Raw genomic sequence first — 231,046 nt, forward strand, 5'->3', positions numbered from 1 at the left:
CCTTCTTCATGGCCCACTTTGTAGTCTGCACACTGAAACATGTATAAAGTGGGAACAAATATATACAGCGGCCCGGTGGGGACAATCTTCTATACTGGGATGGCTTGGGCAGCCCCACTCAAAATCTCCAGTGTGCTGGGGGGACAAAATGAATTGTTGGGATGTCATCCCACTGCATTCCACCCCAAGCTCTACCAGGTGATCTACTGGTAGACCGCTATCTACCTTTTGGGCACCCCTGGTCTATTAGATATCCCATAATTCACATTATTTAATTAATGGCTGGAAAACAACAATTATTGATTAATAGAAAGCAGATTTTAATAGAATCTCAAACCTTTGTGTGATGCCTATGATTCCCCTTTAATTAGGTCATTGTTTAACAATTTCTGGTCACCACAACATGCCAAGGTGTCAGGTCAAAAATGGGACATATCCTGTTAGAACATACACTAATGCTCATAGTCTGTATTTAAAATAAAAATATATTTTTTAATACACTGTTCAAAGTAAGACCCCAGAGTGTTCTCAGTAATCAAGGGGCACAGGGGGGAGTTTAAAGGGTAACCTGTAAATTAACATTTTATGGCTTCGCCAACTAAATAAAATACAAATAAAAGCTAGAAGAAAATCAGCTAGTAAATCCTTTTTCTGCTCATATAAATTGCTTGCCAAATTTCCAAGGATACCATTCCCATTGACTTCTATGATATCTCAACAGATTTTAGCTGGCAGTACTACATTTTATTCCACCATTTTTTAAAATAACTTACTTAAATTTGAGGCATCTCAATGCTGCGATTTTGGAAGCATTGATGTTGAGACCAACTGCTACTTTTAATAAAGTAGAAATAAGAAGGCTAATTATCTGGGTTGTTGGAAAAGGTGTGTCTGAAAAGAAATTGTACTTCTAGCGTCCCTTGAAAATATTCAGCATACGTCAGTGGACTTATTAGGGAAAACCTTAAGCTGTTTATTTAGGATATGCAGTTGAATATACTGTATGTACTAGGGATAACATTTGTAGAGGAGTAATTCTATTTTGACTAGAAAAGGGAGGTTACATTCCAGAATGATATATTTCAGCATATCAGTGAACTTAGTACAAGAGCACATTGGCAAGCAGAGATAATGTTATAAATATGTGTTCATGTAAATGATCGTTAAACTAATTTAAAAAAAGTATTGTAAGTAAAGCAAACATGACACTTGTGATACTACGGTGCCAAAAGTGACTATGTTATCCCAATGCTGACATGTCCTTATCAGTACTTTATGTAATAACAGGCCACAAAGCTCAGTTTGATAGAGGGAAAGATTTATGGACAGAAAGCTCAGAATTACAGAAAGACCATCTCCATTTTAAGCATATCATTTACATTTTTAAAAATGATTTCCCTTTTCTCTGTAATAATAAAGCAGTACCTTGTACATGATCCCAACTGAGATATACAGTAATTAATCCTTACTGGAGGCAAAAAAAAATCATTTTTTAGTAGACATAGTATGGTTAGAGCAAGACCCCTTATCCGGAAAACCCCAGGTGCCAAGCAGTCTGGATAACGCTCTGCTAAAACCTTTTCACTCAATTCAAAGGGGATTGTAAGCCCCAGAATATGAATAGTGTGCAAGCTTATTCAGAGTGGCCCTCTAAACCCTTTTACAATTTACATTCATTTTTTTATTTAAGTGGTTTCTGAGATATTCACTGTTTTATATTGATAGGCAGACTTGGTCCAAACCCCTCTTTGAACGTCCAGAGTAACTCTGTCCATTCACTAACTATGACCTTCCTGGATTCAGTTAACCCTACAGTTGCTGACTTTAAGTTGAGCCAACAGCCTAGCATTAGAAGTCTGAAAATGCAAATATCCCAGAAACTGATAAAAATAGAAAATTAATTTAAATTGCAAACATGCTCAGGAAGAACCCTGGGTAAGTTTATATCAATTATTTTATTACCACATTTGACTCTAAATATTCTCTACTGCCATACAGACTCCAGTTACAGCCAGTGACTTGTGGTTCACTCAAGTAGATAGAGGGGCCCAGTGGGAGTCCTGACTGATGCTCAGTTTATATAAAAAAAATGTATATGAAAAAAAATGAACATGCATAAACTAATGTGGGTACTTAACCCATTAATTAATTCATTACCACTTTAACAATTTGCAGAGTCAGAAGGCTATTTAGTTGAGATAAAACATCAGTGGGCCAGATTACATCAAATTAATGTTGTCATATACAGTCTATGGAGCCTGTAGGCAGAATAAAAGATAAGTAGGCACAATCTGCATTTTATAGGGTCTGTCTAGCTTCTTCAATTAATCAAACGGATTTGCAAATTGGGACCCAGAATTATCTCCCACAAGGTTTGGGGGGTCCTAAATGAATGTTGAGAGTTCTAGGCTTCAATTCTCCTTGATTATTTTGAGATGTGTGTTTGTTTCATTTCCATTTGTCAAATAATATCACAACACAATTATAGGTGTAGTTAATTTTACAATATATATATAAATATATAGATACAAGCACACATTTTTACACAACTGCAAAGCACATGTATTATGACCTTCTTGGTAGATTTGTATTATTAGGAATAGGGCCAACAACAATACCACTTTGAGATTTACCAAGCCCTTTTTTATGCTAAAGTGATTTGTTTCAGAGAAAGGAGCTTTTTACCAAATCATTACTCACTCAGTTAACTCTCATGGTATTAATGCATTTTGTGTCCCCTCCGCTATAATCCTGCATAAGTTAGTTTGCTTTTCACACACATTTGCACACTGGGCTCTTTACATCCTTGGCTCCCAACAGCCTCTTTACATACTTTTACAGCTTGGTCCCCTGTAAAAGACTACAATTATCTTACAAATAAAAAAGCAATACTTTGCCATCTTTTTGTTAAATTTGGCAATGCAGCAATATTGCAGTTTTGAAGAATTCCTGTGATATTTCATTTGTGATACAGACAAACACAAAAATTCTTTGCATTAACCCATATCAATATATTTAGGACATTAAGATGTTTTGTGCACAGCTTCCAAAAATTCCCTCCCCTTTAAACAAAACAGGTAATTTTTGGTATTTGTATGCATCAAATATTTTAAAATATCCTAAATATATTGATATTGATAGTGCAGAGGATGTCTAATCTTTGTCTGTGTTTTATATAAAACAGGACTAATCAAAATAAACCCCCATATGTAATCAAAGGCATTACTTTTGCCTAGGTGCAGTAACCCACAGCAACCAATAAGATGTTTGCTTTGAAACAGGTGACCAGTAAATGCTACCTGCTGATTAGTTGCTACAGGTTCCTGCACTTGGGCAAACTTAGTGCCTTTATTACATAACCCCTCTCTATTACATAACCCCCTCTCTATTACAGCCAGTTCAACTACAGCTCTTTTACTGACTTCCTTGTGTAGCGTGAAGCTCCACCCCCTTTTGCTTTTTCTAGTGACCCCTAACCTGCCCGCTCCCAACCCGAACCCTACCTGGCTCACTCCCTCTATTTATAGACCCGTGCCCGCCCCACAATGATGTCACAAAAGGGATGGGGCTTCATGAGAGCATGCCTATAAATAGAAAAGCTGGAAGAGAGCTGCCAACAGTGTAAGGTTGCGGGCAGGGAGGCTGAGCAGAAGAACTCATCCCTAACCCACCCACAACCTGCAGGTGATGTGCCTAGGTTGGCCTAAACATGCCCCACCCGCGGTCCTGCCGGCCCGCACATCACTAGAGCACTCCTCTCGCCAACTATGATGACCTCAAAGAGGTGCCTACTGCACATGTCTGATTGATTTTATTTGGAGCAGAGGCAGTGAGCATGCCCAGCAGGCACTTCCTTGACAGCTTCATATTCGGAGAGAGAAGGAGTGCTCAGGAAACAAATGGGGGGGGTGTCTAGCTTCACATTAGACAAGGAAGTCCATAAAAGAGCTGCAGTTCAGCTGCTTGTAATGGAGAAACAAACTAAATTTGCATGCAGGGAGAAAGGTATGTTATTCTGGAGGCTGTTTAGTGTAATTTGAGGAGATTTTACTACTTACTTATCCCTTAAATTAAATTTTAGCTAAACAGCATTTCATTTGACTGACAGCTGCTCAGATGTGGTACAGTTTATTGTTACAGTCTATTGATTCCTAGAACCAAGAAATTCTACTTAATACTACTTGATACTGAAAGATAAACAAATCCTAAAATAGTGAAGTGAAAAAGATATAAATACATACAGTTATAAATACAGTATATCAGAATCTAATTACTATAGCTATAACAAGTACCTGGCTTGAACATACTGGGCAATTCAATTTTGCTCGAATTCTTCAATTTATCCTGTGCCTTGTCATTTTAAATTACACAGGCAATTTATTGACCTTTCACTTCATTGATATTTCTGGCGCCTTATTGCCTGAATTAGAGACGATGGAGATCAGTATTTTTCACATTAGCCATATTAAATAGTCTATAGATTAAGTCCACTGCATTGCTTAATGACTTTATTATTACTATAATAGTTTTTCCAGGATTCATTTGTCTGTGAAAGGAGACTGAGCTTCACTTTAAAAAATCCCTGTTTAACTCTCAGCAGTGCTTTGCCAATGCAACTAGTGCAGATCGACATTACAACCTCGTAGTTATTTACTGGAAATATTCTGATTAGATGTTTACTCCTATTGTTCCAGTAACCTCTCCCCGAATCACTTACTAGCAAAAACAGAACAAAGTTGAAGCAATGGTACTTAGCTGGCACAAAATGATAATGAATGGATTTATCCATGTATTTGAAGACCCATAACATTTTACTTAAAGGGGGGCTATCATAAAAATCCCCTTAACTGTAGTAGATGTTTAATAAATCTATTTCACAAACAGTTTAAATTGTTTTCTTACAATAGCTTGTGGGTTCATTATCCTTTTTTTCTCTGGCTGCAACCTGTGACACACACTAATAAACTATTTATATATCAAAACCTATAAGAAAAATATGAACCCTATTTGTGAAACATAGTTATTGATCATCCACTACAGTAAAGTGAATTTTTGTAATAGCATTGGTTGAATTTGAGCATCAATCCCCAGTAAAGTTTTAAAGTTATCCAAAGGGGCAGATTCATCAAAGTACGAGTTCGAATCCTGAAATGGGTAAAATTCGGTTTAAATACGATAATTTCTGATCATCAGAAATGTCATGACAATGCTTACGACAAAATTATAATAGTCACGATAAAATCGTATTGGCGATCACAAAGTCACAAAATTTTCGTATCAGAACGATCGTAAATGGTGGGAAAACCTTTCTGACTTTGATCCTTCTGTGCATGATTTTGGAAGCCTCCCATGGGACTCAATGGCACTCTGCAGCTCCAACCTGGCCCAAGGAAAGTCTCCCATAGGGCTCAATGGCACTCTGCAGCTCCAACCCGGCCCAAGGAAAGTCTCTCATAGGGCTCAATGGCACTCTGCAGCTCCAACCCGGCCCAAGGAAAGTCTCCCATAGGGCTCAATGGCACTCTGCAGCTCCAACCTGACCCAAGGAAAGTCACAATACCAAAGCTTTAATGAAAAAATAAAATTATGTAAACTTACTTATGATGCTACTCTGATTTAGCTGTTTCTAAAATATTTGCATTCTTAGAATGTTAATACCAAGCATTTTTGGACAGCTTATACCTAGGGTTAACTGAATGCAGGAAGTGCACAGACAGGTAGGGTCGCTGACACTCTGACCTTGAAGAAGCTTATGTAATAAAAGGTGCAAACTGTTTTACAGTCCGATCCACAAAGTAACCAATCAGCATGTAGAATTTACTTGTTACCTTTTTAAATACATATTAATGGTTGCTATAGGTTACTGCACCTGTGTAAATTTTGGTGTCTGTTTCCTAAAGTTTAATAGATGATGTTAATAACTTGTGCCAGAAAAAGACGACAACAAAAGCCCAAAGCCAGTTTACTTAAATGACATCACTTCTGTCATAGAAGATTTTTTAGGTTATCAACTATCGCATCCATGCTACTTAAGATGATTTGCAAGGTTTACGAAAAACTAGTGGAAGAATTGTCACCATGTAACCACAAAACTGTCACCAGTTTGCAATTTGATTTGCAAGCTTTGTAAAAAACTATCTCCAAGTAACCACAAAATTGTCGCCAATTTCTGTCACTAAACAAATCCACTATTTTAAGATCCGGCCAAACTCTGAATTCTTTGTGGAAAATTTGGCCAAATATCGAACTGAATCCGAATCCTAATTTGCATTTGTTTATGTGACAAAAGGTCACGTGATTTTCAGGATTCAGATTTGGTTTGGCCAGAGGCATGGATTCACACGAATCCCAATCCTGCTGAAAAGGTCTGAGTCTTGGCCAAATTCAGAACATAATCCTGGATTCGGTGCCTCCCTAGGAAAAAAACTCCAGGCATTGTATAGTGGAAGTTAATTATTCTACATGCTTTGCCTTAGGGCAGAAACAATAACAGCGATTTTAAGTGTTTTGTTGCCCAAGTGACTAATAGCACTGCATGTAGACATCAAAATGTATGAAATCACTCCTTGGAATGGCAATCATCTAAAATCACATGTTGGGCAACTGCTGTTAGGAAATGTAGCATTAGTTGTTAGCCTTGTCTGTTTTAATATGTTTAAATGCTGGCATGTTTGAGATGTTCAGCTTTAAAGTGATACTAACACTAAAAAACTACTTTTCAAAATATTAATGTACATATAAAGTGCCCTATAGGTTGTGTTGATCATTTGTCACAGAAAGATGTGCTTTGTAAGTAATTGTTACTTCAAGTTCCTAAACCTGACTGTTTTTCCAATCTGACTGTCCCTTCTCAACCTGTCAGTTTTAGCTTCAAATGCTACTGCACAAATATGGCAGCCCTCTTTTGACAATATTTTTCATTAATTTCTTTTAAGTTAGTACAACAAAATTTACATGTGGCTGGACAACTATAATAAATCTTAGTGCTTAGTATATAGTTGCTCCGATCAATGACAAGTGCAGGTCCAAGGCTCAGATGTTGCCTTGCTACCCCAGGAGCAGGAGGGTCTAAGATAAATAAGTGTTGCTGTTCAGAGTTCCTCTGCCTTTTGTCAGGCCCATTATTGTAGTCATGTAGCTGCAAAGCTGTAATGGAATCCTGTATGTTTAAAGACTGATCCTCCTTATTCACAATTGTGGGTTAGGTGTGCTAGGTGCAACAAGGTTGACACTAAGCAATAACATTGTGCCAATTGTTGGGCTTTGAATTATAAGGCACCTTGATAATTAAAGTCTGTAATATCATTGAAGTCACCAAATACAGGATGCTGTGGAAACTGTCGGCACTTGACCTTTTGCATTCACATTCATGGCCACTTTCAAAACCTTTCCTTTGCAAGTTTTCTATAGGATTGATTGTTTCAGCTCCATTTTTTAGCCAAGACTGCATATATACAGATATGAGATGTTATTGCTCTGAATTATGGTCAGTAGTACCAAAATTATATTGTCGGCATCAGTCATCATGGTGCCATGTGAACAAATGAGCTCACATAGATGACTGTAGATATTAAAATTCTCTACTTTGGACAAAGTCATATTATTGTTTTCATTATTCTTTTCTTGTAGGGTATGCCTGTGCTATTGTAGCAAGAGTTAGGGGCACATTTACTTATCCACGAATGCTCCGAGCGTTCGTTCGATCGGTCCAATCATATTTTCCGCGACTTTTTCGTACCTTATGCAACTTTTTCAACGCTTGCACGACTTTTTCGTATTTTTAGCGCAAAAAAATCGGATCGGTTTTGTCACTGTTTACAATCGTTCAGTACGAAAATTTCGTGACTTTCGGATCGCCAATATGATATTATCGTGATGATATGATTTTTTCGTAAGCATTTTCATGATATTCAGAAATTTTCATTTCCAATTCGATTTTTTCCCATTCGTGATTCAAACTCGTGTTTTGATAAATCTGCCCCTTAGTATTTATAACTGCACTGGGTGCAGTTACTATAATGAAGTTCACATAGTTTTTTTATTTGGCTGTGATTTTAAATTATTATGCAAAAAATGTCAAAAAGAGAAAATAATTTGTAGAAGCCTCTGACATCTGGACAACATTCAAAGTCCCAAATTAAATTACCAACAATTAGTATTTGATTTTTATGTGTGTTTTACATTAAACAGGAAACCAGCAATTTCAGAAATCAATGAAGAAACATGGTAAGCCCATTGTAATTCTAAACAGAACAAAATATGAGTATTTATGTGGTTAGTTTAAATGATGTGGTATGTATAGGAAGCAGCAAATGCTGTATGGTAGAACTGGAGCTATGACTGAACTTCAGTGTCTTCTAGAATTACCCAAAAAACAAAAACAGAATTCTGATATTTTGTAGTGCATTAAGGGGTATATTTATCATGCTGTGTAAAAAGTGGAGTGAAGCATTACCGGTGATGTTGCCCAGGGCAACCAATCAGCAATTTGATTTCAACAGTTTAAAAACCAAAGCAAAGCATCTGATTGGCTGCTATGTACAGTTCTTCTCATCTGTGTAACAGTGAAAAGCATCAGGTTTATTGCAATTAGTGACACAGAGCTATGCAGAATGTTCTACCTTCCATGGGGCAGCTTTACCTAAAAAAAAAAGTGCATCAGATCTATGACATCACAAATAGCATTAGTAATCCTGTAAAGGAATGTTATATTGATGAGTTCAACATCATAAACATTTTAAAACAGTAGAAGCTGTGCATTGCTTTGTATTTCATGTTAACATAAATATGACTGAAGAACAGCAACACTTTGGAGCTTTATCCCTGGAATCTTGCAGGTTCCTGAAACCCTAAACATACACTGTATGTGGACTACGATCAACGCACTCTCTGATAAGAGCAATAACACTGTGTCACGGCCAGGAAGACAAGTCAATGTAAACAAGCCCACAAATGTCCCACACTACCGGAGGCTTGCCTGAGGATGGGAACAGGAAGCACGGAAGTGGAGAGAGGCCGGAGAGCCAAACGAGGTACAACGGGATCAGGCGAGAGAATAGTCAGACAGGTCCAGGTCGAGGCGGGCAGAACTGGTTCAGAAGCGAAGGTCAGGCAAGAAGATCAGGCAATGAAGAAACAGGATCAGGATAAACGCTAGGCACAAGAGTAAACTCGATAACCAAGCAAAGATGGTGAGTTCTAGGCAACTATTTAAACTAACAGGATGGCGCCAATACACGAGGATGCACTTGCGTCAAGACGCACGCTGAACTGCGTCACTTCCATGCGGACGCACGTCGCCGAACTTTCGTTGCACCACAAACGTTCTTTCGTGCACGAGCGCGCTGATCGAGCCCATGCGGATGGCGGACACCCTTACACACTGCACGGTGAATGTATTTTTGCCTTTTAAATAGCTAATTAAAAGTTTGCTAATCTCCCCTGCTGTAGAAAGCACCTAAAGTAAGTTAGACATGCTCTGTAGCAAGAATGTGATGCTTGATGTTCTCTAGCATCACAGAAGGGAGGGGATACTAAATCTGTATGTCTTTGGCCTCCATTCCATGCCTTGAAACTTCGAAATAGGGAAGGTACCTGTAAATAAGTACTAGTTAGTATAAGACTAACCTTCTACCTTCAAGAAACTGCCATTGCTTTATAATGGCCAACCAATTATAAAGCAACACCAAACTTCCAGTGGAAAAAACTCAAGATACAACTCTATCAATCCCACTGAGGTTAAACATTAGCAGATAAAATGAAACAATTATAATGCAATAAAAGATTCAAAGGTTGGCTAGGTCTAGTATCACAGAGCAGCCAATCAAATATTTTTGTTAAAGCAGTTTCCAGTGAATTATATCAGATGATGGGTGGCAGTAGGATGATCGATAGTCTTTGTAATATGGGGCCTATTTATTATGCTATGTAAAATAAAATTCAATGAAAAAATTGCAAATTACACCGTCCGAATGCCAAATTTTATACCATTATATTACGTTCCAGTGGAAGAAAAAACGCAAATCAAATTATGCAATTTTTTAATGCGGTGATGGCAGGTGTTCCTAATTTTGTTGCCGTTTTTTACACAGCTTAATAAGTAGGCCCCTATATGTATGCCCTTGCTTTTTCAAAATGTATCCCACACAGCTATACAAACAAGAAGAACCAGGGCATTTAATATAATCAAATGCAATACATCCAGCATCAAATAAGACTTATATAGGAGCTCCCTTTCAGGAACTATTAAACTTGATAGCTCAGCATTTTGCTATTATTTTTGCTATTCCTGTAACTACATTTGTATTCTATATATGTTCAGCTCTCAGTCTAATCTTCTAGTTTCCAAACTACAATACTTTTGTGCACTGCATATTTTTTTTTCTATATCCACAGGTGTAGAATGTTTGTACAACAATAAAGCATTAGGTGGCATTGTGCTGCGGCGGTTAATGAGTTCCTGTGCTGAGTTCCACCAATGATGATTGTTTGCCTTTGAGTTAAATTTTAGTATTGTGTAGAGAGTAATATTCTAAGACTATTTGTGTTTTTTTTTTAATTATTGGGGGTTGAGGTTAGGGTTCAAATTAACTTAGCAACCAGGGAGTGGTTTGAATGAGAGACTGGCATATGAATAAAAGAGGACCTGAATAGAAAAATAAGTAATAAAATGTAACAATAACAATAAAATTGTAGTAAATGGAGCAATAGTTTTTTTGTCTGCTAGGGTTAGTGACCCCCCATTTGAAAGTTGGAAAGAGTCAGAAGAAGAAGGCAAATAATTAAAAACATTCTAAATAATAAAGACCAACTGGAAAGTTGCTTAGAATTGGCCATTCTATAGCATACTATTTTTTGTGTACTAAGAATACTAATAGTTAACTTGGTGCACTTGGTGACCTTTTGTATCCACATGTATGTGTGGCTACAAAACGCCAAAAAATATCCTGCCATAGACAATACTGCTGCTGCTAAAACACATGTAGAGACAATTATCATTATTATCTATTTAGTAGCTGCGTGAAGTAGCTCCGTGTATCATTGCCCTAAACTTCATAGGTTGGTTGTTTGGGTTACTATTGATAAGAAAGTTATATTGTAAGCTCCAGCGTGGCAGGGACTAAGAAACAGTAACTCAGAGATTAGGCACTTGTGGAATACTTTGGCACAAAATAAAATTTGATATAAAACCCAAAGCCACCAACAAGTTGTATGTAAATATATATTTTTAGCTTGCACAGTGCAGGCACAAAAGATAAACAGATACAAATGAATAAATACAAAAGATAAACAGAAACGCAACAGGTATGTTTTCATTGCAAATGTGATGTAACTAGTGAAAGTTTTAGGGTTATCTTCCCAGAATTAGAGCAGTCCTTTTGGGGGGGGGTGTCAAGGAATAAATTTCAGCTATAGCATATGTTTTAGCAAAGGTGTAAGTACATTGGACCCAAGTACCTTTAGGATAATGTCTGATGGAGCATTTTAGTTGCCCATGATATATCTCTGCTACCAGGGGCTCTGAAATGCCTTTCCACTGGAAACAAAAGGAATCGTCGTTGGCAAAGCCTACACGTCGCTGGAAAGTCATTTCGGAGTGGTTAGTCACCCGCTATAGATCTTCAGCAGGTTTCTGGCAGTTATTATTCAACAACAGTATATATAATACTTAGGGGCTGATTCACTTACCCACGAACGGGTCGAATGGAGTCCGATTGCGTTTTTTTCGTAATGATCGGTACTTTGCGATTTTTTCGTATGTTTTGCGATTTTTTCGGATTCTTTACAAATTTTTCGGATCCAATACGATTTTTGCGTAAAAACGCGAGTTTTCCTATCCATTACGAAAGTTGCGTAAAAAGTTGCGCATTTTGCGTAGCGTTAAAACTTACGTGAAAAGTTGCGCATTTTTCGTAGCGTTAAAACTTAACGCTACGAAAAATGCGCAACTTTTCACGTAAGTTTTAACGCTACGCAAAATGCGCAACTTTTTACGCAACTTTCGTAATGGATACGAAAAACTCGCGTTTTTATGCAAAAATCGTATTGGTAACGAAAAATTCGTACAGAATCCGAAAAAATCGCAAAACATACGAAAAAGTCGCAAAATGTTCGTTTTCAAGTCGGAACTTTTCCAATTCGGGTCGGATTCGTGGGTTAGTAAATCAGCCCCTTAGTTTTCTCCTCACGGTGAAATCCCCAGACTTCTTGCATTGCCCAGGTCTCTTCTTTTTTAACTGTTCTCATAATCACAATGGAAGAGCAGCATGGAGTAGTCAGGATTGGGCAAGCAGTATGACTCTCCAAGAGAAAGTATGGGTTAAGTCACTTACCATTGGCATTTTAATACAAGACATCTCTTTTTAAAAACGCATGGATAATAATATTTAATATCTCCAAACCAAGACAAAAACTTACTGGAAACCCATGTTTGGTAACAAAGCTATTAAGTGATAAATCTTAATAAAAATGTATCAATATATTTCTTCCCCCTGCATATCTGACTTACTTATGACAATATACAGTAGATGATGAAGTGAAACAAATTGCTTTCCTAGATAATGAAAATAAATTTGTTGTTCTAAAGAATCCTGAGAACACAATCCATATATCAGTTGTAAGGGCCTGGATTCAGAATCTACAACACAAAATATTAAGGGAGCCACATAACATGCAGGAGGGTAGCTTATCCCATTCATTGTGACAACCTCAATATTTGGAATCTCTGACTACATTAACCTCATTAGTAATATTGCCAATTTCATATCTGAATCCCAAAACAGTAGTTTAAGAACATCCCATCTATTTCAGTGGTCTCTAACTGTTGATAAGCTGGGGAAGATTTATCAAAGTGTGCAATTAGAGCTCACCAGAAAAAATCCCCCACTATCTATTCATTCCTAAGGGATTTTAGAAGCTTAATTATCAAATTGTGAACTTTTATCCATTGATAAATAAGCTTCTAAAAATGCCATAGGAATAAATAGAGAGTAGGAGCATTTTTTAGGGGTGAGCTCTAATAAATTTGCTCCATTGTGTTAATATGCTAACTAAGCAATGCTCTAAAATAATTACAACTGAAAAAATGCTACTGCTAAAAATGCTAGTTCTGAAAGTAATAGCACCCCCCTGCCAATGTCAGCATTTTATTGGAATCTGAAGAACAGTGGATGATAAAGATATTATCATTTAATATATACTGGGCTAGGGACAGACATATGAGGGGCATAGGGTCTGATTCTTGGCCTGTGTATTGCCACAGCTCTGTGTAGTATTAGCCTAAAGCTTAGAACTTATCCTCCCTCCGGTACCAGAAACTAGGGTATGTATGCTATGGTATAAAGCTGGCGATTGTAAGGACACTTACCTGTGATTCATCATAACTGTGCACAGGCACATTGCTCAGCATGTGTGTGCATGCTGGCACCAATATTGTTGCACTCAACAGTGTGTCCTGACACCAGTGCACCAATCTTGACACATGCGCTCTCTTTCCCTTTGGTCTTTCAAAGGAAACAGCATGCCATTGCTTGGTTATCAAGTTTCCTTTGGTTTCCTGGCATTATTTCTTGCTTATTTGAATCCTGATTTTAACCCTTGCCTGAATACTGACCTTAATACTCTGCCACCTGCCCTGACCCAGATCTGTTAACTTTTCTTTTGTCTAAACTCCTTAGTATACTCCTGTGTCCTGTATTTACTCTTAGGTAATCCTCCAGCTAGTGTGAGGCAAATGTGGGCCTTCTCTCTCCACAATGGCTCTTTCGGCCTGGCAGCTATACACATGGATTGGTCATCAAAGAGCGGATCTCCAGCCATCTGACCATTAATCTTATGACTGCAACTGCATTCTGACCTAGGACAAGAAGGGATATTAGTAACTGACTAATTTTTATAAAATGTTGCATAATATATTGCATTTATATAAATAAAAGGTAAAAATAAATATTTGAATGTGGAACAATCTTTGTAAAGCAATGCATAAATGTGTTGGCTTTGTATAAAAATAAAGGTTGTGGGGTGTTACAGAACAAAGCTTTTCCAAGAGTGACACATTTACATGGTTGAACAATGGTATGTAAGGGTACCATAAACTTGTCTCAGTCCTAATGCAATTAGATATATGACTCTTAAGGCACAACCCCCTATGTTGGGTAAGCTATTCAATAAAATTCTTTAGACAAGGCTGCATCTGTGACCCAAAGAATTAGTCTTGTGATGTAAATTGTTTATGTCAATTGTTTCACCATTCTATGTTTTTTATACATTTATTTGCATTTTGAACATTTGTTGATGAGGCAATGAGAAGTAGGGAGCGTGAGAATATTTAAACATATGCTGACAGGAGTCAGTCAATTTCTGTATATGCCTCTATAGATCTTCATTATACTTTACCCAAGAGAAAATAGTTCTAATGCAAATGTTATATATTTCTGTATCAGAATATATAAGAGTTCTTTGAAATTGCTACCTGATTTGCAAAAGAAAAAGCAAACAAATGGCCCAAATGTAACATTGTAAGAAAGGGCCTGGATGCTTCATAAATAAGGCAAGGTAAGGTGGACACAAGTCACTGTCATTTTATTTCAGCAATGAAATGGGGAATGTAAAAAAAGTAAAGGAAAAATTCCGGGCAACACAATCACTCTCCTTTGTGTAAATTATTTTTCCTTTGTATGAATTTAATATTGCTTTTTTGAGGGGGCAAATATTAGCTTTAATGTCTTTACCAAAACTGTTCTCCTGGACTAGCTGGCAAAACACATGATAAATTATCAGCAACATAACTGCAAGTGAAGACAGGTGAAATAAATGTAAATGTGATCTCGAGTAGCAAATTATATCTTCAAAAAAGCACACATGTAAACTTTGTTCCTTCTAGAGGAAAAATTCTCAGGAGATAAAAATTGCCACCAGTAATAGCAAGGGGAAAAAAGCCAAAAATATTTTAAAGAAATCTGCACCTATGTGTATATATAAGTAAGGAATCTTGCACTCACAGGGCTTAACAATAAAGTAATTACTGGTGATTCTTCTAAATGTGAGTGCCAGCTGTTTGGACTGTAAGAAAAGAATATATGTTACAGTATATATTTATATAATGTATATACACATATATGTATTTAGTATATATCTACTTCTTCCTTTAGTTTAAGACAAACTACATGTACTAAGTGTGGAAAGGTTACCCCAAAGGAAATCTGAAGCAGTTTTGATCATTCCACAGTATAATTGATTCCAACATTGGTAAAAAGCATTGTGTAATGCAGCCCAGCACTGCATGTGGTGAAAGGCATGTGCATACTGGGAATGTCTCCTAGGAAATCCATTGAACAAACAGACCTGCCTCATAAAACTTAGAGTTAAAGTACACAGTGGCCTGCAGCCTTGGTGCAATCCTCCATGGTACAGCACACTGGAGCCTGTACAATTACCCCTCAATAGCCCTTTCAGTGCCTTGTATAATGTAAAATAACCCAGAGGGAAGGAAAGAGAAAAAAAATTAAGCAGGCTTGTGGTGGAGGGACACGCCGGATGTTCTCAGGTTTCTATAAACTGCAAAAGCAACGTGTATTTTTTCTTTCAAATTCATCTGGACAATATAAATTAATCAGTGGTTCATTACAAGTACCCCACTGACTAAATAAATACAATTTTACGTGCAAGTGAGATGACAGAATAAATCTTGCCATTCCTTTAACCTTACTTTACACACCATAAAAAACTATTAAAGGGAAAATATGCCCTATTTGCAAGTTACATTCCATTTATTTTCACATTAAAGCATGTAGGCAACTTATTGTGTACAAAGAACATTCCCTCTCTACATATTAGGATTTATACAAGAAAGGAGTTGATGCTTTTTTTCTTACCTCAGCAGAGGTAAAGCTAAAAATTTATACACAGCTATTATAAGTATTTGACAGTACATATCACTCAAAACAAATCAGCAGAAAGGAAATTTTATCTGTTGAAAGGGAGTGTATCAGCATTTTTATCAATTCTTCCTTAAGTGTCAAATATACCTTGGTTACAAGCATGGGTTATTGTTCATTAATTGTCTTCCCTTTGCTGCACATTCTCCATAGATACTATTTATAGTTTGAAAACCATTTATTTTTCACCTCTAGTTGGAGATGTTTAAGGGATGTCTAAAGAGTATCCACTTCCATGTTAAGCAGAATGACAGCTCCAACTTAGAGGTATAAATCAAGACAACAGAATTGTTTTTATAGTTGTGTTTCCTTAAAACAATCTTGAGAAGTAAACTGTATGCAACACCAAATTATTTAAAGCATATAGTCTGTGCTTTAGGGCAAATTAATTTAAGATAACTTTATGGATTTGCGTAAAGTGTCACATGGACCCAGGCCTTTAGGGGATGGCAGGCCAACCGTGCTTTTAAAGAATAAACACATTTACAATTTAACAAAAATGATGGTAGGTACTGAGTGGATGAATAAAAGCCATTGGATATAACTAGACTATGCAAAGAGATGTGCCCAGGCTACAGAGAATCCATTCTAAAGGTAGCAAAAAACAAATGAGGTTTGGTTTGCACTCACAGTGTAAAAATAGTTTATATCATGATGTTGACTCAAAGAACTTATTTTGTACAAGATGTTATTCTATACAATTTTGTTAAACAAAGTATGTATACATGCACTTATATACCATAGAGTCCATCACTGTAACCTGCAGCACTATTATCTTCCTATTCATGTCTGTAAGTTACCTTCCCATTTAGATCTATGGGGCAGGGAACTCTATCCTCTTGTCTCTTTGATTCTTAACTTATTGCAACCATACCTTGTATGTATTTATTATTATACTTTGTATTTATCTATTATTGTAATAACCCTGTTTGTTGTATACATTTATTGTTCTACTGTACAGCACTGTGTACATAAGTAGTGCTTTATAAATACAGATATACATACATATGAGTACAGTAAAAGACACGAGATATACAACACAGACCGTTTCATGGCTTCATTGCATTGTTCATCAGAAATTTACCCTAGCAGAAGCCAATAAGATTGTGTGGTATGGCACAAACCCTTCTTGTTACCTGCAGCTTTGGGTAAAGACACACATTTAGCTACTAGTAGCAGCTTCTTTTTTCACGGCTACTAAACCTTGCCATAGACAGTACTTAAAATACTTAAAATTGCTTCTACTAAAACACACATAGAGACAATTATCAGTAAATTATTAGCATTGTCTATTTTAGTAGCCACAACAAGTTGCTGCTACTAGTAGCTCTGTGTGTCTTCACCCTTATTGTTAAATAGTTCTACCAATTAGACAAGAATCAAAATTACACCAACCCAGCCCTGTGGCCCTGATAAATATATTATGAGACTTGGCAAGGTAATTGGTGGTTGCCACAGAATTCATGACTTCCTGTAGAATCAACCCAACAATTCCAAAGAAATGTACATGTTACATGTGCAGTAATATGCATAAAGGTTATGCTGTGTGACAAGTGGATGACCACGAAAAGAAAATACAGGGAGCCCAGGCTGCATAAAATAAACCAGAGACCCCAGGATAATTCCATAATGCCATCACCAACTGTCAAGGCAATATAAGAATGTATGTGCTTTTTTTCATGATCAAGTAGTTAGCCCAATCTACTACACAATCTACAAGTACAATCAATGTGTATATCTAGAGCCTATAGTGGCATTTTCTTTACTGTAAAAAGGATGTACAGGGTGAACTGTAAAACATTATTTGCTATATTGCTGCTAGTCCTCTTTTTTATCACTTGTCTTCCAGGTTTGAAACTCCAAACTGTCGCTGCTGCTTCCCAATCATTTGAATTAGAAACAACAGTTTAGATTTTCATGACCAGAATTTTTAGAATCTGCAAGATTTTAAAAGAATGCTTCTTTTTACTTATATGTCTGCTCTTTACTGATGGGAATACGTACTTATGCATTGCTGCCTGTTTTCACACATTGCATTAAAGTGTATTTGCAGATGTACTTACCACTGACGTGCACTCTGTTCCTGGGCTGCACGTGCTACTTCTTCCCCTCCAACAAATAGGTGTTGATAATCAAGAACAAATACAACGCTCACAGCTGTCACACAAAACTGCTCTCATGTTCTAATACTTATAGCAAACCTCTTTTGCTTGGGCACCTACTGTAAGGTTCTAATTTTAAACACAGAATTATTAGGCTGCCAGCAGAAAAACATCCAAAATCGCCCCCTGACACCTTATTGTCTTAAATAGATAATGCTGGACAGATGGTTTTGAGCCTGAAAAGTGGCAGTACTTCTGTTGTCAGGCATTTAAGTCAATGGAGAGCAAGAGGGAGAAACTTTGGGTAATAATCCTTTGCAATTTACTTCGATTAAAGGACAAGGAAAGACTAAACACAATAAAGGTTCTATGGAAAGGCATACCTGAATACTGTCTAACAGTGCTCCTGTTTCTGTCAACTTCTTAGCCATTCATTAGAATACAATCCCTAGTTTTCACAAAGGGAGAAAAAAAAATGCTTTATTAGCAAGATCAAAAGCATGTGCACTGAACTTGTGTAAACTCCTCGTATACGTGCTTTTCCCATTGCAAGCCGGATCGCTTGCATACATTACTTTAGCCCTCTCCAAAACAGGAATCAATTGCAACTGCTTATAGTGCTTGCTTTGGTATCCATTCATACTCAGTGCTGATCGGTGTCTGTTCTCCCACCATGTTGATGACGTCGGCAGAAGAAACATGGCGTCTGCGAAAGAAGAAACCAAAGGAAGATTCTTAAGGCAATCAGCTCTTTTCAGCAATCCAGGAGAGAAAGGGCTGGCAAATCATATAATGAGCTATAGAAAGAAGGGTTTCCTTGTCCTTTAAAAACTTTTGTACTGTTTTTATGCAAATGTTAATTTTTAACAAAGGGCTCACGCTTCTTAGTAGCAATTTATGGGCGGCCGCCAGCTACTTGACTTGAAAAGAAATAGTGGAGCTTAGGAGAAGAGGAAAATAAATGTGAGGTTGCCAAATGAGCAAATCTTTCCACTGATATACCCAATCTGGGTGGGAGATATCGTGCTAATGCGATTGTTTGGTCCTAGGACCAAGCAATTGCATTGCAATGAAGGGTAAAGGAGAAGTCGGAGTGAGTACCGCATCAATGAGCTGATGCAGTCCTTGATCCTACTGAAAAATCAAGCGTGCCTGATTGAAGCCTGTTGGAGGGCCCCATACACAGGCTGATAAACCATTGAATCGGTCTGATTCGACAGCTTAACTCTGCCCATGTATGGCCACCTTTGGGGGAAACCCTATTATTTTAGGCTTAGGCATGCATAGTAGTTGGATAAGCAAAAATATAAGGTAATGTAACAAAGGATGCAAAGTTTGCCATAGTATAGTAACCTATAGCAACCAATCAGATATTTGTTTTTAAACAACAGACCAGCTAATGCTTCCTGCAGATTGGTTGCTAAGGGTTACTAAACCAGTATCTCCTTTTATTACATACCCGCCATAGATTACTCTCTCATAGATTATTCTCTCTGTCAGTATGTTCCAGTCCCAGACCGGGAAGCCTATATTTAAAAGACAGTGCGCTTAAAGCACAGCTATAAGGTGGCCATAAAACAGGATGGTTCCAATAATGTGCCCTACTTCCAATATTCACACTGACTTTCTAAAAGGATTGCTTTGCACATAGCACCAGAAGTTGGGTTACTCCCATAGGGAATAACAAGTTGAAACCTGACTTCTGGTGCCCACGCAAATGGTTGGGTTGTATTTCTGGAAGACTATTACACTTTAATGAACTTTGCCAAGCTGATTGAAGGGTATTGTTGCCAAGTTCTTGTACTTTTATAAATAGTGCACCCATAGCTTTTACAAACAAAATGTATGCCAAAGGGTAGTGTTACTTTAAACACTGCAGCTTTCTAAATAGATGTTTTCTTTTATGCTTCATTTTATATTTCTGTTACATAAAATTAAAGACATTATATATGATTCTGTGTAGTCCAAGGTAAATAACTAGACAAGTGACACAAATGGACACACAGCTTCAGGCAAGAACTTTGTGCAACATCACAAAAAATGTCACACTGGTCCCACTCCTATTTAACAGAATGTTGCTTAGCAGCAGATTTAAGGGCTTAACCAAAGCCCATATACTTTGCCTTGCTAATAGGTTTTATGTCGGTATTGAGCACTGCATGTATGAAGTTGGATAACAACTAACCACTGGGCCAGTCTGATGAAGGCCATAGGGATGGAGGTACATACATTGGCAGGGACTGATGTAAATGACTAATAATCTCTCTAAAATCCCGTGTAATATATGATTGCTAAGAAAAGTACATGCAGTGAGGTGACTGGCTGCCTTTGTGACAGACAAACGAGGAGCCTGATATACCAGCAGCCACAGTACAGGTTCAGTCAGGGCATCTCCCAATTAGGATGTGCTATGTGACGTCATGTGTGAGGGTTTGGCTGCCCCGCACTGACAGGCCGCCTGTTGCTGCTGCTGCTACACACAAACTTCTAAAGCACTTTTTTTCAAAGCTAAGCCCCAGCTTTTTTTTTGTAATGTTGAGCAGAAGCTCACAGACCTACAGTACACTGGCAGCACAGGCAACCTAAACATCTGCTCCTTATAGAAGCCCCTTGAACTGCCCCCCTTCACTTCTCCTCCTACTTTCCCTCTCTCTCTCTCTCTGCTCTCTCACTTTCCTTGGCTGCTGTATCAAGCAGCTCCTGAAGCACTGATCCCTTTCTTCTGATTTTTTTTTCTTTTCCTTCCCTCCAAGTCATGTTTATTTGCTGGCCAGGAGCAAACTGCTTCTGCTTCTTCTGAGCCTCCACTTTGCCTGGGACGCAAGAGGAGTTGCTTTCTTGGCTGTGCAGCAGGAGAGGAGGAGGAGGGGGTGAGAAGAGTTTGAAAGAAGAAGAAGAAGAGGCTCCGCCGGAGAGAGGAAGGCAGGGAAAATTACAAACAGGCAGATCTATTGCCAGATTTACTTGCTGGATACTTTGTCGCCCACATGGCTTGCAACAGGTGGGGAGTCGTGCTCTGTGCGGCTGTGCTTCTCTCCTCAGCTTTGGCTAATATAGAAAGCAGAGTAAGGAGGATCACTTATGTGCTCCAGCCGGGACCCCCGGGGATCTACCAGCAGCAGCACCCTGTGCCACTCAGCCACAATGTGGTGCTAAGCAGCGGGCAACAAGGCGCTGGCAGTCACATGAGCACCCAGGAAAGGAGCCGCAGGATGAGCCGGGTGATCGCCAGCCCGTCCTTGGTGCAGAGGCAACAGATCCCTGGGCAAAACGCGGCTTCCATGGTGAGCCAGTACTATTCCTTCTCCCGGGGCAGCGCGCAACAGGACGCACACAGAAGCCCCAGCCTGACGCAGACGCAGCACAAGTTCCAGCACCAAGGGTGAGAGGCAACTTGACTGATCCGTGTGGGACAGGGCAAGGGGTAGGGAATGAGCAGTTGGGACATGCTTACATTGCACCGCTTATTAGAGCAGCCTAGGGGATAGAGCACGTCCAGTTGTGACTTTAGAGGCAGGTGGTTAGCATGAAACAGAGGCATAGCGACCATGGCCACAGGGCAATGGGGATTCCCTTTTGGGATATGTTTCTGGGGTGAATGTGTGAGGTACGGTACCCCTTTGCCTGCTAGAGGGCTATATTGTATATCATACAGTATATTGTATACAGTTTACATATAAATACTGTAGTGTATTTTTGCACTCACATTTAGAACATGGAACAAGTCCTGTATTGGTTTGTGCAGTCCACATAGCAAGTTTAAGGAAATCTAAAGGGGACATATTCCATATTTATAGGTAGAAATTATGCTCCATTGTTTTCGTAGCTACACAATAAATGCGTGCATAATGTGCACATAGAACAACAATAATGGGTTACTGCCATATTACTTACCTCAGCTGATGCATTATCCTCTATCAATAACCAAAACAGTGGCCGCTTAGAAACAGTATACTGTATATATATATATATATATATATATATATATATATATAAACTTTGTATATTTGTGAGACTTATAGATTCACAGGTATCAGAAACTGTAATTATTTGTTATTAATGTTGGTAAAGACAAGCAGGAATGCCCAACCTGTGCCAGTCTACTTGTTGCTTTTGTCAGTACCAGCTGTTAGGGGATGCTGAGATGTATAGTTCAGTAACAGTTGGAGGGCTGCTGGTTGGATACCCCTGTCATATATATACATAGATGAATATGAAAACTGTGTCTCAGTTATGGAGAATATATTTGAAGGGAGAATGCATTGATTTCCACATACTGTACTTTGGATATAATTGGCAAAATATATTGTTTGCATCCAGTCAAATTGCACCACTGTGATTATCTGCTTGAGCCAAAGAGTAATATTCACAGCTTGGTCACTATATAATTAAAAGTTGTGCCTCTTTAATGCAGCTATTATTTTTCACTGTGTAGAAGAAGAAAGTTGCACATGACGTATATGGGAAACTGAGCCAATTTCCCCGAAGTACAAAAGGTTATTTCTGGCTGGCCTTCCTATTGGCATAGTCACCTCTTCTGGGTGTGATAGGATGTTTAGGTCTCTATGTCTTTTCCAGGCTCCAAAAGCTTTCTTTTCAATTCATCATATGCTGCCACAACGGATATTAGTAGGCTTAGGGTAGCTGGGAAAACACAGGCAGTGGCTCTTTGGGGGTACCCTAAGTCTCCCTGGTGTTTCCTTATCGTTTTTTTTTCACAGGACATATGGGTATGACTTTAATACCAAACTTGAAAGTGTCTACACTTACTTCACTTGGAAAAGTTTAATGCTCTCAGAATTGCAGGTTTACCCGCAGGTGCCAGTGGTCTGAATTCCAAACTCAAATCCTATGTAACCTCAGCATTAGCAAGATTTGCATCTGTGCAGTTTGTAATTAACTGATTATATCTGTCTCATTTACTCAGACAACTGGTAGTAAGTTGCTTGGAACACGCTGCTGGGAAGCAGTTGTCCACTCAGAACTTCTCTCCTCTCCCTAAATTAGCGGACAGCCTTATCCTTTATAAAATTCATAGAATTTTTGGAATGTGAGAATGATTGTAAATTAGAACTGAGAATTAGTGAAATCTGTCTACATGTATTATTTCTACAACAAACTTTAAAATTAATGGCCAAGTAAGTAACATCCAAAAAGTAAATGTAATCATCGATTTCTATCAAAGTATAGAAATTCTTTATTATTCTTTACATATGTGACAGTTATGTAGCTCTGCATTTTCCCCTCTCAGTTCACACAAGTCCTGGCCCCATTATGCACACTTTAGCACCCAGAAATAAAGGATGACAGTTGTTATGTGCTGTTGCTGCAATGTGCATAGCCACGGTGATTGCTTTTTTAAAATGGGAAAACTGGAGTGTTGGGGGTGCTATGGTTTTGGCATGCAATCCCATAGATTTTTATAATGCATGAGGCAAATTAAACCTTTTACCCCGGGCTGGTGTCCCTGTACGGAGAGAACAGCACCAGCCTGGGGTAGCTGCAGCGCTTCCTACTTCCGGGTTCGCTCGTGCTCGCTTGTGCAGTAGAGTGAAAAGCCCAACTTTAACAAGTCGGCTTTTCACTCTACTGCGCATGCGCCTGTCCTTAGTCGTTCCAAGAACGAAGCCGGAAGGAGGAAGCGCATCGCTCCAGGTACCCGGGCTGGTGCTGTTTTCTCCTAACAGGGGCACCAACCTGGGGTACAACCCGGGGCCTTTCCTTGCCCTTTAAGGTATGGAGATGCAAATTTACGGAAAGACCCCTTATCCGGAAAGCTCCAGGTCCCGAGCATTCTGGATAACAGGTCTCATACCTGTACTTATGGTATATGGCACCCATACCTAGTCTGTGCACAAAAATACTTCTTTAGATTTCACAAGTTCATGTTCTGTAATATATGAAATGCAGCTTACACAGAAACATTCTGCCCTGCTGTTGCAGTTCAGTGTGTAGCAATGCATTTTCATACACACTGTGAATGATTGATGAACCTGGGGGTTTATTTATTATGGTGAAAAGAATGTGGCCCCAAGGTAAATGTACCTGCATCTTATGGACCATGTTCTGTTGTTTTATACTAGTACACATAGGATGGGATCTACCGCTAGAGTGACAGCCCCACTGAAGAACTTTTTTTTGTACAGAGATTTTTGAACAGGACAGGATACACCAGCTCTATTTAGTAGTCACATGAGCTGTGTAGACAAACAAGAAGGTTGGCAACATAACAATATGATGGAGTCATTCATTTGGTAGAATACAGTAAAGTTTTCAGCATTTTTTTCAGTATTGCAAGCACTCTGGGAGATCTAAGTTTTTCTCACTAATAAAATAGCCCCTGTCAAGGGCTTTCAAGTAAAAATCATGCTAAGGGCCACCTAAAAGTTTTGGGGATCATTAAACATTTACATGACAAAGCTTTAGCCTTTAAAATTGAGACGGGCATTATTGACGCCAAAAACCTGATTGTGTGGGAAAAAATTTGATTTTTTTCCCCGCAATTTATTATGCAAGAAAATAATGAAGAATATGAATAAAAAAACACCTAAACATCTAAAACCTGTCCAAATCAGTTATAAATCAATGGAAGATGTCCTTTTACTAGGTCATTCTTTGCTTTTGGTTTGAGAGGGTTTTTTTTAAAGCCAGCTTTTGTACAACAATATGAAAAAGTTACAGTTTTCATGAGACAAATAAAAAAAAGTAGTGCTTTTTCAAATAAATGACTGACATTTGTGGAAATGAGTTTAGTCGTGGTTTCAAAAAATGATAAAACAATGAAAATCCAAATGTTATACCTCAAAGGTTATTTGAGGTAAAAAGGTAAGGTTTATTAGATGTTTTATTAGTGAGTGTATTCTGTGCAAAAGAATAACAGAACAAAGACAGAACTGGGTTTTTATAGACTTTGTGACATGGTAGCATACAACATAATTATGTATGAGTATGGGTGTTTCCAGTTCGAACAAAGAACTGTTCTTAAGCCACAACAGGTGGCACAGCCCTCAAGGCTGAACCAAGACTAGCGTGAGAACAGCATCCATCCAAGTCAGGAGGGTGGTGCCTGTATGGGCTTTAAACAATAACACAGTACATAGGTGATAAGACCCGCTTTAGAGATTTAACTCCATTGGGACTGGAATGAAGAGTAAAATGAAATGCTTCACAACATCCTTCATGGGCCACTAAAGGGGCGGGGGGGTGTAGGAAATCTGCCTACACAGAATTTATTCTTTATCATTAGTAAATGGGTGTCTGAATGTCTTTGAGAACACGTACAAGTACTGTTTTATTATTACAGAGGAAAATAAACAAATTTTTAAAAATGTAAAGTATTTGATTAAAATTAAGTAAATAGGAGATGGCCTCCCCATAATTTGGAGCTTTCTGGATTACAAACAGATTTCCGGATAACAGATCCTATTCCTGTAGTCACTATTCTGCCTACAGATAAATGTTCTCATGGTTCTTATGTATTTGTTTACACTGTGGCTGCTCATCCTGTTGTTTAACTACTTATCAGCTTTATTCCCTTTGTAACTGTACACCCTGGCACCTTCCACTCTTGCATTCCATTCCACTTTGCGTAGACTTTGTAAGCTAGAAGTACTTCTGTCCTTTACTGTTAATATCCGTATTCACTCTGCCATAAGTCCATGTAGGTCTGTTGCCCAGAGCACAAGTTCTGTAGAATAGGCTGGTGTTTAATGACCATGCTGACAACATTGCTTCTTTGATCTCCCCATTGGCCTCTTTATGCAGATGCTCTTCATGACTGGATGCAGTCACTGGGGAAAGTATTACAAGGCCTGGCCTTTATAGCTTCCGGGTGTAGTTTAGGTAATAATAAATGGGTTGTAGATAATCTTTTAAACTTGAATCATGTTCCCTGTAATAATGTACGTTATCTTTGTATTGATACTAAAGCATCTTTGCCATCCCTTAAAAACAAAAATGCGCAAGTGGAAACACTTCTCTGCACAAAATGCATTTTAAATTAAGTTCAGTGAAAAGGCTTTTGCTATTACTCTTGTAGTGGACGAGGCTTTGAATCAAAGTGAGACTATTGTGATGTATTGCTCCGAGCAGCTGACCTTCTCACAGTAAAGTCTTCTTAGAAAGTCCTTTTGCAGTGACCTTATTCAGTGGCTTTTAAACGTATAGTGAGATGGTTATCTTCCTCATAATAGGCTATGTCGTGTCAACTGAACAGTTAAATATTATGTTAGTGCCGTCTTAGAAGTTCCTCTTAGAAGGTTTGTAGGTCCCTTGTAAACAGACTGCAGGTGTTAATTTTTTGTGACAACAAGTAAGTCTTTGAGACTTTATGGGGGCCATTTACTAAACATCAGATTGTTTTTTCCAATTTGGATTTTTAGCACTAAAAGTCACAGAAAAAAAGTTGCGATTTTTCCGAGATTTACTATGCGTCACTGGCTAAAAATCCAAACCGACAATTTAACAGCTAGAGATCAAGTCAGTGTCAGATGTCCCTTCCCTTCCCTGGAGGATCTTTCTTTTACTTCGAAACTTTAGAAGTTTCAGATTTTTGACACTTTTCGTGACTTTTCTGAGACTTTACCCGCGCAGACTTTTTCATTTCAGATTTTTTAGTAAATGCCAGACATTCATGGAAACGAGTTAATTCGAATTTTAAAATAAAAAAAAGAGAAATGGTATAGGGTACTTAGAGTGTAAGTTTCACTGGGGCAGAGACATAATTAATAAGAATAGTTTCTTGGTTTGGAAATATCTACTGTTTAAATCAGGTAAATGGGTATTTTGAATGTTTCAAATATTTTTTTTATACAGGCACTACATTCTAGGTTTGCTTCTAATACAAATATGATTATGGTGCTGGAATTGACCAGTATATAAAAAACATGCCACCGACTAACTACCCTGAAATATTTCACAAACTTGGAGCAAGGGAATGCCCTAAGCAAGAATGCCCATTTATCAACATTAAAAGTTCACCCAGCACACCCTTACCTCCTCCAACAATTCTTACTTGGTGCACCGCCCAGAGAGTCAGCACTCCCAACGCAGTCCAGCAAAAAATAGTTGACCGGCACAACGAGTGATGTGGTGCAAGCGGGGCTTGGCCCCTGCGTGTTTATTCAAAAATAGCAGCAACGTTTCGGGGGCGAACCCCTTGTCAGGCATACAAACCAGTGCAGTGAACATGATTAAATAGTCTCACACTTCATTAGCACACACAATTGTGCAATTAGCATATTTAACCTTTAAACAATCTGTAAAAGCCATTTCAAAGTGTACAAATGCATAATTTTATAATAACACTTCTCAGTATATCAGAGAAATGTCCATAAGTGAAAACTTCATGAAAAAAGACATCATTCCAAAATATTAATCTGCAAAAGAGTTATAAAATTTGTTTTAAAATTTTAAATTAATTGATGTACATATGGACTTATTTTTTTTAAATTTCTTTAAAAAAAATGTATAACTCTTTTGCAGATTATTTTGGAATGATGTTGTTTTTCATGAAAAAACACTAGTTGTGCAGGTCAACTATTTTTTGCATTTATCAGCATTCTCATTTTTGTGGGTTTAGAGGTTTTTGAAACCACAACTAAACTCATTTTCACTAAAACCATGAATGTCTAGTCATTTATTAAAGGATCCAAATTGAAAAAGCGCAAATGAATTAAAATGTAGAACAAAAATTGAAAAAAAAATTTGTGGGTTTTTAGTTTTTTCACAAATCGTTGTGGACTTTCATATGATAAAAAAGCGAAAACCTCTAAACCATGAATTTGCCTAGGACAGCTCTCAATAACTTCTACATGACCTTTGCAGCTTTTAGATGGCAAAGTCGTATATTAATGGTTTTCGTGGTTTTAATGCTTAATAAATCACAAATTTTTTTTTTTTTTTTTAAATTGTGAAAAGAAAGAAACATGAATGTTACTAAGTGCCTCATTGCTTAAAGTCACCCTTCGTACGTTTCAGGGTGTACGTTTCACACCCTGTGTATCATAACCCTATTTAACTTTTAAATTGTAAACTGATGCTGATGTCCCATGGAGAGATTTAGTCGCCTGTGCCATGATTCGCCATGATTTTGGATTTCCAAAGTGGTGAGAAGTTGCCTGCAGGAGGAAACTTTGAGAAACTTCGGAAAACTGAAGCACTGCATAAGCCTTTTCACCAGCAATTTTGGAGAGATTAGTCTATCCAGAGAATAAGATCTATCGGCGGGCGACTATATCTCAATGCAATGCGGCTGTTTTATCTCAACTCTTATTTAGATTAAAAAGCTCTGTTTATCTTGTGTGAATGGAGATGAGCTTGGCTATGCAGTAGCCCAAGGGAGGTGGCAGACAGGATGATTAGTCGCCCGCTATAAATCTTTGCTACTGCGGGTGACTAATTTCTCCGAAATGCCATCCCACCGGCAGAAATGTAAATTCCTGGTGGGGTGGCATAAGCTTCACTTTCGTTTTCCATAATCACCCGAAGTTTCCTCGTGAGGCAACTTCAGAAACCCGAACCAATACGTATGCCATCCCACTGACGATTTATATTCTTGCCAGTGGGATGGCATTTTGGGAAGAATAGTCGCCCGCTGTAGCAAAAATTTATCATAGGTTACTAATCTTCCCGTCTGCCACCTCCTTAACTGTTTTCACCTCGTTCTCTCTTATCTGCATACCCCTGCTACAGACTCCTTTAGGTCAGATTCTTATCTCAAGTAATTTGTTGAGGAAATCTGCTTCAGGGCATTGTAACATATCTAAAGGGGACAATGTTGCGAGGGATTCTTTAGGGATGGCTTGAACCTTTGTAACAATGCCATTTTTGAAGTTGTTTTTGCAGATTATTTTGCTGTTAGCTTTAACTGTATGTTCCACCTACTGGCAAAATGCAAAATCTTTAATATTAATACTTATAATTTATGGTTTAGCCTTCTTTTAAAAATGCACATTTAAAAAGGTACATTCTATAGAGAGTGCTACCAAAATTTCAGTTGTTCTTAAAAGTGATACTCTGGATGTGCACATGTGCAGTACACAAATTCTAGAAAATTTCTTTACTGGGCAGACGCACACCTTCATTCAGCCCAGGAGATTACTCTAAATAATAAAAGCAATATTTTTAGAGCGCTTTTCACCCGTGACACTCAAAGTGATTAACACATTACTAATAGCACTCGGCGCCTGCACCCTCACCCACCCAACTCGGCTGCCAGATTTGCATAAGAATTATCTGGCAGCTGGGGAGGTGTTTTGTTTTAGACCGCCCCCCCCCTAGAGCTGCCACCCTAGACAAAGGCCCTCAGGTGCCTATATAGATAGATATATAGATGCAGCCTGTATATGGCAAAAAAGTTGCATGGATGGCAGACAGTTCACAAACTGTGGTTGCTGCAATGTAGAAAGACCCAGAGGATTCTGTGTACATGAAATCCCAGGGATGTTTATGAATCTCTTTATGGACCTGGCATACCCAGCGATTTTGGGTTAATAAGACATTAATAAACAAGTATTTATCAAGTTGGCAGCTTAAAGTACAAGTTTCTGTTATTTGAATATCAAAACACCACACAATTTGCTTCTACATGACAGTGTATAAAGCTGACATATGCATTTTCTCAATATAAAGAAATTCACGCATCCTCCAGTGTATTGAATCGTATTAAGTGTCGAATAGAGCCTTTCTCTTGCCTGTTTTAGAAACTCTACCTGTACAGATAACTACCATAAATAGAGCTTGTTTTTTACATGCCCTTGTACATGCATGTTGTTCAGAAATTAAAAATATGTTTAGTACTTTAAGCTACCAAATTGATAAATATTTGGCATTCCTAATAATGTCAGCAGTTAATGGTTTATGTACAATCTTGAGATATTAATATCATGTAGTAAAAAAAATACTGCATGGGAAAGACAATTATGTTGCAATTTCACCCCCTCCCCTCTTCTCATTGTAGGTGAATAAAAATATATTGTTCAGATGCAGGTAGCTTTATTAAAGTCAGATCCCCTGATTAGAGATAAGGATCAGTACTTTATTACTTATTAAAGAAAGCCTACATTAAGCCGTTAGGAGAACCTCTAATGTAATTTCTTTGCCTCAAAGACTATTATGTGTTCTTTTTAGCATCAAAATATGTGAGGTCTTTGATCACATACAACACCGAATCAATTCTAGGTAAAACCATTTTGTGATATCATACACTTGATGCAGGTGCAGAAAGAGAAAGAAAGCTGCTTATAATAAGATATAAAAGATCCACCTTTAAAAGGGCAACAAAGGGACAAATAAGAGTAAATCTATACGATTTACTCTTATTTGTCCCTTTGTTGCCCTTTTAAGGCTTGTAACTCAAAAATAGATGCAGTCTTTGTGTGTCTTGACACCATTTATTAAAGATACTTGCTCCAAAAATGGTTGCACTTGTATTTGTCCCAATTGCCACCCAGTCTGTTTGATAAATCATGTACAAGATGCAGGACTGTGCCCATCACTCAGATAACAAATTGTGAATTAAAATGTTATAGCAGTCTACTAGCATTCATTTAATACATTAACCTTAGATAGAAAAAAATGCTACAATTTCAGTTATTTAGGATAGTACTTGAGGCACTAATAAAATACCCATTCAATCATAAACAATCTAGCTTTCCTTCCGGCACTAAACTCTTAAGAACTGGCTAGTAGATGGACATTTGCAATTGTCCTATTGGATTAAGGGAATATGGCCAGAATGCTTATCTGCTTCACTACCATATTGTGCACTTTTTTAACTATTTAGGAGGCCAATTTAAAGTAGAGTCTTTATGTGCATGGGGGACTTCTCCCTTTCATACCATTGCCATATAACTGTTTAATGAATACCATTTGTTAGAAGTTGAGAATTGGAGGTGAAGGAGCACCAGGAAAAATGCATACAAAAATTAATCTATAGTTACAGATTCCATAATTAAAAACACAATTGTAAATTGTTAACTACCTGGTGTTATACACCATATAAATTTAGACAAAAATTTCCCAAACCTAACAACATATCTTGGAGGTGTAACAATGAGGGGGTAAGAACTGTATTTCATATATTTTGGAAGGTTGAAAAATATTGGAAAGAAATACGTGAGGTATACCTACTAAATTCTGCAGAAATACAAATTTTTCTGAATTATAAAAAAAAAGCAGATTGCCACTCCCTAGAATTCTAGATTTCTAAAGTTAACAAACTAGTCCAGTTTGAAAAACTAGCCCAATCTACAAAACAAAGGCAAGAATATAAAGCAGTTTGGATTTGATAACGTCTGCTTAAGGATTCAAATACATTTGTGCTTTTAAAGTATAAAAATCCACTTGTGTGCTACATTGCCCATGATACTGGAGGCTAAGTTTGATTGCTTAAATTGTTGTTTATATAAAGCCTTGTGACATGTATTATACTATGTATATGATTCCTATCCTTTTCATATGATATATCCTGGAAATATACACATGAGACTGCATATTTTTTGAGCTACCACCATTCTGAACATGGTAATTATTTCTCACTGCAGCTTTGTCAGTAGAAGCAACAAACTTACACCTAAAGAATCACACTCAGATGATGCAGAGTGTCAGAATCTAGCCAATCCCCAATCCAATTTTAAGCTCAATTGCAAATTATTTTTAGAAATGTCTAACCGCACCTATGAACTTTTTAAAGGAGACATATTGGATAAATGGAAAAAAACCCTAATTTTGTAGGCAATTATGAATAAAGTCTGGTGCTGGTTTCACATTGGTCTAAAATTGAATACAGTCTGTAAAAATGGCCCATTTATTGGAACTCCCTATAGAGCCTATCAGGTCTCTGTCAGTGTTTCAAATGAAGGGTGGGTGTGTCCTAACGGTCCCTGCCACAAGCACAGTAGGAGGGGGAGAGCCAATCACAGGCCAGCAGTCACACAAGCAAAGACAAACTTCAGTTTCCCATCAGGTCTGTCTAGCTGTTGATTGGTTCCTATCCTACAGTGCATACTGAGTGCCGCTTGCTCCCATGCACATCCAGAGAATTTAGCCAGCAGAAAGTGGAACAGATGAGTGGGACTAGTAGGGTTTTGGTGAAATTTCTCAATAAATATGTCCAAAACACAATTTTTTTAAGCACAATCCTTCTATGTTTAGAGGCGTATAATTCACTGTTACATTCTTAATTTTTACATGATATGTCTCCTTTAATAAATGGGACTCAATTACTCATAGTGCAAATATGTGCAAGGCCACATTCACACTGAAATTGTTGGTAGAAAAACAGCATTATAAGGAGAAAACATGGCAAACTGCATCTTTGCAAACTGTGACTGTGTTCATAAATGACTCCTGTTGTCACCAAGATTCCAGCATTTCAGATGAGGTTTCATTAAGCAACAAAGCTACATTCCATGCTAAATCCAAGGTCATTCATGTTTAAATTAAAAAATAAATGGCAGAGATAAACATAAAAATCAGAAAACCCCACTGTACTCCACTCAAAAACTAAGTCAAGCCAAATTTTAGCATAATCGGCTCATATCCTTAATTTGTTGGGAGAAGTCTTTTTTTTAGGATATTTGTCTTACCATAGTTCAAGTTTTGTAGTAAATGACTGTGGAGAGATATTTCATTGTTCCTATATCCAGTTTCTTTATCCATCCATCTCTGTTTTATCCTTCAGCCAGTTGTCTTTTCAAGTTTAATTGTACCAGAGCCGAGGTCCATTAACATTTGCAGCACATGAGCAAACTCTAAGTAGACTCTAAGTACAAAATAGAAGGCATATACCTTTACTTGTTTAATTTGTTGTTATTTATTATTTATTATTGGCTATATGGAGTGGGTGATTATTAAAAAAAATATCTTGTCCCCTTTTATATTTTAATTCTAGTACTTTTGTTGCTAAGCCTTTTACTGTTTTAGAACAAAATAAGTAATCTCATAATAGAAATATTTCTAGAAATGTTTGCCCCAACGTAATGCCCCATTTACCTAAGGTTGACAAGAAGCACAATAGCTAGCATTCTAAAAATGTTCGTCTGAACCTAAGGGCAACTAGAGTAAACTTACAATCCATCCTGTTCCTGTATCTTGAAGACCACGATGCTAGCCCATGTTATAACCAACAGCAGGATAATATAAAAGAAAAACATGGTATGAAAAATACTTTTTGTTTTGTGCTATAGCTCTTGTAGTCATAGGCTACTGAATGAGTTTTCTGTATATACTGTGCATTAAACCAGTAAGGGTGTTTCTTATGAGTGCCAGCCTTTAAAAAAAAAAAAAAAAAAAAAAAAAAAAAAAAGGCCAGTCATGCAGAAAAGGTGTATGGGCATTGGTCTTAGACACTAAGATAAAGCAGGAGACAAAAGGTCCATATAGTGGGGTCTATTGACTTGGAAAGTTGTAGAGCAGGCCATAGCAGACTTTACATATATTTTGACTAGCACCATCCCGGACATGGCTATCAAGAATGGTGGGTTTAGTAGTTACTACAATAAGTGACTACGTCAGTCTATACTATGGCTGTCCAAATGGTAGCCTGGAACTGCTAACATACCATTGGTGTTGGCCGTACATGCTTTATTAACCCTCCTATTTATGCATTTTATGTTCTCTATATTTTATTTTTTAATGCTTCCGTAAGATAGGGAGATGGTTCAGTGCTTCAGTAAGATAGTATGAAGGTTCAATGCTTCAGTAAGATAGTGAGAAAGATCAATGGTATAGTAAGGTAGTAAAAAAGCCTCCAATGGTGGGACTATGGGGATTTTGTGCTGCTCCCACTTCAGGATACATGAATTGCAACTGAGTGAGCAGCCCAGAATGTGCGAGTAATAGTTAACTTCTGCTTCTTCAGCTTTAGTATAAAAAATGGGAAAGAGTTTAAGGGCACAAGAATAATGAATACTTGAGGGGGAATGGCGAAAATCAGAAGAGAAAAGTGAAAATCAGTTAAAAGGCTTATGGGGCATATTAAAATGTCTCTCAAGAAGAGAATTAGAGATTGATATGGAAGTATAGGAGAAAGAAAACCAAAGAACATAAAAGAAAGTAGAAGACAAAAACCAAATTGGACTGGGGTGAGAAGAAAAGAATGAGGATGGGGTTTCTCTTTCTTGTGGTCCCAGCACCTGGTGAATATTTCAATCTTAATTGGGATTTGCTTGCAGAAATGTGGTATAGATAATCATCTCTAACTACCGTTTTCTGTGAGGCATTTTTAGTGCATGTGGACCTCAAACAGATTGTAAATAATATAGTATAATTATTTAAATGCAATTACATTTAAGATTAAGTCGAAGATTTAAACTATGAGGTGAGACTGTCGAGGTTGAAGTTGTTTTCTCTGGAAAAGAGGCACTTGCGAGGGGACATGATTACTCTGTACAAGTACATTAGAGGGGATTATAGGCAGATGAAGGATGTTCTTTTTTCCCATAAAAACAATCAACGCACCAGAGGTCACCCCTTTAGATTAGAGGAACGGAGCTTCCATTTGAAGCAGCGTAGGTGGTTTTTCACGGTGAGGGCAGTGAGGTTGTGGAATGCCCTTCCTAGAGATGTGGTAATGGCAGATTCTGTTAATGCCTTTAAGAGGGGCCTGGATGAGTTCTTGAACAAGCATAATATCCAAGGCTATTGTGATACTAATATCTACAGTTAGTACTAGTGGTTGTATTTATAGTTTATATGTATGTGAGTGTATAGATTGGTAGGTGTGGGTTAGGTGTGCTGGGTTTACTTGGATGGGTTGAACTTGATGGACACTGGTCTTTTTTCAACCCTATGTAACTATGTAACTAAGTGCTGAGTGATAACAGAGAAGAGGAAGGTGGTCCCTGCCCCATAGAGCTTACAGTCTAGGCACGGTGTGCTTATAATCTGCACATCCATATATAAACCTATGCCCCATTTTTACTTTATTTTTGATTTACATTCCAGGCTGTTCTTTTTACTTTGATACAAATGCTTGCATAATAACTAAAGGCCAAATTGGGAGGATGTAAAGGGGGAGAACCATATTTTACAAGGAGGCCTTGGTAAACCTCCATTTAAGAGAACCTGTGATTAAACCTCCCCTTTGATATTCACTTTTAAAGTATGCATTTCCTACCAGTGATTATGTTGCCACAATGAGTTGATCATTGATGGTTTATAGATACATCACTATGTTTTCAATGAGATTGAAGTTGAGAGTTGAGAGTGCATTTAAAAATCATGTCCTTTTGGCTCATTGTAGATCACAATAGAAGCCATGACCATAAACAGTGATTTTCCCAAGGTATCTTCATTATGCTGTGCCTACCTCAGCTTTTTTACGCCTGTGTCCAGTTTCCCAAACTGTTGCACAAATATGTAATACTAGATCTTTAAACTGAAACCACATGAAATTTGACTGATCTATCCCAGCAGTGACAACTATGTAGTTATATCTGACAGCTTCTAAATGAGCTGACCCTGAGGTCTTGAACATGTTAATCCCTGAAGTGCAGTATCACATTGATGTGACATCACCATTTGTTTAAGCCCAGAACTGCTCAGATCTGTTGTTAAGGGCTACATAAAATGCTAGATATATAGTTTATATATATATATATATATATATATATATATATATATATATATATATATATATAGTATTTCCAAACAGAGTTGACAAATACATTTTTATACATATTTATCTTATTTGTTGGGCCTATAGTTGCATCATCATTTAGAAGGTGATTGTAATGTGTTACATTAAAATATGGCCAAAATATGGATGAGGGTTGCCACACATGGGTTGCCTATAATCATAGTAATAGTGTTTTTATTGGTGTCATGTATTGCTTTATTTATATTGTCCACAGAACATAAAAGACTGCTAAAAACATACTAGACATCAAGTAAGATAAAAGGTATTTGAGCGACTTTGGAGAATGAGACAAATTATTCGTTGGCAGCAGAACTACTCCATTAGCCATAACTTCTCTACTCAACTGTAAGCAGAACTGCAAGCACATCAAACATCTCATAAAAATAAAACAGTGCTTTGTATTTGATCCAAACTAAGATATAATTAATCCTTACTGGATGCAAAATAATCTTATTGAGTTTTATTGATTTTTTAATAGACTTAAGGTATGAAGATCCAAATTACAGAAAGACCCCTTATCCGGAATACCCTTGGCATTCTGGATAACTGGTCCTATACCTGTATATATATATTATAAGCTCTGTATTTCCATGGGCAAATGATTAACATCAGTGAGATTACATTTCTCAATTGCAGTTTTATTGGTATTGGAGATTTGTTCGTTCATGAATGTATAAATGTAATCAAAGGGCAGGGCTTTCTTTGAAGTGCATGGGGCTCTGGTTAGAGCAAAGTGTGAATGGCAGAAATGTCAACTCTCCCATATTTGTTGTGTCTCCCTGATTTAAACCCCTCTTACTTACCTGCCTCTTGCTGCTAGAAATTTGCACCTTAAACCATAACTCACCCCCTCCATTAAAATGCATGTAATCATCACCCAAAATCCTTTGATATTGTCTGAATCTGTGGAGCCGAAAGCACAGCTGTAGGGGCAGAGCAGGGATGGGGTCAGGGATATGATAGACCCAGCCAATATGCCCAGGATCACTTTGGATTTGGGTTGATGTCTTTGGAATGGGTATAACCTAAAACATGCCAGTTTTTAAACTGACAATGAAGAGATATAATATCCAGCGAAATTCTATCTTTAATGGACTGGTTTTGGTGCTTGTCTGGACTCTACTCTTTGCTTTATTTGTTAGAAATTGACCAGTGACCCGTAGCAAAAGTGTAGGGAACCAAGGGGCATGTCAGAGCCGTAGGGGTAAGCCACTCCCACTTAGCAAGGGATTGGCTGTTTTGAATGTGGCAGGCAAGGGATATAAATAGGCGAATTGGAGTTTCCCGCTTCCTGTTCCATCTTAGGCAGTACAGGAAAACGCCCACCCTCCCTCCCTATACAGGTGAGTTGGTATTGAAGTTTGATGGCGGGGTGGTTGAGTCCGGGAACCAATGGTTGCACGGTGATTGGTGGTTGGCACGCCTGGCACCTCAGGGGTAAGGGGGTGTATCAGGAAGTGATTTTGTTGAGGAGTAGGTGGTTCCGGGCTAGGATGGCAGCTGGCAGCGCTAATGGCGTTGCGCAGTTATTGGATTGTTGTGGTTGTTTGTTATACAAACGTTCAAGTTATGTTATGTTTAGTATATTTTAATGTTATGTTTTGATATGTTTATCATATATTCATGTATGTTTTCATGGTATGTTTTAAATTAAAACTTAAGATGTTAATAAATGTTCTGCGGCCCGTTTCATCCAAAACCGGTGTATGTGTAATTTGTTTGGGATTCGAGGGATAGGAGGGGTGGTGTGGTAGGTTGTTAAGAGGCGGGGCAAGTCCCAACGGTGCGCCTGTCATGCACTTATTTATAGAAAGAGTGGCTCGGGAATTCAAACTGTTTTTGGTTGCATTAAATGTTTTTATACGTCCAACTTTTATAAGGGCATATTAACCTTAAGTTGTGTGCCTTTGTTGCACTCATTAATATCAGTCTGTTGGGATATTATAAACTGCACCGAGCCAGTACAGTTACTCCTCCCAAGTGTTTGAGATAAAGATAAATAAAAGTTGAGGGATGATAAAGAGTTAAATGTTTTCCTATACATGTATATATTTCCTATATACAGTATATATATATATGTATGAGTACATAACCATTTATTAACAAAAAAACACCATTTTCCTCTCTGTTTGTTTTGTAGGGTTAATATCTGTGGAGGCAAATGCTGTCATGGTTGGAGCAAATCTCCTGGATCTGAACGCTGTACAAAACGTAAGTGCAAATCACACATTAGTGCTAAACCAACAGTGTACTCTGGATCAGTTTACCTTGCCGTGAATGAAAATAAGTATTTGTTGCTCTTATATCTGACCCCATAGGCAATTAAGTCCTTGTTAACTCAAACAATTTTATGGCAATTCAGTTGTTTGTGTTAAATTCCAAAGGCTAATCACAGAGTGTTGTTGACTTCAGGGAGATTTCTACACTTGCAACTGGGTTTTGTCATACAATTTCTTTTCTTAAACTCTGCAATCAAATGAACAGGGACTGAATCACATTAAAAATGTGCTGAATGAAAGAGATTAAAAGACTGGGCTTACTGTGAATTTTGAACACGTCTGTGTGTAAAAACTGAGGTGGTCAAAATGCTCTTACCTGCCTGCAGCTGCTTACAATTCATATAAAAAGCTGTCTGTGCAAATGCTGGTGCTCCTTCTGTAACTTTTGTATTCCCTTAAACAAAAGCTTGGAAGGCTCATTTGAAATGCCATAGGGTCCCACAAACTAGAGATCATTGATTTAATAATGGTAATATTATAAGAATTTTGTGTATAGTTATGTTTATATAGTGCTAGAACACTTATGGCACTAGACATATAAGACTTGGGGTCCTGAGTTTGGTCCAACCATGTATGTTGTCTCTTGATAAGTTTCCTCTAGGTTTTTTCCTCATGCTCCAAACTCCTACACACAGGTTAATTGGCTTCTGATGAAATTGACCCTAGTGTCTCTATATGATAGGGACCTTAGAATGTAAGCGCCCCTGGGACTTGATAAGCAATTTCTGCAACGCGCTGTTTAAATGTGTCAGTGCTAAATGGATTGAGTCAAATTGGGTTGATAAATAATGTTGTCTGTCTTGCTTTAATATGCTGACCATGCTGTATTGTAAGCAGAATTTAAGGGACTGTGTTTACAGTAGTCCTGTCTCATTTAATTGTGTGGATTTTTTATGGGATGAAGTGATGGTGGAGAGGAAGAACACTTATAAAGGATGAAAGGTTTTTGCTGTTGTATTTCGATGTGACTAAAGATCAGTTGCATAGTTTGAATGAGAACAGTAATGTAAGACACATTTTGCTGACGTGAAGTTTGTTGTGTGAGTATGATGCGTATGAGAGCATAGCTTTTTTATCATTAATTTGTTTGATAATGTATCTTCATATTTGGTGCTTAGAGATTTTGTTAGTAATAACTGTCTGTTGTGTTAACATTGTTCAGTTTTGTAGATAGGTCTAGGGTGAAATTTATGTATGGGAAGGCTAACAAGGGAAGATACTAGGATGATCTGGGGCTGGCCAATAGTGATGAGCAAATTTTTTTGCCTGGCATGGATTCACAGCGAAATTCCGCATTTCCCTGGTGGCTAATTTTTTGAGAAACAAAAATTTGCGGCCATGTAAAAAAAAGTTGCAGTTGCGTAAAAAAATATTGTGGTTGCGTCAAAGAAAGTGTTTTGCTAATTTTCTGGAAAAGCAAAACCGAACAGATTCACTCATCACTACTGCCCAATCCAACACAATACTCTAACGCTGCAATGTCAGAAAGAGGCCACACTCCTTCTCCAATATTAAAAACAGCCTTTTGTTTATTACTTAAAACCACGACTAGCTGCTGTAGTGTGAAACGTTTGAAACCTAACAAACCCATGCAGATATGGGGAGACCATGTAAACTCCATGCAGATAGTGCCCAGTACTGCAAGGCAAAAGTGCTACTCACTGAGCCACTGTACAGCCCCTAATAAAGACATTTTCTACTGTACCTGTTTCATTTATAGTCCATTCTAGAATATATGGAAGAATAAACGTAATGTTCATTCTGTATATAATGCCCCCCAAACATATGGTAAGATAAATACTATGACATTTTCATGTATAGTACAGTTATGGGGCCCATTATCCAGAATGCTCGGTACCTGGGTTCTTTGGCTAAGGGGTCTTTCCGTAGTTCTGATCTCCTACCTTAAGTCTACTAAAAAGATACTTTAAACAGTAATTAAGCCCAATAGGATTGTTTTGGCTCCAATAAGCATTAATTATATCTTTGGGATCAAGTATAAGGTACTGTTTTATTATTACAGAGGAAAAAGGAAAAACGTGAATTATTTGATTAAAATGGAGTCTATGGGAGATGGCCTTTCCGTAATTTTGAACTTTCTGCATAATGGGTTTCCGAATAAGGGGACCAATGCCTGTACAGAGCACATAAAACGTTGAATGCAGTGACAGCTTCATGTAAACTAACTATTGTATTCATAACAGGATAAATTCAGTGCCCATTCATTCATAATAACCCCAGAGCACAGTGTAGGATATATAAATAGATAGTGTTATCTATAATACCTCCAACACACGACCATATATAAAACCTATGTCCAGTGTTGTAGGAAATGCATTGCTTTTCATTTAGGAAGGCTAGCCTCTCCAAGCCTTCAATAAAATCTCCCTATTTCTTTAGAATATAAGGATGCTAGATCAAGTTTTATGACCTGTATATAAAAGAGCTTCTTCTGTGACCTTGCACTTTCATATACATATAGAAATCCTCAATTACTTTATAGCCTTATATTTTACAGTTAAAAATTAATTACTTTTCATAGGAGAAAAAAAATCAATAACAATTATTTTTGTATTCTAGTATCACTAGATCATTATATATTTATATAGCGCCAGCAAGTTGCAGAACACTTAAGAATCATTTATAAGAAACGCCTTAAAAATCTAGGCCTCATTTACACAGGGCTATTGTCAACTGGAGGACCAATAAGGGCTGCAAATTCATCAAGGTGCTGGTACAAAGGATCACCCGCCAAATGCACAGTACTCCCTATTGTTTTGCGTCCTGTGGAACTCCCCAGATTGTTTGTTCCACTCTCACCCACTCTTCGTTCAAGTGTCTCTCCTTTTGTACTGCCAAACAGAGCCATATTTTCTATATGGGCACCTAAGGGTCTAGGGTAGTAACTTTAGGATGATACCCTTGTGGTTAAAACTGGTGACTAGCTATGGTGTGTGGGCAGTACCCCTCCCTTCTGCAATCAGTGCATGTGTAGAATGTACTGCAGAGAGAAACAATTGGAGGTGTGGTGCCAACAGTAACTTATAGGTCATCTCCAAGTTTTCTCCATACCCACCTCCAGGATTCATATATGTAAACACAATTGAAGGATATAGGCAGGCAGCTTCAAAGTCTGCAAGTATCCTTAGACCAGCAGTTGCACCACAGGAAGCATCCAACACATTTATTGGGATAAAGTGCAAAAAAACTATATTTTTTTAACTTTGCTCCTTGGCCCATTTGTGTACATTAAGCACTGGTACTGATATCTTGCTCTATTGAGCAAAACGTGCCTGGCGCACAAAGCTCTATACAAAGTTTTAGTTGCAAGGCGAATAAGCAACTTGACTACGTACAGTACCATGGACCAGCAACCCTTGTTCAAGCCAGTGAGCCATTCTTTCTCCTTTTTTGATACAATGTCTGACCAAAATAATTTATATGCAATTCATATTAAAGGGATAATAATACTTAAATCAAGTTGCAGCAGGTTTCATTCCTTTTAATTCTTTTTGTAAAATAGGATAGAGTGACACTGGAATTCTGAGAATGTTCCAATGTGTGAAAGTTACAGCATCTTCTTTCAGCCTGTACTGAAACAACAATTGTGTTAGCACCGTCTGAAGTAATACAGTGTTATACTGTTTAAAAGAACGTGTTGAAACACTCACCCAGGGAAACATTTTCTTTGTCCTGCTGTGTCAGTGAAAGTGAAGGCTTCAAGGCAGAAGGTTTAGACAATATTACAGTATATGCTCTACCTGTGTGAGCTGGAGCTCCCCAGCTTGTGTGTTCCAGGGGTCACCCACTTTCTGGAATTCTGAGAATGTTCAAATGTGTGAAAGTTACAGCATCTTTTTTTCAGCCTGTATTGAAATAACAATTGTGTTAGCACCATCTGAAGTAATACAGTGTTACACTATTTTGAAGAACGTGTTGGAACACTCACAATTCTGAGAATGTTCCAATGTGTGAAAGTTACAGCATCTTCTTTCAGCCTGTACTAAAACAACAATTGTGTTAGCACCGTCTGAAGTAATACAGTGTTACACTATTTAAAAGAATGTGTTGGAACACTCACATAGGGCAACATTTTCTTTGTCCTGCTGTGTCAGTGAAAGTGCAGGCTTCAAGGCAGAAGGTTTAGACAATATTATATGCTCTACCTTAGGTTTTAGCATGTTCCGCAAATATACATTTTTTACCATACATCATTAAAAAAACAAAAACAAATATTTAAAAAAAAAAAAAATTCTCGTTTTCACTGCCAGCTCCTGCAGTGATCCTTCTGTTGGGCCAGCAGGGTAACTTACATGTTCAATAGGAAAGTGTCAGCATTACTGAAAATGTTGAGGCAAGAATTTCTGTCCACAAGTGCACCCAAATTACCCAGCATTCCACAAAGGCGACAGTGTGGTGCAGGAACAGCCCTGATTCCTTCCAAGATGCTGGGTAGAGGGTTGCATAATTTTTACTATACTCCAATCCATAGAAGGATCCAGTCCAGCTGGACTGACCCAACCGCCTATCCCAACTTGGGACCCCTGCGTGTTAGAGTGTTGACTGAGGTAAGTACTGCAGGGTTGGAGGGGAAGAAGTTGTTGCCTCAATTTTCCGATAATACTGATACATTCAGCATGGGTATAAAAATCCCTACAAAAGCTCAAACCGGGATTGTTCTGGGTTGAGAAGGGGAAGGGGGGGAAGAGGTAATTTCAGACCTGTGCATCACAGTGCTAGATCTCTAAACTGTTAAAATGTTATATACTGGTTAATACATTTTGTAAAAGCGGCAGTTTAGCTCTACTAAGCATGCTCCTTGACAATTATTTTTACATTTGATACATTAGATGCTGCTGAGAAATGTACCAAACAGGTTTTGACCGGGGTTAAGATAGGCCCAGGCATATCAGGTGCACAGAAGCCCATACAGCCCCTCACAGACCCAAAATATAGTGACTGTCTATGGCATGTTACAGAAGCCCCTCATATTTAGAATCCAAAGATTGCCAGTCTGATCCTGGTACCAACTGATATAGGGATTTGTTAGGGTTTAGAGCAGTGATCCCCAACCAGTGGCTCAGGGGCAACATGTTGCTCCCCAACCCCTTGGATGTTGCTCTCAGTGCCCCCAAACCAGGGAGTTATTTTTGAATTCCTGACTTGGGGGCAAGTTTTGGTTGAATAAAAACAAGATTTACTACCAAATAAAGCCCCTGTAAGCTGATAGTGTGCATAGAGGCCCCTAATAGCCAATCTTAGCCCTTATTTGGCACCTCCATGAACTTTTATGGTGCTTGTGTTGCTCTCCAAGTCTTTTTACATTTGACTGTGGCTCCCGAGTAAGAAAGGTTGGGGACCCCTGGTTTAGAGAGTCAGTGTACTGCGCTTCTACTGGGAAATACTGGAGAGGAAAATGGTAAAAAAATAATTATTTCAGTCATTGTGTCTGCTGCTGTTCAAACAATTGAAGTGAACAAAATATTTAGAATGTAAACTACCCTCTAAGTGCATTTGGATCTTGGATTTTAGTAGTGGAGTTTTACTACTGCAGTAGTGTTACCATTATTAAATGGCATAAATAAAAGTATGCATAAGAAGTTTAAATTCACCCTGATTATTTACTGCCTGAGGTCTCTAATATAAAGGCAATATATATTCTGGGTTAAGTGAAGTAAATATTCTTTCTTCAAAGTCAATAGTTCAGTCTTTATTTCCAAACAGGTTAAAGATATGGACAGAGATTCATCAACTTTCTATTGTTATGCAGTGCTTCACTATTCCAGCCTGAATCTTCTGTTGACAGAGAACCTCATCACCTATCTATTCTATGCTTAGACACCTGTGTTTACCCTTGCTGCCTCAGTCTGGTTTCACCTAAAGGATTTAGGGCACAAGCTGACACAATGTCAACATTACAGCTATTTCAGTTGCAGAACCAAGTGCATTTATTTAATGGGCTTTTTGATAAATAAGCCGTTATAACACTATGCCCCTGTGTTGTATCAGAAAGCAATTACCAAGAGTGCTGTAGATTTATTTAAGGAAAGTACACTTTGATAGGGCAATATTATCAAAATGTTAGCACAAATTAAAAGTTTTCTAGCCGATAAATCAATAGTTTAAAGAATATTATCACAGGGTCCAGCTAGAGAAGCATTAAAACACAATTTGTAGCATGCTTAAGTGATATTAAATGGAAAACTGATTTACTGTGCAGACATCCAACTAGCTGCCTAGTGCAGACACCAAGGCATGTGCTCTGTTTAGTCTCCAAGTGAACCTGTGGAGAATTCTGTGAAACAGTTGACTTTCTGTTTCTTGGAAGTCAGAAGACTTATCAATACAATAATGAGAGAATGGCATGCCTCTTAATGAGCATTATAATGAACAAAACAAAAAAGGAGAAATTAAAGAAAAACAAAATTTTGTTTCTAACATGTCTGCTCACTTGGGGAACCCTTGTTTAAGCTAACAGTAAGAGCACAATTTGCAGTTTTTTAAACTTTTCTATTGCTTAATCATATGAATGTTTTACATAGGAATGTTTTACTTACAGCAATTTCAATAGGCAGCCATACAAAGGTATTTTCAGCAAAATGTCCTTTGTGCCATTATCCCTTTCATGGGAAGGGAGCATTTTGTCTCAGTTATGTGATAGGATACTCTTACCAATGGCAATTCACATACTGCAAGGTGCAATTCAAAGGTAGAGTGTGATTTTGTGCGGGTGACATAATACCCTTGCTGCCATTACGCTAATACATAATCTAATGCCTTCAGCTCACACAACAGTTTTTCATGTTGTACGTCAGAGACCCCAGACATTTACAGTGGCCCAATAGTGGCTTAATTATAGGACTATGAGGCTTGGGTTCTTACTGATCTCATTGCAAAAGTGGAACCCCCAGGGATTTCATTTAAATGGTTACTTACCATTAAGGGTGGGGCTTACTATGTCTGTTACATTAAACTGCCAATCAATTACCACAATATAGGTAATTACCAATGGACTGATTCATGATCATTGTGGCCACAGAGATGAAATGTAAAATTGGCTGTTTAATGCATCAGTAAAGCAATTTAAACAAAACATATCATATGTTTTACTATGGGAACAAAACCTTTAGAACTGTTGAACTGCTGATTTCTTTGTAATAGAATAGTTCTTTGTTTTAAAGGAAAACATTTTCCGCTGATAATTACATTTTTATTACTCTATGTTAAAAAATTTCTGTTCTCAATTTTTACATATGATGTGTAATTTATACCAAATGGAATAATATCCATTGTGTATTGTTAATATTAATGGTAACTGTCAGGAGTTATATTTTTGTGTAAAGTATTTGTATGGCACCCTTGTTATGAGTTAGTCAGAAACCATGTTTCCAGCTTTTTCCTTTGATATAAGCAAGTTTTTGTGCGCAACTATTCTGGCACGCGACTATTCTGATGCGCAACTATTGTGGCACCCGACAATTCTGACGCTCGACTTTTTTTTTTTTTAACATTGATATCAGTGAAAATGACATAACGGAAGTGACGTCACTTTCTTTTTTCGCCCGATTGCAGTACCAAATGAGGTGTGTCTTATGGGTATTTAAACTTGCATAGAATGCCTGCACATCAGAATCCCCTTGACAAAGGACTGTGTTCTGAAACGTTTGGGTTTTCAAACCACGTGTCTGATTTTTCTGTTTTATTACTGTAACACCTATTTCAGCTCAATAGCTGCCTTCCCGGACTAGTACCAGTAGAACATGGGTTACACTGTACTCTCTTACCCAGAATGGGCCTTCGCTAAGTGGAAGAGGAAGGTGAGGGTGTTGTGCAACTACACCTCTCTTGCTGCTATAAAGAAAAATGAAACCAGAGGGCGCCAGAGGTTCTTGCAAATAACAAAATGATAAGTGTTTATTGAACATCCACAGGGTTTACTTACAATACAGCTTCAGAGGCCATTGGTACATGCAACACATACCGAGTGTATATTCAGACTCACACTCTCCTGCGGGCAGACTGGCAGGAATCTCCCTTCACCTCTGCGACACACCCTGTAGTGCAGCGTTTTTCAACCACTGTTCCGCGGCACACTAGTGTGCCGCGAGATGTTGCCTGGTGTGCCGTAGGCAGGGCACCAATGTACTAGGGGGGCACTGCTCTTGGCACCAATGTACTAGGGGGGCACTGCTGCTGGGCACCAATGTACTAGGGGGGCACTGCTCTTGGCACCAATGTACTAGGGGGGCACTGCTGCTGGGCACCAATGTACTAGGGGGGCACTGCTGCTGGGCACAGAGTTAAATTTTTTTAACATTTTCTAATGGTGGTGTGCCTCGTGATTTTTTTCATGAAACAAGTGTGCCTTTGCCCAAAAAAGGTTGAAAAACACTGCTGTAGTGGATCCCTCAGGGAGCTACACCTGCCTCTATCTAATGCCTCATTCACGGGGCCCTGTTCCCTGACTTCACTGGGCCTGGGCCCATGCCCTGGGCTCTCAGCACACATCCACCTTGTCCCTAAGGTGGAAGCAAACAACAGGAAGGTGCCACTCCTCTCCCAACACTATACCAAAGTCAGGCAGGATGTGGTCACTATACCTTCTAACCAATAGCACACATGTTAATGAACTCACTTAGATACATTCCCTTCTGCCCAGCAACTAAGGGAACTGAACCTGTAGGGATTTAAAGCCATAGGGACCATTTAACCCTATGGGTCCCTACATTACATTTTGTCCAACTGGTGGTATGTATATTATGCATTGTATTTGTGTTTACGGTTACCGTTTACTGTTGTGTTTACTGTGAATATTTACCATATAGAGAGCATTATATGTTAAACATACCATTTGCTGCCTTTTTTGTGGCTAGTAGGTGTCCATTAAATAATTGATTTAATGCCTCAGTAAAGACCTTTTGGGAGTCAATCGTATGATTGAGTGATAGGCTACACAGCTGTTTCAACAAGATACCCCAGTGTACATTAATTCTCGGCAACTTTTATGAAATCAACAAGTTGTAAATAGGGATAGTTCTCTAGTATAATATTCCACTTGGGATATCAAGTTGTGTTAAGCACACAGAACACACAGGCCCATATCATGTTAGCTCCGTGGCCAACATTAATAATGTAATATAAAAAACATAATAAAGTAAATCAGTAATTCATTATTGTCAAGCAATAAGGTAGAGTCAAAGCAACACCAGAATTTAGGCAAAAGTCACAGTCATCTTTTTAGTCTCTTTTAGCCGGAAAATGCACCGTACTAACCATTGAAAAATTACCCTTTTGAGCACCAAAAGACTGAATAGTCATAGCTTGCATATAGCTATTAATGATCTTACTACTACTTTTGATTAATTTAACTATTTAGGGGGGCCTTTAAACTATAGGACACAAGGTGGCACAGTGGGGTTTGTGTATTATTCCTATACTTGGGTGGATTTTCTGCAAGTTCCCCAGCTTTCTTCTACATGTGTAAGTATACAGGCAGGCTGATTGGCTCCTGATAAAACTGATGGGAATGATGTATAATCTATGTAACATGCTTTAGAATATGTTGGTGCTATATATATTAAGGGGCTGATTTACTAATCCACGAATCCGAATCCCGAATGGGAAAAAATCGGTTTGGAAACGAACATTTTGCGACTTTTTTGTATTTTTTGTAGCCATTAGGACTTGCGCGAATTGTCGCAACTTTTTCGTAGCCAGTACGACTTGCGCGAATTGTTGCGACTTTTTTATAGCCGTTACGACCTGCGCGAATTGTCGCGACTTTTTCGTATTGAGCGCTCGTAAACGGCGGGTAAATGGCTACAAAAAAGTCGCGACAATTCGCGCAAGTCGTAACGGCTACGAAAAAGTCGGGACAATTTATGAAATACCGATCATTACGAAAAAAAACGCATTCGGACGCTTTCGATGCGTTTGTGGATTAGTAAATCGGCCCCTAAGTATTTAAAAACATTTTTTCTTCTCACAAAAGTGCCAGACCCCTCATTTTAATCAGCCAGACTAGCTTTAGAACACATACTTTAATAAGAACTGCTACTTCCCTTATGTATTATCCTATACGTACTGCAGATTAGTCAGTGATTTGTTAACAGGAGGTTATAACATTTACAAAGTTGATGGCTGCATTCTGAAAAGTCAAGCAAATGGGTAAATTTTTCCAGCAGATATAGGAACGGCCTGCAGGTGGTACTGTTGTTTAGTTCTCTGTAAATCCATAAATCCTGTACAGTAGAATAGGAAGGAATTGTTACTGTACTGTGGGAACTCTGGCATGGTGTCATATTATGAGGGAAAGCTTGGCCAGTGCTCAGTGCTTAATTAATAATAGAGCTTAGCTTTAATACAAATCTCCTTCAGGAAGAGAGTGTTACACCGCTCTCACAGACCACTTAGGGCAGGGATTAAACTCTCTAATAATAGAAGATAGACCGCAGACGTTTATGTAAACCACACAATAAGATAAATAGGGGGTTTTGTAACATGTTCAGATAAAGCCTCTGATTTACTGTGCTGCTTCTGGAGTTGCTACTTGTGGTTTCAGAACATCCCCATTCGCTTCAAACTCTTGCTACATGAATGAATTTCGCCTCTAATTTGCTGGCCAGGCCACATTTTATACCATATTTTGTGAGTAGGCTTAAGTGAATGCTGCAGTACTGTAGCTGAACTAAGAAGCCAGAAATAAACATATCCTTGTCACAAAAACATTATTCCTCTGAAGTAGTAATAAATGGTTAATATCAAAATATTATTGTGTTCTCTCTCCTTATCGAATGTAAAATAATTTTGCAGATCATTTTCCATTGTAAATGGGCTATCCTTGGGATTGTCTAAAGGGTAAATTGTTCAGTGGAAATATTCTTGGCATAAGATAAGAATATACACGAGGGGTAGTCAGTATACTTTAGCATCCCTAAAGATGCTGGGAAGTTGGTTCTAATAATATGGATTCCTTTGTGCCCCAAAGGCCTCAAGAGCCCAAGTGTTCTATTTGCATTCAGTAACTTTAAGAGTAAGCTCATTATAGCACTGGGGTCTTTACATTGAATGGCTCCTGTTGAACCTCTGAAGAGCCTTTATGAACCACACAAAAAAATGTATTTCTTGTATTTCTTCATTCAGTGGGCAGCTTTTGTTTCCTATACATTTTAAACTATTAAAGTGGCAAAAAAAAGCAAATTAGTGTCTCTTAATAGAAGTATTTCTGAGCATTCATTCAAATGCAATTAGCATTGTATTTGTTTTAATCATAAAGTATCTTGGATTCTTTAAACACTAAATAGGAAGCAATGGGCTACCTTATCACACTGCATGGATTTCAGTCTTTCCCACATCTGCAGAGTTTTGAAGGAGATAATGGTGGGAAGAGAGAGCAAACAGAGATTTGCAGGTAACGCTAAGGCAAGTAAACAGAGGGCAATTTCAAATAATACACTGTGTACTACAAACTTTCAGAATATAGAAGTCAACAAGTAACAGAAATTCTTATGTTTTCAAGCTGGCACAATGTCCCACACTTGATTTATAATAAATCTTCCAGCTGATTTATTGGACACTACTTTTATCAATGCTGTTAGATAATAATAATAATAAGGTACTCCTTACAATGACATGTTCTAGTTCATTAGCTGTCCAAAATGTTCTTAACAAAGTCTTTCCCTGATTCTGCTATTGCTATTGTTGCACCATTTAAAGTTCTTCTGTCCCTTTTGTCAGACTGGCATGGAAAGACTACAGCTTTAATACAGCACATGTTTTCACTAATGTAGCAACATGTTTTCCCTAATGTAGCAACAACCTATGGCCATACTTCCTAGTGGTCCCCATTTCAGTGAAAGGAGGTAATAGTGATGGTGACTGAAAGCTGGGTTTCTAGATGAGAAGTTGGACAAGAAGAAGATGCGATTCTGGCTAGGAGGGGTATTGTAGTTACCTTGAACTTTGTAAAACTTCCTGATAGAGGCCGGCCAGCAACCCTAACAGAAGCAGCAGAGGCAGTGTTCTGGCAGCAAACATCTTTGTGGACATAGGGCCCTAGCAGCCTAAGGGGCGTATTTATTATGCTGTGTAAAACTAATTCGCCGAAAAAACGGAGTAAAAAGCTGTGTAAAATAAATGGAAAAGATCGCCATCTAAACACCGGATATTACGCCGTTATTTTCCATAAGTTCCGGTGGAGGAAAAAACGAGTAAAACATTTACGCCAATTTTACACAGTTTTTATGCCATTTTTACACAGCGAAGCCTGACGATGTGTGGCGAATTTTCTCGCCGTTTTTTACACAGCATAATAAATATGCCCCTAAGTGTTGTGCTCTTATATGTTCTGCAATTTGCTCTCCCTAGTTTCATATAGGGTGATAAAAAGGCAACTTTAGGTGACCATGGGCCTGATTCACTAAAGTGCGATAAAAATTATCGCACGCTTTTTTGCAGTAAAAAAGACACGATAATTTGCGTGTGATTCACCATAGTATTATCGCGTGCGATAAATCGCCATTTTCGCTTGCGGTATTTCTCGCGCTAGTTTTACCGCATGCGTTATTTTCCGCGCTGAAAAGAATACGATCGCATGATTCACTATAACTTTTGCGCGCTAAATATCGCATTCGGCTATGCGAAAATTAACTCCTACTACAGGCAGGCGAAAAATTATAGAAAAGTACTGTAAATGATTTTTTTGCAATAAAATATGGACTTACAGTGTTATTTATTCAAGTGTGTCTTTTTACTCAATTGTACTCAAAATGAACACCTACTACAGGCAGGCGATAATTATAGAAAAGTACAGTAAATGAGTTTTTTGCAATAAAATATGGACTTTGCAGTGTTATTTATTGAAGTCTGTGTTTCCCCTAGAGTGACGCAGCCGCCAGTTTGCAGCGAAATGTTCATTTTTAATACAGTAATTTTCCGCAAGTATTGGCGTGTATGGCTAACATGGCGTGCGTTCATTTGCGTGACTATTTATATTTGGCTACAAGTGATGAAATGTTTCACCAGACATGGATTCGCAGCGAATTTTTGGACGTGCGTTGAATTTTTTCGCGGCTGATTTTTTCATGCATTTCGCAAAACAATCCGCCAATGGCAAAACGCATTAAAAAATTTGCCACTCAAAAATTCAACGCACATCCAAAAATTTATACAAGCGTCAAAAAATAATAGTCACGGGCAACAATTTTTTTGCCCGCACAACATTTTTGCCGTTTCGTGGATCTTTAGAAAGATTTGCTAATTTTTCACTAAAGATAACCAGAACACATTTGCTCATCACTAGTGGCTACTATTTATAAGCATCTACTATTTATATGATACCATTTATATGCTACCATTTATATGTGGCTAATATTTATATACACCATTTATATGTGGCGACAATTTTTATACACTATTTCTATGCTACCATTCATATGCGGCGACTATTCGCGTGTGTAATTTAGCGCATGTACCGGCAAATACCGCATTGAAATAGTCTTCGCGAGTTAAATAACGCATGCAATATCGCGCGTAAAAAAGCGCAAGTATGCTTATAGTGAATCGTGCGAAAAATCGCCAAAATTAAGACGCGGTAAAATTTATAGCGCACGCTAAAAATAGCGCACATTTTATCGCACTTTAGTGAATCAGGCCCCATGTGTCCTATAGCTTATAGTTTATGTGATATGACACAAATGGACATAAATACATATGTGACAAGACACACATGGACATAAATTTAATATACAAACATAAACTTTTTAACATCAAATGCAAAATGCAAAAAACAAGGATGCAAAAAGGACAACAATATAAATATGCATGTGCAGCAGTCTACAAATAATTAAAAGCTAAGAGCCTGGCCTATAAGAAAATTGAAGCGTGGTGCATTAGAAAGACTGTGTGCTAAGTTTGGTGTCCCTATCAGTGGGGTCATGTTTGCACAATCGCTATTATAGCCACTGTAGGAATGCACCACATGTCTGGAAAAGGATCAGTGAAAAATTCCAGGAATAGCACAAGATAGCCAAGCTGAGGTGTATTTAGACATGTTTTCCTGCTTATTACATTATTTTAGGCATTTGGGATTTTTCTTTAAATGCACTGAAATGTATAAATTTTAGACAGAAATGGCTTGAGGTTTGTACAAAAATGATATCTCATAGAAACTGCAAACTGGAATGTTGACCCTTTATCCTATGAGTCTGCCTGAAACATTAAAAATTAGGTCCCTGGTGGCATTCCCCAACATTGCCGCAATGCTGCTGCCTCCTATCCTGGTGCAGGTTAAAGTATTGTATTTGTATACTGTTCCAAGGCAGTGATCAAGTACTATAAACTGGAACCTATTGTACAGCCACATTTTAAACCCATAACATGAATGTTGTGGAAGACAGTTAACGTTACACAAAGATATTGAACCTGGAAAAGTGTTAGTACATTTATTTCTGTGTTCCTTTCTATGCTGCTGCTGGTCTGTTGCTTTAATTGTAATACCTCTGACATTGATTGTTATAATGGTACAACAAAGCATAATAAATTGTTACATCATTGTAACATTCGGCTAACCAATCTTTTGCAAAATGTAAATACATTCCTGGAAAAATCAATTTCTTCCCCAAGTTTTCCAAATGATGAGGTGGATTATAATAAATTCTATATAAACAGATGAAATCATGTACATTTACATTAATGTCACGTCATGCTTTAGCACAGGGTTGCCCAGCTGCAGGGCTGTGTGTGATGCATTGCCTTCCATATACTTAAAGGCTCCATAGACTTTTTTGTATGAAATCATTATTTTAAAATGCCCCTTAAATTTTGATATAGTAAATTTTTGCTGTTCTTCATTGACAAAGTTGAGTGGTATTTTTTTTAGTTTATAAGTGCGTCATGTTGCTGCCCCTTTATTGTGTGCTTTCTCATAACTGGCAGAGTTTATTCTGAAACGTGGAAGGTGACCTTACAGAAAGCCATAAGATTAACAGTATCTTTGTTATCAATGGGGACTGCTCTCGGAAATATTCAAGAAGAAAGCCGATAATGAGCATAGTAAGTGAAGTAATGCGTGTCGTTCATGCAAAATGATATCCCGAATGTTTTCTCAGAAGCATTCAAGTCTCCTTCAAAACAACTTCACCTCGATATTGAATCATCCTGATTACTCTGCATCAAGCTAAATCTTTTGAGTATTCTTTCTCTTTAATGTTCATGTTTATACTGGCGGGTCATTAATCTCTCTCGAGCAATGTGTAGAAATGCAGTTACAGATATTGTACAGTGGAACAACTGGGTCACGGATGCTGCAATGTGTGGGCGGTTGTTAGAAATGGAAATGTAACCTATACTGGAGACAAAGATAAAAACTCTCTTCTGTGGGCAAAAATATATTGAGCTTCTCATTAGGGTAGGAATTATTTTATGCAAAGAGAAAGAACAGAAAAACAGAATCGTGTCAAATGGAAAAACTGATGGCTAAAACCCAAGACATTATTTTGATTAATGTAATGGTCTTATTTATAAGTATCAACAAGCTAGGTAGCCTAAATTGTGTGTTAAGCATAAGACACATTTTAGGGCTTATTTTGCAAAAGTCTGCATCTCCTAAAGCTCTTTTACTTGCTCTTGGGGCAATGGCTAATTATCTCTTTTATGTACAAATCCACTGAAGTTATATAAATTTGTCTTAAGTGGGTAAATGTGTAGTGCAATCTGTTTTCCAGTTAACCAAGAATTATGGAAAGGCTATATCCCATAGACTCTATTATATTAAAATAATTCCAATTTTTAAAAAAGAATACCTTTTTCTCTGTAATAATAAAACAGTACCTTCTACTTGATTCCAGCTAAGATATAATTAATCATTTTTTACACAATGCAATCATATTGGGTTTAATTTATGTTTGTAAGGTATGGAGATTCAAATTACGGAAAGACCCCTTATACAGAAAACTCCAGGCCCTGAGCATTCAGAACAACAGGTCCCATACCTATAGTAATTTTTTTGTGTGCATACAAAGGTGATACCCTAGTTTTCTTTTTAAAGATAACATTTTCTTATGTTGAGTAAGCCCTGTGGATTGTAGATGCACACATTGATAAAAATCCGCTGCTGAAAATTGCGGATATACCCAGAAGTGATGTCACGTACCTGTGCACGCTTGTGGAAGTGACTTCTCGCACATGCGCAAATTTGTAATTGAAGACCAAAAAAACACTACCCAGTGTTCACACCGAATTTTCAAACCCATGCATTGAAGGATTTTACTAGAAAGAGAAATGAAGGTAGACCAGAAGCAATGACTAGTTTGGTCTTATTTGTGGTACATAGTCAGCTTCCCTTGGATCCTCAAACTATAATACGACACTTCATTTATCATGTAAGAGCTACAGAGTTAATCTTATGGTAAGAGCTTTTCTTAGTAATGTTTAGAACTCATTGTTTATCTTCTGTTTTTACTCATTTATATCCTATACAGTAATAATAAGCTGCACAAATGGAAAAAAATTTTTTTTACTAGGTTGAAAATATCAACTATCATTTTTTATTAATTTACTGTATAGAAAAACATCTTTTTGTCCTTGCCTTGTTTAAGTCAGATGGATCCAGTCTGACAAACAGAGCATATAAAGCACAGAAAGAACATTTTGGTATGTAAACAGGTTCGATATGTGAACACTGGTTTATGCAGAGCTGTGCTGCATGACTGTTGAGGATGTATCTATTGAAATAAACTGTTGTCAGATGTTGTCTGATGGCTGATTTCAAAGAATAGGCCAGTAAATACTACTTTCTGTATGACTGCTATAAGTAAATATGGCTATCCACTTTGTGGATTTTACCAAAAAGACATTTTTGGAGCAAGTTCATTTCTTAAGAAGTACCTTGCTTCAGTAAATAGTCTCACCTCTGACCATTGTGCTGCTCCTATTATGACTCTTTATGGATTTAATTTACGTTTTCTGGACTGGGTGGAAGTAATCAGTACATAGCTTGTGGCTGTGTAATTTAAAGTGTGCATACAATTAATTGCATTCTGATTTTTACTGTATGTTGTTTTATTGCTGGCTGTGTTATTGTTGAATGCTAATGAGGGGTAAACTCTGCCTTACTCCTTTTACAGGGAACCAGCACATATTTGAGTCAATGAGTGCTTGTGCTGTAATTTAAAACCAAAACCGAAGATTAGAATTTTAGGCCTAAATTCATGTCAGTGATTCTGTGGAGGATACTGCATTTGGCAGACAGTGTGACTGCTGTAAAGTTTTGAATTACACACAGCAACATTCATCAAGCAGCACTCCCCAGCATCTGAAGTCAATTTGTGGCGCTGCTCCATGCCCTGGCATTATTCTGGGGAGCGCAATGCCACAGACCAATAAATCCTAGATGGAGAATTTCGGTTGTCCAAAATGCATTTAATGGGGCATATTTTCTGAAAGAGTGCAGTCTGTTCACCAGAAAAATTGGGCTAAATTTTAAAGTTTTCTGGCTGCGCAAGGCAAAAATGATTGTTTTGCTTGGAAAGTATTCCTTGCAGTCCCCAGGATATTAAGAGAACACAGTATTGTAGGTAGACAATGTGCATATTTATTTTTAATCGGTAATACATTTTGCTAAGATACTTTTTAACAAGGGTCTGCTGTAGGATGAATAACTAAATTCATCACTTTGTCCAGGGGCACTTATATGTGTTCGAGTAAATCTGTAGGTGGAAGAAGGTGTTGTAAAGCTCGCCATGTAGTATTCACAGTATAGAGCAGAAAGAAAGATTTCAGGGACCTTGCATATAATCAATAACCTACTCACAAGGGTTTACATTATATTTTTCATTGGTATTAGTGCAAAATCTGTAAATATCTTCACTGTGCTGTAACTATCACATTGTGCAGTAACTATCTCATAAAATGTTTCTGTGCTGTGCGTGATTTTTAGCCAGTCCCTTATTATTGGTGCTGCAACTGAACACAGAGAGGGGCAACCTGGACTGTATGAAAATAGCAACATGAACCATGGTGTTAACTGGCATTGGAATCTGAATTTGTGTGAGAAAGGTGTCACTTCTGGTGGAGAGCTTCAATAATGGTTTTAGTGCAAATCAGTTGCATGTGTAGGCCTAAGTAACTCTGGACTTACTACCTCAAGACATACTTCCAGGGCTCCCTTGGCCCCTATGCTTGTACTTTGCACTTGCGTGTACCTACTGTGAATATTTGTCCATAGACACGCAAGTTTGCTTCTCTTTTAAAGTGATACTGACACCAAAAAATTTCTTATAAAAATATAAACCTACTTCCAAACCTACCTACAGGTCATGTTTTTTCCTAAAAGTCCTGTTTCTCTACATAAATCCTACTAAAGATCCTGAAACCGACTGTCTGGCAACCCGACTGTAGCTTCTCAATCTGTCAAAAGGACTACGTCATAAACTGGGAGGATTCAGCTTGCCGTTTGTTTTAAGGAGCTCCCCCTCCCTCCCTTACATAGCATCGCATGGCATTGTGAACTAGACAGCAGGCAGGCTTTATTTTTCCATTGCCTGCCTACTTCAAAGGGCTCTGCCCCCTCTCAGCTCTTCCCACTAAGAATTAAATAGCAGGCCAGCTTAAGCTTTCCAGTGCCTGCCTGCCTGCTTCTAAGGGCTCTCCCTCCCCCCTCCCCATTACACATAGACAACGGAGCTGAGCTTGTCACACACCGGCTGAAAGCAGAAGGGGCGTTGCAGGTTTGTGATTGGGCATATTTATTCACTTGGGAGGCATTTTAATTAAAACCCGGAAGAGGGGAACAAACATGGCTGCTCCGTGGATCTGTAATTCGTGCTACCATAATTATGAAGTGAACAAACTTTGCAGATTTAGTTTATATGGAATTTAAAGCTGATACAAATTAAAACACAACAGCAGTATCACTGCTGTCAGTATCACGTTAATGCACTTGTGACCTTAAATATATATATATATTGTGTATATATATATATATATATATATATATGTTCTGTCATAAAATTGTTTACTGCCCCTTTAAGGCAAATGATTAATTGTGATTATACTTTATATTCTTATTTTTACGCCCAGGAAAAACTAGCTTCTCTCTTACGATGCTTCTCGTAGCAGATTTTTTGGGTGTAACAGGGAAAAAAATGAATGGAGCTTCAGTAAAACAAGTTCATTTAATTCAGCTTTCATGGCCACTGTGTTCCCTGATTCTGCTGCACTATGTGTCCCCTTTGTGTATGAGTTCAGCTGTGCATTACTGAGACATCTAATCTTCTGCTCCTACGGGTCACTGACTCCTGTGATGGGACATCTAGATTTCATAGTCAGTTCTGACAAAGCTGACATGAAAACTGGATATTTAATACGTGTTTATAAAACAAGCCAATCTCCTATGTTGCCATACTTGTTTTGTGTTTTCACATTTATTATTACCATTGCTAATGCAAAAGAGATGCATATTTATTTTGTTCTTTTGTAAGGTTAGGTTTTATGAAGTGTTTTATTTTTAATCTAAATATCAAGGGGTAGTTTTGGTTTAGAAATCTGTTTGCTCAATTTTTTGGACAGGTGTAGGCAACCATAAATCGAGTCCAACAATGGGTTTATTCCTTGCAAGAAAAGCACAGTTGTGGTAGGGGATGAAAACTCATTTTTCTTAGGGCAGATCTGTCAAAGCAGAGCACTCTTTTTCTCTGTTTCTAGGAGAGGCTATACATTGAAAGATCCAATTGTTTGGCAAGGTCGCCAAGCAAGCAGATCTTTCCCCGTTGCTCACCTTGAGCTTGGCGTTATCAGATTGATCAGATCACAGGTAATTGGAGCAAGGGCCACATCAATAAACTGATGCAGTCCTTGGCCCTGACAGGATATTTAAACATGACTGATTGACATTAAGGTAATTTTTGAACAAAAATTAGTTAGGTAGGGTGCTCGGAGTGCCCCATGCACAGGCTGATTTAATGTGCTCATACACGCCAAGCAAGCAGACCTTCTCCCGATATCCCCACCTACGGCTAAGTCAATCAAATTATAATGGCGGCAATGGGGCAGTCGGTTCGGGGACCGCATCAACGAGCCGATGCGGTCCCCGATCCGACTAAATCTTTTAACCTGCCGATCGATATCTGGCCAATTTCAGGCCAGATACCGGTCGGGCATGCCCCTCGTTCCTGCCCCTACACGGGCCGATAAGCTGCCAAATCGGTTCAAGGGACCGATATCGGCAGCTACAATTGGCCCGTGTATGTCCATCTTTAGTCCATCATCAGATTTTATTATCCCATCTATGGCCACCTTTACTCTATCTCCACCACACCCTTTCTCACAGAGACTTCGCAGTGGGTAAAATGGTTGGTACTAGAGTAGCCATTTCCAAATCTCCCAAAAAAAAAAAAAAGACACAGACACTCAATTATAATGAATATGCTTTTTTGCATTTTTCAAACAATTTACATATTAAGTCTTAAGCCTGAAAATGTCACCTAAATCAAACATGTTTTAGGATGAGCTGAAATATATTAAATATATAATTTTCCATAAGTAAATTATTGATTTGTCAAATATCACAGTGTTGCCAATCGCAACAATGTAAAATTGTAACAAACATTTGTCAGTGGTTATTGTTGCCTTCAGTGCTTACTGTTTTAGCATAAGTAAGGTAATGTAAGTAATTCTTTATAAACAGGGCTCAAAAAGAAGGACAAATTAATGTATTTCTTGAGGTGGCACAGGACAGAGTGCTCAAACGTGGGACTGTCCTTCCTAAAAAAGCACTATAACACATGTATGAAGGTTGAGGGTCTGTGTTGCAGGAAAGCCTGTGTTAAAGGTCTGCCAGATGAGACCCATCATAACTCTTAAGTGTTTAATGCATTTTGACATGAAATGAAGTACACTTTAACTCATTTTAATAGTTTTACAATGTATTTTCAATATTTACAGTATATAGCAACATCTAGTGCCTTTAAGAGTTATGTGCAATATGATAACCCACTCGATATGCCGATCTAACTCTCGTCATATATGCACAGCATAAAAAGTACAAAGACCGCCACTGATAATTTCCAGGTTTTATGCAGTTTGTGCAGGGGCAGGAAATATAACAAACGTGGCATTTACAGGTGTAAATTTGACTGAAAAGAGGGTTTGGGTCACAAAGGAAAAAAGGAAAAAAACACATTGCTTTTGCCTATTTCTAAGTAATGTATTTCTGGAATATAGTTTCTGCAACAATCAACTATAATGGTAACATTAACATTTTCTGTAAAAAAAATTCTAAAACAAGAAGTGTCACAGGCAGCCCATACAGTATTACTAATCATTTATGCATGCAGAGTAGCCAAGTCAGGCTGAAGACACGACACATATGCCAGCTGACTATTTTGGCCAGGAATTGCCTGATAACTGATTTTTGTAGTCAGAAGAGACATTGAATTCTGGTCAGTCATTTGGCCCGATACATGTGCTGATTTGTCACTTGTACAGCATGTAATTACCAAAACCAACATCTGCCAACAACTGGTATAAGTTGAAAGGAAGGTATTTTAACACCCTCTACGCAGACTATACATTCTAGTCCCAGCAGGGTGCAGAGACAGAAACATACTCCTTAGACGCTTCACACCACAAAAAGCATGCTGCTTTCACACTTGTATGTCTCCAATAAATGAAGATTCATTTCCCTTTGAACAGCACAAAAAAGAACAATGCAGAGACCTAGGTCTAAATCTGGAAAGAAATGTTTCTAGCATATCTGCTGATGTAAACTCATCTGGGATATGATTTCACAAGGGGAGAATGATGCAGGTTTAAGCCGCGGAACCTTTGCTACTGTAATGTCAGCTCCCCTGCCAGCGGTAATAGTTTATGTCAGTAGCTTGAAGAGCAATTAAACTTATGTTGGAAAAACATATGGAATATTGTTAAGCTTTCTGTCAATTCTCAATTCACGTTGACTTTTTCTTAACAATTATGCATATGTAATATAATGTTTCAAAATTTGCACATAGGTAGAATATGGCTAGTTCAAGCCAAGCCAAGCAAATGATTTATATAATTATAACAAATCTAGAAATGTAAGCGTGTAAATAAGTATCTTTTGTGTTTATTTGCTTTTGGCAGGGACAGCAAATTCAGGAGCCAAGTGGAAGTTGCTGGACCCACTTTATTATCTGTGGTGTAAGATTTATTTTTCGAGGTTAAGGGGCTTTGTTATGTCTGTTTTCAAAGCCCCCTTTTACCACTTGATCTATCTGACAGGAAGGTCATGGAGCTGATTTTTTTCCCAGACAGCAGCAGTGTTGTTTTACACCATTTAATGAAAGAAGCAAAGAGAGAGTTGTACTAGGACATTTGCAGAAAAGACATAAACAAAAATAAAATAAGTCACAGAGCTAGGGCTATGGAAACAAGAACAATCATCAAGGCTATATATTAGAGAATATATACACACATACATTTTATTTATGTATATATATTTATTTATATATTATATATAGAGGAGGCCTGGAAGGAATGCACCTCCTTTGCATGGTAAAAAGATGTTATTAAGGACATGAAAAAACCCTAATGTGTTAAGTAGGGCACTTAATCATAGATACTTCCACTTGTAGAAAGCACCAAAACAGGAACTCATATTTAAAAAAATCATCCTTTATTGCACAAAAAAGGACAATGACCTAATAGCATCTAGTTTTGTACCCAAAGAAAAATGGTATATTTCCCTTCTTTTGTATGGATATACCTTTAAATCATTGTGTGAGCTTGTATGTATAGGCTAAATAAGTTGAAGTGCTAGAGAATTAGGAAGCATAAATGTGCAATAAATACAAACAAGTTGGACCAGGCAGTAGCTGGGCATTTTCTCGAGATGGGCCATAGGGTACAGATTAATAGCATTTCCTTTGAACATTAGCACTGGCGAGTAAATAGTCAATTTATCTGTTTTTTTATAGTAACACCAATAATTCAAATTAAGTTGTTACTACAATATGATTTCCACTGCCTCTTTGTATTGTTTTCAGTACTTGATCTACAGGACAGATTCTAGAATAGCCTGCCCTCTACTGGGCAATCATCACTGAGGGCACAACTAACCTGCAGCATAGCCAGTAGCATCATAGCTTGTTTTTTGGAAAAGTCCCAGTTGGTACAAATCTTGTCCATACTGTATGTAGAAACTTGCCAGCCTGGACAACCCCCAGCAAAGGTCTCAGCTGACAGCTATTCGCCTGTAAGGAAGTATTACATTCTTTTTAAAGACATGCCCGGTAGGCTAAACCTTTGAGATATGTATTACAGCATCTGATGCAGCTCCTGTGCATCCATCGAAGCATAGCAGCATTGTAAGGACTCTAACACTATAAAGCTACCCGCCTATCCCACAGGAATACCTCACAGAGTAGAAATTTCTTATACCTTTTAATGCTTCTTTATTGACCTGTCCCAGAATTTTTAAGGACCATGCCTTACAGCATTGTCTCCAATCAATATATTCCTATCCAGCATATGTGCACATTCACAAAGCTATCATTTACTGGCTTAGCCTATTAATTTGTACTACCTTGAAGAGAGAAGAACAACATAATAGTAATTACCACCCCCATTCTCATTCCATTTAATTCTAATACTGTAATTGTTTTTCTATGCATAGGAATATTAAATATTGTAAAAGCAGTTTAAAGACTACAAAAAAGTGGTTAAGTGCTTCCATACAAGCCATGGAACTCCAAGGTGACCTCTAATACCCTCGTATTAGTGCATTATTTATAAAAAATACAAGCTTTAATTAGTCATATGACAAAATGGATACCACTAAGCCACCATTTATAAGAATTCATTTTTTCGGGTCATTTATGGCTTTTGTATGTGTATATATAAAATATGAAAATGCAGCTTATACCTGCACTCATATAGAAAAAAAATGCAAGGCACATACTGGGTCTTAAGCATATTAATGATTAGAGTGCATATATAACTTCTTGGAACCTTTCAAAATGCATGCCTCTACCTTTATTACCCTTTAATAAATTGCATGGAATAGGGTGCTGACGTCAGCCATACTGAAAGAATTGGAGTGCTGTAGTTTTATTTTTATGCTGCTGAGGATCGTCAGTTACTGGAAATGGATTTTAAGATCCTTTCTCATGGGCATCACTTGTTCATTATATTTACTTTTCCATTAACTGTTGCCATGAGCAAAAAATAAAACCTGAATTGTAAGCTCTATTGAGCAAGGCCCTCTCTGTACGTCCCGTATTGATCAGTTTTTGTAAGCATATGTTTGCAGTATACGTATAGTGCTGTGGAATATGATGGTGTTTTACCTTCATGTTGATAATAATAAATGTATAAACATATACAGAATTTTTTAATAGCTGCTGCAGAAAACATCAAGATTAGTCTTAAAAAGTGTAGTCAGTAACCTTGAGCTCTCCCTGAGGAATAAAAACTATTATAAACCTAATGCAAATCAGGCTGGGCAGGTGGTCTGCTCTGAGTTTCTACTCCATAAATAATATTGGCAGTGTTGGAATGTTTTTTTCCTGGTCCTAATAAATGCTTTCACTCTTTCATCAGAGTTTATCTAGAAGCATATTTCATTATTTTTGATGTATGTTTATTGCCAAAGCATGCTTAATGATTTTTGTTTTCCATTTAAAGATTGTGTTTCACCAGTATATTATTTTTCTGTTTTTTGTTTTGTCACACACATACAATAAAAACAAATTAAGCAAAGAGTAATTGTTTTATAGAAATTGCTAAATATGCCAATTTTTTATATAAAGGATGGTCTTAGTCAACATGTTTAATCCAGTACTGCAAAGCCATGCCCTGCAACCCTTTTCTCTTTTCTTTTATATACTCTAAATAGTCGCTCACAGGTCCTTCTGCTGAGTAAATTAGGGTTCTGAGTGCTCCAGAGAAAAAGCTTTGTATAAAACTAATATTCTCAAAAGTGTGGAGCAGGAATGAGTGCTTGGCTTTAAAAGGGAGTGTGCTTTTTATTAGCTGATGAACCACTATTGGTGCCAATGAAGGAGGACTAAATACTGATAGAAACAGCTCAAAACAGAGAACATCTGTGCTGCCACATTCTTCTAGTTCACACGTGAATAACCCCTTCAGCATTCCAGTTCAGAGTGAAATTGGATTGGAAGGGAACAATAGACAAGCTATATTAATAGGTGTATATGTGAATGGCAGCTGATCAGTTGGTCAAAGCATCAGGATAGTTTGAATGACCTAAATAATTCTGCTGTCATGGAGTATGTGTGTCTCCATTTGTATATGAAAAATCTTCATCACATGTTGTATGTGGAACTGATGTATGGAGAACTGTAATTGAACTACCCTAAGTGAAACCCCTGGCCTATGTTTGCTTAAGGGGATAATTTAGCAATGCCTGATATTTTTTTATTGAACACCTAACAATTGTCCCGACTTTTTCATAGCCATTATGACTTTCGTGAATTGTCACAACTTTTTCATAGCCATTACGACTTTCACGAATTGTCCCGACTTTTTCGTATTGAGCTCGAAAAATTCGCGACAATTCGTGAAAAAGTCGCAAAATAGCGATCATTACGAAAAAAACGCATTCGGACGCTTTTCGGACGTTCGTGGATTAGTAAATGTGCCCCTTAGTTTACGCATTCAGTTTTTGTATCAGCCCCATTATATTCTGATGCATGCGACTACATGCGACTTGTTGCGTGTGTTTTGTTGATCCAACACCATCTGCGTAACGTGTTCATGGAGGTTTTATCTAGTGGGCAACATATGTGCCTGGTTTAAGAGAAGAACCTTCTAACATCAATTTACCTAAAAGCAGCTTAAATGTTAAAAGAATGAAGCTCTGAAAAAATGGTTCGAAAAAAAGGTGCTATTGGTTTTTAACACCTTTTTTACAAACCATTTGCCTGATCAAGGTAGAATTACTGCATAAAATGAACTGAATTCTTGTACATTTGCTCTAGTCATAGGAGATTTAAAAAACATTTTTACAGCTAGTTAGCTGCATGCACTATCAATTCCAACACCTATTTTAGAAAACTAAAAGTTCTAATTGAAAGGGGCAGAAGTTACAGACCACACAGATTTTTTCCACAGGGCAAGTAGGACTCATCTGATAAAATATTGTATCTGACTGTGAGAAAACATTTCACACTAGAGAAAAGAACAGTATTTCTTCTGGGGATGATGATTCATGGTCACATAATTCTCTATTAATCTTTAAAAATCATAGGCCATTGTGAATATGAAGCCAATTTCCGTGGTTATACAGCTCTGTGGAACATAGTAATTCTGGGAATGAACACAGCAAGACACCTGCCATGCAGCCAGCAAGGAGAATGAAGAAATGTGTTTTAAACCAGTCACTTATTGGCTTCAGCTCAGTATTGAAAATCTTAATGTACTGAAGTTTTGTTCTTTGTTACAGTGCAGCATGTGTCAGTGCCAGATACTCCAATGCATATGCTTGCATACTGTAGATTACATCTACATGGTTGTTATACAATTCCTTCTTATTAATTTATAATTGATATCAGGGCGTACTTCTCAGAAGATTGTGCCACACATTTCAAGCAAAGATGCTTTCTTGGGGCTTACAATATTCAAAGTCTCTCTGAGTTTTACATGTTATGTAACTAAAGATGAAGCAGTAAGGGTGGAACACCCAAAGAATTTCAAACCACATATAGCTGAAAAGCATTAAAGGAGAAGGAAAGGTACAATCACTGGGTGGGGGGGTGCTAAAATGTTAGGCACCCCCCAATGATTGTAGTCACTTACCTTATGAAAACCGCACCAGCCAGGGGTAGCTGTGAGTCAGCGAACGTCTTCTGAATTCCGGGGCCGGCACATGTGCAGTATGGTGGTAATGATGAATTTCTTGTTGAAGTTCGGCTTTTCACTCTACTGCGCATGTGCAAGCGGTGTGAAGACAGAAGAAGGAAGAGGATGCCTCTGTCGCAGCTACCCTGGGCTGGTGCGGTTTTCTCCTAACATGAGTATCAGCCTGGGGTATAAGGTAAGTGATTACAATCACTGGGGGGGTGCCCAATGATTGTACCTTTTCTTCTCCTTTAATGCTTTATATTCTATCAGGGAATGCATCCTTGCATATTTTTGCATGCTGGTAAATAAAAATAAATACACCTTTAACAGTTGTCTCCATTTGACAGTAAACCACAGCTTTCCAGCTTAGCTTTCAGCAGAAGCAGTTGCGCGTGCCTGGGTAACAATTTTTGGCTACAACGCGGCATTTGCGCATGCTCGTCACTTCTGGGTATCAGGGGAATTTCACAAAATCCCCTGCATACCGTTTTTGCAAGGTTTTGTGACTGGCATGACATTGCTGTAAGAGTTAGTTATCCAATACAATAAAAAACAAACAGTAAAACAGTATGCAATTGATGCCTTTGTTATATTTTATTTCAGATGTACAAAGTATACTTTTTCATATTCTATGCTATTTATTAAGGCAGATGTTAGTTCTTTCCACATATTAAAAACAGCTATTATCCTAAAGAAAAACCGAAACACTCCAAATGTAGGCAGTTTGCCCCTGAAACCAGTTCCTGAGATCTGTCATTAAGTCTTAAAATACTTTGATGCACTGATATAATCAGATCTGCCATTACACAGATGCTAACCTATCAACAAGAGCTTAATGTCATAACGTCTGTTAGTGGCACTTAGCAAGCCCATTCCTTTAATGTTGACAAAACACGGCTCTGTAAGGGGCTTTATTGGTTCTATCTGCATTCAGCTTCCAAAACTGTTTTGCTTTTATTGGATTTTCAACCACCCAACCAGTTCGGAAATTCTAAAAAAAAATGTAATTACTTTCAATATTTATTTTATTAAAAGAAACAGTTGAAAACTGCTCATGAAGCAGAAATGGTCCCAGAATTACTTGAACATTCATTAACCTTCTAACAATACAAGTTCCAAACATTGCAGTCTTCCTGGCAAAGTAGGATATAGTTCTCTGTAATGTCAAGAGGAAAACATGGGAACTCCCTTATCTAAAGACAAGCTATATGACCATTTTCATAGAGGGAAATAGAGGATGATCATGGCCTTTTAGCCCAAAATATATGCTAAAAAAATGGTGGTCAAAGTGACCAAAATCGCTTTATGCACCACTGCCCTATAGGCTGCTGTTGTTGTTTGCCCCAGAAAACTTTGCAATAAAGGCATTTTAATCTACAAAGACAAGAGGTGCTGTTCCTGTTCTTCTGTACCACTGCCCTATAGGTACACACACTCTTTAGACTGTTGCAAAGGATGAGATATTATGCATCATTAAAGCTTGCTTCATCTTTAATTATTTTATTATGAAATACATTAATTGGATATTGATCTTTGTAGGTGTATAACTTAAAACTGCTTATTTGTGGGCCTTCAGCTGTGGTATGGTAATGTATTTTTTCACGTAGATATTTATAACATAAGCAGAATAAAAATACTGTAAAAACTTAACAAGACATCTGCAACAGTCATCTGTTATGTCCCACCCCCACTGACTTTATTGAGAGCAATTGACCATTTCTTGGCAAATATGCACAAAGCAGTTTAATTTAAAAGTTAAAAGGGAAACAAAGGTTGGCAGTGACCATCAGTATTTGTGGTTTAAATTGGGATTAGTGGAAAGTAGGCATAACTCAATCTTCCTGTGCCCCCATATTTTTGTTTGAAATTCTGGCTACTTTATTGTATAAGAACAATTGCATCATCACAATTTCACCTACTGCTTAGGTGGACAGAACGTCATATTGTTTTCTAACTTTACTAAATGAGCAGCATTTCTACTCTTAGATAATATCAGGCCTTAAGAGCCTTAAAGACACACTGACACTAGAAATTAAATCTTTTTACATCTATTGTAACACTGACTTTGCACAAGCCTTATCATTTTGCCATAAAAGTATTTGCCCAATGCTTTTACATTACCTATCTGATCCCCCATGTTTTTTTATGAGGGGGCTGCCATATTTGTGCAGAAGTAGTCCATTAGCATTAGAAGCTATAACTGACAGGTTGAGAAGGGACAGCGAGGTTGGCAAAACAGTCAGGTTTAGGAACTTCAAGTAACACTTACATACAAAAGTAGCCCTATCACTAAAAAACAATCAGCGTGACCTATAGAGCACTTTTAATGTACATTCATATTTTGTAAAGTAGTTTTTTAGTGTCAGTATCACTTTAAAGGAATAATGCTCTTCCTTCTCTCACTTTCACATGCGTAGTAGAGTAAAAAAGGCATCTTTTTTGTCAAAGTTCAGCTTTTCACTGTACTGTGTATGCGCAAGCAAAAAAATTAACTAAACGTTAATAAATAACAAATTATGGGAGTTATTTTCAAAAAACTCTAATTTTTCAGGGAAAATTCCAGAAAAACTAAATTTTTTTCAAGAAACATTATTGAAAAAAACGAGTACAGGGGAAAAGCCATCTAGAAAATATCTAGAAGTAAAAAAAAAATTGTCTTTTTCTCAAAATTGCTTAGTAAATGTGCCCCTAAAAATCATTAAAAGGCTGCAGATTTGTAATTGATATATAGTGTAAAGTTGCTTAAAGTTATGTTTACTTTTCAAAAAGCTTAAGTTGTGTTTGGATGGAGTTCCCCTTTATTTAAAAATATCTAAAGTATTTTTTTCTGTTAACAGTGCAGAGCAGCAAAACTGAAAGTACTTTATATCCTGCCCCATGATTAGAGTTGCTACCTTTTCTGGAAAAAGACCAGCCTTCCTATATTTTTTCTTTTTTTCCCATTAATAACATTGGCATCAAGAATCATTTTTACCGGCCAGGTGGCAACTCTAGCCATGATTCCTTAGAAAAATCCAAGCCCTATGTATAATGAACTTCTTTTAAATTACTTGCATTTAGTTTCCCTGATTTATTTGGATGCAGAGATATAGAGACATAAAAAATGAGGATTCATTAATAATTAAATATAGGTAATTTTCTTTTTATACAAGCCCTATTTATTTGGTCCCTGCTGAACATAGGTATATTGACCCTTTAAGAATTATATTCTTAACGCTTGCGGTATCAAAATAATTTCACTATATAAAATAGTTTTGGGGACTACAGATTTTTAATAACTTAAATATTATGCACCATTTCATTTAGCTCTATTTTAAACAGGCACGCACACGCAGGTATAACACTCATAAATGTCATTCATCTCCTGTGTTTATTGCCTTTATCTTATTAATATAGAGGAAGGAAAATTGCTATTATAAGCTTCATCCATACTGCATTGCTATCCATCAGCAGTTTTATTGTTTACAGATGGATTAGAGAACTCTGACCCTATATAAAATAACGAGTGGAACACTTGTCATTTCTCTAACTTGTGCCTTTTAAGTTGTTTCTGAATTTTAAGGCAACAATTTAAGAAAATATTTTCTTCAAATATATTTCTTGGCAACAAAAGTACATGATAAATAGATGATAATAACACAACTAACAACTGTCATATTTTGCTTGGTAAGAACTAATATCTTTAATAGAAAGATCCAAGCCCTTTGTATAATGAACTTCTTTTAAATTATTTGCATTTAGTTTCCCTGATTTAATAGAAAGATCCAAGCCCTATGTAAAATGAACTTCTTTTAAATAACACAACTAACAACTGTCATATTTTGCTTGGTAAGAACTAATATCTTTAATAGAAAGATTGAAATTGTTGGGTTTAAAACACCTTAAAAGCCACAAAGGTTTTGATTCACTTCAGCTGAATTTTAAGGCTTTGACCAAATTTGAATCCTGTAAAAAGTTGTTGTTATATCCCTAATCAGACCCTGGATTGGTAAATCCCCTTATTCTGCATTCTTATCTGAGCTCTATTGTTTGACACTAGCCAAATCTTTTCATATTTATTTAAATATTCTCTTAACATAAATTATTTCTTTTCCACCTATAACAGCAAACTGCAGCCCTCCATGCCAGAACGGAGGAATGTGCCTACGACCTCATCTCTGTGTATGCAAGCCAGGCACTAAGGGAAAAGTTTGTGAAGAAGGGCCATCCCAAGACACCACTTTTACTGCCACCGGAGGTCAGGGTAATGGAGTACCTGCTCATGCACCTCCTCCTCGGCCTATTCCTCAGCAAGCTGCTCCACAATCCACTCCACAGAAGGTTTCTCAAGAATCAAGCCCCGTGGGACAAGTGACACTAGCTCTCAAGCAAAAGTCACCAACACTGGTGACTCAACAGGTCCAACCAATGTAAGTTTTTTTATTTTTTTTCCTTTTATAAATGGAAATGACTGGCCACAATTAGTTATTAGGATGCTCTTTAAAACAAAAACTTATATTATTATTATATATATAAAGTATTATTTATATGCGATCGTAGGATAGGATAGAATATTTATGCCATGTATGTCTCTAGAGTAGACCATGGTCCACCATACTGTAGTATATTTTGCAAAAAACCCTGACAAATAGGTTTTGCAGGTTAACCATCCCAATTATAGAATTTTCAGAGCATATGGGTACAGAGGTTTATGGGGCTGATTTATTAACGTTTGTATCTTTTTTTATTTGTGTCCCTGAATCAAACTTTTTAGTGCTTAAGTTTGGGTAATTAGATAATTACTCGAAAACATACATTTTTTATCATTTATCAAGTGTAAAAACCACAAAAAAAGGGGCGAGGTCATGTAGAAGTAAATGGAGGTCAAATTTGCGCAGCTCAGAATTTTTTTCGCACAGTGAACATATTTGCCCTGCCCATGTTTATATTTATAAAGCAAGACAAGACTGGTGCATTTAATGTGCAAAAATGTCCTTTGAAGCAAATAAATATTTATGCACAAACTCTGCGTCCAAGTTATGCCGCAACTTTTGTGGTGGAAAAAATATTCTCTAAACTTATTTTGCAAATTACAACTTTATATATTTACACATTATAAATGTCCCCAAATGGGAGCTGTCCTTTGCACATTGTAAAATATTTAATTAGAGGTTTTTGTGATGTGTTTTTATTCATTTGTGATTTTTATAATCATATTTTTAAATAAATGAGTAGACATGATTTTTTAAAAAGTGAGTTTAGTTGTGGTAGAAAAATACATGAAAATTACACACATACAAATTTTGATAAACAGGCCTCCATGTATCAGTTACATTGTTACAACTGTGAGGGAGGCTCAAAATCCTGACTGGTAACCTGCAGTATTGAATTATTTTTCCTACTTCATTGCCTGAAGCAGGTCTGTTTCTGGGAATCTGTATTTATTTATTTATTTATGCAATTCCACTATCTTTCATCTATCTCAGGAATGCTATGGAATATCATAGTGCATTGGCTTCAAAGAATAGAATAAAACATCAAGCATTTGTCTTACTCACTTGATAGTGAGTTCTGATAGTATAGAACACAGGTGCATACTGATTCCTTAAACCTTTCCCAGACTCACTTGCATTATTTGTGGAGAGTGTTTCATAAGATATGTGTCATCTATTCTTACCTGGACCCTTACCCGATTTAAGATCTAGTTGGGTGTTAGCATCTAATCTAATCAGCACTGTCTACTAAAATCAAACAACATCTTGTCCTTGTTGTACCTTGAAAAACATATGGTACACGAATACAATAACAGTAAGACTTCATTTCATTGCCATTGTGTCTTAATGAATAACATGAATGGGGATGTAGACCCTCCTTAAAACTCTCCTATAGTACTCCCCAAATCTTTTAAGCAGGCTGGCCCAGATTTAATTACAGGCTATCTGGTTTCAACAGGAGTAATCTTCCTTACCTGTGATATATCCAATATTGAGCATTACTCTGTAGTTTTGGCTTCCAGACAGACATTACTATTACTGTTTCTACAGTTTTAAAGGAGAAGGAAAGCCATAGTGATTATATTTGCTTTCCTGAGCCCATGGTGCAGTGCTGAGAACTGAACTGCCCTGGGTACTACTGTGGGAGAGCCATGGCATCATCTTCTTCTTCCTAGGTCCTCTCTTTGTCTTGGTCCGGGCGTGCATCTGCGTAAGAGTTAAAAGCCAAAATTAGAAGCAAAAGTCAGCTTTTCATTCCACTGTGCATGCACTTTTGCCCCTGGGCCACAGGGAGGATTCATGAACATTAATAAACTTAACAAACAGATAGTTTATATCACATTTAGTGACCTATTACATAATCTTACCAAACTGGAATAAATATATTTTACATCTATTACCTTAAGCCACCATTTTGTGATGTCTGTGGGCTCGTTCAGAGATCACCTGACAGGAAATAATGCAGCTCTAACTGTGAAAAGAAGAGGTGTGGGCGTAAAAGACAGAACTTTGTACAATAATTTGCTCATGTGACCTAACATTTATGTGATTTATGTGTGCCCTTTGTTTGTTTGTGTGCACCGTGAATCATATGATCCCAGGGGGCGGCCCTTAGTACTTAAAATGGTTATTTTTAGGATTACCCAGTGGCACATACTACTAAAAAAATATATTTTTATACTTATTTTACCAAAAGCAGTCAAACTATAGAATAGTGTCGAGGTGTGTCCTAGCCGAAACGGGTCATGTCTGGGGAGGAGCAGCATAGCTAAGGCACACCCACATCCAGAAGGATCCATGTGGTTGTTTCTGTATGGATGCTACAGTATTAGTTTTGTGGTACTAAGAATACCTCTTACAGCAAGTAGGTCACCCTAACTGGTTTTTTTACCCATCTTAGTTCCCTAACCCTGGATTTCTACATGAAAACATCACTGTAGTGGGCAGCAAAGTTGATTTTTAACAAATACCTCATATAAAGTGAACCTGGAGTTATCTGAATTTAGTACATGAGGTTCTTGAAGTGCTTTGCTTGACAATATTATGTAAATCACTTTATAGTTTTAGGCTAGGGCTGTCTTAAATAAAATTAAAATTACCATGTTTATTCTGTTCAAAGCAGAGAAAAGCTGTCTGGTAGAATTAATATAAAACAAATGTCTGGCAATATAGTTACCTGGCATTTTGTTTTATGAGTATAGGAAATATATAAGCAATATTGTGTTTTTTCTTTTCTTCATAAAATGCACTCGTTTCTTCCTTTTATGCCAGTAATGGGTTTCAATACAGTATTGGCATTTGTAGGCTTATATAATTATATATTAAAATTTATGAGCTTAAGCTCCCATAATGCTTTGCCTGCTTGGGCTGTTGCTGTATAAGCCATTAATCTAGCTTCTATGATGGAATTTGTGATTGTTTCCTTTATGTACCAGCATCTTTGAGAACCTGGAGATACAAACTGGAAACCAGTTAACTGTTAGTACAGGTATAGGACCCATTATCCAGAATGTTCAGGACCTGGGGTTTTCCGGATAAGGGTTTTTTTTTTTCATAATTCTGATCTCCTACCTTAAGTCTGCTAAAAAAATTATTTAAACAGTAATTAAACCCAATAGGATTGTTTTGGCTCCAATAAGAATTAATTATATCTTAGTGGGGATCAAGTACAAGGTACTGTTTTATTATTACAGACAAAAAGAAAACATTTTTAAAAATATGAATTATTTGATTAAAATGGAGTCTATGGGAGATGGCCTTTCCGTAATTCGGAACTTTCTGGATAATGGGTTTCTGGATAAGGGGTCCGATACTTGTATATGCAAATGTATTTTTTACTATTACTATTACTATTTTTATTGGTTCTTTCTGTTGCCCAGTGTTACTAGTTTACATATATTATTATATCATCATATATGCTGATATGCAGAGGCTGCATATCAGCGGTATTGCTTTCCCCAACTGGAGTGGGGAAAAATGGAAACATTTTTCATATGATATGTCCCCCTTAAATAGCTCTATGTCTCTAATAACTTACATTTTTACCATAGCAACCAATAAAATGTTTGCTTTAAAACAGGTGACCAGTAAATTATACTTTTTGATTTGATGCTATGGGTTACTGCTCCTGGGCAAACTTAGCACTTTTTACTACATAACCCCTTAAGAGTTTAACAGGTATAATAGATTGGGTTAATATTTTAAATATAAAACATAAACATATTTACCATTTATAAAAACATAAATCTCACTTATTAAATGGGGATTCCTTCATTTGATACCCAGTCCCTGTCTGTCAGGACTGGCATTCTGTGGATTCTGGCAAATGCCAGAGGGGCTGCTGTAAGATGCCATAGATAGACACTATTTATTGGGCTGGTGGGGGCTCTTTGGGCCTCTGTGTACTTGAAATGCCAGGGCCTATTTTATATCCCAGTCCAGACCTGCTGTCTGTGTTGTTATGGAATGCATTGGTTTTTGGATTTTAGTGAGAACCGTAGTTCACCAAAACCATAATTATCACAGGCTAGCCATCTCTGGGATGTGTTTGGTTATTGTGGAGTAACCAAGCTGAAACATATCTCTAGTTTGATTGTTTTAAATTTACTTAGTCATAAATGTCTGGTCCTTTAAATTCTTTCATTTCTTATTTTTTTGCAATATCTTTAAGGATTCCAGGCATGTGAACCAGCACAACAGCTTACAGCAGTTAAGCTTCTGTATAAAATCACTTTATATCAGAATACTATGAATCCACAGCACTTAGGCAATCCAGAGAGGTATCTAAAGGGGGAGTACTACTGTAAATAATGTTTATTATACTGTGTCAGTCCATTCCCGCTGAATGTACAGAGGGAGCTTTAAAGTATGCTCGGTTGTTAATCAACTGCTAGTAAACAGCTGCATTTTTATTGTATAACAAGGGTAAAATGTTTACTCTTTCTTTTAATAAGGGTGTTTTCTGGGCAGACAGAATCAGAGCCATGAAGCCTTGAATTAGGGTGCATCTGCGAGATTGTTGCCAGCCTGCCTGAAATGGAAACTGACCCAGTTTTAGCTGAAAGCATAGACTTACCACCCCCCCCCCCACCTCATCCTAATAAATATCTGCTGTATGTTATTTACAAATGTTTGGTGTAGACCAGGGGTGTCAAACTCAATCACATAAGGGGGCCGAAATCTAAAACACAGGCGCCGGCCAAATTTTTTGTTAAGATACTATAAGTCTGGCACTGTCACAGTGCAGTCAGGCAAAATTGGTGTTGCATGGTCAGGCACAGTCACCAGGGGCCACATAAAACAGCCAGAAGGGCCGTATTCGGCCTGTGGGCCTTGTGTTTGACACATGTAATGCAGACAAACATACAAGTACAGGTATGGGATCCCTTATTCGGAAACCAGCAAGTTCCAATTTAGAAAAAGACCATCTCTTATAGAGTCCATTTTAAAGAAATATGTCTATTTTTTTATAATATATTCCATTTCAGCAGGTGTTTTCTAGCTCTATACAGCATAATCATAACAGAATGTACCATGTATGTGCCATTTCATATGCTTTCAGTGTGTGTTTTAGCCCCTAATGTTCCTCCATGAACTATGGGCAATTTTTGTAAATGTTTGTTTATGGTGTATCAGCAGATGAGGAAGCCGTAGTTCCTTCTTATTTGTTGTTGATCGTATCATTTAGTTCCAAACGAATGGGACAGTAGTTAGGCGGACATAATATTTATGGTTACGTACAGCAATCACTGGTTTGGCCACTGGAAATACCTAAGAAGAAAGCTATTGCTGTGTTTGGAGAAGCTATTAAAAGGTTTCAACATTCTGTGGCGTATTGGTCATAACCTAACCATGGCAACCTAGCACTGTAGGGGGTTATTATTTTTTGTTTTAAAGACTATTGTTTCCCCCAACTCTATTAGCCTACACCTCTTGTGGGAGAAGCGATTTTATGGTGATAGGTGCCCTTTAAGTTAATTATAGTTGGCTTTCAAAGGTTTTGTAGCGATATGATAACCTTTCTCTTAAAAAGATTATTATGACCAGTCCCATGTACTGTGCCATATAAGGTAAAAAAGAGCTTCAAAGTTGAATAAATTTCCCCCTGTTAATAACTGAAAGGCACGTGTTACATTACCTTTTCAATTGTGTAGTATGCCTTGGGTTTCATTAAAATACATTTTAATTTAGACGTGTGTCATTGAATGATTCTGTACATTCATCATTGATTAAAGAAGTTTGGAATTTGGTATGTATTTGTTGTAGACATTTGACATCAGTAATTGTCAACATGTCTGAGGTACAGTCATATGAAAAAGTTTGGGAACCCCTTTGAGTACGCATAATAATTTACTCCACTTTCAACAAAAAAGATAATTGTGGTATGTCTTTCATTTCCCAGAAACATCCCAGAGTAATGGGGTGTTTTCTGAACAAAGATTTTTAGTGAAGCTGTATTTAGTTGTATGAAATTAAATCAAATGTGAAAAACGATCTGTGCAAAAATGTGGTACCCTTGTAATTTTGCCAATTTGAATGCATGTAACTGTTCAATACTGATTACTGGCAACACCAAATTGGTTGGATTAGCTTCTTAAGCCTTGAGCTTCATAGGCAGGTGGGTCCAATCATGAGAAATGGTATTTAAGGTGGTCAATTGCAAGTTGTGCTTCTGTTTGATTCTCCTCTGAAGAAGATCCTCAAAGCAACTCTCAAAACATCTAAAAACAAAGATTGTTCAGCATCACGTTTTAGGAGAAGGCTACAAAAAGCTTTCTCAGAGGTTTGGAAGGCCACAGGCACAGTTGCTGTAAAACCCAGGTCTGGCAGGCCAAGAAAAGTACAGGAGCGGCATATGCGGAGGATTGTGAGAATTATTACAGACAAGCCAAAGATCACCTCCAAAGACCTGCAAGAACATCTTGCTCCAGATGGGGTATCTGTACATCGTTCTACAATTCAGAGCAAATTGCACAAAGAACATCTGTATGGCAGGGTGATGAACATCTGTACGGAGAAATTAAGCCCTTTCTGCACTCACGCAACAAACAAACAAGAGTCCGCACTCTGTATTTTTTTGTACATTTTTGTACTAACATGCCAGTAAGAACAAATGTCCAGTTTTCCAGTTCAATTCTTTATGCTTTCTAGTTAATATTTTTGGTCCTTTGGGAAATGCAAATGGCTTCCAGGAATAATCAATATACAGTATAAGAGAAGAACAAGAGGAAAGATGATTTGTATTAGAGAGACTGATGTTAATAATACAGTTGTGTCATTAATTTTTTCTTTAAAATATGTTTTCATTTTTATCCTTTTACATTGTATGTGTTTGAACATAGCCTTTCAATGTATTTAATGTCAGCAGTTTTCATTGTACACAATCAGCTCCATGAAATTCTCAGGTTAAGACCTTGAACAATGCTCCCCAAAGCTTTGTTAGTCTGGTTTGGTAAAACGCTTGGTGAGTTTTTCTACATCATGGCAGACAGGATTATATCTGTTTTTGCTTGACTGCTTTTGACCCATGTTTAACTTCTTAGCAAGTGCTGAATCAAAAAAGAATAATGGGTTGGTGTTAGTGTGGTCTGACACATACACTTCCAGGTAGACAATATTAACACAAATACTTCCTAAATATAAAATAGTGGTTGTTTCTTATATACTGTAGGGCCTGCAATGAAATATAGATGTAGGTAGAAAATGTAATTCCGATTTGTAGAACTTTATTTGTTTAACCTTTGCTGCCCCTAGCCAATACAGGGTTTATTACACCCATGTGTCACTTGCAATTTTTTTTATTGTAAGGGTTTTTCATGCCTTTCTTCCTTCCTTGTTTTCTTTGCTCTGAAGCTTTATTTTTTACCTTGTTCACATAAAGCACGCAGTGTGGCATTGTGCTCACTCATATATTTTGATATGTATTTAATTTTGCTTTAGCTTCTCTAGGATTCAAATGCTTTGCTGCACATCTCGCCCAAGGTCCATACCTTAGGCAAGGACACTGGTCAATCTCACTTTTCTTGAGTATAGGAGAAAACCCATGCAGGCTGGAATGAAACCTAGAAACCTAGCACTGCAAGGCAGCAATGCTAAACATTGAGCCACCATGTCACCAATGTTTTGTTAAGCTTTTTTTTTTTAATGTTTTTTTTTTTGTTTATTAAAGGGGAACTGTCACCCTAAGAAAGAATTCTGCATCCTTTTCTATCAAGTTAGTTGAGCAAAAGAAACTTTACTTACAATATATAAAATTTTATTAACTTCAGTCTTGGAACTCATAATCATGGCAAGCAGGCAGGTGCCATTTTGTGGACACTGTTATTAAAGGAACAGTAACACAAAAAAATTGAAGTGTTTAAAAGTAATTAAAATATAACCTACTGTTGCCCAGCAGTGGTTCAACTGGGGTGTTTACTTCAGGAACACTGCTATAGTTTATATATATAATCTTCTGTGTAGCCACAGGGGCAGCCATTCAAGCTGGAAAAAAGGAGAAAAGGCACAGGTTACATAGTAGATGACAGATAAGTTCTGTAGACTATAAACGGGCTTTATGTGATCTGCTAAGTAACCTGTGCCTTTTCTGCTTTAAATGGCTGCCCCCCATCGCTACACAGCAGCTTAGTTATACACTCTATAGTAGTCTGTCTGAGGCAAACACACCAGTTTTAAAGTGCATTATACTGTAATTACTTTTATATGCTTTCATTTTTTCATTGTACTGTTCCTTTAAGTCAAGTTTTATCAGTTATATCAGTGCTGTCCAACTGGCGGCCCGCGGGCCGCATGTGGCCCGCGACCCCCCTCTGTGTGGCCCCCCACCTGTCTGACTGCTTTGATGGTTTACCCTTGTATAAGCTTTAAATGGTATCAGTACTGAGATTAACAGCCCCCCTGCATGGTTCTCACCTCAGATTCAGGCTGTAATCCCTCTGTATTGTTTAAACATGTAATCCCCTGTACTGTTCACACCTTTTAATCTATGCATTGTTTACCCCCTGCAGTGTTCACACCTCAGGCTCAGGCTGTAATCACCCACATTGTTCAACTGTTCACACCTCAGGCCTGTGTGTAGGCAGCATAGGGTAGGCAGAGTATGGCACAAACAGGCAGCATAGGACAGGGAGGGTATTGAACACACAGGCAGGGTAAGGCAGAGTATGGCACACACAGGCAGGGTAAGGCAGAGTATGGCACACACAGGCAGCATATGGCAGGTAGAGTATGGCACACAGGCAGGGTAGGGCAGAGTATGGCACACACAGGCAGCATATGGCAGGCAGAGTATGGCACACACAGGCAGGGTAGGGCAGAGCATGGCACACACAGGCAGCATATGGCAGACACAGGCATCATAGGGCAGGCAGAGTATGGCACACACAGGCAGCATATGGCAGACACAGGCATCATGGGGCAGGCAGATTATGGCACACACAGGTAGTGTAGGGCAGGCAGAGTGCTACCCTATGCTGCCTGTGGGAGGTGAACCTGGCAGGGGTTTGTTCTGGGAGCTTGTTAGCAGTTGGAAATAGCCAGTAAATGGTCCCTAAGGTGTGTAATTATGTACTGGGGGCTGCTGTGCTATCCATAGGGGAAGAGTCATATGGATTTTAGGGTGTGTCTTAATATGACATAATATAATTCTTTCACATATGAATGATGGTTGATATCCCTGCAGTGAGGACCAAGCATTTGGGTTTTTGCTGCACTACCACCATTGTGATAAAATGGGTGTGGTTTGAAGTGGGTGTGGTTTAAAAGGGGGGGTGGCTTCCATTAGCGGCCCTCCACCATGTATGTATACAATTATAGACCATGATGAGGACGGGGTAATGTGAGGAGTGCAGTGATATCTAAAGTTCTGAATGGAAATTGAAAGTTCACTGCCCCAAGCTATATATGATTGACAGCTCCAATTTTTAAATATATTTATGATAGGTAAGGGTGTTTTAAAAAAATAGCATTTGGGCTTCATGTTTCATTTGGACTGTGTGCTTGGCCCGAGGTGAAAATTCTCTAACTTCCATGATTTCACGTTATTTTAAGGATTCAGATTCAAAAACAAATCATTAGGGTTGAGGAGACTGCATACAAATAAACAAAAGGAATTCTGGGAATGAATTCCAAACAAGCACCAAGAAAATCCCATTTATAGGGGTTTATCCTATAGGCTAAATCTCACCCACTGGGTTTTTAAAGCAGAAGCCAGGATAATAGCTGATCAGATTCCCAACTACAGAGCAGTTTCACCTTTCTTAAGGCTCATCAGTGTAGTGCAGGGTTTTCTGATCAGCTTAGGTAGAGTCACCATGTGCTTTAGAAACCCAGTGGTTGAGCTTTAGCCTATAGGATAAACGCATGTAAATGGGATTTTCTTGGAGCTTGTTTGGAATTCATTCCCAGAATTCCTTTTGTTTTTAAGGATTCAGATTCAAACTGTCTGAGTGTGGGAGGAGACTAGGGTACCCATGGGAAACTCAGACATGGGACATGGGGAGAAAATACATTCAACTCAGGACCGCAGCGTTGCAGTTTATACCACTTTAAAATGGTATTAAAAAAAAATAAATAATAATAATAATAATAAACTAAAATAAGACTTAGCTATCAGCATTCACTTGTTTGCATAAGCAAAACAATGAGGGTTGCACCCACACACCCAGCGTTTGAGAAAGAGGGAACTGAGAAACTTTTGCACTGAAGATATACAGGTGCTACACTAACATCCAATGAAACCCTTCCAGAAGCACTCAAAAATTGGAAATTTCTTTGTGGATCTCTCTCTCCAACCATGCAAGGTAGATAACCATAAAAGTATGACCCTACAGGCATAAGGCTTGCAAGCCCTCTTTATTACCCATTTCTAAAGCACCTATTTTATGAAACTAGCCATTTATTTCCTTGTTCATAGGTGCCCTTCCTGGCTTGACCATGTGCTTGAGCCTGTTTTATTATAGGCACTCACCTGACTTGCTGGTTTCAGGTAGATTTTGGTTTCCCCTTTAACAGAGCTAGCACTACATTACTTCTAGGGCCAAGCTGAACCAATATCCTTCCCTAGAGGGATTCTAGTCAAAATAAGCTACAAGGGCACCACACAACCAAAAGGCTTCCATGAAGGCATACTCCTTGCATCCCAACATGCACACATAGAGAGAGAGCAGAGAGTTAAGCTGTGTATACTCATTGATTGTTGATGATTGCATATTGATGTTGACTTGTTTTTCATCTACGTTGTAAATTTTTGTGAACCTTAAATGTTCCACTCTAACATTGAAGAGGAACATGTATTAAAATGGCCTCTGTTGTAAAATAGAACTGTAACAAATAGAACTACTGTAAACTATAACTTTCAAAACACCAAGAGAGTGCATACTACAGGAAGCATGTTATCCAGAAAGCTCTGAATTACAAAAAAAGCCATCTCCCTTAGAATCTATTTTAAGCAAATAATTCATCCATATTGGTAGAGAAATAATCCTTTAAGTTTTATTTAAAGCTTAAATGATTTTTAGCAGACTTGTTCATCCAAATTATGGAAACATATTATACCCAGAAACCCCTAGGTCCTAAGCATTCCCATGGGGCAGAACAGGGGATAGCATTCATTCAAAACATTCCCAAGCTAAATACGGCACACAACCCTAGCCATTGGAAGTCAAAGACTATAGGGCTCATTTACAATTAGGAAGACAGTGTAATCCACCATATTTTTCACTTTACACCCTGCCTCTCATGCTGTCTAAATTTTATGTAGGTCTCTAAACTCTATTTCAGAACATAGAAACCTGAGTATAGCCCCATGAATACAGTGCTACCTGCGTTTCCAGGTGCTGTATGCTCATTCAGTGAGGTACGCTCATTCAGTATTTCAAAGGCAGACAATTGCAGAAATTTGTTAGAGGAGTATTTCCATGTTCCTGTTTTATTGCTGATACATATTTCACTGAGCAACAAGAAGTGTAAGGATAAAAGGATATTATGCTACAGCACTTAGTGCCTTGTCACAAACCTGTATTATTTTTAAATTTAGTAATTTATGTTTTTGGCTGTAATTTATGAGCTTTTCCTGGTGGGGAAGATAATCTGGTAATGTAATGAGGGAGAGGACTATCTGACAGTATAGTGTTTGATTATGGATGATTTCTCTTTTTGTTTGTTTGTTTGCTGTCACTTCCTGCTACAGGAAATGTGTTAAAGATGTTCATAATAAGTCACTCTGATTTACTGGGGTTTGGAGGCAATACTGGCACTAGCATTTATGTAAATAGTTCTGTAGCAGAAGACAACTAGAATTATTTCTGAGATGACAATTGAGATGCTGGGGGACGTAGTTTATTCCTTGTGTTTTCTTTGTAGTAAAATATCTTGCAGATCACAGTCAGGCTCATTTTATCTCAAGCACTAAGTGCTAAAATGGATACAAAGTTGAATGAGCACTGACGCTATTCATAAAAGGTGCTTGCACTTATAAGGACACATAAGGAGAGGAATAAGGACACATAAGGAGAGGAAATGGTTTATTTGATGTAAATAGTGTTATTATGGTTCAAGTCACTAGAAGGTACTGTTTCATAGGGAATCTTCCTGAGGAGGTTCTAGAGAAGGTTCTCCTCTGTGGCACTTAGAGGAAATTCCCCTAGAGAGGTTATATACGGGAGAGAGTAGTGTGGCACTTTCTCTTTGGCTGATGTAAGAATGAATGGAAATGGAGTCTGAGGCTTGCCACCTCAGTGAAGTGCCAAAGCAGTCTATAGTTAGGGTAGATAGTGATAGACTAGATTCATGGAAGAAAAAACGCATATAAAAAAATTACGCCGATTTTACACCGTTTTTTACACGGCGAAGCCTGGCAATGTGAGCGAATTTTCTCGCCACACACACAGCATAATAAATATGCCCCTAAATGTGCAACTACAATTTCCCTCTGTATGTAACAGGGATGCAAACCCTAAAGACTTAAGTAAACCAGTGACTCCACTATAAAACATATTTGGGCCACGTCGCTACACAGTTGTGAATATTTGCTGGACCACAAACCTGACTGCTCTGATGAAAAATGTGCAAGTGTGCTTATTGATGCAAGGTAATTCCCACCAGGATGCTTGTGCCATTAGCTCCAGGCTTCCACTTTACTTACTTTGGCCAACATGTTCTCTAAAGTACTTAACACTGCACGCTAGGAATGATACCATTCTAATTGAAATGATTAGGAAATTGTATCCTTCGTAAGTTGAGCATGATTTACCAGTATTACTACATTACATTCAATTGCATACCTCCCAACATTTGAAAAGTGCAAAGAAGGACAAAAAGAAATGCTGCACATAATGCTGCACATAATGCTACAAAAGGTTTTTGACCATGCCCATTTTCAAGACCACACCCCATAACTGCCACTCCCGTTTTTACCAAATTTGGCAGGTTATTTAAAGTTTGAACACATTTTTGGGGGCTTGTTTTTATATCTCATTACAGTTTTATTAAAAAAAGGTGAAATTGCCCTCTAAGCTGCAAGTCTCAGTTCCTCAAAGAGACCTGTTTAGTTCATTAGTTACAATTGTATCTGAGTGCAGGTGTAGCTTGTTAAGTTTCCTGAGCTTTCTGCCAAAAGTCTACTTTTTTGGCATTCAGTGGAGGCGATCAAAGTGAAATGAGGGACTTTTCAGTAAGAACTGTGGGGCTGAGCTGTTAAAATCGGGCCTTTCCCATGAAAATCATACAGTTGGGAGCTATGCAATTGTATCAGACCCAATGCTGCACTATGGGATACTAACTAATGGCATATTGCACCCAAGAATTGCACTTTCCAACATGCACTGTGGTCAGAAATGAGACAGTGTCCCTAATTGGTCAGTGGTAAAAAACAGTTTGCTCTTTAAATCGGTGATTTATTTTGGAAGATTCTTTATTCAAAAAGTGTTGAATTCCAAAAATCAGTGTAATATGCCTGTTGCTTATTCACAGGTAAGGGGCTCTGTTGCTGTCTGTTGAAGGGATTTGCTGCCGGCAACAGGTAAAAAAGGATACTGCAAGTAATATAGAGATCTTTGAGGCACATTTACTTTCTACTTTATGTACTAGAAATGGTAGATTCTTTATTTTTTATGAACAGGCAAATATTGTGAAATTTAAGTACAGGTATGGGGGATTTATTACCTGAAAAGTCATCACCCTGAATGCTGTTAAATACAAATATGAAGAATTCCATTTACCATAGAGCCCTGTTTAAGCAAATAATTCTGATGCTGATTTCCTTTTCTCCGTAGTAATAAAACCGTTTATTAGTACAGGTATCGGACCCCTTATCCGGAAACCCATTATCCAGAAAGCTCCGAATTACGGAAAGCCTGTCTCCCATAGACTCCATTATAATCAAATAATTTGGATTTTTAAAATTGATTTCCTTTTTCTCTATAATAATAAAACTGTACCTTGTATTTGATCCCAACTAAGATATAATTAATCCTTATTGGATGCAAAACAATCCTATTGGATTTAATTAATGTTTTATTGATTTTTTAGTAGACTTAAGGTATGAAGATCCAAATTACGGAAAGACCCCTTATCCGGAATACCCTTGGTCCCGAGCATTCTGGATAACGGGTCCTATACCTGTACATGGTTCATTGGTACAAGTTGCATAAATCCATATTGGAGGCAAAACAATGATACTGGTTTTTTAATGCTTGAATGGTTTTTCAGTAGCCTTAATGAATAGTGATGCAAGTTATGGAAAGACCCCTTAACTGGAAAACTGCAGGGTCCAAGCATTCAAGATAATAGACCCCAGCTTGAAATTGTGTTACACTTCGCTGCCCTCTTAACACGCAACACATTTTCAGTACAAGGGATGATATTCCAGAATAGAAGAACTATTTACTACAATAAAAATAATGTTTATTGTAATTTTAGGTTACATTCCATTTGTGTTTGTTCATTGCCTTTTTTTTCCACACAACTGATCAGGTTCACTTTCTACATCTTTTATTAAAGTGGGGAATTCTGCAAAGTGCAGTTTTCAAACATAAATTTTCAGTTTTTGTACCTACAGTGCAGCATTTCCAGACAAACTGAGTTGTGTCCATTGCAACTGGCATGCGATGGACCAATATGCAAAAATACACTGGGTTGAAAAAAGACCAGAGTCCATCAAGTTCAACCCTTCCAAGTGAACCCAGCACCTACAAACCTATAATGACCAATCTATACACTCACATTCATATACCAACATCAATACTAACTGTTAATTTTAGTATCACAATAGCCTTGGATACTATGCTTGTTCAAGAACTCATCCAAGGCCCTCTTAAAGGAATTAACAGAATCTTCCATCACAACATCACTGCAACGTCTCTGTACTCTCTCCAGCTCATTAAAGGAACAGTAACACCAAAAAATTAAAGTGTATAAAAGGAACTACAGTATAATGTACTGTTGCCCTGCACTGGTGCAACTGGTATATTTGCTTTAGAAACATTACTATAGTTTAGTAAATGAAGCTGCTGTGTAGCCATGGGGGCAGCCATTTAAAAGAGAAAAGGCACAGGTTACATAGCAGATAACAGATAAGTTCTGTACAATACAATGGTGTTTTATATGTTATCTGCTATGTAACCTGTGCCTTTTCTCCTTTTTCCAGCTTGAATGGCTGCCCCCATGGCTACACAGCAGCTTTTTATATAAACTATAGAAGTGTTTCTGAAGCAAATGTGCAAATTTTACCAGTGCAGGGCAACAGTGCATTGTATTATGATTACTTAAAAACATTTTTATTTTTTGGTGTTACTGTTCCTTTAATATTAATAAGGCTTAAGGACTGGAGCCCAAAACTGCACTGCATACTCAAGGTGAGGCCTTACCAGAGACCTATAAAGGGGCAAAATTATGTTCTCATCCCTTGAGTCAATGACCTTTTTTATGCAAGACACACTTTATTTGCTTTAGTAGCCACAGAATGACACTGCCTGGAATTAGACAACTTGTTATCTACAAACCCCCAGATCCCCAGTTGCGATGGATGGAACTACAGACTTTGTCTTAGAATGGTGCCACTTCTGGCAAGTGGAATTAATAATGGATTGGTAAATGTAAAGGTAAATCACTGGGGGGGTGCCAAAAACTTTAGCCACCACCACCAGTGATCGTAATTGCTTACCTTATACCCCGGGCTCTTGCTCCTGTTAGGAGAAAACAGCACCAGCCCGAGGTATCTGTGAGAGAGCCATCCTCTTCCTTCTTCTGTCTTTGCACTGCGCATCTGCAGTAGAGCAGGGGTGTCAAACTCAATCACATGAGGGGGCCGAAATCTAAAACACGGGCTGTGTGGGGCAAATTTCTTATTAAGATAGTAAGATACTAAGGGACTGATTCACTAAAGGGCGATAAAAAGAGTGCTATTTATAGCATGCGTTAAAAAAGGTTATCGCTCATTATTTTTGCGACTATTCATGCGTTAGTATTATTTCTATGCGAGAATTACCGCAATGTGAGGTAAATAATGCATGCAATATGCGTCTTAACACATGTGAAATGACTTTGATGAATCGGGACTTAATTATCACATGCTTTTTAACCAAAAAAAGCATGCGATAAGCGTTATTGACCTTTAGTGAACTGGCCCCTAAGTCTTAGTTACTATATGAGAAAAATGGAAATTGATCTTGCTGGACAGTCAGACACACTCACCAAGGGCCACATAAAACAGCCATGTGGGCTGGATTCGGCCCGCAAGCCTTGTGTTTTTATATATGTGCAGTAGAGTGAAAAGCCCAACATTAACAAAAAAGATGGCTTTTTCACTCTACTGTGCATGCGTCAGCCCTGGAAATGTCAAGAAGACAGGAGGAAGAGGATCACCCTTCGCACTTGCCCTGGGCTGGTGCGGTTTTTTCCTAACAGGGTATACCCAGGGTATAAGGTAAGCGATTAGAATTACTGGAGGGGGCCCAACATTTTGGCACCCTCAATGATTTTACTATTCCTTCTCTTTTAACACTTGATTTCCTTGTTGCAAGTCAATTGTGACTATTGCTGCAATCTGCTAAACACTGGAATTGCTGTAATTTTGTTAGAGATTGGAGGGGTGGATTGGTGCAAGTCACACAAGTTGTATGAGAATGTACAGTCCTTTGTCAGTGGCATCAGTGGCCTCTCAATTTTGCAACTAATTTAGCATGTGCCAAAGTTGATAATGTAAATGAGGCTTTTAGAATGGTATTGTATTTAAGCGCTACTGTCCCTTTTATTATTTGTCCGCCCACTGCACCTTTTCTGTATTACACTAGAATGACCTTTGCATGAATGAAAATGGCAGACATGTGTGTACCAAATGGTAACCAAACATGTTATCATACATTGCACACTTTATCGCACTGATGAATTCTCTTTAGAAATAGTGTTGAGAGAGATTATCCAGGGGAATTACCAGATGAAAGGGTTTTTAACATATGTTTGGGAGAGTAAATGTGCCATTAAGAATTTATTTTGCTTTCCTGGGAGTGGTATTTAGAATGCATTTCTGACTGCTCTTTAGCATCTGTAAAACCCTTCCATGTCGAATGGCATAGCTTGGAAACTGGAGGGGCTCTTTTATCTAGGGTTCTCTGTGGATCTGTTCTTCTTTGCATTTGCAAGTTTGCTTACTACAACTTTTTTGTAGTTTGTATCTGCTAAGAGACATTCCAAGGCTCGTTTTCAGAGAGAGCAATGTGCCTAACTGCTGCACATATATCCTCCTTGATTTTGAGGGGCCAGTAATTAAACTGGCAGTGGTTGCACATCTGCCTAGGGCAGCTTCTGACTGGGGCCTCATACATAAATGAAGCTCCCAAGCTGAAATATACCCATAACACAATTTCACAATAAATCTTGTGTGCCAGTGGCCAGAGTAGATTTACTGAAGACCAACACAGCTGAGAAATGCTATTTCCTTTGTACTTAGAATGTGGCAGAACATCACATAGTGTGGATCTCACACTGTGCCTGAAAGGGATTTCACTCATTGTCCTCTTTGGTCATCAAAGCTACTCTCACTAGCTTTGGACTCTGCTGCACCTATTGATGCAGGGGAACCCTGAAACTACTGCTTGGTCTGAAGGTGCCAGTAGCTCCAGGGTTCCCCTACATCAATAGGTTCAGCAGCCCTGCCCTGTGTTAATTGCTGCAGTTGAGTTGCACTGAAAGATTAGGGCTCAGACGTCACTCGCACAAATGACATCAGAAATTATGCCAGTGAACACTGAAAATTATGCCAGACAGATTTAGAAAATATTCAGTGAAACTATATCCGAATTGTGATTAAGTGCACTAGCTGTTGCATCCATTTTCTCAAATCTGACACAAAAGAATAGAAAAGAAAAAATACCTGTTTTCACTGCTGGAATTCTGTGAGAAAAATTTGCATTGTGGGGAAAAAAACATGGCAATTGAGCTCAAAATTGCAATTCGCTCACTGCACTTAGGGACATATATAACCCCTATGTTGATTAGATATGGATAAGGCTATAGACATTGCATCTAGCTACAAAATGTGCTCACAGCAGAGAACATGTTTTTATTAACAGAAGTACATGTTTTAGTGCCAAAACAATGACTTTATTGTATTTTTCAAACAGAAATCTTAGGATTATCTATAAAGAAGGAGTTAAATTTCAAAACAAATAACAGGCATTCCTTGGGAACCTCTGAAACATATGCATTCTTTCAATTGTTATAAAGTGTCCTTGTAACCTTGAAATCCACAATCAAATAAACGCACAGTGTTCAGGAAATGACCTGTAATGCTGCAGGGCAACATTGTAACTTTAATAGAGTGCTAAAAGATGGATGACACTAACCCCAGGCTTCTGAGCATGACTACTAAATTGTAACTTTCCTGATATTAAATTATGAAGCAGTGTCTAATGAATCTTTTATAAAAAATAGATATAATAAATGTTTCTACTCAAGAGCTTATGGGTATCCTGTAAATGTTTCCTTAAAAATGGTACTCAGTGATGTAGTTTGTGTCATGTAACACTGAAATGTATTATAAAGAAAAACAGGTAATACATTACTGTATTCCCTATATAAAGTTTCTTAGTGATGAGCTATTATTGGTATGGGATGTGATGTAAAGAGAATAAGCTGCTGTTAGTGTTGCTTAGGCCATCCTAAAACCCTTGGGGCCTGCGCATTTACATTTCCAATTTGTCTGTCGATGTTTGCTTCATAGCCTAGACTGACAACACAGGTTGAAGGTTGGGCACCCACAGTGATTGTATTCACTTACCCTATACTCTGGGCTGGTGCTCCTTGTTCTGGCTTGGGTTCTTCTCAGTGAGCACGATGGAGTGATCTTCTTCTTCCACTTTCCCAGCTATACCAGGCCAAGGGTAGTAGAGTAGAGTAGAGTGAAAAAGCCAGCTTTTTTTGTTAAAGTTCAACTTTCCAATGTACTGCGCATGTACACCTGCTCAAAGAAAGAAAAAGCTAAGTAAGTACAATCAATGGGGGGGGGGGGGGGGCGGCAAACTTTTGGCACCCCCAGTTATTTTGTCTTTTTTTCTCCTTTAAGTTTATAAAGTCAGATTTTCTTTGGTGCTCTTTTACAAAACAGAGAAAAATGCCTTAAAAGAACAAAAAAAATTGGCATGTTGCTCTTATACTGCAAGCTCTACTGTGCTAAACCAGGCAAAATTGTTGTGCATATAAATAGTATTCATTAAAAGTACTTGCGTCCAAATACATTCCTTGCACTTCCTTGTAGGAATTACACAAGGGGCAACAGACACAGTCTGAATGTTAGCAGAAACTTTCATCCAATTTGCTAACACACACAATGGCTATTGTTTTCATGCATGGACGCAACTTCCCCATGGCGACTTTCAGCTACAGGTTTATTAGTAACACAAACAATAAAAGGTACAATCTCTTCTTCTCACTGGTGGATGAGGTGCTAAAGGTTTGCAAAACATATTAAATATGGAAAGGAAGGAAAATGTGTCCGCCTTGCGCATATTTTACCCGTTAACAACTTTTATTGCTTTCCCTCGTTAGTTCTGTGTTCTTCAGAAACCTGTTAGCTAGAGTGGATGGAAGGAACTACAGGCTTACTGTAAACAGTTGGAATTTAAAAGCTGTCTGTTTAAGTCAGGCTGAGCTTATTTAGTCTAGACAGACCAATTCCATGCCAAGTATTGCAAGGCTCGGGCAGACTGTCAGTTGTTTGATAAAGACAGCGAAGGAATGTTTTACCTCAGCGTTAGCAATGTTTCAGGAAACCTGGCACTTGTGCATGAGAGTCGCAGCTATCTGCTCAAGAAACACTTCAGGCTCTCAGAATCACCGTGGGTTATTATTAAATTAATGAGACATGAGCCAGGCGTAACAACAGCAAATACGAAGCATCTAGAGCCAATTAACTCACTTTATAGTATCAGTTCAATCAGTTAAATGGAACCGCAAAGCACTGCTTTAAAAAAAGATGTTCTGGTTTTTATATTATGGAGTTTAAAGATGAAATTCACTTGCTAGAAATATTATTTAAATGGGAGGAATTCAGTTTGCTGCTGCGACCACTGTAAACATATTCGCCAATTTACTAAGCACTCAAGAATGAATTTTCACCAAGAGAAATTTCTCCAGGTTCTGACTGGCAAACTGCAATTATTAAGGTAAAGCAGCCACTTTTACGTCTAATTCTTTACATTTCTACTTCAAGCTAATATCCCACATACATTATAGGGATTATTTACATCTGCCGACGCAGTGAGCAAAGTGCAATTTTGAGCGCAATTAGCATTTCTTTTTCCACAGTGCAGCATGTTGTAGCCAGAATGTACAGCATCATTGCAGCCACAAGTGAAATAAATGCAACTGTGTACCATTTTGTCGCAAATCAGGTGCAATTGCGCGGAAGTTTGCCCGGCATAATTTTTGGCGATTGGGGTGCAAGAGATGTCTGTGGCAGATTCTTCAAATGCAAGTGCTCCTTTTGACATGGGGCACAAAAGGAACCCAGGAGCTGCTGCCTGATCACGAGGTGGCAGTAGCTTCAGGATTCCCCTGCATCACTATGCGCAACAGCACCTAATTTAGAACAGAAGGCAGAAAGGACTGGGCAGTACCGAGTGCAAGTATAGGGAAGAGCAAATAGAGCGGATTTTGATACACATATATTTAATGAAAGTGGTTTACCATGCAACTCATTGCAGGAAAAACACAAGTTGGTCACTGCGCCTGGACACATAAATGAACGCTTTATGGGAAATTTCTTTAGAGGACCTGTCTAACTTGTCTATGTTCTCTGTGGTATTATACCTTGAATGGACACAATATTTATTCTACAGTGTCTTCCGGGAAACATAATATATTGAGTAGGCACTGCATTTGTCTTGGGGGGCATTATACATGAAATAGACACCTATGATGTGTTACAAATAAAATCTAAAGTGTATTTTATCTTGTTGTATATTCTGGAATATTATGAATGAAATTGGCCCTGGGATACTGTGAAGCAGTCTGTGTAGAAAATATCTTTATTAGGCTACTTTCTATTACTAAAAGTAGAAAGTTGGGTTAAACAGGGAAACTAGTTTGCGACATTTTAGTTTTCAGTATGTTGGTTTTCCTCCCTGGACATGTGACAAAAGCGTTCCTTAAACATACTTTCGAAAAGTGCATTTTGCCAGGCTGATGCAATCTCAGTTCCATTCCTTTAAGCAGTCTTGTTTTTTCAGGGAACAAAACCATTTAGTAGAATAGATAAGAGACATGGCTTGCTAGGGATTTTTTGATATGTCTTTCTTAGAGTTGGCACTCAGCAATAACTTTGAAGTCCCAGTGATGTGGCTATATTGTCAGAGTAACGTTTTATTGTATATGGGTACCTGAGTATCTGTACTGCAATGTCCATTAGGGTGCTTATGGTGGTTTAATGATTAGTTGATGTCCTGTCTGCAGTAAAACGTGCTAAATGAAGGCAGAATTCATCTTATCTAAACATAAAATAAAGTGTCCCATAGCACATTAACCTTCCTTCACTAGATTAGGATTTATATGGTGTGCTGAAGTATATACAGTCATGGCATTTGTAATTGGCCCACAAAAACACAAGCATGATTATTATGACTGTTATGACTGTAATTATGGCAACAGAACCTAAGGGTTTAAATAAATACAGTTTATTTCCAAGAAAGCAAAAGCAGTCACCCACATCTTGCCATACAACACTATTATTAATTCTAATCATGGCTTTGTGTTTCTCTGACCACTGCCATTATATTATGACCCTAAATAGCTGAAAAGATAACTACAGTGACTCTTTGTCTAACTTTCATAAAGTAAGAAAGAGACACTGGGAAGTAGAAGTGTCCTGTAGGATGCAGCAATTCAGTCTTTGCAGGTATTTTCAAATGGTCCATGATTGCTGAAGAATTTTAACTTAGTCATGCAGGCATGAAGGCTCGAGAGGAACCTGGTCTTGTAGGTGGAAGAACCCCTACACGCCTTGATGTCCCCCCATCTCCCAAGAACAAAAGGAAGATTAGGGATCATCCCTTTAGATACATGCAGGTACTGGGAGCCACTGAAAGCTTAGATATGTAGTTTTAGACCTAACATTCTCCTCCTGGCATTGGTGAGAATGTCATTGTCCATTTATTGTAAAGGCCTGGAATTCCCATTAAAATGTCATATAAAACAGAAGAGGAAGCCTTGGACTATCTCTTTCTTGTATGAGTTCCCTGAATGGGAGATGAACAGTATCTTCTAATCTGTGTTTAAAAACTATACTGTCTGCAAAACAGGTTTATTTTGGCTATTACAGTATAGGGGTTTACAATGGTTGTATTGTTTTAGAAAAAGCAAGGACCATGGTAGATGGTGTTATGGGTTCATTATGTAATTTGTGACTTTATAATTTGGTTGAATAACTATGCCTCATATTACAAAAGTAAGTTAGTTGATCAGCCTAAGTGCACATGTATAACCTGGAGTAATAGTATGACTAAGAAATGGTCTATCCCACCTGTGTCTTTGCCAAATGTGGGCCTCTTTATGTTGTCTTAGGGATAAAAAAAAATGTATGATATTGGACAGATTGCCAAATAAAATACCAAAAAATGTATTCCTGACCTGTTTTAATTGCTTTCTAAATATATCTTTTCAGTGCCACTGGGTCCAACTGGATTCCCACAGTGGCAGCTAAAATACTGTCTCTGTCTTACTCTAGTAGGTCCAACAACACATTCACCTTAATATAAATATATTTTTGACTTGCAATGCTTCATTTGTTGTTTGATAATATTCCCAGCAACCCCAACAGTCTACTTATCAGTATATCACCGTTATTGGATTACTGATGCTAAAATACTGAATGATTTCATATGTTTAAATGATCAAATGGAATATAGACACTCCCTACAATAAATTTAGAACATTCTGTTTTAAGTTTAAAATTTTAAGCCATGACATCATCTGTTTAACAAGCAAGCAGCAAAAATTGGTTTTCTAGACTTGAGCAATCCTTTATTTTCAGTCTATAGTACATTCTTGGAGAATTTGGTATGTTCAGATGTCATTTGAAATACCCAGCACTTTATGTCTTTTCTGTGTTACATTGTTTGGCTTTACAGGTATAAAATCAGTTATCTGAAATGTTTGGGGTCTGGGGTTTCCCAGATAAGAATGTCTTTCTGTTCAAGCCCTGATCTCAATCCAGCAGAGAATGTGTGGTAATATTTGAATATTGAGATGTAATTCAACTAACCTGGACAACCTGAAAGAAATGGGAAAATGACCCAGAATCACTTTCAAACAACTTGGCCAATATATTTAAAGCTGTTATTTCTGCAAGAGGTAGCTCTAAAAAATAATAAAATAATGGGGCTTGAATGCAGATGTATGTTTGTGCTATTTTCTTAACATTAAACACTGTCACATTTAGTTTTTCAGGCTTTGAAATAAAAATATCACAGAGAACTCAATAGGTGTAATGTACCTACTGTACCACAGTGTGCAATGTGCAATTTCAGATGTAGTTTGGGTTGCCACCTGGCCAGTATTTGACTGGCCCAGCCAAATCTTTGGGCACAAATCTGCTACAGAGATTGTTGTTGGTTGCTGTGGGAAGCTTTCTGTTTTCGATAAATTCAGAACAAGAGGCGCTGAGCTCACCTATGTAAAAGTGCAGAACATTTTGACACGTACTTTTAATGAATGAGATTTTTTGCACAACTGACTGCGGAGAAATTAGTGGCCACACAACTGCAGTGTGGTAAGTAAATGACCTCTTGTGGTAGTCTAGGATTTCTTGTTTTGTAACTTGAGAGAGCCTAAGGGTCTGAATACTTTGTTGACCAGACATGCAGAAAGTGAGATCCAGCTCTTTTGTCGTAAGGCTATCTGCTGTGCTGCTTTGCAGTTTGTGTTGTGATAAATTGTCCTTTAAATACAGCCATTCTTCACTGTCACATTTACTTGCCCCTTTGACTTTTTATAGCTTACTTAGAAGAAAAAAATATGAGAAAATTGCACCTGCCATTAGAGTTTTGCTGTAATTACCTGTGTTACTCAGTGTGCCTCTATTCATAGTGATGGCAGATGAACCGTCATGTGAAAGTAAATGAGCTCTACTGGGAGCAGACAAAAGCTCTGTCAGAGGTGGTTTTATTTCCAGAGATAAGTGAATTGATTTGTATGAATTCTGTGTATACAGTTGGTTTTATAAGATTATTGTAATTCTTATATAACATTATTACTATAAATTTAAGCAGGGACGTCAATTCAGAATGTCTACTGGAAATTTGTGGGGGTGACTTAAGGGGGTCTCCTGTGGCATTACTATTCTCAGTGCTCTGGGACATCATTGGATGCTCACTGAAGTAAATAATTCAGATTATTAGTACATGGGTGCTCAGAAACCAGTAGAATTAGCATCCACATTATATAATCAGCCCTGCAGCATCAGTTTATATGACAGGTAATCTCATGTACTACTTGATAATTTGCGACAAACCCTAAACATAGCTTCTCAACAGTTGCTGAAACCAAACTGAACATATGCAGTGTCACTGACATTCCTAACAAAAATACAAGATATGGATCTCCTCTGATAGCTTTGAACGCTTGGATCATTACCACAATAGACACGCTGAATGTTTAGTGGTCTAAGGGGTGTGTCTGCTCAGCTGCAGGCTGAGTCTATTGGTTCCTACTTTGTGTGATTTCATTTTGGATTCAATACAACAGGCCAGGGATCACATACAAACACAAACACAGAGTTTCCCACATTAAAAGGTCATGTAATTCACTTTTGCCTACTTGCCCTAAACTATACTAATGGTGTGCACCGGTCTTTTTTGCACAAGTAGGGTTGCCATCTGGCTGATAATGCTTAATGCCAATGTTATTAATATGGCAAAAACAAAAATATAGGAAGGCTTTTTTTTTTCTTGGAAAGGCGTCATGCAGCATTCTCCAGCATGAACCTAACACCTAGCAGTAGGCGCATGGATCTCTATAGGTGATGTTGTGCTACTTAAAGGGCAAATCAGTGCCCAGGTTCTGCCTGCATACTTCTTGTTCCCTTACAGGAATTGCACTGGGATTCTGTGTATAAATGTTAAATTGTGGGTACAGATATGGCTGTTGTTTAAATTGCTTTGTCTAGGCATTTACTAAAAAGGGGGGCCAATAAGTTACCACCGTTTACCGTATACCCAAACGTCAACTAACAGTTAACTTACACAACACAGCATACCATACTTCACCAACAATTACATTATTAATTACATAGATCAAGCAGGTCACCCAAAACGAATTAATTATTTATCACATAGGTCTTATAAATCAGAAAATTAATTTTAAAAACCCTTAATCCCATGTTCACTGTAGTTTTGCACTGCATAAAGCTTTCTATTAGTCTAATAAACCAAAGTGGTCAGATTCATTTACTCATAAATGGATGTGTGTGCATAATAGAATGTTGGAATTTATGGGTCACGGACTCAGGGCAGATTATTATTACCTACATGTTAAGAGGAAGATCACTTTGACACTCATTTTCAGGGCCTATTCTAAGCAGTGTTTTAATTGGGCTTCTGTTTTTTTGAACAATTAACCTTCTTTTCTGGCTTTTTCTAGCCAGCAGCTTAAAATGCTGTGTGTCTGTTACTCGGTTTTGTTGTTATTCTATTATTTTATGTATTGAAACCACAAAATAAATAAATAAACAGAGCCACATTAAGGTTCCAAAAGTTAATATTAAGATAAATAACCTCTATAATATTTTACATCACACTTCATTATAAAGCATAAATGTATACTAGGCAAGGTAAGTTTTTGTGGACTAAGAATCCATATCCCCTTAAAATGAGCATGTATACACACTAGACTAAAGTGGCATCTCCTAACTGTAAGACATTTCCTTTGGACTCAGTATCATACTTCCACTTGTTCAAGATCTTGAACTTTTTTCCCAAATGCCGTTTTCCTTGTACTTGTTGGGGTGCATGGTATTCTCTTCTCATTTTTCTATACCCATAGGGTAAATATGGGTTGGTACACCAATCATGTGTGAGTCTTGTGGGTTGGAAATGCCTGTCGATTTATTTCCAGTTTCTTTTCTGTAGTCTTTATGACTGTCCAGGCTTGGTTGAAATGTATTACTTTGAATTTTGCACAGTAAAGCAGTTGGGATTTTGTTATATAAAGATCTGTAAGTACTGCCTTTTGAGGACATGCTCTTTCACTCTTATAAACTATATAAAAAGATTTTTTATTTAAACAGCACATCCTGAAAGAAAAGGTTTTTTTTTGCTATAATAAAACAGATGTGCAGGCTGCAAACATATTCTGATGTTTTATTACAAAGATGACCTGCTTTATACTTGAAGAGGTAGAACAAAAAATGGAAATTAGAGATTGGAAAATTCTGAGTTATAAAAAAAAAAATCCACTTTTTATAGGCATGTGTATTATTTTTTGTGTTCTTGTAAAATCTCTTTTTATTAGGGAATTTTATTGGAGTTTCCAGGTCGAAAAGTATAGATTTTTACTCTGTAGACCAATAAAATCAAAATATTGAAAATCACTGTCTGAAGCTATTCAGGATAAGGGCCTAAAAACTAATTTTAACTCTGTACTCACTTTGGCCATAAACCTTTAGATTTGTTTTGTACGATGGATAGAGATAAGCATCCTTTCCTATGTTAATTTAGGCTATGTACTAGTTTTGATCTAACACATAATGATATGTATTATATTTAAGGAGCTTCAAATATCACCTACAAGGCAGCAACAGATAGATGTACAGGCTTTTTATGACAGCTATAGCCAGTAAGAACAATGTGTTTTTTGTAAAGTTGAATGTGCATTTGGACAGAGCAAGGCAAAATGATTAATACAGTTTGTTTTTTAAATATTTCCAGTAGACAAATGATAATGAAAAAGATTTGAATAAAGCATTAATGGGGACCATCTTTATTTAAGTTGTAAAAAAACTGAAATGTATGGGCACAGCATGGTTGATTTGTTTACAGCAGAAACAAAATATTAAGAACATTAAAGTCTCCAACACATGGGCATTTAGTACAGTTTTTTGTCTGGTGTTTTTTTTTGTGCATTGCAACAAACTAAAACACAGGAGTTAACTTGCTCCTGATCTTCTTTATAAGGGATTGGTTAATGACTTGGGTGGTTGTTGGGATAATATTGGCTGGATCAGGAAGGGTCTAGTGCAAAAGGGCTAAGATGCCTAAAATTACAGCAGGATTGGTGCGTATCAGAGCTTAAGTGAGCTGGTCTAGGGGTGGAACAATAGGGAATACCAACCTTGGCCTTGGTTGGTGTTTTACTTTTTAGGCTGGTGAAATACCTAATCGACAGCCTGAGGTGGCAGCCCTACTGTACTATTGTGTATATATATATATATATATATATATATATATATATATATATATATATATACTGTATATTATAAGCCCAGGAATGGTGCACACAGAGAATTCCAGGTACTGCCTGGATGCATGGTTAACATAAAATACTTAGTAAGCAGAAACAATCCGCGCTCACAGGACTTGTATGAAGCAAAAAAAAAAAATGGTGTTTAATTAAACGTTTTGGCTTAGACTCAAGACCTCTTCAGGACACATATATTTTATATATTATAAAGAAATAATTGTATATGTTTAGATCAGTGTATATGACATTACATTCTTTCTTAATTGGGTAGCTGAATGAGGCAGTTTGGGGATAATGCCATAAATTCTTCATTAATAACAGTAGGAATAAAACAAAGTAGGAATCCATTACAGTAGAACCCCCATTTTATTTTTTTCAGGGGCTCAGGAAAAAATGGTGTAAAATCCAGGAAAATATAAAATTAGGGAAATGTGTCAAAGCTAATTATTCTTCAAATTCTCAAAAGGATATTAGCACAGGAGTCAGTTTTACTTTGAAATCCAATATTTACTGTTATTAACAATCTTTACTGTGTTAATAACAATGGGTAAGTAGTGCAGCATGTTATACTATGAGGCAGATTTTTCAAGCCAGTCAGATGCCCAACCTAAAGCAATAAGAGATTTGTTCATGACTGTATGAGGTGCAGATTAATTATAGTTCACTATTTACAGACAGAACCATGGCAAAGTACGCATCTGGTTAGTATTTTAAAGCTCTTAATTTCACTTATCATAACATTCATAGAGGATAAACAGCCATCTTTGGGAACATTAGGATATTTTTTTTTCTTTGAAGATATTTTTTTTCTTTTTTTTTTGTTTTATAATTTTTAGGATAACATTTTTACGTAACATCTGGGAAAATCTAAAATTAAGAAAAAGCACCCTTGAAATGTATTATAAATTAATAGGACCACAATAAACAATGTAAAATGAGGGTATGTAAAAGTGAGGTTTTACTGTATTTTGTTCGCTTATTTAACATTTAAAAAAATACCCTGTAAATTTCCTATTGTCAGCACATAGAAAATATGTTACAATAGGGTTATTATTGCTGACTGGAGCACACTTAGTATTACTACGTAATCCCCATGAAGCTTAGGGATTTTGTTTCATATGTGTTAATTCTTTTTATTGCATAGATCCTGGAATACATTATACCAAAAGATTAACCCTTCCATGTGAAATTACATAAATTGAGTTTAGGCTGATTTTATGCGTGTTAAACTAGACAAGCCAAGCAATAGATGTAGCCAGAATTGGAATATCCATGAAGCCATTGTTAGAAATGGCTAAATTTTAACTTCCCCAGAGAACATAGTGAGGTAATAACTAAAATTTAACAACTGGCAATACTTGCTGAAGATACTGGTTGGCTTGCCAGATACGTTTTATGTTCTTGTGACTTTTAGCACGAGGATTATTGAATAGTATGATTTATATGGGGATGGTATTAAGGACATATATTAATTAAAGTTATATTGTAGTGCTCTAGATCCTCATTCTTTATTGGCCTCCGGATTAGCAAAGCTAATATATTGACATGTGTCGTTAGGGGCCTCATTTGTGGTTTTTCATATTCTTTATAGAACTGGGTATAACAATTTATAATTTACTAAATGTATCCACTCTGGGTGCCAACACAAGGCACAAAATTTGTATTGATTTGTTCTGTTTGTGTTTTAATTTTTTTACAATATTTTAATTTAACAAATGGAGTAGTATTTAAATTGTGTTATGGAAGAAAGGGAGAATATAATTATAGCAAACATAAAAAAGAGGTTGCCAAGATTGGGGCAGACAAAAACTAACCATTAATTTAAAGCAGCAGTTCTGTGGGTCGAGACCCCTTTGGGAGTCGAATGACCCTTTCACAGGGGTCACCTAAGGCAAACCACATATTTCCAATGGTTTTAGGAATAATTTTATGCTTGGGGGTCACCACAACATGAGGAACTGTATTAAAGGGTTGCGGAATTAGGAAGGTTGAGAACCACTGATTTAAAGGCTAACTTCCCCTTTATTATGCTTTTGAAAACTTTTACTGATCCTAGAGACATACTTGAAGCCACCTTTTCTCACAGTGGAAACAGAAAGCTTGACAAATCTAGAGAAAAAATTTGGCTAATGTCCCATAGGGAGATTAGTCTCTCGCAATAAATCTTTGCTACATTGGGTGACTTATCTCCCCAAATTGCCTTCCCACCAGCACTAATAATATGCATCGCTTGAAGGAAACTTAGCGAAGTGCATGCCTTCCTACTGGCAGTTCACATTATTGCTAGTGGGAAGGCATTTTGAGGAGATTAGTCGCCTGCGGTAGCAGAGATTTATCATTAGGCTATTGTCCCTGTGGGACATTAGCCTAACACTTCCCTGGATAAAACTTAAAGGGGTGGTTAACCTTTAAGTTGCTTTCAGTATGTTATAGAATGGCTTATTCAAAGCAACTTTTCAGTTGGTGTTCATAATTTGTTTGTTATAGTTTTTTAGTTATTTGCCTTCTTCTTCTGCCTTTGCTTTCAAATAGGGGTCAGTGACCCCAGCAGCCAAAAAACTATTTCTCTGTAAGGCTACAATTTTATTGTTATTCTTACATTTTATACTCTTGTTTCTATTCAGCCCCTCACCTATTCATGTATTCAAACCAGCCTTAATAAGATTATTTGCACCCTAGCAAACACAACAGGTGAAAATTAAAAAAAAATACAAATAATAAAAAATAAAGACAATTTGCTAATTTTCTTAGAATATCACTCCCTACATCACATAAAATGTTACCTCAAAAGTGAACATTATACACAGATGCAGAGAAAAAGGCAAAGTATTCATAGCAGTTGTTGTTGTGTTTAGCAGTTGTTTAGTAGTTGTTATATTGTCATGTTAATAATGTTTGGGTATTAAGGTCAACTAAACATATTTTGATTTATTTTAGCACTGGTTGTATTTAAATTTCATAAGACTTTCAGGGTGGAACATTCAATATTCTCAGGGAAAGTGCTATTTAAATTGGAAATCTTAAGGATTTATCTGGTATGATAATGTATAGAAGATTGTTTTACTAGTGATAAAACATATGAAAGGTTTTACATTTGGTTTGACTGTTTGCAACAGATGCCTAATTACCCCTTATTCTGTTTGTCTTACACAGGGTGATGTCCCCACAGTCTCAGCCTCTAACTATGAATTTACAGCATGGTCAGACTCAGCAGTTCATGATTAAGCCTAAATATTTTTCCAGCTCCAAAAAAGTATTGTTGGGAGAACAATCTACAGAAGGGTCACTTCCACTCAGAGCAGGTCTGGATAATCTTTCATCACATATTCAGTGTAAGTAGCACTAAATTTTGAATATTTTAATGCCTTTTTGATGTTCTATTGTTTTTGTTCGGTATAGGATCCCTTATCCGGAAACCTGTTATCCAGAAAGCTCTGAATTACAGGGAGGCCGACCCCATAGACTCCATGTTAATCAAATAATTCACATTTTAAAAAATGATTTCCTTTTTTTACTTTAGTAATAAAACAACACCTTGTACTTCATCCCAACTAAGATATAATTAATCCTTATTGGATACAAAACAAATTGGGTTTAATTAATGTTTATATATATTTCTTAGTAGACTTAAGGTATGTAGATGCAAATTACAGAAAGACCCTTTATCTGGAAACCCCCAGGTCCCAAGCATTCTAGATAACTGGTCCCATACCTGTATATACATAAATGTATTGGTATCGGCAAAGCACAATGTGCACTGCAGTTAATACTGTAATACATGTCAGCTGTCCAGTTCAAAATCAGACAGGAATGCCAGGGCACACATAGAAAAGGATAACAATTTACCCTGCCTTGAATTTTAGTTTTGTCCCACCTGAGGCAGAGAAAAAGGCACACAAATTATTATTTGGAAAAGAAATATTTCAGATCTTTTGCATTTTTCTATATTTCTGGAGTGATTTGAGTTAATTGTGTAGTCTTCTTCAAGCCTTTATAATCACAATTTGAATAAAGAAAAAAAACACAAAACACTAGCTGATTAAACACATTGATCAAGTATTCATGGTATTGGTTAGAAAGCTATGGGAGTAGAATAATAACATATTTTGTTAGTCAGATCTAGCTGATGATCTGATAAGGCTTTATTGAATCCTTTCCTATTTAAAGAAAATATATAGTCAGAAGGGGCCTCAGAGTTGCCATTGCTCATGAAGCTATAAGGATTTTAAAACCATTGTCAAATTGTCCTCAATAAATGGGAAAAAATCATCACAGCTGCTGATCTTTTTATAAGGGGTTTTCTACTAAAAATTAAATGAATAGAGTTGCAAAAGGTTGCTGAAGAGTTGTGTTGTGTGCTAATGAACATCTGCATCATAGTGAAGGCTAATGAAAGAATGTCATGGGAAAATACAATGTTGCATTTAAAGGTTAGCAGACAAATAGTTCTAGAGCACTGAGTGGCAAATAAAGATATTGTAAAACCTAAGTGTAAAGGCCATAGCACAATCTTTGACCTAACATTCTACTGCTGCATTCATTGCTATACAATGACAAAAAAAGGGTACATAGTATTTCGTCTTTTTTACTGCCTTAGGCCTTGTGATGTAATTCCCGTCAAACTTGGATTGGCTACTTTAAAAAAAAATGCCCATATTCTTTAATTTGCTTAATCTTTTTGCATAAATGCTCCTTTGTGTAGTTTTCCAGCATAACATGGAACAACTTTTTCCAGATTGAGACGAAAGGGCCTCTGATCAGCATAATGACCAGACTTAACCACCAACAATCTAGTTTTCTTCACACTTAATTTATTATATTTTGCGTCATGTTGCCCATGCTGAAAATGTCTGACAACCTAAAGTTTATCTTTGCAAAGAAACATTGTATTAGTGCCCAGCCTGTGGTGTTGGCTGTCGGCCAGTGGTGTGGTAGCTCAGGGTCAACTCTGGATTACATATAGATGGGTGATGAATTGTGGTTTACATGTAGAATTACACAGTGTCTGCTGATGTCAGCTCCGACAACGTTTCTCTTGGCAGCATAGTAGTCTAGCTGTGTGGAGGTATGTGTCAGTGTCTACATGAAGTACTGCAGCTAACATTTTGGTTAGTCAATTCATCACACTTGTTTTCAGGAAAATGCTTTCCATTCATACTTTTCAGTTTTTCTTAACTTATTTAGACTTAGGGGACCATAATATTTCAAGTTTAAGCTTCAAATTATAGCAAAATATTATTCAGCAGCATGAAAATGTAAAGCATGCAATACTAATAATACTTCAAGAGAGCTTATGGTATCTTTTGTCCCCCCATACACAGCGAATGTTATGGCCAGGAAGCTATGCAGTACATACACAGTACAGTACACAACAGGAAGAGCACTGTATATTCAATTCTCTCCTTGGTTTAGAAGATATTTAAGTGAAGTATAAGGAGGTAGTATGTAATTTTAGAGATTTTGAATAAGCAAGAAACTTGGTTGAGCCTCACCAGAACTGCATGAGAGCTCATCTAGTGAGGCTGATTTGAGACTTGTAGAAACTCTAATCTTAGGATTATAGGGCAAGCACTTATGTTGCTGTTATATAATCACAGAGATGTGTTCATTTATGAACTCAAACAGAAATACATAAATGCATAGACATGCATATAAATTCTGCCTTAGTAGATTACACATTTTGACACAGTGTGATTGATGGTATGTATTGTAGGACCCTTGACATTTCACTCATACATTCCATGTTTAAAATGAAATATTTGCTTTCACAAGTTTATTTTACCTTATTATTATTATATTTAACATTTATTTATAAGATGCCAACATATTTTACAGTGTTGTACAATAAGATTAATATTCTGTTGCTTTTAAACAGAACATATTTTTTGTCCACAATTATTAAATCATCTTAAAGGTTGCGAGGTACATAATACAGTTTTATGGTTGATAAAACTAGGAATGCACCGAATGGCTATTCGGCCAGGCCTTTTTCAGCAGGGTTCGGATTTGCCCAAATCCACGGTCCTGGCCGAACCAAATCCGAATCCTAATTACCATGGTATTCTACAGTCAGTTCCATTATCTGCTATGTAAGCTGTGTCTTTTCTACTTTTTTCCAGCTTAAATGGCTGCCCCTGTGGCTACACAGCAGCAAACTATAGTAGTCTTTCTGAAGCAAACACAAAACTTTTACCAGTGCAACAGTACAGTATAATTGAATAACTTTAAAACACTTGCATTTTTTTTTATATTTTACTTTCTTTAATGCTCATGAACATACTTTTTTTTTTACTATTTACTATTTTGAATTGAAAAAAAATATTGGGTTTTTTAAAGACCTGTCACTGTATTGTGTGATAAAAATGAAAGATTGTTTCTTGAATCTAAATAACCATGGTCAAAAAAATGCCATTAAAAAGAATTCAACTAATCTAAAACAGGATACTATCATTAAAGCTTTTTTATTTACTAATTGCTATTTTCACATGAAAAAAAACATTATATAGACAATACATCTTTTTGTATGTTTTTGTAATAGCTACAAATGTTCCTGTACAAACACATTATTTGTGAAGATTCAGATTGTTGTGTTATAATCATTATTGTTATCAACCTGTATAAATAAGTCCATGTTAATATAATTATTTGGTTATTGGATGCACAGGATAATTTGCAACAACATAAATCAATGATTCTAATATTCTTTAATTAAGAAAATTAGGATTAGGAAATCAAGATATGTTGTTGTGTTTTGTTATTTTAACAAAGGCAATCACCAGTGGAAAGGCCTACTTATTAGTGATGTGCGGGCTGGCCCAATACCTGTGGGTATTAATTTTTCCAAATATTGCCTGTATTTGTTAATTGAATCTTAATGTTAGCGGCAAGCAGGGTGTGTTCTCCACATGTGTAGAAAAGGCCAATACACAGTCTTGATGTATCTAGACACAGCAATACATGCTTTCAACAACAAAATCAGTGGGAAACAGTGAATTGTGACTGTCAAATCTTTATTCATCAAGGGTAAGCTAGAAAGACACATAGGTGTCCCCCCTCCCCAACCCCTGGGGCACAACAGTCCTGTCCTGTCTGAATGACATATACGTTAAGGGATTGGTAGAGGGCAGGAGAGGTTTGCCCCAATCAGAAGCAGTTTATTAAGGCTCTACAAACATTCACTTTTCCAATAGTCTGATACTACACAAAGTGACTGAAAAAGCTATTTTTAAAAACAAACATTGCAGAAGTTGTGCTCCTCTGGCCACATTTCCACATCTGATATACAACATGCTGATTTGGGCTGTAATTTATATTTATTTTTTTAATGGTTGCTGATTTTAGTATTTTCAGTTCCCATTTTATTCACAAGCAATAAATGTGAGTCCTTGTATTTTGTAAGCTGGAATACTCTTTATTGCCTTTATTCTGTTCTTGAACAGCCATCTTAATGATTTCAGATTGATTAAATGGTCATACTCTCTATGAACTTGCAACAATTTAACTGCTTATCATTAATCATTTTATGACTGTTGACCTGCCTTCATATAAATGTATCATTCTTTTTGCAATTTAGGGTTTTCTTGCTGAATATGGCATCTCCGTCACAGGAAGATAACATTAATTCCATTTATCATCATTATGGTGTTTTTGAACTTCTGTGCGTTAATATCGACCATTTGATTAAAAAGGCATTTCTGTCCTGAAATTGGACAAGTGCGAGATGGAAACTAACATCTATGCTCTAGTCACTCGCCTTCTGACTGCTTTGCTGTAATTGTATCTGAGAAGTACAGGAGCTATGTTATATCATCAGAAAAACAACACATATCATCATAAAGACTTAAGAATTAAGTCTATATAAGTCTATACCTTGCTGTGTGTTCAGAGGGGACCGTTACAGGTACAGGATAGGGTGCAGATATTGGTCCTTGATCAACTCATGGAACACTTCTCTCTCCTTCCAGATTCTTTCTGGAAATGTTCAGGTCATTGCAAATAATTTGTATAAATTCAAATCTTTGAATGTTGTCACGTTCTAAACACATTTCAATATTCAGTCTACCTTTACAGATGCAAATTATTAGGGATGAGCAAATATTTTAGCTTGGTACAGATTTGCTGCCAAATTTGTGGGAAAAAAATCACAGCTGAAAATAAAAACCCATTGACTTCAGTGCACTTGGTGTGAGATAAAACATGAGAAAAAAAAAACGCCTATTGACTCCAATGCATTTGGTGCGTGAAATAAACACCCATTGAGTTCAAAGCATTAGGCGTGTGAAAAACATACATAGACATATTGAAGCCAATGCATGTGGCGAAATGTTAGCATTACACTAATTTCTTCAGTGGTTTCACAATTTTTTTAATGAAAGTTAAAGGGGGAAGTTTCGCTTATCCCTACAAATCATTTTACTGCAGCATCTCTTTACAGCTCACCAATAGATTGCTGACTTAAGATACAAGTCAACCAAGCACAATATCTGAATGATCAGCCCTCAGGCTGAACATGTAGATAGTGTATGAGGGGCCATTCACATCATGGTTGCCTTTCTGTTGTTCCACATGTTTGTACTATTGGAGTGAAGGAAAACTGCAGCTCCTCTAACTTTCTTATCTGCCTGTGCACAGTTCATCTTTTGTTTATTCTGTCCTCTAGACTACTTGTTCAGTGCTCCAGTTTGCCACCATGAGCTGTAAGGCACGGTGTTCTGCAGTATGAGGGGCTCCCATACGGGCCAGTCTTTAACTCCTATAGTCAGTTAAATATTTTGTCTTTTTTCTCAAATCCAAAAACCAATAAAACTTGATTTTTGATAAATCTCCCCGTTATGCGACAAAACCAATGATCTAATAGCACAAATATAACCTGTGCTTGCAGACAGCCTGTTTTGATCTTGTTAGATAAATAAAATATTAGAACATTAGTAGCACAAACAGCAGCCAAAGCCAAACTTTATCTGTACTGTGTGTAAAACAGTATTCCCCAAATATAATAAAAGCCACTGTATTTGCCCAGGTGCATTAACCTATAGCAACCAATAAGTAAGTTGCTTTTTAATGCACCTGGGCAAATTTAGTGACTTTTAACACTGTAAGTTCTTTTAAAAGGAATGTCATATAAACAATTACCCAGCCACTGGGTAGAAGTACAGTTATGGGCATATTTATAAAAAGTCAAGTCAAGATTTCATGCGGTCACGGCAAAAATAAAAATGGATTGATCTAAATATCGCGATCAAATTTTGTCATGTTGACAAAAAACAGATGTTAAAGGAAATTGAGAACTTGCTTTAATGCTGGAAATACACTTTGCATTGACAGGTTGACAAGTTGTTAATTTTGTATTTTATGCTATTGTGATTTGAGACATTTTAATTTGAAAACTGTACCTATTTTAGGGAATATGTGTGTAACATACATATGTCATATTAATTACAGATATATATACACAAATAAGTGATGCCAGATTGAAAACACGTTCAACTTCAATACTGAGCTCTTGAATTTTTTTTAAAAACCTTTTACTGTAGATGTGTCTTCAATACTGAATCAGTTTATGGAAATTTGTTTTTCATTGCAGCACTTAAAATGTTATAGTATTTCATCTACGCCTCATTAAATTCATGCACTGAATTGTCTTATGACAAGGAAAGGAATAAAATGGGTTATAAAGTTTGGTGCTGATTTGGTGATCATTATACAAGCAATGATTCCTAATGAGGATATTGCATGTAGAATGACCATTTTATCTGAAGAGCTTTCAGTTCTTTATAGCTAGGGCTAGTTCCTACACCCACAAACTTCATGTGTGGTATGAAACATTCTTTCCTTACTAGGGTTTGCCTTGTGAAATTCACTTTAATCCAAACGAAGGGAAGGCTGCAGGAATGAATTAAGATATAGATGTTGAATCAGAGCCAACACAAACCTCATTTCCGCTCCCTTGTACAATTTATAAAGAGTAGAATAGTTGTCTGGGGATTATTACTCAGACTGATGTCCAAATATTGTTTTATTTATCTTTATCATTTCCATGAGATAGCCAATGCAATTTTCTTGTCAAAATGTAAGAAAAAAAGATAGACATATTTTTCCCATTCGTTTGGACTAGGTTATGCTATTGAATCCAATTTGTGGCACAGTTCAATTATGTACTGTATGAATCCCAAAGGTTTTGAAATGTAATGTTGTTTTAAAAATCAATAGTACATTCTAAAGTAAATAATTTTCCAGGGGAGATTGCAAAGCCGTGTTTCTTTATGTCTATTTTTCATGTAAGATCTAGTATCATTAATTTGTTGAAGCTTTTTTACATACTCGTTTCTATCAGAAATTCCCAATTTTTATAAGGATATCCAACAATAATAGTGAGCTGAAAATGATCTGCCTTTCGTGTAGAGCAGTGTTTCTGTAAGGCCACTCTTGTAGGACTTGCTTGTAAATCTGGGGAGGCCTCAGCGGACTTCTTATTCTCCATACTGGTGACTGATTTTTTTTCAGGCCAAATGATTTTAATTTTGTTTTCTGAGTTTCCTGGTTACACATTTTTTTGTCCTACTTTCTGGCAGGTAAACAGTAGGCATATAATACAGTAGAATCCCCATTTTACAGGTTTCAAGGGACCAGAAAAAAAATGGTGTAAAATCTGGGAAAATATAAAATCAGGGAAATGTATTATGCATTATATATTAATGGAACCACAGAAAACCAGTGTAAAATGCAGGGAAAATTAAATTCAAGGCATGTAAACTTCTGATTTAACTGTAGAAATATGTACTTGTTACTGTAAATGTAATTTTGGCAGTGATGTCTAACCAATGAAGCTGGGAAATGTGCTAAGATTATTTATTGGCAAATACCTACACTGTAGTATACCATATTCATGCAACATAGCAAACATTGTAATCTGTATGAATGGATTCTGGCATCTGCATATGTGGTGAACAAAGTCTGTGGAGAACTCATGATTTGGTGTTGTCTCTGCCATTTAGATTCTATACCTTTAGCCATGCTTAGCAATCTCAAGATCTGGATTTGCTAATTCCTAATGAGCTAAAGGACAGAGAGTGTACAAGGGATCATAGAAGGTATGGCCGTGTTTCTATTGTTTCAGTCATTTATGCCAAAAAAGGAAGTGAAGAGGGCCTGTTCCGCCTTTTCACTTCCTTATGTGTCAACACATCATAACCTGAAATGGATTAATGGCATATTAAATTTTAATTTCTGCCCAATACTAAAACCAACCAATATCCATAATCCACATCAGGCAGAATTGGTGGGCCACCATACTTTAACGATACCTGGTGGTGTAGCGGGGCGGCGGGGACGCCCGCCGCCTCCTCCGGTGCGGGGATGCCCGCCGTCATCTTCTAGGCGCACGCGCGCGCCTCTCTCTGTCCCTTATGCGCATGCGCGCTCTTGATGCGCGCGCATGCTCACTTGCGTTGTCGCCGGCGCGCGCGTGACGTCATTTCGGCGCGAAATTCAAATATTTAAAGCGCTCACTGTGCTGTATTCGTTGCCCAACGTGGGTTTTCCTTGCTGATTTCCTGGGTGCGATTCCTGTTCCTGTTCTCCTGTGTTCCTGACCTTGCCTGTATTTGACTTCTCTCGCTTGCTGCCTGTATTGACCTTTTGCCTGTTCTTGACCTTCCTTATTTGCTGCCTGGACCGACCATTGCCTGCCTGACTATTCTACTGGATTCTGATTCTGTGCTGCGCTGCCTGACTGTTGCTGACCCCGGCCTGTCCTGACTACTCTAGTGTTTCCCATCTGCCTGTCACACGATTGGTTCCTGTACTTTCTCAGAACTCTCTCCTTGGGTTTCTCACAATAAGACCTGGCGGCATCCGAGTAGCGAAGGGCTCCTCCCGACGTGAAAGGCGGCGGTTATAGGCGGAAGAGTGAGCCGAGACCGGACCCTTAGAGCCTGTTCTGAGTTTTAGGATACCATTCGTGACACATACACATAGAGATAATTGTACTAAATTTAATTTACTACTGTTTCATCCGAGTGTATGACCATCTTAAGTGTAAGACCACACGTGTGACTTGGTTTCCTTTTATGGCCTTATTGTAGGTAGAAGATTGCTTACACTGGCACTTGGTTTTACAGCTGAAAACAATTAAGGGGTTAAGTCCCCATGATATAATACCTGATATTGCAGAAACACTCACAGTGATTGGCTGTACCACCAGATATTACCTGCAGTTATCATTGATCCATTTGACCATCTGGTCATAAGGCTCAGCATTCACTAGAGACTATCAATCAGAAAGTCTGCCTGAAGTGTATATATTCTAACTTCTGCCCATATGACTGGAGCATAACTGTAGCACAGCAGGGGAAAATTCCTAGAGAATTTCTGTTCGAATATCTTGTGGCCCTGGCTTTAAAGTATATTAATGGGGTAATAAAATGATTGGCAGATGAAATGTACAAATTTCACTGATACAGGAATGACTCTTGTGTCATACAAAAGAAATGTACTTTTGTGTAAATGACCAATGCAGCTCTACTCAAGTTCTCAAAACAAGAACAAGTTATCTTTCTTATAATCACACTGTAATAAGTTTTCTAGGAAAAAGTGTACATAGTTTTGAAATGCAAACAAAATAAAGTAATGAGGTAACATTCAGAACAAGAGGCAGAGTGAATATCTTCCCAGAAATATAATAATGTGGAAGATTCCCAGTTAGCGCCAGAAGGGTACAGCCAACTGCTGATATCATACAAATCTTAACCAAAAACAGAGCGACTGATTTCTGGATAAATCAGCCACATTATTAAGGGGTATGATAATGCACGATGTAAATGGGCCAGGCTTTATGTACAGTTGCTGTTCAAAGCTGGGGAACCTTCAGTCTTAACCGTAACCAAATTAAATTTATAAATTGTATTGCATAGTAATAGCTTTGCATTCCCAGGTGTAATTAGGCTCACCAAAACATTACCTATGGAATAAGGATCTGAATTTGTATAGGTCTTCATTATTTATTATTTTCTAAAGGAGATAAATTGAAGTTAAACCACAATAAATACAAAGTTTAAACTAAGCCGAATGCCACAATTACAAAAAACAATAGTTTATTCACACAGGCAATATACACATGTGGACAAAATTATTCAGACGTATATGGCCAAAAGTATCAATATGCCTCCTTTTGAAGCACATGTCCTTCTTTTAACATTCATTGCCAGTTCCAAACAGTTCTTGAAAGCAATGTAAGCACAAATACTATTTTTCACATTATGGATAATTATGTGCAGGTAGTAACACACAAGCCCAACACTGTCTTGCACAATGCCAAGCTTCATCGAATGTGTTGTAAAGGCCACAACCAAAAGAGAAATGGAAATAAATTCTCCTGAAAGATGAATTGCACCTTGTAGGCAACTCTGGGCTTGGTGGTTGCCAGAAGAATTCTACCTGCCTGAATGCCCAGTTTTGGCACTTCCGTTCTTACTACTTTGTGGCAGCACTTTATGCATAAACCAAGAAATGTAGTTGCAGAAATGAAAATGGAGGAAATTAACTGGCTGACAAAACAGCCCTGACCTGAATTGAACTGAACACCTGTGGAACACTGTTTGAGAGCCAGGTTTAACTTCCCAACATCAGCGCCAAATGTTCTTATGGGTGAATAGAACCAAATTCCACCAATAATGTTTCAACTTTGAGTGGAAATCCTTTCCAGAAAACTAGAGGTTGTTATAGCAGCAAAGGGAGAATCAGTTTCATATAAATACCCATGGTTTTGGAATAAGAAGTCAGGCAGATTTTTTGTCACTTTTATTAATATAGTGTATGTTTATTGTCTATAAAATAAATAGGGCTTCTGTTGAAAATGTGTTAACCGAATCCACTTTTTTGGATTCTACTGAACCTTCGAATACTTTGTAAAGGATTTGGCCAAATACCGATTCGAAACCTAATTAGCACATGCTAACTAGGTTTTGGAAAGGTTAAATGTCACTGTGAGCTGAAAAAATTTCAACTTCTGTCAGACTTACCTCTGCCAGATGCTTGTCACACAGGGGCTGGACGACAGAAGCACTCCCCTATGCCTTCCACTGAGTACTCAGATCCTGGGTATGCAGACAGGGTGAGCTCAGATGAGGAGTAGCAGAGGTGCTAATAGCTGGTGCATGGGTCTCTGCTAAGATGGCAGACAGGTAACAGGGAGCAGGCAAAAGCAAAGTCACAAGACAGGCCAAGGCCAGGACAGGCAGCAATCAGAAGTAGTCGAGAACAAGCCGAAGTCAGGAACCGGTAATTCAATCAAAAGTCAGGAGGGAGCCGAAGTCAGGAACAGAAGTACAGATCAAAACCAGAATCACAACAGGAACCGCTTAGTGTCAATCAAGAAGAACGATAACCTCACACTGGACTGTAGGCCACGGCGTCTATTTAAACACAATGTGCATGTGTCTGCTTTCGTACAAAAGTGCACCAAAGTGTGCACAAGCTGATCGCTTCAAAGCACGTGCAGATAATAAATAACCGTGCATGCGCAGAACGGGCAGCTTGGCGCGAGCAGTGTGGATCGCCTGACAACTTCTGTGTTTATTTGACAAAAAGTCAGGTGATTTTTTGGATTCGGATTTGGTTTGGCCAGGACCGTGGATTTGGTCAAATCCGAATCCTGACGAAAAAGGCCGACTACCAAACCGAATCCTGGATTCGGTGCATCCCTAGTTAATTCTGTTTTAATATTCTTAAAAAAAGCTAATACAGGTATGGGACCTTTTATCCAGAATGGACTGGACTTGGGGTTTTCCAGATAAGAGATCTCTTCGTAATTTAGATCACCATACTTTGTCTACTAAAACATAATTTTGACTTTTAAAAATATAATTTGTAAATCAAAATATGAAGCCAATTTGTTATAATTTCTGGAATAGACCTCTTTCATTTTGCCAGCTTTGGATTTCTCAAAAGTAATGGTAAAGAAAGTGCGGATAAACATTCCAACTGTTTATGGAATGTTTATGAGTTAATGGAAAACACCGAAGAGCTGTAATACTGCATGAGATCTGGAAACTGGTCCTGCTTTTAAGAATAACAAAATAACAATTTAGGCACATTCTTTTAAATTGCTTTATTGGAGCAGTATCTTGCAACAATATGTTGCAGCAGTTATATGTAGAAATGAAGCTGGTATAGAAAGCAAATAGACAATAATGTTCACTTGAAGGAATAAAGTAAACCATCTTTAGAAATAATGTTTCAATTTAACATTGAATTTCAAGATTGTTAAGTTTGACTTTGTTGGACTGAGCCATCATGATTCAGGGTACTTATTATTATTATTCAGCTACCTTAATTGTTTAACCAGCAGGTTTCTCAGTTGACATTAGTTCATTTTGCCTTGACACCCATTTCCTTATGATTAATATAACATTTATTTGTGAATTTTCCTGTTTTTTTACTTAATTGTCTAAATCAAAATTGCCATACGTACCTGGAACAATTGTTTTAGTCTTGGATGCACTCGATATAAATACAAGTGAGAAATGACAAAGGTGACATGTCTTGAGAAACTGAATAAAAGGTAAGTTTTAGAAAATGGTGCTTGAATATACGGTATATAGTAAAGTTGTGTTTAATGCATGGCTTTCACAAGAAATTAATTATCCATTGGGCCTCTTTTTACGTCACCAAAGCAGCATGTTTTATTTCAGAGGTTACAGATAATCTAAACAGGGTTTTAATACACCCTGTAAAAGTAGCTTGCATGTTATATATTATGTATTTCAGGAAACTCTTCAGTAGTAAGCATTCTATAGAAATAAAATATAATTTAAATTATAGTTAAATGATAGTAAGCAGAACATTACCAGCTAGAGCTAGTATACTTGCCAATAGCAACCAATAAGATCTTTGCTTTTATTTTCTAATTTGTAGTACAATGAACCCTTAGGGGCAGATTTATCAAAACACAAGTTCGAATCCCGAATGGGAAAAATTCGGATTGGAAACGAAATTTTTTTGAAGATCGCAAATATCACGAAAATGCTTACGGAAAAATTGTATTAGTCAAGATAATATCGTATTGGTGATCTGAAAGTCACAAACTTGACTCAAACCTGACTCCATCTGCTGTTTGCATTTGCCACATGATACAACTAAATCAGGGAAGAACTGTAACTAGCCACATTATACATTAATTCCAATTCTTGGTGTACACAGGGGAGACAAGCCACATCGATATTAACATCAGAAAATAATGAGGGGCTGATTTACTAAATATTGTAATAATTCTGTTCAGTTCAAAATGATTTGGGAATGTACTATTCCAAAGACTAAATCCAATAATATGAGACTGATTTGGAAATGTTAATTGATAGTGATCAATCTTTATGGAAACCGTTAATTCAATAGCTATTGCTTGATCTTTATTGAATAGATCTGCCAGTTGGATAAGTTCCATCAAAGTTCAAATGTCTTGGAATTCAAATATACATTTTTACATAACTTAAAACAAAATTATATGCAGTTTGTTAATTTCCCATATGTTTATTTGTCTGTCATCTGCGTCTGCACCATATATAGCAGTTCTGTATTTTGTTTTAATTGCTGGCATACCATTGTTTTAAGTCATTTTTGGCCTCTTTTTTGTATGTCTGCTTAAATAAGCCAAAGCAAGCCTTTCTAAGGAAAAGTCCTAATTGAGCAAGTAAGTTAATTTGATATTGTTGAAAGGTCTGAGACCACAGATTTATACATATATGGACACTCATTTTGTCCTTAGAAAGGCATGACCAGTTGGCTGGACTTTGTTTCACTTTAGACTGATTAACCTGTTTGTATAGATTAGTGGGGTAACAGTGGGAAGGGTGGCTCTGCGTAAAGGTCAGTAAAGGTGAGACTTGGGGAGAGTGCATATTTTATCCTCCAGTGAAATAGGGGGTAGCGAGTGATCACTTAATTTTTGTTCTATATATTGTTGGAACTGTGGCCAAATGGCTGATATATTTTTATGTACAGGTATAGAATCTGTTATCCTAAAGGTTTGGGTAAGTCTGCTAAAAAATAATTATATATAACATAATATGAAGCCTCAGATAAGTGATCCCATGCCTATACTTGTAACCTGTTATGAGCTAAGAGGGACCCTAACCAAATATTCAACCTTCAAGAGGGGACTTAGATTTAACGCTTAGGTATAGCGTTATTACACAGAAGCCAAGATAGACATGGGCTATTTGTATCTACTGTACATAAACACTGCAAAATTGTACCTACTGTAGACCAACTGGGGATCCAAAATTAGGAATAATAATTGCAGGTGTCTGCTCAGGGATGTACCAGCCAATCAATACCCAAGGTAGAAATATTAATCTCCTAAACTCTTTTTGGCAGTACAGAAGTTTAAAACCAGAAGTTTTCCACTCCACTAGATGTGGGAAAGGGGTCCCTGGATATCTTTATATCCCTGCAAGGGAAGGGGAGTCCAATTTATAGCATATTTCCTCTGCCCCGGTAGCTTAGAGAGGGCAAATTCAAATCAGCAAACTATTAAACAATATATGATTGTTTTGATATTATTTGTTTTCACATTTCTGTCACCACATACTTCTTTTTTTCTTTAGGAAAGCCAGACTCAAGTTCTTCTCTATTAATGCAAAGGGCTACTGTTTGCTAGAATACATTTGGTAAAAATGCTTCTTTGCTGCTTGACTGAAAGTCATTCTTGCATGTTACCTACTGACATTACCTGCATTTTTTGCGAATAAAATCAGAGACGGAGTTAATGTTGGCAATAAGTGGGAACTAATATTAGAAGATACCTTTAGGATGGCATCATTATGCCTGGAGTATTCATAGGCATATATATGCCATAGGCCAATAATGTAGTACTGAACAATGAAAGAAGGACCACTATCATAATTTGCATATGATTAAACCACAAGATGAATTTGCAAATGGTTAAAAAGCAGACTTTTCAATTCACTTATGTTCAGTTTGTTTCAAAGTGCAAATTTCACACATCATCACACATGCATGCAGCAACACATACATGCCACCCCCCTTCAACCACTCTACAGCTGGCAATACACTGAAAGATCAGCTATGTTGGTGAGGTTGCCAAATAAGCAGATCTCTCCCCAATATGCCCACAGCAAGAGAATGCAGGCCCTCGATCCAAAAACCACATCCATGAGCTGATTGTCCGGAGCGCTCAGTTGCGGAGCACTCTGCTTCATAACAAAGATGATGGCACCCATGGCTGTGTAGTGCCATCATCATGCTGTGTTTTGGTGTGAAAACTCAAAATAAAAGGATGCTCGGGACCAGGGTTCAGTGCCAGAAAATAGGTTCTACTCAAGTGTTCCTGGATGCCTTATAATTCCTATTTGACTATTTTATGGCTCTTGACCTGTCTGCTTTGTCTCCTGATTACATCTGATAGCTGCCTGACCTGATCTGTTACCTGGATACGACCACAAACCTTCTAAACCTCAAGATACCCTGAATCATATTATTTTCTACTAAACCTGTTCCCTAGCTTCCTCCTTGGTCCAAACTCCAACCTAAAAGTTGTGATGCAGTCCTTTCCCCAGTGGGATTTTTAAAACCTTTCCAATCAATATCTGCCTGATTTGAAGCCAGATATTCATCAAGCAGACCTGCTGGAGGGCTCCATGCACAGGCAAATAAGCTGCCAACTCAGTCTGAAGAGGCTGAATCATTAGCTTTATTCCACCCATGTGTGGACACCTTAAGGCAGGAATTTTGGGGGAAAACTCTGCATTGTGAGTTAAAGACATGACACTGTATTGTAAATAAGCCCTTCTGTATTTTCAAACAATGTTTACAGAGAAATGTTTAGAGTGCACAATAGGCAACAATAGAAAAGCATATTAAGGTGTTGCCAATACACCTGCATCTAAAGTGCCAAAAAAGTTACCTAATTATGGGCAGATAACAATATTTATAAATAGAACAAATTCTTTAATTATTGTAGTTCCTATACAGTATATTCTCCTGTCACAGGGACTGGAGTATTGATAATGGCCAGGCATTTGACCCATATAAATATTGCCATCTGTTATCTTTGAGAGCACCTCATAGAATACACTTAATACTCTCTGTATTTATACTGTACATAAGAGACCCACTCTTGACCTAACTTAATTACCGTGATAGGAAAGGTAAGGTTGAAGGCAAAAAAAAGTCATAGGTCTGCTCAGCATTCAACTGTACTGTTAGCAAGAATAGAATGATATACTGCATGTCTTTTAACTATCCCAAACACAAATCAGTTACTTATCATTTGTTTGAGACACTGTATGCACCTCTCATATTTTGTATATACAAATTATGACGTTTCCATAATTAATTATCTTTGTACTTTTGCTATTTTCAAAATGTAACAAAACCATCTTAATGGTTTTGTTAAGGCTGTGGCTAAGGTTTATGACTTTGGTTCATGCACTGCTGTTCTGCATTAATGACCGCTAGGGGTCTCACCCCAGGCCCCACAAGAATGAATGATTACTGTTTGAAATGGCCATACACTGTTTGGCCTTCAAGATATACAATGAACAGATTCTGTTTAGTTGTCCATACTCAGTGATGGCTTAATTATTATACAGCACCATTCACATGCCGACACCATGCCTTGGTACAGTAGATGAAATTTCTGATCTGCCCAAATAAATTGAAATCTGATACAATCACAGGATGGTCCTTTAAACACTGACCCTGAAGGTGACATGCATACCCAGATAGTCAGGGAGTATGTCTGAAACTGACCAAACTCCCTGACCAAATCTAGACTTTACTGTGTTGCAAAGGCGCAACACACAGAACTAACCAAAGATGCATATATGTAAGGGTTATGATGTCTAAATACCTCCTCGAAGCATCGCATTTTTAGAATGATATACTTAAGTGAAGGTATATAGCCCAGTTTGTAAGCATTACCAAACAATCCACACAAAAAAATATGTTGTGCAGTGTTTTACTCATGTACAAATAGATGCATCTGAAAAAAATGTATAACACATGCCATATTTATTTTGTTTGTTTTCATTGGTCAACCTGCAGCTGCCTGAATAAATCAAATCACAAATCAAATCACAACTGGTTGCTGTGACTTACTGCCTTTGTGTATATTCGCATTTTCAAATGAGCCCCAGTGTGCCTTTAGCTGCTTTTAGACCACTCGTTGCATTTAGACTTACCCTAATGTTGGGCCATTACAGTATTTAATACTTTGAAAGATATGTGCTCCTACTTTAACCTAAACACTTTCTAGTTTACAATGATTCCTAAACAGTAATTTTTATAGAGCAGTTGGATGTAGAGATACCATTGTAGTAAAAGACCTGCATCCTCCTTTACACATTTGGCAGCATTGTATTTATGCGGGGCCAGCAAGGAAGTGCACTCCACTGCACGACATTTAGAACCCTGTACGTACAGACTGCCCAATGGCATGGACAATGCTGCCTTGCACCAAGATTAGATGCAGAGCGCAGCTGGACCCTGGACACAAGTGCTTTTAGAATGAGTGCAAAGGGGTGCACTTTCCAAACTTTTTTCCACTTTAGAGAGTTCACACTTTACCCATATTGCTATCATTCAGGGGGCCCATACTGAGGAGTAGAATAAAGATACTGATCTAAGTATTCCAAGGGCATATGCTGTGAATTTCTTAATACAGGAAATAGCTGCATTTGATGATCCAGCTGAAAGTCTCACAACAGTCATCTAATAGAACAAGAAATTGTTCAGCACTACCCAGAAAGGCACATTTATTAATACACCACTCATTTCATTTCATTTAGTGGCACCAACAATATAAGCTGTGGTCCTTGGTTCTCTAGTAAATATCTGCAACTATCTTTGTTCCTAATAAACAATGTTTATAATGTTTTCTGTAATTTTGCTTTTGTACAGTAGGCTGATGTCTAAAGGATCAGTGTGATAGTTCATCCCGTGTTTTGCTGTGACTCAGTGCAACAGGATTTCCACTTTGGTGGTCACCTCCAAAATATTTCTAGGAGGAAATGAGTACAGAGATAAAAAGAGAAGCCACCCTCTCTCATTGCAAATGGCTCATTTCCTTCAGTATGATGAAAGCTATCCCAGTTAACTCTGCACAGCTCAGTTTCTGTATGTGAATACTTTCAAGTCATTACAGCTTCCTAAGTGCAGAGGCTGATGAGCAGTTTACGGCACTCTGCCATATGGAACTCCCATACTTTGCTGACCAAGGTCAGATGCTTAAATCATGTGGGTTATGTATGAGTCAGAAATATAGCAGTGCATAGAACAGCTGTTATGTTACAGACAAACAGGTCATGCATTATATGGGTTATTTGATTTCTTGCAGCTTTACATATGAATATGGATATGACTGCAGCACAGATTTATTGCTATAACTATGACCGCAGCACAGATCTTGAGATATAAAGTGTGAACCAAATGAATAATATATGTAAATGCTTTGTATCATCGGGAGGCAACCTGCTGTTAGTTTGCATAATGATTGATGTTGTACGGTAATTCCGCAGCATCTGGCGATATGAAGCTTCATTTACAAAGTGAACACTCATTGATGCTATTCACTAAGGCATGCATACATGCTACTACCAACTTGCAGCCACTTGCTGGGAGTAGTAATACACCCACTGTTCTTCTCTGCTGCATAGTATGCAAGTGTATAGATTCTAAAGAACAGGCTTCATCGTTAGTCGCTATTGACTTGCCCCAGATGGACAAGAATGCTGTTAGGGCTTAACTCCATGGAAGATTTTGATCAGATTTTGTGGGTGAGATTTTATCTGATCTTACCATGCAACACCACGCAACAGCACAAGATTTTGTAGGATACTACAAAATCTGATCTCCATCAGATGTAAAGTCGAATCAGTCGGATGAAGTGTTTTGTTCCTACATCTACATCAGTCGATCAGACTTCATCAGATTTTATCTTGTCAGTTAAAGACACAGCATGCAGCGTTCCCTTCTTAAAGGCACATTGTGTCGGACGGCAAATCTTTTATGTATTTTACACATCAGATTTTTGTAGCAGTTCTATTATATTTTGACCCATGACTACATCTGACTTGTTGAACATGTTCTGTCGATATGACACTATCCTAAAAAAATCTCCTATGGAGTTTTGCTCTAATAAACACAGTGCACTGGAAGAGGTGCCTTTCTAAATACAGGGGATGCTACTGTGCATCAGTATTGGTGTATTGTCCACAAAGTGTGACAACAGTTGTGACAGTTATGGTGAGATTCTGGGAAAAGTTCTGCCTTGTGGCAATGTGGGCAATTAGTTCAGAAAACTGCACTTGGCATTTGTAAAAAAAACTGGTAACACTCGGGTGTTTGCCTCACAAACACTACTATAATTTATATAAATATCCTGCTGTGTAGCCACGGGGGCAGCAATTCAAGCTGGAAAAAAAAGAAAAAAAGGCACAGGTTACATAGCAGATAAGCTCTGTAGGGTACAATGTAATTTTATCTGTTATCTGCAACATAACCTGTGCTTTTTATCCTTTTTCCTGCTGGAATGGCTGCCCCCATGGCTACACAGCAGGGTATTTTATAAACTATAGTAGAGTTTCTAAAGCAAACACACAACTTTTATCAATGTTGGCCAACAGTACATTATATTTGAATTACTTTGTTTTTTTTGGTGTTACCAGGGTCAGACTGGGCCTGCGGGACACCGGACACCTTGGACCTGATGGCCCAGACACAATCCCTGCTGGCCTCCTTCCCCTCATTGAGTCTACTTTTGCACGCTCAGGGGGGTGGGACGGGCACCCTACAGGGGAGCATGTGTGTGAGTGGAGGGGGCACTGGGGGTGTGTGGGGGGGGGGCTGGGGTGGCCCCCAGTCCCACCCTGGGTGTTACTGTTCTTTTACACAAATGACTAAAAGTTGTAGAAAAGAAGTACAGGTTTGGCATCCAATATCCGGAAATCCATTATCCAGAAAGCTCTCACATCTTTAATGTTATGTTTAAATGTTATGTAATCACACAAGCAAAGTTTAGTTCGGCCAAATAGCACAAAGCAGGAGGTAAAGTACATACATTTACCCCTGGGTCTCATTTCTTAGACACAGGGGCCTCCCTTTAGCTCATTAAGCCACCCACCTACCTTTCTTTGGTGAGGATGTTATGTCTATAAGAGAAAAAGAACTTGTTCTAAAAGCAACCCTTCTGGCACTCTCTGTCAGGCAGCTATTGGAAGCCAAACAACTTGAGGTTTTTACACATTAGCAAATTTCTGCCCAGTTGCCTTCCTTCAACTGTGACAGACCTGATGGTGGTTCTTGTTAATATGAAGAGAAAAGGATATGAACTGAATAAATGGAAACCTAACCAACAGTTGTTAACACTTGCTCCCCATTTGCCTTCTATGTAGGTATAATGAATTAAGGCTGCATAAGAAACAAATCCTCTTGGGAGTGGCTTTGCCAAAAAGTAGTGAAGGGGAAAAAAAAAGATTTGGGTCTGGGCAGCTGCGTCACACAAGATTTGATCACTGTAGTGCGTGGTGCCAGGAGATTTGAGACAGATGTTCTCAGACGTGCCGCATGCCTAAAACATTTCCAGGGGACGGGCTGTAGAGAAAGGCAAAGAGAGAGAGGGAGACCTAATAAGTTCAGGAACAGCTGGAGTATACAGGAGGAAACAGAAGTTTCTGCTCCCCTAGGTGTATAGCCAGCTTCTTTGCATTACATCTGCCTGTCATAGCTGGCTATTTAAGCTGTCATGCACCGTGCCTCTGGGGGTTTTTTTTTACTATGATTTTACCTTTCTCTTCCCCTGTGAATGAAATACAACATTGTGATTAGTAATCCCACTCTGGTGACTTGACTTTTAACTGTGGTTTTGGAGTCCATCCCGGAGTTCTGTTTGTTAATCTCCCTACTCCTGTGTCAGACACTGCTGGATGCAGAGCAGAGAGCACTGACGAGCTGCTGCCGCACTTTTCTCATACTTCTCTTGCTTTTTCACCTTGTCTGGGGAGCAAGCCAATGGATACCAAGCTCATATGTCTGTTTTTCCTTTTCTCTGTGCCTCCCCTAGCACTGGGAAACCAGACAGGGCGCATCAAGGTGGTCTTCACCCCCAGCATCTGCAAAGTGACCTGCACCAAGCACCACTGTCAGAACAGCTGTGAGAAGGGAAATACCACCACGCTTATAAGTGAGAATGGTCATTCTGCTGACACACTCACATCAAGTAACTTCCGAGTAGGTGAGTACTAGTCAGTCCTACTACACTCACTTCTCTAGCAAGTATTTAGCTTTAAAATTACTTTTAGTTTACTGGGTACTTGTTGAAGCCAAAAATAGCATTTGTCACTGTGACTGTTAGCTGTATATGTTTAATGGTACTGTAGGTAAGCACTTGCTGTTCACAATGAATGAAATGCTCAGCCATGTAGATATTTTTTATATTTGCAGCCTTTATTTAGGCAGTTTTTATTCTGGGTGCCCTGTATATTGACATCATGGAACAATTATTATTATAATTTTCCCATGTTCCGCCATATATAAGTACTAGATACTGGTATGTAATCTATTATCCAAAATGCACTGGACTTGGGACTAATGTTAATTTAGCTATCATCATTTGCATAAAATGGACTGTTGGGAGATGGCTATACTATAATTTGGAGCTTTCTAGATATTTTGTTTCCAGGTAAGCAATCCCATACCTGTACAAGGTATTGTCTTATTACAGATAAAAAGCAAATCTCTAAAAATCTTATCTATCTACACACTTTTAAACTTACAGATTGTAAGCTGTACAGAGCAGGGACCTCTGCTTCTTCCTAATGTTATACAGTGCTGTGATTCTTAGTAGCGCTATATATCTAGAGCTATACATATATACATACATATAGATTTTTTTATTAATAATAATAATAATAATAATTTATAATACACACGTTTCAGTGAGTCATGTGACACAAATGACATCACTTAGCACGATTATAAATGATGACGTCATTAAGTACTGTTTATATATTTTTAATTAAATACTGTATTATGCAGTCACCAATGCAAGGTTTACCATTTAATGGTAAAGATTCTTACAATCTTACATACTGCTCTAGACTTCTAGAAGTATTGCTTAATAGTCAGTGAATGTGTTCATTTCTCCTGTTATAGGCTCTCCTTCACCTTAAATCTACTGTTCTTAATTGTGTTGTAAGCTGCATGAAGACAGGCCTAGGCTGCTCAGTGTTTCCTGATCTGATGTGGATACTTCTGTGGCATGCTGGGTATTCATGACAGAAACAGTCTATGGGAGGAAGATGCCAAGCAGTCGACACTCATGTGTTTGATGTTCTGCCATGATCATAGGCTGGAAATGTACATCAGAATGTTGATGGTCCTTTAGTGTCCATAGTGTAGATAGTGTTCCACAGCAACAGAAAAGAGAAAAGCACCATTTGGCAGCCAGAGAGGAATCCTATAGGGCACTTCTGGAAACTTTCTTCTTGTGACATTGCTCTAATATGTATAGAAGTTGGGCACATCTCCCCCACCCAAACCAAAACATTTGTACTGCATACATCCACTCCACCAGAACCATCGCATTTTCTTAAAACAAATAGCAGCTTTCACCCGGCAGCCATTTTCCATGTCACACATCTTCCGTGACAAACTGCACATGTGCACTGAAGAAATCAGGCTTACACAGGCAGAACTTAGTTTGATGAAAAAAAAGTCCTGCTTGGATTGTGCCCTGTAACAGTTAAGCTGAGCTCAGGAAAGGAGGTAAGGAGAAAAAACATCTTTCTCCAGCAGAGTGTAAAGCTATTGTTATTTCTATGGAAACCAGCTGTGCCATCCCTTCATTGGCTACTAGACTGGAGGATGTGAGACCTGAGTTGATAAGAATTGAGCATGCTCAGTAAGCCAAGAGCCAAAGTCAGTTCCTAAAGGAGGGGGCCGAGAGGGTTAGAGGAGGAGAAAGAATCCTAAGTGATTAAGGGAATGCTGGAGCCTTACTATTAACCTTTAAACAACAGTAGTAAAGATTTCCAAGAGGCTGTTAAATTTTTTTGTGGAAGGTTTACGTGTCCTTTAAAGCAGTGCAAGTAGGTGGTTGGTTATCGGCCTAATCAGGAATGGTAATTGGAAATTACATTTTGTTTTCAAGCTGCATTTTTGTTTCTCACTGTAATATATTTGCCCACAGAACACTAGGGGCAGGAGATTTTATGTCATTTAATGCTTTAGCTGTCATGAATTTCTTAAAAGGACATGCTGTGAATTTGTTGTCTTTGTCTGGAACTGTAGTTCATGCTACACTGCCTTACTGTGTCTTCCCTTTACTTTCTTATATATACTCTGCTTTTTATCAAACCCACATACTGCTTTGTGCTGGAACATAAAAGAGAACAGATCTTACAGTAGACAATGCGGCATTAAATAACAGATAATTTTATATCTTTTTACATGCCACTGGTTAATGTTAGCATACTTGTTTCTTAAAAGCGCTTATATGGCCTTTATCTGGGTTCTAAGTGTTATGTATGTATTTGGCATTATTACAGAAAAAGTATTTACACAGCTTTATCTTTGGTTTGAACTAACTGTTGTCCAGACAAATTGCTCTTTAAAATATGCTGAGGATTTGACTAAGAGTAGAGGAATTTACCTGTCACAGCTTGTAACACACCTTGTTCCTAGAAGAAAACCAGTTGTTTCCACCTTTGGCAAAGGCACTGTTTACTTTTACAGTAGGTTTGTTTAAGGGTGATAATAAGCAGATGGTTTGTCCAAGTTAATGTTCAAGAATAGATGTACCTCCTATATTGCTCTACAATTTAAAGAGACACTCAAGGGTAGTTTACATCACTGTTTTTGAGGTCAAATGTTGTTGCAAATGAAATTTTATGAGTAAAGCTGAAAATAGTAATAAATGATTCACAACCCTTCCTGTATAATTGGATGCACTGGGTTTCATTCATTACCTTGTGCAAGAATACAATTATCCACCCTGCAAAATCTGACCCACAAACTCATTATTGTAAATAAGCCATACATCTTTACATATGGGGGTTAGAGCTTTCCTTACCTACACCATACTTCTGTTTCTGGATTCAATAACCCCATTTATCCAGTTCCCTTTTAACTGGCTTGGGCACATGAAGTGACAGAGCCTGGACTGATCATTTTAGGGGATGGATGGTAGGTACAAGGCTATTCCTTCCCAATACACAGAAAAATGGACTAATTCAATTTAAAGTGGGGACATAGTGTCTGAAAACTTTTGCTGACCGTTTAAGGGTGAGTGGTAAAACATGCACATGTACAACCCCCACTGAAATCTAGGATTTGCTCACTATCTTTACAAAGAGATCACCTTAATTCCACACAGATTGACAAACAAAATGTATAGTACTTAGTGCCCCTTTAAACTAGTAGCAAATTTATTTCATAAACTGTCAGTTGAGGCTCTGTCAAATAACAATGTTGATTTAGAGATGCTTGATATATATGTTTGTCATCAAAATAATTCTGGATGATGGGAAACCCTTCATCCATCGTTTACCTCCTGTTTATTCTGAGTTTAGTGTGGTTGTGGTGCTGGTTGTGGGATGGAACAATATATCTTTCATATATCCTATATATACTTCTTTCTTTGATTCTTTGAGTTATGGTGATATCATAAGTAATTGACAGATTGCGAGATCCATGACCCAAACTGTTAACTTCCTGACCACCAGTAGCGTATATTCTGAATACCTTTTCCATCTGTACTGCGCTGTGAGTTGTGTGGCTACAATTGATGCAGCAAGATCAGAGATGCCTGGTGCTTAACAAGTGATGGGAAAGCCCAGAAGACTTCTGTTGCTATAACCTTGCATGGCCATCTTGTCAGTACCAATGTAGTTTTATGATTTCCTATACCTGTCACCCCTCCTTGTGAGCAAGGAATGATTACAGATCCCTTTAGTACTGAAACATTGATTCCAGCATTTGGAGAATTTGGGGCAAGTGCTGTGTACTGTCCTTTAATGTTAATTATGGTTTTCTCTGGGCTTAAAAACAGTGGTGTTACAGGTGTAGGCGCAATGTTCAGGACTGGCGTGACGGAATGCAATGTGGGTGGACAAATTTTATTATGTGCCCACACAGAATCTAATTCCTTGGCTCCCTATATATTTTTTGTAAAGAATGCTTTTTATTATATTTTATCATTTTAAACAAACAGTCAGACAACAAAGGCAGACTGAATTAAAGCAAGAATTACACACAGTGCTAAAAAAAGAGAGTGCAGTATTAATTAGCAGGTGGCCGTCGTCACAGAAGATGAGAGCCAGGGCTCCCAGATTTTTTTCAAACTGGTACCCCCCTTGTTAGGTACAGTATGTCAGTTTGTAGAGTTCCAATTGTTATTTAACCAACTTTTTCTATTGAACAAGTGTAGGTGGTAGTGACTTCATCCAGTGCCTTGTCACTGTCTTTTTCCCATAGAATATAGTGTTCTCTAGTATAGTTCTGATGTAGGAGTCTACCAGGCTTAACAAGCAGATTTTAGGATCCAGTACCTACAAGAGTAGTACATCATAAGCAGTTGGGGAGGCAATCTTACCCATGTGATGTAGTTTCAGTGGGGTAAGGTAGGTTTGATGTATTATCTTATAGTGTATGTCTGTCCCTGGCACTGACAAGTGGTCTCTGCAAAGTATCTATCACTTCCTTCCGGTCATCATCATCTAATATTGGGATGATTCGTCCCCATTCAGGCCTGAATTTGTGGTAAGGCCTAGGGCGGTACAAATTTAGGGGTGGCATGCCTCCCAGCCACACCTAAACTTTGCTCACATATGGAGCACTGGGGACAGGACGCGTAGAAAACTTTAGCGAGTCCTGTCTCCAGTGCTCATATGTGAACTAAATGGATGTGCATGCAAGCGATCCTGAGCAGGGGAAGGGGATGAGGAATGGGGACAGCCTCTGGGTGCCGTAATTAGAAATCTGCCGTTGTCCCCATTTGAGCTTCACCTTTGGCAGTGTTTCAAATAAGTTACACATGAGGACAAAGTGGCTACATGTTATCAGTTTCTTTTTAGAGTGATGCAGGAGTTTGTTCTCTAATGAAGAGTTTTGTATAACATGGGGCTTGTTCTGGAATTGCCAATTGAAGGCATGTCGAATTTGGAAATAGGCAAAGAGGGATATACTATTTGTTTTTACCAAAGGTGCCTTCATGGAGTATGTGTTTCAACCTTGTTACTCTGGCCTCTACCCAAACTTTGCTGTTAGGTAAGTTTTAAAAATGGTTAAGTTGGCTGTTGAACCAAAGAGTGGTTCCTGGTGAAATGTTGCATGGTTTAGTAGCTGCCAACACTGAGATTGAGGACATTAAATATTTGTAGTGTAGTGGGATTTTTGGACTCCCTAAATTTCTACATAATTGAAATGTCTTGGGAGTTTATTCATGTCATATTTACACAAAGATATTTTCTGAGAAGTTATTTGGTCAAAGCCTTGCATGATAAATATCAGTTTAAAGAAAACAGTAGTCCTGTACAATAATTTATTTCCATAATTAACATGCTGGGCTTGGGACAATGTTTATACTCCTAGTGGCTGGAGTATGTTTAGATTTTCCTCATGCCTCCTGGAATATTTCCCCGGCCCAATCCAGCATTACTGTGGGTTCAGCATGGTGCTGTGGGCTGTTACAGTGAGTATATCAGAGCCCTATGCAAAAGTTTGGGATTTAACTTTATTAACTTTAGTGAATTGCGTGGTTTTTTCATGTCAATTTTAACGCAAAAAAGCATGCGATAAGCGTTATCGCACCTTAATGAATCAACCCTTATCTGTTTCAAAATCCCCCAAACAAACCTTTGCATAGGGCTCTGATATACTCACTGTAACAGCCCACAGCATATGCTAAGTGGCATATCGCCTGCATTAAATAGCGGGCAACTGCATGTGTTAATTTTACTGCATTGCGTTCATTTTACCGCATTGCGTTAATTCTCACGCAGAAATAATGATAACGCATGATTCACAAACACTTAGATGCGCTAAATATCTAATAAACTGTGCGAAAATTAACACCTACTTGGGGCAGGCGGTAATTATATAAAAATACTGTTCATGAGCTTTTGGCAACACAATAAGGACTTTGCAGTGGGATTTATTCAAGTCTGTGTTGGCCCTAGAGTGATGTAGCCTCCAGTTTGCAGGGAAATGGTCATTTTCAAAAAAAGTATTTTTAGGAACGTAATGGGGTGTATGGCTAATATGGCGTGCGCGTGAAAAGAAGCGCTAATTAGCGAGTGTGTCAAGTAGCGAACTGCGATAATTAGCGCGTGTTGCGCCGAATACCGCACTTAAATAACTCAAACAGCATCGTGTCTAAATTAACGCAAATATACTTTTAGTGAATCATGCGAAAGATGCGAAAAATAAGACGCGATAAAATTTTTAACGCATGCTATAAATAGTGCCCGTATATCGCACTTTAGTGAATCAACCCTATTATGTGGAATTCACTTTTGCTAGTGATACTAACCAGATTCCCATCAAAGATGAATGTGTCAGAGGCAGAGGATTAAAAAAGAAATTTTCTCTCCATAATTTAAAGTGATAGTGTACCATATTTGAATATGCTGTATCTCTCTTTGGGCTGATTTCAACTGTTAAAACTAAATGCTTATCTGTTGCAACCTGTTGGGAAAATGATCATACTATGAGTTTGCAAAAATAGGGCAGATTTATGCACCATTGAGTCTCAGGTTCCAAATGATTGCAGAAAATGTCAGTGAGTTCTTGCTCCCGCTTGCATTTTCTGCAATCGACAGCTTTTTTCAAAATGCTTTTAGTAAGCCAACCAAAGCAATCAATTGCAGAAAGCGCAAGTGAGTTCAGGAACTTACATTTTCTGCAATTCTTTAGCACAAACCTGAGACTCATAAATCTGCCCCCATGTTAGAACTGCAATAACTATTGAGGGAAGGATCTCCCAGCAATGACAGACCCCTGATTTTAAACAGCTAAAATAGCTCTGAAACATGTTTGTATAATCCTTTCCAGTGCTAGCAGAAACAGATGCTTCTGACATGCCTAGTAACATTTTTTTGTAAAAAAAAAAAGAATAAAATCTGACATGATGTTGGGGAGGTCATTTACCGAGACCCCGGACACAAGTGCAAGAGCACCAAGGGGAATATAAGCAGGCCCCTTAGTGATCATTTAAAAAGCACTTGCATCTGGCGTCTGACTGTGCTCTGACCATCAAAGAAATCTGGTGGGAATTTTGGAGTGTGTTTCCAGCAGACACAAGACAGTCCCTAATAGAGGGCACAAGGCATTTTGCCGTTGCACCCTTTGCTGCAGGAATAGATGACCCCCTTGTAATTTTCTTTCTAGCAATTGAGATTCAGCATTGTTTGTAAAAGGTAAATGATAAAAACTGACATCCAAAGATTACTTTTTTGTGCATTTGCTAGCATATTTAAAAGAGTGCCAATGTCTTCCAAATAGAGTATCCATGATCTCTTGTGGAAATGATGTAGCATTTTTAATGTTCATTTGATTGAAGTAAGATAGTTTGACAAAAGAAACCCCAAAGCGTAGAAAGAATGTGCGTCTTATTCTTGCCCAGTCTGACTCATGTACATGGAAATCTTACTTAGTCATGGAATAAAGTGAGTCAGATGTTTGCATTAGAGCTAAGAAAGTTAAAAGTGAAGTAATCAGTAGAGGCAGATCAAAGAAGGAGAGTCTCTCTGGGACCAACAACGTCTCATATGTGTGAATAAACATACTAATCATGGGCATGCTGACACATTGGGGATTTCTCTTTTTGGGATATGTAGAAACAGGCAGCTGTACTTATGCCAGGGTAAAACTCAGACGGCACAGAGAGGGCATAGAAAAGTTCAGGGTTGCTCTGGACAGTTTTCCTGTATTTGGATTCTGTCATGTTGAAGGTCAAGAGACTTTGTTCTGGTGGGGTGTGTAATCACACACTCAAGAGGGGGAAGCACCTTTAAAGGATCAGCATAGCAACTTCGAAAGCAATAAGTATTCTGTATTTCTTTCTATGTCAAATTAAGGTCCCATGTCTAATAGAGGGTGTTCATTCTTTATTGTGTAATAAATCTAAGCAAGCAATTTGCTATGGGACTGATTTATTAACAAAGCTTCTAAATTGCACTGATGCAGTTACTCATAGCAGTCAGCCAGATCTTTGCTTTTATTTTGTAACTTGAAGAAGACTGATCACAAATATCTACTGTCTCTTTACTTCTGGCAATTTTACTGGTGCTGTTAGCATCTATGTTACTGGGTTAGAGAGTATTACCTGTAGTTAAAAAAAGACCATCAAGTTCAACCCTTCCAACTTGAACCCAGCACACAAACCTATACTGACCTATCTATACACTCACATACAGACCCATACTGACCTATCTATCCACTCACATACAGACCCATACTGACCTATCTATACACTCACATACAGACCCATACTGACCTATCTATACACTCACATACAGACCCATACTGACCTATCTATACACTCACATACATAAACCCATACTGACCTATCTATACACTCACATACTGACCCATACTGACCTATCTATACACTCACATACAGACCCATACTGACCTATCTATACACTCACATACATAAACCTATACTGACCTATCTATACACTCACATACAGACCTATACTGACCTATCTATACACTCACATACAGACCCATATTGACCTATCTATACACTCACATACAGACCTATACTGACCTATCTATACACTCACATACAGACCCATACTGACCTATCTATACACTCACATGCATAAACCCATACTGACCTATCAATACACTCACATACAGACCCATACTGACCTATCTATCCACTCACATACAGACCCATACTGACCTATCTATACACTCACATACAGACCCATACTGACCTATCTATACACTCACATACAGACCCATACTGACCTATCTATACACTCACATACAGACCCATACTGACCTATCTATCCACTCACATACAGACCCATACTGACCTATCTATACACTCACATACATAAACCCATACTGACCTATCTATACACTCACATACATAAACCCATACTGACCTATCTATACACTCACATACAGACCCATACTGACCTATCTATACACTCACTGACCTATCTATACACTCACATACAGACCCATACTGACCTATCTATCCACTCACATACAGACCCATACTGACCTATCTATACACTCACATACATAAACCCACACTGACCTATCTATACACTCACATACAGACCCATACTGACCTATCTATCCACTCACATACAGATCCATACTGACCTATCTATACACTCACATACAGACCCATACTGACCTATCTATACACTCACATACAGACCTATACTGACCTATCTATACACTCACATACAGACCCATATTGACCTATCTATACACTCACATACAGACCTATACTGACCTAGCTATACACTCACATACAGACCCATACTGACCTATCTATACACTCACATGCATAAACCCATACTGACCTATCTATACACTCACATACATAAACCATATACCAACATCAATACTAAATATATATTTTAGTATCACTATAGCCTTGAATATTATGCTCCTCAACAACACTGGCCCTATTAGAAAATGTTCCATTTCCCTCCACTCTTTGTATTCTTTCCACAGCCAGTTCTCTATCCAAGTACAAACATTATGTTTCAGGCCAATATTTCCCCCTTGTATGAAATTATTTTTACAGGGGTTCAATTTAAAGGGGCCCCTGCATATATTCCTCCATTTGAGCACAATATCAAAGTCACTGATGTTCTAGGTGTCACTAAGCTGGTCACCTTTGGTCTGCTATGCTTCAAAGGCTTTTTTAAAGGGTCTTTATGACTCTTTACTTCTTCAGGACTGTTGGTGATTTCTCTGCTTGCTGCTTCTCATTTGTTACAGTGTTCCTTTGGGCTTCCTACTTAATGTGGGCTCTTTATTGTTCAAAGTCACTTGCCTAAAAATTATCAACTCCAGCTTTAAGCTTTTGTGTAAGTAGTTAGGTCTGCACTGGAGTTTGCACTTCTGACTTACACAGGTTTGTAGTTTACAAGTAGTTTCCAAGATATAATACTGTAAAAAACAGTTGTGTGTGAGAAACATAACTATTAACAAGTGAATTATGGTAGCAGTGCAACTTTGATCCTATCTTGTGAAGATTAGTTTTTAGTTGCTTAAAAAGTTCCCATTTCTTGGTAATCATTTGACATTTTTGCAAGCATTTTTGCATTTTCCTTAGTGCTGTAGGTTGAGATAATAGTTAAGTTAAGCAAAGAAATAAAAATACATCAAAAGAAGTAGAACGAGAGACATTACATGAAGAAACTTAAATAAATGTATGGTAATAATTATAAAATGGAAAATGACTTCCCTCACATCAAGACTGATGCGATAGGGTCATGTCATGACCTAGTGAATGAGCTCTACCTGTCCCAGTGGCATAAAATTGTAAGACTATTAATTATGCCTACATTCTTGCTACTAGTGGAGACTTTTTCAATACATATAAACAATTAAAAATGTATGCTTAACTTGCCATGTTTTTAACCGCAATGCTGCATTCTTTCGGACATTTCCAGTGTAATTGCACCCACTATAATCAAATGCTAATAACTGTACATAGATGGGTGCAATTTGTGCCTTTGAGGGTGCAGCACATGAGACAAAGGCAAGTGTTACACCTAGTAGTGGTAATTGAGCCCTAAATGAGATTTTGTAGGGTGGTTTTAGATTGATTGATAGATAGATAGATTCTAGGAGTTGGGACTGATAGAAAAATCTGATGTATAAACTAAATGGAAAATTTGCCATCAGACACCACACCTGTCAGAAGGGAACACTCAGGGTAGGCCTACACCTTACCTGGACCCACGACCTGCATTTTTATATGCTTGTACCCAGTATGACTTGCATCTGCTTTATGTGAAGCATGTATTAGATGGCTTGTATATTGGATGTAGCATTATCATAAAGCTAAGAGAGAGAGAGATCATCTGAGAGCAGAGGAAGGGGACAAGTCAGGAGAAGAATGAAAACAAAACAGATAAATAGGCAGGTGATCTTACCCCCATTGTTTTAATCTAAAACTAATTTTCTTAACCCATAAGAAATGTAATGGGGTTTAGCAAAATTCAATGCTTAGTGATACTATATCTCATTCTGTCGCTTCATTCTGCTTCCCTCACATTCTATAAATGTTGGCAAACTGATTTTTTGCTTCTTTCTGAGCAAATGATCAACATCAGTTAGTAACAGGGTGTTTCACATTATGGAAGGCTAGAGAATTGCAGTTCCAAGGAAATAAAGAGATGGAAGGTTAGGACATTGCAGTTCCAATGAAACAAAAAGATGGCCATTACTTTTCCCACTAACACACATATATTTACCCTGTATACAAATGTGCAGTGTATGGCATACAATTTGCCACTTATTACTATAGTACTTATTACTATGCCACAATATTCTTTCTACAGATATTAATTTACAAATTAGAACTAACTGTAAATGCACGATGCACTAAAGTTAAATGACTTCCTGGCAAAAAGAATTTAATCTGCCGGTTCTATAATAACTGCAACAAGCTGTAAAGCCTACAAGCCTACTGAAAACTAGCTGTGTAATATACCAAGGAAATGAGTCATGTTTTCTGTCTGGAGAATAACTTGTGAGGAATATAGGGATTAATTAGTGTTTAACACTAGAGCTATATCTAAAGCTCTAAGCATTAGAACAATAAAAGGTTTTGATTACACTGAACAATTTGTTTCAGTCAATGATTTTGTCTTTTTTAATTTGCATTTTTAATTTCTTCTTAGTGCCTAAGGCTCAACTCTTTGCAGGTGCACATTTCTCTCTTTCCTACCTCAGACCTGTCCGCTGCTCTTCAGGTACTATTTTTCTTTCTCTCTTTTCTGTCTGTGTCACAAAACTGTGTTCTATTCTTTGAATTTCACTCCTATTCCACCTGCATCTTAATAGTTAACAAGTGCAGTGCTATTTTAGAGCACCCGTTATTGAAAATAATTTCCTAAATAACCCTTGCACCTGTCATTATAATCTGCTAATACTCATTGCACTTCTATGTTACTAAAATAAAAGTAGACAAGGACATTTTGTTGCTGGTCTCTTGTGAAACCTTCTTTATTTAGAGTGAGTTTATCAAATTTCTATACTTTAGTTAGTTTATAAGGACTGATTGATAAAAGGTCTTTCCATAAGGCCAGAATGACTCTGGGAGGTAAAATATTTGTGTGTGTCCTTGCCATACTGACACTTTGCAGAACCTTCTTTCTGTACTTTGTTTATGGCTCCTTTCTGCCAGTGTAGTGAAAGATGTTGAATAGAGGGTAAAAATGTATGTTATATACATTCTTTTAATTGTGTGATATCAAAAAAACTCTATGCTTTTCTGTACAGAGGGTGCATTTTATCTTGGGCTCTTGAAACACGCATACCTGAGGCTGGGTCTTTATTTTCCATGCAAGCTAAAGCAAATTACAGCCAGGATCTTTAGACAATAGGAAAATCTATAGGAAGGTAGATCTAGTGCTTCCTTTTTACCCTACCAAGCCTGCCTTGGCTGCATTTAACATATTTTGGACTCTTATGGTTGAGGTTCGTGTTGAGGCACTGGCTTCCAACACAGGTCCATCACCTTGCATAGGCTTGAACACTAGGATGCTTTAGCATGATAGTTACAGTCTTTAAATTAGAGGAGGTAGCTCTGGAAAGTGTGTCTCATTTTATGGAGCTCAGTGGAGTGGTCTGAAGAGGACTACGTTCTGTCGTGCATAGTAATAGTTTTAGATTGTTTGGCACCTTTGATAAATAAAGTTTGCCGTACAATCATTAAATTTGTCTTGAAAGATACTAAACATACTTTTATTTGTATACAGGATTTATCATTGCAAAACACTGCTTGCCTCTAGTGATAGAAATTAGACCCATATCTAAAACAGGTTCCACTGGTTGTACAATAGTGAGTTCAGGGCCAATTGATTTGGTTGGGGAGTTGGAAACGATACTCACCAATTCTATTAGTGTCATCCTGTGTTATCTTACGTATTCAAGAACAGTATCAGGGTATACACATCACTAGTTAAAAAAAGACTGTTTCTGCCAACTGGAATAAATATGCTGCATTCCTTATTTCACAGTGGTGCTAAAAATGACTGTTCTTTTTCTGTTGCTGAGGAAGTCTATGTGGAATGTTGGTATTCTATCCAAAGTACTTAGAAAGAGATGCTGAGAACAGCAAGATTCCCAGCTTCATATTTATAACTTATTTTAGCTGACTGAGAAATGCAATATCTAATTTGCTTTTATAGGTACCCATGTCCCTAAATGTACTGGCTTTCTTCCGTAGTACTGTATATTACAGTAGAATGCACAGCTTCTTTATGAGTGCATACTGCAATAATAACTGGACTGATTTTAGGATATAAAAGTACTTCATATGTTTGTATGGAAAGTTACAACTATCAAAGTGTTTTTTAATTCCCCATATGCTTACACTTAGCTACTGAACATGTCTACTACCTAGCACAGTTGTGATGAGCAACAACTGAAAAGGGAAAAAAATAGCAAAGAAAAGAAAGTATGATTGTTTGCCTCATTTTTGTAGCAGTATGCTACTTCTGTTTATCTCATCTTGCTTGTTATTTTCATACTTTGCTTTGATAAAGTGTCTGCATCTGATTTCATTTATAAAGTGTCCCCTTGTCTGGCCTAAATAAAAAGTTTTTGTTGAATGTGAATTCTTGCCTCTATTATGACTTTTCCTTTTTACTTCTCAGTGAAGTTTAACGTTTAAAACAGTTTAAAACAGTTCATTTGCCACTTGAGGTTGGGTTTCATGTCCTTGACCCAGTGTTTCTGCAGTCTGTGCCAGAGACATTAAAAAATAGACATAGAGATCCTCAGATGCACTTTTAACCAAGACCTGTCATGCCCTTGATCTCCTGTTTCTGAACCCATATCATATAATTATTTAAAATGGCAGAGGTCTATTGAAACCCAATAACAGAATAAGCAGACTTTTCATTGAACTAATATACTATTCCTTTAGGCAAATATATGCATATTCAGTCAGTTACATATGGTGGTCCACATACTCCATAGCCATGTCCATATAATATATGCCAATAATGTACTCATGCGCACAACTGCAGTTGAATGAATATAGGGACAGTAGGATTGCTACCTGGCCTGTACAAATGCTGCTTGATACTATTATTCATGGGAATGAAAATTAAGAATAAAAAAGGACTGGTTTGCTTTTTTGTTTGTGTTTAACATTTAATGATCAATGGAAAATGTAAATATCTTCTGCAAATTCTTACGATACCAATAATCCTTTGTGTTAAAATAATGATATCCAAAGTCTGACACATGATTTATGTTTGGTTTGTAATGGCATTAAACCTACAGTGTAAATGGAATATGCTTTGTATTGATTTCTTGGTATTTTTGTCCATCTAGCCTAAAGGTGTTGAGGCAGCTTTAAAGTAGTTTGCTAAAAACCCAAGATGTTTTTCTTTAGCAGTGAATTTTATTGTCTTGATATTTTGCCAAAATAAATTTATAATACAGGAATATCAACCATAATGGTATGATTTGAGGAAAATAATATAACTGCAAGAGGGTGCTGTAAAGCCTGTTTTGTGTGGGTGGCACAGTGGATAGCTTTACTGCCTTCTAGTGCTGATTTTGAATTTAATTCTCACTACTGCAAGATGTGTGTTGAATGTAACCTCATGTGTTGAGGGTTTGGGTCTGATGAAATTGGCTCTAGTGTGTTTGTGTTCCTGTGGTAGGGAAATTAGATTGTGTGGTCCATTGTGGCTGCAATTTATGTGAATAAATTATTATTATTGTCTTTTAGTAATATAGGAAAATGTGCTGGCACAATATAACAGACAGCACTAATATGTGTTTCAGTAAACCATGTAATATAGTAACTTTAAATGTAGGATGCTCAGCCTGGCTTCTAACAGCTGAACTTCAACTTCTAAACAAAAGTTCTTAGTGATGGTGCTGGTGGTTGTAGTCTGTACAATAGATCTGTAATGAATAATGCTTGCTTCTGCATGTATACCAATCTTGTTACCGCAAGGTTTGCATGAAGGAATTAGTTACATCATAAAGTGTTTTGGGCTAACCTCATCAGTCATGGACACACTCGCCAAAATCCAGTGTAGTACAGAATTAATCAATATGTATAGAGTAGTACAGAACAGATTCTAAAGTAACATCTTAATTTATCGTTCCAGTGATTTGTCATCTACCTTGTATGAATGGAGGCCAATGTACTGCCCGAGACAAATGTCAGTGCCCACCGAACTTTACCGGCAAATTGTGTCAGATCCCACTGCAAAACGGCTTGCAAAAGCAATATCCACACCAACAGCCAGCCCAGAAAGCTACAGGATCTCAAGTTATTCATTCCACTCACACATTGCCCCTCACTGTGACTGGTCAACAAGGAATTAAAGGTACGTTTTGTCAGAATGCTGAACTCAAACATCTGATTGGTAGATATGGGTTAAAGTGAAACATACAAGAGAGAGCACCCCTAAATCATGTACTATATATTTTTCATAAAGTTCTCATGAACCATAAAATCATTTAATTCTCTGTCTTAGCGGCCAAAATCCCTGTCTGGCAATAAGGTAAAAATAATAATCACAGAATATATGTACACATAAATTGTGTATTATGACCTAGCTAATGGTTGTGCAACACCTCTATAGCAAAGTCACTGCTCTAAAATTTCATCTGGCAAAAATGATCTAATGATGATTATTACTGCACACTGGAGGGAGTCTAATGTGTTGCTAGACCAGGGCAGTCTTTATTCTATATAACTCCTCTAGGGACTGTTTAGCACCATGTAAAATAATGTTTTTGTCCATTATGTTTTAATAGTTAATTTTCCTCCAAATATGGTGAATATCCATGTGAAACACCCTCCAGAAGCCTCTGTACAGTTCCATCAAGTGTCCAGAATTGAAAGTTCCTCATCTACACAGAAGAAGGACAGCCAGATAGGCCAGACACAGTTCTCTTACCACAGTACCCAAAAACATCAGTTACCCCACAACACATATCCCCACCAGCAATTCATTCCAAATGTGTATCCAATCTCTACCAAAAATCAACTTGGGCGCTGTTTCCAAGAGACCGTGGGCTCACAGGTAAGGAATAACATTTTAGGTTGAAACTGCAATGTTTTAGGTGTCAAGGTGATTTTTTCCAGTTCCAAAATTGTCTTAGTTTGGTTTATTTATATTATTAAACAGTTCAGTGTTCCAAATATAAGGCTGAAGTTAAACACATTTTTATTAACAGTGACTTGGATTGATGGTAGATAGATAATCACTGCTTATGGTTGCCAACTGTCTGGTTTTGATCTGGACGGCCCGGTTTACAGTACTGCTTCTCCTTAACACATTAGGGTGTGCGATCACTCATGAAACCATACAGCAGACCCTGCACTTGTCCAAATTCCCCCAAAGTCACAAGGTCTACTGTATGGTTATGCAACTAGTAAAAAAGTGTTGCTATTTACTAATAGGGTACTGACCCATAAGTGCTAAGACATGACCATTTCATTTATAGAGTGTTGCTGTGGCGTGGAGGTCTGGAACAAGCGCACCTGTGGTGAACTCTTATTATTTATCAGTGGACTATTGGATCCACTATTTGTGGTGCAGCTGATTTTATCTATTTATTATCTACTTTTAGCGCAGTGTTAATACTACGTATATTGTTTTCCAAGACATGACCAGATGTCATTCTAGAGCTCCAAGAGGAAGGATCTTGATTTAGTTTTGAAGAAACTTGATTTACAGATAAGTTAACCAGCTAAACTGTATAATCATGTGTAGTCAAATTCATTTTACAATTTAAAACATAATATGACCAAAAATATTTTCTTAATATAGACAAATGGATTCTATTCACAAGGGTAGTGCTCACTGAATTTCTGGCATTATGCTGTCATATGTTGGAATATGCTTATATTTCTCCACAGCACCTACTGACAAGCATTATTCTGAAAGAAAATAAATCAGTTGTGGATTCAGGATTAGCTTTAGTCTTTTCTTAAGTCAGATGTAAAGCTTGCCAAACATGGGTAGATAAAAACCTGTAAGTCATTAAGCCACTATGACTTTTCCATTGGCCCCAGGTTCACGAGCCTTCGTGAAAATCCTGTAGATTGCCTGCTGGTGCTGCTTACTGCACTGAGCTCTGGATTTTTGGTCTGGTGCACATTGGAGAGAGCAGTAGAACCCTGGCTGCAAGTGCTCCTTTTATGAGCACTAAGGGGTATGCTATTGTGCCCCTTAGTGCTCTTGCACTTAAGTAAATGACCCCTAGTATGTAGAAGTATACAGCATTCTGTGGGAGTAGAAGTGAATTGTTGGCACAATAGAATCTGTGCTTTAAAATAATACTCTTCATTCACAAATCATATTATCGTAAAAAGGAGTAATATCTTTTAGATACAGTTATAGTTAGGGCCATAAATGACCATAAATTAACACATTACCAAAGTAGCAAAAGAATCCAAATAATAATTAAAACAATTATGGTTATATATATATATATATATAAACCCAGGGTGGCACTCTGCTTTAGATCTTATTTCGGGTGCAAGGTAAAAGATTTAAATATCCAAAAAAAGACCAGCAACGCCGAGTATTATTTTAAAAAAAAATCAATTGTGTATTAAAAATGCATGAACAGCCTTCCTTCCTATATATATATATATATAAAACATTTATATATTATGCAAAATGTACTGTTATAGTGCCGCACCTCACTGGGAAGAGAAAGGTCATACGTATAGAAAAGATTTCCTACACACACAGAAGGCCCCATTGCATGCCCCAGGCACCATCATTCCCATTAGCAGAATCTGAAGTGGCGGCCACCTGTTCTAGGCATTTAAATTGCTGCAAGTCTGCCTTAGGGATAGAGGACAGTTCTTTCTCTATTAAGGTCATATTTATAAAAAATACATACATAAATGATGACACTGAAACAGTAGTTATTAGGAGTCACCATTGAATAAATGTTGGATGTTTAGAAAAAAGAATCAAATAAAGGGTCTTCTTTTAAATATCAGTCTGTGTTAGTTGCATATCTGAAAGGCTGGCCATGTTAGCATAGGCAGTTATACTAATTACACATAGAAAATTTCAGATATACTAATGGGCGTGATGTAATTTTCCATCAGCCATCTTTGTTTAGAACATTGCCCAGAAATAGTAAATGTTATTTTGCTACAAAGGGGTTGTTTGTATTCAGACAATTTGCGATTTTCATTTTTTATTTTATGTTTTTTTTTATTTATCTAGCTTTTTGTTTAGCAGCTCTTTAGCATGGAATTTCAGCAGCTATCTGGTTGGTAGGATCTTGTTTACCTTAGCAACCAGGCGGTGGTTTGAAGGAGGGTAACAAAAAGTAACAACAATAATAAAAATGCAAGCTCACAGAGGAATAGTTTTTTGGATGCCAGGTCCAGTGACCCCTATTGGAAGCTGGAAAGATGTAGCAGAGGAAGGCAAATAATTTAAAAACTACAGAAAATAAATAATGAAGACCAATTGCAAAGTTGCGAGGAATAGGATGTTCTATAGTATACTAAACGTTAACTTAAAGGTAAACCACCCCTTTAAAGTCAAGTATTTCCTTTTTTTTTATACAGTGCATGCCTTCCACTTTAGGTTACAGGAGCATTACTATGTACCAAAATGTTTTACCCAAAAACAACTGGAATGTGATTTTCTATCTTTAAATACAACAGAATTGTTCTAAACTTTTATTTATAGAGGAAAGCGGCTATTGGATTTTACATTTTCATTTACAGTTTTCATTTTTTAATATATGTGTTTTTTTCAATTATTTCACTTTTTGTTCAACAACTCTCCAGCTATCTGGTTGCTAGGCTCCAAATTACCATAGTTTACTGATTTAAATGAGGGACTGTAATATGAATAGGAGAGGGTCTGAAAAGATAAATAATAAAAAGTTGTAAGAATTGGTCATTCTGTAACATACAAAAAGTTTACTTAATGGTAAACAAGCCTTTTAAACCACAGCTCTAGACGTAGTGGCCCTACGAGAAATCAGTGTTTTCCACCAGTTCTAACAGGAGGACCTTAGGATGGGTGGTTTGTAGATCTTGCACCACCACCCTGTGTTCTACTGATTTTGCACCTGAGTAGAACTACAGCTGTGCAGTGTGGTTACAACTTATGTTCACTCTTTTAAAGTAAAAAGAAAGTCAAAGTCACCCCCAAGTGACTTTGACCACCTACCTTTTACCCCAGGCTGGTGCCCCTGTGAGGAGAGAACAGCACCAGCCCGGGGTAGCTGCCGGCGCTTCCTTCTTCCTGACTCGCTGCGCGCGCATGCCGAAAACATTAAACATTAAAGTCGGCTTTTCACTCTACTGCGCATGCGCCCACCGCTGGCATTTCAGCAACGGAAGCCGGAAGAAGGAAGCGATCCGCTCCAGGTACCCTGGGCTGGTGCCCCTGTTAGGAGAAAACAGCACCAGCCCAGGGTACCTGGAGCGGATCGCTTCCTTCTTCCGGCTTCCGTCGCTTACCTCGGGGTACGAGGTAAGCGGTTAAAGTCACTTGGGGGTGCCTAACATTTTGGCACCCCCAAGTGATTTTGCCTTTCGTTTTCCTTTAAGATATATTTCTATCTACTTGCAATAAGTCTTAAGTTTATTTTATGAGTAGTGCTCACAAAAATTATGTGTTCTAGGGGTTTGCCTCATCTGAATGTTGGACTGGGATTTCACATGCATGAAATTCACATGATTTTATGTGTGTTACCATTATTTTATCACTGTTGCACAAGTGCACTTTTGCCACTTTGGAGCACTGACCCCTGCCATGTATGAGGATTGAGAAGGCATCACTGGAGTAAAAACTCAGATTAAATTTAGACAGTGCTTCTTAAGGTGAACATTGTGGTTTTCATTATGAATGACCAACCTCTTATATTTTTGTGGGTTCTACATGCCTCCATTGTATTTAAGGAGCTTTCATAAAATAGTGAAAACCTAGTTTTCATTAACAAATCTATATCCAAAAATAAATAAATAATTAGTGAAACTAGTTATTAGAGGCATAGATTGCTGTGGTACACATAAGGCAGGGATCCCCACACTTTTATACCTGTGAGCCACAGTCAAATGGAAAAAGTGTTGGGGAGCAACACAAGCATGGAAAAAGGTCCTGGGAGTGCAAATAAGCTATAATTTGCCATTTGGTAGTCCCTATGTAGACTGGCAGTCTATAGAAGGCTCTGTTTGGCTTTACACTGGGTTTTATGCAATCAACACTTGCCTCCATGCCAGAAGTTTAAAAATGAGCACCTACTTTGAGGCCACATGTTGCTCATGAACCACTGGTTGGGGATCACTGACATAAGGGGTACTTTACACACTCTATGGGGCATTTGATTAGACCTACAACATGCCTTTTGATTTGACACAGAGGGCCCCCTGTACCTCCAGGAACCTAGCACCTCATTTAGAGACACAAGCTAGGGAGTGCAGGAAGGCACAGGCTGCATCATGGTCCTGTCCTTACAGTTGGGACAGGGGTGCTGGTCCTGATGCTGCTGTCTGCACCAAGAGCTGGATATTTAATATGGAGCTTTGTGCAGAGACCAGTCATCCCGGGGACACAAATGCTCTGTGATCACTAAGGGACATCATTTTGCCCCCCTGGACAAACTAAATTACCCCTATATTCTTTGTATTTTGATTGGAAATTAATTTAGCAGTTACTCATATACTTTTGAAAGCTGGTACAGGTATAGGACCCATTATCCAGAATGCCCGGGACCAAGGGTATTCCGGATAAGGGGTCTTTCCGTAATTTGGATCTTCATACCTTAAGTCTATTAAAAAATCAATAAAACATTAATTAAACTCAATAAGATTATTTTGCATCCAGTAAGGATTAATTATATCTTAGTTTGGATCAAATACAAAGCACTGTTTTATTTTTACAGAGAAAAAGGAAATCAGTTTTTAAAATCTGAATTATTTGCTTATAATGGAGTCTATGGGAGACAGGCTTTCCGTAATTCGGAGCTTTCTGGATATCGGGTTTCCGGATAAGGGATCCCATACCTGTATTGTGCTGTAATGACTTTTTATTTTTAATTCATTTTGAATGGTTGCCATCTGCAGCATACTGTTCTAACGATCAAACTGTCAAATTCTATATGCAAGAAACTTGTAAAATAATGTTTGACATTTTAAACACATACATTTTCCCCCAAAGCACCATTCTAAACATGAATATGTATATATTTTTAAAATGAATGTTCACACAAATTAGGAACAATCCTAAAAATGTCTTATGTATTCATGTTTTGGCTTGACATATTTAAAAAAAAGGAAAAAAAAAACAGATGTCAAGAGTCAGCATGGATCCATTTCCATTTTCTTTTGTATTGCTGCAATCTCCAAAGGACCCTGGATAAAATCAATACAGAAATATCAGAGGCTGTATCAAATACCAATGCAAGCTCAATTCCATTATAATTGCTGTAATGCAAGAAATCTGCGTTTCGTGAACAAAGAATGCCCTGAATGAGCCAATAAAAATTCCGAATCCTGACAGCTCCCATTAGAAAGTCTGGAAGTATTTAAACATCGCTCCCTGTTTTATGAGACAATTATTGGCTCTGTGCCAGGACCTAACTGAACTGTGTTTTTAGCAGAAATCTGGATTTGTGACTATGTAGTTATTCGATAACAGCTTCCACTGATTCATTGTCTCACTTGCTAAGAATGATCTTCTATTTCCCCTTTTTATTCCTATGACTTGCATTAATTTATGTAAAAGAATCTTTTATAAGTAAGTGATTTCGTACAATTTAGGATTAAGGTTTTTTTTGGCTTTAATAGCACTGCCCATATAAATGAGGTAGGGAACGTCTAGGTCATAGTTGTCAAGAGAAATCTGAAATAATTTTGCAGCAAAATGGTTGCTCTATATTAACCACTGGAAAACATTCCTTACAAATGAGTGGAGTATGGTCCTTTGATTAATATGGAACAAGCTTGGCCTCAAAATGAATACGGTCCATAGATGGGCTGGAAAGTATCATAATAACTTTCAATTAAATGTTCCAGAGTATTTTTTTTCTTTATGCTATTTAGAATTACTTGTATTTATTTTGATTTTTGAAATTGAACCCATAATTTATCAAAATTTTCAATGGCGTCTGCATTCTGTCAGTAGATGATGCTGCCCCGATAATAATAGCAGAGAAAGTCCTGTGAAAGGCATTGCAGAATGATATTGGCCCAAAGTAAAGGCTCACTTGAGTATGATTGGGACATTGTTCCTGGTATCAATTTATGACTGCATTCAATCTTATATTCTCAAATTGTATTTGAGTTATTGATCAAGTGCCATCTGGTGACACATTCCTATGATACAAGTTGTTTGTTTGCAAAGCTGCCATTAACTGATGTCAGATATATCTATTTAAAACTGTAATCCAAGTATAGAATAGGCCTTTGCACTGCATTTTAGGGTAGACTATATTTGTATTTTGTTTAAGCCAAGGGTGAAAAGAAATTCTGTTTTTACCTCAAACAAATTCCTTTAGATTGCAGTGTCTTGAAGTGGTTTAACAAAATAGACAGAGGAATTCAAAGCTAAATCTAAAAGTTTTTTTTCTTTATGAGTCCACTATCTGCTGAAAGGCTTTACGTAATTGTATTTATATATCTGTATTGTGAAGTACTGGAAGCAGAATAGCAGTGACAGGCATTTCATTTTACAGTGTTTTTCTATCTGTGGAAATACATACATGGCTTGGTGAGAACACGCCATGTATGGCAATAGCCTAAGGTTTAAATCAGACCTAAAGGAATCGATAACAGAAAGATGTACTGGCAGATGCATTAGATAGCTTAAAGAAGGGGTTAGATGGCTTTTTAGCAAGCGAGGGAATACAGGTTTATGGGCTTAGTTGATCCCGGGACTGGTACGATTGCCATCTTGGAGTTAGGAAGGAATTTTTTAGAGAGGCTTCAGATGGGTTTTTTTTGCCTTCCTCTGGATCAACTAGCTGTTAGGCAGGTTTTGTATAGTTATAAAAGGTTTGAACGTGATGGACGTGTGTCCTTTTTTTTCAACCTAACTTGCTATGTTATGATATATATAATAAAAAAAGTTAAATGCTGCTAGACAGCCTTCATAATTTTTTAAGTATATATTTTTTTTTTACTTTTGTTTAATGCACAATAAAGTGTAAAGCACTAATCCTTAGATATACAGATGGAGTGCATGTTATTGTCAATAAAAAGCTCTTCTCATTCTGTGATGTATGGAAGTCTTGTTTAATAGTATGGCCTGGTATGACTAGCTGTGTAGGAAAATGTATTTTGTAACTTGGCAAAAGCCAACATGGCTGAATGTTGCTAAAAAGAGAAAATTAAAGTTAACTGTCATGGGTTTTGAAAAAGAGACATTCAGATTCAGGTTTCGCAATTCTTTGAATAGAGAGATTGTAATGGATGATTTAAGTACATTCTACATATGTATTTAGTAGCTGAATGTATAAAATCCAAGTCTTAATGTTTAAACACAGACATTTGCTTTATCGTAAGTTGCAGGACGTAGCTATAAACTTTGCTGTAAAACATCTGGATGCTTATTTCCAGGACATATATAGGCTTTAGTTGGAAATCCTGTTCTCATGATCTCACATCTTAGAAGTTATAGAGTACTTTTCAGTGTATCTTTTGAACTTAATATCTGACATTATTAGAAACAATTGTACAATAAGGAAGCTCAGTACACTATACCAGCCTTCCCTCTGAGATGTGCTCTCATTCAGATGCACAAACATTTTTCAGCCAGCGCATGCAACAAACTGTGGTGCATGCCAAGAATTTTGTGTGAAAACACATAATTTTGTATTTATACTGATCAGAATTTTGTGCACAAAAGAGAAAGAAGAAATAAGAGAAAACATCACCATATACCCTATTTACAGATAGAGGAGTATAATTCATACTATATTTTATTGCAGAATCTGTCCCCTAGAAGCTTTTGTCCCCCTTTTTTTTGTAAGAATGGTAAGGAGCACGCTAGCATGTTTTATCCTGTTACCCCAGTGTGTTATTTGGTATGAAAAGAAACATATCCAACAATTCTGGATTATGTAATGTAGTAGAAAATCTTAAGCAGGGGTGCTGCTGCCATGAGGCGAGTTGAGAAACCCGCCTCAGGCGGCAGCGCCCCGAAAGTAACCAAGGGAGGCAAAAAGAAGAACTGATTTGCAGCTGGATTTCAGCACATAAAAATGTTATTATTCATACTTTTTCAAGGATTACAGTGATAGGTATATTAGGGGTTTCCATGTTGTGTGGAAAATTTAACAAATTTTGGTTTAGAAGCTAGAGCTCCCCTTTAAAATGGTTTATTCAAAGCACCAGAAAGTACCCTGTGTGCTGAAACAATGGTGATTTTCGGCATTAAAATGATTTCATTTACATAACATGAATATAACAATATAAAAAAAATTCACACATAGCAAATATAATTCACGTAATGTCCGCTGATTATTTTTTGTTCCGCAGCTGAATTTTTTGTGCAATAAAAGCACAGTGTAGGAATTCAGGCATTACAGCATGTGATTTATTTCCTGTTTATTGTCTGTTTGGCAAAATGTTGCCCAGCTGGACAAAGGCATTGTTTGCTTACCCCAGAATTCCTTACAACACAAAATAAATCCCTTGGAGTGTTTTCTGAAGTTGTAATGAGAAAAGTAATTAAAAGCACTTCTGTTGATCAAAATCCTTCTGGGTTTTGTACTGAAGCTGATTAGTTTTTGCTGTTTTGTCATGCGTTTCTTTGTAATGTCTCCAATTTAATCAACACACATTAATGTAGCGGCAGCTGTTATATTACCTGCAAGCACACAGAGGGATTGTAGATATATCTCCATGAGTTTTGATGTTCTGTTTAAATAAAACTCCCAAGCAAAATGTCATATTACACTTGAATTGGTCTCAGTGGAATTTTATACACAAGTGTCAATTTTTCTTGAATCTTAAGTTTTCCAAAACATGCTTCAAGTACGGACGGAGTGGGTTTAAACTAGAGATGCCCAACAATTGCTGCTGCAGCTACTGTTGTACCATCTTTCAGCACTAAGATATAGCCTGTTGGGAAATGCTGGAATATGAATAATGTCAGTTTTGGCATCTTTCGTGTAAACCATGAAGAAGCTGAACTTCCCTGCCTTTAAAGAAGAACTGAATGTATAATTATTTACTTGGTACCCCAGACCAGTGCTTCTGTTTGTTAAATACTGCGCTGGCCCAGGGCATTCCTGTAGAAGCTTATTGTCACCATGTTCTTTAGTGTCTTCCATTTATTCTTTTTTCCGGCCCAGGCAGGCAGTGAAGTGACAGCTCAACTTAGATACAAAAAGCTGGCTTTTTCACTCTAGATGTGCCTGCCCAGGCCCAGAAAAAAAAGGAGAGAAGGAAGAAGATAGGGAAGATAGGGACGAATAAGCTTGTACAGCAATAGCCCTCCCAGTGCAGTGTGAACAGCAGCACTGGTCTGGGGTACCAGGTAAATGATTACAATCACTAAGGGGTTCTAACATTTTGGCACCTAACCAGTGAGCATAACTTTAATTCTTCTTTATGGTTATTCACACCTGGAGATTCAATGCAAGCGGCAGGGCTGGTATTGTTGTATATACTTCCAGTGGGAATATCTGAAGAGACCACCAGGTTTTTGCATTTTTTTAAATTATTTGTGTGATTTATTAAACATAACTAGTTACTAAATGTGAAAAAATGTGGGATACAATTTTTTTTTTACCTACTTTTTAACATTTTTTTCCCATGTGGATCCAAAAAAATGACCTTAGAAAAATGTTTTTGGCAAACAGTTGCAGTCCCAAATTTCAAATTAAATAAACCCGTGGCAATTTATTAGGCCAATGCAAAAAATGTTTACAGTCTTTAGTAGAGGACTAGGTCTCTAATGCAGATATAGTTAGTATATTTATATACGAGCAATCAAAATATTAACAAGTGCTTTTAATCTTTATTTTACAGTGCGGTAAACCACTTCCAGGGCTTTCAAAGCAAGAAGACTGCTGTGGAACAGTCGGCACATCCTGGGGCTTTAACAAATGCATGAAATGCCCGAAAAAAACTAGTGAGTTTGCTCCAAATTGCTATAACTTGAAACTTTACAGCTTTATTTATGAATGTGTGACATGGTGAAAATCAGCGCAGTTTGCCACGTTTCCCACAGCATGGTTTACCAGTTATGTGGCGTAATAGAGTTTGTGCCTGACAATTTGATGAGCAGAATTATATACTGTTAGTAAATGGCACACAGTTGTTTACAAGATGCACCAACAACAATATTGGTAGTTGCGTATAGACAAATACAGGTATGGGATCTGTTATCTTAAAACCCACTTGAAATTATGGGAGGGCCATCTCCTATTTAAATAAAATAATTTAAATTATTAAAACTGATTTTTTCTCTGTAATAGTAAAACAGTACCTCGTATTTGGTAACTAAGCTGCATAAATCCATATTGGTGGCAAAACAATCCTATTGGGTTTAGTTAGAGGAAAACTATACAACCAGAATTAATACCTAACCAACAGATAGTTATATTATGTTAAGTGACCAATAAAAGAATCTCACAAAACTGGAATATATATATATATATATATATATATATCAGTAAATATCGCCCTTTTACATCCTTTCCCTTGATCCACCATGTAGTGATGGGCTGGGTGCTCCCTCAGAGATCCCATGACCAGAAATAATGCAGCTCTAACTCTAACTGGAAGTAGTGTGGAAGCAAAAGACAGAAACTGTGCACTGTGAATCCTATTATCCCAGGAGGTTGCCCTTAATTCTTAAAATGGCAAGTTTCTATTTAGGATTACCCAATAGCACATACTACTTCTATTTATGAACATGGTTTATTTAGATGAAGCAGGGTGAGTTTGTTTATGCAATATATTTTTATACAGCCCTACATTGTTTGGAGATATAGTTTTCCTTTAACTAGTAGAGATGGAGATCTAAATAATGGCAAGATTCCTTTTATGGAAAACCCCGGTCCCGAGCTTTCTGGATAACAGGTCCCATACCTGGACGTTCAAACCCCTCATTTGCACATAGTTTTGCATGTACTAACCTATAACAAGGGGAGTGTGCAAAGGGAGCCTTGTACATAACTCTATGTGGGTAACACAATCATCCTTACTTTTTACACTTTCTGAAGAGTTGCTCACATATTTAGATAGCATTATTGTAATCATTCATAGGGGATATTTACAGTTCTTTCTAAAATATAGCTGGCTTACTTTGAATAGCTTGAGCAGTGCCATGTTACACCCAAATCTCTTCACTGAGGGTCAAAAACTGAAACCTGCCAGCTTTTTTGCATGTCTCTTGCAGTCTCCTGACAGCATTAAATACGATGTTGGCTTTCAGCATCAACTGCATTCCAAGAAACAGATGAGCTAAATAAGACCAATAGTTATTCTAGAAATTCCGAGGGCACTGACTCACTCTCGGTTATGATCAAGGAAGAGTTTTTAGTTTTAATAAGTTATGTCCGGTGGCAGTAAAGCAGTAGGGAGTGTATTATGGCCTTGGCTTTGTTCTTGGATCACCAGGTGCACTATGCTAACTGCTTGCCCTGACTTCATAGTCTTTTCTTATCTGACTGCATATAGACGGCATTGGCCACATTTTAGGCATTGTTCTGGGTGGATTTCCCACTTTCGGCATAGAAATTGGATCTGGGATTCTTGCGGTGTGTGTGTAGCATGGGCTAGAGGAGAGGACAGAAAACCCACATCCTATCAGGAGGCTTATGAGTAACTGTTTTTCTACATAATAACATTTATATCTCAGTATTAGCTGGGCATCATACCTATCGGTGTGATAGTTGAATATCCTCTTGTGGGGGAAAATGTAGTTAAGTTCAAAACATTGAGCTAAGCCAGTAACATGTTTATAAAAGTTAGGAGGAAAGTTACATAAAAAACTGATATATTCAATTTCCCCATTGTAGATAAATACAAAAGAAAAATACAAAATACACTTACAGCGATTCTTTACATTTTTTAACCTAAGGTGACCAGATTTTGAAACTGAAATCAGGGGACAGCGCTGAAAATTTAGGCCATGCCCATTTTTGACCACACCCCGACAAGCCACTCCCCATTTCCCTGTTTGTTTCCCTGCATTTGTTCAGCCTTGATCAGTGTGACAAACAGTATAAGTATGTACACAGACAGGTTACTAAGCCAGGACACCCCCTGGTTAATAAATATATTTTTTTCCAGTTTTCCAGTACCTACAACTCCAGTGCAGAAGCTATATGTACACACAGGTAGCTCACTGGCTATATTAAGATATGTACTGGCATCTCTACATTCATACATTGTAAGACAGGCAGATTTTTTTAGGTGGAGTCCCAAATCATCATTACTTTCCTCCCTCAGCACAGTGAGTACGAACCCCGGTAAAGTTGCACTGCTGCTAGCGCTTCTCTTCCGTGAAGTAAGTAGTTGTACTTTGTAGCTCCATACTTTGTAGTTTTAGCACAGTACGGAGCTCAGTGAAGTTGCGCTGCTGCTACCACTTCTCTGCCATAAAGTAAGTTGTGCTGCTGCTCTTACGGCTCCTCTGCCCTGTGAAGTAAGCAGTAGTTAAGCAGCACAGCACAACTGACTTTATGGCAGAGAAGTGGTAGCAGCAGCGCAACATCACTGAGCTCCGTACTGTGCTGAAACTACAAAGTACGGAGCTACAAATTACTACTGCTTACTTCACAGGCCCAGGGCAGAAAGGAGCGGTAAGAGCAGCAGCACAACTTACTTAACGGCGGAGAAGCGGTAGCAGCAGAGCAACTTCACTGAGCTCCATACTGACGACGGAGCTCAATGAAGTTGTGGTGCTGTTCTTAACTATCATTCTGAGTCTGCCCTGTGTGAATTAAGTTGCGCTGCTGCTCTTTTGGAAAGTTGGATTTGAAACAGTCACAGGAAAAAGTCTGTCCTGCGATTGTTTTGAATACAACATTCCATTTTAATTCTTGCCCTGCCCTGCCACTCACGCTCACCTAGCTGAATAACAACGGCCTCCTCTTCATCAACTGCACACTTGCAGAGGACAGGACAACTATATATAAATAATCTCTACCCAGCCCCATTCTCCTTGGCGACAAAATTTAGCCAATGGGAAGTTTATTTTTACACAGGGATGTTGCTAGCGTTACACAGGGATTTTTTAAAGTTTATTCCAAATAGCGGGGACACTCTACGGGGCAAGGGGTCTTGAAACGGGGACGAATAGTAAGCTTATTTTAACCATGATACAAAACATTTACAAAATTTTTGTCCACCTTTGCGGAAATAATTGGTATGGCATTGGTATTGATTGGTGAAGGGCGGTGATCACTTACGCCAATGATTTTTGTCCTTCTTTCCAATGCTTTATGAAAAGACAGCAAAATGTAGTTTCCCCACAGGCCAATAAGAGAATGGCATGGAACTGGTGAGATTGTTCTGGTCATGAAGTCACAAGTGCCAGACTGATAATAACACTGAAGAAGACACAATCAATGTGTTGTGATACTTACCACTTAATTTTAGTCTGTTTTGTTCCCCTAAAAGTTAAGGCATTCCTAATGTGGAATATTCTAACACAAGGGTTTTCCGGATCCTTGTCTTAAGAAGCTGTTGTGATGTAATTCAAAGCATTTGGGTGTTGGGGATGCTGGCAGTTACAGTCGACTAAAAGCAGCACTGTAAAGTTGCCTGTTCTAGGCCATTTGAAACTATTATGCAGTTGTGATGATATGAAAAGCAATGGTTCAATCTGAAAAATGCGGAGGAGGGAGCTGGATCACCAAGCAGGACCTGAGTCACCCTGAGTCCTGGCACTGCAAGAAGAAATGAATCATGCAAAAGGTTAACAAAATAATTCTAAGCCAATATGATGCAGAATCATTTGCCTGCGTTGCCTAGGGGCACAAATGTGATTTAAATGTTACCGTCAGGTTCTCTAATAATAATTCTTAAAATGTAGCAGAATTTGTTTAACCATAGCACAAAAACAATAGCTTTGTTCTCTCCTCTGCACTAACTCCATAGTACATTCTCAGTGTTTTCAGAGGTAGCGAAACAAGCACTTTACAGCCGTCTGCCAACACCACCCTGCAATTCTCTGCAGGTTACATATATTTTGAAGTCAAGCATTTTGCCAAAGACTTTGCATTTTTGGAAGAACTTGTCATTAACTGGAAAAACCTATTCTGTGCTGTAAAAAGTAAGCAGTGAGACTTACATGTTAGCCAAACTTTGTGTTAATGCAATGGAACTTCAGCTTGCTGCTCTCAGTACAGGTACTACATTGTGCTTTAGTATTAGTGTGGATAGCTCTTAAATGTGCTTCATAGGGCTTTATTGTCTGGTAAATAACTGGTAGAGGTCTTAGAAAGGGCTTTTGTCATACTTAAGCTCATTGCCTCCCTTAGCCCCCTTTTGGTTCTTTATCTGAAAACATGTGACCAGACTTTACTTGGTGCTTGGAGCAGGGCTGAAACTAAGGGTAGGCAGAAGAGGCATCTGCCTGGGGTGCAATGTGGGGGTGGGTGTTAGGCACGTACCTCTTCTACCTACCCCTAGTCTGGTCTCTTGTCCCCCAACTGGGGCTTATCAACATACATGAGTGCACTCACTAGCGGGGGAGAGTTGGCTGGTTGGGTGGCCTAGGGTTCCCGGCTTGCTTGGCCCACCTCTGGCTAGGAGTATCAATACACAGATTGAATAAGATCCATGCCCCAAAGAGACTACAATTTATTAGGACAAGGAGACAGGAGCAAAATGGTAAAGCATAGCAATGAAACCAGAGATCTGGTATAACTATATGCTAAGAAAAATTTTAACTCCAGTTGTATCTGACAAATGTGTTGCATTTCCCCTTCAGATACTGGACCTGGTCTTGGAGTGATCCCCAGCACTGGGGTGTATCATGTAGCAGCATTATACCAATGGAGTGGCAGAATCTGCAGATTTGTTTTTCAGTTTTTTTAGTACTCTTTTGTCTGAAAGCTGTCTATTAGAGATATTTAGCATCTAGTTTTGAAGCTGTAGCCAAACATATGATATAAAACATGTGTGATTAAAGCACAGAGAAGCACCCTCTCTCTGCATTTAAAGCTTATAGTTGGCAGTGTGGCATTTTTCTCCAACATTTTTTCTGCAATCTATGCCATTGTTCCTTTACTCGCTGACCTGCTCCCAGTGAATTCCCTTCATGGTGCCGTCTTACCAAACAGTGGTCTGTGATGCAGCTACTGTCGATGCATCTACTACTAATAGAAATGTTAGTGAGTGAACCAAAATGCAAAATGGGATAGTCCCTTAAAGGGATGGTTTACATTTAAGCTAACTTTTAGGGGCAGATTTATCAATTTGTGAGTTTAGAGCTCAATACATCCCCATACCCACTGATAAATCCGCTTCTAAAAATCCCATAGGAAGAAATAGAACATGGGTGAGTTTTTATGGATAATGCTCTAAACTCACATTTTGATAAATCTGCCCCTTAGTATGTTATAGAATGCCTAATTTTAAGCAGCTTTTAAGCAGCCTTTATTGTTTCTTTGTATAGTTGTTCAGCAAATTTGCCTTTGTCAACCACATATAATATAAAATGAAGACCAATTGCAAATTGTCTTAGAGCACATTCTACATCATACTAAAAGTAAAGTTGAAGGTAAACAACCCCTTTAACTGATATCTGGTCATGTCATGTCTTCAATCAAGAAATTATTTTGGTTCCTCTTATACATTAAATAAGCAGAAACATAATAAATGATGAATTTTATTTCTTATTAACATTATTTATTAGAAGTAGTACTTCTGAAGCAGAACAGTTTTTACCAGCACATTTCATCTTAATGCATACAAAACCCTTCCATTTTGTGGTGTTATTAGTCTTTTAATTTAAACAACATTGACCAGGATGCATGCCCATATCTATTACATTGCTTATTGTGTTAATCAGACCAAAAATCAGATTAAGTGTTGTTGCTATGGTTTGCACTGTGTTGTCTTTGCCAAGCCAGATTGTCAGATATTATTTTATTGCTTTGACCAGAGGGCTAAATGGTGGTCCATACATTTATGGGCAAATTGACTATAGACTGGTCCTTCATTGATAAGACTAAAAAACCAAATCTGTCTGCATTCCTTCAGTTTAAGGCTAATGTCATTTTTTTAAACAGTGTATGTGACCTGTTGCCCCATTTGGTATGGCTCAAACGAAAATAAAATACAAGATGTAATTCTTGTTAATAGGTTACTCAAGCACAAGCTTCTTTGGAGGAAATTTTTTGGTCGCACTTGGAGCAACATTTAGGCTGAAGAAGGTGATTGGCATGGCTAGGTGACCTGTTACAAAAATCAGCCAGATAAACGCGGTCTTCTGGGACATCAAAATTACCTTTCAGTTCCCCACATTCTTTTTAGCATGTCATAAATGCAACTTACATGGCTAAAAGTATAATGCTGTATTTAAAATCAGAGTTTGTAATAGATAAACTCCCAGAAATAAATACCATTTATGTATGGTAAGTAAGGAACTACAACATTAACTGAATTACTCTAAATGGAATAAAAGTTAAACAGGAATTTAGATCGTTCTTTCTTACCCAATAACCTTTTCCTGTTTGTTCGACTGACTCATTAATGATTTCCTTGTCCACATTTTAGCAGCAATGATGTCATTCTCAAATTACCCTTTTAATTCCTATTTTTTCTATTTTACTTTCTATTTTTTCTGAAGCAATAAGGAGACATTTTTAATGCAGAATGATGGATAATGTGGATTGTGAAACTACTCAGCTACATGTTTTTTTGGACATCTGGCTCCAGGGCAGTGCAATAATTTATGGGAAATGTAATGCCTTGAATCATGTAGTATTTTGGAAAAGGAATGTTTTTGCAAACATAATCATGTAGCAAGAATCAAAGTATTTCATAAGAATTCTCAGACAAATATGATATCCTGGAATCTGCAGTATTGGTTGAACCTAGCCATGGGACTTTGCTTCATAAATACAGCATGCAGCATCTTCCTTCAACTGAGTTGAATTCTGCTGTTCTAGGCATAAGAAAGTTCTATAGTGCAAGCGTTTATGATATCCTTAGATGATCAACATTATTAGGATGAAGATTCAGGATCATCCCCTTTATGTCTCAGGCTAACAGACTCACTGAAGTCCAGTCCTTGCATTCTGTTTATATAATAAAGGGATTAAAGCAATTAACACAACACATATAAACAATTTAGGTTACTGCTTTGGGTGCAGGAGTCACAACTACTGCCAAGGACTGGGTAAACTTTTATTGGCTACATGCACAAAAGGGGTCAGATGCTTCATGTGTGTACTAGCATGCCTCTGTCCCATGTCCCATGATCCCATGCTGCAATTAGGTGGTCATATTATGTTTTGCTTGTTGCAGGGTTATGTAATCAAAGGTGCAATACTTTCTACATGTCTAGTGACCTATTAGCCAAGCAGCAGTTTGCATTTTCTAGTCACCTGTTTAAACGTTTTATTAATTTATCTGATTAGTTCCTATGTGTTACCTTGGGCAGATGTTGAGCCTTTTATTAAATGTAGGGTAAAATGCAAAGGCGTGCAACTAAGGACAGAATTCATGTTTAAAAATAAAAATGTGTGTGAGTGAGATATAGCAACAGCTAACAACTCGATAGGTCAAATAGCAAATATTGATTTGATGAACTAGGAGACTGTAGGGGTCATTTACGTAGCAGAACACAGTGTGCAAAGGTGTACAATGGGCCATTCTTTTGCAATTTGCACATTGTGTTCTTGATTTCTAGTATTGCTGCAGGTACTTAACTCTTGAATATAGGGCTGACTGGGATAGACGTTGCTGTATTAGTGGGGGGGGGGGGGGGGGGGGGGAGTGACCAGCTAATGAAACCAAGATGATAAGATGAATTGAGGTGGAAAGTCAAGTCAAGCAGATGAACGGAGGGAGAGGCAGAGGAATGTGCTGAGGGAGAAAAAAAGACAAAAGATAAATTGTAAAAACTTTTTGTTTTTGTTATTTCAGCCATGTTTTCAAAGTGCATACAATACAATGCTATAATAGTGCAGGATTGGGGGCCTGTAGGGTTTTATAAACATGGAATGGGAAACATGCTGGGAGTGCTGCTGGTTGAGATACTATGTATCATTTGGGAGCAAAGTTTGATTGAGGGTGGGATAATAAAACAAGGAAGAATTGGTCTATTAGATTTGGGTGGCTTATAGCTCTCAAGGGAAATATAATTTTTTTAGTCAAGGTCTTGGGGAAGCTTTTATGGGTGGAACCGAGAGAGTCTTGGGGAAAGTTCTCTAGGTGGAACCAAAACATTTTTTGAGAGTTACTTGATTACGTTTTGGACTATATATATGTCTTATATCATTGCTATTTTTGCTTGTATTACAGGCCAGCATGTATCTTCACAAATAATGGAATGCCCTCAAGGGTACAGACGAATTAATGCCACATTTTGTCAAGGTAAGACCACTCATTTTCAATACATACATCAACTAATTGTCAATTTTTGCACAGATGCTCAAATAGCATGCTGAGAGATAAAATGCCGAACTTGGAGTACAAAAAACATGGTGGTTATCTTGAGCATGCTGTGCAATGCAAAAAAGTGGGCCATCCCATTAAATGTAACCAAGGAGATAAATAAGGTTTCAGTAGCATATGCAATTCTGCATTGTGTAGAACACTCTTTGAGACAAGGTGATAGCAACAAAACAACCCAGACAAACAGCACAGTATAGGTATGTAATTGTTTATCTGGAATGCTGTTTTTCAGAAAGCTCAGAATTACAGAAAGGCCATCTCCCATTGAGTCCATTTTTATCAAATAATTCCAATTTTTAAAAATGATTATTATGTTATTGATCCCAACAAAGTTGCACAAATCCATATTGGTGGCAAGAAATTCTATTGTTTTTAAATTTTATCAAACGTAAGGTATAGAGATCCAAATTACGGAAAGATCCCTTATCCGAAAAACCCCAGGTCTCAAGTATTCTGAATAACAGGTCCTATAACTGTACCTATTTAAATGTCTAACTGCCCAGACACACAGATAACAATATGAATGTGGCAGAGGCCAGACTCCTTTGATTCTACTAGTATTCACCACTCCCACACAAAGCTTTAAAATAATCTCAATTGTAAATACATCTGCAGACATAGCTGTATATATTGGGCACAGGGGGCTTTACTTGGGTCCACAAACTGTTTCTGCACTTTGCACCCTGCCCAGTATTTTTAAAAACCATTGGGTATGTTCACAATATATGACTTTAGTAATTGCCTTCAGTAATTAGTCTTTTTATTCTTACCGGACCATGGAAGACATGAGGGGTAATGTAATAAATGAATGAGGCTATAGACTCTATAGACTCTTTCTGAACTTCATTTTCTATTTTATTCAATCAGCTATGTTGTTTTGTAGCATTTCCATCAATTACTTTTTTTTTCTTGCCCCCAAAGCGGCATACCAGATGGAATAAAAACAGCAAGAATTTATTGAGTAGATGCTTTATTCTCTATTAATACAGAACTGTATAAAATCATATTAAAACAAAATGAAAACAAATTAACTGGCTTCTCAGCTATAACAGTATTAAAGCTGCCTAATGCAGAATGTCACAAGATCTGTTTCTTGATACTTAAAGAAATTGTTTCATACTCATTGGAAAGTCCAGTTAATTAAACATAGGATTAATGGGGATATTGGTATTCTTGAGGGATTTAACGAACTAAAGCCTTCAGAGTTATCACCCGTACAAAACATCATTGTATCAGAATTAGCTAAAGTCTTGAGAAACAGTTCTTGTGCATAGCTGGTAGATAATAACACTTTTGTGCTGTGAAATATTAAAAAGCAACTAATCCCTAAATTAAAATATTCTTATGTATTGTGTATTTTTCCTTGCAGTGCATAAAGCTGGAGTCCCTTCATATGTAGGGTACAAGGCACGGAGTAGTTCCATTTAACATAATGCAGGACAGAGAAGGAACAAACCTTTTTTGTCTAGCGCTACTCTCCATTATAATTGTTCTTATCCTTTATTTATATTGCACCAACATATTCTCAATTTCTTTACAGTGCTTATACATCATTCACATTGTCCCTGCCCCTATGGAGCTTACAATATAAGGTCCCTATCACATTCAAACACAGTAGGGTCAGTTTTTTCAGGTGCTAACCTGCATGTATTTTTTTGGATTGTGGGAGCAAGCTGGAGCAAGCTATTTTTTATGGTAACTTTTACAGAACAGCTTGGAGGTGTGAGGGTTGATTCACTAAAGTGCGTTAAAACGTGCGCTATTTATAGCATGCGTTAAAAATTTTATCTCGTCTAATTTTCACGATTTACTAAAAGTATATTTGCGTTAATTTAGACGCAATGCTGTTTGCGTTATTTATGTCGCAAATACCGCACTATTTTCGTGCGGTATTTGACGGAACGCGCACTAATCAACGCATCGCGCACAAATAGTCGCCGCATGCGAAAAAACACATACCATATTAGCCATACACTTTATAAATAAATGTTAATAATAATAATACACGTCATTACTTTCGTAAAACTACTTTTATGAAAATGACCATTTCCCTGCAAACTGGAGGCTGCATCACTCTAGGGCCAACACAGACTTCTGTGAACTGTACTTTTCTTTAATTACCGCCTGCCCCAAGTAGGTGTTAATTTTCGCACAGACAAATGCGATATTTAGCGCGTCCAAGTGTTTGTGAATCATGCGTTAGTATTATTTTGGCACGCAAATTAACGCATGTGTTAGCGCGAAATTTAACGCACGTGATATGCGACTTAAGGCATATCACGACTTAACGCGCAATACTTAAGCGTATCGCACGTTTTTCTTCGCGTCAATTTTAACGCAAAAAGGCGTGCAATAAAACTTATCGACCTTTAGTGAATCAACCCTGTGGTGTCTTCCATCAATTCATTTTTTGGGTTCCAGCCTGCTATGTCAAATATATGCAATAATTGTTTTAAGGTAATCTGGTCCTTAAAAGTTTAGTATATGGAATCTGACCCTTACACTATAAAAGTGAATTGCATGGGTGTGCATTTATAACACGTTTGCAATGAAAGGAATATATCCTTGTCCTAATGGGGGAGAAACAGGCGACATTCTGCTTTCTTTGTTGCATTTGGTTGTCCTAAGTTATCATCGCCATATTTTATTTATATAGCGCCAGCAAGTTATGCAACACTTTACTTTAGTTTAAAACAGGACTGGGAGTCAAAATAGGCCCTGGCATTTCAAGTACACAGAGGCCTCCACCAGCCCAATAAGTAGTGACTGTCTATGGCATCTTACAGCAGCCCCTCTAGCATTTGCAAGAATCCACAGATTGCCAGTCCAGGCCTGATAACAAACAGGGATCAACGAGATCAGCACTACGAAAGAGATGGTTTTGTGTGTGTGCCATTACACTACTGGTGAATGTCTAAGTTCAACTTCACTGAAGTTGTCTGAGCTTATGTTATGTTGAGTTTTAAAGTAGCATTATAGTGCAGGCTGCTATGAGTGTTCCAGAATAAGGCTGAAATTTTGCCTAAAGGCCGGGTAAATGGATCAGCCTGGCTTCTGAGGACCATGCAAACAACCAGTCTTTGTGGGCTCTGGTTGTGGTTGCTGTCAAGAATCAAACTCTATTGTGTTTTCTTGGAGATTACCACCCAAGTTAATCCATTGACTGCCCTTGGTATTCACATGAATATGGACCTTAATTGGATAAGACTTTTTTGTAGTGATGTGATAGACTGTTCTGTAGCCTGATTAATGAAAATAATTTACTAGTATAAGTATAAGACATCCCTAACAGAAGTTAGGCCAGCATTGGACTTCAGCCTCAGATTGTGAGCTAATTCTAAAACTCCCCTTTTTCACTTTTTCAAATTGACCTGTACTTCTGAGTCCCACAGATATATCCTTGAAAATATAGTTGGCAGCTACCCTCCAGCTCTGGCTCACTTTGTCTGCATGCAGACTGCCCTTTTTATTCAAGCTGTGCCAAGCCACAGTGTTTGAAAGTGCATTGGGTGATTACTCTGGTCAGTGTTTTGCTGGGATGCCATTTTAATGAATATTCACCTTCAACATTTTTTGGCATTGAGATATGGCAATCAATCTTCAAGATGACTTCCCTTTACAAGGTTATCATTTCATTTTATAAATATGTACATGAAAATCCCTTTCCTCTTGACCAAATATATAAATTTCAGAAACAGATTTTTATTTTAAAGTTTGAAGAAAATGTTAAATCTTTGATACCTTAACATTAGTTCTTGTTTGTGAAATATAATTCATAAAAAAGTTGCAATACGGAATTTAATGAAGTATTTCCATCCACAGGGGAGCTATACAGATAGGCAGAATGCTGGCAGTGTCAGTAATCTGATTTATTGTTTGAAGGCAATGCAGAATATGTAGAGGAGGGTGGTGCTAAAATGGCACAAATTCTGCTGTCTAATGTATTTGTACATAAAGAAATAGAAATATAGTAGTACCAAATGACATTTAGAACAGATGATACAAATCTCTTGGGCATGATAAACTAATCAGATTCCAAATAGTTTTTGCAGAAGGGATTGTAGAGGACGCAATAAAAAAGCAGCACCAGCCAGCAAAATATAAGTGTTTCTGAGCAAGCAATGGTATCCTAACATCAATGTATCACATATAGAGAATATCCAGTGAGTAATAAGTGTGTACAGGGCACAACAGATAAGCACTTGAATAAATATTTTACAGACTGAGAAAGATGGAGCTCTATAAATAATAACTGGAGGTAACAAGCAAGATTCAATGCAAGAAACTCAAACTTTACAGTTTGGGTTTTCTCTTGAATTCAAATGATCTGAATAAAGTTGGCAAATGGGGTCCAGGTCAGCTGACAAGACCCAACATTTCACTAATGTGGGGCTGCTTACATCCTACTCAGTAAAACAGGCACAGAGAGAATCTTCTTGTGCAGATGGGTGACCACCTATATGTGTAAATACACTAATCCTTTACTTGCATAGAACATAACCAATATGTCTGCGAGAAGGTTACTCTTTCTTAGTCCTTATACTCTGCTATAATTTAAAATATTCATAAAGTGGTGAGCTAGGTTGCCAAAGGACTGGATGTTTGCCCAAATTGGCCACCCATGCTGTGGGGCAATTTGGGCTGATACAATTTTAGCCATTTCTGCTTTTTGGGATCACTGTCCTTATGTTAAACTTGTTAGAGGTATAGGATCCCTTATCCGGAAACCCATTATCCAGAAAGTTCCGTATTACGGAAAGGCCATCTCCCATAGACTCCATTATAAGCAAATAATTCTAATTTTTTAAAATGATTTCCTTTTTCTCTGTAATAAAACAGAACCTTGTACTTGATCCCAACTAAGATATAATTAATCCTTATTGGAGGCAAAAAAATCCTACTGGGTTTAAATGATGTTTAAATTATTTTTTAGTAGACTTAAGGTATAGAGATCCAAATTACGGAAAGATCCCTTATCTGGAAAGCCCCAGGTCCTGGGCATTCTGGATAACAGGTCCTATACCTGTATACGCTGAATTGAATTATTTTTTTTTATCCGTGCAGTAGTTCTCCATTTTATCATGATTTCAAAAGTAATATATTTGACTCATCATAAGGCCAAATACCTGTCTAGCGGAGTAGTTGTTAGTATTGTAATTCAAAGGTGACTTTTTGAATGCCACTGCATGCTTTTACCATTGTCGCCAGCAATGAACAACCTGTGCAGACCCCATACTGATGTACCTTTTGAACTGATAGAAAATAACCTAGTGTGTTAGGTGCAACATCTGTCACAGGGCACATGGTAAGTACAGGGTCATATTGAGCCAGTCTCTGAAACAGTTAGGGTAATGCAAAGAAGCCTGACAGAGGAAATCAGCATACTACAAGTATACAGGGGCACAATAATGTCTGTGGTCTATTTGTGACCTGAATATTTTTATATTTTACTTTGTCAGCAAAAAATATATTGGTATGTTTTGTAAACAGTAATCTCAAAACAATAACAATATCCAAATTATGACTGGTAAGCTTTGTTTTTTTTGTAGATATTAACGAATGTCACATGCAAGGTGTCTGCCCTAATGGCGACTGTCTGAATACCATGGGTAGTTATAGATGTAAGTGCAAAGTTGGATATGTGCCAGATCTGTCACTGTCTTCTTGTGTTGGTAAGTGGCATTCTTTTATTTTCTTTCCATTGGACTAGGGCAGTGTACCTGACTATGAACTGTTGTATCTTTAAATGCCTTTTCCAGATGTTTCTTAAATTTTACAGTGTTCTGTGCTGCTAGCCCCTACTCATCTGTTGACATATGTATCAGATTTGGAGATGTTCCCTGAATTCCTCTGCTATACATTGCGTTATAAATCATATACATCCACTGGGCCTGTAAATGTTATTAATATTTTGCACCAAGAATGAATATAGAAATATATTTTTTTCTAAATGCACCCAATAACCTTATAAACAATACCAAAGGTGTAAAGCAAGCAAAAGCAAATACAGTGCTGGACCACCCAGGGCCCACCAGAAATGGCAAGTGGCACACTAAGGCCAAGGCTTACCAGGAAAAATCCTAATATCCCAGCGGGAAATAAGTATATGAACAAGATATTGTGTGAGATATTTTGTGAACTACAAACTAAGAAATGGTAGTAACCTAAACTTAGAAATGGCTCAATTAATTTAACCTAAATGTCTCAAATGTCAGGAAATCAAGTAAATAAAACGTACCAAATACAAAAGAGAGATCCGGGTATATAAACCCCGGATCTGTCTCACAGTTGATCTAGGTCAAATTCCCAACACCATCATATCAGCTCTCACAATGTGAAATCCTAAATGCAAAGAACTCACCGTTGTTCAGAAGTGGTTCAGGTGCTCAGAGCCCCGAACCTGTAGCTGGGGAAGGCGAAATCACGCATATGCAAAAGGGCTCCAAATGCACCGGACACAGCGGCTTGCTTAAAACTCGATTTTTATTACTCCATTTAAAAACAATACGCCTGACGCGTTTCGTGTAAATATACACTTAATCAAAGGAAAATTAGCTTTAATGGTGATAGGAATGTTTCCTTCAATGATAGCTGTGTTGGACAGAAGTGTGTAAGGCAGAATTATGTCCAATTTAGTTTTATCCATGTTTAAGAGCAATGGCAGATGGGGCAATTTTGCTCAACTGACAGCTCAGGAGTCTGCAGCAAATCAGCCAAAATAGTCCCATCTTATCATGGTCTGCTATGATAATATCATTTAAGTCAGTTTTGGAAATGTCTGGCAATAGAATGAATACATTACAGCTATGATACCATATATAGATTTGAGTTTTGCTAGGGAAATATGAGGGAAATGTCCAAGCATTGAGTGAAAATTCAAAGATTGTTGAATTTTCACTCAATGCTCAGATATTTCCTTCGGTATAATAAAACATTCACCAAACAGAGTTAATACCAGAAATGCAAATGAATTGAATACCCTAACAGCCTGTGACTCCTTTGAGATTGAAACAATACCAGATTCAGATTTTGAGCTAAAAATGCACATATCTAACTTTCAAATGAATACTGAGTTGCAGGCTAAATTCAGACACTATGCAGAGACAGCACACAGTGCCCAAGTTAGGCATTATTCTGCGCCTCACTGGGAGCTGTGTTCTTGCAACATGCTACTATATTTGATGGACTCCAGAGTATGCAATTTTTAGCCATTGTTGCTATTTATTTTGGCTCATGAATAGTTTCTGCATTGCTGGTTTAGATACAGTTTCATGTCATCTAATTGCATTGAAACATCACACTGGTCCCATCATCTGAGGTTTGGCAGCGTGAATGCCAATTTTCAGGAAACAAATACTATGCTAAACATGTCTCTTGATAGAGTAGCAAGTTCAAAGCACTGAAATCAGATGTATGTTGTTGATCGTTTAAAGCGTGACCAACATCTTTTAAGAGAAGAGATGTAGGTGACATGTCATAAGAAGCATGTGTATTTATGAGAGACAGCTGTTTATCCTTAAATAAACATTAGACTAAAACTAGTGCCAAGTTAGCTCAATTAGTGCCAAGTTAGGTCAATTGCTGCATTTATAATCTATAAAAAAAATAAAATCCTAATGTCAAATAAAGGATCAGTAAGTGCATGACATTTTATGTAGGGATGCACCAAATCCAGGATTTGGTTCAGTATTCGGCCAGGATTCAGCATTTTTCAGGAGGGTTTGGATTCGGCTGATTTCACAGTCCTGGCCAAACGGAATCTGAAACCTATTTAGCATATGCTAATTAGGATTTGGAAGGGTTAAATGTCACCGCTTGGAAAATGTTTCACCGTGCGCTACATTTAAAGAGGACCTGTCACCCAGACATAAAATGTTGTATAATAAAAGTCCTTTTCAAATTAAACATGAAACCCAAATTATTTTTTATATTAACACATCCAAACCCATTATAAAGGAATTTAAAAATCCCAGCTGTCAATCATATATTGCTTGCCCCGCCTCTATGCCTTAGGCATAGAGGTGGGGCAGACAATAACTTTAGCTTTCCATTCAGCACTTCCTAGATGTCACTGCACATCTCAGTTTCCCCCTCCCTCCTCATCATCTAATTGTGTAACGAGTGCATGGGCATGGGCACCTGGTCCCCCATTCTGGCACAGAAAAAAGATTTTGGCATGATACAAGGCTTCCCTTCATAACAGTGTCCACAAAATGGCTGCTGCCTGCTTGCTGTGATTGTGTAATTCAAAGATGGAAGGAAACAAGATTTATTTTATTTATATAGAGTAAGTAAAGTTTATTTTGCTGAACTAAGAATATAGAAAATAAATTGGAGTTATTTCTTAGGGTGACAGGTCCCCTTTAACCCTTCCATATCCTAATTAGGATTCGGTTCGGTATTCTACCGAATCCTTTACGATGGCTTTGGGGGCTCGGCCGAACCCAAAAAACTGGGTTTGGTGCATCCATAAATTTATGACACCCGGGTTTGTGTACAAATAGTGCAAGTAGTTATATGTAGACTATAGTAAAACTGGATAACACCTTTTTAAACATGGCATAAGATTACCAGTTTATACAAATTGCCACTGGTAGATGGAAAAAGTGTAATGGCCCTACCATGCACACCATCAATTATGGTCTATTTCATTCTCATGGTTCTTAACCTTTTTTTCCTTTGGACTTGACACTCAACGTGGCAACCAACAAATAGGTTTAGAATCATGTATCTAATGTAACTACTATAAGGATCATACATTGTTGCCTCGGTTTTAAGTGCAAGATCACAAAGTGCAACAAAGTTATGCCACTTAGTGGCCATGCACACATTACTTGTGTCTGGGACAACTGCTGCATTGTGCAACTTGCACTAGGGAGGGGTGTACATTGTTGATGTAGTCTGTCCATCTGTATGCCATGCCACAGGGGTGGGGCCTATGAAGTATGAATACAGGGGAATGGGCAGCTCTTTGTGCTCCATTCTAGTGGAGAAAAAGGGGTTTTGGTACTATACAATAGGTTAAATATCCCTTTGCTACCCCAGTGATAGGAAAATATATCTACTGTATAAATAGGTTTCATTTTACATCTTCTACATGGGTATCACCTTAGTGCTTAACTGCGCACAGTGATGTACTGTGAACATTTTACAGTATGTAGAAGCAGTAAAAGGAACATAAATCACATTTTCAAACAGAATGTATTTTCCTTGTAGTATTCTTAGATCAATCAATAAACATACAATGTTAAAAAAAACTATTACCTCATTCTGTTTTGCGTTTTGTCATTATTCATATGCCAAAACATATTGCCTGGCTGTCAGTATGCTAAAACATATTGATTCACTATACATTCAACATTAATTGCCACCTCTGCCCACGTACACATTCCATTATCTCAAATAATGTGCAGCCATCGTTACTCCAAAGCAGTTACCTGCAACGCTGATATTATTTCAGCTTCCTATGTGGGTAAAATAACTTTAATGGGTATTATATAAATTAAAATAAAGTAATAAACAGTATCCTGGAGCAGCTAAATAGTCCAATTGTTGTATCAGTCTTTAGCCAATATCTTACCAGTATTTAGGAATATCTTCCAAGTATGAACCAAACAATTGTTTTTCTTGCAAAAGGCAATCTCTACTATTTTTCATAGCTAAAATAAAACAATTCTTAAATATCAAATTTGAATTAGTCTGAGAATAATGTTTCAGATTCAGTGTCCCAGGAGTAAAGATGAGCCAATTTAAGCTCACTGTGCTGACAGCGATATCTTTCCATTGGTACATGTGTGGGATGACAGCACCTATTTAGCAGCTCGATTCCAGCAGCAGACTTAGGGCAGATTTACTGATCCTCATTATCTTATTACTAGTGGTAAGGATAGTTACTGTGCGTACAAAAACTAAATTACAAGCATCAATTTTTTCCTAATCATTTTCCACATTACTAACAAGTACTAAAGCAACATTTTCTTTCCTGAAATACAACACATTGCAGTTTGATGCCAGAGTAACACTTCCATGTTACTACAAATGGGTAGTCAAAGAGCCAGAGACCCTACAGCACAAAATGGAGTTTGCCCAAAGCAGTCAAACACATTCAGACAAACTGACACAATGATCTGCTTTGATAAATGGGCCATTTTGTTAAAAAGTTTCCTGACTGTAAGGAAAGTATGAACAATTTGCACAAAATATCAAACTCTCTTACACATGCTGACATCACTGTATTTATATGGAAAGCAAAGCTGCAAAGGCTGGGGATGGAGCAAACATGCAAAAAAAACATGGCGGGTTGCACTGTTTATTTTCACTTTGCATCCTGCCACAACTTTGTAAAATGCTCCTCTGGTGTGTTGTGAACATGTATGAGAATATGCAGTAATCCTGGAAAATCTTGGAGAGACTTTTCAGATGTGTACTTTATGGCCAAAAGTATGTGGTCTACTAATACTTAATTAAAAGATGGGGAGGCTTATTTATCGAAATCCAAATTTGTGAATTGTGGAATGTATCAAATTTGTATTGAACTCCTCATTTTTAATGTCCCCAAACAAACTCCCCCAAAAATGTGGAAATTCTAAAAACTCAAAAAAGTCACTTACATTTTGCCTAGGACGACTCCCATTGGTTTCTATGTGAACTCATACGTTTTTTTGCATTCAAATTTTTTTCATTTTTTTGTGTGTAATAAATATTTGACATTCAGTTTTGGAAGCCTTAATTCATTCAAATTCACGAGCTTTAGTAAACAAAATGAACTGTGGCAAGAATTAGAACTGTTAAATCAGCCCATTAACTACGTCTTAAGCCTTAACCCTTAAGTCACAACCATCATTGCTGACACAGGTGCCACTACAATATTCAATGGCATTCTTGACCATTCCATGCTTCTTACTTTGTTGCAACAGCTTGGTGAAGGCTGTTTCAGCACAGTAATGCTCCTTTGTACAAAGGAAAATCTATACAAAATTGGTTTGCAGGGATGGAAGTAGAAGAACTTCTGGTCAACCCAACTAAACATTTGTGGGAAGAATTGGAATGCAGATGCAAACCAAACATGATCAATAATCTCTTACACTGGAAGCAAAACCCATCTAACAATATTCCAACCTCTAATATAAAGCCTTCCAGCAAAGTCAAGGGTAAAGGCTGTGTGCCAAAGAGAGGACCAATATCATATCAACACCCTTGGTTTTGGAGTGAAATATTGGACAAGCAGGTTATCACATACTTTAGGCCATATAACGTCCCTTAACTATTCTTTAACAGTTCAAGTACTTTCATTTCATGAAATTTTGATCATATCTTTGTTTTTTTTTTGTCACAGTTGATAATAACCCTATTGTGTCTGAAGAGAAAGGTCCCTGTTACAGGTTTTTCAGTCCAGGAAAGCAATGCATGCACCCCATTGCAGTACAGCTTAGTCAGCAAATTTGCTGTTGTACCGTGGGAAAAGCCTGGGGCCCTTATTGTGACAGATGCCCTGTTCCTGGGACAGGTAAGAAGTTTTTAAAGCATTGGACATTAAGGGAATTATTTAATAAAAGTCACAGCACCGTTTAATAACTCATAACAAACAATCTGATATTTGTTTTCAATCATGTGATCACTGTATGCATGCTGATTGGTTCCCTTATCCTTGAAACTGGTACTTATCTTGCCTTTTACTTAAAATCAATCACCTGTAATTCAGTACTGCCAGTGTTGCTGTAAAGAATACTGGGGGCTAATCTGCCTTCATAGCTGCACCTCTGATCTTTGCATTGCTTGTGACATTGCTATAATTATATATTCTTCTTCTGCCTGTTGTTTTATTCAGCATTGTAGACATTAATCTCCATTGCCACAATTAGACAACATTCATATTCTGTAAAATGATGATGTTAGTTTACACAAGTTTCATTCTTGTACGAATAGACGGCATTATCCATTCATACTATTTTGTAGAGGTAGTAGTGTAGAGAATATCTTGTCTGGAGACATGCTAGAAAGCAAATTATGTGTTACCTTCTATGGAAATGCGCAAAATTTAGAAAACATTTTGAGAGCAATTGTTGCTGAAAACCTTGAGCAGCACGTAATTTCCTTACCTGACATTTTTTTGCTGGGTTATGTGTTCTGCACAATCGTGTTGATGGAAGCGCATGGAATTAAAAGAAAAAACAAAACTAGTGCAACACCTACAAAATTTGCCTTGTGAATCAAACGTTAAAGGTGCTTTAGCATCCAAATCTAGTGCAAAACATACAGGTTTGCTTAGTGAATCGAACATCAAAAGTGCTTATGCATCAGCCCAATGCAGTGTATCACACCCACTCAATGTGTCCAACATAAATGCTCACCAGATATGATTGGAATAAAAATATGTAGAATAATCAATTCATATTGATTGTAGTGAATCCTTAATCCTCAGAGTATATGGAATGGAGAGGAAACGAAAATAGTGTAAAATAGTTTAATGGATAAAATAAAGCCCCTGCACAATGCAGGCTACTTACAGTGTACAGCAGTATATCAGAAACAACAAATTGCCCACATTTGATTTAGTGTCTAAATTTAATTTATTTTACATCCAAATGTGACATCGTGGGGCGCATTCATTATAGTACGAATCCGAATCACAAAAGCCGATAATTTTTGATGATTGCAAAAGCCATGAAAATTCTGTTTGTTTGAATACGAAGATTTCTTACTTACAATCCGAAAATTACGAAATTTTCATATCAAAACGATCGCAAAAGGCGGGAAAACCTTTCTGACTTTGACACTTCAGTGCATGATTTTGGAAGCCTCCCATAGGAATCAATGGCACTCTGCAGCTCCAACCTGGCCCAAGGAAAGTCTCCCATAGGGCTCAATGGCACTCTGCAGCTCCAACCTGGCCCAAGGAAAGTCTCCCATAGGACTCAATGGCACTCTGCAGCTCCAACCTGGCCCAAGGAAAGTCTCCCATAGGGCTCAATGGCACTCTGCAGCTCCAACCTGGCCCAAGGAAAGTCTCCCATAGGGCTCAATGGCACTCTGCAGCTCCAACCCGGCCCAAGGAAAGTCTCCCATAGGGCTCAATGGCACTCTGCAGCTCCAACCTGGCCCAAGGAAAGTCTCCCATAGGGCTCAATGGCACTCTGCAGCTCCAACCTGGCCCAAGGAAAGCCTCCCATAGGAATCAATGGCACTCTGCAGCTCCAACCCGGCCCAAGGAAAGTCTCCCATAGGGCTCAATGGCACTCTGCAGCTCCAACCTGGCCCAAGGAAAGCCTCCCATAGGAATCAATGGCACTCTGCAGCTCCAACCTAGCCCAAGGAAAGTCACGATACCGAAGCTTGAATGAATCCAAAACTTTTGTACTTGTTGCAACAAATACAATTTTGACGCACAAATTGTTGCGCAAATTGTTGCAAAGTATGAAAAAGTTGCGCAAATTGTCGCAAATATTGAGAAAATACGCAAAAGTTGTAAACTTTAGAAAAAATATGCATTTTTTGTAATCGGACCTGTCGTACTTTAATGAATGTGCCCCAATATGTATCACAGATACAGTACAAGGAGTAATCATGAGGAGAGCGTACACAATGAACATAAACCTGAAAACTATAAGTCAAATTGCTTAATATATTAAGGGTATTTTCAAGATCAAGTGTTAAGCATTTGACCCCCTGGCAGAGAAATATCTGTCTCATCTCAGGCAGCCTGCCGTTAAAGTGCCATGCCAGGAAGTTGGTGCTGCAGTACAACATTCAGTATACTTTTTGTTACCTATGACTTTAGTATTCAAGTACTTTGTCCCTATTAGGCAGCAATATGATCAAAAATACAAAGGCCAACTTAAACTCACAATTATAAACACTTCTGTTTCATCTGGGAATCCAAACATTCGTAACCATTAATATAAACCGTGGAAAAATTGCAAATCATATAGGGCTCATTCATGAACGCAAGTGCAAAGTGAACTCTTTGTGTTAGTTATGGCCCAAATATTTCTCACCTGTGGCACAGTTCTCTTCCTATGTGTGCACGCACAACCACCCATTGAGCCACTTAAAACCTTAAATAGGATACAGCTAAAATAAATCCATTATTTGAACAGAACACATTTTTGGGGAAACCAGACAGGATTAACACATTAACACAGCTATATGAGATGTGCTAAAATAATAACGTTCCTTAAAGGGTCTAGTAACCCATAGCAACCAGTTAGCAAATAGCATATATATATCTGATAGATTGCCATTGGTTACCAGAATTGTAGCAAGCTTTTTGACTGTTACTACATTAACCCCGTAGTCTCATGTTGAAATGATATTCAATGTAAAACATTTTCACCTGTGATGAAGCCGACATAAATGGTATGAACCATTTCTAACTCACTAAGCAGTCACAAGTCAATAGACTTTTCCTTCATTCCATCCCAGTGTGAATAGTCATGGAAACCCTGCCAGAGCCTTGTTTGTACTTCAGGATTTTCCCTAATGGAATAGGTCCTCTGGATTAAGTTTATAGGAACAGATGTCAACGAAAGTCAAATAAAAATGCATAATTGCTGTAATGAGTCTTTTACATTTCCCCTTGCTGAAACTATTTATATAGTAACCTGATTGAGCCTATTTGGTTAATTGCTTTGCATAACATTGTCCTTTCATCCCCCAATTAGAAATCCAAACAAAATAAAAATGCATTTCTCATTTATTTAAAATCCTATTCCCTTGTGTAGAGGTTTGGAAAACATTTCATCTAAATTTGTCATTACAGTATTTAATGAAACGTACATTCAAGTAACAGTGGGGTAAATATTTGTATAAGGCTTAGAACTGGAAATATAATGGCTCTAGATACAAAATCATTTAGTTAAAGAGGGCGTAGCACCATGAATTGTTCTTAATTGCGGAAACATGAAAGTTTAAATAGCACTTTGTTGTCACAGTGACTCTGACGTTAGTTTTTTTTGGCATGTTTTTAAGCAAAATACTTTTCTTTGCATTCATTAGACTTTAGTGGGTACAAAGTGTAGTGCAGAGTAGTCCCTATTTGGTGCCACCTCTGGTGTCCTATAAATATTCAGGGATATTAAGCCACATAGATATCAAACCTGAAAAAACCTGAAAACCTTTTCTTCTTGCTAAGAAAAAACTCAAGTATCCCCATATTTGCAAGAGTCATTGTGCCTCCCTGGTGCCACCACCTGTATCCTGTAAATATTAAGGGGTGGACATGGGTGAGGCATATTTATTAAAAATCGAATTTCGAGTTTTTATTTTTTAAAGACTCTGAATACTCTAATTTATTAGAAAACAACTCGATCACATCATCATAATTTTCAATGAATCTACCAACTTTCAAAACAACTTTAAAAAATTTAATTAACAAAAAGCTTGTATTTTGCTAGGACAACTCCCATTGATTTCTGCATTAACTTGCCTGCTTTTAGATGCAACATTTTTACTTCAAGTTTTTTGCTCTTAATAAATCTTGAACATTCGAGTTTACTTGAGATTTTCAAGTTTTTTCGAATACATTTATTTTTGAAAAAAATTTAATAATTTGAAATTTGATACATATGCCCCTTAGGATTAGCACCACTAACTTGCATACTAGAGGCAGGGTTGCGTCCTAAGGACCTGTACATGCACCCATATAGACTGGTTTTGGTTAAGGGGCAATTAGCCAACTTACTTGCAAAAAAGTATTTGTTTCCTCTTAATTAAACAAGGGTAGAGATGACTTTTTCTGTAGGCACCCAACATCTCAAGAGTCATTTGGGGCTGAACATAAAAGTGCGAAAGACATAATATATTGTGTAAAAATAGTTAGATATGTTTATTACTGTATATACCTCTCCACATTTAGATGTAGCTCAGCAGTATCTGGAGACCTGTAAGCTGTATGTTCCTGATTTATGTATTATCCAGCCTTTATGCATTATCAAGTGCCCAATCCTCCTGTAAGACATTACAACTTGGTCCAATAAAACTCAATAATAACAATATATGCATTGTCACAGTGATAAAACAAGCACTTTTAGCTGTTAAAACTATGTTAGCAGAAAAATAACTATTTTATCCCCATTCTTTTCTTAAAGCTGCTTTTAAAGAAATCTGCCCAGGTGGTATGGGTTACACAGTCCCTAACGTACCCAGGAATCCAATACGTGTGCCACCACCTAACAGACCCATCACAGTGCAGCCTCCAGTTCGAACAACACATGCACCAATCGTTACAAAGGAAGAACCCATTGAAGCACTGTCTGTCTCTGAGAGAAACTACCCACATGTGCCTGAAAGGAAAGGTACAGAATAGACTGGAGTTATATTATCTGGCTACATCCCACCAAAACCTCTTACATTATCTGTACAAACTGGGAGATAAAAAAGGAATAGGCCAAGTTTGCCACAGTGCAGAAAGCTATGGACGTAACAGTACTACAGGAAGTTTGCGCTGCACCCCTTGTGAGCTGACAACCAATAGATTCAAAGAAATGTAGGAGTAATAGTAACAGCAGCTAGAGGGCTGGATATATGTGATTCTACTGAAGCACCATTTAAACATTAAATTAACCCAGTGGGCTAGTTCTTCCTCTTATATTAATTAATTATATTTTAGTTAGGACCACGTAGAAAGTACTGTTTTATTGTTACAGATTAAAATGAAATGATTTTTAAAAGTTAGAATTAATTGATTAAAATGGAGTCTATGGAGATGGCCTTCCCGTAATTTGGAGCTTTCTATAACGGATCCCATGTTTATATCTCCTACATTTTACAATATTTAATTCTACTTACTAATTTTCCATGTTAAACAGTAAAAAGACTAGCACCATATACATCATATACATAGTTTTGTTACAGTGCTTTTATAAGAAATTATTCCATTTTAACCCTTTTTTTATTGTTTCTTTTAGGTGAAGCTACAGATGATGACCAGGTATGGTAGCCAAAAACTCCAAGCCTACCTTTATTTGCAAGGGAGCTAGTCACCGCTCTTCCTAAAGTTAGATAACTAAAATACTACAGAAAGAATAGAATTTACCAGTGGGAATGTTGCTTACAGGCATTTTGTCATTCACTTTGTTATCTTACATACAGTCATTATTATGTTATTTTGGCTTAGCAGTTTAACACTGTAATCAAACATCAGGACAGAGAAGAAGTCAGGTTCTGGGGGGTACCCAAGATATAGTAGTGTAGGAGAACTATTGGATCAGTTTTCAAGAGTTTGAAACCACAGCAAGGTATGTACGTTTTAATGGTCCCTACTGTGTCATTTCTTAGTGCTGTTGGGTAGTCAATCCTGCAAGTATATTATATCCTTTTTAGGAAATTTCTTTCTATTAGTGTTCATGTGTGTACTCTTCCAAATGGACTCAATGTTATATCCAGTCATGCTGAGCAGCCTTTGATTTTTCAATTTGGTTACAGAAAGACCCCTTATGTTTGCTTTTACAACAGGTGACCAGTAAATGTTACCCACTGATTGGTTGCTACTAGCAATTAAATCTGTAGCAAACTTTGCACCACAACAAAATAACCCTCATCAGCCAACAAGCAGAGGATATAATGTTTGCAATGTAATCATATATTAATATACAGTGCAGACTAGTGGATGGGGATGGATTCAGCAGAATGTATGCAGCTCAAACACTTAGCCTTTCCAAGGGTTGGATTATCTCTGAATTTTATTTTTCTGTTGTTAATAATGCTCTCCATTCTATAATTATATTGCTTCTATCGTGTTGGTAGATTCGTTTTAAATATAATAACTTGATTATTAAGGCTACTGTGTGTATTTTATGGTTGAAATCAGCTGTGAGAAGCATGTCCTATAAATGCCTGTCACTGTACACAGGGGTTGATAGCAGGCCATATGGGCAGAGAAAATGCAGCCTGTGCTGAACTTCTGCAGGCCAGGCTTGTAGCAATCCTGGCAGAGGAAGAGATTGCTTTAAAGGCTCACTTTTAGTAAAAAAAAATATATATAAATTACTATAAGTTGCAAAAGTGCTCAAGGGAAACCTTATGTTCCCCTTTAAATTCTTATCTATACCGAAATACAGTTCTTAGACCAGGTACAATTCAAACTACAATAGATGTGTCAATTAAAAGGTCCCATTGCTTTACCTTAGAATATAGACTATATAGACTATATGGTGAGTTTGCCTAGGGGTAAATGTATTCATTTGTATTTGGAAGTAATTCCCAGTCATTGATGTAACTAACGGCATCTGGGCAGTGGAGGCAGAAATCAGAGAGGTAAAACATTTCTTTGACTGTGAATATAACCAGTTTATGTCTGTACAGGCCCATGTCCCATTTGAAGAGAGACGTGTAGTGGAAGGTGGGCAGCCTCAGGTTTCCCCAGGAATTTCGACTGTTAACCTCGATGGACAATTCCCAGGTAAAACTTTAGAAATATTTCTACTTCTCCCACCCAGCACTGAATGATCCCTGGCCCTGCATGAGGTCACACTGCCATGCTAAGGGGCAGATTTATCAAAATTAGAGAATATAGGCGAGAATATTTTTTTAAACTCGAATAGTCCTGATTTGCTAAAGGGTAAAACGTGAAATTTTGTAGAAAAATACTTACATAGTTACATAGGGTTGAAAAAAGACCAGAGTCCATCAAGTTCAACCCATCCAAGTAACCCCAGCACACACAACCCACACCTACCAATCTATACACTTACATACATAAACTATATATACAACCACTAATACTAACTGTAGATTTTAGTATCACAATAGCCTTGGATATTCTGCTTGTTCAAGAACTCATCCAGGCCCCTCTTGGCAAATAAAAGCTGCTGAATTTCAATAGAAGTCAATTGAAATTGTCTCAAGCAAGTTCAATATTCAAAATTTTCAGCATTATTAAAAATAAATGGCATAATGTGATTTTTGTTTGTGTGCGATTTTTTTCCTGCAACAAAAAGCGAATGTGACTTCTGTCGCTATAAGCTATTGCTTGAGAATAAAAAAAAGTGTCCACAGAAAAAAAACATTGTAAGTTGTCACATATGTTTAGGCAATTAAATTTTTTCCCTTGAACTAGAATAAATCTGCCTCTAACTGTCTAACTGGCTAATTTATTTGTTGTGTTTATTACAGTTGTCGTGGAAAAATCATCACCGCCTGTTCCTGTCGCCTTGGCCCCCGATGTGTCTACAGCAAGCGCTAGTCAAGTTATTGCCCCTACTCAAGTAACAGGTACTTATTCACACGGCGCAAATACAGCTCACTGGGTCATCATAATATTGTGACAAAACAAGTACTTTGTTTCTGATATTTTGATCCAATCCTTTTGGCCATTTATTATCAATGGACCAGAGCTTTAAAAACCTATAAACCAAACATTAATGAAAACCTTACGCACTGTATTTTCCTCTGTCTCAAAGTATGGCCCTAGTGTCTTTATAGCCCTGTGTGTCCAATCTGGATCATAATAATATAGTGACAAAACAAGGGTAATTTGTTTCTGATATTTTGATCCAGTCCTTGGGGCAATTTATTATGAATGGACCAGAGCTTTAGAAACCTGCAAGCCATACATTAATGTGCAAGAAAACTATATATGCTGTATTTTCCTTTGTCTCAGAGTGTGACCCTAGTGTCTGTATAGCCCTGTGTGCCCAATTAGTACACACTATGTGCAACAATATGAAAATGATAGGTTACATTAGCTTAGTATCAGTTTTACTTTTTTATAATTCTGCTATTGCTCTTTATGTTTCCTCTTTCTATAGAGATCAATGAATGTGCTGTTGATGTTAATATATGTGGAGAGGGTAACTGCATCAACCTACCTGTGGGGTACACATGTTTATGCTTTACGGGATATAAGCTGAATGAGCAGAAGACCAAATGTGTTGGTAAGCAATCCTTCGTGCCATGTACCCATTATTACATAAGCCTATAATAATGACAATTTTAGCACTGAAGATGTGGCAACGCATTATTGTATTTTTAACGATCATCCAGCCAGGAGTTTTGTTATATTCCGCTTGAGAACATAAATGAAGTTAGTAGTCTTTAAGGTTGTGTACTCACCATAGCAGGTAGAAGGGAATTTTTTTTTTCCAATTCCCCACTAGAATTATCCTGAGATCTGGGCATTTTTATGATGCTAATAATAATAATTTTTATGATGCCCCTAACAGGGGCACCAGCCCGGGGTACAAGGTTAGGGATTAAAGTCACTTGGGGGTGCCTAATATTTTGGCACCCCCAAGTCACTTTGCCTTTCCTTGTCCTTTAATGTTCAATGCTATGCAACACTGCTGATATTAGAGGGCACCCTCTCCAGCCAATCAGATAGTATCACATTCACTATGGTTTGATACAGCCACGTGAGCAGAGCTGGCAGCCTTACAGCTTGTTAAGTAAAGGCTACAGCCAAAGCCTTCTATGTGTGTGTGGGTCAAGACTATTACAGGTAGCAGTTTTGCTTTGCAGGACTCGAGTTTAATCCTGGCTTGGCACTATCTGCCACTGTGTGGGTTTCCTCTGGGTACTCTGGTTTCCTCAAAACTCCAGTAACATAAGGGCAGTTTAATTGTTTTCCAATCAAAGTGACCATAGTGTTTAAATGTGATAGGGACCTTAGAATAAAATCACCATTGGGGCAGGCACTGATGTATAATCTTGCTGAAGAAATGTATTGGCATTATATAATTAAAATATATTATTATATAATATACCACCTGCTCCATAAATTGTTCAGTTGCCCCCTCTGTTGGACATGGAGCAGGGGAGAGGGTGGGTTGGCTCAGCCGGAATGCCACTTTGGATGAAATTTGCTGTTCTAGATTCACTTGAAAGTGCAGCATGAAGGCCAGTTAGGGTGAACATTGAGGCGACCACTTATTTAATTGCCAAGATATTCTAAAAACTGTGTCTGAATGGCAAAAATAACAGTGTTTTATATGTTCTATATTCATAAGCTTGTTTTGGGCCAAGTGGGGCCCTGACCTTAGAATGGACCTTCAAGTGGGGCTCTGACCATAGAATGGACCTTCGAGTGGGGCTCTGACCATAGAATGGACCTTCGAGTGGGGCTTTAAATGAAAAAGCCTGGCATCCATTGCCTTATATGTCTTTGGGCCCTATCTGCATACATACAGTACAGCTTAACATCTAGAGGAAAGGGAATAAGACTGATTGTAATGTTCATGGCAATATATTTGTGAATGAAAGCACAATAAGGAGGAATATCAGTAATGAGGTTTAAATTTATGATTTCTGGTGACTTTTCAGACATCAATGAGTGTGCCGAGGATCCACATCTCTGCTCCCATGGCCGATGTGAAAATACAAAGGGAAGATTCCTGTGCATTTGTCATGCTGGATATATGGCTAATGAACAGGGAATTGACTGTGTTGGTAAATATCATTGTCATTTTTATATCCATAATATTTTCAGACTGCTAGAGGGAAAAATGTTGGAATCCAATGTCACTGTAAAACTTCATCCTGACTTCTTCAACTTTTCAGTCTGACTTACTAGGGCTCATTTGCATCCGCAAGTGCAGTGAGAAAAGTGCAATTTGGAGCACAGATGGTTTTTACCAGAATTCTGGCATCATTAAGGATGCAAATTAGTGATTCTTTTCCTGGTGTTATTCCCAATGTTCATGTGTAAGTAAGGTGTGCACCCTGCGTTGAGGTGACTGACGCAGAGAATGAAGGGAAGTCTGGAGCCTGGAGATTCCATCTAGTAAGGGGGTTCAGAGCAGTGGAAGGCAGGAGGGACTAAGTCATGTTGAGCGCAACTATACAAGTGCAAGGAGCACATTTTGACACAAGTACCCTAATAAAAGTGGTGTTACGCACAACTCACTGTGGGGAAAAGTACAAGTTGCCCACTGCGCTTGTGGAAGTAACTGAGCCCTACTGCGTCACTGTGTATGAAATTGATGATTATTTTTTAGTTGCATTGCACCACAGAATATCACTCAGCAAAGGAGGGGGAGTCATTTTAAACATTATGCCAAATGATAACACAGGAATAGTTGAAAGGTGCTGCATCATTACCAATGTGATGAAAAGATCTAAGATGTTTCATTACTACAGTTGAAACCAGAGAAAATTATATAGCCTGTTTATGCACTAAGTAGAGGTTATACTGGTACTGTGTTATTTTGTGCACAACATTGTGAGCGTCTCTACTGTTTTGTTGCGGTCTGCCGAAAATACTCCCATGGCTGACAGCAGTCATATATGTATAAGTGAAATGTAACAGGCAGTAACCTTTGAAATGATAATTATCTATATTAAACTAAGATAAGATGAGATTCCCCCGGAAACCCATTATCCAGAAAGCTCTGAATTACAGGAAGGCCACGTCCCATAGAGTCCATTTTAAGCAAATCATTCAAATTTTTAATAATGATTTTCTTTTTCTCTGTATTAATAAAACAGTACCTTGTACTCAATGGAAACTAAGCAGCACAAATCCATATTTGTTGCATAATGTTTAGCAGACTTAAGGTATGGAAATCCAAATTACAGAATAATCCCTTATTCAGGAAACCCCAGGTCCCAATCATTCCAGATAACAGGTCATATCTATACCTGTAGTACTTTAAAATAGGGTATAATTTTCTGTAAATTCAGTTTTATTACAGATCAACTGAATGACATGGGTGAATGTAATAATGATCTAAACAAAGGTTGCTGCTCATCTAACCCAAAGCAACTAATCACAATGTAGCATTTACTGTCAGCTGTTTGGCAACAGATGTTTGATTTCTTGCTATTGGTTACTAGATGTGGCTACTTTTAAATCTTTTTATTAAATTATTATATTGGTCAATTTCATATTCTCCTTACAGATACTGTCAGAGGTATAGCCAATCTAGGTCCTTTTTGACAGAAATTATTATTTGGGATTTAATGACATTATCATGCAAACAATTAAATGCTGAGAAAACTGGATCATTTTTGATCAGAGCATGAGCCCTGGATTCTGAGCCATCTGCTTTGTACATTTGCTTTGTAGATGTGAATGAGTGTCTGAGACCACACGCCTGTGAGGAGGATGGGCTCTGCATTAACACGATTGGTTCTTTCGGATGTGAATACTGTGAAAAAGGATTCCGCCACAACCAAAGGGGTGAATGTGAAGGTGAGAAATCTGTGCATTATTAGTTATGGTATGGTATCTATTATCCAGAAGCCTATTATTCAGACAGCTCTGAATACAGTAGTGCCATCTCACTTAACAGGGCACAAAACAGTAATGGAACTGCTTGGAGCATATAGGCCCTCATGAATACAGCACTGCTGAATGTAGGCAACACAGTATTCATGCCCAGTTTATTTTATAACTGTATATAGCCCATGTAAGAAAGAAGGTTAAGGCTAAGAAAAAAAATCAAAGCAAAATGACTTCATGCATTTCACCCTGTACCTCCATACAATTAAGGGTGTTCCGAGAGTTGTAGGTCACCAACAAGGTCCGCAGTTTGACGTTTCACTGACACCATTCACTGACAACATTCATATGACAAAAACAAATAAAATAAAAATCAGGTGTACTGTCTAGAACTTTCCACAACTTCACACTCTCAGAGTTGAAAGCAAAACTGACACATCTGCTAAATTGAGCAAAAGTAATTTAGCTGCTCGTTGATCCATATTAAATGAATCACTGACAGGATATGCAGATGAATTAAAATTCTTCCTTTGAAATGAAGGGTGTCTGTGTTATGTGATGATTGTATTCTAGAAAGGACTTGTCAGGGGCTACGACGAACCTAGGTTACATTCTTGTTTTATCCTGGTTAGCTGCTGTTTGAACATCTCATTTTGGGTTTCAATGATTGCCTCCCAAGGGGTACCATGTAAGGGTACCATGCAAATGACAACTTGCTGAGCTCTTAAATAAACACCTAGCACTTATGGCTTAAAATCAGATATCACAGGGGTTTAACAGAAAGATCAACCTAGAAATATTTCTCATAGTAATAATAACTGTATTCATTTGAATTAATATTAATGAGCCACTATACCCCAACGTTTCATTCGCATAGGGAGATAATTGTGCAGGCATAGTTTTATTGTACTCTTAGTACCAGCAGGTTGTTCCATTCAGGTATGCCTGAATTATTTAATTCCTGTACACATTTGGTTGGCTGCAGTACCAGTGGCAATAGGCAATCAATATGGGGTTGATTTAATAATCCACAAATGGTCCGAAGGCCTCCGAATGCGTTTTTTTCATAATGATTGGTATTTTGTGATATTTTCGTAAATTGTTGCAACTTTTTCGTAGCCGTTACGACTGTTTCGCAAAATGTCGCAACTTTTTCGTAGCCTTCGCGCCGAGTATGAAAGTTTCGGATTCATTCAAGCTTCAGTATCGTGACTTTTCTTGGGCCAGGTTGGAGCAGCAGAGTGCCATTGAGTCCTATGGGAGGCTTCCAAAATCATGCAAAGTCTGAAAGTTTTGCCCGCAGTTTACGAGCGCTCAATACGAAAAAGTCGCGACAAGATACAAGCAAATCGTAATGGCTATGAAAATGTCGCGACAATTCGCGCAAGTCGTAATGGTTACGAAAAAGTTGCATCAATTTACGAAAAGTCGTAACGGTGACGAAAAAATCGCAAAAAATATGAAAAAGTCGCAAAATGTTCCTTTTCAATCAAAATTTTTCCCATTCGGATTCGTGGGTTAGTAAATCAGCCCCTATGAGTTGCAATGCTACATGAGGGCAGCTGGAAAAAAAAGGAAGGTTTGTACAATAGCAAAGCCACAGGAAAATGATGGAGAGCATAATACTGAATGCCTTTTGCACAAAAAAAACAATATTTTTCTATGGTTTAAATTAAATGACTTACATTTAAAATTACATTAATCAAAGTGTATAATATCAGAAACAAGTATTTCCATAGATAATTTATAATTTCAAGTGAAACCAACAAAGCTGAGCTTTTTGTAGGACTCTGAGGACTATGTCTTGGACTTTATAAGATGTACGTAAAAATGTGGGTGAGCAATAAACTGCTCTGCTGGTGCTGTGCATGCAATTGAAAGGCAGTGCCAAGGAGTATGGTGCAGGATTTACCATGTACATATGGCCTGCACCTTATTCCTACAAAACAAACTACTCATAGTGCTGTTTAGCAGGGGATTTGAGGACTAGCCATATGGAGAAGTTAACTGAGTTATAGGGAGTTTCTTATTGCATTTCAGTACAGTTTGACTTTAGCTGCTGTTTATCTACATTTTCAGTTGCACCTACTTATATTTGCATCTAATGTAATACTTCTATATAATGTAACCTATAATAGAGGACACTAACTGATTTGGCTTAATGTCACTTCTCTCTCTAGATATTAATGAGTGTCTGAATCAGTTAACTTGCCCGCATGATAGATGTGTTAACAGTGTGGGTTCCTACTCTTGTGTTCCTTGTCCAGATGGATTCAACGGACTAAATGGACAGTGCTTTGGTAAGATGGGCTTTTTGTTTTTTCCTACACTTGGTTTTAGTTTAAGGCTTCACAGGACTGATTCTCAGCCTGCAGAAAATTGCAGGCTGAGAATCAGCCCCTCTATTGGCATCAGCCTCCAACCTTGCCTGTACCTGGAACCATTGTGTCAGCCTGGGTGTAGGCACACTTGCCGAATACCGGCTCTAAAATGCAAACTTTCAAGTTTCTTTGCCGATATGCATGTGCCTGCATCCGGGCTGGCACAATGGTTCTGGGTACAGACAAGGTAGGAGGCTGATGCCAGCGGAGAGACTGATTCTTGGCCTGCATTTTTCCATGGGCTGAGAATCAGCCCTCTGTGGCTTCAGCCTTAATTTTAGCAATAAATCTCTGCTACCGCAGGCTACCAGACTCCCCAAAAAGCCTTTCCACTTGCAATAAAGGGAATTGTTGGTGGAAAGGCTTACGCATTACTTCGGTATTCCGAAGTTGCTCAAAGTTGCCTCCTGTGCAAAACTGGAATGATGCATACTGGTAACAGACATTGACAGTGGTAGCAGAGATTTATCGCAGGCGGCTGATCTCCCTGTGGGATATTACCCTAATCTGTTTATGGTAATTTGCCCATTTGGAGCCATGATTTTTTGGAAGTGGTATTTTACTCCCCTGAACAGTGATAGGATAACAAAAAGCAATTATCAATTATACAGATGCAGAGAGTTACACTATTTTTGCCATTTTTTTCCTATCCAGACATCAATGAATGCCAGGAAGATACCTCAGTGTGTGCCAATGGCGACTGCTCCAATCTTGAAGGATCCTACAGGTGCACATGTCATAGGGGGTATGATGTAACCTCCGATGGCAAACAATGTATAGGTAATTTAGTTTTCCATTTCAGCTTTGCTTAACTTGTTATCATCTTCTTAGACAGGAAATGTGGGTTTTGTAGTGAATTAAATGATATTACTGGTGCCACTCGTAACTCTGTATGAAGACACCACACAGTTGGCTACAACTGCAGTGTGATAGGACCTAGTAAAATCACAGCTGCACCTTATATTGCTTTTGATAGTGATCTTTCTAAATGCCTGTTTGTAAGCATGTCATTAGAAATATACGTGCTTGTGTGTGGCAAGCAAACTTGCGCCAAGCTTTGTGCACTGCTTTGTCCTATGCTACACTCACATCATACCTTTCACTCTGCAACCTATTTTTACTAAGTCTGGAAATAAAGTTTGGAAATGGAAAGTTAAAAATGGATGTGAATGCTGAGACAGCTGCCAATACAACCATAACGGGCACAGTGTTTTATTGTTTCAATGCTCTCATTTCTCCTTTAAGAACAGACCTGGAAACAAACTTTAGCCTATTTAGCAAGCAATAGTTCTAGCTCTAGCAATGGTTTTTGGCATTATTCTGAGGGCATATATTGCAGATAATTATAGGCATACTTTTTATATCGTGTTACTTCAATCATGTGACACAAGTCTCCCCTAAGCCTAATTTACATTGGCAGTTTTTTTAGTTAAGTTTGTCCAAAAAACTAAAGTTGGTTCAACCATCGGATTGTCACATGGGTGCCTCTGCATACCCGCCAGCACAATGGATATCTGCCAGAGCCCAAACCTGACATCGGTTGGGCCTATGAAAGGGGAGGTTAACCTTAAAATTAACTTTTAACCCCATATGTAATACGGCGCAGTAACCCATAGCAACCAATTAGATGTTTATACAAGTGCCTGCTGATCGGTGCTATGGGTTACTGCTCCTTGGCAAACCTAGTGTCTTTTATTACATAACCCTATAAGCAATAAGCATGTTATAGAGTGGCCTGTTCAGAGCACTTTTTTCCTTTTGAATTATTTGGGTTTTTATTCTGCCTCCTTGGCTGACAGCCACAAAAACTAATTCTTGGTAAGGTAACATTCCTATTGTTACTGTTTATTTTTATTGTTTATCTTTCTATAAAAGCATTCTTCTATTTATGTTCATGTCTGACTGCCTGGCTGCAACCACAAAGCCATAGTAATTCCAAACTAGAAAGTGGTAGAACAAAAAGTTGAATAATTCAAAAAACACAAAAAAGAAAACATGATACAAATTTCTTTAGAATACCACTTTTTACATATTACTAAGTTTATCTATAGATGAACTACATTTTTAAGCCACTGAGTGGCAAAGTAAGCAGAAAATATCAGCCTGTGTATAGACAGATGAATGGAGGGATATACAACTAAATTACAGGTGCAGAAAGGGTCAAACTTTGCAACACTTCCCAGCATATTTACAAGAATCTGAGTGCCAGCTTCCCTCCGCCCGCTCAAGCAGCATGGCTGGCAAACATAGAGTTGACTATGTGCCAAAAGTGACAGCTTCTGGCAGATTTATAGCAGAGCACATAGCTCTCTGCTCTGGATCTGTTGGGAAATTATACGGCACTTTTGAAGTGACAAAGATTTCACTGCGCATTGGAGGAAATGTAGAAAGCAGTCATGACTGTACTGTACATTGCATTTGGCTAGGTGAAGCAGTTGGAGGCTTATATCTTCTGTGCATGCAATGATGCACGTACCCTACTATAATGTTACCACAATGTCTTCTGTGCTGAGAACCTGCACTGCTGTGACTCCATCTCAATAGTATAGGAGGAGGCCTCAGACATCACTACTGAGGGGGGGGGGGGGGGGGCAGAACCCCTTCTTGATAACTTTCAGAGCTGAATTTTTTTTACCAGAAAAGCCCCCCCCCCCTTCCTTTTCCCCATTCTGAGACTGAAACAGTTACAGCTTCCTTCATCAGTGCTGCAAATTTGTGTTATTGAGTTGTGATTTCTGTAGGCATTTAAAACACAGTTATTTTATATTTTCTACCTTTTTACCTCTAAGTAAGCATAAATTATGCTTTCTTTATCATTTGCCAGGTTCTTATGTGACTTCCCAGAAAGCACAAATGTAAAATTTTTCTATATTAATAATTATGGTTTCATTCCTACTGCAGCCAATTGTGACTCACTGTGACAAATGTAACCTACAGCCACATTAGCATGAATATTTGATGTTGTGGCTCTGTCAAGACAGTTTTGGTTACTAATATCCAAATAGCAACTAATAACTGCCATTATATAGCTTTAGGTTTCATATAAGTAATGGCTGATGAGTAACTGGGAACTTCAGAACTGGGCTTTTCAAACTATCATCTAGTAGATTGGCAGCCCAGTCCATGTTAGATTATAAAACAATATAAATAGGTTTCTCCACAAATTTCAGTTTGCTCTACTTAAGAAAATGGTCCTATCCAGGTATTAAATAATTCATGTATGATAATGAACTATATATCTGCTTACAGATATAAATGAATGCCAGAGTGGTACTTTATGCTTAAATGGACTGTGCCAAAATACTGAAGGTTCATTTGAGTGCTCCTGCAATGAAGGCTATCAGCTAGCTCCATCTGGGGACCAGTGCCATGGTATGTATATTACCAACTTTTAGTCACTGTATTCTGTTTGTTGCACCACAAATATTTAATGGGAACTTCACTGCAGACATTTGTCACTAATGGGTCATTTGCCCCAAGCTCAGAGTACTTAATGTTAGTACCCATATATTTATGTAGTAGCCGCAAATTCTGCTTTTTTAATAACTAATACATTCCTGCCAAAGCTGAGCTTACAGTCTAACTTCAAATTACAGTTTAACACAGGAGGGATAATTTCTTCAGAAACAATAATTTGCTTGTATTTTTCTGGACTGTGAGGGAAAAAAAGAGAAAGAACATGGAAACTGATACAAAATGAAACAACTGATTCAATGTCACTTTTACAATGGACAATAGACAAAGGGTTGACAAAGTTATTTGACTGTATACTGTTGTTAACAGTAAAGGCTTAATTGATACATCTACAACATCTGCTGTAAGTTACATTGGCCAACATCAAATGCTTGTTGCTTTCAAGGACCTAGTTGGAAATAACCCCTTACTGACAAACATTACACAAATTCTTTAAAATTGATGGAAGTTCATATTGATGCAATTCATCAAGTTACTTGTGTCCAAACACACTCCTGTACTTCCACATGGTTGTCTATGTGCCCATCCTTTCACACAACTGTGCCTATTGATGCCGGGGAACCTGGGAGTTACCACCACCCTCAACCTGGCAGTAGCTCCAGGGTTCCCATAACAGATTGCGTTTAAAGGCACTCTAGACTTGCATTCAGTGAATCATATGCAAACACCATTTTAAACTCCCACAAAGGAAGTTGCATGAAATCGCAGTTGTGCCTGTTTTGATGCATTGGGCACATTTATCAAGGACACAGCTGCAGTTGGGAAAATTATCTGCATTATGGGTAAAAAGCATGGTGATTTACTTTCACAGTTGTACATTGCACATTGCACCTGCATTTGTACTTGACCCCTAATTTATTTTATTATTATTTTTATTAAAATGTGCACATTTAAACCATACAACCCTGCTTATTTCATGTGAAGTGTGTTTCTTCCTTGTTTAAAGTTAGACAATATAAATAGCACTGTTTATGAGTGGAAGGGATAATCCCATTTTTGACAATTCTCGTAATTTCCCCCTTTCCCTATACTGACTTATATTCAAGAGGTATTACTAAGATGCATTTGTACTAAATACTTCATGCTTTTGACATATGGAAGGCATAATACAGTATGTGTTTTCATTTTCTTTATTTGTTCAGTTATATCACGTTGTTCTGTCTTTGGTTGTATTTTGACATTTAAAAGTGTATCCATTGCTCTAATGGGGTTTATAGTCATCAAAGTAGGTCCCCTGATTACAAAGGAGTTATGCTTGGAAAAAGCTCAGGGACACAGTGTCCCCCAACTCTGCTTACACGTTGGCATTATACAAGTTCCTTGATTATGATTAGAATCTCAGTATTGTGTTCTTTTATACTTAGTAGTTCCAGATCTTCAAAAATGCATGCTGCTAAATGACTGCAGTATGAATAGCATAGTGATGGCAGAGGATTTGAAAGGTAACTAGAGGGGCTGACATTACAGGGGTAAGGAACATTTCAGTATGAGGCAGTTTTAATTATTTCATTGACTAGTTATTTTTGGTTTCAGAAATAATAGCAGGAATCATAGGGGGGAACTAGATATTTTTTTGGCTGAAATAGTCCCAGCTGCCACATGCAGTGTCTAGCCGTCTGGATCGCCCTTGTTTACTCTGTGGGAGGTCCATGGATTTGGTGGTGAGGAGGGGCACCCTTTAACGCTGCAGGAAACATGTATTGTGCTGTCCTCCTGTAGTAAGAGATGAACTTCTATTGCAGTACATATAACTTCTCTGGATGATCACTGTCCACTCTAGCAGAGTGCCACCCGATGCCAGGTCACTTTGCTTGACAGAAACACCCCTGGGATTTACTTATGTTTACTTTTTCCATAAACAGATATTGATGAATGCCAAAATACAAACTTGTGCAGTAACGGACAGTGCAGGAATACAAGGGGATCATTTTCTTGCATATGTCATCAAGGTTATAAAGTATCTGCCGATGGAGAGCAATGTGAAGGTAAAAGTATATTCTAAATCTGTGTTATGTTTTTTACTGCTTTTCTAAAAGTGTGCTATGAGCCTTAAGATGCACAGCAGCGGAAACATTATATGGAAATATTGGACCTCCATCGGAGAACAGAACTAAAAAAGTCAGAAAATCACTACTCCAAGCTGTTTAAATTGGTACTTATTGAGCCCTGCTTATTGCACGACACACACAAAACATATTTTTGTGCTCAAATCCAAGAGTGAACACTGATGAGGAAATAATCCCAAAATCCTGTTTCTCAGAAAAATGCATCCCCGTGAAACACGTGTCTTCAAATCCTTATTAAAGGCAGATTATGGTATATTCAGATCACATCTGACACTGAATAACATATGTGATTGCCCAAGTCATAAATAATAAATAATTAGGAGTACAACATAGAGAGTTACACAGTTCTGTGTTTATCATTTACTCAGAGCAGCAAGAAAACATATGATAAACATCTGTTTGGGGCGCAGCAATGGATGGATAGCTGTTTCTCATTTTCCCATGCTTTTTCCACTTGATAGAAACTAAAAGATAAATTATGTAAAGTAAACATTTCAGAGAAATCCTTTCTCATTGTTCTGTTTGAAAACTTACTAAGTGAAGTGTTATGCCTCAGACGAACATAACTGGGTGTATGATAGATTTATTGATATCAGCGTGTGGTCCTTTTCAATATACTGGCTCTTATTGTCATGAGCAACAAAGATTTGGGTGCAAACTAAATAAAAGGTTATGCTAAAACATCACACGCTCTTGTTTCTTAGGCCAGTGGCACATGTAGCACATCATCTGTTTTGTATGCAGTTGATAAAAAGTGGTTTTACTGTTACCCTAGCTCAGTTGACAGGCATGGCGTCTGTCTGTGAGGATATCGGTATGAAATGCATACTTTTGTTTCTGTGCAGCTATCAGTTCAGTGAAGCTCCACAAAGGCTGGGACCATGCCAGTCAGTGGAGCTACAGGAAGTAGTGCATGACTGGATCCAGTGTTGGACTGGCCCACCAGGATACCAGGAAAACTCCCGGTGGGCCCAGGTGTCAGTGGGCCCCCCTGATAGTTGGCCTGTTTCATGGTCATTCCCTATTTCTGAATGGGAACAAAGAGGAGAAATAGATGGAAGAATAGTTGCTAGCATGTAAATAAAAGAGACTAGAAGAATAAAGAGGTTGGGTGAGGAAAGGAGGAAAAATAGTTAAGAGAGTGGGCCTATGGTCTAAGTTTTTTCTCATGGGCCCCTGAGGTCCCAGCCCAAAACTAACTGGATCCACTATCCTCAGCTTAAAAAACGCAGGAGTGGAAAAGTGGTTAATATCCTCCGTGTGCTCCTGGCCCAAGAGCAGTGCCACACAGGGCTTAATCTCAGACAAAAATCTGCCATCCCCTGGCCTTTGCTTATTGCTGTGTCTGCACCAACATGCACTGCATGAGACTGGCAGAAGACATGTGGATTTTGGTTCAAAAATGCAAAAGTATGCATTTTCAAGCTAAAATCTGTTCCGTACAGTGCCTGTAAGTGGATTAGCTAATTCTCAGCCTATGTATAAACACTCTTGTAGCACTACCCTAAAGAGACAGCAATATTGACATTTATAAACAGTATAGAAAAAGAACAAGTTTATTTTGGGGTTCATAATGAAACCTTATATCTCTGGGGCTCCCAATTAGCAAGGCATGCCACAGTTAATTAAAACACAAACCTTGTGCCCAGTGCACCTCTCCAACTCAGGGTACTTGGCTGAGAATCTCAGCACCACCATCTTTCTTCACTGCAGTATACTGGTAAATATTATTAGACTGTGCATGGTTTCACCTCCAGACTAAGAATTCCTGGAATCCAAAGAAAGATACCAATCAAGAACTACATGCCACTGGATTTTATGCTACAAATTAGCACCCTCTGGGGATTTAAGGTTTCCTTGTCATCTAAATGTGTTTAAGTAGATTTAGACATGGTGCCCTAAATTAAAAAACAATTGATTCGAGTAAGCCTCAGTTTCTTAGCATTCTGGACAACAGATCTCAAGCCTATTCTGTTATTTGCATACTACTGTAAAAAGGCATAAGGAAAATAAGAAAACAGAACATATTGATATTTTAATTACTTGAGTCAATGCATATTGAGGTGCCAGCACACACAGAATATCCATGGCAGCCAAGACAACTGGTAATTACCAGATGAATTATGGTTCTGTTTAGTGCTAAAAATCATTGAAAAAATATAGATTTAATATATTTTTGGCTAAAAGGGAAAGAATACGCCTTTTTCAACATGAATTAAATGAATAGGGCTTGTGTCGAGTCAAGTTTTAGCTATTGTGTTGATTACAAAAAACTTTTGTTTTTTTGGAGCTAAATAAAGCAAACTCCAAACTACTCACATGGAAAATTAGAACATAAGAATTCATTCAATTTCCCTGTTTGCCATGTTTAGCTCAAGAAATAATATAATCCATATCTTTTTTGTAATTATAACAAAAGGCAAAAAGTATGTTCAGCACAAGCCCTATTCATCGAGCTCATACAGAATAGGTGGTACTGTATATTGACCCTTTTAAGATATTATTTACCTTAGATGTTATTGAGTTGCTTGCTTGGAAGTGACAGCATTACATCTGCTTAACTATTTCAGAGCTAATGTTTAATTACTGTAAGGCAGTGATCCCCAACCAGTGGTTTGTGAGCAACATGTTGCTCTCCAACCCCTTGGATGTTGCTCCCAGTGGCCTCAAAGTAGGTGCTCATTTTTGAATTTCTGGCTTGGAGGAAGTTGTAGTTGCATAAAAACCCAAATGTAAAGCCAAACAGAGCCTTCTATAGGCTGCCAGTCCACATAGGGGCTACCAAATAGCCAATTATAGCTCTTACTGGCGCCCCCAGGAACATTTTTCATACTTGTATTGCTCCCCAACACTTTTTCCATTTGAATGTGGCTCACACGTATAAAAGGTTGTGGATCCCTGCTGTAAGGCAAAGTGCAAAAAATCAGTGCATGTTTTTTTTCCCCTCAACGCAACAGTCTCGTAATGGCCTGCAATGCAATTAAAAAGGTACAAAAACTTGTGCCAGCCAGTAACTTGTGCACTTTTGTCAGCAACGTGCCTCTCTAAGATACAACATATGAATGGTACATAGGAGTTTACTTACATGACTCAAGAATTTGCCCTCTGTTATTCCTGCTGGTATTATTTGCAGGCTTAAATGATGCACCAGGTATCTTTCCTGAACCAGCACAGAATGTCTTTTCCTTGCACAAATATAATTGCCTTTGCATTTTAGTTTGTACAGAGATTTGTTTAAACGCAGAAGTACTGCATCCAAGTAAAATTGGGCTTCAGGAATACTCAGAAGATAACTATTTATATTTGCATACAATTTTCTAAAATTACATTTCCTTCTGTTGCGTTAACAGAAATCCACTGGAGCAATTAACTTCAAATTGTGAAACAAATTGTGATTAAAAATGATAGCTCATCCAATCATGAAATAATTGCCTTGTTTTCCAAAAATGTAATTGTGATTGCAGACATAGATGAATGCCAGGAAGAGGCTGAAGTCTGCCTTGGAGGGGGCAGCTGCCACAACACTGATGGCTCATATGAATGCACTTGTCCAGATGGCTTCCTACTGGTTGATGGTATACGGTGTCAAGGTAAAGTCATAACGTTCCCAGTACAGGAATACAATATTTACTGTAGGCCAATAAATATATATATATAACTAAATCTGCTGCATATTAATTGTTTATAAGATATATAAAGTTATAGTTTATAAGTTTTTGTTTTATTAGTTCAGTTTGTTTATTCATTGCTAATCTCTGGATCTGGCTTTAAAAACAGTTTAACAAGAGCCAGGTCTCCTCCAGGTCTTTTAATGAGCTTTAATCAACTGTCTTGCAACATTGGTTTTAGAGTCAGGGCCAGCAATGCAGAGAATGTTAAGTCAGATACTGCCCTTTATTTCTATTAACATTTCCAAATAACTTCAAAATGTATAATATTTTAATTAATGTTTACTGGAGAATTGTCTTTTCTTTTTCGTTTACTATACAAAAACCTTTTTTTTTGGTAGGTGCGGTCTTTTATAGCCAATTTTTTTTTTAACAGCAACGCATCTACAAACTATTTTTATGAAAGCTTGTTCTGCACACTTAACCAAAAAAAAAACAATAACAATATATCTATATATATAAATGCATATCTAATTTCCCTGGGTAATGTTGCCCTAGAAAAGGGACAAAATATTGAAAATTTTATTTTCAGTTTTTGTTGCAATAAGTCCTACATTCTTTTTAATTTAAAGTTGCTGTTTGTTCTTTACAAAGTAAGAATTCTATAAACAGCTTTTCAGTGAATTTCTTTGATATTTAATTACTGTTTACCAAATAATGGCTGCACAGTCAGGTAATACATTGAAAGAGATGTCTTGTTTGAAAGCATTTTGCTATCTCCTGTATTTGCTGATTGTGAGCCTCAGAATTTTCTTAAACTTTACAAATATATGGCTGTCTATATAAAGCTTTCAAATCCAATCCAGCACTTCTAAAATGTGTATTTAGCATGCAGAAGCATAACTCAGGGCTTTCACTCATTATGGAAGTTTGCTGAAGCACTTAAATTTGCCATGCTCTGTAAATTTCAAGGACGTGTCCATAAAAGAGGCACTTTATTAATACAAGGAAGAGTTATTTTCTGTCTTTCTCCGTAAGCAGCTCATAAAAATATGTAGCACTGTGACACAGTGGAGTTATGCTAAATACCACACATCTTTGTAGTTACTTGTATTTTCTGGATCATGGTGTCTCCTAAGCTAAGGTACACTTATACACATCCCACTGAGTGAGCCATTTTTTATTCTCATCATTTCTAGGCTTGTAATTCACTACTATGAACACTCCTGTAGTATGTTCCTATCTATCCTGTCTGTCTATCTATCAGTCTATCAGTTGGGAGTAGCAAGGGCTCTGAGTGAACTGCTGAATGTGGCCATTAACTGATGTGCACTGAATTATGACACTGTGTGCTTAGTGAAGTGCTTGCAGACTTGCACAAATAGCAATTACATTGGTTAACTTGCTCCACCCACCAAGTCATGCTCCTAATATAACAATTTATACACTGCTAATTATAAATATTCCTACAATATTTAGCTGTACAGAGATTTCAAGCTTTGTCCAAATAAATACAAAATTGTTGAGCCCTGTTTGATTTTAGCTTATAATTATAAGAAATATGTGACCAGGCTTGGACAATCCAATATCTGGACAGTGCTCAGACCAATAGAAAATATAAATGGTCTTAAATAGATACAGAACCAGAAATTAAATCCTTTTTACATTGTCTTTGCATACTATTTATAACTTTACTGTAGAAGTGTTTGCACAATGCTTTTACATTACACATTCAGTCCTCATGTTCCTCTATGAGGGGGCTGCCATATTTGTGCAGCAATAGTCCATTAGCATTAGAAGCTATAACTGGCAAGGTGAGGAGGGACAGTCAGACTTCAAGTAACCATCAGTATCAGTATCACTTTAAAGAGACCAAACAAGAGTCATAATCACAGCACTCTCCAATTTCTTCTAAAAAATATTTTACTCATAGAGTGCATTTAAATCACTTTATTAACACATAACAACATAACAATAGCCAAATCATGGAAATCTCCATTCTTGCCTATACCACAATTAAAAAATAAGATTACACCACCGACGGGTGAGTGATATCGGGAGAATCCAGGCTAAAATGATCAAATTATAACGACGGGTATAGGCAAAGTCGGTCCGGGGACCGCATCAACGAGCCGATGCGGTCCCCGATCCGACTAGATTTTTTAAACTGCCCGATCGATATCTGCCCGATTTCAGGTCGGGTAGGCCCGTTGGTAGTGCCCATACACGGGCCAATTAGGACCTTTAGACTAAAGTCTGTGCTGATTCACAGTCTGCACTCTGCCTCCATCCACTTGATAATGTGCAAAAGTTTTACAAATAAGCACCCAATCCTTGTAGCAAAAGCACAAAATCTGTCTTACTTACGGCCCTTTTGTTTGGATATTCTGCAAATAAACACACGCACAAAGCTGTACTCAACTGGATCCGTATTTCCTAAGTGCCATGCAGCAGTTCCAGAGTCTTTTAATGCAGATCCCCTACTAGACGCCAACATGTGTTTCACCCTACTAGCATGGCTTTAAGCTTAGTAGGGCTATTGAGGTCTGACTCCAGGCATTTTCAGGTACAGCCACAGTATAACTAAGATTATAGTAATTAATGGGCATATTTTATAAAGGTATGTAAATACTTCAAGAAATATGGTGTAAAACTTTATAAAGCTCTGTTGTAGTTCTTATGGATGATTTTTCACAATTTGTTGACCTCTTACATGCAAATGGAGAGGGTGAAAGTAGATGTAGGTTTCTTGGAAATTAAATGGTTAATATGTATGTGCTTGAGGCAGCATCTCCTGTGGTTGGTCAGTCTCCATTATTTCTCATTGTGAGAGAAGGTTTAAAAAGTGTGCATCTTTGCGTGTGAGAATTCATGATCAGTAACAAAATAACAAAGCTGTATAAATATTAAAGTTTCAAAGCATCCCCAATATATTCAGTGGAAAGAAGAATAACTTATTTTTAATAGAGTGCAAAGAGTCTGACATTTAACCCCCCCAATGAGAATTTTTGTCAAAATTAATGGAATACTATTGATAAAATGTACTAAATCTTAAAATTTCTATTAGTACATAAAAAAACTACACCAAATTAAAAGTAATATCCAATATCAGTGGAAACCTGTGTACATTACCTGATCGGTAACCATTGATACTTTCACAGCACTCATTCTGGGAGAACCTCAAACCTTGTATAATCCCCTGGACAAGCTGCCCATTCTTATCTTTCAGACATGCTTCTTTATTATTCCACCTTATAATATTGAGTTTAAGCTCAAAATGTAAATGAAGTTGTGTAAGAAGGGCATTTTGTTACATATGTAAATGCTTATTGTTTTTTAGATATTAATGAGTGTGAACAGCCTGACCTTTGCAATCCTAATGGGGAATGTCTCAACACTGAGGGCTCATACCACTGCATCTGTGAACAAGGCTTTACTACTTCAGCCAATGGAAGATCATGTGAAGGTAAGTGATTTTCATGTTCACAAGGACCTCATTGTAACCCCTTAAAATTGTAAAATGTCCATTAAACAGGCTGTAATTGTGCCAGGCACAATCTATTGTTTTTCCTGGCAAAAACATTAAAGTAGTGCAGTAGGGTTGGCAGACAATATCTCCATTGCTTCATCCTTTTACCTACAATCCCCAACACAGAGAATGTACATTTGAATCCAGGTGTGGATTGACTTTAACTGAGCATGCTCCTGTGGTGAAGATTGGAGTGCAGGGGACCTAAAGTGCTGTGAGATGGTGCCCCACTTTGCTACTTTGCATTTTTCAGTTACAGAAGGTTATAGAATCCCCAGTGGTGCAATTTAGGAGGTGGAAAGGAGGGTTATGGAGGGGGCTTGGGTTTTACTCTGGCTTAAGTTCTGCTTTAATTTATTTCTTTCCAACTTCTAGTAGTTAGTATTTTATACATGCAGATGAAGCAAACAAACTAGAGGTTACAGATCAGGAAAGATTGTTTATTAAGCAAAGTGTAGATTTTAGGAAGCAGTCGAGCACAAATCTTACTTGCACCATCTGCACATATCTATCCATTAAGTACTAAACATTTGTAAAGGCACTATTGTGACCTTGGGTGGCCCAGGTCAAGATAACAGCATAATAATGCTATATAAATGCAATCACAATATTTCTAATTTGCTTGGCCTTAAAGATGCAACTCAAACCCCTATAAAACATTATCTGTAACTATTCTGCTTATGCCATGGGGCTGCTATATAAAAGAAGCATCCTAGCATGTGTGACACAGATATAATTTGCAGAAAATATTCAAGGTGTATAGAATCTACTCTTACCAGGACTCATTACTGGTGTTTAGAAGTGGGTACAATTACATTGGATTTATAAAGAATAAAACACAGATAACAAAAATCAAGGTAAATTGCAGCAATTTTTCACATTGCCGACAGCTAGTAATTGAGGCCAGCTTGCGCTTTTCCCCACAGTCAATTGTGGGTAAAACCACTTTCATTTAAGGTTTGTGTCAAAATGTGCTCCTTGCTCCTTCCTATAGTTGCGCTTGACACTGCTCTGTCCTCACTGCCTTCTGTTCATAAATCATGCACTCTTGCACCTATTAGAGGAGGGGAACCTTGGAGCTACTGCCACCAGCGACTAGGCAGGGTTGCCTCAGCACTTTTGTCATTAGGAACAGCACACTTGTCTGAATTAATAGGGTGCACACTTCACTCTCCCACTGAACACCAAAATGTTTAGCGTAATTTTCAATAAAGCCCATACACAGTTAAGTCCATTTTGGGCAATCAGATGCACCTGTATGGTTTTCTTCCACAATGGAATTCTGGGAAAAAACAAAGCATTATGAGAAAAAAGTGGAGCTTATGCTCGAAATTGCACTTTGCCCACTACAATTGCATACATGAGCCCTTTCATTTTTAACCTGTTCTAAATTTTATTCCTATCACTGACTCTGTGATAGATTAGGAAGATTAGGAAAAGGGTAAAAAAAAAAGCTCTCAGATCAGATTTATCTCGCTCTCTGTTACATGTAGAGGACTGATTATTTGTCAACTCACACATCTAAAGGCCAGCAATGATGATTTCATACACAAAAGCCAATGGCGTGCTTGAACATACGGGGGCCGTAAAAGATAAAGAGAAGTCTGGCTCCTTTATTTTTTGGTGTTCCCATTATTATGTCTAATCAATGCTGAATGTGTTTGCTTTATTTAAATATATTCCAGCATTAGAAAATATTTTGGAATTGTATGTATGTAGGAAAAGACAAGCCATTATAATATTTATGTTCTCCTAAACCTGTAATCATTGCTTTATATCAACAAATACGCAATGCTTTTAGATCTGTATCTTTGTATGTTATGGGAACTGATTACCTTCACTATGAAACTACAATGAAACATGTTGAAGAAAAATAACAACACATAACACACCAGTATGTTGCAGAAAGTTATATTTTGGCAGAGCTTACAAAGCACATTGGACTTGTTGACCATAAAACTCCAGATGAATATTTATATTTTCTGGCTGATATTCCAAGCACTGCTGTGAAGTGGTTTAGCTTAGGATTCACTTAAGATGTTTTGGCAACGGCATGGCCAGACTTAATTTGGATCCTCTTAGCATCTGTTACATGCTTTACTGCATTTAAAAGGGCTTTATCTAATGTCTGCTTTTGAATTATGTGAATGCTATTGTAGAGGATTTCACTGCAGTTCTTTACTGGCTTATTGTAAAAAATCATTGGTACCAAAAAATTAACTTCTTGGCAAACAGGAAGATACTTATACTTTATATAGAATACTAGATCCCAAGGAAGGCTTTCAGATTTGAAAGCTCTGAATGAGTTAACAAAACAAAAGTCTCCATTTGAATAAAGTAAAAAGGATGGGGGGGGGGCATACACTCCCAGAGCTGGATCAGTTAAATGGAACTGATAAATACATATACACTTTCTTGCTAAAGAAAGCTCAACCCCAATGGTGAATTCCACCAGTGAAATACTCTTCATCACTTCATTAGCCTTACAGATATGAAATCCTTTCCCTAAGGGTAAGTGCTATGGTGGAACTAATCCAGGTTAGGATGCACCTACTGACCAGCATTTTCATATGAGTGAGGAAACATAGTTTCTGTGACCCTCAGTGCTTATGGAGTAAAATAAAATTCCTAGATAACATTGTGTATTTAGGTAAGTGAGACTATTCATGCCTTTAGTGAGAGGACAGGAATATTACACTGAAGTTGGGAGGTAAGATGAAAGCAGAGGGTATAATCTACTTCAGCAAGAGCAAAGCACAGAAATAGCATAGGGCTTATTTATAAACACTGGGCTAATTTGCCCCGGAGAGTATCCCGTAGCAACCAACAAGTTATTAGGCTTTTTCAACCAGCTGCATGTTAAACATAGAAAGCAATCATCTGATTGGTTGCCATAAGTTACTACCCAGGTGCAAATTTTACAATGTTTATAAATAGCCTAGAAAAAAGTAAGATATTAGCAACAGAAGATTCTAATGCAGTAGTATGTTTTTACCTATGGGAGACCAAGTATACTTGGTTCATATCCATGCTGAAAAAAAGACTTAAAAACAAAATCCCTGAGTCCCTTTATTATGAAATGATGTGCTCCATGGTATTCCATATAATGATTAACAACTAATGCACATATAGTACATCCAAAACGCATGTTGGTAAGTGATGTGCTATTTCATAAGAAGATCTGCAGAGCTGCTGTTTAGGGAACAATGCAGACCTCTAACAGTGCTGTAAAGGGTGCAGTTTTGTGTCCCTTAATGTCCAGCATTTGAGCCTATCCCTTCATAAATGATCTTTTGTCATATGAAATCAAATATGACTTATAAGACAAAAGTCTACAGCTGCCCTTTACACACCCAGCTTTACTTCACATACAAACCTTAGTTAAAGGGGAAACTGAGGCAGGCAGCATAATTATTAAAATATTTTTTTCAAATGAATAAAATTAGAAGAACACATTTTATAATAAAACGCCTATTTATCAAAATAATGATGAACACAGGTGTATATGTCCCCTTTAATTAAGAGTTGTGGCCAAGAGCTAGGGAAGGAATGAGAAGGCTGGGGAAGACTGGTTTATCTTCACTGCTGCATAGCAATTGGGTTTTGATGAAAATGTAAATATTTCTAATAAATGTTTTAATAAATGATACATTTTTATGTCAATAATTATAGTTGTCTCCTGTCATTTTGCATGGTCAGCAATGTCACTGCTTTTTGTTGTACGTTGTGTTATATTACGCAAAAGTAAAAGTGGATCAAAACCCAACTTAACTCCCCCGATCCTTTTAGGCTGTTTTATTTGAGTGTAACCACAGACCCTATGCAAGGGAAAGTTGAAATCCCATGTAGAAGGCTGTCAGAATAAGAGCTATGGGCTACATCCCTCCCCACTCTCCCTCGCTTCTGCTTTTAGTTATTGCCAGTCTAGAGTAGGGATGTAGCGAACCTTAAAAAAAAAGTCCGCGAACGTGAATATTCGCGAACTTTGCGAACCCCATAGACTTCAATGGGAAGGCGAACTTTAAAACCTAGAAAAGCCATTTCTGGCCAGAAAACTGATTTTAAATTTGTTTAAAGGGTGCCACGACCTGGACAGTGGCATGCAGGAGGGGGATCAAGGGCAAAAATTTCTCTAAAAAATACTTTGTTGAAAAAGCGTTGAGTAAAAACGGGCAGACCTAGCGGAAATACGCGGCGTTGTTTGCTATTTCGCGCTATTGGCACCATGGAAACGGGATTTGCTTACACCAGTACTAGGCTGAAAAACGCCATGTGTGGTTGTGCGGCGTTTTTTTAGGCTGAGAAAAAACGCAGAGAAAAAAAACGCGGCGATCCCAAATTGCGAACAAACGCGGAAAGTTCGCGAACTTGCGCGTTCGCGAACACCCGATGTTCGCGCGAATTAGTTCGCCGGCGAACAGTTCGCTACATCTCTAGTCTAGAGCATATACAGTAAGAAGTGAGCATGTTCTGGACATTGCACTTTATGAGGGTCAGACCTGAAATATGTTATTCAAGTAAGAGTGTAGATGGAGATAAGATTATTTAGTTTACAACTATGGTGGTTCAGGCTGGGGCAAAGTAGAGGAGACTTAGAATACTTCCCACCCCCCTTCCTTTAAGGCTTATGCCATCCAACCTGCTGTCCAGCAGCTTTTTTTGATCTTTAACCCCTACTTTTAAATTAACAATAACTGGAGGATCACCAACTCCTTTTGGTATATGCAGTCCATACTATTAGTTTTCCATGGTTTAATGGGGTGACTTGTCAACTCTTCCATCATCTTCAGCCAGCATACTGACCAAGAATATACTGACCAACAGATGAAACCTAACCTCAAATTAATTATCTTTATTTGCAGGTGTGAAATGTTACGTTACTATATACATTTGGATCTTGTTTAACAGTGTGTTGTGTGAGCTGCCATCTTGTCTGCTTACCCATGTGCTATGTCTGTCTGATGTCACTAATGTCTTATTTTCAGACGTTGATGAATGTGCTAACACTACGCAGTGCGGCAGTCAAGGTATTTGTGAAAATACAGATGGCTCCTATCGCTGCCTCTGTTACCAGGGTTATCAGGACTCCTTCGATGGGCAAGGGTGTGTGGGTGAGTTAATGGCCTTGGGTGTTTGTGCCAACAAACACTGCCAAACTAATAAACCAAATGACTATTGAATACCAGTCTGTGGTATGATAACATGGAAATAGATGTCCTATTCAAAATATAAGTATTTTTTTTCACTTTAAGTTTTTAAAATTGTTTGAAATCATTGAAAATGGTGAGTAGAATTCAATTTTTCTGATTTAAGTTTTTTTTTTAGTTTTTTTCTGCATTTCTAATTTTTAATTGTTCAAATTTTCGAGATGTGAGTTTTTAATAAATAATTACGCATTTGCTTTTGGTGAATCAAAATGAAAAAAAAAAAAACTTGAAAATTCACAAATTCAAATTTTGCTAAATATGTCTCATACAACTCCTAGGACAACTCCCATTGATTATACTTGAAGTTGGCAGAATGGCGAATTTTATATTTAATCTTTTGCACTTAAAAAGTCTTGAACATTTGAGTTTCTGAATCTCTTACTTGACTTTGTGTGTTTGAGCTTAAAAAAGCTTGAATCACAGTAAAACCTCAAGTTCAAATGTTGATATATCTGCCCCTAAGAGTTTGCTGTTGTCACTTGGTCACATAGAGCTTTTAACCCTAAAACTGACGCTATATTTACTCTGCATTAACTGTTTAGTTGCCTCAAACATAAATTATATGATCAGAAATATATTTCCTTTGAATTAAAGCAAATGAAAGAAATCAAAAGGGTTGACTTTTGGAAGTTACTAAACATTACATAGGAATGAACGTATGCAAAACTTAACTACAAAGATTCCATTATTCCTAAATGAATATTTTACATTACTGAACATTGAAGAAAAGCCTCGTAACACTGCAAGAGATGAACATTAAAAATCTGAAGCAGGGATGAAATCTCCACAAAGCTGACATTCAGTGTTTCAGGCATTTCGGCTGTTTAGTCTTATTTACATTCTATATACTTCTCCTTTATAGGAAATGTGAATTCTCCCCAAGTGGTTTTGTAACATAAACCATATCCATTTCAGTCTGCCAGACCCAGAGAGCATATGTGTTAAACATTTCCGAGAAAGTATAAAAGATTCCGATTTTTTTTCACATACATTTTATGTCGAAGTTCTAAGAATCTTTAATTACTATCAGCAATGTTACTTATCCATGTCACCTCCACTCCCCCCAGTTTGGTTCCTATCCTTGTCTGGCTTTATGGGGGTTTGTCTCGCTTTCCCTGTCTGTTATATTGCTCGCTATATGTTATCTGTTGTCTCATGAGTTTAGTTTTTTTATATCAAGTAAGAGGATACTATACATCTGTTTACTTATTCATATGTATGTAAGTTTGTGAATCAAACTTGCTTAAACCATTTTCACTTAAAAATCTAACCCGAAAATTAAAAGCCCAAAGTTATGCAGCTCTCATTTTTTAACCTATGCAGAAAGCAATTATTTTTGCTCTTATAGTTGGAAATCACAGTATTTGTTCATTTTAAAGTTAGACCCTTTTGTATAGTTACTGCAAAGCCGAGAAATGTCCTCTAGGTTTACCTCTTGCAGGCAAAAGTGACAGGACTCACTGGCATTTGCTAAGGTTCTAAATGCTGAAGGATGAGTGCAGCTGGCCAGCGAACACCCTATTTCCAAACGGAGTGACAAGCGGCTCATTGCTTGCATTACAATCTACCTATCTGGGCCACGGTTGCCCAAGGGAGGTTTTCTACTAGGTGGTTATGTCTTGCTCAATTACATTCTCTTTATCGCTCTATGCAATTTAATGCAGAGGGATTAAAAATCATTTAGCAACAACCTCTGATATCTTAATGATGTGGTCACATTCAGTTTGTCACTATATTATTTTTACCAAAAACTTTTAATACTTTTTCATTCAAACTATACATTAACAAGCTGCATCTTGCCATGTTAGGGGGCATATCTGTAAAGTTCTGTTATTTTACGCCCAAAAAGTGTTGTAAAATAAATAATGTATTTATAAAACTCTGCTGTTACAAATAGTTGCAATATATAAACTGGAATTGTTATTTATTCTATGCCATATTAATAATATTTGTGTCATTATTTTATATAACCCATTTAAATAAAATGGATGAATAAATTCAGCAAAGATATTCTGCTGTAAAAAATGCCAGCGCCACTATTATCACTTTTTTTACTTCAGGTTTTTATACTAAGCATATATGCCTGCTTTCATTCTGCAGCTTTATAAGCACAGGGTGAGCTGGGGCAGACATGCTGAGACGCTTGGTGTATTGTATTTCAGCTTATTTATTGGATTATTCTTAGACAGAACAAGGGAGGCAAAAAAATCTTTACAGTTTCCCATCATGTGAAATTATCTTCTAAAAAAAATATTTTCCACATATTTCTAAATATGCTCCTAGGTGATGCTATTTTATTATACATTCTTCTGCAAATCCTTTAGTTTACATTTGAGTTCAATGTTAACATTGTGTGCATGTAACTAAAGCTTTCTATTAAAAAAACTCTATTCTTTCCCATTCATTCAACTATATATTATTTTAAACAATTAATTAAACTGGAGATTTGGGGTAATGCAATCTAAGTTTCAAGTTTGCACCAGGTCTAGTATCACATAGCAACCAATGAGATTTGTTGCTTTCTTATTGGTGAGCACAGTGCTACTTGCTTTTTGGTTGTTGTGGGTTACTACATCTGGGGTAGCTTTGCAAATTGTTTTTCTATTTTTTTCTATTCGTAAGTGCTTTGTTGCACAGTTTTCTCAATGGAAGCTTTAGGCAACCAAGGTTTTTCTTCAAGTTAGGAAATTGCAAACATCCAGGAAACTCTGTTATTTATTTTTATTCATTTCAGTAGCAATAAGATTTAATTGTGCACCAGGGAACTTTTATTTTGCAGCAGACAGTGCTTGGCGTGGGATGGATGGTAAGACGAAGAGCTGTCAGTTAGAAAGAATGTATCTGAATAAGCACTCTCCATTTTCCAGATGTGAACGAGTGTGAGATGCTGAGCGGAGTTTGTGGGGAGGCCCGATGCGAAAACGTGGAAGGCTCATTCCTCTGTCTGTGTACTGATGAAAGCCAGGAATATGACCCTATGACAGGGCATTGCCGAAACCATAATTTGCACGGTAAGAAATAGCCAACAAAACACAGTGGACCTGAATTTATAGTCGAATGTTAAGTCAAGAGACTGGAAGAACTGTGTTTGACCTTTGTTAACTTAGCTTGTGACGTTTGGAAAGTTATGGAATGCTCTTGTGCTCAGACAGATTCTCTTTCCCGCAAAAAATTATTCAGCGTACAACTGTGATAAAAAAAAATAATAATCAATTCCCTAAATTCTCTCAATGAAACTTGGGAAAGTACAAGCATTTAGCAGGTGTAGCAAGTCATGGTGTCAGTGAGGAACACAATGTTAGGTATATTACACCTATAGCAGTGAGTGCTGTTAGGGAAGTAGAAATGAAAAGCAATTGTTTTATACTTGGAACATAGACTTTATTTTGAATATGGTAGCAATACAAATAGTTTATTAAAAGGTCTAGAAAAAAAGAGGCTGAGTTGCACTGCACAGAAATGACTAATAAACATACTGAATTACCCTTATATATTAGTAATACAGTTTGATTTAAATGACTAGGCATTAATATTTGATTTGATTAATGACACTCATGGAGTTCAATGTATTCTTTTTTTACTGGCTTTTTGTAAAATGCTGTCATATTTTTCCCTAAAAGTATGACTTTATAAAAATAGTTTCCACTCATTGAATTAGTGAGCCTACACCAAAATATGATTATGAAGAATACATACAGCCACGCAGAACTGACTACCAAGCCATAAATGTACACTTAGGAGTCGCACAAAAACACCTACAGTCAATACGAATTCTTGAACAAACGGCATTTAATAGCGGTATTGCAGGAATTTCATTATAATGCCATGTTGCCTAAGGGTTTGGAATGAAATGTGTACAATTTTAGCAACCATGCCAAATATGCAATGTTTATATGCCACATCAGCCACAAACAGATGTATTCCTTTATTTTAATACATTTTGATTTTTCCTGGTGTATCAGCTCCTACACCTATATACACACATTTTCTAATTGCGTCCCTAATGCCTTAAAAATATATGGAACAAAGTAGAAATAGAGACTGCACTCAAGCAAAATTTCAGCACAAAAAAATCAACATTTCTGGGGGGGCTTTTCCTCCCTTCGTCAGGATGGGAGGGAGTGCCCCCCCCGAAACATTGATTTTTTTTATACATTGGCATGTATATAGAACAGTATATAGCAACAATACAAGGGTCCCTCTGCCCACCATCCTAAGCTTATGGTGATATCATGCTGAAGCTAAAGTCATGTCTTCATTTTGAAATCTTTAACATGGCATTAAAAAGCTGCAGGGCTAAATGTTTTATGGGAGTCTTAAAAAAACAAAAAAGACCTGGTTGAAGGAAACAGATAAAAAGTGTATCTTATGCATAAAAAATATACTGAAATATACTGTATATTTAATAGTATTTACTTCTAACTGTGCTGTCAGACTTGATTTAAAGAACTTAATTTCTTATGGTAGAAGCACAAAGAAATGGTATCTGTGAGTGGAAAGTGCTACTCCCAGCACTTTGCGCCAGAAGTAAATAAGCCCCCATGTTCAGTGTTTAACTATAGAGAAAACAAAACTGGGAAAAAAGGGCAAAAAACCCTGGAAAAAACACAGGCAAAGAGAAGCTGTGACACAGGCCAGTGTGCCATTGGCCTATGGTAGCGATCCCCAACCAGTGGCTCAGGAGCAAAATGTTGCCTACCAATCCCTTGGATGTTGTTCCCAAGGTGCTTATTTTTGAATTCCTGGCTTAGAGGTATGTTTTAATTGCATAAAAACTAGGTGCACTGACAAACAGAGCCTTCTGTATATATATGATGCCAGTCCATATAGGGGCTACCGAATAACCAATCACAGCCCTCATTTGTTACTCCCCAGGGGTGAATGTGGCTCACGAGTAAAGGTTGGGGACCTCTTGCCCAAGGCACCTGTGGCTGACATGTAGCCTGCCTGGTGCTGGAACAGTGTAGGTGCCTTTAGCCAGACATGCCAACATTTTAGACACATCATTGATGGGCCCTAACCAAGTCTTGTTACAGTTCAGCTATGCATTTAAATGACTGTTCCACTGATTAAACTATTTACCAAAGCAGATGATATTTGATGACACCACATGTAAATTGGCATTTAATCATCAGGGGGGTCAGCCTATAGGTTCATAATAAGATCAACAAGGATTTCTCCTAGCATTTAATATGTCCCAGGTGGGAAGAATCCCAGTGTCCTCTGTACCATTCCTGTGATACACCTGCAAACACATTTATTGACTGGAAATATTTGTATTCTTATTCCTAAAGTCAAGAAAAAAGAAACAAAAGATTTTGAAACATACTTATGAGAGCATAAAATTCTAGTGATTTGTGACTGTTTTTCTTGTGTACTTTAAAAATGACAGTCAGCAAATTCTCCCTGGGACTGGTTCCATGGAAAAGACTTGGCGGATGTACCAGATACCGCCCAGTGGTATTTTGTATTTCTCTATTCTGTTTCAAAATGCATAAAATTCCCACTGCATAGATCTTATGAATTTGGGCCACAGCTCCTTTCCTTCTACTTCCTCCCTTCCTTTCTTGCAGATGTATATGCCATTACTTTTTCTTTTCATTTCTGTGGTGTGGAATTGGCTCCCCTTTTAGTTTTACTGTATTCCTATAAGTTATTTTGGCAAAACTTCTAGTTCTACAGTCAAGTTTGACCATAATTCATTTATTGTGGTTCCATAAATGCTGGCATGTCACACTGGATTTTCCTTATTATTTCTTCTTGCAAATCTGTGGAGTGTCAAGGAAATTTAAAGTGAAACTGTTACATTCCTGTTAATGATAGGAATCGTGTCCGTGTCTTTGAAAGGAAGCAGAATTTTTTTATTCCCAAATAAACCAATATAGCACTTCCCAGGCCAACAATGCTTACTCCCCTATACCCTGTTTTTAAAATGTATAAATTCTCAAAATGACAAGGAATTCAGTAATCAGTTGTGCTGCAAATCCGTCCTACTTTCACTAATGGGGCTGTTTATCATGCTGTGCAGAAACAAATATAAACATATATATATATATTGACATTTGCAGTCACGTGACTTATATACAACTCTACATAAACTGTTGGAGAGAACGCATAGGGGCTTTATATAGCACATAGTGGTGCAAAGTGCAAAAGGCGTGCAAGCCAGCATGTATTTTGCACTTTGTCCCTTTTTTTCACCTCTGGCAATCACCTTTACCCCCAATGAATTCATCACTGCCTGCTTGCAGCAGGTTTAATCATTTGTGCCCATTTAGTACATTGTGCACTTAAAGACTTTTGTTTGGGATTATTTCAAATTATCCAGATTTATTAGGATGATGCTGGAAATATATTAATCACAGAAGATAAGACTTTTAAAATGCCTGCAAAAATGCAATTTAAAGAGGTGATGTTGGGCAGTGTTTAGGGATTCCACTGATACTGATACACCAGATAATGTTTGTATCTTCTGTTTCAAAAAGGCATCAACTCCTTTGGAGACAGCAACACTGATAGTTTGCTTAATGCTTTCAGTCCCAGTGTTACCCATAATACAGGTAAGGAGCACCAATAAAAGCGGCTTCTTAAAGTAGGAACCTGCACTGGCATCCAGTAGGGAAATAAGGAGCCAACTTTTGGCTCAGCTTTTTCCTCCTTCTCTCTCCAATTCCCTATGCAAATGAATCAGCTCATAGCAGCTTAAGAACACTAATGCTGGCTGTCTTCTGCAGATGCCATGTGACTTTTCCATCCTTGCATTTCTTATTCTTATCCTCACTGTTCATATGAATCATCATGATTGTGAAAACAGCCATCAACAACACTAGGAAAGTTCCACAGATCTGCAGGAATGCTGAAAGTACAGAATAGCATACATAAATTCACTTGTGGCTGCCGCAATAGGACTTTGGCTGCAAATCTTTGGATGTTACCTGATAGATCATTGGATTAGGAATGGGCTTAATCCATTGTTTACGTTTTGTTTTATAATGAAGTGGTCAAGTCTGAAATGACAAATTCAGTGGTGATATATTCAGTGTGCTCACAGTTACTTAAGATACAGGATCATTTCTCCTTCTGTGGTTTATTTTTCTTTTTGCATGCAGTTGCATCAGCTTTGGGTATTTAAATTGTATTTAATATTTAATCTTTTATAGTCTTTATTTGCACAATTTGCTTTAGGAATAACAGAAAGAAAGGGCAAAGGGAAATAAATGAGCAGATTTAGGTATGCAGTATGTTTGTATACAATGTAGTAATAATAAAACAGATGTCACATATGGTATATACAGCTAACTGTTACAGGCTTCTGATCAATCACAGTATCACATACATGTGCACTAGTGTATAAACACAGCACAACTGCAGAGAGCCGCATCAGAAGGTGCAGACAAGCCTTGTCCTTAGGGCAGAAAGTAAGAACAGGGCCTCATTGCAATTTTTTTGTAAATATACAGGCAAGTTCAAGTTTCTACTGGTGAACTATGACTACTAACTGCTATTGGCTATGAGCATATTTAACTTGGAAATGATATCTGCCTACAGCCGGCGACATGGCCAGACATACTGATGCATCCTGCCGCTTGCTTAATCCTATTTGGAATGCCCTGTACTCTTCTTATATGAACCTGGCCTCTTGATGTCACTTATTCTAAAATTGTTACTCTCTCGCACATTCACTTGCTTGTTTTTTCACAATAACTTTCAGATGGCAAACCAACTCTTTAGATTGTAAGCCAATGTTTGTTTTTGTTTGTTTCAAATACGTTTCAGATGTATAACCAGCCAATTAGTTTGTATTACATTGTTTTGTCTTTTAATTACTTGCTGGTCTTGCATTAAAACACATCTATTTCAGATGAAAATGATGAGGATCAAAAGGACTGCTACTATAATATCATTGGGGACGACTTCTGTCAGAATGTGCTGGCTGCCAATGTTAGCAAGCAAGAATGTTGTTGTACATTAGGAGCCGGATGGGGAGACAATTGTGAGATCTACCCTTGCCCAGTCATAGGTTCTGGTAAGTAGAAATCTACACTTGAGGTATTTATACTGTAAATATGTCCATGAATGTGATTTGTGGCACTGGAATTGCTAATGTTATACTGTGATATATGATAAAAAAAGGAATGGCAGACCTTTGGCCACTGATGTGCCAAAAATAATTTTAATTTCCATTAACATCACTTGCAGCTAAGTTTGAGCAATACAGGTGCCACAGCTCCATACTTCCGGGGGGGGGGGGCACATAGAGCTTAAACACTTAAATGCCTTTGAATGTGTTCTTTATCGGCTTCATTTTTGTCTTATAATGCATGAGTTTTACTGCCTGTATAAATGCACTTCTGGCTTGATACAGTCATTGAACTTCTAGGTGTATGTATAATGCATAGTTATTATAGTGATTACCTGTAAATTCATTATCCAGCATTAATTGTATCTGATTTCTTTATATACATAGATGAGTTTACAGAGATGTGTCCAGGAGGAAAAGGCTATATCCCATCAAAGGAGTCCATGTATGAGGGCAATGATTTATCTTATCAAGGTTAGTAACCATATAGCTCAGTACTGTTATTTGTTACTGATCTGCCATAATATATCTCTTTGATGTACTGCACTGCACAGGAAATCAATGTTTTTATTACAAACTGCTTCCGCCAGTGGCTTATTTTGTGCCACCCTCCCACACAGGCTAGAGCTGGTCATATATAGAGAAGTGTGGTTGTGGCAGCATCATGCTGTAGGGCTGTTTTATCATCAGCAGGGACTAGGCATCAGGGCCGGGCCAAGGTATTTTTGCACCCTAGGCAAGGGCTTCAATCAGTGCCCCCCCCTTCCTGATTGCCCCCATGTACCTGTGCCAGGCTGCCAGCAGCCTTTTTATTGCCTCATGTGCCTGTGCCAGCAGTCATCATATTGCCCCCATGTACTGGTTCCAGCTGCCATCATAAAGCCACTATGCACCTGTGCCAGCAGCCATTATATTGCCCCATGTATTTGTGCCAACAGCCATCATATTGCCCACATGTATTTGTGCCAACAGCCATTGCCACCATGTACCTATGCCAGTGGCCACCATATTGCCCCCCCATCTGTACTTGTGCCAGCAGCAGCCAATCCCTCATATTGCCACCAAGCCCCCAATCTGTACCTGTGCCAGCAGCAGACAATTCTTCCCATTGCCCCCAATCTGTACCTGTGCCAACAGCCATCATATTGACCCCAAGCCCCCAATCTGAACCTGTGCCAGAAGCAGACAATCCCTTCCATTGCCACCAAGTTCCCTATCTCTACCTGTGCCAGCAGCCACCAACAAGCTTCAGAACTTTCCACACTTTGCAACGCGCCAGCTCTCTCTGTTTGAATGATGCACGCTACCCCCTACTGCGCATGCGTCACAGCGCCAGCACAATGAGAGGAGAGCGCGTCAGGTTATTAAGGTACGTGCCGGCAAATAGAGGGGTGGGGGTGGGCTCCTGGGTCCCGGCTACCGAGTACAGTGAACAACACACATGCCAGAGAGGGTTGGGGAGGGCAGTTTTGGAAGGCCAAGGCTAACAGGGAAACTAGTTTTAATAACTGAAAAAAACAATTCTTTTAAAATGCGCCCCCCAGTGATTGCGCCCTAGGCAGGCGCCTACTCTGCCTACCCCTAGTTCCGGCCCTACTAGGCATCTTAATAAAAAAGAAAGCTATGAATTATGGGAAACCATTCCCCATGGACTCCATTTTAATCAAATAACTCACATTTTTAAAAATGGTTTCCTTTTTCCTCTGTATGAAAAAAACAGAACCTTGACTTGGTCTCAACTAAGATATAATTAATCCTTATTGGGGACAAAACAAGCCTATTGGGCTTAATTAATGTTTAAATTATTTTAGTAGACTATAGCATGCTGATTCAAATTACGAAAAGACCTCTTAACATGAAAACTCCAGGTCCTGAGATAACAAGTTGCATCCCTGTAGTGGCAGATCTTTTTTTAAGAAATGAACAAAATGAGAGGCCACACTTTTAGACTAGAGGCAAGGCATTTGCACCTGAAGCAAAGTGGTTATTAGCCAGGAGAGTGGTGAGATGTGCAGTGCTCTGCTGAATTATGTGATGGCTAATTTCCTTAATGCAGGAATCACCAACCTTTTTTTACTTATGACCCCCATAAACATGAAAAAAGTTCTTGGGGAAGCCAAATAAAGGCTGTGATTGGCTGTTTGGTAACACCGTGTGGACTGCACTTCCAAAACTTGCCTCCAAGCCAGATTTAAAGTTAATTTAAAAACAGGCACCTACTTTGAGGCCACTGGGAGCAACATTAAAAGTGTTGGTGAGCAACAAGCAACTGGTTGGGGATCACTGCCTTAATGCCTTTCATTGAAGCCTTTTATTGGAAGGGCACAGCCTCCAGGAGTACAGTTAGCCTAAATTATATATATATCTCAAAAGACACGGTCACCACACTCATCCATAATGCGAATCCCGGTGCTCTGCATACTCTGCTGTTCTTCATACACTTTTTTGCAAATAATCCTTGTGCCGCATCTTTTTCAAATCTATATATATTAGGTTTGTCCCTGAGGAAGAGCACAGTTGGTGCTCGAAACGTTGGATTTTTTTCATTAATAAAATTTTTTTTTGTCTTCTAACTAAGTCCCTGTGTGTGCGGCTCACTGTCTTGCTTTATACATGATTTTTGCAAGCACCCGGGGCAGTTGATTATTATTAGGGTGTGCTCTGTCTTTTACTGTATAATGTTGGTGTGTGAAGGTGTATACATGTGTAAGCATATTAATATGTTTGTACATTTATGTCTGTGAAAACTTATGTAATCTATATATACAGAGAGAGAACTCTGTAATTTTTTAACCCAGAAAGAAGGTTTTAAAATGACAAATCAAACTGACTTTTTTTCATGAAATTCACAGATGCTGATGAGTGTATGTTGTTTGGAAAAGAAATATGCAAAAATGGCTACTGCCTGAACACAGAGTCCAGTTATGAGTGCTACTGTAAGCAAGGCACATATTATGATCCTGTTAAGCTGCAGTGTATCGGTAAGTGACATGAAATGCCTATACTTGTTTTCCATCTTCTTATTCACACTTCATTGTGTCTGAGCAAACTTTTACTTAAAAATGATAATGTATATATAGAGATCAGTTGATAATCATTTAACACTTTTTTGACTGTCTCCATTTATTTCTTATGAAAATGATGGTTTCCCTAAAGTGCATGGCTTAACTTTATTCCTGGTAAGAGCCATGCACAGATCTCTCCTGGATTACTCTGCACCGCTAGATTCCTTACGTTTTGTTTTTTTTTTGCATAAAGTCAGCTTGTTTAAACAGAAAACCTATAGATTAATCAAAGTACCACAATAATATGAAAAAAATCCAATTAAAAGAATCCCTGTAGATGAAACTTTTCCCCCCATAACTGTATCATTATTCATCTTATATTATGCAGTGCCTCCAAGCACAGCTGGATACAATACAAAAATAGAAATACACATTCCATTGTGGTCCCAACACGCATGCTTCTCACTACTATCTGTTTCCTTTCAACCTGTAGATAATAATGAATGTGAAGACCCAAGCAGTTGTATTGATGGTCAGTGCATAAACAACGAGGGATCTTACAGCTGCTTCTGCACACACCCCATGATTCTCGATGAATCAGGAAAAAGGTGTATCCAGCCAAAACCAGTGGATACAAGTGGTATGTTACTTGTTATTTTTAGTACTGTCTAAGTACCTTGGACTACTTTACAATGTGAAAGAATGAAATGTCAAATATCATTACTTCAGTGCTAGTATACTATTACCATAGAGAGTCAAATATTTACACAAGCCACAGCATAAACCAAATGTCTATAGTGTATGTGAAGTAAATGACACATTATTCTATAACACTTTTCACTGTGCTGCTTTCAGATGAAAACTATGTGCTATAATACAAATGAAGTGTGAATAGTAGCTAGGTGAATAAACTATGTTGCAAGGTTTCTGGTACTGCCATCCAATATCATTCATTCCTTGAAGGACAAAGCAAATCATTGTCTGCACTAAGTTGTCCTTAGGTGGGGGGGGGGGGTCTGGGCTGGAGCAATTGGCCAGGACACCGCCAGAGAGTTGTATAATTTCTACAGTGATCTCTGCACAGAGCAGCAGACAACAGAGAGCAGTTGTTGGTATTGTGTGTAAACTTTTATTAACACAAAAAACTCCTCTTGATTATGTAGATATTACAGCAGTACCTGAAGCAATGAGCATAATGGTCTCTAAGAAGAAACTTCAGGGGTCATTTATGTTGTTTCCATACAGTGTATGCATGGACATGCCCCTTAATACTCATGCAAAGAGCACTGATGCTCGGGGTCTGGTTGCACATTACTACGGAAAAAAACCTTAGCCCTGTCAGAGCCTTATTGTCTGCTGCTACCCCCTAACTTGTTCATTTCATTATGCCCAAATTAGGAAAATTGTTAGGGTAGAGAGACACCTACATGCCTAGTTGGCTGAATAGCCTTTGAGGAAAGATAATAAGCATAATACATTGATGGAAGTACCACCAGCACCCTAGGGTCAATTTCATCAGGCACCAATTAATATCGCTGTATGTTTTTGGAGTGTAGAAGAAAACTACCTGGACCAAACGCACACAAACACAGGGTTAGAATAACAACTTCTTTCAGCTTGTGCCATAACTACTGTGCCACTTTGCATTAGAAATGCTTTTGTGTAATTGTTATATTTTGTTATTCAGAACCGACTGAAGAAACAGATGTTTACCAAGACTTCTGCTGGCAAGAGCTCAGTGAGGAATTTGTGTGTAGCCAGCCTTTGGTTGGAAGACGTACTACTTATACAGAATGTTGCTGCTTATTCGGAGAAGCATGGGGAATGCAATGTGCTCTTTGCCCTACCAAAGACTCAGGTAAGAATAAATCCTGGAACATTTTATCCTTGACTTTGCATAAGATAATCTCAAAGTAATCAATTGGCGCTAGAAAGTTGTTCAGCTATTTTTGAGCTCTAATAACTACTCTTTCTAGCTCAACCTGTCTACCTTACACTACAGTGCAGTATAACATGCTCACCTACCACTATCTACATATCCCATTCATGTGGTCAATATTCTCCAACTTCACTATGGGCTTAACTCTCTTAGGGCCTAACTAAAGGTGGTCATACATGTTAAGATTTTTGTCTCCCTAACGGGCAATTTCAGTACGAACCGACAAATCTGTCAAATTATCATAGGTTATCTTATTCACATAAGTTATATTATCGTAAGGTTAGTGGGAACATCTGACTTCATTTGCCATTTCATTGGGCAGGTTTAATTGATCAGGCAGGTTTGAAAATTTTCATCGTTAGCAATGAAATTTGTCCATTGTCCAAATGTTTGCAGGACCAAGCAGGTAGTTTTCCTAGCTTCAACTAGATGATATCGCTTGAAATAGTCATTTTCGTTGATGGGCAAATCATACTTTGAAATGATTCTTTTAGAATAATCTTGCTCCTACGATAATGAAAATATCTTTTTAAAATCTTTTAACGCGCATGGCCAGCTTTAACTGGAGCCTTGATCCCAGGCTCCCCAGCTGCATCCACTCCATCCCGAAGAGGAAGAAGAGGAGCAACCTGCTCCCACTTGGTATATCAAACTGCATAGAAAGTGGCCACCACCCTCCCTGGCCAATAGAGAACGCATCTTGCCCTACTATCCAGGGGAGTTAACCCTATGGGTCCCTATAATAGCTTTACAATATAATGTAAGAACATGATTCCTATGAATAAATGCAAAGGATGAGCATAGACTGCTTTTTATTTTAAACGAAATAATGGCAAGTTCATGCAAAACTATTTTTTCTTTTATGGCAGGCCATAGTAAGGTCATTATAGATGCTGTAACCCAAAGAAAGTAATGGTATCCATAATGAGTTCCCATATAAAGAAACTATGTGCCCCCTTTAGAAAAATCAAGCCTGCTCTTTTTATTGTTAATATCCTAACTATAATTTATTCATTATAAACATATTATATTCTAGTGTCTGCCTCACTGTGTACATAGAATAAATTTGCTACGTCCCTCAGCCTGCTGAGTTAGCTCTTCATACTTTATAGTTCTGAGAAACCATAGGTATTTATAGTGGTTACATATAGTATAGAGCTTGTGTTATTATTAACACTCCTCTATAGCAGTTTGTCTACGTGCATTGGCTCAAATATGGTCTTTACACCATAAAACCATAAGATCATAAGAGCACACCCTGGAGTTTAGCCAACAGTGGATAGCCACTGGTAATATTTGCTTTTTCCATAATACCTAATCATGCTTTCTGGTAGATAAATGCATATGATATTGAGACAAAGGCACAATGTACTCTCAGCAGAAGATAATGTGTCTCTCTAGAAAGTGTTGATAGAACTGTAAATGTGTTTTTTTAGACCCAAGCACACAGTAGTCATTTAGAGAAAAGCCTGGGGTTTTGTTGAAATAGTTATACACCCCTACACATCCATTTCCCTGGAGCCTGCTGATGTAGCTGCCAGACATCAGGAAGGATGTGTGAAGGTCTGACCAAAGTTATAACCATCTGAGAAACAGTCTATAAATTATTCTTTTTAAAGACCATGACTGAAAATGAAGCCTCTTGTAAATTCAAAATGAATTCCTCTTGGAAAAAAAGCAGCATTTGGTCTCACTCACCATACACGGTACTTAATCTGGTGATATAGCAGTACCGTCTATTGATAAACATGGATTCGATTATTTTAAGTTATGGAGAGAGTCTGATGTTGATGTTCTAGACATACTGCAGTTCAGAAGACTGGCAATCTCTCAGCAAAAAGCAGAATATCAGCAGTATATACTAGAAATTACATTATATGATTTCAAAAATCAGTGGTGTAACTACAGATAACTGCCCCCCCCCCCCCCCACAAATATCAGGAACCTGGTGCGCAACCTCAAGGGTGTGCATGACGCATGCCCCCTGCTTTCCCACCCAGTCCTGGTTGGCTACCTGACCTTTGCTTGCGTACTTGCAGCACGTGGCAGACTTTAGTGGACACTTGAGGGGGATTAAAATACAGCAGAATCCATGATCCAGGCCCCCCAGTGGTCTGCTGTACTGTGGAAACGCTATTGCTGATAATGGAGAAATAACAGGGTTTGTTTTACATTTTACATTAAGGAAGAACACCTAAAATAAATCAGCTTTTTTTAAATTGCAAAGAACCCATGTAACACACATGAAGAAATTGTGCTTAAGAGGAATATTATAGATATGCTCTTGCTCTATTGACAGTTATATTCAGGGAAGACATGTGTGAACAAAGAAGTGAGACAAACAGCCATCTATATGAGACCATTTCTTCCACTCATTGCTGTCTTAGAATTACATTTATTACGTTTATTAAAGGTTTATTTGGTTGAAATTTGTTCTGAAAAACAATGGATGTTCTATTTTATTATTCTATTAAAACTGAGTCTATAGGGGATGCCTTTGTGGATAATGGCTTTACAAATAAGGGATCCCTGTACAACCAATATAGGCACCAAACCTTTGGGTCTTGAGCTTTACTAAGCAATTCAGTGTTGAATTTCAACAGTCAGAAATGTACCTGTTCTTTTAAGTTGCTTACAGCACATATAGCTTCAAGATCTCAGTGGCAGCATCGTTATCCAATGTTCAAGAAAGTTTTCCACTTTTCAGATAGTTTATTTCATGTTTAGTCTCTGAAAAACTGGTAATGCTGTGTGCTTTCCCTAGATGGTGTTTCTGCGTAAAAAGAAAATAAATCAGTTTAAGGACATAAATAAAATTACTGTTTGTCAGAAGTGCCGTAGTCATATTTTTAATGATTCAACTCCTGTTTACACGCTCACACGCCTGAGGCTATGCTGTATTTCAGATCTGATAGCCTAGTGATATAAAAAGTGCTTTCTGGAACGTCAGGATATGAAATATTTTCAGGATAGTTATCTTGCTCAGATTTTCAACACATATTTCTTCTCTGAAAAGAATTTATGAAGAGGCTGTTCAGGCAGTGGTCTTTATGTTACTGTACTTTATGTGATTTTAGGGAGCATTTTATTCAAATTTATAGAGATCGGAAAATGGAAAACAGAAAATGTAAATTACCTTTCATAGGGCAAGTAAAAATGAAAGATGAAAGTGATACTGAAATGTTCTAGTGTTAGAATGTGTCAGCTTGACTTTAAACTTAAACATTTAGCGCGCTGTTCTTATGTTGAGAAGATGTAAACCCCCAGCAGTCCCTTTTTTCAGTATGCCTTCCTCCCTGGCTGTTGCTCTGAGCATGCATTCATTACATGGGATTTGGAGCTAAAGGCACAGTCTATGTTGTGTCCTCCAACCCATGATTTCTTTCATTTGCCCCCCAGGACCAGAATCATGGCTGCAGCCAGGGAAAATAAGGATGGGTACATTATAGGCAATTGCAGGAATGAAATTGTTTATAGCAATAATTTATAGCCCCTTCCAATTGAAGCCAAATGTAACTTTTTGGTTCCACTGGCTTCATCTTCCAAATTTAAAGACAAAGAACTGAAATGTATGCATTTGTGCAGCATGCTGGGGAGGTAGACTGCACGTGTGCTTTGCCACTGAGGGAGTGAGGAACCCACAAACTACTTTAAAAAGGAAAGCAAAGTTGGAAACCAAAAACAACTTTAGGGGTATATTCCACTACATTATGTCCAACCTGTAGATTTTTGGCTGTTGTTACACCACAACTACCAGTATGCTGCAAGTTGAAGAAGGGCTGTAGATAAATCCATCATAAACATTTAAGTTGGGAATGTTCCAATGGAGCCTGTTTAACAAAGCATTTGGTACACATGGCAGCATTCTTCTTCCCACTGGCACTGCTGCATATACCAAATGCCAGGAGATTGTATCCTGCTATTCAAGATAAAATAAAGTTTTAAAATTATATTGATATGATATCAGATGATTGCTTTATAGTCCTTATTTGGTCTTCCTTTAATTACATCATGGACATGTTAATGTAGAATTTGTTGGTTTAAATATTTATGTCAATTTGTGGTATTTGCACTGTTATTTTCTGTAATTAATATTTAAACCTGATGATGTTATTTTGATGTATATTCATTGATATTGTTTCCTATGGTTAAAAAATCACAGATAATTGAGCTGATAAGGATACAACCCAACCAATAAGTGAGAAATATATACAGAAAATGTTATGATACAGATAAAAGTTCATTGCTGGGGGTTCTTCAGTGGCATATTGGAAATTATGAAATCCTTCTTTGTAAACTGATTAAAGTACAAGAACCTTGATTGTGGTCTTCTTTTTATTTAGAGGACTATGCAGAACTTTGTAACCTTCAGTACAGAAGGCCATATGGACATGATGCACTTATAGACCCTTACACATCTCACGATTCCGGTCCATACGAGATTCCAGAACGTAAGTAGAATCACATCTTAATTAGACATAAAAGGTTATGGTTAAGTCATTCTAAAAGTCATTTAAAAGTTAAAGACACTGACAAAGAGAAGAGCCTGCTTACTGCTGCACAGAGAGGATTCCAGTAGGACTGTCATCAAAACTTTTTTTCTCTACACAGCTCACAGAGTTGTGTTAACTAAAATTTGAAGATGGATTTTCATTTGTTTTCTCATGTAAACGAACATATATTTTCTGCCCAGATGTCGGCATCCATCACTCTCTATATCAGTCTCACAATATCAACTACACACCTCACCAGTTCATCCTTTTAGCAGTGAAGATCCCCAAACATGCTCCAAGTAGCTCCCCATCTTCTTTTCTGCTGATTCCCTGCACGTGCTCTGTGCACGTCAGTTATCTGAGCTTAGGGGCCGATGCACCATATACTGTGTATATAAAATATTAATGACATATGGCTGATTAGTAATTCATTCAGATAATTACTACATGGTAGCTCTGAAACTAATGCTATTAGCATCAGAATTTTTCCATTCAGCATACTCACTTTTATTTAAATACATTTGTACAATAAATGTAGTTGTCTCTGCTATAGCTATGCATTTGTAAAACTTTTGCCCTTCTTTTTAGCTGGTCATGGCCCTGTGAGCAACAGACCATGCCTCCTGGGTAACTAGGGCTATAGGAAGTGATACAGACATATTTACTCAAGACAAACTGCACTGGTAACATCTTTATAGAAGTAAAATGAAGCAAGGCTTGGAAATATGATTATGTAATTTAAATTTAAAATAGAAAAGAAAATTATAAAATGAAAGTATACTTGCCCTGTTATTTTCTTATTCCCTTAGTCCACTTATAGTTTATTTCCTACCCCCACCCCATACATTTATCCCCTCTGGTCTTTAATTACCAGTCACCTAAATTCTTTCTAACGCTCTCTGTTTTATTTGTCCTCCCTTTCTATGTGACCGTGCTCTAATATACTAATCCACTTGCAAATGGAAAACAATTCATATGGAGATACTGGGTGTGCCATTAACATTATGAATACCATCCTATGACCGTTTCTGGGTGTTTTGTTGCTGCAGTTTCCCATTTGGCAGAGACACCAAGAGATATGTGTTGTGCCTTTACAACAAGTAACATGCCTTGTAATAAAATATTTATAAATATTAAATCACATATAAATATTTAAAATTGGTACGTACATCTAGTTAGGAAATCACTGTTTGTGCATCAAATCCTTTAGAAAAAAAAGCTCATAAAATACCTTATATATAAGAAGTCTTATTACTGGTAGCTCACAAATAAGAAACAGTGAAATAAACAGCTTTATACAATATTGGTCATTGTGCTATTTTCTTTTACACTCACAATTATTCTCAAAATCTATGTGTATTTATCACGTTAGGACCAGAGTAGCAATATCTCAAGAAATTAATCTTCCAAGTGGTGAAATGTGATAAATAGGTTTCGTTTTTTGTGACGCAAATACTGAGGCAGTTTCACGCACTGCTTCCTGCGTTTCTTTTGTGCTTCAAACACTTAACCCACTGTTCATTTTCTCTCCTCTTCCCAAACACACTAACACCTCCATGCCGTATTTACATGGTAAAGCTGACTCACACTGAATCTTTTATATGGGTATGGGTGTGCAAGAACAGCAAGCAGGAAGGGGGGTTCCTTGTGTGTGGGTAGACACAAGTAATTTTGTGTTTTATGAAACAGAACTAATTGGGTTATGTAGGCTTGCCCAGGTGCAGTAATCCAAAGCCACCCAATCAGGAGGCAGCATTTTATTAATTGTTTGTGTAAAAGCAAACATTATATTGGTTGCACCTGAGTAAACTTAGTGCCTTTAAGTACATAAATGGGTGTATTGTTTGGGTAATTTTTTTAGAATTGTCCAGTAAAACACACTCACATAAGTTTTTCTGCACAGAAAGCCTAAGTCTTCCTGTGTCTTCCTAAAGCTGGCCATACACATACACATACGTCTGTGCCCCTTGTTCCATGGATTGTAAGAAATTTTGTCCTGTTAAACCCAACAAATGGTAATTGGGGTCATATACCAACGAGCCAAACTCAGGAGCTAGAGCACTAAGCAGTGTAAAATTGTCTGGGTCTTAGCTTCACTCTGCACCTCTCTCAAAAGGGCAGGGGTAAGAACAGACCTCCTTCCCAGACTGTACACGGTGGTGCTTCCACACTTGCACGTGAACATGAATGATCATTTTAACTGATGATAGTTAGAAAGGTCCTTAATTTAATGATATTAAGCTCATTTTACACATTCATTTTATGTTTCTTGTTTTATGATAAGCTTTTACGTGGTTATGAAACAGATGTTGCAAAGTTTGCTACTATTATATATATAACCTATACAGTATATATTATATAGTAGCCCATAGCAAAAACCAGCTGGTAGCGTTTGCTGGCTGGCTGTTTGAAACATCATACATCTGACAGATTGGTCTTGGTAACTAAAGCTTCTTAGTCTTTGCACCTGTTATTACATTACCCTACTACTGTCCACTACTAGTCAGTCATTTGTATTAAAGGAAAACTATACCCCCAAACAATATAGGTCTCTATAATAATATATTGCAGTGCTGTCCAACTTCTGCAGTGCCAAGGGCCGGAATTTCTCTCGCATACATGGTGGAGGGCCGCTAATGGAAGCCAGTTTTGGCCACTCCCCCTTTAAACCACACCCACTTCAAACCACACCCATTTTATCACAATGGTGGTAGTGCAGCAAAAACCCAAATGCTTCACCCTCACTCACACCATCATTCATATGTGAAAGAATCATATTATGTCATATTAAGACGTACCCTTAAATCCATATGCCTCCCCCTCCCCTGTGGATAGCACAGCAACCCCCAGCACATAATTACACACCTTAGGGACCATTTCATCGCTATTTCCAACTGCTAACAAAAAACTCCCAAAACAAACCCCTGCCAGGTTCACCTCCCACAGGCAGCATAGGGTAGGCAGAGTATAGCACACACAGGCAGCACTCTGCCTGCCCTATGCTGCCTGTGTGTGCCATACTCTGCCTGCCCTATGATTCCTGTGTGTGCCATACTCTGCCCTATGCTGCCTGTGTGTGCCATACTCAGCCCTACCTTGCCTGTGTGTGCCATGCTCTGCCTGCCCTACCCTGCCTGTGTGTGCCATACCCTCCCTGCCCTATGGTGCCTGTGTGTGCCATCCTCTGCCTGCCCTACCCTGCCTGTGTATGCCATATCCTCCCTGACCTATGCTGCCTGTGTGTGCCATACCCTCCCTAACCTATGCTGCCTGTGTGTGCCATACCCTCCCTGCCCTATGCTGCCTATGTGCCATACTCTGCCTACCCTATGCTGCCTAAACACAGGCAGCATAGACCAGGCAGTACATACAATGTCTGAGGTGTGAACAGGAGAACAATATGGGTGATTACAGCCTGAGGTGTGAACACTACAGGGGGTAAACAATGCAGAGATTAGAAGGTGTGAACAGTACAGGGGATTACAGCCTGAATTACAGCCTGAATCTGAGGTGAGAACCATGCATGGGGCCAGTTAAGATCAGTACTGATACCATTTAAAGCTTACACAAAGGTAAGCCATCAAAGCAGCCAGAGAGGTGGGGGGCCACACAGAGGGGGGTCTGTGTAATTTTAAATAGAATATTGTCATTTTAAATACAAAGGGCCACCCCCCTGGCTGATATGATTCACAACGCAAACAAACAAACCAAGGGCACACATACATGTTAGGACACATCCGCCAGTTAAGGCTGATGCCACACCAGGTGCATGGCGTATTTTTTTGGCAAGCTGAAAAACGCTTGTCTAAAATATGTACCATACGCACCATATGCCCCCTACCTGTGCCTGCACCTGAATGAATGAGATACGCTTGGGTGCAGGCACATGTAGCCGATATCCACATAAAAACAAGAGAGAATGCAAAGTCTCACGTTTTTATGTGTATTTCAGCTACATGTGCCTGCACCCAAGCGTATCTCATTCATTCGGGTGCAGGCACAGGTAGGAGCGTATGGCACATATTTTCCACTTGCTGAAAATATATGCCATCAGCCTAATGGACAAAGTTCTTTTACTTTAACATTTCTTCCTGTTACAGTCAGAGCTGCATTATTTCCTGTCAGCTGATCTCTGAGGGAGCACACAGACTATCACAGTTGTGGCTCAAGGGAAAAGATTTAAAAGTGCAATATTTACTGATATATATTCCAGTTTAGTTAGATTATTTAACAGGTCACTTAATATGATATAAACTCTTGGTTAAAAATTCATTCTGATGGTATAGTTTCCCTTAACCTCATATGTAACAAAAGGTGAAGCTTATATTTGCTCATAGCAACCAATAAGAAGGTTGCTTTTAAACAGAGGACCCATAAATGCTACCTGCTGATTGGCCTTTTATCAAATGTCCACTATTTTTAATTTTAGATAAGAGAAAGGCAGAATTAAGATGATACTCCATAAGGACTCATTTTGGAACAATGTTGCAGTGTGCAAAAATGGGCATTTTTTTAGCATTTTGCATGCTGCATTGGGCTGTATGCAAATAGCTGCATGCCTCTGTGCTCTGTTTCTTTCGTCAGCACAAGAGCCAAGAGAGACAGACAGGAAGAGGCACATTTGTGTCCCCTCACCTGCCCACAACTTGCGTGTCATTTGGATGCACAAATAAGTTAGAGTGAGGAAGGAGGTGAGGCCCGAATTAGGCGTCAGTGAGAACACTTCTGAGCACTGGATTTTAACCCACAGTTTTTGGGGAAAACAAATGTTATTGATAAGTGCGCTCTAAGGCATTTAGAGATATTAGGCTGAAAGAGACTGCAGAAGGGCCAGGGGTAAAATATGTAATTATGGCAGGCTCAGGATCACCATTAGGGTTATGAATTTGGTAAAAAATAAATTAGAACAGGATGTTTGAGAAGCAGACACAACAGTAACTCCCCCCTTTTCTGTTGCTGATGTTCTATTAAAGCTGTAGTAGGCTGCAAGTAGTGGTTCTGATTTCCCTAACACATTGCCCCCAGTAGTAGTAGACAATTGCTTTAAAGAAAAACACAAGTTACATCACAATTCAACAACATTTCACTTGAGAAGATTAAAAGTGGCCATACACAGGCCAATAAATGCTGCTGGTCTGGCCCTCCTGGATGGGCTGCATTTATTGTTGTTGTGATTGCGTGTACCTTGGGCCAAATGATCACAATGATGGTAAAGGCAGGCTGTCCAGAAGGGCCAAATCTGCATCTTTTAAAGGCCACCTTCTCAAGTGATACATGGCCACCCTAAAATCTTCTCAAGTGACACTTTGTTGAATTAGGCCATTCAGCCCAGCATATCAGGGAAAGATCCGCTCACTTGATGACCTCAACAAACAAGTGAATCTTAAAATGTACAGCCAGCTTTATTCCAGCAAAGCAGATAGCCAGGTTGGTGTAAGCAATGGGATCACAAATTACAAATAACTATCAACGAATTGAAAACAACAGGAATTTTGAATCCAGGAATGCTTATCTCCGCAACACGACTCCAGCATATTTAAAGGTTTGGTCCGCTTGGGAACTCCGATCACTCACACAAGGAGAGCAAGGACACATAACCACAACAACAAAGACAACAACTGCCACCACCCCAACTCAACCTTAACCAGTAGAACTAAGAACTAAGAATTGAGAACTGCATGTATAACTCTTGAGATACCTATAATGCTCCTTTATTCTTTCCCTTTTTTCTTCTTTTATTATTACTTTCTCTTATGTTTATATAAATATGTTTATTTGCAAAAGAAAAGAAAAAACAATACAAAAAATATAAGTTACAAAAAAAACCAAATTACAAAAAACATAAATGTAAAATCTATGGTGCTGATACTTGTGTGAGCACCGTAGATTTTACCATCTGTTTCTGGACAGGGTTAATAAGAAAAACAGTATAACAGATACAAGAAGACTGGTATTTCTTCCCAGAAATGGTAACAACCCAGATGCTAGTGTTAAAGTGCCTGTGTTTTTATCCATACTCTCAAATGCTCAGTTCTGACTCTCTACACTGTGAAGTTCTACTGGCATCTAGAGGCACTTTTGATAATATACAACCTATGCAACAGAATTCATATTGCAGTATCTAGAGAAGCCAATCATCTAAAAAAAAAGAGAAACTTTAATATAAGGTAAATCAAATAGATTAACACGCATTGGTTACATTCAAAAATAATTTTATCTGCCAGCATCAAGCAGTATAAAAATATTAACAAAGCTCATATACAGTATTTTGCCATATGTTCAAGATTATTATTCAACATTTCGCATCATATAGTGTCACTATAGCACCAACATATTCCCCAGCATGTATACATTATTCATATCAGTCCCATATTAGCCTTGAAAAATGGGAGGAAACCAGAGTACATGGAGGCAACCCTCGCAAGCACACAGAGAACCTGCAAACTCCTTGCATATAGCACCTTGGCTGGAGTCAAACCCAGGGCCCCAGCATATATACCTTCTAATTCCATGAGTTCTGCTGGCAACATTTTGTTTCTTATACAACTGTGAAACTTACTTTTATGTTGAATAGAAGAAAGAAAATTAAATGGACACTCGTGAATTTTATGGTGTACTTTTTATTTCTAAATTACACTGTTTAAATAGCAAATAATTCACTCTACCATTTAAAATACATTAGAAATGTATTTTTTTAGCTGTAATATTGGTGTGTAGGCAGCCATCTGTCTGAGCTTTCAGAAGAAGCCACCGCTACACATTAGAACTGCTTTCAGTTAACCCATTGTTTCTCCTTCTCCCATGTAACTGGAGGAGTCCCAAGCCAGACTTGGATTTCTTACTATTGAGTGCTATTCTGATATTTACTGGGAGCTGCTATCATCCTATTGTTCTGCTGATTGACTGCTGGGAGGGGGGTTATATCACTCCAACTTGCAGCACAGCAGTTAAGAGTGACTGAAGTTTTTCACAGCACCCTGCTGTGGTACTCTGGGAAATAAAGAATATGTCTACTCATGTTAAATTTAAAAATTAAATATAAAAATATCTGTGTTTTTGAAAAATGGATTTCATTGCAGGATTCTGCTGGAGAAGCTCTATTAACTGATGTGTTTGGAAAAAACAATGTTTTCCCATGAGAGTATTGCTTTAAATATATTTTCAACTTTAATTGAAACGTAAAACAACGTGTGTCACCTTGTTCTCAGGTTATAGCTATGAAGAGCTACAGGCTGAAGAGTGTGGCATCTTAAATGGATGTGAAAATGGAAGATGTGTCAGAGTACAAGAAGGCTATACATGTGACTGCTTTGATGGATACCATTTGGATATGGCAAAAATGACTTGTGTTGGTAAGAATCGTCATTGAACTACTACTGCTTTACACATACCAACTCTAACTCCCTAAGGCCTGTTCTTATCTGTACTATACACTCGAGAGTCTTAATCACACACTTAATCACGCTCCTTTTTTTTGGGAAGGGCACATGGTTGTAGGGCCTGCTGCATTGGTCTAATGCACCGTTTTTGTCATGCCACAAGCGAGCAAGGTGAGAGGGGTGATGAGTTTGATTGAGAGTATATTTCTAGATCTGAAAATGTTTTTTGTAGGGAGGCCTCATTATTTGCCACTGATGGTGTCAGTAGTACAACTATTCTGCTCTGTACTCCTGCAAAAAGATCTGGGGTTGTTGCAGAGTAGCAAACCCACCCGCCTCCTTCCCCCTGGTCCCTCCACCTGCTTGCGTGTAAATCCCCACCCGTTCTCCTACCTGAGAGCCAGCAGGGAGCGGATATTTATATGCTTTTTTTTCCATCTACTTTTTTCTTGCTCTTTTTGCAAGCTTCTGATATGTGCTTTGTGCTTCTTTCTTTTATTTGTATTTTTTCGAGTCTTCCATTGATGCTTGGCATAAGTTATCATGACTTTTTCCCATAACTGATAATGATATTAGTAGCAAGGTAATGCTCCAGTGTTCAAAACTTTGGGCAATAATCTTGCCTAAATCTCCTGTTACAAAACAATCATAAAATCTCAGTGATCAGGACTGGATATGAAAGCATTTGAATTTAAAAATGATCAAGAGGGAAGAGAGGAGGCATGGGCCAATTGGGAAGGGCCATCACAAAATAAGTCCATCCCGGTTGAGGTGATGCTGGTAAGGCATCCCATAGCACCAGGTTTTGTGTGTAAATGCATGATGTGTGGCTATATAGATTAGATCTACAACGCTGCAACAGGATGCCAGGTTTCTATAAATCACTAAGGTAAATGAAGCATATATTGATCTTAGGGAGTTACAACATGGAGTATTTCTGAGAATATTACTGAGCTAAAGATCTCAGCATATATCATAGCAGACATTCTCCTTGTTATGTCTTGAAAGAAAGAGTGAGTGCTGTTCAACCTTTATACATGTGTTGTTATAATATTTTACAGATGTCAATGAATGTAATGAGCTAAACAGCAAGATGTCTCTTTGCAAGAACGCCAAGTGTATTAACACAGAAGGCTCCTACAAGTGTGTATGTCTACCGGGCTACAAACCATCTGCAAAGCCCAACTATTGCACAGCACTGAACTCGGACAAAGATGACAGTGAACTGGAGTAAAAAAAAAAAAAAAGAATCAGCTACCTTTTTTCAGCCCATATACTCTGCACTGTATAAAGGAATGGGGACTGTGTATGTTACTTGAGATGAAGATGGAACAGAAATTAAACTTGATGGTTTTTATGAAATTGCATTGAGCGAACCAGGATTTAGAGACTGTGATGGTTGGCCTACTCCTCACCAGTTTCCGAATTATTACAGACCAAACGGACATGTTTTCTCTATGGGAAAAAACCCCAGAACCCAAGTGTATTGTCTGATTTTGCATAAATTTGTTGGAGAAATGACAGAGTGTTTTTTGTTATTTTAAACCGAATGTTACTATTTTCTACTATTGCTTTATTTACTTGGCATTTTAATAATGGCTGGAGCATCCTGTAACACTTGTTGACAATGCATCACGTTGGATCCTATTATATGACAGACCTGTCAAGAGGACAATATTTTTTTTTTTGCCAATGTTTTCTAGGGCCATTTTCTAAGAACTTCTCACACGGTTATACTATACTTTTGGAAATATAGGTCAGTGACTTTTTATAAATCTGTGTCTGTCCTGTGGAGCAGGCAACCTTTTGTTTTTGATTCCTATCTTGGCTGAAAAAATGCAGCAAATGTTTTTTAACCTTTCTTTTGTCTTGTACTGCACTTAAATCCTTTCAGACTTTACTTGCCAAGTTTCAGAGCTGCTGGAGAGAAATGTTAACCCCTTCTTGTACGTGTAATTAGACATATAAACCCCCCTGCCCATGTTTTTATGTGTAAATTGATTATGAAAAAGATCTTGTTTTTGTTTCTTAACATATTAAAGCTGTATATTATAAACCTCAATAATTAAAATGATATATAAATATACATTTAGTTTGTATAGGGAGCAACAAGTACACACAAAAACACACATTTCCACAGCGTTGTCCTTAGTAGGTAGAGCTTTGGCATTGGTTAAAAAATATGTATGTACAGTATGTATTTGATGCATATTAAACACGACTAGTGTATTTAGAGAACATCAGGGGGTAAATTGGACATTTGATATCAGAAAGTAATTAAAGGCTAATTTTATTTGACCTTATTTGATTTGTTTTATGGATAAATTATGATCAGAATATATCATTATTTTTCTATTTAATTTTTAGCTTTCATGAAAGTGTTACTGTATCAGCATTGCAGTACCCAGTGCTTAACTCCTTCAGCGTAGGTCACAAAACAACTGAAGTTATCTTCCTATTGGGATACTGCAAGATGCATAAGCAGCAACGATTATAATGGGTAGGTAGGCTAAACCAAACTGGGCTAAACTAGTCTGTAAATGGAACTCACAGCAGATGCTTAAATACTAAACCATCTTGCATGCAAAAACTTGAAATTCAGTTTAGTGTGAATTAATTGGATCATTTGTAAATATGTGCAGTATTTGGAAACACCTCCTAGGGCCCACAAGGTCACAACAGGTGTAATATTTGCTAACAGTTAAATAATTCTATGGTGTAACTAAGAACACCCCCCCCCCCCAAAACAACTTATTTGACCCATCAACCAGAAACCAGTTTTATAGTGAGGCTATATTTGTTCTGTTTTTTTTCCTGTTTGAGCCCCTCTTTCATTATTTATTTTTCTCTAACATCCCTAACATCCAAGCTGCTGCATGCTTGATAATGTTACCCACAAGGGATCACACAGCACATGAAGCATTAACTGAGCAGATACAGAATAAAAGTTAAAATACATTTTTAAAAAAAGAAATGAAGATTGAACACTAACCCCTAATTGCCTGAAAATACTGTCTGTGTCCACATGTAAAGTGACAGTGTTTCCACTTCTGTAGAAGTGTATTATTTTTTAAGCAATAATTACTTTCTAAATCTTAATTTTACATAAAAAAATACCTTCTTTCACAGGCAATGATCACAATGATCTGTTCTGCAAATATTTTTAATTGGGTGGGGGAATTAGGAAAGTCTCATGTCCCACATGAAGATTAACCTCCCTGAAATGCCTTCCGCCTTTGTTTTCTGAAGTCGCACAAAGTTTCCTGCAGGAGGAATCTCCCTGTGGGCCATGGCTCTAAGGGCTGTGGCACACGGGGAGATAAGTTGCCCGCGACAAATCTCTCTTGTCACGGGCGACTAATCTCCCCAAAATGCCATCCCACCGGCGAAAATGTAAATCGCCAGTGGAATGGCATACGCAGCCACCACAATTTTACGAAATCGCAGAAGTTTCCTCTCAAGGCAACTTTCGCGTTTTTGGGTAATCTCGGCGCAGCGTATGCCATCCCACCGGCAATTTAAAGTTTGGCCGATGGAATGGAAGGGAGATTTGTTGCGGGCGACTAATCTCCCCGTATGCCACAGCCCTAAGGCCCTGGGCCAACTTATTAACATTTGTATTTTTTATTTCCCCAAATAAAACTTTCTAGCACAAAAAAGTGAATTTAGATAATTACTCTAAAACACATTTTTTTTATTAACTATCAAGTGTAAAAAACAAAAAACTAATACAGAACTTCACCATCTGAAAGCTGGCAAGGTCACGGGAATTGCCCTTTCCAAATGGAAAAATAGTTATTTCATTCAAGGTTTTAGAGGTTATCAGGATTTTTTAAATTTGTAATCTCACAAAAAATTCTTATGAAAACGAGGATTTGAGGTTTTTATATTGAAATTGTTCCACATTTTTATTTGTTTTGTTTTGTAATCATGTATTTTTAATAAATCAGTAGACATTTGTGCTTTTTTTAAAAAGTGAGTTTAGTCATAGAAGAATCACGAAAATTACACAAAACAAATTTTGAGGAACAGGCCTCCCCATGTATACACTTGGGTGTTTGGGCTTTTTATACAAGAGAGTAATATCAAAACTACATGGGAGCTTTTGTAGGATGGTGTCGGATCGACAGAACGCATCCTATAAGTCGTATGTAGTTATGTGGGTCAAAACATAATGGGACTAAGAGAAAAATCCAATGCGGAAGCCACTTTGCCATTCAACAAGACATGCCTGTCAGAAGGGAATGTTGCATGCTGTGTCTTTGCCCAACAAAATAAAATCTGATGGTGTCCAACAGACTTTTTTTGTTATTGAAATACATTGACTGCCAGATGTGGATGCAGAAACAAAACACACCATCTGACGGTTACATTACAACTGAAGGGATCAAATTTGTAGTATCCTACAAAATCTCATGCTGCTGCAGGCTGTTGTATTTTGTGGGTCAGAAAAAATCTGACTGTCAAAATCTGATCCAAGATCTGATCAGCATATTACTCTTTACATCATACTCTTTGGGTGGACGAAAAGTACTGTGCCAAATGTTAGGCACATTGATTGTAATCGCTTTCCTGAAACCCCTGGCCGGTGCAGTTTCCTGCTAACAGGAGCCCCCGCCAGGGGTTTCAGGCAAGCTATCACAATCTACCTTCCTTCTCCTTTTGACGAGATTCCTGGGCCCACGCATCTGCAGTTGAGCGAAAAGGCAGCTTTTCACTCCATTGCGCATGTGTGAAGACAGAAAAAAAAAAGAGAATCACTTTGTCGTAACAGGAGCACCCGCTGGGGGTTTCAGGTAAGTGATTACAAGCAATAAGGGGTGCCTAACATTTTGGCACTCCCCAGTGATTGTATCTTTCTTTCTCCTTTAAAGGAACAGTAACACCAAAAAATGAAAGAGCTTTTAAGTAATAAAAATATAATGCACTGTTGCCCTGCACTGGTAAAACTGGTGTGTTTGCTACAGTAACACTACTATAATTTATATAATAAGCTGCTGTGTAGCCCCGGGGGCAGCCATTCAAGCTGGAAAAAAGGAGAAAAGGCACAGTTTACATAGCAGATAACAGATACGTTCTGTAGAATACAATAGTGTTTTATCTGTTATCTGCTAAGTGCCTGTGCCTTTTCTCCTTTGAATGGCTGCCTCCATGGCTACATAGCAGCTTATTTATATAAATTATAGTACACTTTCTGAAGTAAACACACAACTTTTACCAGTGCAGGGCAGCAGCACATTATATTTTAGTTACTTTTATACACTTTCATTTTTTGGTGTTACTGTTCCTTTAAATCAATGGGCAAAGTTGCCAGTCAAAGAGGTGACTGACCCAAAACAAAAGACCACTGGCTTATCTAAAGAGGGAACAGACGCGGGGCAATCCGACTGGGCGCCCTAGGTAACCCAGCTGGCCACCTCGCTCTTGGACCCTTCCCCCTGCATGCGTTATGTTGCGGGGGCATAATGATAAGTGTCGGGGAAAAGAGAGCGCAAACTGGGGGTAGGCAGGAGAGATATGTTACAGGGCGCCCCCCCCAATAGTTGTGGTAGGAGACTCTATGCATGCTGGGCACCTCCGAAGATTTTTGGGGGCCCAGGACCCAGTAGTTATGCCACTGCAAGAAACTTTATGGAATGTGACACACAACCATGATAACCACCTTTTCAAAACAGAATAAATGCAGAGTCAGACTGGGATTTGGTGGGTTCCCTTGCTGCTGCAGCCACAGGTAGCCATAACCCCCTATTTACTGCACAATAATTACACACACACACATACATCAGGCAGCCTCACACTCTTTAACACATAGACATATAAAAAAGAAACTTCAGCCTCTGTCCCTTACAGTTAAGCGGTACCATTTTGGTACACAGATCTCTCTCACATACACACACAGCATCATATGACAGGCTGGGGTTCAGTCTCTGAAAGGAAAGAAACAAAGTAACAAGTATGAGGGTGAAAACACATGGGGCGATTAGTCACTGCGACTTTTAAAAAAGTTATGGCCACTTTCCTGCCATAGGTTATTACACAAGCTGCTCCCACTAATCACACGCAGTTCACACTGCAGAATAGTCACCACGACTTTGTACAAATTGGCGCCCTGTGGCTGCAGCTGCCAATGGAGACCTGCAGTGTTATCAGGACTAATGCACAGCATCAGCAGTCTTATCCTAAAGCCATACTGACATCTTTCTATACCTATAGGTAACATGTCAGTATTACTAAAGGTGTAATACTGCACTATAAGTTTAATTTAAATGTGCCCAAAGCCTCCCCCAGCACAGCCAAACTTACCCCATTCTGCCCCCAGCTCTGCTGAAAGTCTTTATTTTTCCACAGAACCAGTACACAATGGGAGGGTGTAAGTGCAGCTAGCCTGGAGTGGCTTTGGGTAACTTTTGAAAGAAACTTAAATTTTGCAAAGTAGAACTACGTTGTACCAAAGCTACAGCTCCATACATCAACTCATGAATGCTCATGGCATGAGGAAGCCATTTATCTTTACTCATACTCCAAATGATTTCAGCACAGTAAGCAATATAGGAGAGGAATATAAAAAACAAAACAAATGCACTCACACCATTTCAGGGTGCAAGTGCTATGGGTCTCAATGTCCATGGCCATGCCCCTTTTTACTCACTGACTCACTTTAAGATCCAATACAAGAAGTAGAGTAGTGATGTCCAGGTAGGTCGACCCGCACTTTGGACATGCACCCGACCAAAACCCACTGAGCCTCTGCATTTATAGACCTGCCACTCTCTCACAAAAGTGCCGGGGCACAAAGACAGAAATCTATAGAGAGCACTGGAGGCGGAAGTGGAGAATAGAAGGCTGATGCCTCAAGAGGTGTGTTGATGCTGGCCCAAACCCAAAATGGGTTTCAGGTCAGCGCACACATCGCTAGAACAGAGTGCAGTATCATGAGGGTCAGTTAAGCCCTGTATTTAATATATTAGGACTAGGGAGTAGGCAGAAAGGGCAAGTGCCACAGGGAGGGCACTAAACACACACAGTGCCTCAACTACCCGCAAGCCCAGATTTGTGGGAAGGCCACAGAGGCCTAGGCCTAGGGCAGCAGCTTTCCCAGACGCCAAAACACTGGTGGTGCCGGCCTTGGGGTGCCCGCTACGTAACATAGGGCCTGTTTGCAGCTTCTTGCTGCTTAACTGC

The 231,046-nt window shown here is 37.8% G+C and overlaps 1 protein-coding gene across 4 annotated transcripts; it reads left to right on the top strand.

Annotated features, from left to right (window-relative positions):
- The first annotated feature begins 20,520 nt into the window (after nt 1–20,520).
- ltbp1 (latent transforming growth factor beta binding protein 1) lies at nt 20,521–226,167 on the top strand. Of its 4 annotated transcripts, XM_012963793.3 has the most exons (35): nt 20,521–21,419; nt 37,819–37,889; nt 68,901–69,204; nt 99,868–100,046; nt 120,791–120,961; nt 136,071–136,292; nt 136,726–136,994; nt 146,936–147,038; nt 155,396–155,467; nt 161,098–161,220; nt 166,884–167,054; nt 171,634–171,840; nt 172,453–172,475; nt 173,849–173,945; nt 174,659–174,757; nt 175,294–175,419; nt 176,804–176,929; nt 178,548–178,673; nt 180,884–181,003; nt 181,739–181,864; nt 184,334–184,456; nt 186,421–186,543; nt 190,089–190,214; nt 193,573–193,698; nt 198,747–198,872; nt 201,836–201,979; nt 205,454–205,528; nt 206,830–206,994; nt 207,436–207,522; nt 209,901–210,029; nt 210,547–210,693; nt 211,741–211,911; nt 216,336–216,443; nt 223,694–223,837; nt 224,926–226,167. In XM_012963793.3, exons 1-35 carry the CDS (start codon nt 21,025–21,027, stop codon nt 225,096–225,098), a joined length of 5,097 nt encoding a protein of 1,698 aa, XP_012819247.1. In that variant the 5' UTR covers nt 20,521–21,024; the 3' UTR covers nt 225,099–226,167. The 4 variants fall into 4 exon arrangements, with proteins under 4 accessions (XP_012819247.1, XP_012819248.1, XP_031757854.1 ...); XM_012963794.3 differs by lacking the exon at nt 120,791–120,961 and having other exon boundaries at nt 224,926–225,111; XM_031901994.1 differs by lacking the exon at nt 205,454–205,528 and having other exon boundaries at nt 20,522–21,419; nt 224,926–225,111.
- The last annotated feature ends 4,879 nt before the right edge of the window (nt 226,168–231,046 follow it).

Source organism: Xenopus tropicalis, chromosome 5 (genome assembly GCF_000004195.4).
Source record: "Xenopus tropicalis strain Nigerian chromosome 5, UCB_Xtro_10.0, whole genome shotgun sequence".
Classification (NCBI taxonomy): Eukaryota; Metazoa; Chordata; class Amphibia; order Anura; family Pipidae; genus Xenopus; species Xenopus tropicalis.

Coding starts and splice junctions, on each gene's coding strand:
- ltbp1 (XM_012963793.3), top strand. CDS start 21,025: ATGGCTTGCAACAGGTGGGGAGTCGTGCTCTGTGCGGCTGTGCTTCTC. Junction 186,544..190,088: donor CGATGGAGAGCAATGTGAAG/GTAAAAGTATAT, acceptor TTGTGATTGCAG/ACATAGATGAATGCCAGGAA. Junction 198,873..201,835: donor CGATGGGCAAGGGTGTGTGG/GTGAGTTAATGG, acceptor TCCATTTTCCAG/ATGTGAACGAGTGTGAGATG.